The following is a 282,314-nucleotide window of genomic DNA, read 5'->3' as shown; positions in this document are numbered from 1 at the left end:
ATTTTAGGTGGGTGTATTGCATTTTTAGACAAAAACAGGCCGTAAACCGTTTGAGTAAACCTGGTAAATCGCTGTCTCGGTTCAGCTGTGCATCACACACTGTATGTGAGCAGTGCTGAGTGTGAACTGGAGTGCGTTTCCTATTACTAGGCTAACCGGCTCTGCTGAGGACTGAGGGGTTGGAGGGACCGAGTCGCGTTCAAGGAGTAGAACATTAACAGAAGGAAGTTAAATCTCCTATAAGAGGAGCGTCTGTGGACGCTGGAGAGGAGAAGACGAGCAGAGGAGGAGAGAGAGACAGAGAGGGAGAGGGAAGGACTTGGACACGGTTCAAGAAGTCCAGTGCTACGCGGCTAACTGTCAGACTCCAGCAGAAGACATGGGCAAAGCCAAGGGTAACGTAGCTTCTTTTCAGCGAGTAAAGAGGACCTTTCAGTGCTGAGCAGATGATGCTAACGCTTTTAATCAAAACGCCGTTGCGCCGTCGTGCATGTTGGAAAGGTGACTTGTGTTGTCTAGAATTTTTAAGTTCTACAGCCAACACCTTTCTGTGTTTTCCATAAGATACAGCAGTGATTCGACTTAAAGAAGACCGTTTGAGTTTGTTTGAAGAGCTCTGGGGGGAAAAAAAAACTTTTTTTCCCATTTTAAACCCAGTTCATTCTGTGGCAGCCTGAGTTCAGTCGGAGTGTGAAAGAGGACAAAAAGTGCACAAAGCGCTGTGTCCTGTAACGTAGCAGCGCATATGGGTCACATCATCCATGCCTTTAACCCTGGGGGGAGTGTGGAATGTGTCGTCGCACTAAAAATGCAGTGGAAGAGCATTTTCACTCCATTGCATGAGACTATGTTAAAATAAATCCCTGCATGTGTGTAATGATAATCCCAGATGTTTTTCTCTGTATTAGGGCTTCGATTAATCGATTTTTTCCACATACGATTTTTACTTGCTTTATGAAAGCAAGATAATCGAGATTAAACGATTATTGTGCTTCCATTCCAATGATGCTCTTATTTTGTATTGTGTTATAAATCCAGTGCACCCCTTTCCTTTACAGCTTATCTAAGTTATTTTAGTCTAATTTATTTTTATTCATTATTTTAATATATGTTTAGTAGTTTTCAGTGAGTTGTGGAATTACACTACTATGTAGTTGATCTTATTTTTTATTCATTATTTTTCTATGATATATGTGTGTATCTATCTATCTATCTGTTTATATATGTATATATAGACACACACACACACACACACACATATATATATATATATATATATATATATATATATGTCTACATTTATTTTTTAAGTTGTTTTTCAGTTGAATTCTGTTTAAAGTTTAAAGAAATAAAGTGTTAAAAAGTTTTTTGTTTTTAGTTCAATAAATGCATGCTGTTTCTCAAATAATTGTGTTAAATAATCGTGACCCCTATATTGACCAAAATAACCACCATTTATAGCCACGTCATGAAATGTCCAAGAAGACTTGGGTAGTACTGGTTTATTCAGTTAAATTATTTTATTCAGTTAGATTTATTTAGTAACATGACAGATTTGTGTTTTCCTGCATATTATAAGTGCCAATACTTTTACTTCTACTCAAGAATCCTTGTGAGGAAAGGAATGTACGTGTTACTCAGTTACATTTCAGTCATTAATATTAAATTTCTTTTTTGGTGCCTAAAGTCAGTGGTGTGACTAGTTGCACTTTGAACGCTTTAGAATTGGTCCCCTCAGTTTTGAGCTTTAGTGCTTTACTTTAGTCCAAAAGGATGCAAGGAAAAGAAGAATAACTCCCAACCAACAAACTTTTTTATGCTGATAGATGCAGAGCTGTAAGATGCTCAGTAATTGAATAGTTTTTCTCACCTGCTACTTTCATACTTCTTCTTAAGCTGTTTTTGGAAAAGTTTTTTACTTCTACTTGAGTTATTATTTCACAGAAGTAATGTTACTTTTCTTGAGTATGGGTTTAGGCTATGCTAACCAACTCTTTTATGTCTAACCACTTATTTGTTCATTTCTGTGAAGTCCATGGTTAGATGACTTGCCTAATGTGATGTTCTCTTTTTTATGTTTTAGATGATAACATGGAGAAGTACCAATCTGATAAAAAAACACGCTCACCAGTAAGATGATACAATTATCTCACTATGCATGCACAGCGTTTTTTTAACAGAAGATAATTTTAATAGGGTTCCCAGCAATTGCACTAAAGGACATCTGATGAGTAATGACCAGTTTCCTGACTCCACGAAACAGGCTGATTCAACAGCTAAATGACTAAATTAACCACGTGACGCAGTAATGAAATCATGGGGTTGGATGTCCACATGTTTCAGTGTGACATCTGACGATAAAGTAGAATTATAAGGCATTCAGCTGAAAAAAAATGTGTAAATCTTCATGAGATGTTGACTTTGCACAGTTTATTATTTGACTAAAGAGAACTTTTTTGTGTGATTTCAGAAAATATGTGGGACCAACTACCCACTTAGCATTGCCTTCATCGTAGTCAATGAGTTCTGCGAGAGATTCTCCTACTATGGAATGAAAGGTAATGAAGGAACATCTTGCAAATGTCTACTGAATTTCAGTAAAGCTAATAGTCGCTAATTGTCACTGTGACTGTGGCTACTGGTCATTCAAATAGAGAGGATTCAACAACAGTGAATTACCTGATGAACAACAAACCACATCATTACATTTTTCAGGCACATGTTTACCTGCAAAATAAAGTTTCGTTATTTTTTTCTTCTTTTTAAAGCGGTGCTCACACTTTACTTCATCCACTACCTGCACTGGAACAAAAACCTCTCCACAGCCGTGTACCATGCATTCTCTGGCCTGTGCTACTTTACTCCCATAATAGGAGCCATCATAGCAGACTCTTGGCTGGGGAAGTTCAAGTAAGATATAATGGAATACCAGTCCTCAGTCGTACGTCAGCTAACCTACAGGGAAACTGAATTGGAACTGATGTCAAAATTTGTCTTTGTGTTTAATTCACAGAACCATCATCTATCTGTCCATCGTGTATGTTATTGGTCATGTGATAAAGTCTGTTGGGGCCATTCCAGATGTGGGAGATAGCACTGTACACATGTAGGTTTTGTATAACATTGATGATGTGTCTAATTCTATATTAATGCATACATCAGTGCAAGTCTCAGCAGCTCATAATGCATTTTGCTTTGTTGTAGAGCTCTGTCCATGCTTGGCCTGATATTGATCGCATTTGGGACTGGAGGAATCAAGCCATGTGTTGCAGCCTTTGGTGGAGACCAGTTTGAGGAGGAGCATGTGAGCAAATCATAATGTGTTAACACAGCAGTCAGTACAACTAGTCATCTGCATTGATGCTGAGCTAATAATAGATTATCTGTAGATGTTCACATTGTTAACAAACTGTCTAACTAAGTAGATTGTCAGCAGCATTAGTTTAGGGTTAGGATTAGGGCCATGTTTAGGATTAGTGAAATTTCAGGTGAATTTCATAGATATTTAGTTGAATAAGTTGAGTGCTGTGAATGGCAGCAACGTGTGTAGACTATTTACATCTTTTACTATTTACAACTTTTCAGGAAAAACATTCTTAATGTTTAATGCAAGTTAATGTAACAAATGTATTCGGCAAGTAAATTTGGACCATTTTATTGGTCCATTCATCATGAAATGTCCATACAATGTAAAATGGCATTTTAAAATAATGAAAAACTGTAAGATACTTGGTTTTGATCTGACAGTGAGGTTTTGATCTAGATTAAGGATACATTTTCCAAGTAGACAACCAAGTAAGTCACTCTGGATAAGATTGTCTGAAAAACACCTGAAATGTCAATGTCAAAAACAAGCTTTCTTCCTAAATCATGTGTTTGTAATCAGTCCAATTTTTTGTTTTCAGACAGAGGAGAGGAGAAAGTTCTTCTCTATCTTCTACATGTCAATCAATGCTGGGAGTGTGCTGTCTACTATCATCACACCCATTCTCAGAGGTGAATCCCATAAACATACACACTTCTGCTCTGTTAAATCTTAAGCAAAACTTTAAAACTGTGATAAAGTTCATCTTGCAAATGTGTAGTTACGGTCTAAATTACTTGCAATTATCATAAGTGCCTAGACTGAATACAAGGCTTTCTACACAGGTGATGTTCAATGTTTTGGGGGTGACTGCTACGCTCTGGCGTTTGGGGTCCCTGCTGCTTTAATGGTCATAGCTACGGGTGAGTGTCGCACCTGGTTGATATCAAAGTCTACAGTTTATGTCATATGGTTTCTGAGAGCCGTGCCTCTGATGAATAAACAGTTTAACACAAGTGTCACATTGTGCTTAGCTGCCTTTATAGTCAGTTCACAGCCCCTGAGTTGGAAAAAAGAGATGTTTGGACAGTCTGTGAACCGTAAAACCCATTCAGATCAGGGAAAGTGAGATTTAGCCTCAGTCAGCAATCTGGATGGATTGTAAGGACACCGTCCCTACAGTCCGTGTAAACAACTTTGGAAAAACATTAAGCTCATAAAGCAAAGGCAGTCTGGGTATGAACATAGAGAGCAATTCAGAGGTACTCCAGGATATACAGGTTTGGAAGTTTGCCAGTATTGCAAATTGCTTTAGGAATATTCAGAACCAATGATCAAATGCTTGTATTTTAATAAATTACAGTAACTTTCTCAGTGAAAATAGATTATATAGACATATACTGTAGATAAGTTGCATTTAACATATTTTGGCCACCACTGTTGTATTCGGAAGCCATTTGTTTGATTATAGTGTGCCTGTGCACGCTTGTCTGCATTTGTGGGCCTCACTCATGAGTGACCTCATTTTGACCATAAGGGCAATTGCTAGCTTTAAATGAACTCCTAAGTACAGCAGTGGTATAAAACGTGTGAATTACTGCTTACCATTGATGGTAAAAGCTAGTGCAGCCTATAAGGTATTTCTATAAAGTAGGTGTAAATAAGTGCCCAGCCTAAAGCTAGAGTTGGTTGTTTTATGCAGAATCCCACAGCAGTTTGAGAGAATTTTAAATTATTTTCATGTTTTTGTTTATCAATGTGCTTTCACGGTAGTTCCCAGCACGCATTACGCTAACACATCATACAAACACTGGGGATCCCTGTGGTGACAACAAATCCTGACGGCTAGCCTAGCCACTGATAGGCTTAGCTGTCTGGCTTCCCTCTGCATTCACCAGCTAAAGATACAGCCTGCACTAAAAATTGTTGTAGGTTTTCAAAAGTTCCTTTCACCTTAAAGATATGTCAGCAGAAAAGGATTTTCCTAGTTTTTAAACCAGGAAATCTCTCTCCAGAGACTATTGGGCACCACTATGTAATGCAAGTAAGCTTGCTCACAACAAATGGACATTTTTCATTTTCACCAGAGTGTCTCTTTAAAGGTTGCTGACTAACACTTGTATGAGATACTATTAGTATTCATTCACAACATTGTTCTTCTTTGTCTAGTGGTTTTCATTGCTGGCAGCGGGCTATATAACAAGGCTCCACCTGAGGGAAATGTCCTGCTGAATGTGTGCAAGTGCATTGGGGTAAGAAACCTCTTTTACACCAAGGACTGGCAAATGAAACGATGAACAATGAACAACAGAACATTGAAAATGACACACAAGTGTAGTTAATCATTATTCTTTTCCTTTGAATTGATCAGTGTGCCATAAGCAATCGGTGGAGGAGGCCCAAGAACAGCCCAAAACGGGATCACTGGCTGGATTGGGCAGAGGAGAAGTATTCGGTATGAATACAGAAACTTCTCAGTAATTACAACATGCACGTGAGATAAACAATGTGTCCTAAATACAGTGTTGCGGTACTTCCTTCCAGAAACGTCTTATTCAAGAGATCAAAATGGTGCTGAGGGTGCTGGTCCTCTACATTCCATTACCCATGTTTTGGGCTCTCTTTGATCAGCAGGTACAAGTTTAAATGCTGTCGTACAAACTACCATTCTAGTAGTTACACACTGTAAAAATGATTGCGTTTTAACTTGAAAAAGTAAGTAACCTGGTTGCCTTAAAATTTTGAGTCATTGAATGTACAAGGTTACATGCATGTAACAGGTTACTTACTTTTTCAAGTTAAAACATTGAATAATTTTTTACTGGGCAGTGTTTACTGTGGCTGCAAGCTTAACACAAGAGATACAATCTTTATTGTCTCTAAAGCTGAGCAATATGCAGTTAAACTGTAAGACAGGAGATCAACTATTAACATAGATATCAGCAACACACAGATATTCCATTCATTTCCTGATAATGATCAATTTTCCCTTTGTTTGGTGCCAGGGGTCTCGCTGGACTCTCCAGGCCACCAGGATGAACATGGATTTTGTAAGTCTTTTGTCCTTCCTTTGGGAAAAGCTTATTACATCATACGAATAGTAATTTGATATTCTTTGCCTGGAAGTTGGACATTCATTTCAGTTGTGGCATTAACATGAGCATTTACGTGGCCTAAGAAGACAATGAGAAAAACTGTCACTCCCTGACTTTTTTGCGCCTTGTTTAATGAATAACATGATGGTAGTAAGAAATGGTCCTAAATAACTTCATTGTACAGTGACCATTTTACAGTGAAGCTACTGTCATTTAGACCAACACCCAGAAATGAATGACAGAATCATTGTATTTGTAGTACACACCCACGTCTTTTCTGCGGTGCAAAAACATGAAATGAAATCATCTTGACTACCACAGAAGTGTGGCACCATCTGAATACTGTAATGACATAGATGATCCTGAGTCATTATCCCATTAGGGTTAGGTTTACAAGCAGGCTTGAAAACAGGGCACTGTTAGGTGGTCATGACTGGAAGTTTTGACAGGGAATATTGGCAAGCAGAAAAAGGTCAGACAACATTTGTATATATCAAGCTCACAAGTTAAGCACAGATGCTTTGGAGCACACATCCTTCGTGAGCATGTTCATAACATTCTAGCCACCAACCAACTAAATAGAGCTACCAATTACACGAACCACCCACATATGATAAGGGCGAGTCACAGCAACCAAGAAGACCCAGCATCAACCAATATAAATCAAAGCAAACCAAAAAGCCAAAAAAAACCCAAAAAAACAAGGTAATTAAAATAACCAAGATTCACTGCAAAAGCTGGTGTCTTCTCAAGTAAAATGATCTTAAATCTAGTTGATATACTAATATTTCACATTTTTTACAGTTGTTGGGACATTATAAGATTATTTAACTTATTTCTAGACATTTTTATCAAGTAAAATTATCTCACTATATTGGCAGATAATTTTGCTTGTTTCAAGCATGTTTCATAAAACAAGCAAAATCATTTGCCAGTATGGTGAGCTTTCTTCTTGATAAAATCACTTAAAACATGTTAAAGTGTCAGCATGAGAAATATTAGATATATTAACTAGATTTAAGAACATTTCACTAGCCAAGGTATCTTTTTGGCATTTCACTCAAAAAATGGCATACACATTAGTCAAGTCACAAAGAAGTCTTCATTCACACCATATAATGCAAATGTATTCAAAGCGAAAATGTACCAAGGCGCTCTCTGCAAGAGGCGCATCTTATGATCTTCACCTCCCGGCAAGTGATTCACCATTTTTAAGCCCATTTTAAAGCCCATAAAACGTAACGGCATCATGGCCTACCTTATCAAAGTGTCTCGCTACTGGAGATGTCTCATTTCTGATTGCACATTTCTGTTCAGAAATTCTCGTTTTTAATTGTTTGTTTTTCCCACATAGCTAAAGCTGCATTGGCAAACAAAAAAAATAAACCTTATAGATCAACCAACGTGATCCTGCCCCGAACATCTTATTGGTTTGAGAACATGTGTAATTGTTCTGCGGCATCAGGCAATGACATAAAACACAGCTGTTACATTTAAAGTCTTAATCGACAAAAATGTTCAAATGAGCTGAAACTAGGTGGTCCTTCAATGTAGGGCCTTTTTTGACAAAAAAATGAGGGGGATCTTGAAAAGCCAGGCCAATTTGTGGATCAAGTGGTTGATGGGTTTCTAAAATTTTGGGTGGCTGTGCATTTTGCGAAAAAAAAAAAGCATTTAGCATTTATCTTTTGGTTTGTGACACTTCACTAAACAAGGCTGTCACGATAATGAAATTGTAGCTGACGATTGTCATAAATAATTGCGGTTAACGATTAAATTGTTTTTGCTTGTTCATAATTTGCACCTATTAAAACACAAGCAGTCAAATTGGCTGATTATCCACCTTATTTGTTAGCTATGTAATGTGTGTAGCTAAAACTGGTTGTACTGTCCAATCAGTCCTCACACAAATGTCTATAGTTACACAGAATTATGAGCAGTGTTAGACAAAGCTAGATTTTCTTCACAAGAGTGAAAATATTAGCAAAAAAATGAAACACCCACTCTGCCAGCATATATGCTAAAATGTTAGAGTTAACAAATAAACAAATAAAATAAATATTTTTTACATTAGAACTTTTTTTTTCTCTTCATAAGCCCCATGATGGCTCAAAGAATACATTTACTGCCTTCTTTTATTTGCATTTATTTGCCTCAACCAAACACATCCAATTCACATTGCGTTTGTTGCAGTGTAAAATGAATCTGAAATCTAATGACTGTATAAAATGATAACAAAGAATTTCATGAATTGAAGAATGTGTTCAAGCATTTGAGACCAGTTATAGACATTGGTTCCTTCTTGTTAAAGTATATGGTGAGGTTATTCACCAGTCCATCATTCTGGACCGCTGGGCATTCTGTATACAAGTTCACAATCAGTCAGGTAAATAATCCATTCTGTGTTTTGCAGGGTGGAGCATTTGTAATAAAGCCTGATCAAATGCAGGTATGATCTTCACTTGCTTACATGTGCAAAAATCTTCCCCTGTATTATTGCACAATTGTAGCTTAGTGATATCTCCTGATATCTGTTTATGATAGATGATCCTAAGAAATTATCAGAAACTTGAGCAACAAAATTTACTGTAATCTGTTTTATAAGCAATATATTTTTATGATTTTCAGATCATGCTGATTATTGAGCTTGTGTGTGTGTGTCCTAATTTTTCTGTCCTGTTGTTAAGATGCTGAACGCTTTGCTGATCCTGGTGTTCATCCCTATCTTCGACATGGGCGTGTACCCTCTCGTTGGCCTCTGTCGGATCAAGCTCACGTAAGTGCAGCCAAAGACACATGTACATGTGGAGTGTGAAGGACAATAAAGTTTTAACAGCATTCGAAGTACAGAAAAATTGTCTAGCAAAGTGGAAAATGACACATGGACAGTGTCACTGGTTATATAATGGGCGCTGTAAATTCTGTGGATTTCAAACAGCAAAACAGTGCAGAACAAAATGTTCTTTACCCTTAATGTGCATGAGCATATTGTTTCAGGAATGTCCCACACATATTCATATTCATTCTCTTTGAGCTCCAACACATCTTAACCAGGTAGACAAAGGTCGACAGAGTTCTCCAGTGTGTATTGTCAAACAGTAGTGAAGCTATGCTCTTACTGAAGGGGGGTCAGACTTCAATAGTGGGACCTAAAAGCGCAACACTTGAATAGAAAGAATAGAAACTTAATTAGACAGCAATACCGTCCTGACCCTTGAATCACAATGTATAATAAAATAATAATTTCAATATGGTGAAAATAATATCCTGATACTTCAAGACATTTTCACTGTACACCAGGGGTGCCCAGTCCTTTTCCTGGAAATCTACCACTCTGGAGAGTTTAGCTCCAACCCTAATCTAACACACCTGATCCAGGTAATCAAGACCTTTAGGGGCATCTGACTATATGAGCCAGGCGTGTTGGATCTGAACTCTCCAGGACCAGGATTGAGCCCCCCTGCTATACATGATTTGTCATGAAATGCATTTTTGTAACAATATATTGGAAAAGGCAAAAATGAGCTGCTAGTGCTACAATTAAAAATATAAAAACGTTGAATACAAATAATTTTTATTTAACCCTTTAAAGGTCCAGCCTTATTACATATTAAGATTTATTATTCAGTAACTACAGGGACTTCAGTACAAACATTTCGAGCTATTCTTAGGTTATTGAAATGTGTAATAAAACTTTGGGCCCGCTGGTGGGCCCTGGCCATTTAAGGGTTAACGTTTCACATATTGCGCTGCAATAAATTCAGTTAAACAGGATTAATTATGCTGTCTTTGCAATGAAACATGCAGGTGGTCAGTGTTCAGTGTACTGATACAGTATTCAAGATATGCTCAAAAAAGCATATTGTGACTTATTGGGACGAAAGTTATAATGATAAAGGTGAATATTATCATATTGTCCTAGTTAGTACTTTACAGAATTATGAATCCGAGCAATAAGCTACATTGATAAATTTTTGCATAAAACTCAAGGTGCTGAAAAAAAGAACTCAAATATAGTATGTCAAATATTTTGAAAGACTATATATATATATATTGTAGGTGCAGATCATAAACACTAAAACTGATGCACTGATGAACTCTCTTTTGGGTTTTAGAAATATCTGAAAATATCAATTTTTTCAAACCTAAAAGTTATATCAGTGCTTCAGTTTGCCTAATGATTCTGAACAAACTGCATAGTTTGATGGAGGTTAAGAATTGAGGGAGCTTTGAATTACCTGTTGCTGCTTTTTGTAGCTTAAAACTTCACCCTCCTGGAATGAAGCTGATAATATTACTCAGTAGACCTGGTGTGTTCACTGAAGAATCCATGTGTACATTTAGGCCATCAGGTTTAGATTGTGAAGGAAAAGTTTGCTGTTAATGTTTCAAAAGAACATTTTATGCTGAAGCCTTATGTTAACCACAATGTTTGGCAGCAGTGTTTAGAACAGGGGTCATCAGTTCAGGTCCTGGAGGGCCAGAGTCCTGCAAAGTTTGGTGGTTTCCTTTCAAAAAACCTATTAAACCTGCCAATTAACTGAGAGGTTGAATTGTGAAGTCTAGATGATCCCTGATTTAGAAGCAGGAGTCAGCTTAGAAAGCTGCATGTTACTAGAAATTGCATTTCAGTATTTCAGCTGCTCTTGAATGAAGCTTTTAATGAAAAACACTCTTTTTTGGATTCCATTTGATTGTAAACGTCTAACATCTTAATATGCTGTCTAAATATCCATGCACATTCACTTGTTTTTTATTATGTATTACACATAGGAATTACTTGAGGAAAAAATATGCCACTCCCCAAATAATACATTGTCACTTACTCAATAATCTGTAAGATGATTAATAATAGAATGGTCTCATTGTTATTATGCGTTAGACCAGTAGGTGAACCTGTGACATATCGTAGCTGTCTTAATAAAATATCAAGCTATGTAAAGCACAGCATCTCTGCTTAAATGATGTAGAAAAATGAAAATCGGAAAAAATTGAGACACTTTTTTTGTGGACAGTGGTGTTATGTTACCCTGTCTCCTGCCATCTTGAAAGCTGCCATCTGACACACAGTGTGACATTAAGCACCTTAAAGATTCTGAATTTGGACTTTAGATTTGTTAATAATGTCATGAAACATGTCTCTCCTGCATTCTCAGGCCTCTGAAGAAGATGGCTGCAGGAATGATCCTTGCTGCACTTGCATTCTGTGCTGCAACTGTAGTGGAAGTCAATGTTATTGTATGTAAATCATCAAAAATTCCTCATTTGCACTACACTACTTATGTAAAAATTTAAATGACTACTTTAGAAATTGCCAGTACTGAAAGTTTGTTGTGTTTTCTGTCAGAAAACTGTTGTGGAAACTCCACCAGCCAAAGAATGCCTGCTGCAAGTTCTTAACTTTGCTGATGGAGATGTCTCTGTACAAATTCCAGGACACAATATCTTCCCGGATCCAATAAAATCATATGATGTGAGATAAAGTTATAAACTCTTTATTTTTTATTATTATTATTGATGGTGTACCTTAATATTCATTGGCTTTGTCCTAATGTCCTCATTCTTCTATGAACAGTTTAAAAGAGTTTAAAAGGCAGCACAAAAATTAAGGCTGACTGTATGTGACATTTGTAGTCATGTCATGTAATCTCACCAAATTAGTCACTATATTTGAATGTTAGGAGAATGTTGAAACTAGGAGGTTGTTTTATGAAGATAGTCATACTTTACTTAAAACTTAAAGCATTCTTTGTGTCACCAGGAACCTTCAGGATACACAAGTCTTCCACTTGATGACGCCCACCAGATCATCACAGTTGATATCACTCATAATGGAGCAAATCACCAATGTCAGCTTAACTTCACTCAGCACAATGTTTATAGCCTCATCCTAGACAATAGGATTACATGCAAACTGGTGAGTTCAAAACATCATAGAGACCATGACCATGTTTGAAAGTTTTAGTAGATATACAAGTAAATTGTAAAGACTATATCACATTTTAAATTCAATGAAGACCTCTCTTATATTTTATCTTGAATACTGCATTGGTATTACGATATCATATTGTACCATTTTGTTGTCACTCAAATGCAGGAAGAAGACAACTACACCAAATCTGAGGCTGGAGAAGCATTTGTGAGGTGAGATCCAGCTTCTAAATTATGAGAAACAGAATATTAATAATAATCATCATGTAACAGAAGGTTTTTTCTTGTTTTGTTCCATGACTTGGGTTGTGATGCTTTGCACTGCACTACAAAATCATGTTACTGATGTTATGTGTTTTTCTTTCCCCCCAGATTTATTAATACCCGCACAGACGGTATGAACATAAGTGTAGGCAGCAAACAATTCCAAGTACCAGGCAGTTATGGGATTTCCCTAAGCTTAGGTGTTGAAAGAGGAGAGTAAGTATTTTATCACAGTAGTATTTACACTTAATTGGCCTATGACACAACAACCTTGCTTCAAACTTGTATATTTAAGATCCAATAAGTCAAGACTCTCTTTGTGCACAAGGGGGTGCAACTAGACTTGAACATATGATTTTTTTTTCTAAATTTTTTTGTTCATACACATCCAGGCCAGATGCATTGACCATATTTCACTTGTGCTGTCTTTTCTCTTTGCAGATACAAGAATGTTGAGTGCACATCATTGGATACATTAATGAAATATCAGATTGATCTGGGTCTCCTTGACTTTGGCGCCTACTACACAGTCATACTCGGAGGGGTAAATGATATTATTCAGTTATCCCAGTGTGGTTAATGTTTCACTCTGTTAAACAACTTGTTTAACAACTCTATAATAGCGACAACTAACACTAATCTGGCACAATCCAGGTTTTGTAATAAATAACAGTGCAGTTAGTGTCCCATAATTGAAAAAAACAATAATACAATTATATAAATATACAAATTATACTTTCCTTAGTTTTCAAGACTTGGGCCTAAAATGTGGCCTAGAAAAAAACTTTTTTTACACTATCTTTAGTTAAAAAACACCCTTAAGTTTAATATTGATATAAGACAAACTCCACCCTTAATCAAGGGTGAAACATTGAAAACATTTAAAATCTGTCACATGCACGCAATGGTCTTTAAATACTAAAGATACTTAATTTTTAGCTCTGTACCCACGTCTGACAATTCTGGAATCATGTAGCTAAACATTTCTCAGACTTAATGGGTTGTAGCACTCAGCTCCCTCTTGTTTTGTTTACTTGGTGATGACTATACTAGATCAGTGATACATAAAAAAAATAAATAGTAAAATACCAATACCAGTCACTCTAGCTCTTGCTGAGCAAACCATCTTATTCAATTGGAAAACCAACACATCATAAGATGTCAGTTGCTTGTAATCTCTTAATAGAGTACATTCAAAAGGTTGATTTTTAATAGAAATTACATTTAGTTCTCTACCAGTTTAATAAACTTACAGATTTTCAAATGCTCAGTGGTCTTGTGGTCACTGATTATCAAATTTCCTGCATAATTTAGTCATCGTTCAGAGTGGTTTGTTGTGAAATAATTCACTGTAGAGAAATTTACCAACTCTTTACAGATTTCTTTACGGTGTTTATATGACAGAATGATAGGAATCAGGGGTCGCAATGTCTACAATGTAGAAATACTCACCTTATTTTCTATCCAAAACCACCAGTGAGGAGCTACAAGTGTCTTCTGAGTTTTATATGTGATGGTGAAATGGTGTTGAATTTGGGGACTATTTTGCCTTTCAGTGCCCTGCTTATGCCTCTCCACCATAAATACATTTCAGGCCTAAACCTTTTCTCAAAACTATAATAAAACAATGTCTCAGGCAGTGTATTTCTCATCATCTCATGTAATACATTTTTGTGAGGGAGTATTTAGAGCCATTAAAGTTCAGATGTCTGGTTCGTATCACCACCACTGTGAACAATTCTAATGCTGTAGGTTTCTCTAGAATGGCACGTTTCACATCAAATCACTTTGAATGACTTTGTTTACATCTTAACCATTTAATTATGAGGACATTTCAAAAAATTGGTTGAATTCTCCTTAAAAATAGACCTTATATTCTAGCTAAACTGTACAAGAAATCAAAATTTACTAATCCACAAAGGAAGGTCAGAAATAATGTATGAACATATATATAGTGGCTTTGATGTAGTCCGTTTTAGGGACTAGTCAGAATGCTCCAAATATTTTCACATTTTACACGATTCCAAGACAGACAGCAAAGAAAGTCTAGACTGGACTGTGGAGGAAATGAAAAGCGATGCAAGACTGGTTCACCATCTGCCTGTTCTTTTTTTCACAGGATCCAAATAGCCTAACACTGAACAAGATGGTGGATGTCCAGCCCAATAATATCCACATTGCCTGGCAGATCCCCCAGTATGTCCTCATCACTGCAGGAGAGGTCATGTTTTCCATCACTGGTCTGGAATTCTCATATTCACAGGTAAACAGTCATCCAACCAGATCTTTGTTGTTAAGGTCTGTTATCTTCACTACAAAAACTGGTAGTCAATATATCTAATAATTATATTTTGAAGTTGTTGAAAGCTTATTATAAGATTATGTAACTTATTTCTAGACATTGTTTGCTTAAATGAAATTCTCATTATATTGATAGCAGATAATTTGACAATATAATTTGACATTATACTCAGTCAATATAGTGAGAGAATTTCACTTAAAATCACTTAAAACAAGTAAATTGTCCAGAAATAAGGTAAATAATTTTATGACAGTGTCATAAAATAAAATTTTGACAATCTCAAAATGAGAAATGTAAAAATTTATTGACTAGGCTTAAAGGGCCCATATCATGAAAAACCACATTTACATCATTTTTAAAATAAAACATTTTGAGGTAATATGTAAACGTTGCTTAAGTTTCAAAATCTGTTGTTCGCTCCCCAAAAAATATAGTCCATATATGGAAATTAAGCTGCAAAAACAGCTTTGTATTCATTGCTTTTGTGACTTCATACATTCATCTACATGGATGTTACAAGCAGTGTTTCAGCCCCAACTGCTTTTTTAATGAGGCACCATACAGGGCAGCCAATCAGCTCTGTTGTGTTTACATATGTCAGCGTTAAAGGCACAGTACTAAAAACAGCCTGTTGAATTCTACGGGATAGTAAGAGGTTGGAAAATGATCATGCAAAAATGTTTTTGATACATAAACTCTCACAAACTTTATAAGTGGACATCAAGGAAAACATTAAAATGTAAGACAGATGTTAGATATGGGAACCTTTAAGGTAATATCACTTGCTAAGATCATTTTTTTGCAGCATTCAGGTACTAATGCCAATGCTCTTACCCTTAGGCTCCAGCCAGCATGAAGTCTGTGCTGCAGGCAGGGTGGCTACTGACGGTGGCTTTCGGAAATGTCATTGTGCTGATTGTAGCAGAGGGAGCTGGGATGGAACAGGTAAGCAATGGAGCAAGTGCTTTCTTTATATAAGATCTGGTTTGACACCAGATGAATAATAGCAAGGTTAATGAATGTGCACATCTGACAGAAAAGGCTGATGTGGAGGAAGCAGCTCTGTGGCAATGGGTAAACAAATTGCCTGGATGTAAATACAGAAGATATGTAGCGCTCAAAGCCTGACTGGTTGTGTTGTCTTCTACAGTGGACAGAGTTCTTGCTCTTTGCTGCTTTGCTGGTTGCGGTCAGCATCATCTTTTCCATCATGTCCTATTTCTACACATACGTGGACCCTGACCAGCTTGACAAGCTCTTCAAAGAGGAAGCAAACGAAGGCAACATGGATGACTTGAAGAAGGAGAAAGAGAGTATGAACATGAATGACCTCCCAAAGGGCATAAAGATGTAGCAGAACCACACATTGCTTCCAGCGTTATCACAGTATTTCAGTACACTAAATCAAAGCAATGCTAATTGTATTAGACAGGGAAACACTGTTCACTGGACTTTTCTTGTTAACTCTGTTCTGTCATTCCAGGGCGTTTATCTGATCCTCAGTTGGTCTTTGTTACTCAGGGATCATACTGCAGCTCAAGAAACAGAAAATAATTTGTGGAAGGGACATTTTATCAACATATATAATATACTTTATACAATATTAAGTCTAAATCCTAAATTTTTATGGATGTATTTATCTTCAGATGTTTATAAACATATCGGCATAACACTGCTGTCAGTTGAGAGTGATGTTTGTACATTTTTAAGATGATTTTTACAATGTAAGTAGTAATAAAATTATGTATGTATTTTTGTGACCATTGACAATGTGAAGGGAGAACTATACAGAGACTGACTTCAGTTCAATATGTCTGACACAAATTGGTTTCTCTTGCTCATTCTTGATTTATACAGACCCTTATAAATAAGATACATTAATGTGAGAAACTGCTTTTTGTTTGCATTAAAATGCATAAATAAAATGTAGCAATTTCCTCAGTTTGTTGCTTAGTTTTAGGGTTTTTCTTTTTTGCCCATATTTAATCATATGCGGTTGTCAGTAGGTCTTGCTCTGTTGTACACCATAGTAGGGCTGCATTTGAGGCACGAGGTCTACCACTGAATGTCTGAGCGTGCCTGAGCAGAGCTTTAAGCACTTGACTTTTACCCAACAATGTGAACGCCAGAGAGAATGGGTACATCACGGCATAAAAGATTCACTTAGATTCATTTTAACGAACACAGTTCAAATTTGATGTGCGACATTTCTTGACAGCATTCCACATATCAAAGAAACTGTCTTTAATCCTCACAGCATGTTTACATACAAAATGAATACAGTATAAAAGACTCCAATTGTGTGCGATTTATTTTGAGTCAAGCTCTCTTCGTCTGTCCAACATCAGTCGTGTAATCAGGGTGATGACATCAGGATGCAGCAGGCAGTCCAGCACATCATTGGTGGATATATGGCTGTACTTTTCACCATGTCTTCCATCTTCTGCTGGCCCTCCTGATACCCTGACTCCCTCTTCTTTCCCAGGTGTATCTGTAGCCTGAGGCTTTGCTCTGTTTTGAGAGAAGACATGAGCACTGTCTTTGGACAAGGAAGTCTCTTTGAAGTTTGCAGTTGTTTGTTTCTGAGACTCGTCTGCAACGCACATGACTGGAATGAGGTGAGGTCCAAAGGAAACTGAAAACGGGGCGGCATCGGTGGCGGTCGTCTTCAAATGACCTGTGGAGTCCCGTTTCAAAGCAGCAGCGCTGGATTGGCCTGCAAATTCTGGCCTGCTTTCAGCATAGGAGCTCCTTTTATCCAAACAAGCCTTTACTGCCAGATTCAAGTACTGCATGTTTTCATCATGCGAAGGGATCCCTTCCTTTAAAACAAAGACATGGTGGTCAGCACAGTGAGGATGGCTGTCCAATTATAATCCAAACTCTTTAGTTTGACCTCAGTTCACCTAAAGCAAGTAGATAATTTTATCCAACACAAACAGGACACAGACTTGTGGTCTGCGCAGCTTGTGGTGCAGTGTGACGCGCTGTGTCCTCAGTGTTGTCATGCACTGCATTCCTAATCTTAAGGCTATTGTACAAACTCTGGGCTGGAGCCAAAAGGCAGATTCCTCATTTTCAGCCATGTGTACAGACTGAGAACAAGGCCAATACCACTGAAAACAAAAATCGATAATCAAGACAGAAGCACCCCCTGCAGGGCAAAAGGGCATTATGGTCAGCATTCTTTTTTTTCATCTGCTTTAGTCACTTATAAAAAGGCCAAAAGCATCTATCGAAAGTGGTAAATACACTGTCCAAAGGTACCCAGATACAGCTAATTGGAGAATTCAGCATCTATTGCTTATACAGGCCATCAACTGTGCACACACAACATGTGTAATAGAAATGCATTGCCAATAAAATGTAGCTGGACAGCCACACATAAGCCTAAGGGCACCATGCCCAAGGCCACGCATTGGCTAGAGGGGCATAAAGCCCCCCAGCATTGGGCTGTGGAGCAGATAAACTATATTATACAGTTAAAATTATATTTTATTATATTTCTTCTTAGGCGGACTGATACCATAATGCATGCTGTTCACATAAAGCAATATGAATACCTCAGTAGGGTTGAGCCAGTTGTCCTTGTTGTCAAGGCTTGGAGTGGTCTTCAGGGCACAGACGATGGTCTTGGTGAGAGCCTCTTCTACTCTAGCCTCATCATCCACCTTCTGCAATTGGACACGGATACACAACAAGAAGGTGATTTTGGGAGATTAATCATGATTATTATTTACCATACTATAGATTTGTAACATGGATGCAACTGATCGTTCCCTTGACCATGCAGGAAATGTCTGTGGCATGTAGCATTAGAAACAATATACCACTTTCATGCATTGTTTAGCTCCTGCTTTAAGCTGTGTACATCCTCCAGTGAAACTCTTAAATGGCCTATAGAACCAGAACACCCTTTTTTGAGTTTGATGTAGTATGTAAACATTGTTAAAGTACCATTCACTCCCAAGTCCATGCAACTCATTAATGGAAAATAAGCTACAAAACATCTATTTAAAAAAACCTGTAATTTATCATATGTCCATCTTTTCAGCTTACAACAGTTTAGCATTCACATTAAAGTCATAAGCAGTGTTTCAGCCTGGACTGCTTTCTGAATGAGACCCAATACAGGGCAGCTCATCAGGAGAGAGATCATTTGCATATATCAGTCTTAAAAGCACAGTAACAAAAACAGCTTGTTTAATTTCAAGGATAAAGGGAGGCTGTAAAATGGTCATATAAAAATGAACAATTTCCGCTGTTGGTACATAAAACCACATAAACATCACAAGTGCAACAAAAAAAGTGTAAAAAAACTACACTCATCATCACAGTGGAGGCTACCTCATCAGACACAGTGATGCTGCAAGCCATGAATCATGACTCAGAAAAAAATGTGTCATGCTATTCAAAATGAGCGGTTATACGCATTTTAAATCTTGACGTAATTTGTGCAAGACAGTTTTTATATAGGTGCTACACTCACTACGCTGTCACTCATCATCATGTTCCTGTACATGCTACATTCACTGTGACAGCAGCACCAAAACAGCATGAAGCTATACACAATCATGTCTTACCATGTCAATCCAAGAGTTCACGCTGACGGTTACTGGGTCTATTGATTCCACGTAGTGCCACCAGTGTCTTGGGACAAACAGTACCTAATCAAAAAAGAAAGAAACAATATCAATGCCCAGACAAGGAAATCAGGAAAAAGGACATCAGCTCAAAGATACGTAGCACATAGCACAAAAAACTAATCCAGCCAGGACGGGACATTTGGTGTGGGGAAAGAGGTGAAGGCGAAATTAGACAAACGTGTGTTGAGTCGGCAAGAACACATCAATGGTTCTGGAGTCAGCCAAGCAGAGTAATTTGACATTACAGATTAGAGCACTAAATCAGCACTCAGGCTTTTAGACTTGCTCTCAAGTGTCTTCTCAGGCAGAGACAACAAACAGAGAGCGCATGTCAATATTCTGCTCGCCACTAGAGGTCAGCTGCATTCTGTCATGCTGTGTTACTTACTCAGCCAACCTACTGAATGACCTTTATCTTCATTGAAACTGACAGGGCCTAATAGATCACTGGATAGCACTGTAGTCTATATTTATGCAAGCTCTACACTTTCTACAAAAAATGTCTCCTTTGGTTTTTCAGCACAACGGTCACTGTGAGATTACAGTATTTTAATTCAGCAGCAGTGCAAGTTTATTCAGACAAGGGTGCAGCACAGATAGGAGGCTATAATATACATACAGCAAACCAGATGAACAAAACAAACCTACAACCACAGTTATGATATCAAAAGCCTTGTAACTCAATACTAAACACAAAACAAACAATATTATTAACAGGAAAACATCAAACATGAAAGCTTGTAACAAATGTTCAGCTAGCATGGTTCAAAGTGATTCACTCGGTAAACAACAGACCTTAAATCTGGTATCAGAACATTGTCAGGAGGTCTCTGTTGGCTATCTGCTGACCAGGTCAAATAACTCTAATGTCGTAGTGCGACACAGTGTGACTGTTCTGTTAGCTAGCTATAGCAGTAAGGTAACAGCCCACAACAATATGTTAAGCACTGTAGAGTGCTTGGTTGCAAGTTATACAGCTACAGACACATTAGAATAATTTCAAAAGCATTATTTCAAAAAGTGAGTCAACCGAGGGGACCTGTAATTTGTGCCAATGCAATTCAGAAATAATATTTGTCCATTTTGATGGCTTTACTATACGATCATTAGCCGAAGTTCAAAGCAACACTGTTCACATAGGCCTTTTCACGATGCGCTTAAGATTGTGTTTACTGGTCACTATTGAGAGACAATTTTGAATGCAAGACCAGCAGTGTTTTTCACTGACCATTTGATTGACCACTGCACTGCTACCACATAAACAGACAGCTAGTCATTCAAACAGTCTCAGTTTTAAAGAAATGAAACTTCTGTCATAGATCACTCTACTGGAATTTGATCAAACCTGGCAGGCTTTCGGGACAGACGTTTTGTGAGTGATAGCAATTAAACATTTGAGTCAGGCTGTCCTCTAAAAACAGTAATTTAGCTAAAAGGGCATTGCGTCTTTCTTAAATAAATGACGCATCGATTATAAATTTTTCCTGCCGATGACATCGATTAATCGCTGCCGTCTTTGGCCCTGTTTCACTTTTCTAAGTAAGCTGTTGGCAGGAAGGGGTCCCTGCTACATGGGCTGGTGGTTTCACATTAGTGGAGGAAAAATGAGCCTGTAGAAAGAGGACGTCAGCTGAAGTTACTGCAGAGGCAATTTCTTTTTTCTTTTAGTTTTTGTGATGAGACACATTTATCAGCAAGGATCAGAAGTACCACGCTGGACTTCAAACTTTGAAACTAAGTTGAGGCATTTGGAAAACCACAAAGAACAAAAACATTCAGCCATGCTCCATTTGTAAGGCTGGGCTGAGTATTTGCAGTCTGGGGCAGTGGAGCAGCTTTAGGATCTCTCTGTGAGAATGGAAGCATGTGTGTCTCCTGTCTTCATTAGTATGCTGTGGAAAGTGCATGCGCTCCCTGAGAGCACACTAGCTGTGTTGGACTGCCACTAATTGCCTTGCCACCGTCTCGCCTCTCAAAGAGCGAGAGCAGAGAGGCTTCACAGACGCTGCCGGAATCAGAAGGAGGTGGATGTGCTTGCACACGCACACACTTGTGCACCCCGCTGACTGTTTCATCTGCATTGTTCACACTGTGAAAAAAGATAGCTGATTGTTTGGATATAGCGTCTTATGCTTGCCAAGTTTGAATACAAAAAATCACTTTGTAAACGTTTATTTTTATTTATTTTATTTTTTTGCAGAAAGGTCCCCACACTGACGCCACACAGAGCATTCAAACTCAAACTGCATTTTAACAGGTCATTGTAAAAAAACATTTTGCTCCTGGCAGAAACTGACATGGTTAAATGTTCATAAAAAATAGGGGGAGCACACTTGTGCACTTTTAACACTCAGTTTTGTGCTCACCATTGACTGTAATTAATATTCTTCAAATACATGCACATTTTCAGTGTAATTCTTTCCTGTCTAAGGATATTTTCATCTAAAATGCAACTGTACAACTGTATGTATCTTTAAGGTTGTTTCATTTGTGATTTCACCCTGTCGCTGGGAGAACTCGCAATACTGTGTATGAATTCTGATATATATTGACAATGTACACACAGAGGGCACTATGTGACCTTATGCTTCTATTTTTACTACATGACGTATTTGTAGAAGCATTTCTGGAATATAATTATGAGACAAAAACATGACATATCACTGCAAACTGTTTATGACAGCCATTAGTTAAAAGGCAGAAAAAAAATTTTATACAACAATACTGTATTCATAGCTACAAGAAAAGGAAATGCTGTTTCTTTTCCACGCTTACTCATGAACTCCATCACACTTCATCTGTTTTACAGACTGTTCTGTGAGAACAGGATGCACCTTGAATTGTCCACATAATACAACATTTTTGTGTAACGATGTTGTGTCTGATGATTATTATTATTGCAATTGAGACCCTAATTGTTGCTGAATGTATGTCTGTGATTGGGCTGATGCTGGACTAGACTCTTCTTTACCTGACCTGGCTGCAGAGTCACCACATGGGTTCTGGCTCTTCTGAAAGCAGGAAATCTACACAGATCAGGCTTAATCACGCTGACCTGGCTGAACACGCTGGACTCTTCATATGGTATACGTGTTGGGTACAGACATTCAGCATCTTCAGGGGGGAAGAGATGCCATCGTTTTCTGAAAGAGATTTTTATTATTAATTATTTATTTATTTATGTCAGCACACAAATATAGACAGATGAGAAATAGGCATGATAAAAAAAAAAAAAACTTTCTCACAATATTAATCTAACCTTTTATCACATTTTATGATATGCATTATAAAACATTTTTAATATGTTTTTTAATGTCATAAAGATTCATGCTGAATGTCTTTTTATAGCAGTTTAAATGTGCAACATTAATAATGAATAATCATTAAAAATAAAAATAAAAACTGACTATGATGCTGACCATGTTAATCCTATTTGAAGTTAGGACTGGACTTAGCGTAGAGCACCGCAACTTTGACCAAGAGCTGTGAGGTCGCTCCAACATTAAATGCAGCGTAGAATATACACCAATCAGCCGTGACATTAAAACCACCTGCTTGTTTCTACAATCAGTCTGTTTTATCAGCTCCACTCATCATATAGGTGCACTTTGTTATGCTACAATTACATACTGTGGTCCATCTGTTGATCTGCATACTTTGTTAGCCCCCGTTCAACCTGTTCTTCAATGGTCAGGACCCCCCACAGGACCACAGAACAGGTGTTATTTGCGTGGTGTCACTGCTTGACTGAGAATAGTGCACCAACCAAAAATATCCATCCAACAGAGTCCAGTGGGCAGCGTCCTGTGACCACAGTGTTTTAAAACTCCAACTCTGATCCACTTGTAACAGCACAAAACATACTAATACACCACCACCATGTCAGTGTCATTGCAGTGCTGAGAATGAACCACCACCCAGCACCTGCTCTGTGAGGGTCCTTACCATTGAAGAACAGGGTGAAAGGAGGCTAACAAAGTATGCAGAGAAACAGATGGACTACAATCTGTAATTGTAGAACTATAAAGTGCTCCTATATGGTAAGCTGACCTGATAAAATAGACAATGATTGTAGAAACAAGGAGGTGGATTTGATGTTATGACTGATCGATGTACTACTACACTGTGCCAACATACAAATGGCACATACTGTGCTGTAGCGTATGATCATGCACATACTGCACCAGTCATTATATAACAGTGCTTCATGAGGAAATCTTTACTTTATTACCAGGCTTTGTTTATCAAAAACACCCATGACAAGAATGGTCATTTCTGCTAGTGCTTATGTGAGATTTTCTATTATATGTTGGCCACATGGCTCTAGTCACACGGACTTTGGAAAAATGAAACTCATAACAATTCCAGTTTTACAGTGAATCAGTTAGCAGTCTGTGCAGCTGCTTGTTAAACAAAACAGGTTCCTACGCAAGGTTAAGTTCGGTATGCTCTCTTGCCTTTTACTTCATACTCAAAGTATTCAAACTCATGAATACATGTATGCAAACATACATGTATTCATGAGACTGAGCATTTTGTCTTTCTCCATGCTGGGTGGGATGTGAGTTTTCATCTTTTTGAGGGAGTTCTCTGTTTGCTCCTCTTTCTGCCATGCGATCTGTGATTGTTTACAAGTTCTGCTCAGAGGAGGGACTGTATCATGTGATCAGACTGTGATAGTGTAGCTAGAGCTTATGAAAGCAAAGCTGATCTGCATTTCTAAAAAATCTCTGTGGAAACTGCAGCTTATTTGAGTATTTATTGTTTGAGCTTATTATCTGTGGTGAAAGAGAGAATCGCTTCTTCACATGGGATTCTTAACAATGGTGAAAGAAATCTAAATTATATTTCTGTAAGCTGGACAATTCTAATTAGTGAATTCAGCTACTTTATAATGCACCCATTGCTGACACAGGTTGTCAATTGCAGACACAGCTCGTCAATTGCAGACACAGCTCGTATAGTGTCCACAGAAAAGCACTGGCAATGGAATAGGCCTAAGGTCACCATGATATAAACCCCCCCTGCACTGTGCTGTGGAGCAGTGGTACTGTAGTCTCTGGAGTGGTGGAGCACCATCCAATACCTTTGTAATGAGCTGGAGTGGCATTTGTGATCTGAACTAACCATTCAACATCAACAGAGCTTTGCTGTTACTGCAGCAAAGTTTTTTTTCTATGATATGGAAACAATCCGATATAATTTTATAACTCACTTGTGACTAGTTATTGCACTGCACTTGTCTGAATATTGTGGGTTGTAAATTATGTCAATACATCATTACTTTTCACTGCAGCTGCATGCGAAGTGTCCTCTTTCTCATGTGTAGGAACATAGCAAACTAACAGTTCAATTTCAAATCAATTTTCATTGAATAAATTACAATACTTACTCATATTTCAGACAACAACCCAAAGACATGATGTCATTGAACTGTTTTTATAATTACAGTTGTACAAAATCATTTTAAATCTGAAATCGGATGAAGTTCAATGATCTGTGAGATGTTTTTATTTTCTTTAGACATTGGACTATTCTATAAGGATCTTAAAGCAGTCCTAAAGCTTTTTTCACTGTGCTTTATACAATTTTAGTGGGTTTATAAGACATATCACTATTACCTGCCTTGGATTTGAAAGACAAGATTGCAGCCATAAGAGTCGAGGTGACATGGAGTATTAGCGCCATTGGTACCAATCCAAAGAGTGCTTTCTCGTCCATCACGGCCAGGGTATCCAAAGTCTGACCATACCACACCCTGCAACAGATCAAAGTTCATTTGGAGCTTTGATTAAAAATTCAGTGTTAATAGCAGCATTGCTGTGAATGGTCACTATGTGGCAGAATAACCAAAGAGAATAAAGAGAAAGGTCCCACCACATGACCAGCTCATTATCTACGCATTCATTATTTCATATTTTGCTCCATGACAGAATGATTGTGATGCAAAATGAAAAAAATGAGCATATTTACTTGTTGCACACTAGATTTTATAACTATCTGAGCTGTCAATCATTTTCTTTCAAACTAACGAAAAGGAAACTGAGAAAGTGTTCAGGATGCTGCCCAGCAACCTGGATAATGAAACCATTAACATATCCAGGAGACTGTAAATGACAGACTGTGCAATCTAGGCTTTCAGCAACTTTTAAATGGCACTATTCATCATTTAAGAAAAGCTCATGTCTGCCAGTCTCACAGGGCTTGGCTTTGGTAGGAATGCTGTCAAAAGAGAGAACACTGGCAGCTCATGAGCATTTATTATCATTTACAAAGAAAGAGGGAGAATGCCAGAGCCACACATTCAGGTCAAAACAACCTTGGGGCAAACTAATGCAGCCTCTCCACCATCACTGTCTGCAAACTGAACACACCACAACATAAGGCACCATAAGGTTTGAGGACAAGAGTTGGAAATCACACTGAGTGATTTATTGCTTCATTTTTGTAAGCAATTTTGTGAGCTATCAGAAGACTCATTTAAAGGACGCTTTAAATGTGTGTAATATAGAGGAAAGATTCAAAGCATAAAAGGCAAGGAAATATCAGAAGTTATTGATTATGACTGATGAATGCTTCATGAAAAAAATTCTGCCCTTTCGATGGGAGTGGGCAGCAGCAATGGTGTGAATGTCAAAATGACATACAATACTTTATATAATACCCACATATAATAATTTAATGTCAACCCAATGTATCCATTAACAGATATATTCTTGGGCCTCCTAACTGGGATTTCCAGTACACACTATAGCTCCACTATATAGAATTTAGTATACAGTAATTCTGGCTGCCATTTAAGAAGCATGAGACAAAAGACTTCATTACACTGGGGGGAAAAATGTCTGTGGTAATTTGTTTTTGTGAATTTACATTCTATGTCTGTACTTAACAACAGCAGGGTTAAAATACAGTATAGGTGTGGTTTATTTACATGTATTAAACTAAAAAAAACAGGTACTGATCATTAAAATTACAGTACTTTGACAGTGAAAATATAGCAAACAATAAACATTAAAACTAATAAAAGAAAAGATTACAGGATAATACAGAGGGATGCATGCACAGTATATTGAGTTACCTTAAACATGGTGGTGTTGTCTTGAAAAAGCAGGGCAAGATACTTATAGTCAGCATAAGCCCAGTACTCTGAAAGAGGGTAGGCAGTGAATGGACCCACAGATGAGTCACTGCTTCCCCGGGTCCAGCACAAAAACTCTGCAAGGGTTGCTTTGACATATGAGCATTCAGTTTCAAAAAGAGGAGCTGGAAAAAAAAGAAAGACAGAAATGAACTCAGACTAGAGGGCAAGAGAGAGAGATTGTTAGAAAAACTGCCATCAACAAGGCTTCAAAGACAATGTAATGCCAGCATCTGCTCAACTAAATGCAATGTTTATTGATTCAATACAATATTTGAGTGAAAAGCCCAATCTCTACAACCTGCATGTTATTATGAGGTTTTATTTATCCACTGCCTTTTACCTTTTGTAAGTGGATCTTTCAATTAAATCAAGAAAATGATTTGATTTGCTCTCCTATTAGCTTGAACAATGTGTCCGTTCCTGTATGTGAACAGCAATGATAATCTAGTGTGCTAAATTACTTCTTCTGAGTGGGTGTCTCTTGTCAGAAATCATCGCTGTAAAAATTGATTCAGCAGTCAAATTAACCAACACAGTATTGGAAGAAATGTCTACCTTTGTCATGCTGAGAGAGTGAATTATCTGGTCCTGCCATTGATGTACAGCAAGGAGAGCTCTGACAAACAGAGCTGTCTAGAATCTCGATTTCCAGCTTAAAGTTTACGGGTTTTTAAAAAGCTACTTAAATGGCAGGCTCAACTGAGGTGCAAATAAACCATATTCATGAACGCTACAAAGGTACATTTGCAACACATTTTTGTCTATTCAAATTGAAATTTGGTATTTGGTATATTTACTTACGAACCTTGTTTTTTTGTAAATGTATGCTCATTCCAAATTTGAGGCCTGAAACACATTCCAAAAAAGTTGGGACAGGAGCATGTTTACCACTGTGTTACATCTTCTTTCCTTTTAATAATACATAATAAAAGCTTGAGGTCTGAAAACATCAACTGATCCAATATTAAAGGCAGAATTTTTTTGCTGTTCTTCCATTATACAAGTTTTCAGCTGCGCAACCATATTGGGCCTTAGTTGTCGTACTGTGTGCTTCATAATGCACCATGTTTTCAGTGGCAGTGCAGTATAGCACACTCACTTTCTGATTACACAGCCATGTGCTCGCAACACGCAGAATGTGGCTTGCTGTTGACAAGTTTGCGATAAGCATGGACGTTCCTAAAAAATAAGTTGTCTAGAAAGCAGCACATATATCTGTCAGCATTAATAGTGATTTCACAGAGGTGCAAGTTACCCGTGCCATTGACACTAATACACCATCATACCATGACAGACTCTGGCTTTTGAACTTTATGCTGGTAGCAATCTGAATGTCCTTCTCTACTTAGGCCCAGAGAACATCATGTCCATTATTAAAAAAAAAACTAACTGAGAGGCTGACTCATCAGACCACTATACACATCTCCACTGTGTATTAGTCCAGATGAGTTTGAGCCCAGAGAAATCAGTGGTGTTTGTCAAAGTATTCCCAAGTCTATGCAGTGATATCTGTCACAGAAGCATGCCAGTTTTCAGTCTAGTCCCATCTGAAGAATTAAAGGTCACAGGTATTCAGGCTTGCACCTTACACACAGATTTCTTCAGATCTGCTGAATCTTATGATGACATGCAGGGTGAAATATCTGAAGTCAACAAAATCAATCAGCGAGGAATGCTGTTCTTAAAGTGACACAGTTTTGGAAAGTGGCAAGCCTTGACCCTTGCACATAAAGCACTAGGCCTTTCCTGGAGGCTCATCTTAGACCAAAGCATAAATGCACAACTTGTTTAAGATGTTTTTTTTTAACATTTCACAACATTCCTAGTCTTAAATTGTCCCTGTTCCAACCTTTTTTATGAAACATGTTGAAGGCATCAATTTGAGAATAAGCGAATATGTACAAAAACATTTTCTTGTCTTTTACTGTTTTTGTTTAAAGACAGGTTGAAGTGGATTCACAAATCACTAATTTCTGTTTCACATACTGTTCCAACTTTTCTGGAATTGAGGTTTGTATGTGGACACTTCAACATCACATCTCGTTACAAAATCATTAGCACTGATATGGAGTTATTCTCCCCTTTTGCTACAACAGCCTCCACTCTTCTGGGATGGTTTTTCACTAGACTCTGTAATGGCTGAAGCGCATTGATGTTGGATGATAAGACTTGGTTTGCAGACAACATTCCAATTCATCCCAAAGGTGTTTGATGGTGTTGAAGTCAGGACTCTGTGCAGCCCAGTCAAGATCTTCAACAATAAACTTAGCAAACCATTTCTTTATGGGTCTTGCTTTTCCACTTAGAGGTTTCCACTTCATAATAACAGGACCTTGGGGCCTGTTTACACTTCGCATTAACAAGTGTTTTTGGTGACTGGATGGCATTTGGCTTTCACTTGACTGCAGGAAAAGCCAGGTGTAAAAATTTTCAGGACACATTGTGATCAGATTACATTCGAATCACTCTATCCACATTCGGAGGAGGTCAGACAGATCTTGGCCACTTTTAACATGTTATCTGTATACAATTATGTTAGCAGAAATGCATCTGCTGACTGCCGACTAGCAGGTGTGAGAAAAACAATGAAATAAAAGGACACGTGAGGCTGAAGTTAGCCTCAAACCAAGTGTCTTCATGCACTCCAGGTTGACGAAAGCACCCAAGCCAAGCTTATTGACTCTCTTTGATATTTTAAAGGGGAAGTGTGTAAACATAAAAGTAAAACAGAAACGACATATGCGATGACATGCTTTTTACCTGGGAAAAGAACAACTGGCTCATCGGGGCACACTGGGGATGCATTTTAGTGAAAAGTGTACATGGAATCCAGTCAAAGTTTATCCAAGTACAATCCGGACACAAACCACACATTAATGCAAGGTGTTAACAGGCTCTTACAGTTGACTAGGGTAGCTCTAACAGGGCAGAAATTTGTCAAAGAGACTATGTGTGGCATCCTAAGACAGTGTTATGTTTAAAGTCACTGAGCTCTTCAGTATGATCCATAATGGAGACTTTATAACTTAAGTAATCAAACATTTTTAAAAATGACTGGTGCTTCTCCATTTGTTAGTCCGAATAAACAATATAAGCTGTAGTGCTTACCTTTCTCTTCACTCTGTTTCCCAATACGAAAGCACACAGACTTCTCTCCTAGACAGAGCGCCAAATGCTCCAGAGTCCACTCCCGTCCTGGCCAGTCATCGGTCATGTTTAGGAACACGGCTGGCTTATGCAGAAACTGGATTATCTTCTGCACCTCCTTTGGGCTGAAGGGTTTGGTGGCCATATCTGCAAAGATCACTGGTAACACTGGGAAGAAATATTGGGCCTCATTCACCAACCACTCCTAAGAAGAAATTTCTTCTTAAAACCCAATTAAGCAGTTCACAATGATTCTGACATTCACCAGTCTTTTCTTATTTGGGTTTCGTTGTTAGGTAAGAAAAGAATCTACACACACTCAAGAGCACAAAGCTCTGCGGTTTAAAAACACGTTATGTATCTGACATAGACCTTTCACAAGAACAAATTTAAAAAACACTTATTTTTTGGCGAATGACGCTCAATGTTTGGATTGTTCACATACAGACAAAACTCATTTCCTTTGACATTACCATTGTACAAACAGTAAGTGACGAAGACAGCAGTGTTTCACTTCTTGTGTGATCACATCTTAACACAGTATCGTCCTGTGTAATATATTAACATACAAGCTGAGTGAAACACCCAACAGTGCATCAATAAAAACATTTTTAACCACGTTACGAAGGCTGCCTTTTACGTTGTTCTCCTTTTTATGTTGGCCTCCAGGAAAACACCTGGCCTACATTCAAAATATATTTAAGAAAACCCTACATCCAGAGAATTGCCAACTAGCTATCACTGTTCTCCTGTATTTCCATTTACAATCAACAATACAGAAGTAAAAACAATATGACGTTGCAGAAAGAGAAACTGGTTTTCTGGTAAGAGAACTGCAGGCTCCGTTCAAGCCGTTTGTTTTGTCTTTACTGAGTCAATGGGCCCAATGAGGTACTTTTCGAAAGCAGGTCGATACTTTATTCACTTCCCTCTCTTTGTTTTTACACAGATTACAACTGAATGCGGCTGAAAGACCAAACAGTAACAAAACATAATCAAAACTCTCACATTATAACAGCTACACGTGTGTACACCCGTTCACTTTCCCAGAAACTACTTCCCGTTCATTTTTCTCGCTTGTAAACAAACTCACGTGAGGGGTAGAGCTGAGATTTTTATAAAAACGAACAGGAAGTGAAACAGCGGCCATCCCGGCTCTTCGAGCTCTGAAAATGCCTCTTTACTGAAGGACCACACAGATCCCACATGGCGAGCTAAGCGCTTCAGTTTCCAAACTCAGTCGTCATATCCGCTCGGCCGCGGCGCATGCGTGGTAAAGTTTGAACTGTGGCCGTGTTGACAGCGGCTGTTTTTGTTTCTTCTGTCGACCGACGAAGGTGTTCGGTCTGTATGTGTTTAACTGGTTCTTATCGGAGACTTAACCGAAGCGCACACAAACACAAACACAGACACAGCAGCAGCAGCACGTCGTGTCGATGGGTGCCGTGGAGAGCACGGAAGGGGAACGGGAGCCTCTGATCGCCCCGAGGCCGCCGGAGGAGCAGGGCGCTCAGCCCGTAAACACCAGCAGGGTGTACGGCAGAAGATGGGTGGTTCTTACTCTGTTCTCAGTGCTGGGATTTTTGCAAGGGATGGTCTGGAACACCTGGGGTCCGATACAGAACTCTGCCAAACATGCCTTCGGCTTCTCGTCGAAAGAAATCGCTGTGTTAGTGCTCTGGGGACCCGTGGGCTACATCCCCTGGCTCCTGTTTATGTGGCTCATGGATAAGAAAGGTGAGGGGTTTTTGTTCCAGTATAAAGCACGACCACCTGCCAGCACTACTCTCGACACTCTTTGGGTAGACAACTGTTAATTAAACGTTTCCTTTTGCGTGAGGAAGAGAAAAAAGAGCTTTAGCATATAGCCCGGCTTAACGGTAAATTCCACCGATTTTTCAAAATGTCTGCATAATTCCGTCGTCGCGATGTAAACAGAGTCATTCAGAGTGGTTTGATTTAAAATATTCGTTGTGGAGAAAATTACAGAGTCGGATTTCTTTACAGTGGTGATGTCAACAACACAAATATAGCGTTAGCTATTTCATTTACCATCCAAAACCACCAGTGAACCTACACGTGTCTTCTGAGTTTTTATAGTTAGGTAACGTTTATGATGGTAAAATAGTGGAAAATCTGCAAAAGTAGGTTTTCTTTGGGGACCATTTTGCCTTACCACCAACTGCATGTATCCCTCCGCCATGAACGCGTTAAAATGAATGGGTTAACAAGATGTTTTAGAAAACTTAATCACAACACTGTCGTAAAACAAAGTGTCACACATCAGTCTGTGTATTCATAACCATTTTGTGTAATACTTTTCTGTGAGGGAGCTTTTAGAGGCATTAAAGTCTTCAAACGCCTGCTTCTTATGACCACACTGTGAACAGTTCTGTAAGTTTCTTTAGAATGAAGCATTTCACACCAAACCAGTCTGAATGATTTTGTTTACATCGTAACCATTTAATTATGGTTTTAGAAATTTTGAAAAAATGGTGGAATTCCCTTTTACAGAGCCGATATTATGGAAAACGAAAAACATTCCTCTCTTTTGAGATATGAAACCCTTGTTTTTTTGCATGCACCTGTGTTTTCAGCCTGTAACAGTTTAGTTCCACTCATTCACATTGAAGTTTTAAGGAGTGTTTCTTTTTGAGTCTTTTTGAATGAGGCACAATACAGGACACCAGAATCAGAAAACAGCTCAATTACATCTGTCAGTCGTAAAGGTATAACAAAACAGCCTGTTTGATTCTAAGAGATAAAGAAATGTTGGACAGTGGTCTCTTAAAAATGTATTATGATGTTTGATGTATAAAACCATGAAAATGTCATAAGTGCACCTCAGAGGAAAAATAATATATACAAAAAAATGTAGGATTTGAGCACTTTAACCACATAATAAACCACAGTGATTGGATATGATTGGCAAAGCTTTTTGCTAAGATTTGATTAGCCACTATAAGCCATCTATAAGAAGACAAAACACGTCATTCACCAGCCGTTCTTCAGAAAAAAATCTTCCTAAAACTCACTCTTACATTCACCAGTGTTTTCTTATTTGGGATTTGTTCTTGGGTAAGAACAAAATCTACTCACTCTCAAGAGCGCAAAGGTGTGAACAGTTATGGGGTTTAGGAACACATCATGAATCTGACGAAGACTTTTTCTTAGTATCTTTCTCAAGAGCAAATTTAAGCAAAAACTTGAATGAGGCCCATTATATTTCACTCTAGACCAGACAAAAGCATGTACAAAAACACTTTAGTGACACTTCAGCCTCTTCTGCTACTTGACTTCACAAGAGTGCTCCAGAAACTCCTTAGTAAGAAATAAATAAATAAGACAAACTTTCCTCTTTTTTTTCCTGTTGTTTACGCAAATCAAAACAGATTTATACCAACTTAAATGTATAAATAAACTCACAGTTTCAATGAGAGCAGTGTGATAAGACAAAGGCTGTGCTGTTGACTTTTCCAGCACAACAATTGTCATCCTGCACTTTGTTAGTAATGTCTCCAGAAAAGATAAAGATAAATGTAGGCCATGTAGCAACATTGGAATAGGCTTATCAGTGCTAAGTCAGTGCTTTCTTTAACATGACTGTGCTAGATTACTTGGGGATACTTGAGGCATGTTATGGCTAGTCTTCTCCCATCGAACAGGCTATCACGTTGGAATTTCACAAAGGACGTTGCATAGTTTAGTCTACATGTCATACAAATGTTCAGGTGATGGAAGTTCTTGTTTTACTAAAGCGACATGGTAACCATAAAAACTGCTGACAATTGCTCTGTCACAAAACCAGTTCCACATAATCACGAGGAAGGTAATGCGTTTAAAATGGCAGCACTCCCCTTTCATGAAACATTTAATGAGCCTCTGTTACGTGGACTTTAAAGTGTCCTTGAAAGTTGAATAAACTCAGTTTGAAGAAAAATGTAAAGAGAGTCAGTCACCAGGGAAGATTACATAATCAAATGAGCATGACTCCTCTTTGGTCTTTCCAGTTACACCCACACATGGGCTAAGCAGTGGAATATGTAAAGATACAGATGCCACTGTTCCTCTGAAAGTTCTCAGGACCCTCCACCACATTGAGATCACAGGTCTCCATATGCCCTTTGATTTACTGGGAATATATGGGGATGATCATGCTGCTCGCTCAGCACAAATTAAAAACTGTCATAGAAGGGATGCTGGCTTTTAGAGTTTATTGAACATACTGGTGATTCTGTTTATGTAATAAAAAGACAATATCCATGTGGATCAGTATATTTCTGGAATATTTTGGCCTGTCACAATTATAACAATCACTGGATCGCAATTATTTTCACAATCCTGTGCTTATGGTACAACAGAAAGTGAATTGAGGCAATGAATGTAAATAAAATAAAGCAGAAAATACGTCTTAAGAAAATAAAAGTTCTAACTTCTGACTTTCTGCTATAATACATTATAGAAGGCAGTGATGAGTAATGTTTGTTTATATGCATGCAATCTTTCAGTCATCGGTTGAGAACTACTAAATAATAACAGCTAGAAAGCAGAACAACTAATCTGGCCACTTTAGGCTCATAACTTAAGAGTTGAACAAAAAAAGACTTAAAATCAAAAATGACTTTTGACTTTGAATCAAAATTACAACCCCATTTCCAAAAAAGTTGGGACACTGTGCAAAATGTAAATAAAAACAAAATGCAATGATGTGCAAATCATTTAAACCTTATATTTCATTGAAAATAGTATAAGGACAACATATCAAATGTTGAAACTGAGAAATTCTATTGTTTATTGAAAAATATTTGCCCATTTTGAATTTGATGCCAACAACACATTCCAAAAAAGTTGAGATGGGGGTAACAAAAGGCTGGTAAAGTTATGTAATGCTAAAAAAACACCTGGTGGTTAATTGGCAACAGGTCAGTAACATGATTGGGTATAAAAAAGCATCCCAGAGAGGCTGAGTCTGTCAGAAGAAAAGATGAGGAGGGGTTCATCTGTGAAAGTAAATAGTGCAACAATTCAAGTGCAACAATTCAAGAATAACGTTTCTCAACATAAAATAGCAAAGACCTTTTGCTTTTCATCATTTACGGTACATAATAACATTAAAAGAGTCAGAGAATCTGGAGGAATCTCTGTATGCAAGGGACAAGACCAAAAACCAGTATTTCCTGGCCGAGATCTTTGGGCCCTCAGGCGCTGCGTTAAAAACAGACATGATTCTGTAGTGGAAATCACTGCATGGGCTCAGGAACACTTCTGAAAAACACTGTCTGTGAAAACAGTTTGTTGCTGCATCCACAAATGCAAGTTAAAACTCTAAAATGCAAAGAAGAAACCATATAAAAAGGATCTGGACCCGAGCTCATTTAAAATGGACTGAGTTGAAGCAGAAAGTGTCCTATGGTCCAATGAATCAACATTTGAAATTTTTTTTGGAAATCATGGACGCTGTGTCGGCCGGGCTAAAGACCACTCAGCTTGTTATCAGTGCACAGTTCAAAAGCCAGTATTCATGATGGTATAGGGGGGCATTAGTGCACATGGCATGGGTGACGTGCACATCAGTGAAGGCACCATTAATGCTGAGCGATATATACATGTTTTGGCAACATATGCTGCCATTCAGACGACGTCTTTTTCAAGGAAGGCCTTGATTATTTCAGCAAGACAATGCCAAACCACGTTCTGCATTTATTACGAATTATGAAATGAAAAATACGACAAGTGGGACCCCGAACCATTGAGCAGCTGAAATCCTATATCAAGCAAGACAGGGAAAACATTTCACTTTAAAAACTACAGCAGGTAGTCCCCTCAGTTCCTGAACGCTTAGAGTGTTGGTAAAAGAAGAGGTGATGAAACACAGTGGTAAACATGTCCCCGTCCCAACTTTTTTGGAACATGTTGGCATCAAATTCAAAATGGGTATATATTTTTCAAAAAACAATCAAATTTCTCAGTTTTAACATTTGATATGTTGTCTTTGTAGTATTTTCCTTCAAAAAATGGTTTACATGATTTGCACATCATTGCATCCTATTTTATTTACATTCTGCACAGTGTCCCAACTTTTTTGGAAATGGGGTTGTATTCATATAGCAATTAATTGTCAGCTGCAATGTCATGATTGTGACAGGCCTAGGAGTGGCCTCTGTGTAACATTTCTTAAACACAGCATGTACCAGCTGCATTAGCAGAACTTTGAAGGGAGATCATCTCTCACTTCTTCATTAATTGCATAAAAAAATCTCACGGTATACTGGTTGCAATATGCAGCTGAAAGCAAGAGGACTTTCATTATGAAAGTCTTCTGATAATTTCCTCTTTTCTCAAAACTGGGGTCTACTTTTGTAAAATGGTTATTTCTCAGAACGTTTACAGCAGCATTGTAATTACTCACTGTGGGAGGACGTTACCACAGGAAGCTTTTAAGGAGCTCTAGACTGCAGTGCAGTTGACAATGCAGTGCATATTATTTCAGCATAAAGAGCTGTAATTAAAGGATCTTTACACATAAATGCATGTAAACCCTCACAAATCTTGGCATCCCCCATTCTTTCTTTCTTTGTCTCTCTCTCTCTGTCTCTCTGTCTCTCTGTCTCTCAGATATACACATCATTTTTGGCTAACCAAAAATGTAGGGGAGAGCAGGGTTGCAATCAGTTGGCACAACATTAAAAGGCTTTAATTTCAAAAGATGAAACAACAGCTCAAATTAAATACATCTTTTAACCCAACAGAGGCAACCCAATTATGAAATGATTAAGAAATTAACATAATTTAATCCAAATATAAACGTTAGATGGCAATGAATGAAGATTCTGAATCAGTGAAAGGAATCTTTCATTCATTTACTTTCATATTTAAAATATTCATTATTTTATATATAAGTAGTTTTATATATAAGAAGTAGACACTGTGCAAAATGTAAAAAAAAAAACAATACAATGATCTGCAAATTATGTAAACCTTATACATTTTTTTGTATTGAACAGTAGAAAGATAACATCAAATGTTGAAACTGAGAAATTGTATTGTTTTTTTGAAAAATATTTTGAATTTGATGCCAGCAACACATTTTAAAAAAGGGGCACATTTTCCACTGTGTTTCGTCAACTCTTCTTTTAGTAAGACTGTAAGCATTAGGGAACTGAGGAGACCAATTGCTGTAGTTTTGAAAGTGAGACGTTTTTTCCATTCTTGCTTGATATAGGATTTCAGCTTATCAACAGTTTGGGGTCTCCTTTGCTTTTTTTTAGTTTCATAATGTGCCTAAATGTTTTTAATGGGTGACAGGTTTGCACTGCAAGCATGACCGGTTTAGCACCCGGATTCTTTCACTGCAGAGCCATGGTGTTATAATGCTGTTGATGATGCGTAGAACTCAGTTAATGTCACAATTATTACAGAATTGCCTAATTGCAATTATTTGAGATGATTGCAGTTATTTCAGATAAATAATTATTTAAGCTGACTGCCAGTTTAGCAACAAATGCAACTAAATTGTTAATTGCAAAGACTTTCAAATACATTGTTGGCATGAAAGTGGCACCTAATTCTAGGTTTAATGTCCCGAAATGCAACCATCTTCTGCAAATCTCCAACCATGATCATTGTAGAAGTTCTTGCCTCTCTAACTGTTCTCTTCAGTGTGAGTAGAAACACGTATCCTCTTCCAGGCAGATTCAGGACAGCTCTGGTTGTTTTAAACTTCTTAAATATTGCCCTAACAGTGGATATTAGCTGTTTCATTAAGCTATTTTTGTTAAAGCCATTGCATGGTTTATAAAGGTCAGTACAATTCTGTCTCATTTCATTTGTATATCCACATGTTGATAAATGACAAAGGGAAACTGGCTTCTGTGTCAGCCAAAGGTTCTCTAATCCAAGGAGATATCACTCTCCTCTACTGTTTGGTACTGAGGAAAAAGCGTAATGTCCATCTTGGACAATCAAATCCAACCAAGTTATAAGCCAGTCATATCTGACCTTGACATGAGTGAAGCTCTTCCAAGTGTTAAGACCGCTCTCTTCAGCAACGCTTTTTTATAATTCACTGAAATACTGATGGTTACAAACTACAGCCATTTAGTTCTGCATATGCTATATATAAACTAGTGTTGCTGCTGCTGTTTCTAACATTTAATAGTATTTCGAGCCACTGTTAAAGACGCTTTTCTGAGTTACTGTCCACTGTAAGCTATTATGTAACGTGAACATACCTTTTATCATCCTGAGGTTGTGAAAGAAAATTAAATAATCGTCAAAGGTTCACAGTTTGGATGTCCGCTGGCTTGCCAGTTAGTTAAAAATGTGCTAATCATTGTGCTAAACTAAACACTGGCCTGCTTCAGCTCATTGTTCTGGTATAAAAGAATGGAAATCACTAATGAACAAGCTCACTAAGTTAAATTGTCGAGATCCATGATTTGATGAGCTAATGTCTGAGAAACAACAAACAGAATACTAATTTTGCTATATAAAAGAACATGTATATATTTATGTACCAGGCTTTTCCATAGTATTTAATCTTTTATCTGTCATATCATCTCTGCTTGGCAAGTTTTCCGAGACATTGGCGCAGTGCCAAAAAGGAACTGGTATTTTCTCCATTTACTCCCAATTATCCACTCAGAGCCTCTGGTCTCCCTGCTCACAATTGTTAGACTAATTATGGCTGTGTATCTCTGGGGGAGGGTCTCTGTTTCAGCTCATATTTATACCCCAGTGAAACAGGAAGTCAAGGATGACAACTTAGTTCCTGAACACTCAGGTGGACAATAAATTGAAGTGAAATATAAATGGGAACATGTTTTAATTACATTTTGTTTTTTTACACTATCCACAGTATGCTCAGAAAAGCTTATCATGATGTAATTCATGAGGCATTATGTAGGATTGATGTACTGGTTAGGCCCACTAATGCATAAGCCTCTGTCCCCCCAGTGATATGAACACAAGCAAATCATTAACTTGACTGCAGAGACATTGCGTCTGAATAGGTTTGCTTGATTGTGATACCAGTCCCAGCAGCTGTAAACTGACTGTGACTTGTCCTTGTTGTATTCATGGCTACAAATGGTGTCTTTGAAAGGGTCAGGAGCTTGCTCTATAATTCCCTCCAAAAACAACAGATTTAGTGGATAAAGCCTACAGTATCTGCTGTCTGTATCAAGTGTAAAAAAAAAAAGCCTGTATAGTACGTTTTTCTGAGATTGGATATATATGTTATGGCAGGACTTTCCTTGCCTGTGAAAGAACGGAAACTGCCAGAGAGGAAAGTGTTGGTTTCAAGCTTCCCTTAAACGATGGTCATGTGAATTGCATTGGGAACAGACAGGTGGAGAAGGAATTGAGTCAGACAGGAAACGCAGCTCATGTTTTAAACATTTTTCTTGGCCTTTCACTACAGGAAAGGCACATCACTGAGGCCTATCTTAACTCAGAATGTTTAGGCTATCTCAAGGACACATCAGGACATCTCCAGATTGCATTAAACATCTTATTGATTACCCTGTATGGAAGAGTACACTCTTCGAAATAAAAGTGCCACAAAGGGTTCTTTGGATCAGTGCCAGAGAGCAGGGGTACACAACTCCAGTCCTGGAGGGCTGGTGTCCAGCACAGTTTGGTGAATTACCTTCTGAGACACATCTGATTGGAGTCATTTGTTAACTGCCAGTTTTAGAGGGTGTGTTTGAGTAGGGAAACCTCCAAACTGACACCAGCCATCTAGGACCGGAGTTATGCACCCCTGCCACAGAAGAACCACTTTTGGTTTCATAGAGAACTTTTCTGTAAATGGTTGTTTAAAGAACCTTTTTTTGTTAATGAGATGTGGGAATGTGAAGAACTGTCTGAAAGTTTGGTGTAAAGGTTGTGTGCAAATTAAATGTTTTTTCTTGGATCATATGGTCAAGCCAAGAAAAAATTGGAGACCTTTATTTTTTTATGTGTTACCCACTTTGCTTAAATCTCAGTCTAACTTGTGGATACCACCCCATCCTCACTGTTTCTTTATCCGTCCATAGCAGATATTTTAAACACATGTTCCAAACTGATCTGGACTGCATAACTACGTCACTTGACTCTCAAAGCAGTTCCTGGCAGAACGAAGACCACACTGGGCTACAGTACCCATCACTGCAAAAAGTGAGCAAAATGAGTTTCAATAATTAGTTTCAGTATGGACTTTCTGGACTAATAACCATAACCAGTTACACCTAGTTGTGGCTGATGTTGATACCAATAACCAATAATTTTACCTTTTTTGCATTTTAAAACAAGCTCACAATATAATCGACATAGGAAGTACTGTGAGCATAAGACAGTATAAACTTCAAAGATGAATTTACATAGCCACCAAATACCTAAATCAGACATGACATTGTAAATCTTTACATATTTAATGGACACTCTTATTGGGAGTATCTTACAGTGGTAGCTGAATGTACAGGTATCATCTTGAAAAAGCACTTTTATTATACTCTTATAGTGTTATGATCCACTGTGCTGTCCACTTTTTTTTTATTCTGAAAGATTCTGTGCAAAGAACAGAAATGCCCAGCACTAGTGATTAGGGCTGAAAGATTTATTATTTAATATTAAAATCACAGTTGGAAAGAGTGCATTTTTTAGATGGCAAGGGCTGCAGTTTTTGTTATAGCCTACATTATCAACAATTCTGTTGTAATATGTTTTAAATCGGCAAACCTACCTTATAACACTGAGGCTGTGAACTGCCTGAAGCAACCAAACAGTCATGTGCTCTGTACATGGCAACACAACCACAACTAACTGGCAGTTTGGCACTCTATTTTCAGCGTTCAAGCCTCAAGCAATCACAGTTTTGGTAAGGAAAAAATGCAATTAGTTACTTTCCTTAAATCACTCAACAGTGATTACTTGTCCATCAGTGCATGCTTGAGCACACTTGGCTGCTAAATTATCAGCTTTTAATTCAGTATAGGGCTGATAATAAGAATTACATTTTTTTATCATATATCATTTAAAGATAAACTGAAGGCTGATGAATTGTGCACTAGGCGTGGGCAATATGAAAATACTTTGTCATTGTGCTAAATTTTGTCACAGTATGCTATTCAGGGCCTCAGTTATTAGCAAAAAATCCAACAGTTTAAAAAAACAATGATCCTCAGCTAGAGATTGCAAGGCAGGTATTTCACCCTCTGCAGAATCATTCAAAATAGTCAGGGAATCTGGAGAAATCTCTGTGTGCAAAGGACATAGCTGAAATCACCACGTGGGCTTGGGCATACTTTGTGAATAAACACCCTCCTTTGAATCCAAAAATAGAAGTTAAAACTGTACTATACACAGTGAAAGCCACATGTCAACAGAAGTCAGAAACGCTGCCAACGTCTCTGGACTCAAGCTCAGTGCACAGTGTAAACATGTTTTGTGGCCCAATAAGTCAACCTTTCAAATTATTTATGTAAATAATGGACATTTGGGCCAAAGAAAAAAAGGATCAATCTACATTGTTACCAGTGTAAAGTTCGAAAGCTAGGATCTGTCATTGTATGGGGGGCATAGAAGTGGTTAACCTGCTGTGAGAGCATCATTAACGCTGAACACATTTTTGTAGCTCTATAAACTGGCTTTTAGATGCTGTCTTTTTCAGGGACGTCCATGCTTATTTCAACATGACAACATCAAACCATATTTTGCACGTTACAACAGCATGTCTGCGTAATCAGAGAGTGAAGGTGGTAGACTGGCCTACCTGCAGTGCAGACCTGTCTCCCAATGAAAACGTGTCTTATTAAGCGAAAAATACTACAACAAAGGCCCCGTATGGTTGCACAGTTGAAGAGTGGTATAACAGAAGAAAAAATATGCTTTCAAAACTGGATCAGTTTTTGTCTTCAGTCCCCAAATGTTCATAAAGAGTTGTTGAAAGAAAAGTTGATGTAACACAGTGGTAAGCACCATTTTTTGGGACATATTACAGGCATAGCGTTTGGAATGAGCATGCATTTACACAAAATAATGAGGTTTATAAGGTAAAACATCAAATATTGTGTTTTTGTACTGTTTTCATCTTCAAACAGGTCAAACAGAATTTACTAATGACTGCTATCTGCTTGTACCGGCTTTTCACATACTGTCCCAACTTTTTTGGACTTGGGATTGTATAGTATTTTTGCCATGTCACCCACCCCTGTTGCACCCATACTAAAAGCAGTGATGAATTCTATGATTTGTTTTTAGTTGTAGCTTCACACTTAATAGAATGCTTAAAGTGAGTGTTTTTCTCTTTTGTGAATCTGGTGTTCTCTCCTGCAGTCTCATTGAATTTCAAAATGTGTGAAAATCGTTTTTTATGATAAGTGTGAACTTGCTCACTGACTGTTTCCCCTTTTGTCCTGTGGTGCAGGGCTGCGGGTGTCTCTGCTACTCACAGCCTTCCTCATGGTGCTGGGCTCTGTCCTGCGGAGCGTTCCCCTCTCTGACCTACAACTGAGACGATGGTAAGACTCTAATTAACAACTCATCATTTCACCCAGAATTTCTTTTCAAAGAATAACATTTTGGAAAGGTCGAAGCAATTTTCAAACCTTGCCTTGGAAAGATTTCAATTCTGTTTAAACTGTATCATTCTGTTTTGCCCCTGGCTTCTTAGTTATGATGAGATTTGTGTCGTAAGATGGACTTTTGTAATGTTTTAAATCCTTTTCTGGAAGTGCACTTTTATTTGATGCCATATAATATGCTTATAAAAGTGGAGACGAATCACACATTAAAGCAGCGGAACACATTTTCCACAGTTATCAGGCTTTTGAATCTCATAGCATTTAAACTAATACATGTTATCAGTATGTATGACCACCGTTGTTTATTACTTAAGTGCAGCTGCATGGGACTTTTGGACTGCAGAACCATAAGAGTATTCACTATAGTCACTTTTATCTAGATAGTTTGCAGTGCAACCTGACCAAGATGAAATTGTGTTTCCTGTTTAGCATTATCTTTGCATACATGGAAAGACACCTAAATGTTAAAATTGTTTAGGTAATAAAAGGCGTATAATAAAGAAGGCAGAAAGCAAGTAAGCAAAGAAAGTCTGCCGGACCAAGTACAAAAATTTGGATTCAGTTGTTTTAATTTTTTTAAATTCACATTTGTAAATAAAAAAATAGTAAATAAATTTCTTCCTAATATAATACGAAGTAACCCAACATCTTTTGAAAACTCCTTCCCTTTTACGACTTTAATAGTCTAACAGTTACAGCAGAAGTGTGTTCATGCTAGAACAACTTCAGACTTTAAGTGAAGTTCGAAGCTGTGCACATTAAAAAAAATGGGTATTCTTCTAGAATATTTCTCGATTTATTTATTTATTTATTTATATGGCACGGGGGCAGTCATGGGCTGGAGGTTAGGAAACCAGCCTTGTGACCGCAAGGTTGCCGGTTCGATCCCCTGAGCCGACAGTACGTGACTGAAGTGCCCTTGAGCAAGGCACCTAACCCCCAACTGTTTCTTGGGCGCTGCAGATAGGGCTGCCCACCACTCCAGGCAAGTGTGCTCACTGCCTCCTAGAGTGTGATCACTAGTGTGTATGTGCTGTTTCACTGCACGGATGGGTTAAATGCAGAGGTGAAATTTTCCTGTTGTGGGACTAATAAGGGTCACTTAATCTTAAAGGTAAATTAATCCTCTCTCATTCTGTGTCAGTTTCCCATTTTGATTTGTTTTGATTGTGGCCCTCTTAGCATCACCATTAGGTAACTTGTCAGTCATCAACGATATCTGATTACATCACCTAAACACCCAGGCTTAGTCCAAAACACTGATAAGTTTTGAAATGCTTTACGATATTAGGGTTGTGCACAGGTACTCGAGTACTCGATTAGCTGTTTCTGTTGCCCTTATCTGAATACTCAATTCAGTATCCAGTAGGGGTATAATTCAGTTCGGTATATTACTGTGGTCTCTTGATTTTATACATTTTTGTTTCTGGGCAAATAAGGAATGCCTGGAAATCTGCCTTATGTTAATATTCCTGTCCTAATGTACATTTACGAGGGATGTGCTTTTCCTTCCTGCTCTCGATTTTGAGAGGAGGAAGAGAAGGTGATATTTTCAGAGGAGGGAGGGTCGGCCCTCATTGTTTGCTTGCTTGTTTAGTTTTTATTTTACATTGTGCAATATAATCAGTTTTAAACTGAATACCTGATTTGCTCCAGTCAGTAAAATGTTGTGGAGTAGTAAAAGGACTATTTTTTTTCTTGTTTTGTGTTTTTTTTTGGTTTGTTTTTATTTTGTTTCTGTTTTTGTTTTTTCTTTTGCAGCCAAGATTAAGTGTTTTAAACTATATTAAACTTACTTATATTAAAATATTACATCTAGCTTAACACAAGTGCCTTAATGTGAATGTTTCCAAGGGCACACTGTTGCCAAGGATGTGATTAAGAAGGCAGAGGTAGTGCAGCTGTAACTTGACTAACTACTAGATGACGAGTCGTCAACCACTACTGCTGCACTTGTTAGCTCTAGTGTTAGCATTAACTCATTAGCTGATTTAAGGCTGCCTCTGTTACTCTAGTGTGGTGATCAAAAGATTTCCCTTATTTTTGAGTAATAAGGCAAGCTTGTAAATGTACACCTCTGAGCTGCTCAGTTTTCATGTGAGCTAACTTTTTTAGCCTGCTAGCACTGGTGTACCGTGTTTGTGTATTATACATTAGTATCGTTCGTTTTTTTTGTTCATTAATTCTTACAGATACTGAAATATCCAAATTAGCCTGAATTGCACTTCTCAAGATGATATCACCTAAAGAGCCATGAATGTTCTTCCTGCTGTAAAATTAAAATTAGTGTAGTGACCCACCAGTCAACGTTGAGGTTCTCACACCACAAATGAAACCAAGAAATAATTCATTTACAGTTGTGTAGGAGATCTGATTATGCCACACATTGACCATAACAGTGTTAGCTATTGTTCATCTAGAGGTTGTAGGATCAAATGTTTAACAGGGAGTCTGCTGTTGTCTGAAATACTTCCCATCAGAGATATTTGATTAGGTTTTATGTTACATTGCCGTGGTGCCAGGTAAGATCTGCATCTGCAGAAAACATTCCTCCTGAATCATCCATGTCCAGAAAAAAAAAAAAACATAATCTTTCTTTTCTCAGGGAAGTAATTGCACGTCTGATTAAGGTTCATAAGGTTATCTCAATGACTTTGCAGGAAGTAATTTCATTAGACTTGCTTCTGTTAATCTGACATGTATTTCTTATTACATTTAACAATGAGTTCATTTCAAATGATGTAAAGCTACTTTCTGAGATCACCTGAGGGCAGAAAAATCATATTTCTTAAATGAGTATGGAAAAGTGTTCAGTGGGTTATTGAATGTCTTCTGATTTTGAACTCAGGCTGCTACAGTCTAGCAGAGTCAGTTTCCTGTACATAAAGTTTTGTTGTTTATCGTCTTTATGACGATATAAAAATTGCATGAGGGCAATGGGGGATGCCCATTTCAACTGAGAATAGCAGAAATACATGCTACATTTCCCGAATCAGTGCTCAGCTGTATTGGTTAGATATGCTTTCCAAAAAAGATTTCTTTATCTTTTTAGTATTATGTATTATTCATGAGGAATTCATTACAGAACAAAGAACTGCTAAATGATAAAAGTGCTTTACTTTTGGTGGCCACTAGTTATTACAAATATTTATGCAAGTCAGTGTGATTCGTCTGTTACCAGATTTTATTTTTCAGGCTTGTGGCCATGGTCCCTCAAACAGGGTTTTAGAAGAGCAGTGTGGCAGCCTTGCTGTTGAATTTTCTAATTAATAAAGAAAAGAGCTTGGGGGTGAAAAGTGTTCCTCAAGGTCATACACGGAACACACAGTCATCTGTTTGTTTGTGTATTTCGACAGGAGTAAAACATCTGCTGTTTAGGTCTTATTCAGGGTTCTACCATACGCTTTTAGGCGAGGAACACTGATTCTCCTGATTAGAAATAGACAGGACCATACAGAAAAATATGTGAGCGCAAACTTAATATGAAGTATTTATTCCTTCTTTTTTTTCTTTGTTCCTCCTGTCGGTCAGAAAGGATGTGTAATTCAGCAATCAGGTGTATCCTACATTGTCCAAACCCTTAAAGGTTACCTGAACAAGATTAGGAACTACCATTTTTAGTCATTTCACATGTATTATGTCCTTTCCTTATAGTTCTTTGATTTCATCTGGGTTTCTCTCTTTTATGTCATCAACACAATGTATGTCTTTGTCCCTGCAGTTCTTATTACTTTGGCCTGGAAGCCTGTTTGCTGGGCAGCCGTTTCTTACTGTAGCATTTACATTTATTCAAATAGGGTTTTTTGTTAACATAATGCATTTTTTGTGCATGTTAATTAGAAAGTAGGTAAAGACTTAAATTACAGATACTGCAAACTTTGCTAGTTTTAGAAGTAAAAAGCTGTCAGTGCTACTGAACGAAGGGCCATTGGGGAGCCATAAGAATTGGCTCTTAATGGTGATCAGAGCCAATTGATCTGACTCACTGAAAAGTGTGAGTGTGCAGGCTGCTTTCCACTGTATTTTAATTTATACTAAATGATAAACAGTCCTGACACCACAATCTTTACAGTACTATTACAAACTGTACCTAGTGTTATGTTCCCCTAGTGTTACATTTTCAATGCAATCTAATTAAACACACTGTTCAGGAGTTTTTCTGTTATATAAGAGGGCTGTTTAGCTGCTGGATGAATTTATTTAGCAACGATTTTGGTGGCCCGTTTAAATATAATGTGCAAAATAGACTTACTTTGCTTTAATTTGATGGGGCCTTATTGGATAATAATGCTGGGCAACACACTTCAAACATGCAGTGGAAATCAGTTTCTTTTTTGAGAGTAAAAGCCTGCAAGATCTACGTTCGCTGCCAGGAGACAGCAAAAAAACGAACTAGCAGTTCTTAACTAAATTGTGACACTATGCAAGTTTATTTGGCAGGCTAGGCAGTCTTCTTGTGATATGTGCTATGAGGCAAGTAGGAAAATGCCCTGTCAAAATAATGGCATTTGATTTTTCCAGGGACATACATGGTTGAAAAAGTATGCACATTTGTTTCCCCACTTAATCAAAAGTGTTTTTTTTTTTTGTTTTTTGTTTTTTTTTAATTAATGAAGGAGCAAGTGTGCACATTTTGCTTGCACTGTAGAATCTTGCCTTATTTTATATATATTTTTTATATATATTTTATTATACAGCTAAACTTTATTTTAACAAAACAGGTTACATTTGTGTTATTTTCAAACATGGAATACCAGAATACTGATTAGGGCCCAACTGATATATCAGTTGGCCGATAATATTTAAGCAGTTTGGTGAATGGCATTCGGTTCATTTCTGGCTAATTCCAGGTTCTTTAGGTGTTCTTCTGTCACAGCTGCCAACTGAAAAGGTTGCTCAGTGGAAATGACAGTTTCGGAATTTAGTGTGATCTCATCTTCAGAGTCTGACCAAATCGGCTGTTGGTCAAATGCAATCTTAAAAGTATCCATTTCCTGTTTGTGCAAAAAGTAAGAAGTAAAAATGTTCAAATGGCTTGAGCGTCTCCTACAGCTGTCAAAAGTCGTTGCTTAGCAACGGCATCTCAGCGGAGTTATACAGTGTTTGTGAAAAACCCATGCTGTTATGGCGAAATATCAGCACGGTTAGAATGCTTCTCAACCAATCAGCTTGCGTGGCCAGAACTAACTGTTGTATAATGGTCAATAAAAATGAGCCACAATTGTTCAATTGTTGTTGAAGGGGGTAAAAGTGCATCATAATATTGTGATATCACAATTGACAAAACTGTAACAGTGTGCATCTTTTCTATTAATGACATTCTATTAATGTTGCCATACATTGTACCTTCATTGTTTGAGCACCAAAGATCAGCAACAATCAATTACTTACTCCATCAGTCCTTCTGCCTCCCAGCTCTAGTGTCGTTAGTAAGTTGTACAACAACATGGGTGTAGTAATTAGAGATGGACCAGTCAGTATTTTTGGAACCGATACTGATCGCCTATCACAGCGATCGGCCCACAGCCGAAACCGATCGGGGGTGGAGCTGGATGCCATATTTAAAGGTGCAGTAGGCGATTCTGGAGAAAGATGGTTGATATTTGAACTCAGCAGCAGAACAAATACACCCTCCATTCAGTTCTCTTTCAGAACCTCCACCCCCTAAATTCATGGACGTGCATTGTCAAGGCAAATGACACATTCAGATCTTCATGGCCGTAAAACCCTTCGCAAATGTTGTACATACAAAAAATAGTTAGCAAGCTGTCGCTACAATTGCTACAGCAAAGCTAATCAGTAGGCCATCACCAACATTAGCAAAGAGGACAACACAATACTGACCTATTGGTTCTGTGAAACAGTGAAAATAAGTTCTTGTTGCCCACCTGTCAAGCAGAAGCAACCTCCTCATCACTTCAACTGCCGTTGAAACTGAAGTCAGCTTCTTGTTCGAATTTTCCCGTTCCACCTTAAATGTCGCAGCAGTTACATTCTGGTGCCTCAGGCTAGCGTAGCCATTGAAGTAACTGGAGCCTACGCAAGCAGTGCAGCCGCTGCCAAAGCCATAGGTCATCAGACTAGCGCAGTAAGCACAGTATTAGTGCTTGGATGCTAACAGCGCAGTATTAGCACTCAGATGCTAACATGCTAACAGAAATGAATCCTCAAAGCTTTGACAGCAACTGTATTACAGTTGTATTACAGTACACACAGCAAATTTACAGCGAAATAGGAGTCAAATGTGTAATAATATACTTCAGGAAAAATGTTTTTCATTAGTGAAATAGATATGACGAGGCTGAAGTTGGCTTCTTGTTCAACCATTGCATCTTAAACGGGGCAGCAGTTAAATTCTGGCACTTCAGGTGAAATATAGTTCATATGTTTTACCTCACTGATCAGCTCTCAGGATCAGCGAAGTTAGAGAGATATCGGTCGATCACTGATCGCATGTTTGGGCTGAAAATCAGCCGATACCAATGCACAGCTGATCAATCCTTCCATCTCTAATAGTAATCATGTGTATCATTAATAAACAATGCACAATTAATAAATGTAGGTAGGTAGGATTTTATGACATTTTAATATATTTAGTCACTAAAATGCTTGAAATGCTTAGAAATTTAAAATAAAAATATGAATTTAATAAGTTATATAGTATAAAAATATGTTCATTCTGTCATTGGTTGAAGAGATGGTGTTAGCAGGTTAATTTTAGGAACTGCGGGCCACACTTTGAGTGGCCCTGGTGTAGAATTAAGCCTAGATTCAGACTACACCACCCCCCACCCCCACAAAGATATTAATCTGATCTACATTATGTTGCGCTATACCAATATCATTTGGTATGGGAATGGAGGGCGGTTTAATATTAGCTTGTGATTCACACACAGCAGCTTACAGTTCTTCTGACACTGTAGGTGTGATTTATCCATAAATTCTGAATTTATGTAGTGTGTTTCTGAGCCTGTGATTCAGCCCTCTGACTTCTAATACACCAGGCAGAGGTGTCAAAATAGCTCACCATCCACACCACGTCTTATGACCCTATGTTATTGGTGCCTCTAATCCTCTTTCTTCCTAATCAGAATTAAAATGAGAACATAGAAATAGCCAAGGAAGACAGAAGCACAACTACTGCTTCCACCAGTAGGTGTCAGCACTTGCATTGAGAATTAGCTGAGTGATCTTCCGCCTCAAGAGATGTGAAGGTCTGCTTCTGACCTGTGCTGTGCTTGTCTCGAAAGTGATGAACATATGTACTGAAACATCAAGAGCTTAGGTGAAGGAGATTGATTCTGATTGTAGTAAGTCCTGAGTTACCCTGCTTCAGGGTCCTCTGTAAAAGAGTTCAAGGGCATCTCTGAAACCATCAAACTGTGCATTTCATATCAGAAGAGCTGAGCATTCTGGAAAAAAATGGCTACTGTTAGCTCAACTTAGAAAGATTCCCTTGATGACAGATGGATAAGCATGTTTTTGAGAGAAAGACATGTGAGTAGCAAAAGCCCATCATGTTTGAATGTTTGATGAACCCATTTTCATGGAATTCTCACGGGTAGGTTTTTTTTTTCTGTGAGTAGATGGATTTGTATGTGAGAGGGACCTCCAATTCTCCTCTTGACTGATTCACTTCTCTTTCTTTCTCTTCCTGTCTTGCTTGTAGAGGAAACCTCTGAGCCTCAGCATGAGAAAATCCATTATTGCGATGGCCTCTGATTGAGAATGCCAATGATTGCTCTCAAATCAAAGCAGATTGTGATCGTCAGGGCAAATGTATGCAAATAGCAGGCAGAGCCTCTGATTAAAGGGTGCTGCTTGGGTGCTGTGGCCGAATTCCTGATTATTTCGGCCCGAACGTGTCAGCAGGCACATCTGCAGCCCTGCCAACCGCATTGCCGTGGCACCATGAGTACCACGACTTCATCAGAGCATGGAAAATTACCAGCCATCAGAGGCATTGTGCACCTGGCAGTTAAACAGAAGCCTGCCCTGTTGCATGGTGTTTCTAACACGATTTTTTTTCAGTACTTTAAACATGATCACTTCATGTTATCACAACCTTTGTTTTACAGGCCAACAACTTGAACAGAAAGCATACCACCTCACCGTATTAAAACTCACCTGCTGAAGCTGGCTTTGGTTCAATAGGAATGTTTGATGGTACAAACTGTTACACCCACTAAGCTGCTTTGTGAGGGGAATGTAGAGAAGTCAGTCTGCCAGTTTCTTTGTTGCATAGCCATGGAGTGGTATTTGAGACTAGACTGGATCAGCTGTGCCAGTCATACAGGCTATTAGAGTGGAGTAATGGACACATTCTGTCAGAGGGACGCTTAATCAGAGTGTATTGAGACTCCCTCTGCCACTGCTTATCGATATTTGTTAAGTTAATAATCTCTCTCTAAATTGCCAAGCTTAGTCTGTCTAAATTGCCAGGCTCGCTCACACTTTCCTTATTTCATCTTTTCCTCTGCCTCACTGCCGTATCTGGACTTACACTTGTGTGTCAGCTGATCGCGAAGACAGATCGTACAGCAGGGCTTGAGGTCACCCATGAGCAACTTCTTGCCTCCAATAATTAGAATAGGAGTGAATTAGCTCAGTGAATGGAACTCATTGGCCTCTGCTTCGATCCAGTGGGTGAAATTTGATGTTATCATCGCCTGGCTTTATGCCAGATTTAGCATAATTTTCTTATTCTTTCACAGAGTAGTTGGCAACAGTCTTGAAGTTGTAATGATCAGCTTTGGGTTTGGGATTTGGAATCAGCTGCGATCCAATTATGAGCTACGTGAGGGGTGTCGTAATGAAGTCTGCTGTTAATGCAAATGTGGAGGGATTCTGCTTATTCAGTGGAAGCTCAGTCTCCATCCAGCTCCCGAACAAAGCCTAGCCACTTGCCTATTTCATTACAGAGAGTGTCGTGAAGGGGCTTTAACGTGAACACCAACATCACAGTAGCTAGATTCCAATTGAAAAGCATATTAGACAGGATTTAAAATCTATCACAGCAGCAAAGTCAGATCACAACACAAAAGAACAAAGAAGCACAGCACAGAGGAATTGAGGGCGAGATTCTGGACTAGATCAGTGCTATTTATTGATCTGTCGTGGAAGGAAAGGCATGTCTTTGTCTACTGCTACAGATTTTGTTTTGACTTGTGAGGTAGACAGTCAGTTGAAGTGACCTCATGCTAGGGAGTGAGTAGTCGCTGTTGTATAGCTGAAATGGTTTCTGAAAATATTTAGTCACAATGAGATTTCAAATCTGGGCCACATATGCCATGACTGCAAAGCAAATAGCCATCGCTGTACTTTTTGCCCTTCACCAACTAGAGCTTCATTGGATCTGAAATTTTGGTCGGAATCGAAATACAACCAAGTTTTGTATCCAAACCTGACCCAGGCCTTCAGGCTAATGTCTCGTTTTAATTCTAGTCTTGTGGGCCTTGCTTACTACCAACAACACAAGTGACGGGCATGCCAGATTAAAAACTGTTTAGATTATTAAAAGTAGGGAGTAAAAATAAAGTAGAGAGAACTTGTTAAATGGCCCATAACTGAATTTTCCTTCCTTTTTTAATGGGTTCAGTGTTAAATTTTCAAAACATGTTGTTCTCTGAGTCTGCCCAATCCATACATGGAAATTAAGCTTCAAAAACAGTCCATTTTGAATTCTGTGTTTTGGTGATGTCACAAAGACCAACAAATTTAGCCTGTTGGATGCACCAGTTTAGCCCAACCCATTAAGGTTGAAGTTTTCATGCTGCATTTATGACTACCTGGAGCTCGGAAGTTTCCATGTCAGAATCTCCTGCTTCCCATCTAAAAGCGTTAATGAAACTTTAGCTGTTGAGGTTGGGGAAAAATGGATGCTCACACTAAGCTAGCACTTGTTTGTGGGGCTAAATGATTTGGGGAAAATATCTACTTGTAATTTGTCTGAACAATCTTACGATTGCGATTTAAATGCAATTATTTTCCACAAATGTATTTCCAGGCCTGTATTTTTTTGGCTAAGAAGACCAGAATATCCACTTTTTCTGGCATGAAGCTTAAATAATGATTATGTCTGACTACCAGTTGTGATGGTTGTGATGTCACATACACAAGACATGGGTGTTTTGTTGCTTCTGACTGATCTAACTTATCTGTAGGCAGTTCACAGGCTCTGTGTTATTAGGTTAAATTTGCTTATTTAAAACTTGGTAAGAGAACATTGTTAATAATATGTTCTATAATAAAAATGGCAGGTCGTGCGATTTGAAAATTACATGCCTTCAAATAGCATTTTCGATATAAAAATGATTAATCTTTCAGCCCTAAGTGTTTGGCTGCTGTGTGCGTAATAAAAAAAGCTCTTAAAGGTGTTTACAGTTGAACTAAAGAGCTGTTCGGTTAGTGCTTCATGTGTTTTAAAAGTGGATGTAGGGCAGTGGCAATTCACCAATAATGTAGTGCAGAAAAATGACACAAATGTTTGCAGTTTGATCAAAAATCTTGCAGAGAAAGGCTTTAGAGTACAATCATGCAAGGATACCACTCAGAAGTTGAAAACTCTCAAAACATGCTGTTATTATAAATTATATTATTATATAAATAATATTATTGTTGTTATTATTATTGCTATTATTATTATTATTATTATTATAAAAGCGCAGCAACAAAAATAGCCTGTTTAAGGGCTTTAGTACATAAAACAACACAATAAAAAAAGAAAACAAGAAAAATGTAGCATATGGGCCATTTAAAAATGGGAAAACGGACTGAAATTCAAACCCAACCCAAGCCAGACAAATATTTCAGAAGTGATAAGTGATGGATATTTCAAGATCTATCACCAGCTATTGGACCTGTCCTAATCATACATGGACATACATGTTTTACTTTAACAGTCATGTTTTATGTGATCAATTATACTGTTTTCATGCCCTTGCATGATTGAAATTTGGTTTACTTAACCCAACAGCTATTGTATTGGTACTGTAGCTTGTCATGTACCAAGTCCTTTGTTTCAAATAGCACTGTGCATATTGTCTATAGCAGATGGAAAGGGATTCAGAAGAGCAGTATTGCGTGTATTGCTGCTGTACTGTGCACTAGGGATGGGTCAGGGCCCAGTTTACTCAGATAGATCTGAGCCATCAGGAGCCTCCCAATGGATACCCACTCCCCAACCCTCCACGAGACAGACAGAGAAAGCCTGAATTGTTGTTCCCCAGTCAACTACATGTCTAATGCAGACAGCTGCAGTTACTCAGACCTGTTGCTATGAATAGAGAGGTTAAAATTAGTTTTGTTTCCCCTGCCTGGCAAAATTGTGTTTTTTTCACTGTAAGTGTTTGGACGATTGAGATGCTGTAATTTGCTGAAATGGTCTCATTGGTCGCTGCCTGTGCCTGTAGGCACTGATGACATGTGGGCCTACAGTTAGAGTTTTTTCATCACAGTCATTCTTTCATGTCCGAAACGTAACGGTGTTAAATTGAGAAGGAATGGTATGCAGTACATCTTCTATAATCATACTTTTCTTTTCAATTTGCAGGTTAATTCACGGAGGTCAGCTTCTTAACGGTTTAGCCGGTCCAACACTGATGAGTGCCGGACCTCTCCTCTCTACTACTTGGTTCGCTCCAGACCAGAGGGCCACAGCCACAGCTGTCGCATCTTTGGTTGGCTACCTGGGGGCAGCCTGTTCCTTCTTGATTGGCCCTCTGGCTGTGCCAGCACCCAATGATACACAAATAGTGAACACCATCACTCACTGGGATCCAGGCCACATCAGGGACAGAATACAGCTGGTTCTTTATACAGGTACAGTCCTGTTTGTCGAAGCTCTAAAACTATGCTCAAAGAGCATTTATACCACTAAAAATCGAAAAGCAATCTCAAGCAAAATAATTCATGATGTCACTCCAAATCAAACATCTGAACAACATTTGACTTTACTTCTTTTTAAAGAATGACTACTGTTGTTCTGGTTAACTGATTCAGAAAATTAAAGTATTTAAAGAGAAGAAAAGAAATCTAGCCTTGTAATAGAATGAAACACTGAGTTTGTTAAAAAAAGATTTTTCTATTTGCGAGAGAGACAACAAGGAAAAATTCTGTTGGCTTTAGAAGTTTGGAAGAAAAAATGCACAGCTATATGCAACGCTAGGCAGTGGATTGAAAAGACATATTTCACATGTTTTGACATGTCTTCTCAAGAGGAAAAAGCATTCATCTAACACATTCAGAAAAGCAATAGTCAGTCTTCTCTATAATAAGCATTCGAGAAGGGTTATGTATGTATGTTCTTCAAAATTGATCATAGTTGCAGTTTTATGGAAATGCTGTTGTTTGGAAATTGACTGACTGTGAAGCATCTAAATTATGTTCAAGAAGAGGCTGGACTATTTTTATTTATTTTTAGTAAAGTAATTGACCGACCTTTTAAATTGTTCTCGTCATATATCAGCCCAATAAAGTAAACAGGAGTGATCTAAAACTGCAGGGCATTTCTGGAAGTTTGTCAGCACATTAGAGCCTATTCTACTTGTAATGTTCCTTTTTGTTGTTTTATATTAAGCCAGAAATGAAAAAAAGAGCTTTTTATGATGTGAGTAGGTGACAGCAGTGCACAATTTGACTAAACTAGGGCTGTGCAGTTCTGTGCCCTCCAGAATTGGTGGCGTGCTTGCTTAAAAAGAGCACAGAAAGCTGTGAAAAATTGTCTCTGTTTTGTATTAGCTTGATCTTACACTGAAAAAGAGAAAAATCGAACCTTTCAGCGAGGTAAAATTATTCAAAAAATAAATTAGCTTTAGCTCACCCTGCAGGTTTTCAGTGGGTTTGAGATCAGGGGACTAAGATGGCCACTGAGAAAGCATAAAAAGGTTATTTCTCTCATATTTTCAATGGAACATCAGTGATAAATAGGAAAAAATGTTTTCCTAAGCTTGTTTTGGTAATCTTTTCCAAGGGTGCCAGTGTTTCTGGAGGTCACTGTAGGTGGTCTGTTAATTGTTATCACAATACTGGCCTTTATAATACTGATATCACAGAAGGTCACAATATGTAAATGAGCCTGAGTTCCAGAGTGTTGTGTGAATCAAGGTATTCAGAGCTCCTAATCATATGTTCTCAATATAAATTGTGTATAGGTATATTGCACTAACACAATATTTAGCAATATAAACACTCTGAAATTTTGTCTATATCATGCAGCCTTATTCTGGACCCAGACCCACACTTGATTGTGCCAAAATTTAAAGAAGAAGCATCACTTGTGACTGTTGCTGTTTGCAGAGGGCTGGGTTAACAAGACACTGACTTGTCTCGTTACGTGTTTCCTCACTGTACAGTAGTGTAATAAATCCATGGGATTCATCGTTAACTCATGAAGAATGTGAGCCAGATGAGAAGTGTTTTGTGGGATGTTTTTCTCTCAATGTGAATTTAACGTCTGAGAAAGTACTCTGAGCTGTATAGGCCGGTGAAGGATTTTATAAACAGAGACAGATTAATTTTGAGCCACACAGTCTCAGAGATTAGAATGCAAGCCTTTGTTTGCTGATTTGCTTGTATTATCAGCCTGTTAACAATATTGTTTTATGTGTAAACACACAGAGTTGGGGGTGATTGCGGTCTTCTTTGTAGCCGTGCTGCTCTACTTCCCCTCCAGGCCACCCAGGCCACCCAGCGTGGCAGCAGCTAGCCAACGTCTCAGCTACAGGAGCAGCATCTGCAGACTACTGAGGTATGCTGTTATCTACCAGCTCACACCATACACTGCCACATAAAGCCAGTGCCTACAGAACAGCTTTAGCAAAGTTAATTCAGTTGTTTATTTTGGGCAAACAACAAGACACTATCACAATCCATATTGGGTGTTATTATGCATTAAAGTATTTACTGTAACTATTATATATTGGTGTTGTTGGAGCTCAAGAAAAGTAACGTTTAGTAGTTTGTGTGTAACAGTAATGTCCCAGCCATAGAGATGCTGTCGCCTCACAGAAAGAAGGGCCTGGGTTCGATTCCCCGGTCGAGCGACCAGGGTCCTTTCTGTGTGGAGTTTGCATGTTCTCCCTGTATCTGCGTGGGTTTCCTCCGGGTACTCCGGTTTCCTTACACAGTCCAAAGACATGCAGTCAGGCTAATTGGACGCCCTTGCCCTTAGGTGTGAGTGTGTGTGCGAATGTATCTAAACGTGATTACATGATTAGAGTCATCATTTTGTTCAAAATATCATGAGAATAACTGATTGTGAGACCAGTATCATGAATTGTATCAAATCATGGGGATGTATTGTTGCACCCTAAGGTTCAGCACAGATTGTAGAAAAGCTAACGAGTGTCTGTGGAAAAATAAAATCCCTCCAACAAGGCAGTTCACAAACTTTTTCATATGCTGGTAGATGTATATTTTGCTGAGCCCACTGACTCTGAGATAGTGAAGACCTCCAGGTTTTAAATGCCATGGACTTGTTTAAAATGTCATGAATTGAATGGGTTTTTGTATTATACATTCATTTGTTTAAAACTGGCAGAGGCCTCCGCCCACATTCTCTGATTCTGCCTTGCTGTGTTTCTGCGAGAACCATAAAATGCAACCACGGTTGTTAACCGTGTGTGCGTGTGTGTGTGTGTGTGTGTGTGTGTGTGTGTGTGTGTGTGTGTGTGTGTGTGTGTGTGTGTAAACTATATGCAAATGCAAATTGTTATCCATGTATGTGTTGGTACAACAGTATGTAACTCATAAAATGTCTTTTTGCAACTTTGCTGAAGTTATTAAAATACCTTGCTGAGATCAATGTATCCATTCCTACTTCTGAAGAATCTGAGAACGAGCTTATGAATTTGGTCTGGACGTAAGGGACAGAGAGTCTTAACGAATAGGGTCTTGTCATTTTGCCACTCTCCATCTGCTCCGGTTAGTTAATGCACATCAAAGATGTGCTTCCATCCCCCTAGATTAATTATCAAGTCTTAAGTTGGCACACTGTCCCTGCACAATAAATAGATCATCTTCGTGTGTACTCTCACTGGCCACAGAACTCTGTGCGCTGTGGTCAGACTGAAGTTGGCATAGTTTTCCACTGAGTCCCTTCTTGATAGAGGTTGTTTATCAAAGCCAGAAACAGTGTCAGTGTTTACAGATCAGAGGCGACCATCCTTGCCTTGGGTGTGTTCACTTCAGCACTGTTGGAATGAGTTGAAGGCTGTGAACTAGAAAGGAGTGAGCATCCAGTGGCACTGGCATACTGACATTTCTTTTAAACTGCCAACAGTTCACCACCCTGAGGTAAACCAGAACTTTCCCACAAACTCTCACTGACGCTTGCAGATATGCAAACTTTCTGCTGAGAGGGGAAAGCTCTGCGCAAAGGGGAAAAACAATGTTGATGTTACCTGTTCTACATAATCATTTCGATGGGGCATCTGTATTTAGACTACAATGCTATCTGTCCACAGACATGAAAACTCAAGTGCAGTAAAAAGATGACAAGCTTAGAAACCAATCCCCTGTAGCATGGTTCGGTGATGTTTCTTGGAGAAGATTTAACATGAGAATTCTTGCACATTCTGAGACTGAAATAGAGGAGTAACAGCTGTGGAATTCAACAACTATGCAAAGCTTGTTGTTTACCATACCAAAGTCAAAAGGCCACTGTGTATAAAATTTGCCATGCGCCTTCTTTTGAGACTCCATATCTATTATAAATAGAGGCCATTCTAAAAACTTTAACATTTGTTTTCTACTGGACCCATTATGGAATGTAGTGCTTGGACCCCGATGATCACCGCTTGCGATGTAATTTGTAGATGGTCTCAAAGCTCTCATAGCAGTCATGACAGTTCACAGAAATGAGCGTGTCCTACATAAATTTCAGATGAAAACTAAATGAAAGCTAATGGTCTTGATATGTTCATGAATGTTCATGATAACATGCTATTCATGTTTTAGCAACATCATCTTAGTTGTGATTGGACCATAAAAATGAATTATTCAGCCAAAACTGCGAGTTGCCAACTCCGTGTTGGCTAAGTAATGACTGTGATCTGCTGCGGTGCTGTGTTTGGAGGGATTCTCTCTCAGATTCTCTCTCAGAATTTTCTGCTGGCAACAGAACCCCAAAACTCATCGACTCATCAAATCCGTACGATTCATGTGAATGGCATATTCAGATTTCACTGAAAGGTGTCTTTACATGTATGTGTCCAACCAATAGGAGGAGAGCTTCCTGTTGCAACTTTATACTTACCCCAGTGTAAAAATGGCCTGATAGAGCTTCGGGAAGGATTTCCACAGAGGCAGTTTATAGAAGTTGTTTACTGAGGTGAAGGGATGGCATTGGAGTGTACTGTGTCTTCATTTTTCAAAGCTCAGAGTTATCTCTTCAGGCTTAGATGTCTCATGAGTTTGAGATACTGCTCCTTTAATTGCTTTGAGTTTGATTGTTCGCACAGACGTCTCTCTCTGATGCTTATAATGCCATCACTTCATAACGACTTTCCTAGAACCATTATCCAGAGCTTGATTACTGTAGTAACTCTGATGATAGAATAGTATTAGGATTGATGGAGCTTGGTGATAAAAATGGCTCTGTCTTCAGAAGTATTCTAGCTTACAGCTGGGCCTGCCAAGGACAAACGGCACTTAGCTGATGATGCCTTTGGCCTGGTGACTCTTCCGAAATATTTCACAGGCAAGGAAAATGCCTGGCATGCTTACCTACTGTAATCTAAATAAGCTCTTGCTAGGGAAAAAAAGGTGCACAGGTATTGATTTTCTATCCAGCGGAAGGTTAATGACATGGATGCAGCTGGGAGAAAAGGTTCTCAATCAAAACACTTTTACAATTGCTCTTGCAAGACTTTGCCATGGCTGCAACTGCACAGACTGGGAGTGGGCTTTGCTCAGCACCCATACTGCCCTGTCAAACATCTTCATAGAGACAGAGGTAATAATTTACAGCCATACTCCTAAGTTTCAGATTGACAAAGACTTAACTTTTTTCTGTCTTGATGCTTTCAAGAATTCACCAGCTGTCCCTCCAAGATGCAGTGTGAGAAAATGCTTTTGGCAAGAAAAAAAATCTTCAGCAAAGCAGACAGTTTCAGAAAGATAAACAAAGTGTCTTTGGAGAGTGCCTATGATGGCTGTCAGATGCTTTGTTGGTTTGTGCAGGAGCTCACCCACACAGGGAAATCAGGGAGGCTCCATTTGGGCCATTAGGGGGAGAGTGAGTGAGCATGGCTGATGATTGTAATTGGGACAGGAGTGATTGGAGTGCTGCCAGAGACCCACAAAGGTGAGAGGGGCTGATTCTGTAAGGGGAATCTCTAGACACTCTTGGCTCTGCTGCTCTAATGCAGTGATTGGAGAGATTCTCATAAAAATGCTATTAGATAAAGCGAAAATATAGCCAGAGGTCTTTGCATCAGATGAGGATTAGTGGCAAATCATGCCTGTAGCATGTTTTAATGGTCAAATCCTAAGAGCTGTGTTGTATTCATTAATGAGGGCTGAAGGAAATTATTTGTTGAAATCAGATTACCTGATTTGTGATTTTCGATATATGCATGTGTAAATTGGATTAAAATAATCGGAGGCAGATAAGATTCAGTGTTTGCGTTTGTACTCCCTTCTTCTGAGGTTGTTAGATAAACCATATAGTCTGTTTATAGAATTATAGAATAAGTTCTATCTGCATCCAGTGCAGTTTTGATATATTGAGGACCAAAGATTTCACTTTCAAAATAGCAAAACTCTTTTGCAGTGATCAGCTTTTATATCTTAAAGTCATTGACTTAAGATACTTTTGAGTGCTGAATGTTAAAATCCAAGGATATTTGGTAATGGTGTTTTCTAGAATTGCCAAAAAACGCAGATGAAATGTTTAGTATATACTTTAATGTGCACTTTTGAAGAAGTTTCATTCTTTGGTAATCTAAATTAGACAGTAGCATCACCGACACTTGTTTTACGAAAAGAATTATGAAAAAGTACATACAAAAGCTTTTTTAAACCACAGATTAATTCCATAATATTAGATGGCTTAGCTAGCTACACATTTATGAGATGACTGCAGTTTCAGATTTATTTTTTCTAGATAGTTAACCTTTTGCTACCCTGATAGCTAGGTTGCTTCTTTGCAGATTTTGTAAATTAGATGGCTAACTTTGTGGCTATAGACTGTAGATTAGGTGACTAGTAATACCAGATGGAAAAGCAAGGTAACTTTATTTTTTTAATTTGCTAGCAAACTAATAACCTCCAAAGGTGGCAATATTAGCTAATCAATCTAATCTAATATGATTAATCATATTCCTTGAACTCAGCTTTTAGTAGTTAGTTAGTTAGTTAGTTAGTTAGTTAGTTCTCTGTTTTGTAGAAATGATAATTTAGCTAGCTGGCTACCAATCTGACAACTTTAGCTAACATTAGAATTGGTTAGAAAAGTAACATTAGAAAAGTAAGTGATTCTAATTTGAAAAATGCCTTTAATTAAATTAACTGGTCAGTTGAAGTGATTGTTTAGAAGTCTAAAAGCTAATTTCAGTGGCATGCAAGCCATCAACATAGCAAAGCTCTTAAGCACTGTAAACAGCCAATTATGCAATCCTCAAGTTCATGACAAAACTACTGAAATCCACAACATTTTTGGTGATGGCAAAATTACAAGGGTAAGGAAAATGAAATATCTCAAAAGTACCTCTCACAAGGTAATGTGTTTTCTGTGTTGTGGGTAGCATTTGGTAAGTTGAATAAACCTGCTTTACAAGGCTAATGCTAGTCTGTATGCCAGTTAATGGCACCTGTCACATAATGCTGACGTAAACACCCTCATGATGATGTTTTGAACCAGGCTATTTGGAGTCATTTGGTGAAATTACACAGATCCTTCATCCTATACGAATCTGCCAGTCCAATCATGCACAAATTACATTGTCAGACCTGTGGTACAACTAATTTAGCTCAAATAGGGCTTTATTAGGCCATTTTCAAGAAAGAACTTTTTATTTTTTGAAAATACAGACTCTGTATTGTTTATTGTTTATATTCTTTAAAAAAGTCACCATAGTATCAATAATCAGCACTAAGAGATTAACTACATATACATACCTCAGTTTTGAGAAGGACATCAGACAGAATCTTCTAAGCCCATTATTTCTCTGTTGGTTATTTTGCAAAGTCTTTCAGAATTTGATGGTGGGTATCTTTTTAGATTAAGCTCATCTCCATGTCCAGAAATGAACACAAAAGAACTATTTACTAACAGTAATATGTTACAGAAAACATTTATTTAAAATTTGAACCTTGAGGTCAGACTAAAGATAAATGCATTTGAAAGTGACATCAAGCTGTAGAAAACAAAGCTATGTTGTCAAGCAGTTGCCCCATTCTATAATAACACTTGCCTGAGAGCTACCTCCGCTGTCACCTTGGTGTAACCCCTGTCCTGCAGAAATTTATCTCTGTCACATGGCTGAAAGGCTGGATAGTCTTTTGGGTGACGGGCTAAGCAAAGCAGTTTGTAACAAAATAAACCTTTTTAATGGGCTGGGAACACTGCTTTCAAAATGTAATAAATGAGAAACAAGTAAATGTTCAGCATTGTTGGCATTACAGCAAAGGATGAATATAGGATGTTTGTTCTATAAATCACTTATAAATTTAAGTAGTTTAGGCAGGAGCAACTGGTGCTGCAGAAGAATTTTGTATACAAAAGGAGCTAATATACAGAATCATTCATGAAAATTAGGTGGATACATCTTTCATTTTCTTGTATTTGTACACAGAACCGAGATGTGGAGTGTACCACTCCCCCACCCCCCTTCCTACACCATACTGACTAAAGGGTTTCTTAGTTAGACTTGCAAAAGGGATGTTATTCAGTACCAGAAATTGAAGCTAATTATGGATTTGCAAGCTTTTCAAATTCAAAATGCTTATACTTTGCCAGTTCCTTTGCTTAGTCAACAGATCTTATGGATGTATATTTTCATACGTACATCCAGAATTCAAGGGTGCAGCCTGTGAGAACCTTGTCTGGCCATTTGGCTTTTCTTTGGCTCCTTGCACTTATATAAAATGCATAGACGTGGCTTTGGCCACTTTATAGAATATAGGGGTGCATGTGCTAGCTCTGTTTCTTGATCCTGGTCCTGGAGTGCCACTGCCCTGCACATTTTAGTGCTTTTCTTGCTATAACACACCCCTTTAACTCAATAATGGGCTGGTAGTGAGCTGATTAGTTAGATCAGGTGTGTTAGGAGCAAGGAAGACACTAAATAGTGCAGGGCAGTGGGACTCCAGGACCAGGGTTGAGAAACTCTGCTAGCTTATCTGGACAACATAAATGTAATATCACAGTAAAGGGAGAAGGTTCAGCTGCTTTTTGTCACACATTCAGCACCTGGGTTTCTTAGCCAGTCTAAATAAACTGCTCTCTGACAATGAGCCAAAAACTCCTGAAACAAAAAATCTTCTTTGGGGTTTGGAAAAGGCCTGTGCTCTCTCACAAGCATTTTCCTACAGTTAATTTGGGATACAATCCTACCTTTTCACCAGTACCTTAAACTACCTTATGCCATCATTGATAAGAGTTATTCTGCTGGGTGTGCAGATGTAAACATTTGTGAGTAACATCGTTGGATGTTGTCACAAGGTGTGAATGCTTTGAGTAATCTCCAAAAAAGACTAAATATGACTGAGAACTGGATGGCTGTGTTATCCTCAAGAATGGACCCTGCCTACTACTATCATGGCTTGCCAATAGGCAGAGTCATATATAACAAGGCAGTGATGACAGACACATCCCTGGCAGATTGGGCAACAAAGCAAAGGTGAGAGGAGCATGTTCTCTTGCCCGGCACTCCTTCCACATCAATTATTTGGGAGTTTAGCGGCCAAAGGTTAGCTCTCTAATATTATTGCTACCATTCATAGTGCAAGAGCCGCTTCAACCTGAGTGGCTATTATCTTTGAAGCTCATATGAAGTTTCATTTGATCCTCTGGGTGTGGGCATGAGATTTGTTTCATGTAGACTGCTTGCCTTGACCTCTAGTTGATTGTCACATACTGTCAGTGCACAGCTTCATGTACGCAGTTAGCAACAAACATAAGGTTACATACAATTATGCTCAGGCCTTTAGTTCATTTAACCGGTTGTCCTTTTGTTTTGTGAACCCCAGTTTATGGCAGGGCTTTGTCTAAACAAAGGGTCTGGAGTTACTTGAAGGAATGTGGCCAAGTTCCCCAAGGAGAATGTTAACGTCTTGGAAACTAATTTCCAGGTTTTTTGGTGTTCAGCGTTTGCTGTGTGGAGCATGAATATAAGTGCCAAACTACATTCATTATACGGAGCGAATTGACTGAGAGGAGCTGATGGTTATGCATGTAGCCACTGTTCCTTGAAGGTGAGGTACAAGGCACAGCACAGGTTGCCTCACTTTGCTGTTAGGTTCATTGAAGAGTGGCTTACAGAACTTAGGGGAGTTGCTTGTAATGACGGTTTAAAAGTGGTTAAGGGGCTGTGTGACCCTACCCTCATCAGTATGGGTCATTTGCCTTGCAGGCATGAGTGAAGGTGTCTTCAGACAGACCTGCAAGACTGTGATATCCCATACTCCATGTGTACCACATTCCTCTCCTTTAGGGTACAGCAGTTGTATAGATTACCATGATGGTGGTGAAAGGTTCAGTGTACAAAATATTTTCTGAATGGTCCAATATTTTAACTAATTCCAACAGTCCCGAGCCACTAGGGCTAAACAATTTGGGGGAAAATATCTAATTGTAGTGTTTTCTGACCAATATTGTAGCTGCAATTCAATTGGGATTATTTTCTTTAAGGCAAAATCAAGACCTGTTATTTTGGCCTAGAAGACCAAAATATCCACTTTTTTCTGGCTTGAGGCTGAATGCTGCCATTTACTGACAGTTAGTTGTGGTTGTGGTATCATGAACACATGAGCACATGGTCGTTTGGTTGCTTTTGATTGGTCTAATTATCTATAGGCTGTTTACAAGCTCACTGTCATTAAGTTAAATCTCTCCACCTTTAACTTAAGACAATGTGTTTTGAGTATTGTAGTCTTTCAAATTGCATTTGGATATAAAAATGATCACCACAGGACAACTGATTTTTAGGTCTGTGTAATTTAAGAAAAATTGATCTGAAGACAGTTTGCAAGTGTAACATCTTTTTTTAGTTTTCCTTTATGATTTTGAGCTTTGTCTTCTGTTGCTATACTCAGAAAAGTGGAGAGATCATTGCAGTTCTGTATAAAGCCCATTCATACTTTTTGAACTGTTGATGACAGAATGAAACACTGTTAGTGAAAGACATGAAAGCGCAGAAGTGAATGCGGGGGATGTTGACATTCAAATTCAACATTCAGATTATTATTCTGAATGTTCTTTGACAACTCAAATTACCATGATATATTCATATTCTTCTCAAAGAGGATGCTGAGTATTCTCTAATGCATAGCCTCTTTACATTTTTTCTTTTTACAGTAATATGAGGTTCCTGATGATAGCGCTTGCCTATTCAGTACCCACAGGAGTAGTAGCTGGATGGTCTGGTGTACTGGACATGATCCTGACTCCAGTCAGAGTCAGCCAGGTAAGGAATCGAATTTCTTCACTAAAAGGACGTCTGTGGGTTTTTAAATTTTGTGGAGAACATCCAGGTTTATGTCCTTCATGTTTGATGAGCCTAGCAAAGCATTATCATAATTTCAAGCACCACTAACCTGAGCCTAATGGTAATAAAAAGAAGGTTATGGTTAAAGTAAAAGAGTTTAGTTTATGAATTGATGGCTGCTTATTTTCAGCATAACAGATCTTTTTTCATATTCAGTATGTCTTGTCAGTATATTGGGGTCTGAGAGGTGGGGGTTAATGTTTTTTAAACTGTAGTTACCTGAGGATAGACGTCAGACTCATCCTCCTCTTTCTTTTCAGCTGTGTTGACGATCAGTTTAATTATGATCAAGGCGTATACACAAAAAATGCAATTTCCTTGTCCAAAATGGATGTTGACTCATAATTAACCCCAGGGCATACACACACACACACACACACATACACACACACACACACACACACACACACACACACACACACACACACACACCAGCAGTGACTGAGAGCCCACAGCAAAATCTTCAAAAACTGTTTTCCTTCCTGGACCTCCTCATTAAAAATTGGCAAGTCTATGTGAATAGACTTTGAACTTTAGAACTGTTGTTGAAAAGATCTAATTATGGTCTTTAAAAAAAGTCCAAAGCTATCCACATCAGTGCCTAATCAAACATACATGCTAGAGACTGCTTTATTTGCATGTTTGCGAAAATACTCCATGTTCAACAGCCCTAGAGCGTAATAAGACGAGTCCTCCATCTCAGCGTCCCTGATTCTTCCCAACCTCCTCACATTTGCATTTGAAACCTGAGGGCGGCGAGATAAAACGGTCTTATGGCACTCAAGGCCGATCTGAAAATGGGGCCTGAGGGAGACGAAGATGTGAAGTTTCCTAGTCCCTTGTGTGACAATTTTCTGTTCAAGGTTATCATTAGACAGGTGTTGCCACTGAGGAAATCAAACAAAAGGTATGATGCCCCCTTTCTCTGTCTCTCACAGCTGTCAGACATCATCGGTGTGTCTGTCTTCACTTTAAGCTTCAATTCTCACTGAGCGTACCGTCATTGATAATACCTCCCTGAAGCATTCTCTTCTTTCACTCTGTGGTTTCAGTGTCCTTTTACTTTGTTAACCTTCAACATAAACTGAGACAAGGATAAGTTAGATATGAAGATTACATTTTGATTTTTTGGCAGTTTTTTTCTAGCCCTTTTTTAAACTGAAGCTCACACTATGTGGGGTAAATAAACACAAACATAATCACACTTTTTATTAGCCAAACTTGCAGTATAAACAACTTTTTTATTTAATGGACTAAACTGGCATTTTAAAATAGCAAACTTAAATCAGTTGCTTATTTAAATAACATGACACAAGAAACCACTACATATTAAGTAAGAAGCCACTGGCTGTTTAGCACAATAAGCATATGCGTATCATATCAAAGCATAATTTTGCTGTTATATATTGGCACAGGTACAGTAACAACATTCAAATGCACTTACCTGCTCATGTTATTTATGTCATAAAATGACAACAGATCTAGATCTTTTCACTGCACATCAGACTGAGCTCTGCACATACAGGCAGTTGGTGTGCAAGCAGCTTGTGTAGACGTGAGCAGCTAGCAAAGTGCATAAAGGGTTCAGTGTGAAAATAATTTAGGTTTAGGCTTAGACATAGCCTAAACCTAACCTAACCCAAAATGAAACAATGAATTTGACCGATTGATGATTTTGTGTTTTAAGCAAAATGCTTAAGCTAAACTTTACCTCTTTTATTTAGCCCAACATGCCTGCAGAGAGCACAGTTCTCAGGTCTGGCTAGAAGTGAAAATTTGTATGTGCACTGTTTGGTTGTGGTGCTCCTCACTGAGTGGTATGCCCTGTACTACTTTTCCCTGTGGCAGGCAGGCTGTTTCTTGGTGGCTAGGTCTGAGGATGGCAAATCGCTGTTAATGGTGAAATGGAAGTGCTGTACAGAGAACTGTGTACTAGATGGCACTAAACCACTTTCCCCCCTATACTTAGAACAAGTTTGTTCAAAGTATAGGTACAAGATGTTTGGTCCAGAATCAGTCATCAGACACCAGGGCTCACTCTGAGTGCCTCTTGTCTACACAGTGTTGTTGGAGTTATGCTGTTAGAATTGAAGGAAGCGAGACAAGATGGTAGAATAAAGCGCACAGGACTACACAACTGTAATTAGTGTTGTTCAAGAGCAAGCTCCCTAGCTGCGTAAATCAGTTGTATGTAGTTGCTCTGTTAATGGAGATTGGCCATTAGGCTTGCACAAAGTGGCTGCAGTCTCTGATTAGGGAGACACCTTTTGCCCTCTTTTACTTGTGGTGGTTAGCTCAAGTTGATGAGCATAAAAGTGGCAATAATAGGTTTTATCAAAACTGCCAGAGTGAGACATACAATACTTATGCTTAAAAACGGCAGTGTCTTGAAAGTTGTTTTCTCTGATGAAACTGCAAGAAAACTAGTGTAGGTTTGTGAGGTGAAGCTCGTTTCAAGGACTGATGCCATGTTTATTTGCCCCCAGGCTTCAAACAAGAGAGAATTAAAGACCATAAACACACTAATGTACCAGAAGCCTGAAGCCTTGGCTTTAACTTCAGCTTTTCATACTCATTTCCTAGTTATTGACCGTGTTTCAAAAATGCAGGATAGCGCTTAACATGCCACGAATCTCATTTTTTCTGCTTCCAGTTAGCATATAGCCGTTAATTAACTTCTTTCCTCCACATTAAGTGCTTGGATTTGCTTCCTGGCAGCCAAATAACTATGAAACAATTTGTATTTGCCCGACTAATTAGTGTAAACACTAACCTGGAATGAAGTGGCATTTTGGATTTGTGAGAAAGCCCAAATGGTCTATCTGTAGTGAGCACATTATGACTGTGGTAAACGTCTCTTATTCAAACAAATGCAAGCACAGTGAAAAATGGCATAACATACTGCATGGATATATTACACCAAAGATTGTAACTGTTAGACAGCACAGGACCAAGCCTGTATTTTTGTTTTATTTTTCTTAGCTTTTAACAGTCTATCAGACATTGCATTGAGTCTTTCTTTAAGTGTCTCTTTGGTGATGCTTTGATATCTTTCTGAAATACATTCTCTGATACCACATCACTACTACCATACTTGACCTCAGGTTTGGCTGTCACTGGCTTGTCTGACTTGCAACATCTACTTGAGTTGAACCAGAGTGCTCTGCCTAAGTTTCCAGACATGCGCCATGGACAGAATGCAGACTGGCAAATTTCTGTTCACCTGATTGACATGTTCTCTCAGAGAGCAGACACGCTGCTTCAATCTGCAGCCAGTTTTCTATGAGAAATGCCCCTGCATCACAAGCAATGAATAATCCTGCTTTTTGCCTCTGTCCCTCTCCTCTTCTCATTTCCTCCCTCCCTCTATGTATAGTGTCCCTAAAAGCGTTTGCACGTTTGTTTCATGCTTTAAAATGTATTAAGTTTATTGTGTTACCCAACAAAATGTCTAACCAAGCAGTAATTATTTTAATGCTAAGTAGCAATATTGAGTCAAGAGAAACAAAAAATTTTGCTTCAGTCATTTTAACCTGTTTCTCAACCTGAGTTCTCTTTGAATATTCTTTCTACGCATTCGCAATCATCTGATTCATCCGTTCAGGAAAGGGGTCCGAAGCACAGCCGAAATTACAAAATGTTCTTCCTCACATTGCATCCTGTTACATATTTCCACTAGAGAGGTCTCCAAATCCCCGGTCCCCAAATCTTACATAGTGTAACTTCAAGCAGACAATTGCAAGACTATAATTTTCTTTTTAGCAAAGTATTCTTTCAAAAGGAGCTGCTGTGTTTCTGATTGTTGATGTTTGAGCAGTTTGTTGGCTGACTTCTACAGGTTTTCATCCAAAATTGCCTTTGTACACTTCTGAGCTCTTGGTCCCACTAACTAACACAAGCTTACTGACACCACTGTAAGGAAAACAGGTACAGACTTCAACGTTTCAACCTCCGTGCTTTGTAGTACCCTTAGTGCCATCTAGTTCAAATTCATCTCCAGGGTTTCTCCACACAAAGAGTCTACCATGATTTAGTTTTTCACACCTCCAAAGTTTTAGAAATTGCTTGTATGTTTTGCTTCTCATGATCCAAGTAATCCAAAACACATTCAGTAATGTTGAGGTCTGGGCTCAGTATATGCAACAGTACACAAAAGTTTGGTTGCCTAGATGAAATTACATGTTTTGTTTCTAAGTCAAAATAAGTCCGCATTCTCTACAGAGAATACTCTTATGCACATTTTAATGCATAATTACTGTTTATATGCTGAATTGGATGAAAAAACATAAAAAATGCATTTTTGCAGGGAGTGAATATCTCTCTCTCTCTCGTTCTCTCTCTCTCTTGCTCTTTTACAGGTTGATGCTGGATGGATAGGATTTTGGTCTATACTTGGAGGCTGTGTGTTTGGAGTAGCCATGGCAAGGTAAGCACTGACACATTACATTAAGGAGAGAAGAAGCAATATAATATAATTGAATTCAAGGTTTTGTCCAACAACCCTTTTCTTTGTACTCTGAGACATTTAAATGCAGTACATATCTTAAGAATCTCCTGTGCCCAGTGCTGTGGAGAGATAAATTGCTCCGCTCTCTATCTTCACTGACCTTGAAAAACATTATTTTGTCAATGTCACTGTTTTGTAAAGCCCAACTATGTGGAGAAAGGGGGGGGGGTTGGATTCTCTCAGGCTCCCCAGCTAATTTACCCTCTCCCTCCTAATTTATTAAAATCAGCTTTGTGATGAGCAGCAGCTAAAAATGCTAATGAAATGGGCACATCGCAGAGCTGATGGATAGGCACTAGCGCAGACACACCAAACTGTGTAGTTGGCGAAAGCAAAGTGTTTGTCTACAGTTGATGAATAAACGTTTGTTATTGGGTCCAATCAGCAGTTCTGGGAATGGCTAACATTTTGAAAATGTTGTAATTAGGAAAATTAGAGTATAACTCTTCCTGTTAATCAGTTGGCAAATCATTGGTCTGAGGTTAGAACTAGGACAGCAGTAAAGTTAGAAGCAAATGCTGATTGAGCTTACATCATTTAAGGGCTGTAGGGCAAACTAGAAACCTGTGAAATGCTCCAGATCAGCTTGTTATTCAAATTAACTATGGACAGCAGCCTGGATGGGGATCCAGGAAGACTGATTAAAGAAGCCAGACGCCCTGCTGATTGGCTCTCCTCTGTTTTGTATGTGTGTCAATACGGTGTCTGTGGGGGCCAGCCGGAGGCTCTGTTGGGAGCGCGTTAGAGAAAAGCAACAGATGCCCTCACTACTTCCTCCTGGCAGCCTGCTCCTTTGCGGTGCCATTAGTGATCGTTTGCAGGCCGATGTGCCATTAATGGGCCCCTGTGAGTTACAGAGGGCCGCGGTGCTCTTCCTCTGCTGCGAATCATAATGCAAATGCATGTATGAACGTGAGTTATTAGGTGCCACGGGCTCCTGCTTCCCAGCCCAGTGGGCCATGTCCTGGCTATAGAAAAATGGCTGCATTAACATTGAGCTCCAGAGGTGATGACCACACATTTTAATTGATTCGGTTCCAGAGGCACCTTTAATAGCTCTTGTTCTCCTCAAAGACGTGTCCTCATTCGCCGATACGGCAGAGTTCATCCAAACAGATGAATCACGAGAGGCTTGTACGTCAATTAGTGCAAAGTACCGCGTGGTGTGGCGGCTTGGCGCATCGAGACGCCTGATGAACAGCCCTGCAACTTTTAATTGTCACACAACAGCTTGTGCAAAGAGTACCACTGCTGTTTTTAGATACACCCTCCATCCTCCATCAAATCGTGGCCCATTACCTACCCAAGGAGCGGTTAATTAATGGCCAGCTGAAGTTAAAACTTACTTCTGTTAACCAGAAGGAGAATTTGATAAATTTGTAGCCAGGTACATGTTTGTTTTGACCTTGCTTATCATGTCTCACCCAGATTGGTTGCCTGTTATTCCTGCTACTGTATCAGTTACTAGTCAAGATGAAGATCTCCTGTGAGGCAGTGGACTGTTTTTATATTCAGTTATGTTTGGTAACCTTGAGCCATTTAATCAGGTAGACATTGCTCTACAGGTTGGGATATTTTGCCACATTCTTACACCACTGTTTTTGTAAGAACAGTACAGTATAATCAGCAAAGTAAATGGTTTAAAAATGAGCCATTGCTCAAGCAAGAGGTGGATTAAATGGGCAAATAATTGAGCGTTCCAGTTCCAGAGAAACACATCTTTCTATCCCTCTCAAAAACCATTAAAGCATTTGTACTTGAAATATGAAGTTCCCAGCACTGTATGGAGATTCAGCTTTCAAATTATTCATGACTGGTGTCCTGGATCATGGATTTACTAAGAAGTCTGTTGAACAACTCATCAAGCACCATTATAAACTTTTTGAAGGTTGTATATTGTACTGAAACTAACCTTTACTTATTTTTCACACTGGTGGTCAGAGCTTTACACTGTCAGCTATTACCTTCCTACATGGGATTTTTTTACGAATAGGACTGCATAGTGTTTCAAATCAGTCTGTAATAACTGACTTCGAATGCAGCAAAACCAGTCAGAGCCTCAGAGTGCTTTTCTTACCTCTGATTTCTTCATTGTAGAGAGATGCCCTGGAGACACTCTTGTATCTACACGAGGTGCTGATTGAAATTTGTGAGCAGAAGCAGTGGAGAGAGAACTTTGTCTGCGCTGACTGAGTTTGACTCGGATCAAATGGTTGCGTGTTTATTTGAAGTTGTCAGTCAACTTCAGTAAGACTTTTCTCCAAAGAAAGTAACATAGAAAAATAAAAGGACAGTTTTTTTCCTTTTCTCTCCCCTCTGGCACTGTTGCCAGAAATAACACCTGCAAAAAAGAAAAAAAAAAGTTTTGTCAGTGCTCAGCGGTAATTTAGAGCTTTTGCTATCACTTTGAGCAATGGTGTTGGATGAAATTCCTGATTTTTCCTTTTCTGGTGTTGTGCTGCAGGTTTGCTGACTCCATCCGGGGAATGCTGAAGCTGATTCTGGTGCTGATGCTAGCTGGAGCCTCCCTGGCGGCCACCTGGTTCACTCTCACCTGCTTGACCAGACTCACTCACCTCCCCTCCACTAAAGGTAGTCTAGGGATAAATATAACTTTTGTGTGTTGTGTGGAGGCTTGAAGGTGGCAGCCTGCAGGGCCATAGCATGGTCAAATAGAAACATAGGCAAACTGCAGAGATGATGCTGAATGCACCACTGCCAGTGGAGCTCATTAGGTCCAGATCAGTGAAGAGAAGCAAGAACTGTGGCTCCACAGAAGCACGGGCCTGAAATGAGCATATGCCCCTCTGATGAGCCAGCTCGAGCATTTTCATCCATCATCATCTCCTGCCTGGCACCTGCTACTTTATCTGCTTTCTCCCAGCAATACTGGCAGACAGAGTCTTTGGGCTCGGTGGGGTTTCTCTCCACCTGGCAAGCAAGAGCTCCACATTTGGACCCTGTGGCAGTCCAGGAGCTTGTGCTTCGTTTTGCAGCACATTTCACCTGCTAGTGAAAGTGAGCTATCTCTGAGTAACAGATAGCTCATTGTACATGACATGACTATTTTTCTAGATTTACTGTGTAGTCATATGTTGTTTTTGAGTTGGTACTCATAAAATGGCCTTCCTTTGTGTGATTGACACCATTTGTTGTACTGAGCTGAGAAAGGATTGAATCAACTGATGGTTCTTCTTTGCCCCCAGCCACACTTTATACCTCCTGCATCCTGGTGGGCATCTTCATCAACAGCAGCGTTCCCATCTTCTTCGAGCTTTTCATCGAGACAGTTTACCCCGTGCCAGAGGGTATCACCTGTGGAGTGGTCACCTTCCTCAGCAATCTCTTCACAGGCCTGCTACTCTTCTTCCTCACCTTCTACTTCACAGGTAGATTGAGTTCCATGCTCTTTTTATTTTACTGTGTTCTTTTTATTACTCGGGGGGGGACAGGATTATCTTCAGGGATTAGCACTTACATGATGCTTTAGCTCACCACAAATTGATTTTTCTGCTCAGATCACTGGTTATTCGTGTCTTGAATATAAACTTGAATTTATTTTACGGTTAGCTGACAGTTCTGGCGGATTGATTTTATGTTTGTTAACAATCTGGTTCAGGCAGGGCTGAGAACATGTTCCAGCAGACCATATTATTATTCTGGACTTCAGCGTTTGTTGCTAGACGGTTACTATGTTTGGTCACAGCTTGTAGAATGACTTGTTTCACCCTGCGTGATGTTGCTGAGACTTGTTACCAAAACAGAGCACTAGGAGTCTGTTCACAATTCAGAGGTATAGAATCAGTGGAGCTGATTTAACTTGGCCCACTCACTGTCTTGGTCAGTCAGAGAATGCCTTGTGCTTTTTGCAGTTGTATCCTTCCTCTGAATGCTGATTAGCCTCCACCATAAGGTTATTCACATGAGAAAGCCAATCAGGTGGAATGATGAATAATGTGCCGAGGGGTTGACAGGACTTCCCCCTCTCCTCTCGTGTAAATAAGAGCTTCCTGTTGAATATTGATGAGGAACTAGCTGACAGATTCCTCCTGGTAAGCAGGTGGCTAGGCAAGTGCTCTGTGATAGCTCTATCCCAAGTCCGCTCCATCCCTGCCTATCGCTGAAGCAGAATGGCCACAGGCGCTTCACTCGGTAACAAGCGATGTGGCATGAAGCGATGGTGCACTCTGTCTCTACTTCCTAAAGGCTTTTGACAGAGGGCAGGTGCTCATGCATATACATTAGCATTGGGAGCCCTCTGTGTTTGGGTCTGTGTCTAATCACTGCTGATTCATGTTGAGGCCCCACTATCATGATAAATGATGAAGTACGCAACAGCATGTTCCATAAACCGTATCAGCCAGCACCATCAAACGACACTGTCAGTCCCACCAGCCTCTTCCATGGATTGTGTCCGGCTATGACAGACAGACTACTGGATTTGTATGAGGAAGTAGGGTGCTGGACATGGACGAGGTGTTGAGAGATTTTGGCAGCTCTTCCATCTTCCTGTTGATCCCCCTGAGAAGATTATAGCGTGATGAGCGAGCTTAGCATGGCTGATCCTTTTAAATCTGATTCTGTTATCACTCTCAAACAAAGCTATGCGACTCTCTCTACTGCATCTGATAAAGGCACTGACCAGCTGAGACCTGGCAGAGACACTGGACAGAGCAGACAGAGGTTGGCATATACTATATACGGTTTTGTGCTGTTGACTTAGCCCTTGGACCTTTCTGTCTCAGTTTGTCAGCTGTGGATACGCTGAATGAGCTCATGGATTTCCTTGAGTTTCATCAGAATCTTCCTGAAGCCTTCCATTTCCTGTTTTCCTCAGCTGTTCTTCTATTTATCAAAACAGGCACTCTAGATACAAATATTTCTATTTATTCACACCAGAGACATAGAACGTGGTGCGCATCTCAGAATGTTTGTTAAATAGTGATTATGCAACAGTCTGGTGCACAGAAATATCTTTAAATAGAGTTAGTTTGACTTTATTCAACTGGGACAGTGACTTTTCATGGTTATTTTTGCTTTGTGAATAGATGGGTGGGTAAACAGCTTTGCAGTCAGTGAAGGTTAACAGTTTACATTAGTGGTGTCAAAGTTAATGTGGTAAATTTAAATGAACTATAAAATGTGAAAGTTTTGCTTGTTTCTATGAGTAAATATGTTACTCATAAAATCATACACTATCATATACAACTATTTATAATATTATATATATGTTAGATATATATTAGATTAGATAATAAAACATATTTTGGAAATGTAGTCCTCTAGTCCTGTAGTCCAGATAGGAAGACGCAGCGTTTCCTTTTTCTGTTTTGTGTTGTCTTTTTCCTTCTCTGCAGTTAAAGAGAGAAGTGTTCATGAACTTTCACAGATTCTCAAATATCTAAATTAGTCGGATGCACTTCGCTAGTCTGAAGTATCATTACAAGCCCAACGCAGTGCTGTTGCAAAAAAGAGTTATATGAGTAATGTTAGTGCTGAAGAAGGCCTTTAGCAGACTGGACAGTGCTCGCAGGAGAACTATGAATAAATCAATGCAAACTAACAAAAGCAACAGCAATGGGGAAAGCTCCAATTCCCTTTAAAAAACATGCCGATATGACCAGTAGGAGAATGTAAAATATACATTATCATGTTTATTACCAGCTAATTTTAGTCTTTGAGAAGGTAAATGTTTTTTTTGTTTTCTTTCCCCCCAAAAGTCAGGTAATCAAGTTTAGCCAGTTAATCATTATGGCTGTATTCCTGTGGTCTACAGGCAAGTCATTTATAAATTCGTACATGTGAATTTTCTAGTGCTCTGCTCCACTAAACAAACTGCAACACTCCTGCAGAAGGTTTATAAACCTTCCTCAGTGACTCACACTTCATTTCATTGTTTGTTCTTTTGTAATTAATCAGATACCGCCATCTTGTTGCTCATATGGATGAGGATCAAGTTCTCAACACCATCAGTCTGGATTTAACATGTTCAGTGTTCTCTCCTCATGCTGAAGAGTGTCGCCTCAGTCTGTTCACTTATTTTCCAGTTACACATCTTTTGAGTATGACTGAGATTTCCAGAGCTGAAATAACTGCACGGAAACATCAGTGTACTTAAAGAGTAATATATTAGACGGTCCGTTCAGTGATTTTGGGCTCGATGCCGATCACCTTTCAGCACGATAGGCTGATGGCCAATACTGATCAAGGGCGGGGCTGGATGCCACGTTCAAAGCTGCAGTAAGCGATTCTGGAGAACAGTTGTTGATATTTGACCCTCAGAAGCTCTGCCCCTCCCCCCAAATTCATGGATGTGCATTGCCAAGCTGAATAAAAGTTGTTTGTTTTTTGTTTTGTTTTTTTTTTAATGATCTTCATGGCCATAAAACCCTTTACAAGTGTTGTACGGGCAAAAAACAGTAAACTGTTGCTAAAATTGCTACTGCAAAGCTGACCAGTTGGGATTTGCTATCACAAACTTTAGCAAACAGGATGAAACATTAATGACCTATTAGGTCTGTGAAACAGCAAAAGTAAGTGCAACCTCTTCACCCCTTATCATAGCTTTTAACTGTTGCTGAAGCTGAAGTCAGCTTTTTTCCTCGTCATCTTCTTGTTTAAATTGTCCTGTTCCACCTTAAATGGTGCAGCAGTTACATTCTGGCACCTCAGGCTAGCATAGCCATTGACATAACTGGAGCCTATGCAAGCAGCACAGCTAACAGGCCAAAGCCATAGGTCCTGAAGCTAGTGCAGTACAAGCTAAGGTTAGATTGAAACTTGGATGCTAACATGCTAACAGAAATGAATCCACAAAGCTTTGACAACAAACCTTGTTAATTACAGTTCTACATGCTCACACACTTTACAGCTAAATAAGAGCCAAATATGTAATAATATAAAATGTTTTTCATTTTAGAGAAAAAGATATGATGAGGCTGAAGTTAGCTTTCTATTCGCCAGCTTCTTGTACGACCATTCCACCTTAAATGGTGCAACAGTTACATTCTGGCAGCTTAGGTGAAATATGGCTCATATGTTTTATGTCACTGATCAGCTCTCAGGATCAGCTTAGTTAGAGAGATATCGGCCGATCGCATATTTGGGCTGAAAATCGTCTGATACATAGCCATTCAATCTTTCCATCTCTAGTATTATTAGTAAGTCTAGTTTCACATTAGAGTGAGGGGGGATCTCACATTGGCGAGTTCCCCTCATCATAGTACCCCTCAGTGCGATACTTGCCAGTCTTGCTCATTCACTTTGAATTTGAAAGTATGAATGAGGCCAAAAAGATAGAGATATTCATACTTTTGATTTTGTCTGCTCCGCACTCATCATTTGGCAGAGCAGGGTGGGCGGAATACAAAGCAGAGAGTCACGTCCCCGAACGCCTTTGTGTGTCTGCAGGAAGAAACCAGGTTAGCAAGGTCGTCTTGTTCTTGTAATATACTGCCTGTCTTTTCGCTGTCAAAGGGTTGACGTGTTTCACTGAGATAATTTGCTTTGCTTGGAAAACGTTGTTTAGTTTGCTTTTCTATTTCTGGTAGCTTCATCTACAAACAATGAATAGAAGATATCAGTACCCTTTTGTGGAGGTGCTGGAAGTTTCAGACCTAGTGCTTTTCGTGGCAGGAGAGCATTTTGTTTCAGAGCTCATGTTCATCTGCCAATTTACGGTAAAGCTTAGTCAAAGATCCTGCCATGTGAAAAGACTGTCTCTGCTGTATGCATATAGCGCTGCATGTTGTTTTTTTTTTTTTTCCTGGAATGATGCAGAGTAGCAGCATGAGTAAACACATAAAGGATGTGTTTGGTCTGTGATAATTTCCTCACAGAGAAAATGAAGCCTACTAACCATTAGGCTAGTCATTAGCCTCCCAGAGTGCTACAGAAAGGACTGGGAAGGCGTTAGGCCTGGCTGAAAGAAGCCGTCCGTCTGGCTGCTGAATGGGCTACAATTAAGAATAATTACGGCAGTAAGAGGCACATCTCAGCTACGTCGGGGTTCAGCATTGCTGACAGTGAGTACTCTTGTCCCCAGTGTAGACACCCCTGTCCCTTTTCTCTGCGCTGTGTCAGAACCTTTTACTCTGTCATTTGCTGCTCCGGCCTGTTCACCACACCAAATCCCACAAGACACCGGCAAGAGAGAAGGAGTCAGCCTAAATTTGGGCCTTAATAACATCTTTGCGCTCTTGACACCAGGTATAAAAGTGAGGAGAGGAAGGAAATAATAGATAACAGCAGCAGTTTGACTACCGCTTAAACTGACAGGCAGGAAATAATTGCTGGCCATGATTGCTGTGATTGGAGTGAGAGAGAAGAATGAGCAAGATCCTTGTATTCTTACTTAAGGCCACTATTGACGAAAGGAATTGTAGACTGGACGGCTGCACTTTCCATTTTTCTCCCCAACGGTCTCCTTTCCTTTAGCGCTGGTGGGGTGAACATTGGCCGCTGTTGGCTGGTTGGCTTTTTTGGGAGCAGCTGATTGGATTATCTGAGTAGGGGCAAGCCGTTCCCTCATTAGAATTCACTGTGGCCGTCCTGCCGCTAACGTTGCCTCTCTCTATTTTAAATTGATGAGGCCAGGGCAGGCGTGTGGCACAGACAAAACGCACAGATAAACACGACTCCATTAACCTGCCTCCGCAGCCCAGCGCTACTGAGCAGCTAGTGAGGCCTGATTAATGAGCAGGCTTTTGGAGAGGACCCCCATGCACCTCCTCTCTGCATCCTCGTTTTCCTCTCTCTTTCGCATCCCCCTCTCCAGACGCAAACCATCTTTGTGTCTTCTCTATCTCCCTCACTTGCTGTTGTGAACTGTGCTGCATGGCTAAATCATATCATTTGCTCCAAATGGGCCCAGCAGCTGACCCAGCATGGATTTCACCTTCCACCATCGATTGCAGCGCTCTCTTCAGGAGCAATTGATCAACCTGTTATCTGGGTTCAGGACGCCGTCAAATTGAAATCCACTCCTCTATTGAATTAAGAGGTGTGCTTTCGCCAGTCCCGAGGGTCTTTGGGTTTGACCTGTTTTGTGTTATATTTAGTTCCACTGCTCTGTCTAAAGCAGATGCTGCAAGGTTGTCATCCATTGTGTTTATGGTTTTTGTGACCTGCGCTAAAGGTCACATGCTCTCTGCAGATATGTCTTAATTTACTCTACAGCCTGCCACTGTCCTCTTTTTACAAGGAATTTTCATTCATACATCTAATAGAAAAAATCCACTAGGCTTCAGTGCATAATACTTTTACCCCTGCTTTTATAATTGCCACTCCATAATGATTTGAAATGCTTTTTGCTGCAGACTTATCCAGGATGTGCATTCTGACTAATTTTGATAAAGTACAATTTAGCCAGCCCCCCGTTAGTCAGTTAAGTTAATCACTAGCTCTCCAAACTTCATTGCTAAGGTCAGATGTAATATATGTTTTAATTAATAATGGTTATTTTAGCCAGATGTCTTTCTCTGTGTCTTGGTTTTTGAGATCCTGCATGGAGCTCATGTGTGGGATTATCGGTTGGCATTGTAATCGGAATAGTCAACAAAATTTATGAAATCTGACTGGTGATGACTCATCGTCCTCTACAAATATTTTTGCTAGCAGTTGTTGAGATTCATTGTTGTTTGTTTTTGCTAACAGCAGCTAAAGCAGAGTTATAGCCTTTTCCGCTTTTTTAACTGTGACCTCAACAATGCATCCCTGGCACAGCGCTGTTGTTAAGGCACTTAATGTTCCAGCAAATTACAACCCCAATTCCAAAAAAAGTTAGCACGCTGTGTAAAATGTGTATAAAATGTAAATAAAAACAGAATGCAATTATTTGCAAATCTCATAGACCCATATTTTATTTACAATATCACATAGAGCACATGTATCAGATGTTGAAAGTAAGGCATTTTACCATTTACCATGAAAAACATTAACTCATTTAGTATAAAGTATAATACTCAATCTTGAATATGATCTGTCATACTTTACAGACTGAATTGTTGGCTTGTATGTTTCCTCCTTGCCTTTACGAGCTGCGGCATAACTCGAGTACACACGGTGGTTGAGGGCAGGCATTGTATCCCTCTTGATGGCATACTTAGCCTAGGAAATGCAGTTGCTTTGTTATGTTTCTCTGTGTTTTAGTTATTGGTCAATGCAAATAAATGCTAACATGATAAGGTTTAACATCAAAATCAGAGACATGTATATTTTCCTCTTTTTTCCCAGTTGGAATGTGTTCTTGTTTTAAAAATAATACACTCTGAGTGGGCTTATCTTGGACTCAACTCAGTGATTTCACCCTGGCTCTCTCTCTCTCTCTCTGTTTCAGAACTCTCCTGGTTGAACTGGTGTCTGACAGGCTCCTGCCTCTTCAGCCTGCTTCTCATCCTCTTCTTCAGGGAATCCTATGACCGCCTCTATCTGGACGTCTTTGTGTCAGTCTGAGCACGCTGCTCCTTTTTGTACCAGGAAAAAAACGGAGCTCTGCAGGCACCATCTTGCACAAAGAAGACAAACTAAGAAGATGGGAAGTGCAGCATTGGTTTCTCTGTTTCACTGAACTTTCTTTCTACGTTACATGTTTTCTAAACCTTGTAGTTGTTAAAAGGTACTTGACAGTGATGACATTGTGATAGCATTTTATCAACAACAGAAACCAAGACCCAAGTTAAAATGGTAGTGTTGTAGATATCTTCCGTTTGTACTGGATATTATGGTCTTTGGATGCATCTCTTTTTGATATATAGGGTTTTTTAATCTTTTAAGTGAAGTAGTAGTGATGTTTATGAAGAGTCGCAATGTGAAAGACTCTTGTTGGGTGTATAAAGATGCCCCCTGTGGAGCACCCCGCGATGGGTCTCTTCTGCGTGTATTTAAAGGTTGGGGATAATTGTAGGCTTGCTCTATCAGCTGTCTAGGACAAGCTGCGCTAACAAGGGACCTCTTAGTCTTTTACTGTTGCTCATAACCGGGAATGGCGAATAGTGGGTGGGGCTTAGTGCTTAGAATGACAACTGACAGTGCCCGTGATTAAGTGGGATATGGATTCCTCCTTTTTTGGGATTTTTTTTTTTTCCTCTTTATCACTTATTATTATGCAAGCAATGATTTTAGCCTTACCATTTTCATCATCATCTCTCTGTGGGGTTGAGATTGCTCTTCACTTTTGAAGACCGAAAGCGCACAAAAGACCTGTTCAAAGAATCCTTTACTGAGCTCAGTTGCATTGATGCATCTTTTTTGGTTTTGTTTGGTTCATGGGACTCCTGTCCCTAAACATATTCATATGTATGGACTGAGGAAGTGATTCGAGGTTGTGCCAGTTTTCACTTGACTGGACAGCTTAGTTTTACAGTTGCTGCATGCGGATTATACGTGTCAGTCATACGGACATTTCAAGAGTTATCACAGTTTAGCATCAAGTTATAACAGTAGCATCAAGCATGTTTTAAAGGGTTTTAGATGTAATTTATGCAGTGTTTTTTATTTATTTATTTGAGGGATCAAACACTAACAGATTTTAAGAGACTGTTAATGGACTATGTATCTGGTTAAATACTGTTCTGCAGCATTTGGGAAGGCCATTTGAAATTCGGCATCAGTAACTGCTGTAGATATAAGACTGTCTGTACACCAGCAGATGTTTTTGGTTGAAGGGATGGTTGTCCAAAGAATGCTAACGTGGCCAACAGTGAATAATACTTGGACGCCTTGGCATAGTCTTTTATCCCCAAATGCTCACTGACTCCGATTAGTTCTCTTTCATTATTAACGAGATGAACATTTTGGATGCCTCTCTTTTGTAACATGGCCCATATTCTGATCAGCAGTTAGAGTTCAATATAGGAAGATGATCATAGCAGACCAGGGCATTTGATTGGGGTTGTGTAGTTGGTCCTCTGCAGTTTTGCACAGAGCAGGTCCACTCACTGCCTAGCTTTTCCTGGCAGTTTTCCCACTATGAGCCCTTATTTCTAAGTATATGACCCCAGAGGATTTCACAGCTAGAATAGCTATATAAGGCTACTGGTGGATCACTTAATGTAAGGTCCCTGGGCTTCAGATTAAAGAGAATCTCCAGAGAGGGCAAGGACAAGCTGTCTAACAGAGAAGATACCACAGTGCCCCAGAAAATCTTTAAGGGAAACAAATTGGTGGACCCACTGTGAGGGTTGGGGGGTTCCCTAGATTGGACCTTATGGACTGATTTACAGTTTACATTCATGTACAGGCATTAAGGTCATAAGATGTTTCTGTGAATGTTTTAGCCATCTTTATTTCAAACAGTCCTTGTCTACTCAGCTGTGCCACAAAGGACTGCAAGAAAGCACAGCTCTGCACCTCTTTGGGACAAGCCCGCATGTGACTTGCTGCCCAAGGTTCTGTCCTAACGGTTGTGAAACTCTGCCTTAATTAACAGTGACCTGTGCAATTTTGTTATCTCTCTTTCTCACCACTGTGATGAAGTCTGTGGTTTCTGTGCAAAGACATGTTCTGTTTCACACTGATAATGGTAATTGAAGGGATTCTTTAGGATCATGTTGTTCTTGTCTGTGTCTTTGTTCCAAATTCTGTTTGTCAGCAATTTTCAGCACCTTATTAAAAACCTGTTTTGAAAGAACGGGCCTCGTTTTCTCCTCTGTGCTAAAGTTGTTGACACAGTTGTATACAGAGGGAGATGTTCAGTGTTTGCTTCAGGCTCCTGAGAAATAAGTCATCTGATCATGATAGCACCTTTAATACATGTCACAATAAATGGCCAGGAAATGACTCCTTTCAGTTCCTCGAAATGAAACCTCGTGGATAACGGATGAGCTCAATGTATTGGAGCCTGTAAGCGCTCCATGACCTTCTCCACCCATCTCAGGATGAGATCATAGATGACATCAGGACTGTGTTGTACACTCTAGAGCCAGTGAGTGCTGAAAGTTCTCAGTGTCTGCACATTGTCTTGAGCACTATCCAATATGGCTTGGATTAACATTTGATTTCATCTGATCCACTCCACTCCATTCCATGCCAAACGACTTTCTCGGGAGCATGTCAACAAAGGATGAAGACAAACTTTTTTTTTTTTACATTTGTTTTTTTCCAAAAAGAGCTCAAAAAAGCGATTTCTCTCAGTGCTGAAGATGAGTAAGAAAATGGGCGTTTAAGCTTGTTTAAATTGAGGGTTTCAGAGTACAAAGCACAGCCTTGCCATAACTTTTAGCGCGTTGTGGTGGTACTATTACATGTCGACAGCAACGACAGGCTGTCTAGAAGAAGATCGTGTCTTTAAACAGGCACTTTCATTCAGTGACAAGCAATTTGGTAAAACATCCAGTTTTGTTCTCTGATCACGCACTCTCTGTTCTGACATGCTTCGTGTTGTTGAATGCCTTTCACACCTGCTGATGGAAATAGGACTCACTGTCAGTCCAACCGACATTTTATACCCTTTAATTTGTTTTCGGTTTCACTCTTCACTTCAAATGCTCCCAGCACTCTTGCTTCAGTTCTTCTTTCATGAATGCAACGTCTGTTCTTGGTAGGAAGTCTCAGAGGACTTCTCTCGCTTCAAGTTGAACAACAACCTGTATTATGAAAAATGCCTTCCACTTTTTATTGCCTCATTTAACCAAACTGCTCACACATTTTTTAGATTGCTCATCTGCCAGATATTAAAGCATGGCGACGGGTCAAGGAGACAGTGATGTAGGAGTATGACTGCGTTTCTCCATTAAATTACAGAGAAGGGGTGTTTAATGGAAGGCACATAAACCTCATGGTTCAGTTTGAAGGCCTGCTTTGAAGACCGCTGATTAGTCTTGGCCCAGAAAAGGATTTTCAAAGAATTTCTTGTCTCTGATGTTTTTACATTGTTCATACACTGTATGTCCAAAGGTTTGACACCTGCTGTTTCCTCTGAAATCAAGGGTATTAGTAAGGAGTTTGTCCCTGCTTTGCTACAGTAACAGTCTCTGCTCTTCAGAGAAGGCTTTTTTTGGAACAAGAGCATTAGTTAGGTCAGGCACTGATGTTGGATGATTGGGTATAGATCTCTGTAGCATCTGAATTAGCATTTTTTTACGTCAAAAATACTAAAATCTTGCTGAAGCAAGTCCTTTTCCTCCTCCTGTCTACAACAGCAGTCAGGTTGTTCAGTCCAAACAGATCAAAATGTGTCTTTACTGAGTAATCAGCCGAGTGACTGAACACGCATAACATGTTAATTACTTGCATGTGTGACCAACATAATTAGAAACATTGTGGAAAATATAATTTAATCCACATCAGCTTCTTAACGGGGAAATTTACCACCAGAGACGTAAAACACACCAATAATTGGTAATTCTCATTTATGAATGAGCAAACGTTACCAGGGGCTTTTTGCTCTTAACATCACTGTAAATCTGGCAGAGCGTTTCATGACTTAGCAGGGGTGTAGCACCAAATTTAGGGCCTCAGGCACAGTAGAGTGCCCACCCCAAAACACTTCATCATTTATTTATTTATTTATTACATGGTATTTGTTTATGAGTTTAATTGGTATGCAATTAAGGGTTGAACCGCTGACAATACAGCGTGCTTTGAATCTTGCTGTAGTGTTTTAAAGATTAGGCTGAGGCTAATGTCTTTGTGTTTGCAAAAACACTGTTACGTTAGCTATTTAAAAATGTTCGCTGCAATGAATCCAATCCTGTGCTTGTTTAGCAGCTTGTGCTTGTTACAAACGTCATTAGTTAGCTAGCTAACCTAGCTAGCTCATGTCACAGCACATTTACAGTTTGGTATTTCAGGCTCACCTGTTTTCTGAAAGAAACGGGTCAGAATTTGCCTGCCCTCTTTATGCCTTTTGTCTGTCTCTTTCTGCTCCCTTCGTTTGTGAAATCCTGATTTTGGTTTCATTTGAACCAGGTGAGAACCGGTGAACAGCAACAGCTATAACTGCCATGTATAGCCAACAACGGAGAAGTCAAACTAAAGATGTGTAGCTGGAGGATCAAACCACTTTTTTTTTGAGCTGGGGTGGGGTGTGATAGCGGAAACAACTGGTAAATGGAGCAGAACTTAGAAGATGATCATGGAAATAAAGTCTTGTATTATGTATTTGTATAATAACATAGAGTATCAGCATTTAAAAAACAAAAGCAATTCATTTCCGAGGCTTTGGATGAAGCACCCCCCACCACCACCCCCATTCAGGGACAGTTATTCAGGTCCATTACCTGCTGTCCACAGCCAACTGTCCTCTAAAACAAAAGGGAAATTGTCAGTTTGTTACAAATGTGGAAGGATGCTAAATGCTGAAGTGTTGTCATTAAATGCATTTTTCTCCTTATCGACACAGTATTATGTGAGTGTCATTATGTGAGTATTTGTTGTTGTTCTTAGCTCCAGTAGCTATTCCATATATGCCACTGCATTAGCATTCTCAGCCGGAGCCTCAGAGATGCAAGATTGGGGGTAAACATGTTTGCATTACACTGGCTGGCTAGCAGGAATGTGTGTTAACATGCTCCTGGTATCACTGCCTCCTGTCTCCCTTCAGCGCTCGCTCTGCTGTCTGAAAAACCAGTTCTCATTGATCAACTTAGAGACAGAACAGTCTGGAGTCCTGACCAACACTCTGAAGCTTAATGAGAGGCAGCCTCAAAGAGAGAATTTGTAGATGATGCTCATGACTCCCACCCATCATGCTGAGCCTCCTCAGTGCCTTTCATTCTCAACAGGAAACAGGAGGAGAAAACAAGCAGGCAGCAGGTTTGGATTCACTTGTGCAGCTCTAATGTGGGCCGACGTGGTCTAACCAAAAGCAGCACGTCCCAGAGCAATTATGAGATCCAGACGGGCGGAAATGCCACAGCCGGTGGGGCACCGCAGCCTTTGATCATACAGGCTTTTCATTTAAATCATAGCACACCTTCCCTCTGCCAGTCATGCTCTGCTGCTGTGGGCAGCTTAGTGAATAGGTTCTGGATGTGCATCCGCGGTACGACCCTCAGTAAAGATATATGAAATCTAGAGGTGGGAAGTAACAAACTGTAACAAACCACAGTACGACTGTAAGATTTTTAAGTTTTACTCACGTTTGAAAAGAATAAACAGGGTGATTCAAAAAGATCCAATTTCAGAATGATTTATTTCACTTGTAAATCATTACTGAACAAGACAGTAAATTGTAAATGGTTTAAGTGTGTGTTTATTATGTCATTTTACAAGTGCTCAATATGCCCTCCTCCAGCTGTACGGACATCATCAATGTGATAGTCAAATTCATCCCATACTCGACTGAGCATGTCGGGTGTCACTGTACTCGCAGCTCTTTCAATGCGATTTCGGAGATCATCCAGTGTTTTGGAACCAACGACGAACACTCTGAGCTGTTGGAGGTTCACTGCTGACAAAAATCACATTACACAGTTATGAGGAATTCACTCTTATTGAAGTGGAGAACGCAAAATGCTTTCTGCTCAGGGGTCGCCATCGCCTCGCAGACTCAAGGGAGCCATCTTCTGGTGACAGTCAGAAACTCTATGACCCCCCTCTTTCAATTGGTATGTGATTGGTTCCTGGGCGTCTCACAGTTGTACAAATATGGCGCTTTGAAATCAGATGAATCTGGATGAAATATATATATAAAACCCAATTTCTTCTATTTTTGCCAAATTGTCACATTTATATGTTTCATATCAGCCAACTAATTTTAATATAAGATAAAGACAACATGGGTTAACACAAAACACAGCTTTTAAATAATTATTCCATTTATTGAAGATTTACTCAAAACCTAAACATTTATTCAAAGCAATCACCCATGTAAAAATGCAGTTGCCCCCTTAAACCTAATAACTAGTTGTGCCACCCTTGGCAATAAAAACTGCAGTCAAACGTTTGTGATAATGTGCAATGAGTCTGTTTAGGAATTCTTGTCCACTCTTCTTTGCAGAATTGTTTTAATTCTGCTACACTGCAGGGTTTTCAAGCATTAACTGCCTATTTAAGGTCTTGCCACAGCATCTCAATGGGATTCAAGTCAGGACCGACTCAGCCACTCTAAAACCTTAATTTTGTTTCTTTTGAGCCATTCAGAGGTGGACTTGCCTGTGTGCTGTAGATCATTGTCCTGCTCCATAACCCAACTGTGCTTGAGATTTAGGTCACAAACTGATGGGGGGACATTGTTCTTCAGGATTTTCTGATAAAAAGCAGAAGTCATGGTTCCATCAGTTATGACAAGTGATCCAGGTCCTGCAGAAGCAAAGCAGCCCTAGACCATCACACTACCACCACCATGTTTGACTGTTGGTATGATGTTCTTATGGTGGATGACTGTGATGTAGATATAACAGGACCGATGTCTTCCGAATAGTTCCACTTATGACTCATCAGTCCACATGATATTATTACTAAAGTCTTGGGAGTCATCTAGATGTTTTTTGGCAAATGGAGAACGAGCCTTTGTATTCTTTTTGGTTGGCAGTGGTTTGCACCTTGCAACTTTTCCATGGATACCATTTTTTCCCAGTGTCTTGCTGTGGAACCTTAAATGAGGCAAGTGAGGCCTGCAATTTTTTAGATGTCTGTCTGGGTTCTTTTGTGACCTGGATGAGTCATTAATGCATTCTTGGTGAATTTTTGGCAGGCTGGCCACTCCTGGGAATGTTCACCACTGTTCCAAGTTTTTTCCATTTGTGGATAATGGCTCTGTGGTCCCAGAGCCTCAGCAATGGCTTTACAACCCATTCTAGATTGGTAGATTTTAATGAGTTTGCTTTGCAACTGTTGCGTCCAGCTAGTATAATCTCTATAGAACAGCATTGCCAATAGAATGGGACACACTGGAGAAGCTGCAAGTGAGACTAATGTCTCCATACTCAGTGCCAAGCATCGATTCAAGTGGTAAACAGAGTTGCCACCTTAGCCGTGTGTAACACTTGACACTTGTTAAGTGGCTATTTACTAAATTTCATGCTCACAATGCAATATAAAACGTTCAGCTAAGGAATCTAGTCTTCTTAGTTATCGTGTTGCACTGCTGCCTAGTGGTTAAATGTTAGTAGTTAGTAGTTAATAGTTGTTCGTAGGTGAGGGTAATCTAAACCAATCAAACCAATTCTTTGTATACAAATGGTTTTACTAAGTAAAAAGAAGCAGTTTAAATGTTAACAAATGCTCACTGAATGCTTTCTTAGGAACTCCTCCTTGTATCTGTTATTTGGGTGGCGAATCACTCTCAGCACTGCAGTGACACTGACGTGGTGGCAGTGTGTTAGTATTTGTTGTGTTGGTACAAGTAGATCAGACACGGCAGTGCTGCTGGAGTGTCCTTGTTGGTCCACCTTGTAGATGTAAAGTCAGAGACAGTAGCTCATTTGTGTATTGTTGGTCCTGTAGTCCTTCAACGGTGGTTACAGGATGCTGCCCACAGAACACTGATGGCTGGACATTTTTGGTTGCTGGACAATGAGTGTAGATACAAGGAGGTTTTCTTGATAATGTGCTTGGTGAGTGTATAAAAATGCTTGACAATCCTCACAGCAAAGTTCCAACATCTAATGTAAAGCCTTCCTAGAAGAGTAGAGGTTGTTTCTGCAGAAACTTGGGACAAACTCGCTCGATTTCAGAAGAAATGTAAGATGAGCAGATATCCACAAATATCTTAGATTTTCACATCAGACACAGTTAATTAAGTGTCAAGAGTTCTCCTCGTGATTGGCTGCGTTAAGCAGAGTCTTACACCAAAGAGGAGGGAAAGAAGCAGAAGCAGAAGCAGTTCCCTGTATAGTGACGATGGCATTGTAATTTAAATAAAGGTCTGAATACAGATGATAATTCAAATGGCCAGACAGTGTGGAAAGAGCATCTGTACTTTCCCATCTATAGCCTTACTCCTTTCACATTTGTGCTTCTTTCATAATCATATTAATGTTTAACAGAAAATACCCAGTTTTATAAACACATTGATAGTGCCCTTTTGGGTACATGTAAGCAAATTAGTTCATATCTGCATTTGAGTATATGAAAAAAGGAAATTGTACTTCAACTTTCACCAGATTTTATTATTTTAGATATGTGTTTGCACTTTTAAGGAATTTTATATTTTCTACTTGCTCTTTAAACCCTACAAGGATTTCCATGCCTTTGCAGAGACTGTGGTTCCAGACCATCTTCTGCTCTGCCAGCACCTCTCCCTCTCATCAAAGGTGATCTCATGCTTCTGTGTGAAGAGACCAAAGCGGAACATTTCCTTTGATACAACCTTAGAGCTTCTCTGGCTCTTTTACTGTCTTTTGTGAATGGCAGCAAATATGCATGCATGTTAGGGTTTTGTTCACTTACAGATGTGACACAAAGAGGCTTGTAGCACTAGTAGAGATTGGTTTGTGGTGTGGGCGGTAAGGAGTGGCCAGTCAGGAGTTGCTGCTTTGATCTGTGTCCAGAAAAGTGGCACAATGCTGAGCGAAACTGCCCGCAGCTGCGGAGGCCTGCTGTAAGAAGTCAGTGGCTCCATTAACCTGTCCCTATGGCAACTGGTGGCCAAGCTGTGATGGACTGCTGTCACAGCAGCTGCTGCAAACCCCTCGCCTCAACCGTGCTGACGTCAAACACTCAGGGCCTAGCTGCAGAGTTTGCCCTGTGAAGCTTCATGAAGGTGAGTGTACCAGTAGGCGAATGGAGCACAGTAAGTGGGACTGTAAGATGGACCGCAAGCTGTGTTAATTCAATATCTCCAGCTTTCCCTGCCTCGTGAAACATATGGAGACACAGATGATGAACTCACAGCCAGAGCACAAGGCACTGATTCTCAGCATCTGTTGTTGTTGATTTGAGCATGAAGAGAGACGCAAAGAAACAGGTCAATGCTGGCCTGACTACCAGCGTAGCCGAGCAGGTGGCCGGCCGTTTGTCACTGACATTGTTCACCACTCCCCTGGATCAAGATAATTTACAGCAGTCCTCATAAATCCTTCTTTTCTGCGTCTTTCCACCTCCACAGAGCATATCTAATAATGTTAAAGAATGGTACCTCAGTCAAGGGTCAACAGGTGGCCCCCCCACATCAGTTTTGCCCCGACTGAATATAAAGCCGTGTTTGATGTGCTCTGTAGGACAGGGCTTAGGGTCCTTGTCACAGCAGGAGAGGGAAATGGCAGAACAGTGAAGGGTCCATCACAAAGGCCTACACTGTTGTTTCACTTAAACAGCGGCGTTTTGTTCAAATCAAGCTCCTGTGGTGAAGTGTCTTGGCTCCAGCAGCGGATTTGCTTTCAGTACAAAGTTAAATGAACCCCTGAGATGGAATAACTCGCTCTGTCTGCCCTGTTCAGCCACTCTTAGCCACACCCCTAAAGTGATATATTGGCAAGTGAAAACACCTTAAATGAAGTCATTGCTGTCAAATAAAAAAACCAGGCGTCTCCAACAGTAACTTTACAGGAGAAAACAAAACATTCTTTTGTTAACTTTAAAAAGTTAAACATGAACTTTTAAAGATTTTATTCTTTTACTTATTAAATAATTTTTGGATCTGTTGGTCCATTCGTCATAATATTTGTGATGGTGTAGAAAATTAAAAATCAGAAATTATGGGGAAATATTTATTTATTTATTCATTCATTCATTCATTTATTTATTTATGACAGCAATGATGTGCCATTTTATCTAGTGAAATCATCGTATTCCATTTGCAGTAATAATTTGGGAAAGAACAATTATCTGCAAATAGAATTTTTTTGTTTCTTTGCTTTTTGTTTTACAATGGTTGCTTGCATTTGTCATTACTGTTTTTTAAAGGAAACTCAGTAACTTCATTCATTCAGTAACCTCATATTTCAAAATTCATGAAGCACCAGCACCAGCAAAACTGTATATCTACATGTTTACATATCTATGTTAGTGTGTTCCAGCTCACTGTGTTAAGCATGACAGAGTTCTTAAAGAGAAGTAACTTTTGCTAGTTATGTGCATGAGAACTTGTGGCCACATGCAGGCAAGTTCATTACTGTTGCACTGCTTTATATCTGCAGTAAATCTTTTTCAGTCTATCGATTTTGGAATAATTCTATGCAAAGAACTGACAAAGATAAAGCACACTGAAGCATATTCCAGCATTTCTGACTCATAGCTATAAAATATACTAAGGCATTCTATAGAGTAAATAGGTACTGTCATTTTTTGTAATGCTATTCTTAACAGACACAGTACCTCTTTGTCAGCTTGCTGTACTATGAATGACAAAGTTCTTGGTGTGAGATAACTTTTGCTAGTGTTCTGGTAGATTGAGTTGAATAAATAAAAATATAATCAAATGAAATAAAATTAGAATACAATAAAAATCTAGTAATCTAGTAATGCAGTGAAGGAAAACAAGACCCTTTTTGATATCTAATATCCACTTCAAATTTACACACATATCTTTTGACTTACAACTAAGAACATAAAAGTATGTAAAATAAAAGGATGTGAAATTAATAGGAAAACATGTTCAGATACTATCTTCTATATAAGAACCTCGTAGTGCATAAAAATTGCCTATCATCTGTTGTATCACTTATTACATGGTTTCAAACTGCCTCTGGAAGCAACATTAGCAAAAGAACTGTCTGTCAAGCACTATGATTAAGATTACTATGCTTAATGCCAAGAGTCGGCTGGAGTGGCAAGAAACATACTGCCACTGGACTCTGGAGCAGTGGAAACATTCTCTGGAGTGAGAGACTGTGCTTCACTGTATGGCAGTGTGACGGACGAATCTTGAAATCGTGCACACCAGGAGAACACTACCTACTGAAATGCATAATACCAGTGAAGGAGGGATATTGGTATGACGCTGTTTTTCAGGGTTTGGGCTAGGAAAGAAGGGATGCACGTAAAATCCCAAGAACACCACACTTCCCCTGAGTGGTGGGAGCATCATGATACAGGGCTGCTTCTCTGCAAATGGTACTCGGCCATTACACATCATGAAAAGAAACATGAATGGAGTGATATACTGGAAAATATTAGAGGAGAATTTAATATCATAAGCCAAGAAATTGAATCTAAAAAGTAGATGGTGGTTTCGACAAGACAACAACCCCAAAAATACAGCCGAGTTTCTGCTTTCTGAAAAAGTGCTTGCATGGCCTAGCCCTGCCTAGCCAATTACCTGGCTTGAATCCCATTGCAAATTTATGGAGGATTATGAAATTGGGAGTCCATTAGAGGAATGCTCATAACCTTGGGGAATTTAAGAAGGTTTGCCAAGAGAATTGGACCAAAACTGAACCACAATGCTGCAAAAAGCCAATTACTTTACCACAGAAGTCTCAAAGCTGTAGTTGCCAATAACAACTTTGCAACACAGTACCTATTTTTTTCCCCTGTAAATTTCATTTTTAATTTTTTTATGCTTATGAATATGCCCTTTTTTGTTTAGATTTATTAGTACATATTCAAAAAGACAATGTATGTAAGTTTGAAGTGGAAGAACATTAATTAACAAGCAGATTTGGTTACTAGATTTAAGATTTCACTTGCCAAGATGTCTTTTTTTGCAGTGCACCAGCCTAGTTAAAGATGCAATCTTCTGTGTGGATTTATTGTAGGACAAGTGAGTTCAGCCTCAGTATCAGCACACAATTCAACTGCAAAGAATACCGGCTGTTTGACAGAGTGCCAGAACGAAAGAGGCTTTGAAATAGTCTGTTGATCACAAAAGGATGCCATGATTAGATTTTTGTGTTGTACAAACACATCACATGTTATTAAATAATAGTTGAATCAGGAAGTCTGAAGACTGAATTTGTCTGCTGGATCTTCTTCATGCTGAACGCTCCCCAGTTCTTAAATAAACAATACAAAGCAAGATTTCGTCCTCAAGTTATGCGTTAATGTTTCAAATGGTCTATTTCTCCTCACCTTGATATATTCATCCTGAACAATGCAGGAAACTTAAAGAGTATAATTTGTCGAAACAACTCATGTTAAGCTTCCTCACACTTGTATAGCACTAGTGAGAACTTTCTGAATGCTAGCAAAGACAGCATCTACGCACTATGCTTTGTGTTTAACCACCTGAATCTGCAGCCACCTGCTACATTTTGAAGCAACAGCTTTAAGTGACAATCAGTGAGCATTGATTTTCTGAAATAACAACCGTTTTCCCTAATGTCTGCTTTACTACTCACAATGGACAAAATTCTTTTCACTACTGAAAGTGTGTCAACACTTTTTTGCAATACGTTGAAGAAAATAAGTTAAATTTGTAGCGAAGCAGGAAGATGGGGAAATTGCTTAAAAGCCTACTGAATTGTGCCTTGAGAAACGCCGTCCTGTTTTCAAGACCACTCTCCTTTTCCTTCTTTTTACAGTTTAATGCACCAAGTACCTTTCTTTTTGTTCAAGTGCTGCTTGCTTTTTAAAGTTCTGAGTCATTCCTGTTTACACAAGGTGGCAAAAATGGCTTACATTGCATTTTCCAACTAAGCTTGCCATGACATAAATGATTTAGAGTTGCCACTTGCTCCTCTTGAGAACCACAAAGGTAATATAACTGCAAACAGCTTACTCAGGTCAAACTCGGATACATTAAGCCTCGAGCAGTCGTTACTGAGGGGAGCCAGAATCAAGGCTTTTCTAAGCAGTAACAATATACGTTTGTAAAATGTATGAGAATGTGGCCCAAATGCTTTCGCACGATGTCTATTTAGTATTAAAAGTGTTGCAGGGGAAGAGGGTTTTGGTTGTGAAAGAGAGTTATGGAAAACCATTTCATTTCACCTCATATTTTCACTTTATCTCAACTTAACAAGTCCTCGATTAAGTATATGGATCATTCTACTAAATTCTACAAACATCAGTAAAACAACTATTAAAAAAAAAAAACAGACATATTCCGACCTTAGATATTTACAAGGTTTGTGTTATGATCTATTTAAAACCTAAGGTATTAATTGAGATTGTAATAAACTAAATATGTACAATGTCATAATTTATAGCAGGGGTTTTGGGACTTTTGCACCCCAAGGCCCACCTGTTTATAATCACAAAGTATAGCAGACCACAGGAAAACCAAAATTTGCTGTTTAAAACACAATTTTCTTTTTTCTTTTCTTATTTGCGTACATTGAAAACCTGAGAATCAGAGCCTGAAAAAGATCAGATTATCCATTTCAGTTCAATCCCAGAAACTAAAATTTGCAGTTGTGTTAAAAAATATGTTTGCAGAGATGTCAAAAAAGGGGGAAAAAGAAAAAAGGTAGATGTAGATGCGGACTGTGATTTGGAGCTGCAGTACAGCGTGTTTTCACTGAAAATACTTCAGTGGCTTTCCCACAGGAGTAACTGCTTAGTCTCGAGATGTCTCTTTAGTTTTAAGGGGTTTTATCGCTTCATTTGAAATAAACCTCACTCCACCCCTCACTGAGCCAGGGTTCGCTTGGAAGCAGACTGAGACCTACAATTTTAGTCAGACCAGCTCAGCTGTGTGTTGCAGACCTGAGTACGGGTGGCGCATTCACACGTCAAAAACGAAGTGAACTGAAGCAACAAGGTAGGAAAAGAAACTTCTCCATCTCTGGCTTGTTGTCTGCATCGCGTGCCCATAGCTGCGCAGTCTTAAACTGGTGACATTTAATCAGCCTGCGACTGTCTCTGTTAATATTTATATTGGTTACAATTTGGAAATTTTTGTTTCTTTGATTTTTAATTATTAGGCCTAAGTTAATCCTTTTTCCACTTTTGTTTTTATGACGTAAAATGCCATTACTGGCCCACTATGATCTACTGCCTCCCCAGAGCTCAGGCCTGCGGAATACTACAGGGTGCTCCACAGCCATGGGCCACAGGTTGATCCAGCTTTAAACATTTCAGAGCAGGAAGTGAGACTGCGTCCCTGTCCCTCATGGCCACGTGATGAGCAGTCAGATCTCATTGTTTGAAAATCAGTGTGTAACTTTAGGAATTATCACTACCAAAACTCTGTTCTGTAATTAAGTAAACATTTTTGTGTTTTACAAATATTGTATATATACAACTGTTCAAAGTTGTGTTCGCTAGTCCTGTACTGGCTAGTGTTTTTGAGTTGAGCTAAAAATTATAAAAATTGTTTTTGTAGTGATGATTGTTTTGTTAGTGACAAAATGGAATGAGAGGTAACAAACATTGCCTTATTTCCTTTTACAGCAGACATAAAATGCAATTTTCACCTGTTCTGGAGGTCCTTCAGGTTTAGCGCTAAGCATTTTTTTCAGTAACGTTGATAGAATATGTTTCAATGAGAATGTATGATTTACAAAACCTGAAGCAAGCTGGATTCTTTGTACATGTTTTTTTCTCATGAAGAAAACTGCAGTTGTGCTGTCCATTTTATCTCTTTAAGAGAAAAGCCCAAATACTGCTGCAAAGACCCATCATGTCACCTAATAGAAACTGTTAGGAGATACAATATGGGGTACATAATGTTTTGTGGGGAGGTTACCCTCCAATCACTGTTAGTCTGAGACTCAGTTTGGGCTACAGTATATTTGGCTCAGGTCAAATTTGTTTTTCTTCTTTACTTGATTGAATTCATGCTAGGACAAATACTTGGCATTGAGTTTCATTAGTGACTTGACTGGTCAATATATGAATATGAATGTGGTCCTGATCGAATTCTAAAATGTAACAACCCCCCACTACCACCCCCCACAAAATGCATTAAAGGCATGGTTTTTTGCTTCAACAATTAACCACTATTTTCATTTTGCCAAAGACAATGGCTACAAATTGTTTTTGTGCATGCTAGTTGAAGATAGTGTCAGCACCATTTGCCTTAGTTTAGCATAATGAATGCAGTGCCCTCCTCTGCAAGACAGAGAAATGGATCTTCCAACTAGAGAGAGCTTCCATTTATTTTTCAAGCAGCAGCTGTGTAACTTTCCTGCATTTTTGTGTTGTCAGCTGTTTTTTTAAGGTCTCAGTATCAAACCCGTTGCCAGTCAGGGCGTATTTCAGCATTTATGATCCTTGATCATTGAAGTAGATTAAATAAAATGGTAAATGCTTATTAAATCAATACCTTACTAAAAAATATCATCTGGGGCCTTCTGAATGATTTTTTTTTGTGAAGCGTTGATTTTTTTGTAATGTTTATTTTCCTTGAGCAGGGGTATAAATTGAAGTGCCTTTTAGTTCTAAAATGCATGGCTCAGTGTAGTCATTCAACATCATTTGGCTTCCTCTTACTTTCATTAATGGGAACACTCCTGGAGAAAGCACACTATATCACTGCCCAATCGCTGCCTCCCACCCATTCTTTCCTGTCATACCCCGTTTTACCAATAACGGGATTAGCCCTCCTGTAATGAGAAGGGGTTGTGCTTTTCCCTTTAGTCATATCTGACCTACTTCACAGACCTTGAGTGGAGATACTGTACCTGGGTGAAACCTTGCACCGCTATGCAAGATAAAGTCATTCATATGCAGATCTTATAAAGTTGTTCCACAGCTGTAGAGTATACAGTGACATGGCAATATACTGGTCACATTAGCAAGATGATTCTTATACTCTATTATAAGAAACAACATAACATAATTGCTATGCTGCTGTGCAACTCCATTAGTTCCAGTACAATAACTGTACAGAAACTACACTGAGACCTGGACAATAACAACTGGCTGAATAAAAATCTGCAGTGGTGTTGCGGAAGGTTCTTTGTGAGATATCAGTGAGAGTCAGGTAGGTCAAAGGAGTGTGACAGTGAGCCCAATCAATGTCAAGACAGTTCAGGAACCCAGCTTGCTGATTGATGCACAGGTCCTGTGGGTGAAACCTCTCACAGATTCTCCTTTTAAAGAAATAGTTTGGGGAAAAATCAGATTTACACAGTTTTCCCTTTACCTCAGATGTATTTGAAGAGCCAAGACATGCTTGGAGTCCAAATTTTGCTTAATTAGTGTAGAATTGGAGCTACAAGGCTAACATTGCTAACAAGCACTACAGCTCAATAGTCACCCAAAGAGCCCAAACCACTTCTGTAAAAATACATCACCAACTCACTGAGGCCACTTCCAGGTCTTCAATAAGGTTGTGCAGATGTGCTGATGTGGTTTAGGACACAGTATGACTTGAGTGTAAAATGGAAAAATCGGACAAAACGGTTGGTTACCACTTTAGACAACAAGGTCTATATTAACAAAGCACCTCAGGTGTAGGAGTGCTTATCTAGAATCAGTGTTTAAATACGGAGGAATCTAATCCAGTGTCAGTCCTGATTTGGGAATGCTAGCCTTGACTGAAATAGCTGCCAAAATTGCTCATTTTTATGGCTCACAGAAAATCATACTATGTTCTAAATCACATCAGCAAGCCTGTGTGACTTTAATGAAGACTTGGATATGGTTTGAGCAGGTTGAGTGAAGCACTAGGAATGTATTATTTATATGATCGTTTAATGTATTTTACAGAAATTATTTGGGCTATTTGGGTGAGTGTTGAGTTCAAGTGTTTGTTAGCAACATTAGCCTCAAAGCTCCAGTTCTAAACTAAATAAGCAAACTTTGGACTCCAAACATGTCTTGGCTGATCAGCTTCTGAGGCAAGTGGCAAATTAGGTAAATTAGATTTTCCACCAAACTGGTTCTTTTAATTTAAAGAGCATAGAAAATGGAAAAACTTTCACATTTTTGAAGAGTTTCAAAATATATTAATCACCTCTTAAGTCCATGTGGTCCATATAAAGAAACTAAGCTGCAAAAATAGGCAATTTATGTTCACTGTTTCTGAAGTCACAAAAGCCAAATAATTTGCACATGTCCAGTCTCAAGTGTTGGCTGGCTGCTAACTCATTTGCCATGTCTGCGTTGATGCCAGCTTTATTGGCAACAAAATGTTTGGTTTAACAATTATTCTTCTGGAAATGCTCTTAGTTGTTGTTTGGTAATGTGCTCTTCCACACATTAACCAAAACGAGTAACAATTCACTCTTTCCATTAAATCTTTTGGGAAATTGGTTTTCATATTTACAAATATGCTATGGAAGATTATAAAGTGTTTCACAGGTTTCCCAGGCATATGCTGGTAGGCTATGACAAACCAACTGGGTGTACCAATTTGATACAGCACCCCCCCTGAGGCAGACCACTGCTGCAGCTCTAGTTAGTTAAGAATACCAAAGAAAGAAGCTCATAGATTGTAGGTAAAGCAGTTAAACAATGAGCTTTCCCTGAATTTGTATTTGAGCATCTGTTTTTCCCTGAACAACATAATATCATAATCAGTTTATTTTCAGGGACCCCCCAGAATTTGAATTTTGAAACATTTGGGGGTCCAAGAGGTTATTTAGTAGTATTTAGTTGTATTTCGCACCTTCCATACGTCTTTTTACATATATCAGTCCTGAAGATAAAGAAACAAAAACTGCTTGTTTCTAAGGGAGATCTTTAGAGAGGCATTTCTAAAGAGATGCTGGAAAAAGATAATAGACAAAAGTATTTTGATTATTTTTTGGCACATAACTCCAACAAACTTTATTGGCAGATTTCACAGAAAAAAAACGCTGAAAATGCAGATATGGTCTCTTTTTGTGTTTTAGTGTGCAATGCTAAACATTTTGTGGCTAAGCTTACAGCCAGTTGTTGTTAAGCTGTTCTTTTCTCCTTGGTAGGAAAGACAAGTTCATGGTTCTCTGTACTATCTTTCTGTCTCAGCCAGAGATAATACCATAGAACACATTTATTCAATACGCTAACACACTTTCTCTACATCAGCTACAAAGTCATGTCCCAGTTATACTTTTAGTTTACACCAGTACAGTGCGCCTTACAGCTCTTCAGAAAGATTCTTACACTTTAATAACTTTTCTTCCCAACAGTGAAACCCAATTACTACTTGTCAGGCTATGATGCCAGTCACTTCCAAGCATCTGTTATGTTGTGGCTCTTATTTTTCTTGCACAGAAGAATGTAATAGAGAGACTTAAACGAAAGCTATTTCCTCTTTTGAGTTGTGAAACTGTGTGATCTGCTTGTCTTGTAAACATGCACACACACTTCTTACCAACTCCCTCTGGAATCTAAGCATCAAAAACAGGATGAGCTTTGTTCATGAACATCGCAAAGCGTGCCAGAGCATATTGCTGATCAGATGCTTTCCATTGCCCACACAGTCTTCCAACTCAAGTAGACAACGGGATCGAAAGTAATTACAAAAGGGGAACCAGATCATGCTACAGGCCATGGATATAAGCTTCTGTGGCAATGGGTCTTTGGTTATGCACAATGAATTTAATATGAAATGGCAGGGCATGACTGTGAGACTGCTTAACACAGACTGTTAATGTTATGATTGATCCTCTGAACTCATAGAAGGCAATAAATCAGACATCTTATCAGATATGAATATGGCTGTATTAGTATACACAACCATTTGTTTTGGAGTGTAGAGTGGTGATGTAGATTTGGCCTGTATTTTTGATTGTGATCAGTCAAAGAAAAAATGGTAGCAAATAAGAAGCAGTGAATAATAAAGATGAAGAACCTCAATATTATGTAAATATTCTATATCAATTCTACGTCAGTTAAAGGTTTTTTTCCCCCTAGAACCACATGTCTAAACCAACAAGCATTTAGGAGCCTTACCTTAATGAAACCATGTAGTGGAAAACAGTACTAAATACAAAAGTTCGATGCCGGATATAAACATTGTTAAAGTTGATTGTATGTAGGAATTGAACTGCAAAACAGCCTGTTTTGAGTTCATCATTTTTGTGATGTCACAAAAAACCAATGCTTTTAAAATATCCACTTATTTGGTCTACAGCAGGTTAATCTGCCCCTTCACGTTGTGTGTTTCAGCTCAAACAGCACTGGTCATTTGCATGTAATTTTTAAAGGCACAGTAAAAAAAAATGTCTCCAAGGGATGAAGAGAGGTTGGAAAATGAGAGTTTGAAATGATATGAAAAACAATTCTGTTCGTTTTTGGTACATAAATTTACATAACGTGCTTCATAAAAAAAGTATCAGTTTTTTCCTACATCATTTAAGCACAGCAGCTGCCTACATTGTCTGAATATTTTATGTTGAATGGACCAGTAGAAATGCTTCAAAATTGCTTGGAATAGAATATCTTTACGTTTGATTACATTTAAAAAGTAAAGAAAGTTTTTTGCCTTCTGTAAGGCTGCCATTTTTGGGACATGTGTTTTTGGACAGTAAAAACCTTTAGTAGAAGGAAAAAAACATAACAAGTAGAGAAAAAAAATAAGTATTATTAAAATTAATATCCCAGGAAAACATAGGATGTGGGCCTTCAAAGAGTGCAAGGAGAGAAAAACATCAAAATCTAGAACTGTTCCTCAACCTCTACTGACAAACAACAGTGAAGAATTCTGAGCTTGAAATGTTCCTCCATCTCCATCCCTGCTCTGCCTGTCTCAGCTGGGCCTGCAGCTCCGTCTCCTCCCGGATACAGATCTGTGCTGGCACAGGGCCAGCTGGACAGCGGCAGTGATCAGTCAGTGCCAGTCCGTCAGCAGATAGCAGCTGATTGATGCGACCCCATGCTCATCAATAAAACCCACTTTGAGCACTTCTGAATGATTGCAGCAGAGTGGACCATGCAGCACCTGAGTCAGAGCATCCTGGCACCGCTCCTCCACCCTCCACACACAGCCAGAACCCCCGCTGAACCACAGCAGAGAGAACCAGCAGGGGAGCTCCACTCCCTGCTGCCTTCAGCCTGAGCTCAGCAAGGACTACAGGTGGGATCAGGTATTACAGAAGCTTTCTCATGTAGTATATGAGCAGAAAATATGGTTAGTACAAATTAACACCGTTACTGTGGCAAGATATTTCAGAATAGCCCACAGCACTGGAACATGAGACTGAGCTCTTATCTTTGAGCTGAAAAGCTATTGATCTATACAAATCAGCTTGGTGTCCACATAGATTGGAACAAAAGCACAGATCAGAGCTGGAACATCAGGCCTATCTCAGTCTGGGCAATGACAGCACGTTCAGCTCTTACAATCAAAGTCTACGAGAAAGATCAATTAGACCGGTTTCGTGATGCATCATGTCTGCGTAGGAGTCCTGATCGATACCCACCTGTATTTGCTCCACTCTCACTTGCTCCTCATCCTCATGTTCCTCACTGAAGAAAAGACACTGAACCGAGCACTTTCATTGGGGTTTTATGGAGCACTAAGGTGAATCTAACTCTGCCATTCTAGTTCCTGTATCAGAGTCCAGACTGTGGGAGGAAACCGGAGTACCTGGAGGAAACCCACGCAGACACGGGGAGAACATGCAAATGATGAAATATTAACACTCAAATTTAAATGTTTACAATAATCGGCTTGTCTGATTTAGTTATGCAAAATTACTCAGTGATCCATTTTTAGAGAGTTTTACCCTTACATACACTGCATTTCATATATCACTGCTGTCCAAAAAAACAGCAAACAAAGAAAGAAGTATATCCAATTTTTGTGATTTTTATTTTTCTACATCATTTGAGTTCAGCAGATACCCTTTACATTGAGTGAAAATTCCATGAAGAACAGACCAATTACTTGGAATAAAATCTTTTTACATTAACTTACATTTTACGTAAAGAATGTTTTTGCCCTCTCCTGTAAAGTTACTATTTTTCTATGGACAGCAACGATATGGAATATAGAGTGGATCAGTATGAACTATTATCAGACATTGTTGTCAGTATTAACCACAACAAGGTGTTTTTATGAAAGGTAAAATTCCATATTGCATTATTTGTATAAACAGATGGCTATATCACTTTGCAGTTCATAACAAGAAAAGTTAATTTGATCATAAAGGCCTAAATTGAAACATTTTATGCCTACAAATACTTTTGGTCAAAAATCCTCGTTCTACAGGCCACCTAGTTGCCATTCTGCCAGTGGAATGGAAAATCAAATAAAACAATTACTCATAACTCTTATCAGATTTAACCAGAGCACTGTTGGCTTTCTGTATATGAACTGTGACTGTGTTGAGCTGCTAGTGAGCAGTAAGGGCTGAAAGGGAAGGGATGAAAACCTCCTGCTGTGAAAAACAATTCACAGCTCTCCACAAGGATGGGTGTGCAGAGATAAAATGAACAGCATGGCTACAGCTTTCATAATCTTAAACAAACTTGCTTGCTCATCTACAACAATGAAAATCCAGTTTGCTTCCTAGTTCAGAAATTAAACATATTTCTGTTGAAAAATAGGAATACAGCATTTTCAAAGAGAAAAAAAATGCATAGTGCAAAATCGGAGGGGCCTCTAAAACAGGCGGAAAAAGGTTGTACGTAAATGTATACAATCTTCCTCTTACTCCCAATGTAGTCAGTCAGCCAAGACATGTTTGGTGTCTGAAGTTTGCTTCTTTACTTTTGCACAGCAGCTACAAGGCTACTGTAATGGACATTGGGTGACATTAATTTTATTTGTTAACTACATAAGCCTCGTATAACTGTATAATTGACTACATTTGGAGTAAGGGGAAAATTCCATTCACTGTATCTGAGGTGAAGATAAAACAGTGTAAATTTGCTATTTTACAAAACCATTCCTTTAAGGGCAGGCCTGAACCTATAACTACTTTGCTTTTACCTCCAGGCCCATTACACCTCAACATACTCTGCTACCATGAACAGTCTCTGACACTGACACTTGCACAGAATTTCAATTGCGTGAGTTCGCACAAGATTTTGGGCACTGAGATTATGCCCAGTGTAAATAAATCTCGCACTGCGATGCCTGCTTTAATATCTGTGCACAGACATTGTGGAATGAACATGCTGTGAGGAAGCTGGAGGTTTTAAGAATGATGCCTACCAGCCGCAGATGGAACAGGACACACAGGAGCATGCAAAGCCTAACATCCATTTGTTCCTTAGGAGGGCTCCTTTGTCACTGGGGGAATATGGCAGATCTGTATGTCTTGTCAGCACTGGAGTCTGATATCCTTCAAGTCAGTGTAGCTAAGCAAGCAAATTCCAGCACAAACAAATGGGGCTATGTGATAGCCAGGCTGAAACTGGATACAGAAACATGACAAAGACTCAGATTCTGACAGATTACCAGTTTGAAAAGCCCCACCTTTGACAGTCAGGGTGACAAAGTAAAATAGACTGAAAGGGTGTAGGAATGAGCCGGAAAGGACGAGTGTGCTAACGTTAGTCTGAGTTGGCATCATGGTTTATTATCTTTTACAATGTACAATATACAAAAATATAGAGTACCAAAAAATTCACAGTGTCTAAAAGGCAGTGATTACAGTCTACATCACATATCTAACAGTACCACCAGGTCAGTTGCATAGAAGGGCACCAAGCCTTGCGGGGATGGAGCGACTCATTTCGTCATCTGGCTCATTCTCTGTCCAACGGCAGAACTCCTTGGGGCAGGGTGGGAATAATAAGAAACGGCCACTCTCAGCAAACATGTCTAAACAGATCTGACATACAGGACAGACAAGAGGGATTTTCTACGCTTCAGGGAGCTCTGGATAAGCGGGTTGTGTTCTTTCATATTTAGCTTGTAGGGGAATGGTTGTCATACTCCGAACAGAAATAGTGAGGCCGCTAATTTCGTCTTGTTAAACAGGAAGGTAAATACCATGCCTTGGTAAATGAGATATGCTGCTGAGCCTCACAGCGGAGGTGTTAAATTGAAATCACAGAGCACTCCAGGCCTTGTTATGCATCCGCAAAATAACACTGTAGTTGACTTTTATAGGATTTAGTAGATTGGGGATCTTTTTCAGTAATTGCAGCAGGCACTTGGTAATACAATACCATCACAATAGGTGGATAATTAGGTATGAATGTATAAATGCCATTACATTATCATACATTACATGTCCAAAAGTATCCAGATACTCTTCTAATTAGTGAAATCAGCTACTTTGAGATGCACTCATTGCTGACACAGGCATTAAATTGCACAAACAGCTTGTACAATCTCTAGAGAAGAGCAGTGCTAATAGAATAGGATGCTCTAGAGGGACAAAATCTATAAATACCCTTGTTTTCAGCAGAAAAAATAGATGAGCGGGTGTCTACAAACCTTTAGACAATAGTGTGTGTTCAACATTTAATTTTATACAGGTAAGACATGATGTACAGTACCATGCAAATCTTATAATTAATTTCCAGTCAAAACAGCCATTACACAACAAAGTTCAGTCTTAAAAGTTGGTTGCATTTTCAGCATCTCATGATCCAACTCATCACATACACTTAATGATGTTGAGGTCTGGACTCTGGGGTGGTCAGTCCATTGTTTTGAGAACATCAGATTTCTTTTGTCTGCTTGTTGTCATTTTCTTTTGTCAGTAAGGGCTTCTTGACAGCTACACATCCTTTCATACTCATAGTGTTCAGTCGTCTTCTCACAGTGGAAGGATAGACAGAAACAGCTGTGGAGCTTGATTTTCTCCTTTCTCTCAAAGATGAAAGCTTTAAGTACTGTTTATCTGATAGTGACAGTTTTGATAGTCTACCAGGTCTTAGACAGTTATTAGGAGTCCAATTTTCTTTATATCTTTTATTAATTTTTTGGAACCTTGTGTTTTTTTATTTGACTTTCATCTTTCTTATGCAAGTGGATTATCTTATATCTAATCTCCTCAGAAATATCTCCTTAAAAATGAGTAACTTGAGTATTTAATGGCTGTTTTGACTGTAAATTAAATAAATGAAGGTCTCTGACTTTTGGACAGTACTTGTTTAAAATGTCCAAAATACATCACCACACTGATGTTTAGCATCCGATTCCACCAGGAATATCATTTTAAATGAGTTTAGATCAAGTCTTTCACTGATATAGCATAATGCTGGAAAAGTTTGGCTCTTCTGCTGCTACAGAGGAGAAGCACTAGACTCAATGACAAGCTCCATCCCCACACTGTCCCTAAAGTTGGTATATACACAGCTGCTGCACATATTATTTTACAACTATAAGGCTTTAAAAAACAAACAGTGTTAGCTTTACAATATACATGTACATTACACTAACCTTTATGTGTCATAGTGGGGCATTACCTGTGTACAAATCAAGCACTCGTGCTGAGCTTAACTAAAAAGCACCACTGACAGCATTCATTTGACAAGCATAATAAAAATAGCTTAGTTCTTCAATGCCCTTTACAAACCAAGCTTACTATAAATAATATCATACCTCAGTGAGAATCGCCATATCCTTTTCACTCTGTGATGATGTTTGTGCATGGAATATGGAGCACAGAACAGTGCATCAGGTGCTGAATACAACCTTGACGGGATAAATATAAGAATGGAAAAAATGTGCATTCCCTTTTTTATGATCCCATCAGTTATTTTTCTGTTGTACAAAATATGATCCTGTTCTTTCTTATTTTAACACACACACACAGACACACGCACACACACAGTCAAATTACTGTGGAAAAAAAGCTTTGTTATTTCTGATTAAGACTGGGAACCTTTGATTTGCCGCTGTAAGGACGATTCATGAATATTTGATAGTTAATGATGTATAACTTACCCCATATTTTGAAAATAATGATGATTAATAATATAACTGCTCTAAACAGTAGAAAATATGTATCTAAATATGAGGAAAAATGACCACGATCAGTACACCCCCATCACTCCTTGAATTCTTTACTTTAAATAAAACCCTAACATCCATCTAGCCTACTTCATTTCAAAACAACTGTCAAATAAGTCCCTCTTTAAAATATTCTTTAAAAAAACAAGTGCCAAGCTATCAGTATATTCTACAATGTTTCATATTAAAATATAGTCCACCTTGGTCCAAGCTCGTCATATTTGATACAACCACCAAGGCGTACAGTATTCAGTAGAACATGTTCATATGAGATCCAAACATACTCCATCCGAGAGCTGACAACAGAGTATAGTGGAGGGTTGTAGTGGACTCTATAGCACACAGGCATCAATGGCATTCCTATTGCTCCTCCTCCAAACTCTACAGAGTCACATTTGGGCTGTATCCTCTGCTTTTTTATGGTAGCTTGCTTGCAGACTTTGTCTAACCAATTAGGTTCAGTGTTGCCCATATAGTATATGGTTTCAGGTTCTGCATATCTCAATAACAGTGCATTACTGCTTTAGCTGTAGCTTGTCTTCTGAGAGCTCTATTCCTCCGGCTTGTACGAGGAACTTCTTGGGTCTTGTTACATTTGCGTCCAGTGATAACACAAGCTTGCTCAATAAAAGCAGACCTAATAGGTTAAGCATCGATCCCTTTCTTTAACCATGTTTCTTTTTGTCCATTTTCTTGGCGCAGTAACAAGGACACAATAGTTTCCAAGTGTAGAGTCTTGTAACTGCTGCAGTTGGAATAAGATGTGAGAAGCTAAAGAGCTGGGTATCATCCTAAAGAGAAGCCTGTGTCATTTCCCCACATCCGAAACTCTCTTCAGTTAAGAGTTCCACAGAGAAAGGTGGTGATTTGAGTTCACATTGACATCAGTGTAGCTACACAATCTTAGGCATTCCTTGGGAAAGAGTACCACATGAAATGCTGTACTTGGTCCTTGTACTTGGCCCTTTTTCCATCAGAAACTGTTAATCATGATTTCAACAACATGCTCAGATCCTCCCAGTGCAAGGGGTCAGGCGGAATGTTCCAGAAGAGCACCTCTGCTCATCGGGTGCTGAGGGAGCATGGGAGATGCTCATAGTAAGAGTTTGGGAAAAAAAAGCTTCAGAGTGTCAGTTCTCCCCATGGCCATTGAGCTGCAGACAAAAGTCTCAGCTGTGGTTGTAGGTTCTGCAGGGCGAGGGGGAGGAGTCGGGCCGGTAGTCATATTTACCCAGGGCTGTGGGGTAGTACGTGGTGGTATAGACGTTCGTCTGTTGGAGCGGCGAAGGGAAGAAGTTGGTTCTTTCGTCTGGCAGGAGGTTGTTCTTGTTCAGCGTCTAGAGCGGATGGACAAAAAAGGTCGATTAAGAGACAAAGAGAGAGAACAAGCAGCTTGTGAAAGAGTCAACAACTGGACTCTGGGCTGGCAAGTGCAACAGATGGGAAGGTCTTTCAGTAGCATACGAGACCTCTCATGCCTTTGAGCAGAAGACAGTTCAGGGTCAGGAGTGTGAGCTCAGTGTGCCTTATCCAGCCAGCTCTATAAATATCGACAGCGCCTTGGAATGACACTCGTGGCAGAGCAGCTGAATAATTCAAAAGCAATAGACTTGCAGGTCATGGATGAAAGTTGCATGTGAACACTCTCCGGTGCTCTTGAGAAATGTAATTTATCTCAACAGCTCCAAAGCAGCGGTGGCCCAGTAATTGGGGAAAAAGTATGCAATGCTCAGCAGCGACTGTAATGATTCAGGCTGGATGAGAGTCTCTGAGCAACAATGGCATCATGCAAAATATAATAAACAGCAGCTTTGTCAGAGTCTAAGACCTTGCTGCTGCACACATATGCAGCCCCCAGTCATGAGCAGGTACACAAACAAACACAAGCTTAGCCCTGTGTCTTGGGTGACAGCTGGGAGAATGCTGGATTACTGTCAGTGTGAAAGGAGTAGGGAAGCAGAGTATAGCACCCAAAAGGGTTCTTGTATTGTTACGGTGTGAAGCCTGTAACAATACAAAAAACTCTTTTGGGTGCTATATAGAACCCTTTTCAAAAAGGAAAGCACATTCATGCACATTTTCCCTCAATCCAAAGAACTCTTTCGTGCGAAGGGTTCTTTGAGTGTTCATGGTTCTGTAAAGAACCATTTCTGTTACTCAAGAACCCTTGAAGCACCACCTTTTTTAAGAGTGTAGCATCACTTATAATCTATAATGTCAGTACCTTTATAGCAGGCGTGTCCAATCTTACCCACAAAGGGCCGGTGTGGCTTCAGGTTTTCACTCCAACAAAGCGGGAGATCACCTGATCAGCGGTTTGAAGACTGAAACCAACTGATTAAACAAGTGGAGTCAGGTGTGCTCCAGCTTGTTTGGAGTGAAAACCTGCAGCCACACTGGCCCTTTGTGGATAAGATTGGACACCCCTGCTTTATAACCTAGCTATATCCTTTGGGGCGTACTTGGGCGCTCACATTAAGGCACTCATGTTTCGTAGTAGCAAAGTAACATGGAGTACTGGGCAAAATTCAGAGAACCTTTATTTAATTTCCATTCAAACAGCTATTGAGTACAAGTTATTCAGTGTCATTAAAACATATTTAACAGAAAATTATACAGAATTCTCAAATGTGAATTTAATATAATTTTTTTCAGTATTTTATGTGTCCACACTTTGCCTTTATTACAATTTCCATTCTTTTCAGGAGACTTGCTTTTGGTTTTTCAAAGAAATCTGCAGGGATATTTTTACACACCTCCAAAGTTCAGTCTTAGAAGTTGGTTGTATTTTCTGCTTCTCATGATCCAAGTTATCCTGATTACAAATATTAGATGTCCCTTTTTGGTGTTCTAGTGCAACTTTTGTCTATTTTCTTTTCTAACAGCTTCTTGGTAGCTACACATCCTTGCATTCTTTCAGATAGTGTTGAGTTGTCTTCTCACAGTGAAAGGATGGACAGAAACACCTGTGGATTTTTTCAGATCTGGAGCAAGGGTGGAGTGAAAGCTTTAAGTACTGTTAATCTAATGGTAACAGTTTTGTTAGTCTACCATGTCTTGCACAGTTGTTGGGAGACTTTTATCCTTTGACTTTCCCCTTCCTTATTCCTTAAGTGTATGATTTTGTATATGAATATCGGGAGAAATATCTCCTGAAACATGAATAACTTGTACTTAGTGACTGTTTTAAATGGAAGTTATGTAAACTAACAGTGGTCTCTGACTGTTGCACAGTACTGTAAACGATCATGAATATGAGCAAATTTATAGCCCTTGCAGGCGTTTAACTGAATAATTGGCCCATATACTGTCTTCACCTTTCAGTGATGCAGTGTAATGAATACCTGCATAGTGATTATAGTGTTTGAGTACTTGCACCTAGGATGGTTAATGGAGTATTTGATTACCCCTACACACCCCTAGACAGGAGTTGCATCTTTTGGACCTTTTCTGATGAACAGCTGGGGTTTTGTCTTAACTGCTCTGTGACATCAGATTCTTCATACTAATTAAGGCAAGTCTCTCACCGGATGCTTCTCATCACACTCATCACTAACTGCCACCTCCGCTTCTGCCATCTGCAGATGGACGTGCAGAGGAGCGCCTCTCGAAGAGGGCCGCAGCAGCTGCCACTCCGCCATTACTTACGCTAACACATATCACCTTAGTTACTGGCGTCCGAGCCCCGAGGCCTCGTAATGAGCTTAGAGTGAGCAGCGGGCACGGAGCAGATCGATGGAAGTGGTGGCTATGGGCGCACACAGGTGTCAGAGCAAGGACACGAGGTGGGGGGGGAAGCAAGCCGAGCCCAACTAATTGGATGGGCTCAACAATCAGTCACAACCAGCTGTGGGAGTGCACTGGCCGGCTGCTGCTTAAACAGTCTAATGGAGCCCATTAATAAAGACTGAGTGTGCACCAGGAGCTGCATGGGGCTGCGAGAGGAGGCTAAACAAGCAGCTGCAGGGAGATCGAAAAGCACCTCTCATCTGCCCACAATCACACGTCTCAGAGCTGTACATGTCAGATATAACAAATGATGGATACCTAAAAACATTATTAATGGAAGTTTGAAGCTGTTCACCATGTTCCAGACTTAAGTCCAGTCTCCATCCGTCTACCACCTTGAGTGTACGGTTTTATTGTTGAAATACAAGGTGGCAGATAAAATAAGAGTCACACCAGATGAGTAAGCAAGTCATTCTGTCTGTGTTTTGTTTCTTCATCTCAGGAAAAAAGCAATATGCACATTTTTTTGTATCTGTTGGGTATGTATGGCAAATGTGCATTTGCAATGAAAGACATGAAAAAAGAAAGCTCGACAATATATGAGTGGGAGAGTTAACAAATTGTGAGACAACCTGTGTGGTTGAGTAATTGGGTACACATATTGCAGGGCTGCCAGTTGAAGAAAAAGCAAAAAAAAAAAATAAAAAATAAAAATACTGTCCAAAATGACAGCATATTTCAAACACAGAAAAGCTGCCTCAGGAAGGTGCAAAACTGGCAGATTGTAAGTGGAAACTCACTGACGGGAACAGATATCCAGCTGGGTAATTGCTAAAAAAAACGAGCAACAGCCTACTGAGCACACAGCCACTTCAGGACTTGTAACCAAAGCCAGTGTCACATATACCCTAATGAACACTAAACTTAGACCTTCGCATAACAAAATAATAATGCTTTTTACTTTTTTCTCCATAGAGGTTTTCTTTTGTGAAAATTGAGCCACACTGTGCTTCAAACCGTTAAACATGATGGTGGACCTCTTCGGCTTGAAGAACGGATCAATTCCCTACCGAAAATGGCTCAGAAATACATAAAAGAAAAGAAGAATCGATGCTGCTCTGAAGGCAAAAGGCAGCCCAGCTCCTTTTTATACTGCCATCTATAAATCGGCTGCTTTAACTAGGTCTGTATAATGCATACGTTCAGTAGAATATTTTCTTAAAGTTGAGGAGAGAACTGCAGTAGACATGAGCGCATAGCAAAGCGGAATTCACCTTAAACTCCATAGGTGTGTACTTCTCGTTCTTTGGCGTGGTGTTCCCCTTGTAGTTGAGGTGGTTAGGAGTGGTAGGGTGGATGACAGCAGACTCCTGCGAGGGTTTGTGGAAGCGTTGGCAGTACACGTACACCAGGAAGGACAACAGCCCCGCACCCAGGAAACACGACACACCTGTGGCTATCAGGTGCAGCAGAGTGAAACCTTGGAAAAAAAAAGAAAACCAAGGTTAACAGGAAGAGGGCATCATTTAAAAAAAATATATCATTTGTCTACAAGTCGCTACCATCAGCTCTTGCTCTTTCCACAACTTTTTTTCCCGCTGAACCTGATCACTTTGAGAAGAAATTCATCCGTTATAGTCATATCAGAAAAGAAAAACCACTGTGATGCCACTACATTCCTCATTACTAGCTCAATATGTCTGTAACAGTCATCACAGTGTTCCATCCAGAAGTAGGCAGGTGTTGGATAGTGTCAGAGTGACTATGGCTGCACTGAGGCTCACTGCTCTGATTAGCAGAGCAGTCATATCACTTGCCATGGCCGTAATGAGTGTGTGTGGAGATGGAGAGAAGAGGGTGCCATGCCACTACGCTGCGCTGCTCTAATTGGCCGCTGAGCACACGAGAGAGTGCCGCTCTTGGGGGATGCTGGGTAATGAGCTGCTCATGGCCGGCTGCGGACACTACCTGGAGAGAGCTCAAATTGGCACGGTGGCGCCATCTCAGAGGGCAGCCGATACCCACTGCGGCCCGCGTCACTGGCCTAAAAACCACTGGTCTGCCCCACTCTTTATGAATATTACCATTCAAAAGTGGAATCACCTGCCTTATTAATATTTTTCATTTTGTACACAATGGTATCTCACACAATGTACATTTCATTTAAAAAAAAAATGGACACCAAAAGGTGTTCTTAGAATTTGAAGGGGTCACATCCTATGTTTTCCCTGTATTGAATTTTTCTTTTAAGATCAATTTATTATGTTTGTGTGGGTATCTGTACCAAAAAGAGTCAAGATTCACTTTTTCACATGAACATGTTTCAATCTTTCTTTATATCTTAAACAGGCTGTATTTTCGTTACTGTACCTTAAAGTCTGATACAGTCAGGTCTATAATTATTTGCACACTGACACAAATTTTCCCCGCGACCCAAAAGGGTAAGCGGCTTAGAAAATGTGTGTGTGTGTGTGTGTGTGTGTGTGAGTGAGACACAATTTTTGTAATTTTGTCACTGTACACCAACACACTGAATTTGAAAAGAAGCAGTAATTGAACTGTAGACTTTCAGCTTTAATTCAGGCAAGTTAACAAAAATGTTGCACTAACTGTTTATTTAATTACAGCCATTTTTACATAATCCCTCCATTTACACAGGTTCAAAAGTAATTGGACAAACTAACACGATTATAAATACAAGTTGGATGTAAATCCCCTGCAGTCAATGACAGCTTGAAGTCTGGAACCCACAGACAACACCAAGTGCTGAGTTTCCTCCTTTGAGATGCTTTGCCAGGCCTTCACTGTTTGTGGATATTTGTGCCTTCAGTTTTGTCCTCACTAAGTGAAAAGCATGCTCAGTTGGGTTGAGTTCAGGTACCCGACTCGGCCTCTTAGGAACATTCCATTTCCTTGCCTTATAAAGCTCTTGGGCTACTTTCGCGTTATGTTTTGGGTCATTATCCATCTGTACTGTCGTCGTCCTATCAGTTTTGCAGCATTTGAGAGAATCTGAGCAGAAAGCGTAGCTCTGTGCACTTCAAAATTCATCCTGCTAATTCCATCAGCAGTCACATCATCAATAAACACCATGGACCCAGTTCCACTAGCAACCATACATGCCTATGCCATAATACTCCTCTATGTTTGACAGATGATGTGGGATGCTTCAGATCATGAGCCCTTCATTTCTGTCTCCATACTCTTCTCTTCCCATCAATCTGGTATAAGTTAATCTTGATTTCATTTGTCTAAAGAATCTTGGTCCAGAACTGGGTAGGCTTTTTTGTTCTGGCCTTTCTGTTCTTGAGTGTTACTAGTGGTTTGCATCTTGAGGTAAATGCTTTGATTTACATTTATAAAGGTGTCTCTTGACTGTAGACCTTGACAATGATACGCCAATCTCCTCTAGAACATCCTTGAGTTGACTAGATGTTGTCAAAGGGTTTTTCTTCACCATGAAAAGAATTCTGTAATCATTCACTTTAGTTGTCTTCTGTGGTCTTCCAGGTCTTTTGGTGTTGCTGAGCTCACCAGTGCATTCCTTCTTTTTAAGAATGTACCAAATTGTTGATTTGGCCAATCCTACAGATTCTGCTATCTCTCTGATAGTTTTTTCTTTCAGCCTAATGATGACCTCCTTCACTTACATCGACACTTCTTTGGAATGCATATTGAGAAGTCCCACAGCTACCAAATGCATGTTCAATACTTGGAATCAACTCCAGACCTTTTATCTCCTTAATCTGTCATGAAATAACGAGGGAACAGGTCACACCTGGCCATGTAACTGCTTATGAGTCAACTGTCCAATTACTTTTGAGCCTGTGAAAATGGAGGGACAATGTAAAAAAGGGCTATAATTCCTGAACGGTTAATGCAATATTTTTATTTAACCCCCTGAATTAAAGCTAAACGTCTACACTTCAATCACATCTTTTTGCATTTCAAATCCATTGTAGTGGTGTACAGAGGCAAAATTACAAAACTGTGTCACTGTACAACACTTGAACCAGTATTCAGTATATTCTGTGTTAGTTGCTGGGATAATTGATACAGTCAATTAAATTTAAATAAGAACTGATATTATGCAATTAACATTTTTTAATGGTTTGTCTTTATCTAGCCATTCTGTTTGTACTATCATTCTAATGTACAGTTAGTTAACAAAATGCATATAATAGAAAAAAGACTGCACTTAAATGTAGGCTATGTAAAAAGAACATTAATTAAATACACATATACCTACTTTAGCTGCACTTGCTAAGACTGTAGCGTAGATATTTGGTCTGCTAAAAAATACTGGGGAATACGCAAATGCAACAAAGTAAGATATATGAGAGCTACTCTCCGATAGAGTGTACAATTAATGAATTTGTCTATAAGAAAGGTGCCAAAGTGCCAATTTTGCAAGATTTTGGTTTACAACCAAACAACTGAGGAGGACTAGGAGTTAACACTGTTCCAATCTGTCTATATGGGTCTCTATAAATTAAGTAGTATTAGAAGCTGGCCCAATTGATGGTTATATAGTAATTATATTTCCATCAGGGAAAAAATAGGGTATGGTTCTGTAATGCTCACAGGTGGTACACAAGTATATCGCAAAAATGCAGACAGTTACTTGGGCCCTGAGGACATTCACTAATGTAAATGATCTCTGTTCTGATTGGCTCCACTGTATTGTGCCTCCTTCATAAAATGGGTTGAAGCACTCCTTATACTCATTTTAAACTATGAGGGATTCTGAAAGTTAATTGGGATTCTGAACTTCATTCGTAATGTTGTACAGCTTTCTTAGTCATTTTAGAATTTGCAGCTCCATTCATCATTCTAAACAGATCCACATTTCTTTTAGAATTTAGAATCACTTCATATGATATCATTTGATCTCCATCCACACTGGTTTAACATTACTGAAAGTTTTGATTCCATGCTTTTGAACAGTAGTGTCTATTCATGTGAAGGTGTGGCTGAAGTGCAGGTGGTGCCAGCTGGCTGGAGGTTGGGGGGAGAGCAGAATGTGGAGTGTGGAGAATGGCATCAGCTCAGGGGCAGCAGAGCGGCGGGCTGTGAAGAGCCCAGTTTGGCCCTGCGTGTCTTTCTTCCTCTTCCTCACTCCTTCCAGCACTCATTTACATTACTGAGAGTCTTGCAGAGGGAGCTCACAGTGGAGGGATTCCATTACCTCCTGAGGACTGCATGAAAGAGCAAGGATGCAGGAACACACATATTTGCACAGGAATACATACATGCTTGCTCACATACATGCACATTCGAGTGCAGCCACATGGACACACTTGCACGAGTGCATGCCGACATGCGTCCACCACTGTGCATCAAAACACACCTGAAAACACACTGGTTGATGCACTTACCCCCACACTGCTGGTCCTTATCATAGCCAGATGCAGGCAGAATCACTGGAAAGAGAGAAGCAGAGAAAGAGAGAGTTACACACCAGCACATATCTGCTTTACACACAACACAAACACACACATACACACTCCTCTCTTGAGTTACAGCCAGAATGTCAATCACCGCTGTCCTCTGCTCACTGCTGTGAAAGGCAACATTCCTGGAACTGGGGCAATGCATAGAGGAGCGATGACAGTAACACAGCAGCATGTCAGAGAGATAGACTCCAGTGCTGTGGTCGGAAAATCAGTGATAAAAAAGGGAAAATAACATCAAAGCCTCTTCCAGTAGCATTAAAGTGTTATGAAATGATTCCCATCTTGCTCCAAGTGTACACCACACGAGTATTTAGATATTAATGCTGAGATTTATCTCTTTCCACCAAATGTGTGAACTGTGAGTGTATGCAAAAATTTGTGTGACCCTAGTCAAATTACATTTCACTGATTTTTTAAGTGAAAATATGTTAACACATCCTCCTCAGAGAACACAATTCTACACATTTTCATGGAAAATTATGTTTATTTGCTTATTTTAACTAATTCTAATATAGAAACTAATAAACAGACATTGTGCACTAAAATTTGTTGAAAAATGGGACATTTAAGTTTCTTCCCTGTAGAGTATGTGTAACTTATTTTCACTTAGTAAATCAACAAAACGGAAAAGAATAGTAAAAGGAATAAAATACATTTAGCACAGCAACCCAGTGTCACCAAAACTTTTAGCTCTTCTGGAGTATAACAAAAACATCAAATATTGGTTAGAAATAGTCAAATCTAAACATCTATCCAATGCTCACACATACATACCTACACACACACACACACACATACATATATACATATATATGTCGGAAGAAGTGGAACTACATTTTTTCTAAGCACTTTTGGAGCATTTCTAGTGCTCCGTTCATCATGAAATTTAGGCACACTGTAAAGGTCAGTGAGCATTTTCAAATTCTTTAAAAAAGTACAACAAAAATGAACCCTCACAGAGCAGGTACTATTTGGGTCGTGGATCATTCTCAGCACTGCAGGAATACTGACGTGGTGGTGGTGTGTTAGTGTGTGTTGTGCTGGTACAAGTGGATCAGACACAGCAGTGCTGCTGGAGTTTTTAAACACTGTGTCCATTTACTGTCCATTCTATTAGACACTCCTACCATGCCAGTTCACCTTGTAGATGTAAAGTCAGAGACGATAGCTCATCTGCTGCTGCACAGTTTGTGTTGGTCATCCTCTAGTCCTTCATCAGTGCTCACAGGATGCTGCCCACAGGACGCTGTTGGCTGGATATTTTTGGTTGGTGGACTATTCTCAGTCCAGCAGTGACACTGAGGTAAAAACTCCAGCAGCACTGCTGTGCCTGACCCACTCGTACCAGCACAACACACACAAACACACCACCACCACATCAGTGTTACTGCAGTGCTGAGAATGATCCACCACCCAAATAGTACCTGCTCTGTGAGGGTCCATGGGGGTCCTGACCACTGAAGAACAGGGCAAAAAGGGACTAACAAAGTATGCAGAGAAACAGATGGACTACAGTCTGTAACTGTAGAACTACAAAGTGCACCTATACAGTAAGTGGAGCTGATAAAATGGACAATGAGTGTAGAAACAAGGTCATAATGTTAAGCCTGATATATATATATATATATTAGGGGGTCAATTGCGATGCGGACGTGGATGATTCTGAATCGATTCACAAATGTCAAAAATCGATTTTCTAAATATAACGTAATGTTGACTGAACGCAAAAGGCGGAACTTGGAAGTGCGGAAGTGCAGCGCCCGGACAGTCTGTGGCGGCACATAACAAAAACACCACTGGATGAGCGAGAAAACCGACCGGCACCCTCTGCATTAAAAGCTAGGTTAGGTCAGGTGTCACAACCCAAATGTTAAGAATGTTCGAATTTTCCCGTTCCACCTTAAATTCTGTCTGAGGTGCCAGAATGTAAATGCGGCACTATATAAGGTGGAACGGGACAATTCGAACGAGAAGCTGACTTCATCTTTGCGACTTTTTAGTGTTTACCAGGCTCGTTGCAGATTAAAAGTACCAGGAAGCCAACTGCGGTGCTTATAAATGCAAATAAGTTAATTCGTCTCCAAATGTTTGTCTTAAATCTGCCTCTTCGCCTGTTCGTTAGCGACTAGCTAGGCGAGACTGTCTGCGTTGCTATGTGACCTCCAGTCTGCATGCCAACCTCCAGGGCTATAGGGTGGTGAATTAGCGGCGTTTAACACCATCTATTGTTAAAACAGTGTTGTAACAATCAGCAGAGCAGAGCTGCAAATGAGGGTTATTTTATTTTTACCAGGACAGTAAAAGAGCCGTATGTTTCCGACCCCTGAGCTAACGTAAGGAAGCACTTTGGCTTCTTTGAAGTTGAAGGGGAAAAAGGACCATTACAAATACTTTGGCTTTATGCTTTAAAAGTACCAAGTCGTCACACAGTGAGAAAAAAGAAATCCTGTATAGAAAAAAAAGATACATCAAGATGCATCAATAATCATTTTATAATTGCATCGCAGCCTCTGAATCGTAATCGAATCGAATACAAAACTAATTAGCACTAAGACTAGAGGCCAGTCCCAGTGTTAGTATTCCATGTGAAGATCTGTGGTAATGCACATGGTTCAGTGATCAGAAGTGATCTCACTTTCCCACAGCTGCAATAGAGTCCATTATAATCCCATTTCTCCGTTGTACTTTTAAAGCTGATCTTAGATATGCTCAAGAGGTGGATATTCATCCGCTGGCAGATGGATGTGGAGGGTGAGCGCGTAGACTCTTTTAATTGAGACGCGCAAATCTCCTTGATTAATTTTAGGCAAAATCACCCTCTTTCCTCACTGTCCAACAGACCTTACGATTTCAAACGCGCCTACCCAAAATTGGAGTGAAATTGGATGTGAGCCTGCGTTGTGACATAACATTAATATTAATTACAGTGCCTGATTCACTTGGTATTCCGCTCGGCTAACCTCTGTTCTAGCAGCCTGGAAGCGATCAGTTCTCCACTTATAAAACCCACTTCCACTCCACCGGCCAGAGTGATGAATCAGTGCAAGTAAACACATTACTGCTAATCTATCTCAAAGCCAACAGTGGATTTTGAAAGGGTGTAAAAATATATGATTATTTAATAGGCACAACACTGAATTACACAACAGCAAATTCATTTGCTGTCAAGCTGAACCTTTTGGCACATAGAAGAGTGTATGGCTTTGTATGGGATTTGGTGAAGCGGCAACAGAATACTGAATATATCTGAGTGGGTTCAAGCACACGAGGCTGGGTGTATGAGTGTGTGTTTTTAGATGTAAAGCACTTTCTGAACCTTGCTTATGACTCTCACTCATATACCCACTCACTCATGTTTCGCAGGCAGAAAATTTACCATAAGGGGGTGCTACTAGTACTCAAATCGAGGGTGCTTCATAAGAGCAGTGCTTCACATCAACAGGTATGTTTCAATCTTCAATTCAAAGAATTGTTTTTCGCAGGAAATGATGTCACTGTGTAAAGCATTTTCATCACTAAGAGTCAGTTTGATCAGAGAGGATTCATGAAGTGAGAGCTGCCATGCAAAAATATTTTCAGAATCACTGTCACATAGTTTTGGGGGGGGGGCCCATTCCCCCTTTATGCAGACAACAGAAACTCAAGGCCCATTCATACCAGCGAGAAATTCTGCTTTTCATCAAACTTCAGCAATTATTTTTCCTTCTTCACAATTACCACACATTTGTGGGCATTTTTGTGCTTGTTATGCTCTTTGACTATTTTGAGTCTAAACATGCATTTCAGATTATTCAGATGAGCTCATTTTAAGAAAAAGTGGTCTGCTCAGTTACCGCTGAGTCTTTTTGCACAGGCAGCTGTTGTTGACAGGTGAAGTGGATGACACAAAACTTAAGCAGATAGAAACTGTAGCACTTTTTGTCTCATTGACTTAAATAGGCATGCACTATCTAGCTTTACCACATATACAATCTTTGGTTTGATGGAAGCAAGCCTCTGGGCAGCAAAAATAACAAAACAATCTTAATGCAGTTTTATTTTATCGCATACAATTTGAACAGAAAACCGATGAAAACATCGACACTGTTTGTGCTTGTTGTATGTGTGATGTCTCACCTGGGATTTCGTTACAGTCTCTGGTCTGAGTGCTATTCCCTATACATGGAGTCAAGCCCTGAGTGCCACACTCTCGAGTGCGTAGCTGCAGACCCGTGTCGTCACACGCAGACCACACAGTCCAGGCCATCCAGCCACCTGCATGAACAAACATTTGCAAACACGCGCTTTCAAAGAGTAGAGGGTCAGCTGTCTAGCCAAGCCATGACTCTCTGGCCCACACACGCATATGAAACAAACAGTACCAAAGCCCCGAAACAAAGGCCCAAACAATAACCAAGGAGACACTTTCAGAGAGATGCACACCGAAGTGTTTATTTAGCAGAGAATTTGAGAAAACATGGACACACTGGCGTGCTGGGGAAATTGAATCAACAAATAAATTCATTCTTTTAGTTTTTTCTGAGCTGTCGCAATGTTTGGCGGCTACAAAATCTTAAAGTGCCATCTCAGCCTCACAGGAATTCTTCGTTTATAAACAGAGGAAGACGGGACTGGAGTATCAGAGCCTATGTCTGAAATCTCCATTTCAAGCAGCCAGTGCTGGTGGGAGGAATTCATAGCTATTGTAGCAAATGCCCCCTCCTGTTTAATAACGATGCTAAGCAGTGCGGATAATTGCTACATCCATCTCTGTTTATTTGCCTCAATCAAGCAAAGTGTTTGCTTAGCAAAGTCAGAGGGGAAAAAAGAGGGCCAGTGGCATTGATGGACTGAGACTGCTTCTCTTAATATACATGCAGCTTCTGCACTTGCCCTTCACCCACTCCTACTCTCACAACATCTTTAATCAAGCCACGCTCACAGAAACACTGTGCAGCCTGGGCCATCTGATTGGCTGCTGAGTGACAGCCTACAAGAGTCTTTAATCTGCAGTGACTAGGTTTGGGTGATCACTATGCCATCACATTAAGAGATGGACGGAAAAAAGAAAGAAAACAGCCACGCAGACAGTTGACTGAACTGTGCATGAGCGTGTGTCGGCTTTTGATGCCGAAGCAAAACAAACTTTGTTTGTAACAGTCATCAAAAGGGAATTAGTTTCCTGTTGATTGACAGCTTATAAAAGCTTCCATCCTTGTCAGGTTTGTTATTTGTCAGGACATTGTAAATGCAGGTACCTGAAACATACAGCACAGCATTCAAGGAAAATTAAGTGCACAATAAGGAAAGAATAAAACATGGGCTAAAACAAGCATTGCAGCGCTTGTTAAATCAGAGAGGCGTTTTTTTTTCTTCCTCTTTTTAGGGAATCGCTGCCATTCACACATATGATTCCAAGATTAGCTCGCTTCATAAATATTTGAGTTTCTCCTTATGGGAGCAGCTGTGCTGGTTTTGTACTGGAACACATTGAAGTCCTTGTTCTACACTTCAGACCACAGAATATGATTACAGCGCTACATTGTGCTCATGCAGTGTTTCTCTCGCTCTTTCTCTCTCTCTCTCTTTCTTTCTCACATCTATACAGCACTTATGACCCTCTGTGTATCTCTGGAAAATAATGCTTGTGTTGCATAGACTTGCAGTGAATGATAGGTCTGGGAGCAGTGCTCTCATAGCAATAATGATCAACTGCGCAACAACAAACCTTTATTACATTCACAACAGCTCAATGGAGTTGACAACAGTGACAATGTGCTTCTTAAAGGGACGGCTTAGCCAAATGTCAAATTTGTACATTTTTCCTTTTATAGCAGATCAGCCAAGACATGTTTGATGTCCGATGCTTGCTCCTTCAGTTTTGCACATGAGCTACAGGCTACTGTAACTAATAATTGATTAGCTTATAACCACCAATTAGCATTGTGCAACCTGCATGCCTAAATCAGCAACCATTCGCCTCAAACTGCAATGACCTATTACAGAATCTCAGCTAGACTCGTTATTCGATATAGTTGTCCAAACATATGTTGTATAGCTAGCTAGCTTGCATAGAGGTCACTCTAAGCCTGAATAGCGTGTGTACTGCTGTCAGTTTTTATAGATAACAGTATGACACACAGCATGTAGGCTGCACAGTGCTAACTGATAGCTATTGGGATGAAAAGTGCAGACCTATGCCATCTGCTGACTGTGTCTGAAACATCTTGAATGGCCCTTTGTTTCACCATAGGGAATTTCTGATAAAGCTAGAACTTCTGTGAAACAGACATAGTGACCATATAAGCACAGTAGCTATGAAGAAAATATAATAACTACAAAACCCACGGCCTGGTGCCAGCTCAACTTTGTTGAATGTGATAGTGACATCATGAGTGCACAGGCTCAATTTTTGTAAAATTTGTAAATACTGTCAGTTAAATCTGCACTATGTTGGATTTCTGTTAAAACTGAAAGAAGAAGCATTCGTGAGTGAGGAGAAAAAACATGCTAAAATGTGGTGTGTGCATGATGCTGCGAGCCATCCTGTAAAGCCTGAAGTAATAATTTAAGTCACAGGTGTCGTGTTGGAGTTTTTCAGACCTCGTCATACGTCTTTACATATTAACGTCACACAGGCTCAGAAAGAATGACCAGCTCAATGTTTAGGTCTCAAACACAAAATCAACATCATACTGATGAAGATATTATGACAAAAGTAGATAATTTGCTAAAAGCACATTCTTCACCAAGGTTTGACTGAGTTTTCTGTGAATGCTCTTTCAACGTGCTTGCAATCATCAGATTCATGTGCTTGGGGAACACGTCCGAACAACTGCTGTTACAAAATGTTCTTCAACACGTTGCATGCAATTACACATTTCCACCAGAGAGGTCTCCAAATCTCCAAAACCCACACAGTACAGTTTTAATAATTTGGACTGTTGTCATAGTGTCATATATAACTGAATATGGAAGGTGACACTGAGCATGTTATGTTGCTAAACCTGTAATTTTACTGTTTACTATTTATTTCAGATGCAAACTGCAGTAGGCTTTCTGACGACTTTCCTTCTTCATACCATTACATGTTAGCTACAATAGCCTACAAACTCCAGTGTAAAACTAAAGAAGTAATCTTTGGACATCAAACATATCTTAGCAAACATAGCTGATTGATAACATTTTGAGTTAAGGTGAAAATAATGCAAATTTGATTTTCGGCTGAGCTGTTGCTTTAAGTGTAATAAAATGAGTGGAGATGGACAGACAGAAGATTGCAAAAACATCTGGATCTGCTTTTGTGCATACAGACAGAGGCATACTCCGTTGGGAGTGCATGGTCAGGACCCGTGGCTGGCAGTACTCTGTGGCTTTGAAATGTGTTTTTTTTCCCCACTAACTGTTGGTCCTGAGGTGAGCTTACCCTGGCAGGCGTGTGTGTTGCACAGCGCCTCCTCTGTATGCAGGCCGATGCAGATGTCCCCTCGGTGGGCGGGGGCAGGGTTGGTGCAGCTGCGCGTCCGCTGGTAGTGCCCTCCGCCACAGGGCACTGAACACTGCGACCATGGAGACCAGCAAGACCAGGCACCTTTCACTGCACAGACCAGACAACACGCACACGCACAAAAAAACACCACATACACACACAAGCACAGGGCGATCAGGCGAGCGGGAAAAGCACAAACAGTGGGATAAGCAGACACGCGCAGCACAAACACAAGGCGCCACAAACAGGCAAAACACACACGGCGATAATGGGATGGGCAGACAGACACAAACACACAAGACAAAACACAACAGAAGCAGGGATCAGAAACGCTCACAGCACTGACAGGCAAACATTTCATTCCAGTCATAAGAAAACCTTGTATTTTTTGATATTTAATTCTTTCATATAAATATTTTGAAAACGCCTGATGCCCTTTACCTTGAGTAAACATTTCACAATGAATGAACCCACAGAAAGAGCTTTTAAGATATATTAAAGGAATAAAGGCATTTTTTAGCTGCAGCATCTGTAACACATCGTCACTCACCACAGACGATAATTTAGACACGTTTCCCTGTATTTCTGTACAACATAGAAATTTTGTTGAATTGAAACACACTCAGAGCACCTGCTCGACGGCTTTTACTATGAGCATTTTTTGAGCCAGCAGGTTTTCAGTTCTTTTCTACGTACAGGGTAATAATAGTCCACACAGAGATTGGTAACTAGAGATTAGTTCGAAAAGCACTGAGGTGTTTCTTTAAAAGGGACTTTTCTAAATGTCTGCATAATTATATGACTGAGATGTAAAGAAAGCAAACAGAGACTTTCTGACTGATTTCTTTACAGTGGTGCTGATAGGAACCAGAGGTCATGATGTTTGTACTGCAAATATTGCCATTTTCTTTGCTATCCAAAATGACCAATGAACCTACAAATGTCTTCTGAGGTTTTATACGTAATGTGAATAGTAAAACAAGTAAATCTGATAAAAATAGGCTTTTGTTCTGGACTATGTGGTCTTACAGCATACCTCTCTGTCATACATTTTTTTAGGCCAAAATCTTATCTCAAAACTAACAACAATGCATCAGACAGCATATCCATTTTGTGTAATAACTTTCTGTGATGTAGCTTTTGGAGATATAAACTAGACTTCTGGTTCCTATCACCACCACGGTCAACATTTTGACTCGGCAAGTTTCTCTAGAATGGAGCGTTTCTCATCAAACCAGTCTGAATGACTTTATTTATAACAGTTACATTATGCAGAATTTTTGAAAATTCAGCAGAATTTCCCTTTAACAGATGCTAGAAATGCTTTTTCCTTCTCCTATAAAATTGCCATTTCAAAAATATGAGGTTTTCTTATGACAGCGATGATTTGCTGTGGGATGTAATGGGGAAAGCAGGCATTCAGGCAGAGTGAGGTGCTCTCGCTTCTTGGCCAGCACTCTTCATTAGCCTCCAGCGGCACCCTCCACACCTGAGCCTGACCATTAGAGCATTAACCCACTGCTTCTATCCTTTGTCACTGCTTAGACGTTCACCCCCCCCCTTATAAAAAAGGCTCTGCTTTATTGGCACTTCCTCTCCTGTTAGAAGCTGCTGCAATCCTCTGCTGATTTTTCATCAGATTGATGGGATGGTGCGAGAGGGGTGAGGTGTGTGTGTGTGTGTGTATGTTGAGGGGGCTCCATTTCCCTGCAGCAGAAAACTCTATTTCCTCCAGTGGATTAGAGTGGTGAAGTGGGGCATGACCAACTGCAGGGTGACTGCAAGGTGGCCGCACCGACTCGAGTCCAACAACTTGGCACACACACACAGAAAAGGGTTAGGATGGCCACACATACATCTGAGCTAAGTGGTAAACACAATGCGGAAATAGAAATGGTCGCAAACACCGCTGGTGCGGAACCTACACTTAATTTAGCAGTACTGAGTGATAAAAAATATGCATCTTTCTCCTTTTAATCGCTCTCTCTGTCTGGCATGTGGCTATTAATATGATTGAGAATGCATCCATTAGCCTTCAACCACTGGCCTTATTTGCCTAATTCATTTAAAGCCGGGCCTACACTGCACGCTGATTTTAATTTGATTTGCCCCTTCAGACAGATTTTCGCAATCGGAAGTGATTTTTCAGCTCCTGAGTGATCGGAGGCCTTATGATATTTTTAAACATGCTTGATTTTTTACAAATTAATACGTTCATGAGTCCTGTGAGATGGTGAGTGATGTAACTGAACGAGTGATACAGGCAATAGCCACTGAGGGAGCAAATATAGAGAAAAGAAGTTGAAGAGCCCTCAGAGACGGAGAGGCTGCTTACTAAACACTGGCAAATAAGAGCCTTTATGATGTGTATAATGTATGAATTCAGATGTTAAGTCTCTTTACAATTTCAAGTCAGCCAGCAGTTTGTAGAAAAATACTTCTCCAACTCTTGCTGTAGAAAATAATATCTGTGTTTCACAACCACATACTCACCAGTTTGTGTTTCCGCTTTGTCTCGTGTGTGCATAAAAGCACAAACAGGTTCGGTCCAGCCTTGTTTACATCGCAAAAATGGGGAGATTTGGGATTTTAGTACTTTTTGTAGTCAAAACTTGTAAAGTCTGTGATACTCTCCTTTTGCCTTATCGTCCAGTCCGCTCTCTCACAAGAAATTCTGTAAAAGGCTGACGTTTAGTTTAGTGTATGCCCGACTTGCTCTCATTAGGAGAGGACTGAGAGTGATTCTAACGAAGACAGTTGTCGCACAAGTGAAATAGATCTGTGATATTTTACAATGGCTCAAGGCCAAGCTTGTACATACTCATCCATAACCAGAAGAAAAATCCGGTCATGGAATCTGGTGATCAAGCGGACAACAGAATTATCAGACTTTCCTTTACCGAGCTGTCTGTATAAATCATTCGATTTGTTAATTATAGAATGTCTGCAAACCTCTGTGATTGCTCTGCCAGGGTAAGAAAGGCTTTGAACATGGGCCTCAGGCCCCACTGGGACATCTCAGCTATCCATTAGCTAATGAAATCAGTAATCCACTCGACACATCCTAATGGACTCAGCAGCTGTTTTCCCGCTGAGGGCATGTGTGTCTGTGTGTGTACGTGTGTTTGTACGTGTGTGTGCGAGAAAGGGAGAGTATAATCTATTTGAAAGTCGAAAGAAAGCGAGAGTGCGAAAGTCTTCAAATTAAAGTAGGGTGAACGTATGTCTGCAGGTGTGTCTGTGTGCTCTGTGTCTCTGAACTTGCATGTATATGTCTGTGTGTGTGAGTGTGTATACATACAGTACTATGCAAAAGTCAAAGACCACCTTTTACATTTCATTTATAGTCAAAACTGCCAAAAACATATATATTCTTGCTTTCAGTTTTTCTAAGAAGTCTGGAAGGATATTTTTCACACCTCCAAAGTGCAGTCGTAGACATTCAATTTTCTGTCTCTCACAATCCAAGTAAACCTAAATAAATTCAGTGATGTTAAAGTCTGAACACTGGGGTGGTCAGTCCATTGTTCTGAGAACACCAGCAGCTTCTTTTTCATTTAAAAACGTTTTTCTTTTTTTGTCTATTTCATTTTCTCAGTAACGGCTTCTTGACAGCTACACACTATTTCAGACCTACAGCAATGAGTTGTGTTTTCACAGTGGAAGAATGGACAGAAACGTCCATTGATTTTTTCAGATCTGAAGCAAGAGTGGAGCTTGATTTCCTCCTCTCTCTCGAAAGGGAGGAGAAAATAAAGAGGAGTACTGTTTATTAGAATTTTGATTGTCTACCAGGTCTTGCATGGAATTACATGTTCTCTTTTAATAATTTGTAATAATTCCAGTTCTGGAAACTCCTGTTTTTTTTCACTTATTTTTCTTTGACTTTCTCCTTCTTTATGCAAGTGGATTATCATATACCCAATGACTTTTGCACAGTACTGTACGAGAGAGTGAGAGGAAGAGAAATATAAAGAGACAGAAAGAGTGAGGGTGTATGAGTGTGTGCTACCTGGGCACGGCTGTGGGTTGCAGTCCTGGTACTCTACAGGAGACCCCCTGCAGGCGGTGGGTGTGCTCTTGCCGTCGCTGTTGGTGCAGGTGCGTTTGCGTGTGCGGTAGCCTTTAGCACAGTCCTGACTGCACGCTGACCACGTCTCCCACGATGACCACCCGGAGCCGGTCAGCCTCACTCCGGGCGTCCTCAACAGCTCATCCACTAAAGCTGAGAAGCACACAGCACACGTTTCAAAGGCACTTTGCCTGCAGCAAATGTTAAATGGTAATTATGCTTCTACATTTTTAAATGTACAATTCCTGATGGATCAACAGACCAGTAGTGCAGGATAATCATACTAATCAGCTACAAACACTACCGTTCAAAAGTCTGATGTTTTCTACTTTCTAGTAACTCTTCAGTTCAGTGATAAAAGATAAATAAAAGATAAATATATTACATTTAATATGCTAGTCCTGTGCGAAGTTATAGCTTCCAAGTAATTAGAAAGAAGGGAGGAAGCCGTAAAAAATAAAGATAGATATGTCTAAAATGCTAACCAGAGCTGTAGATGATGAAGTTAAATGATAAATGATGTTAAATGTAACATCTAGAATGTCTCACATTTGAAAAGTGGTGATTAAATACTCAGATGAATAACTTGGGAAAAAGTATTGTAAACAGATAATTACATTACAGAATGTACAGTTTATAATAACTGAAAATCCTTGAAATATTGAACAAAATTCCTAGATTTTAATCTACAGAATATAAAGTGTTATGTTGCAGATAAATATATGACTTCAAACAATTAGTAGGAAGCTGTGAAAACAGAGCTATTGATAATTTCATAACACTAAGAAAGAAATTAAACAATGCCTCATATTTAAAAAATGGTGATCAAATATTATGCAGATACCAAGAAATTACTGTAAATAGATCATTACAGTATATAATTTATTATTTAACAATTTTTGTTCTTCCCAAACGTTTAAATATTAAATAATATAGTAATATTTCAATCTGCACAGTAAGTTAAAATGTAAGTGTTTACAGCATTTACTGCAATTTTTAATGACAAGTGATTCCAAATGTTTAAACACTACTGTATCTTTGATCGCCCTGCGATAGACTGGCAACCTGTCCAGGGTGCCTTCCGCCCGATGACGGCTGGGATAGGCTCCAGCACCCCACCGCGACCCAGAAGGATAAGCGGTTCAGATGATGTGTGTGTGTGTGTGTATGTGTGTGTGTATCTTTGATCTTGAATCTAGCCCTGTGCAAGTTTTTGCTGAGATAAAAACACTGATATAAGAATAAATATTAATAATATTATTACCATCAGTAGTTTATATGTGTTTGTTTAACCATTTTCAAACCTCTCATTGTGGGAGCCCAGTTCTACGTGTAGGTATCATCTGTCTAGCAATACTTGGTGTGGCTAATCAATACTACATTATGTTAAATCAGGTGGGCTGCTGATGGAATGTAACTTCTAAGTAATGCCTGGGGGCACTGAGGAGAAATCTGTAAACAAACTTTGTTCTTCAAACTAGCTCACAAGATATTAACTACCTTAAAAAAAGAAAGAAATTGTTATTTTTTGCTAAATTTATGTTTATTTGCATCTACTCTAATGAAATATGGTGAATTTACAGACAAAAACATGCTTATTGCAAAGAGAAAAGACTTTAAATAATGTCCACAGAACATCTGCACAGTACTGTACTTGATAATATTGATATTCATTCATTATATTTATATTTAAAAATTGAATGAATCTTCAATTTGGAAGATATTCAAGATATTCTGACCTACACTGATCTGTGCTACTTTAAAAACACAAATTCCACCACAACCTCACATTCACATATCTCCTTCTCTAACATTTTTAGAGGTTTCGTCTGCTACTTTTCTCACTCTCTTTTACACTTCTAATGTGTGAGGACTGGTTTAGCACTTCTGCCTAATTTACAGCAAAGTGCCACAGCTCAGAACATGCTGGCCTTTTCATGAGTAATTCAAGGTTAGCTAGGACACCTCGTCATGCTCTGTTTTACTGCATTTTCTGACGGAACACTCAAGCTGCCACAGTCCAACCACCTACACAGTGAGCTATCCTTTTAGCACGGCTCTGCACTCCCCCTTTTAATGCACTCCGTGCACACCCTCAAGAACAGCCCAGTTCACTTGACTTCTGACAGGAAGTTATAGTTAATCGATGTGGGGGCTGAGACTCATGACGTGGATGGCCGCTGGACGGTGACCGCTGGCTGTCACCAAGGCGGACGAGGGCCGGAGCCAAAACACCTCACATTTACATGCACACATCCCTAGACACAGACACACACACACTACATTCAGGCGGAAAGGCTGTAGGGGGATCTATCGCTAAATCTCTTCAGGCAACACTGACTAATGCACTAAGTGCTTTCAAGATAGAAAATTGAAGTCACATTCACTGTTCACACAGTTCTCTGTATTTTGCTGAAGTCAGGTGTGTGACTATGAAATACAGCAGCTCCCTAGAGCAATAGCATGTTAGTGCTCAGAGGAGAGTTCTGATTACTCTTTAAGAAAGCTAGTCCCAGGAGAATAGTCTTAAATTTTAAGACTCGCACATCAGCAAGCTACTTCTCTCCATGCTCTGTGAAGGTCAGACCTGTTGAACTGTGCTTTACTGGACATTAAAGGGTCATGCTAAGTGCAGGACAAAAGTCTGAAAGTTTGAAAGCAACAATAACTTAAATATACACTAACAGCTTTATTAACATAAAATAAAATGGTTTGGCTACATGTCTGCAGCAATGATGTACAACCAACTGATTCCTAATTTGTTTTGCTTCTAGTGATTCTCCTGCAGAGTTCTTTTGCGGCACTAATCATAACCACCTGATTCACCCATTCAGATGCTCCTGAAGGCTTGATTAACTAATTAACTTCTAAATTAGAAGTCTGTAAATACTAATCAAAGTAAGGGCCTGTTATCAAAATAGTGTGAAAACTTTTCACATATACTACATTTGAGTGTGCAGTAGCAATAAATGGATGTCAAAACCCATTTTAGTATTTGTTAGATGTGACGTATCTTATGGAACTGGCTTGTGACTGACTGACTGAGTGACTAACTGAGTGACCTATAAGTGTAGTCAGAAATTTAAAAAAAGGAATAAAATGTTCTGTAACGGAAGATATTATCAGGATTGATATTGTGTCTCACAACAAGCACAGAGGTGGCATCTAAGAGTAGCTAGTTATGAAAATATTTCAAATGAAAACATGACAAATTCGTAAATCATGTTATCGTTCTGTAGATCAGCTCACAGTATGTTAAATCATATGCACCTAAAACAAAGATAAATCACTAAATCAACTGAATGATCAGCTACAGAATGCCTATTATTCTTATTCTAAAGTATGGAAGGACAACCACACCTGCTATTCCTCCTCCTTCTAATGTCCTGTAAAAGTCCCCCTCAACCTTTTTTTCCCACCCTGTTTCTCAGTCCGATCTCTCAGTCCTGTCTCTGCCTAGAATTCTAGGAAAGTTCTCTCCCCTTCAGTCTAACAGTCTCTCTTCTCATACTACAGCCAAGTGTTGGTTTATCAGAATATAAAAAATATATATATATATATATATATATATATATATATATATATATAAATGTTTGTATAGCAAAAATGACTAAAGCTCGCATTCTCAGCCTTCATTAGCAGCGAGATTGCACTCACAGTCCGTTTCGCAGGTGACTGTCCCGTCATTGGGGCAGAAGCGTGTCTCCACCTTGCGTTTGCCCAGCTGCAGTTCGTGCGGGTCAGCCAGCTGTGCCCGGCAGATGTAACGCACCCTCTGCTCCTGTCGTGCTCCGCCCTGTGTCACGTTCACTGGCACCCACGGAGTCCATGGCGTGTTCCTCCTCACCTCAGGACAGGACTCTAGATTACAGGTCTGATATTCCTGCACAAGGAGAGAGAAAGGAGAGTGAGTAATAATATCCAAAGTGCAAAAATCACTCAGCTCATTCATCTTGCCTGCACAGGACAGCCACTTAGCTTTATGGCAAATACTGTACAGGAAGTGGCTCAGCATTGCTGTGTCATCTTTAGCAACGGATACAGCTTGACGGCTCATTTCCATGCACTCCAGGGAGGTGTTTCAGCTCCTTTGCGAGGAAACTTGATTTGAGTTTTAATAGAGTCAATTAGATCTGAATTAATTGCTCACTCTTGAGACAGGCTGAGAGCACACAGAGAGAAAAACGGGGAGCCTGAATCAGTCACACTGTAAATAAAGTACAACTGCATAGCAAGCACCTTTTCCACCACATGATTAATTACTCTGTGCAGCCGATTGCTGTGGCATTCCTCTTCATGTTCTGTGTACAGTACACCCCTGGAGGAATGCAGGTACACTACAGTTCAAATGCTGCAAATGAATGTCAGATTAATAATTTATGTGATGTTATACACAATAATAACTTATATAACGCAGAGTGAAACATTATAAACTAGACTCAAAAAGCTACTGATAATAATGTACAAAATATAATAATGATAATTATTATTATTTTTGTTATTATAACAATAACGTATTAATAATAAACATTATTTATTCATGATTTATTACTAACTGCTTGCCAAGTTATCTGCCTTTGAATTTTTTTTTTTCAAATATTACACACTACACCATCTGCACTTTCTTGATTTTATAAAAATTGCTCAGGCATATTACTATTATCTCCATCTTAATTCATCATTTGGGACACATCAAAACTTGCTTTTTTACAGCTTCATTGCCTCCTAGTAATAATTTGAAGCTTGTGAAGTTGCACAGAACCAACAATATTCTAATTATCTTATACATTACTTCAAAAATCAGTAGCTAGCCAGAATTTCTGTCTGTGACAAAATGCCAAGTAAAAACAAAATGAGAACTCAAATCTCTTTCATTGTCGCTACTGTTGTTTGTGTTTACTGTGAACATTACATGAAAAATCATGTGACCACCACACAACTTCCAGAGAACTGGACAGTGGTTTTTGGTTCAGATTAAGAACTGTACTGCCTAAAAATGCCTAATGTCCAAAAGTATCCAGATACCTGCGATCATCTGATATTTCTGGCAAATAATATCAATTAATAAGGAATTAGACCTCCTTTGTTGCAGTAACAGCCTCTACTCTTCTGGGAAATCTCTTCACTTGATGTTGGAACATTGTGGATATTAATTTTATGGTAAGACTTTACTTGAAACTTGCTACATATTACTGTCATATTCATGCCATAAACACATCATGGCATATATCATAACCTGTCATGGGTTGTTATGACAGATTATGTTCAGTAATGTAAAGGTATCATATTACCATAACTGTTACCTAGGATAGTATGTGACATAAGCTGTCCAGACATCAAATATTACAGTATCCGTCATGACAATTATCAGTAATGATAACATAACACTGTTATATTACTGGACAAAATCTGTCATGACAATTCTTGACAGCATATGATATCTGCTATGGCATGTTTATGTCAATTTTAGAAGCATCTTATACATGTATCTGCAACATGAAAACACTGATTCCAGTCTTTTAAGCAACAATACACGTCACGATTCCAGCATGCTCTTGAAAATGAGCCAGGTGCTGTATGCCTCATAAAGAAATGTGCAGTGTTACTTCTACTCAATGTGTCAGGGGATTGAGTGTGTCCGGTGTTGAGGTCCACTCTAAGATCAGACAAGCTCCCCTGAGAGTGGAGCCGCTGGGTTATCATGTACGCACAGAGACTGAGCAAGCTAAACCCTAGGGGACAGAGAGAGAGAGAGAGAGAGAGAGAGAGAGAGAGAGAGAGAGAGAAAGAGAGAAAGAAGGAAAGACAGGATAACGCACCAGTGCGCAGCCTGGACAGCTGTTTCCATTCTCACAGTTCCTGGAGCGAGAGTGCACTCCTCCTCCACACTCAGCACTGCACTTGGACCAGGGTGACCACAAGGACCAGAAAATGGGCTGAGGACATGACACCTTCTCATTACAGAGTCTGAAGGGAAAAAAGGAGGCTCAGGTTATTCTCATGCAGAGACACTCATCACTGTGCCCTCATTCCTCAAAACATAAAACAGGACACAGAACAATCAGTGCAAAGAAATAAGCCTTCAGACAGCACTTCGACATCAAAGAAAACCAACTGACTGCTGAGATATGCGGGGAAAAAAGATCAGGGGTAATTCAAGATTTTGCAGTTACATCATTTCATGCAATCAAGTGTCAAACATCAGAAGAATGTCTTATTCCAGCAGTCTCACTGCCTTCACACGCTGTCTGAAAGTGAAGGTGTGGATGAGTATGTGGCATGCTGGGCGAGAGAACTCTATGATCTCCGTCTCTCACCTCTGCTCTCTGGCTTGGCCCACACACACTCGGCCGCCGTGTCTGGGCGAGGGGTTGTTGCAGGATCGCTGGCGCACCTCAAAGCCAATCTCACAGCTGGTACTGCACTGGCCCCATGATGACCATGGTGTCCAGCCCCCATTCCTATAGCAAAACATAGAGAGGATCACTAAGGTGCCACAGATGAAATCTTGCAAAATTTCTCTCACATAAAAAAAAGCCTATGTCACTGCATGGAGCTGGATAGTAAGGCAATTCCTCTGTATAAAAACTGTCTAGCCTTCTTAAAGGACAATCTTTATCCTGGTTGTCAGTTATAGATTATCTAGTTAACTCTAAATGACTGTGTAATTTAGTGTCTGTAAGAGAAAAGAATTCTACAGTCTACTTACCAACAGATGGTAACAGACTATGTGGTGATTCTCAAAAGCATTAGAGTTAAACTCATGTATTAGATTAAGGGGTTATGATTTTGGGTTAAGGTGAATGATAGGGTTACAAATAGTTCACAATTCAAATAAAATCTTAACAAACTGAAATGCTCACTGTATGTTGTGGCTGAAATACACTTCAGTGGTAAACACAGTGAAGTAAAACTGCAGTTACCTTGAGCAGTTGGCCACTTCAATTGTAGGACCCTCACAGTTTTTGCCCCCACACCTGGGAGGAGGGCTGTCACATGCCCTTGAACGACACAAGCAAGCACTGATGCCGTCGCCATCGTCATGGCTGCAAGGTTGCCACGGGGCCCAGGGACCGTAGGCACCATCCGAGGTTTGGTTTCGCAGCTGGAATAAAAAACAAAATGTATGTGTAAAAGAGGCAAGGAGGCCCGATTTGCTCTGCAAGCATGGCTGCACTTTCACGCTGATCTACAGCCAGTTTCCCTCGAACCAGCATCAGAGACTCGGCAGACCTGCCTGCAGATGACCATGAAAGGGCAACTTCAACCAAAACTAATTGACTTTGAGAAACAGAGGCTACTGAGAACAGCTGGCTCAGATGATGTCATCAATCATGTGGCGTGCCACCCTTCACGCCTCAGCAGCTGCTAAACTGCACGATGAGTCCTCGGAGAAGTGAGGAGCGCAAGCCACACACCAAGGAGGAAGAGAAGGAGAAGAAGTAAGAGTGGCATTTAGGGGGCTTTGGGCTTTGCTGCCTTTCTCAGTCGCATTCTCTTCTGTGTGTGTTAGTACTCACATGATCAATGTTGATCACTGATTGGTCAAACACAATCACCACAGAATCTTCTTAATTCATCACTCATGTCAGACAACAGGCATTTGAAAACTAGTCTAACTGCTTTCACCTGTGTGTGCTGTCATTTGACAGGAAGCTAGTAGTACATAAGCCTTTAGTTAGTTTCTTTGTGAGGTACTGTTTCCCTGAAACCTACTGAGCGTTGTTTATCTGATTGCCTGTATTCCGTGGTTTTGACCACTGCCTTGTTTATCCCATTTTTGACTTTTGCTTCGTCCTTTTGGTACTTTTGCCACTACTGACTGATCTGTGTTTTTTTAACCTTTTGGCCTGTTTCACGACGACGACTTTTGCTCTGCCCTTTTGATTCTGTTTTGCTGTTTTTTATTAAACCGCCATCATCTTTACATCCGCAAGCATCTGGTTTCTGTTGACTTGTCACACAGTGTCATATTACCATAACTGTTAACTGTCATTAGAGTTACCTAGAATATGTTTAGCACAAATTACACAAAATTATTTTCACAGATTCATTGCTTCTTACTAATTAATTGAAATCTTTGAAACTGCAAGGGATGAGCATTTTATGCATGTATCTGCAACTTGGTTTTACACTTTTGAAAACATCAATTCCAGTCTTCTGAGCGATAGTGTACATGTCAGGAGTGTGCTCTTGGAAATGTGCCAGGTGCTACATGCCTCATAAGGAAATGTGCAGTGTTGATACTGCTGTTTTTTGTTGCTGTTGTGACAAAACCATCTCCAAAATGGTAAACATTGTATAAATGGTTTAGAGGAAAAAGAAAAAAATGGTTTACAGGAGAAAGACTTTGAATAGAAGTTAATAAAAAATGTAAAAACTTTGATAGAAACTAATGAACAATTTTGTACAAGTAGTTTTTGGTATTTCTGTTGTTCCACTCATCATGAAATTTTAATACACTGTAAAGGACAGCTGGCATTTTCAGCTTCTGTAAAAAAAAATGTAAAAAATTAAAAATGAAACAGCGAAGTTCTGTTTACTGTGAGACATCATGTGACCACCAAACAATTTCCAGAGAACCCTGCCAACTTTTAAATTAGTAACTGTACTGTGCTGTACTGCACTGGGCGGAAAAATGCCCAGTGTCCAAAAGTCACAGATACTTGCACTCATCCAACATTTCTTTCAAAATCCAGAGCATAATAAGGAATTAGACCCCCTATGCTGCAGTAACAGCTCTTCTGGGAAATCTTCCCACTAGATGTTAGAACATTGCTGTGGGGATTTGATTCCCTTTAGACACACAAGCACAGTAAGGTCTGTGGACCGATTAGGTCTGGTTCATAAATAGGGCTCTAATTCATCCCAAAGGTGTTTCATCACTCCAAAGACCATGATTCCACTCCTCCACAGTGCAACAGAAAGGGTTTTCATAATCTCCTAGCTGATGCTTTGCATTGGGACTTTGAGATAATTTAATTTAAGTATGAGGGTGGCTGAAAACCAGTTAGTGGGGTAGGGAAAGGGTATTTATATACCCTTTTTTAATTAAAATGATGAACTTGTAGAATTATTCTATGCATTCTATGCATATTTTTTCCGGTGTATGTATATTTGTTTTTACACCACGAGCCAACTAAAGTTCCTACTTGAATAATAAGGCCAAACATGACTGACCGGGCAGGCCGTGATGTTCTGAAACCACTGGCTCATGTTGGAGCTGTCCTCAATGGTGGTGCAGCGACGTTGCTTCTTGTCCCAGCCACAGTATGGGTCTCTGGCATCTAAACACATCCTGGAACAGAAACAGACACAGAGTGAAAAAGAAGCAAAGAGGGAGAGGGAGAAATGAGGTAAATGGGGCAATTCCATCCAGCTAAACTATTATTATTAAACTACATGTAAGTTCACAGTCAGCCCCAAATGAAGTGACACCCAACATGGATGTCTTTCCAGGGAGAGTTGAACAAATCTTGATATAATCCTCCCATATCCATCTGACACGATGCATTAAAATGGAGATCAAGTATTTGTAAGCTGGTGAAAAAACACAGGCTTAATGAAGTGTAATTATATTTAAACCCACTAATGAAGTTAAGCCATGAGAGGTGTGTGTGGTGCAGGAATGCAAGGCAGCATGGTGGGAAGCCCTCATGCACCGGCTGCCCCCCAAGCTGCCCCTTTAGCCTCAAAGACTCTTATTTCTGGCACAAGCAGCTGGGTTTGTTTGAGCTGGGTGGCTGGCGCTCCAACCTTGAGGTTGAGGAAAACACACAGTGTTGATACAGCTTACAGTGCCAAGAACGAACACGACTGAAAGGGGAACTCTGACTGGAGTACGAACTCTGCGGGCTGGGGGAGTGGAATCTGGCTATGAGTAATTATTGCTATTCTACATCTTGCAAATATAGTAGATTCTCCAGCTTCTCTCCCTTGAACCTCTCAGGTCAGTCCTTGGGTCATTTGCTTCAGCATGAAAGAGTGGATGTTTTTTTTCTCCTTCATATTAAAATCAATATGTCTGTGAAACTATAACTAGTTACACTTACTCATGTCCACTTGCGTAGCCGTCTGCAGGCCCCAGTGGCCATTTGACGTGGATGTTTTTAATACATTTAATCAAATAAAATGTTTCCTTATAGCACTTTTATCAAATTAACTAGGACACTGATAGCTCTCTTTGTGTGATATGTATTGAGCTGCAAGAGAACAATAAGGGTTGAAATTGGAGGGGTCACAGCCCCCTGCATTTCACACCTCTCCACAAAGATGTGGACCAACGGAATGAAACTGCTTCTTGATATTGTACAAAAATACCATTTAAGCACAATAACATTTTTTTTTATATAAAAAAGTTTTTACTTGCTTACATTTTAGTGCTCACATTTAGGTACACATACCTTTTGATATTTAACCGAATTTAATTCTGTTACACCGGTGTCAGAATATGTACTGAATGTACTAGAAAGCTCTGATGCAGTTCCATGAAGAAGTACATAAGTAGCTTCTTACAAATCAGTAACGTTGCTGACATTGATCTAGTGCATAGGATCAGTGTATCAAACCCTGAAAGCAATAATGGACACAAACATTCCACAACCTGACTATTGATGAAATAAGGCAGAAGAATTATTTAAACTTATATGCACTATAAATATATATATATATATAGAGAGAGAGAGAGAGAGAGGTTGAACTGATTTTCACAACAATATTCTCATTCTTTCAGGTACTTAGAGTCATGCTGTGGCTGCACTTAGCAGAAGAAACACTGCACTATAGATTAACCAGTCGATTTGAGCTGCGCCATCAACCACTGTTGTTTACACTGACCCTTGTGTTTCTCTGGCAGTTAACATGTGTAAGGAATAATTGAGAAAATGGAAGGTTCCTGCCAATTAAGGCCATCTTGTGGAAGAAAGGGAATAATGATATCAATGTGGTTCAGAAGGCCCAATTAGCCCCAGTTACCAGGAGCAGAGAGGCAAGCCCTCAGGGCACTGACCTGCAAGCAAAACCCATTTAAGCGAGAAGTAGGTGCTGGTCTCATTAATTACAGTGGAGAAATCCGCTCCCATGAACCAGTGGCAGTGAGAGTTAGCCAACCATGTAAGCTCTTAAGACTGTGAAAACACAGCAGCTCGAAGGGAATGCTGATTTGACAGTTTGAGCAGTGAACAGTGGTGGGCTGGTCTTACAGAGGACCGCCGGACACGCAAACAGAGCCTAGGGGCACTGGCAGGCCACAGCTTCTCTCAGCCATGTGCCAGCTGACCCTCGGAGGGAAATTAAAAGCCTGGCCTGTGAAAGGTGTGTGGCCGTCTGCAGTTTAGAGCCCTCGGAGTGGCCACTGAGAGAGAGAGAGAGAGAGATAGAGAGAGAGAGAGAGAGAGAGATGTTTTGTACATTTGGGCTAGAGGGCAAAGGCAAATGTTTAGCTCCTCTCTGACCTACCTCTCTCTCCTGTGGAAAAAAGGGCTGCGGCAGCAGAAAAAAAGCTGCACTAGCCCTCCATCTCTCCATTCTGACTGCTCAACTGTTTTAAAAATAGCCATAAACATTACTTAGCACTGGGTGAAGACTCAGTATTTCATCATAAATAGGTATGAAAGTAGTGGAATAGAGTTTGCAGTGTATTTGCCTGTGTGTGTATGTGAATACTGTAAGTGCACTCCAGCAAGATTCCAAGTGACACAAACTGCACTGCTGTATAATTCAATGTGGTTTCCTGATAGCTCACTACATCGCGCACAAAGCCACAAAACATGCCTTGTTAAATTTTAAACAGTACACGAGGTGGAAATAAACTAACACATAAAACAATGTGGCATGGCGACTGACAGAATGTGATAAATCTCATCTACTCTCTGCGGGCTTAATGGATGTTTTAAAGGGATACGGAGGGCTATAAAAGCACTGTCCTTTTTATAGGCCTTTTAAAAAAGAAAGATGGGAAGCAAATAGTTATCACCATCCCTTTAACAGCAAATCATGCCCTCATCATTATAAACAAGGCATCTGGTTGATCGGGTGCTTATCAAGTAGCCAAAGGCAAATTCTTGCTTATGGCGATAAGCTGAACTCATTTACCCCTCAGTTATTTGATTTCCAGTCAAAAAGGCCTTTAAGGACCAGTTATTCGTTTTTTAGGAGATATTTCTGAGTAGATTACACACAGGATAATCTACTTGCATAAGGAGGGGGAAAGTCAAAGGGAAAACAAATGAATAAAATATGAGAAGACATAGACCTAACAACCGGGTCAGGCCTGGTAGACCACCAAAAATGCCACCTTCAAATGAACAGCACTTAAAGCTTTTATCTTAGGAGAAAATCAATCTTGCTTCAGATCCGAAAGAACTCACTGGCGTTTCTGTGCATCTTTCAACTGTGAGAAGACAAGCTAACGTTATGAGTTTGAAACCAACTTCTAAGACTGAACTTTGGAGGAGTGAAAAATGTGGAAGGATATTAAAATTAGATGTTGAGGCTTCTGTGTAATATTCTTTTAAATACATTTCCTGCTTTTCCCCTGCCGCTAAAAATCTATGACCTAATGTTTGTATTGACTGGAACTTCAATAAACAAATGGTGGTCTCTGATTTTTGACAATACTGAATAAAAAATGCAACTTAGTGAAGTTTAAACCTGCAAGACATCAGTAATTGCTGTGCATTTTTTACATTGCTACTTGTGCAGTCAGTGTATGTATGGAGTGGATTCTTCAAAAGACTTTGACGATGATGTCATCGGCTTCGTATCACAGTTCAGGAAGTATACTTGCAGAAAATGAGTGATGAGCCTCATGGTGTTCCATGTATCATAATCCTTAGCAACATTTGATGGTATTTCATGCACTGTTAATGGCATGTTCCAGCTCTTAGTATATCAGAATGTATGCAGTAATCCATTGTCTCCAGCTAAAATTCTTGTTTATTTAAACAACGGAAGGCATAAAATAGCATGGCAGTGGATTAGTGTCATTGTATAGCAATTTGTGTTCTCACGTTAGTACTCATACCCTGGTGATGTATTTTCTTGTAGTTTTACCCTACTTCCAGTCAACCACTAAAAGAGACGAACTGGGCTTCCTCTTCAGCGTGGTGATTGGGAGAGGAGTTGTCTATCTGCTGACTTACGCAGGGCGTATAAGGGTGGCAGAATACTACTGTTAATTACAGTGATTGTATTTCCAACCAAGAAATATCACTTGATCATTCTTGCTCTACTGATCTTGATTTGCTATGATAGACTAATGGTTAGAAAAGGATATAAAACTATTACTGGATTTTTGGTCTTTACAAGCTTTGACCTTTACAAGTTCTCCATCATGGAGTGGTATCTGTGAGGATTACAAGGAATTGTCAGAAGCTGTTTCTTTTTTTGCTTAGGATTTATAGGAAACTAGTTGAGAAAAGCTACCAGGCTGTGCCCATTAATCCTGTCCCTGGGCCTTAAAAGCGGTTTGGAGGCTGGATGGCTTCTTGCTGGTCCTATAAACCTAAGCCTGAAGAGAGAAGGAATTGTCAGCCCAAACCCATAACATACAGCTGTAAGAAAAGGAAAAGGCAGGAGACAGCTGTATGATGACTCAGTCAGATCCTTTAATGACCTCAACTCAGGAGGAGAAGAAAAGTTGGAGTTTGCCAGAACTTCAGGGCAGCGGGGTTGAGACATATTGCCGGACTGAATGAAGGCTGAGGGAAAGCACAGAAGAGAAATGGCTTCAGGATTGGAAGTCTGCCAGAGGAGAGTCAGTTAAAAGCCAAACATTCTGCAGTAGTAATAAATGCCTTCACTTTCTGATTACTTTCTTTCCTCTTTTTTCTCTCCTTCTCCTGCTCGGCACTCCCTCAAGCCGAGTGCTCCAACAGGCCACGCTGCTGTGAGCTCTTAACCACTGTGTTTTTTAGCACCCTGTTGACAAGCTGGCGCCAACAACAAGTCATAAATTTTGTTGGTCACGGAGCTCCTCGGAGCCCCATAATAAAGCTCTGCTCTCTCAGGCTGGATTCTAACCTTTTCAACAGCTACAGGTAAAAGGCTAAAGTCAGACATAACCATTCACAAGAAAGTATTTCACAGACTCTAGTGAGTCACAGTAGGTCAGTTTCTTTGACACAGATTAAGCTTGGTTTTGTAGGAAATGAGTTCACCATTCTGGACTTTCAAACTTAAGAACAGACTCAGTATGTGTCTACTACTGAAGGAGAAGGGAGTATTCAAGGAGTCTGTGGATGTGACATTCACACATAAAGACGTATGATGTGTTCAGAAAAACTACGCCCCCATATCTCTGACTTTTAAATGATCATTTCAGGCTTTACAGGGTGACTTGCAACAGCACACACCATGATCTGACTCAATATTGCTACATCTTTCAATTTTAACAAAAAACTTACATAGTGTAGCTTTAAGGAGAAGGGAGCTACCTGATGCAAGCAAAGTTTCAAATCAGTCTCACCTGCTATTTCTGAGACCAGATGAGCATGGTGTTTTCCTTAAAGCCAATGAGCTGAAAACAAGCTGCCCACAAAAGAGGTAATGGGAATCCTAAGGGAAAGCTGTAAAAACATTTGTGGTTTTCCGAGCGAATCATGTCGTTTGTGCTGTTTATATCCTGCCCTTGAGTTAAAGACTGGGTACAAACTGTTTTTCAGCTGTAAACACAAACACATCATTGGGCATCAAAACGCCTCATCTCTTCCTCATCCAAATACATTAAATGCCAATATCGACGTTATTACTCTAAATAGCCTTTTATCCACACTAGACTGTGGAACATTTACAGCATAAAGCTTCTTACATGTTCCATTAGCTGTGGTGAAATTACTGAATCCCTCAGAGTAGCAAAGCACATACAGGCTAATCTGGCCGCTGCCATGAAGTAAAATGGCACACTTGTTTGACCGCCACATGCGTCTGAATGTTGCAAATTGGTGGCAGCCCTTCATTCTTCCTGCACCCACACTGCCGCTTTGTTGTGCATGGTTAGCGGGAAGCTGTGGGCGAGCAGAGCTTGTCGTTAAGAAGTATGCTGTTCCTGCACCTCAGCCACTGCTGCTTCAACCTCCACATCCATTTCTCCCAGAGACACAGTCGCCCTCTCTCTCCCTCACTAACGCTCGCTGAAGTAGATTGATGTGGCCGAGCGACTCCACTGGCAATGTGTTCCGGCCAAACAAATGGCAGAGTAAATGAGTTTTTTACAGGAGAGGCGCGCGGCTGGGGTGAGGGGTGTTAGCAGGAAGTGGAGCGCCGAGAGGTCAAATGTAATTACACAGAACCTGAGCCACCAACGATGGGAGCACTTTGCATTAAGCCACTAATAAACACTTCTCTGAAGGCAAGAGGAACGGTAGAGAAAAGTTAATTTGTGCCTCTTTTCAGCTGCAAAATGAGCTGTGGCTAGAAAACCTGAGGCTGCGTGCAGATATCAGAAGAGTCCATGTTAATTATAGCTGTACGAACCCTGAAACATTCTGAAAAGGTTGCCAGTCTTCTTCTATTGTTCAGATTCAAAGTAACTGCATTTTTGTTCTTTTTGTTATCTTTAGAATAAACTGAAAATTGACTTTTGCAATAGAATTTAACCTCTTATCCAGGACAAGGTCTAGATCTCACATAGCTCAAACCTTTTAGAAAGGATGATCATACACTGATGAGCCATGATGAACAATGGTGCATGTTGTCTGGGATATTTTAGATGGTAAGCGAGCAGCTGGTCCTCGTAGTCACCATTTTGGATGTGTGAGAAAAGAGCAGGTGTGAAGACCTGAGCAACTCTGACAAGGGTTTATAGCCAGACGACTGAGTTGGACCATCTTCAAAATGGCATTATGGTAGAACTTGCTGTTCAGCAGTGGTCAGTACCCTACCAACAGTAGTCCGAGGAGAGGCAAACCACAAACTTGGACAGGGTGTACCAAGCCCAAAGCTCATCAGTGCTCAAGGACAGTGAAGGCTCTCCCATCTGGTCCAAACTGACAGAAGGGCTACTGTGGTACAAGTCAGAAATTTATAATGATGGTTGAGTGAGGAATGTGTCACAATACCCAGTGCATTGCACCCTGCTGCATATGGGGCTGCGGTCAGAGTGCCCCTGTTAACCTCTGTCCACTGTCGAAAGCCCCACAGTGGGCACAGGAGCACTGGAACTGGACTTTGGACAATGGAAGAAGGTCGCCTTGTCTGATGAATGCTGTTTTCTTTTACATCACATGAACAGCTGGGTACGTGCGCTAAGTTTACCTGGGGAAGTGATGGCACCAAGACGCACTGTGGAAAGAAGATGAGCCAGTGGAGGGAGTGTGATGCTCTGGGCAACGTTCTAATAGGAAACTCCGGGTCCGGCATTCATGTTTATGTCAATTTGACATGTGCCACTTACCAACTAACATCACTAACATTGCTGCAGATGAGGATTCTTCTGTGGTATTCCCCAATGGCAGTGGCCTCTTTCAGTAGTATAATGCACCATGCTACTCTGCACACATTGTTCGGGTATGGTTTGAGGAACATGAAAAAGAGTTCAAGGCATTTCCTGGGCATCCAAATTCCCCAGACATAAATCCTATTGAGCATCTATGTGATCTGTTTGAACAACAAGTCCGATCAGCACCAGCTCCTACTTGTGACTTGCAAGGCTTAAAGCATCTGCTGCTCACGTCTTGGTGCTAGATAACACAGGGCACCTTTAGAGATCTTGTAGAGTCCATGCCTCGTCTGAGCTGTTTCGGCAGTCACACTGTTTTGGCTCACTGGTGTATAATACAAGACTTTATATGCCTTATGAGGGCAAAGCCCTTTTCTATCAAGAATACAGAAAGAGAAACAGTCTCAGCATTGAGATGAAAGGTATGGAAGTAAATATTTTCTCTGGCTTTGAACAAAGGAGAAAGAGACTCTCCTTGAGATGTAGTACATTGATTGCATAGTCGTACAACACATCTATATGTATACATTCCAATTTTCTAGAAGATTACAAATCCTAAGACAATAATTATGTCTTAGAATCTTGTAGTTTTTATGAACAAAGAACTGTCCTATTTCAAGTGCTCCTAAATAAACTGCTATGGAACCTAAAGTACTTCTGAAGCAAGCTCTGAAGACACTGCTGATTGACAGTTACAAAACTTTAAGTAGATAGCAACAGACCAAAGAAGCCTCCCACTCCCTCTTTTATGAGCAGATTATTCTCTAGAGCAAAGCACTGAGCCTGAGCTTGACTGAATTTGACAAGAAGAAGGCTGCTGCAGTTTATTATAAAGACTGTAGGACAGAGGAAAATGCAGCTTATGCATTTACAGGAGTGACATATAATGGGGAGCAACTACCCTTGGGGAAAAAAAGGAGTACATGCCCCTATAACACACAGGGCAAGTTATCATGTACCAGTATATTATACAATGAGTATATAGCACATTAACATATCAACAGTGTGACATTCTCAAGCCTGTCAGTCCTCCACTAGCCTCCATTATTCTAAAGCAGGATGGTTTTATTAACCTCTGCTCTAACATGGTACTTTTGGGGCTCTGTGTGGTGCAGGTGAGCATGCGTGCTAACTGGCTGTGTGCTGAGTTTGGCAGAAATCAAAGAGAGAGCTTAAGGACATGCTTCCCCTGGACTGCCCTTGAAGACCGCTGTGATTTTTCTATCCTGCTGAGTTTTAAATATGCCTGGCTTCTCTAACTTCCTCTCCTGCCATGACCTCTCCCCCACACTTCACTATTAAAAATTAAGGCACCAAAAAGGTTCTTTGGGTTCTCTCTTTGGTTCCTTAAAATACATTTTAAATGAAGAATCTTTAAAGGAATATCTATCTGTCGCATCTGTAGTGTGCACTCACTTACCATGGACAATAATATAAGTTTACATTACTTAGCAAAAAGAACAAAAACGTATTGCCTCAAAACACACTGTCCTCTGGCTTTTATTCTAAGTGTCTTGAATTCCATTTTTTTCACTAAGTAAAAGGAAAGGAGTCCAAATTATTGCCTGAGAAAAGCCACCACACACTCGAGACGTGGCACATAGATAAGTAAAACTGAAATCTGCTGTTGTAGACCATTAAAGAAACATTCATTGAACTGATCTCTAAAAAACCAAAGGTGAATCTTCTATAGCATCACTCCAAAGAACGTTTAGAACCTTTCTTTTTAACAGTGTGCCATCAACACTCTCCGTCACCACATACTGTACCACCCAGAGACCACCATTTCGCTTTTTCAATTTCCAGTCAAAACAGCCAATGACTAAGTTATTCAATGTTGGTGTTAAGAAAAAAGCAGGAAACAACCATTTAACACAATTTTATACAAAATTCTCCAACACTAACTACATCAAATCTATCAGCATTTAATTTATACACTTTACTTTTGTGCACCCTGCTACAACTTCCATCCTTCCAGTCTTAAACAAACCAACAAATTACAGCTGTGTGTTAAAGCTGTTCCCAAAGGCGTCACTGTTTCCTTTCAAAGAGACACTAACATTCACACAAGCAACTACCTTTGCAGCTAAGAAGTAGAGAAAATTGGACCCCTAACAACCACAAGTCCTGGTAGACCACAAAACTCTCACCATCAGATAAATAGTACTTTCATCTTTGAGAGATCAAACTCCACTTTTGCTTCAGATCTGAAAAAAAACCCACAAGTGTTTCTGTCCATCCTTCCACTGTGAGAAGGCAACCCAACACTGTGGGTCTGAAAGGATGTGTAGCTGTCAAGAAGCCGCTACTGAGAAATTGAGAAAAAAGAATAATAGGGAAGAAAATTTGCACTAGAACACCAAAACTGGACAACCGAGAGTAAGATTCTCTGGGCTGAGGAATCTAAGTTTCTAATTACTCAGATTAGTGTTTCCCTCTGTAGTCATGAAGGCACACTACTCTCCACGTTTCAGTGCTTTTCTTGCTTTAAAACACCCACTACAACTCAGTAAGGGGTTGTTAATGAGCTTATTAGTTAGATCATTTATGTTGAGAGAGGTGAGAGCACTAAAATGTGCAGAGCAGTGTGCCTCCAGGACCAAAGTTGGGAAACTGACTTTGAGCATGAACAGCAGAAAAGGCAACCAACGTCTAAGACTAAACTTAGGAATTGTTTGCCAGAAACAAGGAAATTTATCGCTGCAGATTTCTTTGAAAAACTGAAAGCAAGTCTCATGAAAATAATGAAATCTGTAATACAGGCAAACTGTGGATAGACGAAACACTGAAAAAACTGATGTCATATTTAGTTGTTGAGTTTTGTCTTTCATTTTTCTCTTTAAATATATGTTTTGTGCTTTTTTCCTGATCCAGAAGAACATATGAGAGAGTGTAATATGTATTGACAGAAGCCAAATCCAACTGCTGACTAATCACAGGCTTGGAGCCCAATGTCTGCACCTACTGACATGTATCTACTCTGTGAGACATATCTCTTTCTCAGTTTATTACTTCCTCTATACATGATTCCCTCCTCCACTCACACTCACAGACCAATTTTTGGCTCTTTCCTTCAGCAATATGCCACACACAGCTGACAAAGAATCCTTTGCTACACTCTGCCAAATTGAGCTTGACTTTCGTCCCCACCTCGGCCAGGCAGTGGGGCCAGTCTGATTGAAAGCACTGATAAAATACATAGAGCCTGTCAGGCAGTGGAGTTCTCTTTTCCTGCTTCAGATTTCTCGCCCAGTGACAGATCCATAGGATTATTCTGGAGTGGAGGAGAGTACAAGCCCGGGCAGTATCTCTGCAGTGTAAAAGAGGGCCATTCATATGCTTCAAAATGAGTCACTGTCACCCAAAACCAGTCCACACTAAAGGCAAGCATTTTCTCTCATGTTTCGAAGGACTTCAACAATGTATGAGGTTATGTTAATGCATGAAGGCTTTAAAAGTACGCACAGCTTGATGAGGAGAGGGGTATTGTTTGCTTCTATTGTGGTTGTGTGCTGGTTTAGGTACGGCAGCAGTACTCACTGTTCTGTTTTGTAGCTGGAGCACCTAGCCAGTGGAATTTTTAGCACCCGATCATTCAGGCCAACAAAAAGAGTCCTGTCGCCATGGAGAATCTGGAGACTCAGGATTGGCTCCCTTACACCAGGGGGGTGGAGCTGCATCTCCTCCAAATAACAACCTTGCAGACTCTTATTGGTGGTGGCTAAAGCCTTGAGAATGGTCCCATACTCTGATTTCACAAAAGACATGATAAAAAATTGAGCTGCAGGTTAGAAATGACTGACACTGCCAACAGTAGTTGATTGTTACTAACAGTGTAAGTAAATTTCAGTTCCTGAACCTAGACTTGTCAAGCATATTTAAAATTTACAGAGGCAATTGTTTAAGGTAAACACTTGCCCCTGCTGGCTGACTCAGCCGCCCTGGGCTACAGTTATGGTCACCTGTGCCGATGTACATGACATGATGCAGAGTGTCCAGGCCCTGCACGATGTCCACCACCAGCTTGGAGAAGCGCACGCTGTCCTGCCACACTAGTGGGTCCACAGACACGGGCTGGACAACGTCATTCATGAGGTAGAGCCGCTGGGCATCCTGCAGGCTTCGCTCAGTGAGGCCCTCGTTGGGCCCTTCATCTTCAATAGTGCCACACTGGAAGATATTTGACAGTGACTTAGGTCAACAGAATAATCTCAGATGTAACCTAGATCCCTAAAAGATGGATGGGGTCATGCTAAAATGCTTAAAAATTGACAGAACAAAAAGTACAATAGTACTGCAATAACCTTTGGTTGTTGTTGTTGTTTTAAGTTTGCTCTTTTTAGTACCTGCAGATGGTATTGTTACAGGGCCAGGGTGATGTATTTTTGTCCAGTGCAGCACACAGCTTAGAATATTTGTTTAGGCAAGGAGATAACAGAAGGTAAAATGAAGTGAAGGTGAGCAGTGTACCTGAAAGTTAGGGATGGGGTTTGGGGTGGGCAGCCAGGTGGAGCGCGGGTTCTCCTGGGAGCGGAATGGCCCGTTGAACGCACGCGTGATGGCACTGAGGTTGTATGCGCAAACTGCAGAGGCAGCAATACTGTTTCTGCACAGTCAACAGAGAAAGAGACAAAATGAGGGGAAAGGAAGAGAGAAAAAGAAAGAGCGACAGAGAGAGAGAGAGAGAGAGAGAGAGAGAGAGAGAGAGAGAGAGAGAGAGAGAGGGAGAGAGAGAGAGAGAGAGAGAGGGTCAAAATGGAAACTGTATGACAGTTTTCATAAGTTTACATGACACCTACATGAGCCGTTCATGACAACAGACATATAAACTATATGCCCAAAAGTATGTGGACACCCCTCCTAGTTAATGAGTTCAGGCATTTCAGTCATACTCATTGCTAACAGATGTATGAATTAAAGCACATCTCCATACACAAATATTGACCCCATAGTGGGTTGTACAGAAGAGCTTAGTAGTTTTAAACATGGCACTGTCAAGATGCCATCACTAATCAGTTCAGGACATATCTGCCCTACTAGATCTGCCCTGGTCAACTGTAAGTAATATTCTTGTGAAATGAAACTGTGTAGAAGCAACAACAGCTGAGCTACAAAGTGGTAGAGCACGCAATCTCACAGTGAAGCCACTGAGTGCTGAATCACCTGTCCTCTGTTTCATCATTAACTACAGAGTTACAAACTGCCTCTGGAAGCAACATCAGCACAAATACTGTGTGTCATGAGCTTCAGAAAATGGTTTACCATGGCTGAGCAGCTGCACATGATCACTATGTGCAATGCCAACCACTGGCTGGAATGGTGTAAAGCACACCACTGGAGCAGTGGAAATGTGCTTTCTGGAGTGAGGAATAACATTTCACCATCTGGCAGTCTGATGGATGGATCTGGGTTTGGTGGAAGCCAGGAGAACACTAATGGAACGCATACAGGAATGCAAATTACAAATTAATAAAAGGGGCACAAATTCCCACAGACATACTCCAAAATCTTGTGGAAAGCCTTTTCAGAAGAGTGGAGGCTGTTACAGCAGCAAAGGGTGGCCAACTCCATATTAATGCATATTAATAATGGTTTTGGAACATCAAACAAGCTCATATAGGTGTGTCCTAATATTTTTGGCCATATAATGTACCTACATAAACATTTATAAAGGCTTATTCCAGTGAGCATCAGTTGCCATGACACTTTTTTGGGGTGAAAGTGCCTAAGCAGACTTCATGACAACTGATGTTTGTGAATGCTTATTTTTAGGGTATGTCAGTTGTTATGAAAGGCTTATGTAGGTGTCATATAGCCTTATGAATGATGCCCTAAAGAAAAGTGTTCCCCAATAATGTAACAGAGACCCACATGAGATGATCCATGAAGTGAGCAACCATACCATTCCCTAGATGCAATCTCTGTATACTGCTAAAAGTAAACTTTGCTGTAGGATTTAAGCTGAGATCCTGTACCAGCAGAGCATATCTAAGCCTCAAGGCTTAATCATGCTGCTCTCCTGATGCTCGCAGCGCCTTAAAACACAGAGCTGCGGGTGAGATTTCCATGTGGAGAATGCAGCTGGAATGAAGCACATACAGCCAAATCCGTTTCACTTGCTCCCACACATTGAGAATAATATATAGGCACTCTCACTGTGAAATGACTGCTGATACTCACTGCTGCTGTTATGTAAATGCCACTGAAACCAGTGTAAACCCCTGCTCATTGCTAACAATGTCATCCTTGCAATCAACTGCTCTGCAGGCACATAATGTGGATAGGAAAATGACTGTTTGAACTTGTGCTTAGTGCATAGTTCCTGAGACGTCAACCTGGAGGAGATGTATTCACATGATTCCTCTAGTAAAGTAATACACTAAAGCTATGTATTTGTACAAAGTGGCAAGTGAGTGAGGTCTTGGATGGAGAAAAAAATAAATCAAGTTTAATCAATATATATATATATATATATATATATATATATATATATATATATATATATACACATATATATTGTCATTTTAAGTAGCACATTGACTTTTATAAGCAGGCTAAAAATCAATTCAATTTAAAGCCAAAACGGTAGCTTATGTAAGCAGAAACCCCAGGACTGTAATTGTTTGTGGTTGCTCTTGGTATCACACTGAAACCAAGCGTGGTCAGAAGAGACCACACACAAATGAGCTGCAATAACTGTGGTCCTACCACTAGAGCCACAGACAGATGGTGCCCACGGCAGAGCTCCAGGAAGCAGTCTGGCCCTGCTGCATGCTGGGGCCTGGAATGGGGGCTGTATGTAGTCTGGAGAGGCACCGACAGAAGCTCCATCAGAGGGCTTAGGCCTGGCCATGCAGCTCCACCGTGGGGACCACATGCTGGGAGTTAGAGTGTGAGGAAAAGGACATGGCCAGCAGGAAAAAGAGGGAGGGCCTGGCAGTGGAGCTCAAAAGCTTGGCAAAGAGAAGAATATGAGCTATATTGGGCCATGATGAGACATAGGCTCTCAACAAGTTAGCCCAAAGCGTAGAACTAGTAGTGCAGATAATGTAGCTAAAGGTACTATAAGCAGGCTTTGACATGAGAATGAAACAACCACAACTCTTTCAAGATACTCTTACTCTTTCATCTTAAACATCTCTGGCTCTTTTTTAGAAACAAAACAGTTTTCTCAGAAAGAGTGCTCTTTTGAAAAAGACCTTTATGATTCATCATAAAGGTTGAATGCCCATTATAGCCTGCTTTAGTAAAAGCAAAAAACAGTTCAACCAAAAAAAAACAAAAGCTGCCTGATCTTCAGCTTCAGCTGTTTTCTACAAAGCTCCAGACTTCTGAGAAACATGTTGGTCAGGTCCCTCTGATAGCAGAAAAGCAGTGTTAATCGGTTCTCTTTCATCATTAGAGTAGTAGAGAGGGAGGAAAAGCAGCAGAAGCAGGCGGCCTCTTGCTCTCTTGCTCTTAGAGATGAGCGAGCCACAGTTTACAGAGCAGGAAGGATTACTTTAACTGCTCCACTCCATTGATTTAATGTTGGGGGTTGGCCTGTGTCCCAGTGATTCAGAGCTACCAACTGTGATGTTCAGCAAGCATTTCTAAATTCAGATTTGTGTGTGTGTAGTACAAGAGACTTCAGTGCAGCCCTAAAGGTAAATTCCATCAATTTTTACAAAATCTGCATAGTCATTAAGATGTAAACAAAGCCATTCAGAGCGGTTTGGTGAGAAATGCACTATTCTAGATCTAAATTCACTCAGTCAGAATTGTTCATATTGGTGGTGATATGAACCAGACATGAAGCATTTAATGCCTTAAAAGTCGCATCACAGAAAACTACTACATGATATAGTTCTGTGTTCGCTGCCGGATTCCTGAGACATTGTTTTCCAACAGTTTTGTGATATGCTTTTGGCCTAAAATATCTCTTTTAAACCACTACAGGGGGTTGTACAGCAAAATAGGAAAACTTTTTTTTTTTTTATGTACCATGAACATTAACATGTAGGTTCACTGTGCATGGTACACATCACCATCCCTTGAAAATCTGAGTTGGTAAGTTTCTCTACAATTCATACAATACAAATCATAGGCCTGTGCTGGTGACATAATCCTCTTATACAGATAACCATGCTGAAAAGTTAGGAACGATGTCAAATTTATGGGAAATAATAACTGGCAGTAAATAAATAAATGAGTAAATGGTGCTAAATGAGTTTTTACAGTCACTGAGGGCTGTTACCATTGTAACTTGGTTAACTGTCACCAGGAACAAACCTAATGCACCATTTCATATCAAGCCACTTTGAATGACTTTGTTTACACCTTAATGATAATGCAGAAATTATGAAAAACAGATGGAATTCCCCTTTAATGCCATTTGTGTTTTGCTGATTTGCTACATTATCCCCTTAAGCTACAGGCTAATTATTTAGCTATTAATCTGAAGACTTACTATTCAGTACATATTATAATTTCCTATTTGAAGCCCAAGTGAATATGCGTAGTCTGTGTTTGTGATTACTTTTGTGACTGCACTTTTTTTCTTAAAGTAGTGGCTGCTTGAGTGAATGTATCATGTATGCGTCGTCTATAGTCCCTTTTGCAAGGGCCAGTATTAGGTTGGTTCGAGGGGAATCCAGCCTACATATGATGCCTGTTGGGCCCACCGTGTGCCAGCCACTCAGCCAGGCAGCAGGAAGTGCCCTCAGCTCACCTACTCCACCATGGCCCAGTCCCACACATGCTCAGTACTGCACCCGACATATGGGAATGAAGTCATCTTACTGTGAGCACAGATGACTACCTGGAGGTTGTCTGAGTGTCATATACACCGTGTGGTTATCCAGGTACAGTACCATACAGTATTTTCACTTTGTTTGGGGACTTGGATGTCACAGACTCAGCATGGTGTAAGGTCACATTAGGACACTGTAAATTACTAAGTTGTTATTGTATGTGTTTTTCATACAAGGGATTTAGTGCTAAAAGCAGGATAACTCTTTTTAAAATGGGGGAGCAGGAAGGGGAAAAACACATTAAGTCTGGCAGTTCAACCTCAACGAATACCTGCATCGCAGCAGAAGCAAAAAGGCCCAGTCAGCAACCTTATGAAGCACGGACACAGGCAGGATTAGCCAGAGATATTTTTACTGCATAACAATGAGTCATGGCACTGGTTAGACGTCACTTTTAGCGAGTGCTGAGACAAAAAGTTTACAAAGGACACTTCCAGAGGAGCTCTCAATTTAGCATTCCTCTCAGTTACCACGCAATGACAAATAAGACAAAACAGCCCCCTTTAAGAGCACTACAGCTGCATGAGCACTGCATGCCATTGCAGGGAATGAGCTGAGAGCACAGAGCTCGCCATGGGGGGCAAAAATCTCATTTCAAGGTGCATTTTGTCTTAATATATTACAGTAAACGAACAGGATGTGCGTGCTTTCACAAAATCCACCCGCTCATGCTTGAGATGGAGGTGCTTAACTGGGAGTTGACACCTACGCATCTGTTTTCCAAAGAAGTTTTTTTCCTCAGCATATTAACTGCCACAAGCTCCCTTTCCACATTTAAATGTGCCTGTGATTGGCAGAGATGACAGCAGTACCTTAAGCTGTTCTTCAAAAATAAGGTAAGAAAAAATTAAATCAAACTCTTTTAAAGGCTTCTTGCCTTCCTGCCTCAGCTAGACTAGACTTCAAAAGTTTGGAATGTGTATTAATAAAAAACAGTCTTTGTCGCAGACACATGTATAAAATGATTATTATATGATGCTAATGTTTTGTAGTTCTCAATTTGTAGGACACTATAAAAAGTGTCTTGATATCTCATACCTTTATTTCAGAAAATAAACCATCAGGTCATTTTTTTGGGTCTAATTTATAATGTATGAACCTAGACCAAGGGTTCTCAACATGTTCCACCTCAAGGCCCACCTATTAATCACTAGAAAGCACAAAAAACTTTTTTGCTTAAAAAATTAGTTCATTATTCGGATACTGAATAATCAGAGCACAGCAGTGACCTATTTTTCTTTGTATTCAAATCTCATTTTAAACATTTTTTTCTCTTTAAATGCATTGTTGATATCAGGACTGTGGTAGTCTGAAATTTTCAGCACAGAGAAATGCACTGCAAGCTTATTTAATACCAGCAAAGAATGCTTCTGCAACAATTTTTTTTTACCAGATGCTTAGGAATGGATGAGGTTGTGTCTTAATTTTGTTTACTATTTGAAAACATTTTAAATTTCTTTCTTATTAAGTCAATAATTGTTTCACTGCTTTCTATGACACAGACTGCTATCATCGGCCATCTAAGGACCACTGACACCCTCTCAGCATAGGCCTGGAGACCACCAGTGGGTGCTTCACAGCCCACTTGTGATCTGGGGCCCAGTGGTTGGTCTGTGTAAGGTATTACTGAACAACAACTACTAATAAGACAAGTGATTCTGAAATTGTGATCGCTGGTGTCCTGTGAACTGTATAAGTAATATAAGCAGTATGAGTAATGAAACGTATGATAAGCAGGTTTGGTGCTGCTGTATGATTAGCATTGTTCATGCACTGATGAAGTGGAGCTTAGTGCTGCAGGGGGGAAAGAGCGCTATAAACACAGCAAGCTCATTATGAGGGGCTGCAGGGCATACAGACCTTTAGGCAGTGATTCACTTAGAGAATAGCGTAACATTGCCAGCTCTGTCCCTAACACTTGGGTGAGCTACTACTTGCAATCCTTTCATTCTCCTTCACTCGCTCTTTCTTCCTTCCTTTCTTTCTCTCTCTCTGCAGTCCATTTTACAACCTCAAATTCCAGAAGGCCACGCTGAAGGTGTTCAATTTACTGCAGACAGATGGAGACACTGTTCTTATGATTGCATTACAAAATCCCATTCCTACGGGGTTGAGAGAGATAGATAGAGAGCAAGACAGGCAGTGTGAGAGAGAGATGCTCTTTCCATTAGCCTCTTAATCAGAAGGTCAAATGGCACAGAGGCACAGCACTCTTTAAAGGAAGACCATTCTTCATTGTCTGCATCATTTCTGCATTTTAGGATCAGCTAATCTACAGTCAGTCACTGGCCTACAGTCCTTGTAGACAACATCCAGCAGCACAAAGTCAATAGCTTTAGAGATACTGCTTCAATCTACTCAAGAGGATGGCGTCACCAGCCCCCAACAACAGTAACACTAGGCTAGAGCTCCATGGTCACAAATCAAAGATATGCCTTGTGCATTAAAAAGATGTACTAACAACAGCACAAGCAAATGGTCACATCAGTGCCATTGTTAGCTTTAATGCTTCTTTACAGGTGTTAAGTGCCTAAATGAATGTGATCAAATGCATTCTTTACACTAATCAACACCCTTAACCTCAGTGCTAGTTTCCACCAGATTTCAACAAATCATTGTTTTGTTGGATCAGTTTAGTCCCAGAGCCAGGCTAAAACAAGACAGTTTCTTTGAGGAGCGCACTCACACATTGGTTGTGAAGATGCCGTAGATGAGGTCCTGCTCAGGCAGGTAGAAGGTGCTCTGGAGCTCGTTGTAGTAAAAGGGAATCTCTCCAGAGCGAGAGCAATTGAGCCGGGCTTTGGTGAAAGTGGTCCACGTGTCCTCCAGCAAGAAGCGGCCACCAATGTCATTCTTACACACGCGGGCCACGCGCGAGTATACCGTCTTCCCACAGTCGTGCTCCACCGCGTTCTCCCTCAGGAAGAAGAAGGTGAAAAGCCCAATGTCATAGGCTGAGATAAACTGAGGCTCTAAGAAAGACAATAAGAAAGAGAGGGAGAAAGAATAATATCATGTCATTAATACAGAAAATCCCACAGGCTAGGATATTGTATGTTTGTATGTACAAAACAGCCTTCAAGTAAGAGGGAAACGCTCAGGGCCTTCTAGGCCTTCTGTGAAATAAATAAATAAATGTGTGTAAATTTTAGTTTAAATTTATTTAATAAAATCATAACTGTTGTATTTAAACTCTGTGAGTGTAGTTGTACACATTGTATTTCAGTGTTAAGTTCTGGTTGAAATTAGGGTTAAATTCTTGAAACACCCAATAAATTTTCCTGATCAGTACTGCAATTTATTTGCAATTTTTGCAGGTTTTCTGATCAATATGCGATTTTAATTGTGATTTTTGCAGGAATGCCACTTAACTGTGGTTGTGATGTCACCGCACATGAGTGTTTGATTGCTTTGTCTCTTTAAATTGTGACTTTTACGTAAAAATAATTATTTTTCAGGCCTATGCCTAACGGAAAGTTGTATAATTAGATGTTTTTTTCCATGGTATCTACATACAACCAAGCAAGCTCTCCTACTGGTTAGGAATTCAGGAGGTGAACAAAAGTCCTAACCACAAACATGATAAGGAACTGACAGAGAAATCAAAAAAGGATGTTTTGATTTCCAATGAATGGGACTAATTATGTGTGTAATGTCTGTTACAAGCTTTAAATAAAATACTGAATGTCTGTGTTCAATCTAGAATGGCCAAAATATTCTCATGTGCACTGCTGTTAGCCTAGTGCTAACATCCTACTAGGATTCCATAAGGACACTAGCAGACAGTAGTATTGTAGAGGTGTTTCAAAAAACATTTTACACAGTCCACCACTTTTTGCAGTGAAATAACAGCAACTAGTTCTGATTTTTTAAAAATCACTACTTCAAAAGCTTCAATTTTTAAAGCTGCCTTTGAGTAAACCAGATTGTATACCCATAAACTGGGGAAAAAGACTCATATCTCAAACAACAAGAGCTTCAGGGTCAGTTTGTATGCCCTGTTTTTATTACTGGTCTGCCATTTTTTGCTGATGTTAGACATTCACAGTGCACCTTTATGACATTCACTGCATGAGTCATAAGTTTAAGGAACAACAAATAAACAGTGCTGTACTGTGAGCTCAGATATTATTAGCCAAATGCTACATCTCCCTCCATCAGATGTGCTTGCCTCCAGGGTCTAGTTAAACTGAGTCACTGCTAGTGATATCAACCTGCAAATAACCATAACCATAAACACAGCTGGGCCCCTTCGCAGCACTTTAAAAAGAACCGGATTACTGTAACGGCAGAAGGAGTGGGATAAGCTTCAATAGCTGTAACTGCCTTTTGATTTGATATCTGAGGCCTAATATACAGCCTCAGCAGGTACAAGCCCCAGACAGCAGCTCACCAGTCACAGCCTGCATTATGAAGGCAGATGCAACATTACTGGCCTTTCTCTATGCATGTAGTGCACAGCTGGAACTGGCAGAATGTAAATGAACTGAGGGTGGGAATACTATTACTCTCATTCGAATCCTGCTGGAGACTCTCTTATGTCCTAAACAATTAAAGACCAAACAAGTATGTGGGCTAGCAAAAAATACACATGCTTTTTCTTACATGTTCGTTTTGCATAAACCTCTATCATCACAAGCATCACAGACATGGCTCTGTGGACACAGCAGTCAGAGAGCTGCACTGAATACCAACTGAGCCAACTACGGACTGTAGTCATTTTTACTTAGGGGTAGGACAACGTTGAATGAATTAACTGAGTAGTTCCTCGTGTTGCAGTTTGAGCAAGCAGTTCCTGGCAGGGTTTTTGCGTATGTGTGGAGGTAGGAGGCACTGTTTATGTGTGTGTGTGTGTGTGTGTGTGTCATATATGTGTGTATGCATGTGTATAACTGTGTAGCTGTGTGGGTGCGAATATGACAAACAGTATTTTTCTACTTCCCTACAGAAAGTAAACAGATTGTCTCATTTCCAGACTGCCGCGCCATCGGGGTCCCTGAGTGTGTGCATTTCAGCTTGTGTCAGAGCCAAGGGATAGCACTAAGCTGGGTGGTGAATTAAGGGCTCTGATTAGCTTCAGAGAGGAAGAAAACACGCCTAGCAGCTTCACAGGTAGCACTGACATCATTGATCATAAGAGATTTAGGAGCCACACCCAGCTCATATTCCAGTCCCATCCCATATCAGTACCGTATTAAAAAGCAGTCAGTCAGCACCTTGTGGGATCACAGTCCAATAACGGGCCAGATGGATTTGATTCAGGACCCCTGAGGTCCGTGACGTCCTTCCCTGACCCCCACCAGAGCAGACTTATGACTAGAAATGAGATTTTAATTCACACTTCATATCCGAAGGGGCCCCTTCACCATGCATCCCACCAACTTTGTGAATAAGCAAGTGCATCTACCATGGGTGACTGCAGCAGAGAGCATATAGCAGACAGAGCGAATGATCAGGTGGGATCATTCACACATGAAATACAGTACTGTGCAAAAATGGACATGTGAAAATAGACAAGTTATTCATTTTCAGGAAATATTTCTGAGTAGATTAGATGTAGAATAATCTACCTCTATAAAAAGGGCAAGGTCAGAGAGAAAATGGGACTCCCAACAACCGTGCAAGACCTGGTAGACCACCACAACGCTCACCATCAGATAAACAGCACATAAAGCTTTCATCTTTAAATGACAGCAAGCTCCACTCTTGCTTCAGATCTGAAAAAATCCACAGGTGTTTCTGTCCATCTTTCCACTGTGAGAAGAAATTCAGCACATGAATCTGAAAGGATGAGTAGCTGTCAAGAAGTTACTGAGAAAAGAAAATAGCTAAAAAAGAAAAAATCCATCAAAAATAAAACTGCAAAATAATGGACTAATATCCCCAGAGCCCAGACTTCAACATCATTGAATGTGTTTGGGATTACTTTGATTATGAGAAGCAGAAAATGCAACCAACTTCTAAGACTGAACTTTGGAGGTGTTAAAAATATCCCTGCAGATTTCTCTGAAAAACTGAAAGTCTCCTGAAAAGAACGGAAGCTGTTTTATAGTCAAAGGGTGGGCACACTAAATATTAAACAGATTGTTGAGGCTTCTGTGTAAAATTCTGTTAAATATATTTATTTCCTTTTTTTTCCTGACACTTAAAAATTAACATCTTTGGCCGTTTTGTCTGGAAATTAATTGAATGAAGAAGTGTGGTCTCTATACAGTTTGTGAATGAATATACATGTTTGTGGACACTTTATCTTCTTTATACTTGATTTTCCCTCTTAGCATATTTTGCAACATCTTCATGATCATCCTTGGTAAGAAGAGCAGGTTTTGCAGGCCATGATTTGGCAGTTTCTTTCCAAACTATTGTTAAAAGCACCTATTGAAAGTCTTTTGCTCCAGAGGTGGTTTAAACACATGACACAACAGGGGGATAAAAAGCATGGGGTACGACATTATTCCCAAGGGACAAAATATTATACTAAGATTTTATCCCAAGTAATTCTCAATATAAAATATTCACAGAATATAAAAGGCAGCTGGTGTTTTTAAAACTGCAAAATAAAAAAATCTTAAATAAAATAGTCAAATACAGTTGTATGCAAAAGTCTGAATACACCTGGTCAAATTATATAATTTGTGGACTTTAATATGGTCTTTTTTTTACACATTTTTGTGCACAATTTCTGTTCTTATATTTTAACATATTGGGAAAAAAACATAAAATATGAAACGGTAAATTCAGCAAATAAGAATTGTAATTAAATTACATTAAAATGTGCACAACTGTGTAACTTGTGGATGTGTACTTATTTTCAATTTGACCAGGGGTGCCCAAACTTTCCCATATGACAGTGTATGTGATGTCAGACAGTGACGTCAGTGCTACCCATTAGGCTGCCAGACCCTGTAATATACGCTTATTTATCCCTCCTCCGTCTCCCTCTCTACCTCTATCTCCTTTTCTCTCCAGCTCCTTCAGATGTTCCCAGAAACACCATGGAGTGCAAGGTGGGTGGTTCGTCTCTGGTGGAGTGGAGCATTGCAGTAGCAATTTCACCCTCTCCCTGCTGCGAGGAATAATTACACCACTGGCTGGCCGAGCTCAGCGCTCCACCCAACTCCTCATGCGCTGTATGCCTGGCCTGCGGTGCTGAATTATCACTGCAGCTCCGGAAGCTTCTCCCTGCTCTTTCTGTCAGTGTCAGGAAGTATATTGTGATGGGGAAGGGGTGCAGCATCAGCAGCCTGGAGTTTATTGACACCTCTTGACTCTTTCAGAAAGCTCACTGAGGCTCATGTGCTCGTGCATGGCTGTCTTTTCCTCTGCCTGACCTGGATTACTGTGAAAAGCTTCTGTTGATGCCAGAGAAATGATTGTGGTGATGCGGCTTTGCGGTTCAGAGCACAGAAAGGGCTGCTGCTCTATAAGGAAGGGTGAGCTTTAACGGCTGCCTCATCCCCAAAGCTCAATACAAACACCATGTAGAGACATGCGACTCATAACTGCTACTTACATCGTAATGTAACATCTGGATATCTGAAATGTTACAGTTTTATACTATACATTATGGAAATATAAGCAATTGCTACAGATAATCCCAGTAATCTTAATGTCAAGAGATCAAGAGGTGGAGTTGAAGTCAAGACCATTAGAGGCAAGACAGAGTGAAGACCGAGACCTGGACAAATCAAGTTATTCAATAGTTAAATCGCCTGATATCAATTATCAATAATCAATAAGTTATTAGTGATCCGTAAGAGAAACAGGCAGTTCAAAATACATTGATTGGATACTGAGTGAGGAGAGCAGGAACTGTTTTATTATGTATGAATGTGTTGATTTTCAATAACGATAGCAAAAAAAGGTTAATGTACCAATCACTGCAGGTAAGGAGGCTTTGCACTTGCTGGTCTTGAGAACAATTTAAGAGTCCTTCTTACCCCAAGCCCGAGACAAGGTGGAGTAAAAATAACACTGAGGCCGAGACAAGTCTGACACCATTAATTTTCAGACTGGACTCAATTACTACAACACAGTGGGAGGTTTTTTATCACACCAGCACTTTTGATTCCATTAGATTCTCAATTATGGACATTGCAATTCAGCAGTAAGGATATTGCGTCACCCAGACAGAAAACAAGTTTTATAGAACATTTCAGTCATACCATTGAGCCATTTGGAGTTGTACTGGGCGGTCCTGAGTGGTGGCATTCTTCCCAGGCTGCGGTAAATGACCGGGTCCCTGCCGGAGAAGTCGATGACCGTGGCAGCGTACAGCTCTCCACTTTCTGTCACCACTGCTGTGGAGTTATGGCGGGGGTCATAGGGGCAGCGTGCCACTCCATTCACTCGCTCCAGCACACTGCTCATATTGCCCACCTGAGATAGAGGAGGCGAGAGAGGAAGAGAGATTGAAAAGAAAGATGGCATCCTTTAACTAGAGATGTTCCAAACTATGGAAACTTGAAAAGACCTGAAAAACAGTAAAATAATGGATGTCCTCTTTACAAAAATGCTTCAGTAATGTCTTTCTCCTTACATTCAGCACTGCTAATGTGCTTCAGTCTCTGAGTCATTACCACCATTGATTACCTCTCTTGTGATGCAAAGAGGCTGGAAGGCGTTGGTGCCGCAGGTCATCACCTCTGTCTTGTTGACCAGTAGCACTCGAATGTAGTTCTGACACTCTGCCTGCAGAGGGAGTTAACACTGTTAGTATATAGCAGTGATGGTTTGGCCCCAATCTGATCTCAAGTTAGCATCCATGAAAATAAACATTACATATGATTTGAAAGCAGTGTTTTTTTACTCAATAAAAGTAACCATTACAAATTATTGAATACTTCTCTCAAAGTGTAATGGGATTACTTTACCCAATTACTGGGAAAGTAATTTCACTACTCATGACTTTACTTTTATGTTACTCTCTAAAACTCACACATGTACCAGCTGTAGAAGAGAAAACCTAAAAGTCCTTTCAGTACTTGATTTAGAAAGAAATAACTAATGACAGAAATAACCAATCCCTGTCTTTGAACAAGAACTGCTGATTAAAAGGATGAAAAGCTGATGCTGTTTGAAAACTGAGAAACAAGCCAGTAGAAACAGTTCAAAAATAGGTGCATCAGCTGTTTTATTTAGGAACAAAATGTAAAGTTTATAGAGCTGTTTTCTGAATGAAATTCTAGCCCGATATTCTAAAGTGAGGCTATGTCCCTCTCTTCTTCAGCACCGGGATCTTTATCCACCAGGTTTATATTAGCATGTTTAGATGCTTTGACAGACTGTTCACTGAGTTTAGGTGCTTCCCAAACTCGCACTGCTCAAATTCACAAAGTTGTGCAGTCTGCTGCCACATTTAGCACACACACACGCAAATTACGTACAAGGTAGGCACGGAAAATCAATACAGGGAATTTAAATTTTAAATGCATCACATAATTTTGTTACAAGGTTATGACATTACTGTAATGCGCTATTATGTTACTCCCAACACTAGTAATAACAATAGTATCTAATAATAGCTAACTTCTGGTCAGACATGTGAGAAATGGAAAGTTTTTTTCCATCTTGGTTATGCATGCATGGAGAGTAAAAGTGGCTGTACTTCAAACAGAGAGGGATGTATGAAGCACTCTGCATAGGTATCAACGTGTCTCGGAGAGAACAGCGCGTGGCATATATCAGGTGCAGAAATTGACAGTGGTTTGTGCTCTCCACTTTAGATGAGAGCGGCTGCCATGTTGGTTTATATTTCATCAATTACTGAACAAGCAATTGGCACATCAGTGCTGACAGAGGGGAAGTCTGGCTTTCGGGGAACTGAGGGAACTGCTATAAACACTTCCATAGTGAAAAGGCCAGGTCATTTTCCTTCAGCATGTTCCTGTCAATAATAGTAAAAAGTTACATGAAAAAAGTCTTCTTCTTTTTTTATTTCTCTTTTTTTTGACTGAAGCCCTGCTGCTATATGAAATTTTAATGTGTTAATCCTACACAGTAACTCTTAAAACTACAGACAGCTAAGATCAGACATGAAGTCCAGGTTTCCCAGAGGAGTCAACATTTTTTTTGCCAGTGCTTTTGAGATAAAAGTGGCACAGCAATCAATCCCGTAAAGCCAGCCATGCACCAAAAAGATCACAGTGCTTATTATCAGCACCACAGACAATGGAGGCTTTGTCTGGTACTCTGGCATGCTAAAGAGAGGAGTATTTTAAGGCCATCATAAACACCTTGCTGATGTCATGCTTTAATTAGCATATTAAAGTTGTTCCTGAGTGCAGAGGTAGGATCAGGTTCTCCTTTTACTTTTCAGCTGAGTTATTAACTATTCACAACAAGCACAGAGTGCAACTCTGTGCTTAAACAATCACTGACTAAGTACACATCACACAGCGTTCTGCTACAAGCCTAAACAATACTCTCTCTTCCAGCCAATGGGCTGCCAGCTTTTTTGAAAGAAACGTTATTATTCAGCAACGAAAGTGGGGGCTCAAAGTTACCTCCGTCTTCCCTTTGCTTTGACAGGACCTCCTGGTGTCTTCGTCTGGGCCCCATTCCGTCGCCTAGGAAACCAAAATAAACGTTGGAAAGTGACTTGCAGCATTCACTGCTGGCCAGCAGCGGTTTAGCACAAGGCAGGTTACACAACAGCAATATTGCATGTAGCCAGATGTATGAAAAGACATGAACCGTATCGGGTATTGTTTATTGCGTAAACAGCATAAATAAGTGGGGCTGCGGTTGAAATGGGTGAGGTAAGGAAACAGTTGGAAGACTAGTCTACATTTGCATGTAAATGCCATCACCTAGTTGCATTCAGGCAAAGAAATCTAGTCTCTTTTCCTTTCACCAGCTCCAGTGTCTCCATTTTCCTCTGCCCAATTATAGCCCTTTAGAGTTAGTCTACCCAGTGTTCAATTATCGCAGCAACACTAAAAAACTGAAACAGTTTTCACTTGATGCTGAAAACCAACGCAACACTCACATTCACACACGCACATACAGTGTATGTAATGTAATGTATATATAGTAATGTATATTTCTGCTTGGCCCAATGTGTGTATATATATTCTGGTGTTTAGCTTATAGCGTAAAAGTGTATGTATGTATGTAACCGTGCAAAATCTTTGGATTTTGGACCACCAAAACTGTCACCATCAGATAAACAGTATTTTAAGCTTTCATCTGTCTTTTAGAGAGAAGAGAAACTCTTGCTCCACTCTTGCTTTAGATGGGCAAAAATCCACAGGTGTTTCGGTCCGTCCTTCCACTTTGAGACGAGACAACTCAACACTATGGGTCTAAAAGGATGTGTAGCTGTCAAGAAGCCATTACAGAGAAAAGGAAATAGACAAAAAAGAACATTTTCACTATAACACTAAAGACTGGCCACAAGGTTTAATGAACTGACAAGTCTACATTTGAGATCTTTAAAAGTAACAAAACACAGTATGTATGCCACCAAACGCAATGAAAATCTCTTTGAACCAGGTTTGGGGATATACAACAACATCTGGAGTTGGTTTTTTATTGAAAACATTATTTGGGCTGAACAGTATAAACAAAGTTTGCTATATCACACGATACCCGCAGGAAAACATTTGACTGGGAAGAAATACATTCTACAGCTAATTGATAATGACCATAACAAGCAAGATAAAGATCAAGATGTATCAAACAAAGAAGCTGCTGGTGTTCTTACAATAGACTGACCATCCCAGAGCCCAGACCTCATCACAATGATGTGTTTGGGATTACTTGGATCGTGAGAAGCAGAAAATGCAACTAACTTCTAAGACGGAACTTGATAAATAAAGCGCGTTCTCTGACTTCTGCATAGTACTGTATGCAGTATGTTTCGTTTTTTTAATGTAAATGTAACATTTTAACTCTGGAATTTACTGCATACATAGGTATCAACTCAATTATTTGTATTTGTCTTACAAACAAATTTCATTTGTTCTTAAACATAAGCATTTAGATTAAAATGTTTTTAAGATCATGCATATTCATAATATGCATAAGTATGTCCAGACATAGATACATATACACACACACACACACACACACACACGCATAAATATATATATATATATATATATATATATATATATATATATATATATATATATATATATATATAGGTTGAAAGCTACTGTCTTTTATTCTCACCCTCTGAGATATCAGAGATTCAAGCCTCACAATCTCCTGGGTATCAGCTCTTGGTTTGGTTTGTCTCTCCTAAAAATAGCCTTTCTGCTTGGCCCAGCGTGTGTGTGAGGGTGGCAAAAGTTGGCATGGATCACAGAATACGTAAGAAACTCTTATGTGTTCCTCGCCATCCGCTCCCTTCCTATTCTCCTCTCCTCGTCTCTATTCTCCTCTGGGCACGGTGCTCACCACTTGGACTTGCTGCACTTAAGGGGTTGTTCTAGCTCTCTAGATAGAGCTGAAAGGTTTAGTTGTCCACAACTCTGCCCACCGTGTCCTGCCATGCTGCGGGTCACTCGGGCCTGGGCATGAGCAGTCGTATAAATGCAGCACAGCAAAAACAGGTCCTAGAAGAAGACTAGATAGCTGAGCGTCAAAGGAAAATAAAAATAGACTCAGCGCTTTGTAAAAATCACCAGTGTTAGTTTGCTCTATAGAGAAAGCAACGTGCCATTTTCAGGCTAAAGAGTAATCAATTTACCATCCTCACAGAGCAATAAGCAAGCAATTAGCATCGGTAATGAAGCTATATTTATCTGTGATTTGATTTGTTTAACATAAGTGTTCCCATATGGGCCAAATAAGAGAGGCTGTATTGGAAAGACTAAGGTGAACAAAGTCAAGGCACTTCAAAACTACAACGACAGAGCAAGAGGCTCTTCAAAAGCTGCCATATCCCTGACGGGCCCTCGTTCAGCAATAACGTCATGGCTCCAGTGTTTTGAATGAAGCTGTCACTTATGCTTTTCACCTCCTCCCTGCTGGCTCTGCTGGCTCTCTCCGCCCCAGCTGTCAGGTACGATGGAGTGATGCCATGCTGAACAGACCCCCACCACTCAGATAAACTGAAAAGCTGTATTTTTCAACATGTTTTGTGTGTGTGTGTTTAGAAGGGGACGTGTGGAGATGGCGGGGGGGTTGTTTGTGACGAATGCCTTTGCAGTGAGTCATAGCTCGGGTCATTACCATCTCGTCTGTGAAGCTGTTTCTAGAAGAATCCGTGAGCTTAACCCTGACCTTAGCCACGGCGGTCCCCCTCTTCTCACCACACTGGAACAATGCCAGCCCTCCATTGCCATTCGCAAAGCGCGTTCTAAGAAGTTGGCCTGTGAAAAGCACACTTTGTGCCATGTTTGGTGAAGGCCACAATGCTGTGCCTGGGACTTTGCCACCCTTGGGGGAGCTATCGTCCACCTGGCAGCCAAGCGGCAATGCTGGCTTTTCACTGGGGGGAGGATGAACTCTGTGAATGGTAAATTCCTCCTGACAAGCGTTACGTTCCGCAGAAAAACAGTGTGATGAGGTAATGTAGATCAAGAGCGCATACCTATAATTATGTAATTGCCTATTCACTAAGTAATGTTGGTAATTAAGGCCTCTGCAGAGACTCTTGAGCTGGATTTGATTTAGTACATGTTGCTTTTATTTGCTGCCTGAAACAAATTTGAGTTGGAAATGATAAACAATAGTTAAAGTTGAAGAAAAATAAATCATAAACACCTTTGTTAGTTACTGGGGATGTAAAAATGCACCTATTTGTCTTTCAAATACAATAATCTACACTAATTTCTTGCCAAATTCTCTGCTTTCAAAGATGAAACTCCAAAACAGATGTATTATTTTTGATATTTATTGTATAAAGTCATATGCAAAAGTTTGAACACCCCTATTCAAATAACATGTTTTGTTAAATGTCTAGATGGAAATAAGTTAACATATCCTCTACTTGGTATAAACTTAAATATGGCATTTTATGCTAATTTTATTGCACTATTGCCTTTGCTTTATTGTGTTTAACATATTGGAAAAAATAAAACATACAATATAAAATGCGTCATAAATTCTGTACAGCCCACATTTTATATTTAATTATTTTTTTCAGCTCAATGAAGAGTAAATAAAGAGTAATTCTCCATTATAATGTGCAGAAGTGTGCTCTCTGTAGAGGATGTGTTCACAAAACATGTAATCTGAACAGAAGTGCTCAAACATTTGCATACAATTGTACATACACTTTGTATTACCAATGTATTTTTAAAAAGAATTCAGAATCATACAAAGATAACTGACCAATCACAATCACAACCCATTCTAAACACTACTTCCTCTGTCAAGGAAAAGCTGCACAGAGTAAATCTGCAGTGAAAACGGTGCTGGGAGTTAATCAGTCAGAATTAGACATTAGCTAGGACAAGAAAAAAATTTTGCTAAGAAAATGTAATTCAGACAAACTTTGCTCTGATCGCCTAAATGGTGGTATAGTTTTCATGTAATTCCTAAAGCTGAGAAAGTTTTGGATTAAACTGTGTTGAAGACCACCCTCAAGTTCAACGTCAGAACTACTAACAAGCAGCTTAAGGTAAGCTTCAGGCTGCTGTATTTGATAATGTAACGGTTGAGGTGAGGAGGTGGGATGCAAATGCGAGTTTCAAATTAAAGTTAGAGTCCAGAAACTGAGTAGAAGTTTGAAAAACAGGCAAGTCCATGACGAAAACAAAGTCAAACTACAAGATGTACAAAACCAAGAGACAAGGAAACACCAACAGAGTAACATCCACAATGCAAGCCAGAGACTGAACAAACACAGGGGTATAAATACACTGAGGGAAAATAAGAAACACCTGGGACTAATGAGGGGTGGAGCATAGACAGGTGGAGCAGATAACAAGGGGGCAGGACCAGGGAGGAGACACAGAACAACAACAAAAGCACATGGTATAAGAAAACAAAGGCACATGGCTACAACAGAGGGGAAGAAACAGACACTCAGAAGGACAAAGGAAGAATCCGTGACAGATAACATTCACTTTATTATTATATCTAATGATAAACAACATTACAGAACAATGTTAAGATCAGCTAAGCCGGGGTTAGTCCTGATTCTCAGTATAGCCGAGTCTGTGCTGGTCGGCTCCAGTCTGCACATTTTAGCGCAGCCGTAGTCGACGCTTGGGAGAGTAAATCGAGTAGTGCGTGAGGGGCACAGACTCAGATTTTTTGCCTCCCAATCACGTTTCAGACCAGTTGGAGTATATAAAACATTTGATTTTTTCACCTTGAGCATAATCTATCAGTGTATACTGGTCAGCAACTCAATTTCAACTGACTCCTCCAACAGCCATTGAAAACTGAGAGGGTGGAAGGCAACTGAAGGCACAAAGATAAAGTAGACTAAACAGGATTTTTCAGTGCTTGCATTTGCAATTAAAACACTTTGTGTAAAGATAAATAATAATATGCTCACGTGTGCCATCATTTGTACTGTTTACAAATGATCCTATAAGCTCTAAGACTCAAGTACAAGACAATGAGTCCTTTCCAGCTTATAACCACGCCCCAACTAGCTCCAGTGTTAGTGTTAGCATGAGCTCACCTGAAGGGGCAGTTTCCGTAACACAAACCTCCTCTTTGTTAGATTTAAACCACCTGCTTTAATGCCCAGCAGCTACAAGATTTCCCTGGTTTCAGTAATGTAAACATGGCTTCCAAAATCTTTAAATTGCCCAACACTCATATTTTCTCTAACCTTACACATGTAGCAAAGCTAGTTTAGTTTGGAATAATAAAATGTTTTTAGGTGTACTCTGTGTGCTCCTGAATTTTTGAAGTTCAGAAGTTCAGTAGTACAAAGGAAAGTGCTGTGGATGCTATCAGGTGGCCTGAATGTTGGATAGATGTAAAAACGGTAACTAAGGAACTTGTTGGAATTGTGAATCAAATCAAATCTAATCAAATTACAGTGAAATTTGAAATTTCATGATGCATTGAAGCATTTCTATAAGAATCATTTTCAAATCAAATCGTGGTGAGGTCAGAGATTTACAGCCCTATTAGCAACAAGGTTACTAACTGAGGCACGGCTATATCTTTTAGGAGCAAGTTTTGGAGATGAACGTGGCAATAGTTAAAGGCAGACAGTAAATGACAGCTGAGTTAATAAGAGTGTTCTCCACTGCAGCTCTCAAATTTAATCTCACTTCAGCTAAAAAAGCCGTGAGCATGTGTGTTCCCTGACTGTGTGCGCACGTATATCAGCCTGTGTTTGTCCGTGCAACTGTGTGTGACATCCCATTTCACAAACTTTTTCAGCTTCAAAAATTTTGGTCACAATAAGTGCGCTGCCTGTGGCGCGCTATAATAAAGGATGTCATGAATTTGTAATGCAAGGATAAAATAGTCAGGAATTATTTATACATTAGAGAGACAGAGAGATGATGGTGCATTAAAAACTGAATTCCATTTAGCATGAGCATTAAGGAAATGCTAATATGCACGGCACCGTGTGCAGGACTGAGAATTACACATTTTCGCGGGCGGTCTGCTTCTGCTGATAAGGCTATTGTCTCTGTCGTATATGACAGATATCAGGTGTGACAACTAATTATGATCCATGAATATTAGAAACGAGGAGCGCATCACAGGACACTACCCAGTGTCCTCTGGGCACCTTCTAGCACCCGCTGCTTGTCATTATCAAGGCATATTCTCTGTTAGACAACTTAACAAAAAGACTGGTTAGGCAAAATCAGAATAAGCGTTAGACAAAAATGACACACGGCTTCTTTCAAACCTTTTTCCCCTTTCTCTGGCTATCCATCTGACATCAGTCAACTAACCGTGAAATAGTTGAACGAGATTGGAATAAAAATGGACTTCAATGGGCCAACAGAATGACTATTCACACACAGACATTCATCTCTAGTTGATGCTTAGAATAAAATTGCATTTAGGAGTGAATTTTCAGCTTTCTAAATCGCAGAGGTGGGAATCGCTAGAGGCCTCACAATACAATACCATCATGATACTATGATTATTGCTATATGGCAGGATTGCAGAATGACATATTGCTCTCTCTCTCTCTCTCTCAACACCCACACACACACACACACACACACACACATATATATATATATATATATATATATATATATAAATTTTGTTTTTCCAAGCAAACAACATTTGCATTTAGCAGATTCTTTTATTCAGAGCGACTTAAAATTGTTGTACATGAATGTCTGAATTGAACCATGTTCTCCAAAGTGCACAGTAACAGTGTTATTCACTATACTGTCCAATCTATCCTAGGCATAACACCTTTTGTCTGCGCCACCTTGTGGACTAAGAAAACAATACATTTTTTATTGGTAACAACAAGCCTTATACATGTTAACAGTATTAATAGCTAAATAATAAAATATTCATATTTAGGTCTCTGTGTATTAGTACTATAACACAAAGTATTGGAACAATGTTGTATTTATTTGCTCTGGGAACTCTGTTTGGGCTCTAACTCTTCTCAATTACACATAGAATTTTTTCCCACCAGAAAAAAACCTCAATCTCAACTGATCTAGAGAGCAGACTCTCATTTGCATAGCAATTTGCCCTGGGTCTGATTAAGGTGCATAAGCTCCACCCTGTTTCTGCCTGGAGTAGGGGGGCTATCCATCTAAGTGGTGGAGCTTCAAGGCTTCAATAGGCCGCCCTGGACACCGCCCTGCTTCGTCCTTTAACACAGTTCCCTATTCAGCCGGCCCGGTCCCCTGCATTCAGCACCGCCCTGACGGATGTGACAGGACTTCCAATGGCTCTGCCTCATTGTCCTGCAACACTGATCCCTACACAAGAGGGCGCAGATACGCACTCAAGCATGCCAAACACCCCCTACCCCCCCACCCACACACTCACGCTTCCCCATTCTAAGAGCCCCTCCAACACAAACACACACACATTACCTCTCTCCTCATTCCAGCACACCCCTCTACACTGGCCATAGCCAACGACTGCTCTGAAAAATGGAGTCAGTGTAGCGTGGAGATGCACGTCCTTTTAGCAGGACTGAATGAAGGGACTACATGGTATTGTGTGGAGCCGTGCGAGTGTGTGAACGTGAAGAGAGAAGGAGGAAATGGGTAATCATTTGAAGCTTCACAGCTGTGCTGAAAGCAAGCGTTTACTTTGGGCTTGAGTGAAATGAAAGGGATAGAGAGGGACAGAGAGAAAGAGAGAGAGAGGGACAGAGAGAGAGAGAGAGAAATAGCAACATCCCTATGTCCTGAACTGAAACCCTTTTCAACCTCCACTGCCATTCCCCCAGGTAAACAGACCAAGTGTTCTGCCTGATTTATTAGATTTTTACCACATCCCTCTGGAAAGATGTTTGCACTATAACACGTGAGATGCTTACTGTAATGTTCCTAGTCTTATTTATCGTTTTCACTCATGACAGACTTTGCTTCATGTATTTAAATACAATACTTACCCCTTTAATGACTGACAGGTCCAAACGTTTATTACACATTTTTGTAAGGAAGAACAACTCAGCAAGTTCACATTGTATTCCATGCAGTTACTGATTAAAAAGCCTCAAAGTGTAATAAGCCTGTGATCTTAAGGGGTTTAACACAACCCTATGCTACCCAATGTACGTTACTGCTATTCTCACAAATGTCCAGTTTCAAAAGCCTGAAATCTCACTGAAAATCTGTTTTTTTGTCACTCAAACCTAGAAATAAACAATAGAAAGTTTTAGATTTTTTTTAACGGTTATGACAATTAAAATGAAAAAGAAATTTTCAAGATGTTGCACTCTTGCTAGATCACTATTTAAATTTAAGCACATTTGTGACGTTGACAATGTTAAGGCCTTTGTACAAACAGGGTCAAATGTTTTTTTTGAGTCTAAGGCAATGTTCATGTTACCAGGCTAAAGTGGCACAAATCCGATTTTTGGATGTTACACAAATCTGATGTTTTCAGAACTGTGTGGACAGAACTCAGACCTGAGCCACTTTCACATGTGGTCCTAGATTGGATACATATCCAAATTGTGGCTGGCAGTAAATGGTGTAAAAGCAATGCATCTGAAACTTATTTCCCTTCGTCTTGCTCTAACAATAAACATCATGAGCTGATAGCTGTTCAGAGCAAATCATTTTGGCTGTGGAAGCTGGTTCTGCTGGTTAGTTTGTTGTTCAGGATGTATGTGGTTCATTCACGTGATGTCATTGATTAGGACGTGTGCATTCAGGTCATTTCAGGATGCAGGTTTCTTCACGTTAATGACAGATTTGAATCACTACATAAATGTGAACCGTTAATATCTGAGCAAAAAATCAGCATTGTGCAGTGAGGCTTGTAATGTGAATGTTGCCTTATTTCTTCCACTGAAGCATGTGTTCAGATTACTCACAGGTGGATTTGATCTCCTCATCTGAGGCTTTTGCCCAAACTAGTGTGGTCAGTGCCAGCTACACAGGGCACGTTGTCATTAAAGCAAAAGGGGGATACACAAAGTGCATGTAAATATTTCAAAGATTCTACTTTTCATTCAAATAAGGTCTGACTATTATTAGCAAACAATAAATAATTCCATAGTACATATACACATACCATTTGTATGCAAATTTAGAAATGTGTTATAAATGTTATTTTTTTTCAGGATTGTTAGTAAGCTCTTCTGTAAATAACAAAATGTTTGCTAACTAATGAATTAATTTACTGTAAGTTTTTAGTTACAAGCATGCTTCATAACACATTTCTGAGCTTGCTTACAGATGACAAGTTTCTATTTAACAGGGCTGGCTTATAGTTAATTGTTAATTGGCAGACCTTAAAATAGTGTTTACACTGTATCTGTAAAGCAAAACTAAAAGAAAGCACTTAGCTTCAGATCTAATCCCACATATAACTCAATGACATGTCAGTGTCTTGTCCACTTATATACTTAGTGATATGTTTTTTACACAATTTTTATTTTTGTATAACTTTTTTGGTTTCTCTCTCTGCAAGGCAATTTCTTTGTACTTGTACATTGTCAATGAAAGACACCAAACTGAACTGAACTGAACAGAATTAAAGGGAGAGTAAGACTGGAATAGAGAGGGAAACAGAAAGAGAGAGATCATGCCTGGGTAAAATTCTGTCTACACTTCCACATCAGGGTTGTAACAGTGTGACAGCATTACCCCACGGGGTCAAAAGCACATCATGCCTGGAAACCAGTGTGTATGTGTGTATGAGTGATGGCTTTAATTTGAGAAAGGCCCATGAGTGAGCACAAATGTCTCAGTGTACTGACAACCTCCTGAACAGTGAGCAATGTTACTTACTGCACTGTGGCTATACATTTCCTCAGACTAACAACTAGGAATCAAAGAATCCAGCCTTATTACACAGGCCAGACACAGCATTTAAGTTAAATATACTTGTTTGCATGGGCTGAAACAAATTTCCAATAAAAGTCTTGGAAAAACCAGTGGCCACCTCCCTGTCATCTTCTCCTCTTATAGTCTTTGACTCTTTCCCGTTTCTGGAGGCCAAATAATAACCACCCAGTGACAAAGACCACATCAATAATTAAATCTGCGCAAATTGCAGAGGGGAATTAATCACCAGTTGGCTGAATAAAATCAGTCCCGGCTCATCAGACTCGGAGGTCAGAGAGCTGAAATTTGGACCGCGGGCGACCGCTGGGTGAGAATATCAAACCACGGCCGTTTAATGCAGCTGCTTTTTCATTTTGATGGTCTGTCCAAATCGTGCTGCACCTCCTGCTCTCCCCTCCAGCTCAGAGATATGAGAGGAATCATTGGGCGCTGAGTGCCTACGTGATCCTATAAACCGTTACAAGATCACTCTAATAAGCGAGCACAGCAGCCATCGCACTCATGCTCCAATCCAATATTTTTAGCAGGATGCTGTTTGTGATTACAATGAAGTATATGGGAAAGCAGAGCACACATCAAACCAAAACAATACCAGAATAGAATCCAAACAACTCCCATACCCAAAGACTCCCGCTGCTATCATTGTGGTCTGAGACTTCCTGTGTTAATGGACACAGCTGAACAGGGCAGTCACCTTTTGACCACAGGGTCCTTTTGTCCATGCAGCTGTGACAATGTCTGTCAAATGCAGTGAAAGAAGGGCAACATTGCTGTATTTCCTATTGACTTAGAGCAAAAGTCTCTGCTTTGTCAATGGAAACATTCTGGCTTAAAGACCAGCAGTATAATTTGGCTATCAATCCCTGCCAGACTGACCAGTGATTTATCGTAGACGTTTAAAGGTGCTGAAGGAAAACTGGTGGAACTTCTTTGCTTCTGCTCACTTTGCATATTTGACTCATGGATGGTTCCGGAAATCCTTGAACAGAAGAGAGAATAATGGAAAAGTTCTAGCGGGCAATAGAAAACAAGTGGGTTGGAAATTTGATTTTTGATTTATATTGTGCAGTTGATTGCTAAAGTCCAGAGTAAAATAGCTTTCCAGAAATGTGTCAGCTTTCACAGCCCCAAACCAACCACACTCCATAATCTGGCTCTTGGGGGAATGAAGAGAAGAATAAAGGTGTAGAAGATCAGAGGAAATTCACCTGTCTATGTACAGGACACAAGAATCAGAAATAACCGTTCTTAAAGGAGAAATTAAAAAAATTCTGCATAATTAAATGGTTAAGATATAAACTAAGTCATCTGGAGTGGTTTAAAGTGAAATGAACAGCTCTGGAGAAATGTAGAGTTAGAATCGTTCACAGTGGTGGTGACAGGAACTAGATGACTAAAGAGTTTAACGTACCTAAAAAGTCCTCACAGAAAGTTATTACAATAAATGGGTATGAATATCCTCCCTGATGCCTGATACATTGTTATACAGTAGTTTTGCGATAAACTGCTGACCTAAAATGTATTTTTAAGATCCATTTATGGCGGAGAGGTACACGCAGGGTGTCGTAAAGCAAAATGGTCCCCAAAAGAAAACACTTTTCCAGATTTTCCATTTTCCCCATTATCAACATTATATATAAAAACTTAGGGGAGACATGTAGGTTCACTGGTCGTTTTAGATAGTTAAAAAAAAACGTGTTGTAGATGTTGGGACCCCTGGGTCCTATCACTATCACTAAGAAATCAGAGTCAGTACGTTTCTCTATAACCATTTCACATCAAAACAAGTCTGAATGACTTTGTTTACATCTCAACCACTTAATTATGCAGAAATTTAACACAAACCAGAACATGCTCTCTTTTTAATGCCATTAAAATAGTTAAAAACCCCTAAATGCCATTAAAAACCCCTAAAATAGTCAGGATTTTATTACAAAGCTCTATAATAACTGAGCCAGTTTGCACTGAAGTTCCTGTAATAAGCGAATAGTAAGCCTTAGTATGTAATTAGCCTGAGATTTTAAGGGTTTAAAAAAAATAAAGTGACTAAGCAGAGTGCTAACTGCTATGCCTAAGACAGTGTGAGCTCACAGATGCTGTCAGTACTGGAATATAGACATATTAAATTCATATTGTGGGATATGATTATAATGTAGCTCACATTGTTCATTATGGCTAACACACAAACATATTTTTAGAGTAAAAATGTCAGGCAATGCAGTAAGTTGAAAAAAAAAAATAGAATTTAAGCAAACATCTACAGATACTTGGTCACGTAGGTTTCTTATCTCTTTCAGACACTGTAGTGCCAGATAAAGCCTTTTGCTTGTTTCTAGTGGAAACAGGACACATTCTGCCCAGTAAAGCATGCATCCTGTACATACAAGCTTAAATGCACAGTGTACACGCACCACTGTACATGGAAAAACAAAAAATGTGTTTCTTTCCCTCATAAGAAATTGAGGTAGGATGAGCAGATATACTGATTATTTATTCTGTTCCGTTTGCAGAAGTTTGAACATTCGGCAGCACCCAGTTTTGCATGAATTTTCTCCACCTGTTAAATCAGCAGTAATTAGCAGCAGTGTCCTTACCCAATTGTGCCAAATATTTTCCCAGTGATTTTATGCACATTATTGCACTAGCAGTGACCCATTTAAATGAGTTCAACGGTTATTTTCTCTAAATGTGTTTGTTTTTTAAAATGTTTTTAAAAAGAAAATTGCATCTGAATACCTGCCAACTTTGGTTGCTGGTAGTAACTTGTAAAGTACTGTTAATTACAATAGTCAGGAGAAACAATTGTTCCACTTGCTTATTTTTTGAAGGTGCATACAGTATTAGGAAAACATCAGGTAACTGTTCTTAAAGGAGAATTCCAAAATTTCTAAACAATTAAATGGTTAAGATATAAACAAAGTCATCTGGAGTGGTTTGATTTGAAATGAACAGCTCTGGAGAGATGTAGAGTTAGAACTGTTCACATTGGTGGTGATAGTAACTGGATGGCTAAAGAGTTTAATGCCTCTAAAAAGTCCTCACAGAAAGTCATTACACCAAATGGGTATGAAAACGTTAATTAACTAATCTAATGACAAAAAAGTATTTAAAATGTTAAAAAACTAAACTATGTTCTATTTTAGATTCTTCAAAGTAGCCCTCCTTTGCCTTGACACACTTTTACACACTCTTGGCATTCTCGCAATTAGTGTCTTGTTAAGTAGGTATAAAGTACCAAACGTTACTTAAAAAAAAGAAAACAGAGTAAGACATTTTTTGAGGGAAACCTACATATTCTCATTAGCCATTTTATCAGATACACGTACCATATTGGTGCACAGTTCCTGAATCAATGAACCCATCTGTTGCTGCACAATATCATTCACATGCAAAGAACCATTTGCATGCATAAATAGTTCTTTGCATGGTCAAATGGTTCTTCCTTGAGATGGAAAACCAGTTGTTTCTGGTTGTTTAAGGTATCCTGGTTCTATATAGCACCAAAACAGGTTCCATTCATGTTATGAAGAACCCTACAAAGAACCATTTTTTAACTAAGAGTGAAGAGATATCCATTTTATATCAATAAGTCAATAAGTCAATATTTATTAGCACCACTGTCACTGTCATTTATTAGCACTCTGTTACTGAAATTTTCTCTGTTTGCATGATTACACCTGAGTACACCTGCCTTCAAGATATCTAAAACCTGTTCACTCACATTTGTTATCTGCTCTAATTATAATGACATGGCAACCAAACTGTGAAGAACAGACCTCTCTCAACCCCACTCAGATACATGCACTGTCTGAAGTGTCATCATAAATAGGAGTACAGAGTGGGCTGTCCAGACATGAAAGTGCTGCTGAAGATGGAGACACGTCGGAGCTATGAGAGTAGATGAGAGATATAGGAGAGAGGTGATGGTTTAAGACAGTTAGAGAGAAGTTCCACAAGCCTGTCTGCCCTTGCATGCCCTGGCTGTTTACATCCCAGTCTTGTTAAGCCGGCGGTCTTATCTCCTACAGGCCTCTCCACACACCGAGCAGGACCTTTCTGTCTCCTCTTCATCTTCATGCACAACTTCTCTCCTTTGAGACACTGAGGTCAGGCATCTCATCCATTTCCAGAAGACCCAGTGACAGCTCACATCTAGCCAAGTTACATGCCAAGATACTCTTCCACACCAGACATTGGTGGTAGAAATCAGCTTAAATCTCTGGCTCAAAGGGCACGTAAGTGGTGCTTACCATGGCAGGCAAATCACTGCAGGTGGACAGATTGTTCCCCTTGATTTTACACGTACATTCAGAACATTCAGAAAAGGACTGAGTTCAACATATTCAATCAGCCACGGCCCAGTAGCACATTAAAGTCAGCTAGGCATCAATCGCAGGGAAAAACAGTTTGTAAACAATACTGCCCACAAGGACAGTCTATGATTATCTCCTCCTTCTGAACAGAACCATTATTCTAATGTCACACACTGGCGGATATGAAGAATTGCAAAACATGCTGAACACTGAAACTTACAGCAAGCTCTCAGCAGACTCTTCCTGGAGGAGGAGCATTTCTCTCCAATTCAGGCAGAGTCTATCTATGCTAATCCGTACGCATTTGGTCCATTTGCACACATGCCTCCTAGAGGGGGAGGATCAATAGAGGAGGAAAGCAGATGAAGGGAGGGCTGCACACATTTTTTCCTTTTAGCGCTGCTGTAATGAGTCTTGGTTGCAGTGCAGGGGAGCGCCCAGCAGGAGCTACAGGAACAGCATGTGGGTGGGACTCAATCAGAGCGCCCCATGACTCCCCAGCGTGCCAGCCAGCCCAGCGAGGAGAACTGCTCTGCCAGCGTCCTCACATCTTCCTCATTCATGCCATCCCAACGTAGAGAACCCATCAGGCAGACTGGCCCACTTGAGGAGGAAGCTGTGAAAACGTAATGTTTCCGCTGCATGTTCTCTGAACACTGGGGGAATGGCACGCATTGAGTAGACCTGGTGCATTGATCTCATCACCAACAGTTTCTTTTCAGCTATCTTCAGTTCGTTTTTGAAGGCTAGAGCTTGTTTGATATTTTTTTTTAATCCTTTTTTTATTTATTCTTTTTTTTGTTATGTTGATACTTCAAAACTCTTATCGTCTTTCATTTTTCATACTACACATGTGCAAATTACATATTTAATAATTTCATAGTAAGTTACAAAATCAATTACATTTACATTCAGACAAAAAGGATTTTTTCTTTCCATAAGCAAGACTGTATGCACAATAATGTAATCAAATCCAAATAAAAATGTTCTCTTTTACTTGCAAACATAACTGTGGTGTGGATTGAAAGTTTGTAAATTGCACTTCCACCACTGTTCTTCTACTTGAACTTCTACCTCAAGTGATAAATCATCTGGTAATGCTTTACATTAGAGGTCGCAAAGTAATTATGTTGCTAATAAGAGTAATAAGAGTATCCATTACAGTGATATAAGCTAACTATGCCTTAAGCATTAGTTATTACTTAGTAACTAATAGGTAATAGTAACTTAATTCACAATAGATTTAATTACTGAACAAAAAAGTAATTAACACATTTAATTAATTAACAAGTTTATTAAATAATAACAAGTAATTAACAAGACATTAACAAATTACCAAATAAGGACTAGTAAGTTCTAATGTTACTTGTTTGTATGAGTAAATACACTTATCAGTTCCCTTGGAGTGTAATAAGCAGCAATAATTACACAGTTAATGACTAAATAAGCTATGAACTAATGGCAAACAAGTCAACAGTGTACTCAATCACTAATTGCTACATAAGTTAACCAGTTTATAACAAGTAATAACACTTGATGATCAGTTAACTAATTATCAACAATGGTTAATCAGTGACTGAATAACAGCCTGAATAACAATGTGACCCTTAATGTTCACAGGTGTTAACTAAATATCCTTTAGCTATTGTTAGCTATTGTCTATTTTATTTACTATTATTCAGCTCTATTTACATTATGCTAACATATATGTCTGCTTTAATAAGCACTGAGCTGCATCACTGTATAAATCACATGAAAAGTGCCATATAAGATACTATTATATTGTTATTGTCTTTTGATAACTTCTCTTGAGCTGTTACTTGGGTTTTTAATCTGTCAGTGTGCATGTGTCTCACTGCTCTGATGAGATGCAAGAACAATGAAGATGAATTTCCTGATGAAGAAAATAGCCTCACAACTGCTTAATGTATACACAGGTGCATATGGCACCTCAGGGTCAGTGAAAGCACTTAGGCTGGCTGAAAAACGATGGCTCGTTTTGGGCAGAGTTCCTGGCCACAGTAATCCCCCACTTCCATACTTTTACTTAAATGGAAACAGCAGGCATTCTGGTGGGGTCAGCTTTCTCAATGGCCCAGGCGTGCATTCAGAGTGAAGGCATCAGCACTTCTCACCTCATCCAGCTCGGTAAAAGTTGAAAAGGCTCCCCTTTGGCCCTGCAGCCCTGCTGCCAAAGCCTGCATGTTTGGCACTAAGACATGCATTTCAGAGATGAGCTGGCTGCAGCTCAGCTCCATTCCACTCCTGGCACACAAATGCACAATAACACTAATGGTGTGAGGGAAGGGATGAAGGTAGGGAAGGGGTGATACCTCACTGGGAGAAAGAAGAAAAGGCTCAGGAGGACACACGTAGGGCAGGCAGAGTGGACACGGTGATAAATGACTATGAAAATGCATTGTGCTGTTTTGAGCGATGCTCTTTCACTCTCAATGACAAAACAAAAGAAAGAAAGGATATTTGCCCTTAAAAGTATCGCTATCAAGGTGTTACAGTTCTACAAGCTGTGAAGTTCAGGGAGACTGAGATGTTTGACACAGCCCCACAAGCTCTCTTTCTCTTCCTTTCGCAGCTGTTTAGGCATTCTGTCGGGCACAGACTTTCTCCTTCAGCTGCTGGCGCGGGTATCTGCTCATCGATTTGGACCCTGGCACTGCTCGTGACGCTCCAGTTAGTTCAAATGAAGAAAGATCCGTCTTGTTTATTCCCAGCTTTGGGTCACCCATGGGAATTGGACTGAGCTATACGGGCTGAGGTGAAATGGAACAAAATGAAATTGCAGCTAACTTTCTCCTTTGGGACATTTTAGTGACAGTATGGGAGTCAGCTAGCAGGAGCAATACTGAAAGCTGAGAGGTTAGCCACTTCACAAAATCTAAGGAAGTCACTGAAACAACATAGACACAAGGCTTGGATGAATCTTTCTCTGACAACAAACCTGTATGCCTCCAGCTAGGGACCAGTCATTCAGAACTATTCTAGTTATATTACACTGGAGACAATGTGTCCCTAGAATACATAGCCACAATATAGCAAAACAACACAGCATTAGATTTCATTCAACTGCCCCATGCCAGTGTTTAATGCAACAATAAACCACAGCCAAATGCACCCTGCACGGGTGGGGCAACCACAGCCAGCTCATCTCACATCTTCATCCAGCCTTCAGGCAGCCCTGGGTGACCTTGCAGAAACGGGAGTTCTAAAATGCCAAGCCCAAGTCAAAATATGATAGCTGCTTAAAAAGATGCCCAATCAGTCTCTGTGCTGGACACTGTTGTCTCCTCTGAAGCCTTTCCAGATGAGTTTGGGAACTGAACCCACTCTCAGAATCAATAACCGCAAGCCAACACTTCCTGGCTGCCAAAAGTCTTATTGAGAGGACAAGCCTGCCACAGCGAAAAACGTCAGTGCTTTCGATCAGCCACAGCCCTGATATAGCTTTGTGCTTACCTGTATTAGTGATATGTTGCTTAGGTTCAGGCGGAAGAGGTAGTTTCTGCAGAGCAATTGGAGAAAGGATAAAGGTTAGATGGTAAGCAGTAGTAGGCTTATAAAAATATAGCAGTTAAATCTTTAAACTACCAACAGATCTACAGGGCAGGGAAGGACCCCCAAACTGGGTCCTGTCTCACAAAGCATGTTCAACTTAGACAGGGTTCCTGACTGAGCTAGAATCTAAAAAAATGGAAATGCAGTTACTTAGTTTTAAGACAATGGTTAAAGAGCCTACATTCTACATTTGTCTTAAATGCTATTTATTTATTTATTTCCCCCCAGGGCCCACTTATGAGATTTGCTGACATGTAGGTTTATGTGCCAAAAATAGTTATAGTGCATTTTTACATGACCATTTTCCAACCTTTCTTCATCCCTTATGATTAAACAGCCAATTTTTGTTATTGTGCCTTTAACATATATATATATATATATATATATATATATATATGCAAATGATCTCTGTTTTGACTGACTAACTATTGTACCTCATTCAAATAGCAGTCTGAGATGAAACACTCCATATCAGAGGTAAACTGCTGTAGGCAGAATTGGCTGACATTTGAAATGTGTTGGTTTTTGGGACATCACAAAAACAACAAATTCAAAACAGGCTGCTTGTACAGCTTGGTTTTCATACATGGACTAGGGAGTATATTTTTAAAACTCTAACTTTGGTTATTTACTGCATCATACTGTTTTATTTTTTTAAAAAGCTAGGAAAATTTCCATGATATAAGCCTTTAACAAATTTCTCTCACAAAATACAAATCACATGAAACAGGAGGAGTCAAGTCAAGAAGGAAAAAGAAATCACATTATTTAAATATATAGAAAGTAAAACATTTATTATGGTAACAGCAATGTTGTCACCACTGTCACCTTGTTAAAGCTTATGTGACTGATGGCACAAACATCACATAGAAAAAGAACAGTGACCCAAAAAGGACCGGAGAGGTCCACGTCTGTCAGAAGGCTGTCCTTGATTGGTAAGAGGCTCAGCCCTGATGGCCCCAAGAGTTAATTATCCTGAACTTAACCTGCCCTGAGGCAGGCAAGGAGTGCAGCATAACTTGCCATGGTGATGTGGCCCAATAAAATATTATCTACTTTCACGAGACAGGATCAGATCAAACTAGGCTTGAAGTTAGCTGACTAAGCAAGAAATCCTGTTTTAAGACAGCCCCTAATCTAATTTAAGGACAAAAAAACTAAACAATTAAAGGTCTTTATTGGTTGATTTGGCACAGTACTTATTCAGTATTCAGTACTGGGTACTGACAATGTAGAAGTGAGTACCTTGCTCCTACTATCAGTTCATTCCTGGTGAGGTCAAGTGTGAGCTGGGAGTAGTCTCGTACACCAGGGTGGGAGAAAGTGGAGATCCACGGGCTGAGTGCTGAAGAAGAGAACAAACCAAATAAACGTTACCACAGTAAAGAAATGGCTTTCCTTCAGTAACTGGATTAAATTGAAATTACTGCATGTGTTATACAGACATTATATACATACATACATCATCTAAACCGCTTATCCTTCTGGGTCGCAGTGGGGTGCTGGAGCCTATAGACATTATATAATACATTTAAAAGAAAAAGCATGCTCAGATTGTTCAATTAATTATTTTCTTGAGAATTTAAAGGAAAACATGCTCCCCTGGAATCTCCAGCAGCTCAGTTTTGGAAACTTGTCACTCAGGTGATAAGAATGCTGAAGGTGCACTTAGTCAGTACTGCAGGAATCTACAGCTAATGAGTGTGATTTGAGTTTGTACAAGTAGTTCTTAAAACTGAAGCTAAATCAGGCCTTGGCACAGGGTTCAACTTTAACTGGGAATCATGAGGGAGACCCAGCAGAGAAGTACAATTCCGGCTGGGCCACATCATGGGTGCTGATCCTAATTTAACATGACACTCAGTCAAAACTCCACTTTCCAGGAAGCGCAACACATAAAAGCGCTGTTTGACACCAGCTTCTAGAAATCAAAACAATTTGCCCTGGCAGATACTCGGCGCACCCGTCGTGTCTTTTTGAAACGGGAATAAAATGACACAGAAAGAGCATTATGTAAAAATAAAACCATTTGATCTTTCGGTGACCTTAATGTGGCTTACTAAATGGGATTTCACTGTGAGCGGGAACTAATACGAAAGGAGATTTGTTATCTTTCAAGTAAGAACAAGATATCACAGCAGCTCACTGGATCTGACATAAGTGTAGTGAGAAATTGCTCTGAAATATTACCTAGCTTTTTCCTGATTCTTAATCCCTTCTTTTTCCCTAATCATCTGATTGGATTGAAAGTTCTTCCTTTGAATTTAGAATGATTATCTATTTTACATTCCCTACAAAACCATCAGTTTTGTTACGCAGAGTTAGGCAGAATTAGGCCATTAAATACAATTTCACTCATGTTCCCGATTGCCTGGAAAAACTCTTATGCAATGAAGCAGTGATATCGTCACGTAACACGTTTTTCTAATAAGCCCTTGTGTGATGCACATCTGACTCAACCTTTGAAGACACTAAACAAATGCAGCTGCATGTGTACAGGCCAGAACTGTGGTCAACCTGCCTCTCAACCAAAACATGTCAAATAAAACTACTCAACACAGTCTGCATCTGTCTAGGGAGACTAAGTCATCCAGATGTTTGGGTCAACTAAAACAATCCGTCTGTCACACGGGAACACAAATCTGAACGATGCAAGACTTCCTAGAATTCTGAGGCAAGACTACTGGGAGACGTGAAAATCACATCATTCCTTCCCGCTACCACACTAACAGGTAGCATTAAAGGATATGCGTAAGATTAACTGGGACAATATGGACACCAAAATTCAAGGCACCTTTTATAGAGGCCTATTAGAGAAGAGTCTTGTGCACTCTGAGGAGTTTGTGCTACTCCTTGTCCACATCAGCGAGTTTTAAAAGGGAAAAACCCAGCAGGAATCCCATTCAGGTTTAGTAACCATAGCCTTAAACATGTCCGACAGCAAGATGCTCTGGACTATCTTGACTATACCACAACCATTAGTGGTTATATCCAAGACACTGGCCTTTGACAGAAGGACAGTTGATCTGTTGATCCATAAAAGGTCCAAAGAATTTGGTAGTCAGTCACTCTCCTCCAAGACTCCTAGATTAGATTCAGATATTGGGAAGTAGTGAAAATTAACATTAAGGAGGTAACTGATCCAAAAAAAACAAAAAAAAAAACAAGCCTGCCACAGCTACCATGTGCCTAAACTCACTGCCCATTTTATGAAGTACACCTACTTACACACACATCAAAGGTTTAATCATAGCCAAAGGTTTAATTTAAGCCTATTATTTACTCATTCTAGAATAAAAGTGAAGAAATTAAACTATAATCACATATGTAATTCTGCAGTAACCATAACCATTTTCAGTTCTTAAAAGTAGCTAGTTTGTGCCTTGATATTAACTTCATGCATTCTTGGTGTTTTCTAAAGCAGCTTCATTAGACTTTTTTATTGATTTTCCAAGAGGCTTGAAGATGCTCCACATAATGCTGAGACCAAAATGATAACTAATAAAATGGGACACTCTGGAGCAGCTGCACATGAGCCTAAGGCAACCATGCGCAATGCCAAGTGTCAGCTAGAGGGGTACAATGCTCCCCAACACTGGCATGTGAAGCAGTGGAACTGCATTCATGGAAGTAAATGAGTATCACTGAATCCCTTTAAGAGATGAGCTGGAATGCTGTTTGTGATCCAGAGCTTACCATCCAACGTTAGTATCTGACCTAACCAATGCTCTTTTGAATGCAATCAAATTCTTGCAGTGTTCCAACATCTAGTGTAAAGCCTTCCCAGAAGAGTAGAGGCAGTTATTGCAGCAAATGGGTGCAAACTCCCTATAAATACCATTGATTTTGGAAGAAACGAGAATGGTCCAACTCAGTATGTACATGTCCAGTATATAAGTATAATCTGATTAGGTGGTATGCTCTTCTCGACCAGAGTATATAGTAAAGTTCCGTGCAATCATAGCTTTTTACTGTAGAGGTGAATGATGGACAGATGCTCTTTAGTAGACCTGAAGAAGTGTTTTACAGCTTAAAAATCACTGCATCCTGTAAATGAAGCCTGTGGAATCCCAGATGGCTGCGGCTAGAAGAGTGTTGATACAGGAAAGTGCGTTTCTCCCATGTGTCCCGGAGCAGAAGAGCGCATCCTTCACTCACTCACGCTGTCCGGAGGAGCATAACATGTATGCTCCGAGAAACAGAGCGAAGAGGAGAAGGGATGACACATAGCGCTGGCTCTGCACACCGTATGAGTGAAATGATAACCTTTGAGTCACCCGCGTGCACCGCAGTGTTATACCCCACTGAGGAGAAAGCTGAAGTGTTTAACAGCACACAGGAGAGCATGCGGGAGCCAAAAGAGGCAATTCCAGAAAAGACTCATCACATATCCAGTAAACAAAACTGCCTTAGCCAGAAAAAGTTGGACAATCTGAGAGCCAAGACACGTTTTCACATACGGCTGTATATACAAATCTCCTTAACACAAAATTCCTTTATTAATAAATACTTTAAAAGAATGAACAAAAACACTAAAGGCTTACTACAAAAGACATTTATCCATTCACTTACTCATGCCTTTCTATGCAAGGCTGGCTCCTTCACCTCATAAAATCTATCCAGCACCAGGCAGTCCATCCACAATAAAGAGGGATAAATATGAAAGCCTGTTTGTTCCCAGAGGGCCTACAGTCCAGATCTTAGAGTTGATGGACGATTATTGCTTTTTTTCTGCCAATCCACGGTGTGGGAGATTAATGCATTAGCCACCAGATCTAGAGGATGAGAACAGGCTCAGCAGTCTGCCTCGCACACTCTAAAGGGGACATAAATCATAACCTTTATCACCCAGTTACGCAGAATTAAAACAGACTTCCTCTTTACTTTAGACACACACACAAAAAGACAAGGTGGTTCTGCCCACACCACAGAGAACTCAGCTATCGCTTAAATGTTTTGTTTTTTTTCCATCAGCAAATGGACACAAGGAATGTTTATAAATGAATATGTGGAAAGATGAAGTGGATAACTTTCTAATGAGTCAAAATCTGATATAATCTGAATATAATATTGTATATAAACCAGCCAAAGTAAGCCTGGTCACCTTTTTATACTAAGCACCAAATATGTAATCCCTAAAGGAGGGCATTGAATATTAAACAATGCACAATGCACTGCGCAAATACACCACACAACCGTTGGAACCCTCCCTAGCCCACTGCAATAAAAATGCACTGATGTAGAGCCTAATAACAACAGACATAGTATTTAGCTTCTTAGGAGTAAAGTTAGCTCTGTAACTTCTGCATTGACCATCTATTGGGGGAAAAATGTATATGTGCTCCAAAGCACTTGTGGTTTTTCAAAAGTTCCAAAAAACCCACACTGAATTTACACAATTCAGGTGTGTATATCAGTATGTAACTGTTTTGATCAGTGCTCACCATCAAAATAACAAACAAACTGGTTCACTCTGAGCAGAAACAGTATTTTAACATATCTTTTGCTTTTGACGATGAATGAAAGTAGACATTTGCTATTTTGACATAATCTATTTAAGCTATTTAAAAAAGAGCTTTGTATCAAGCTCACAGACCACACAGACCACCCACAGACAACAATGACAGACACTTTTTTAAAGAAGCTTACTCCTTTATTTGTTTTTGGCTTTAGAAATAGGCAGAAAACAAAGCACGCTGTCGAAGGTCCCCCACATTGTTTATCCCTGTAGCATTTACAGGTCCCCCATATGATTTACCTTTTTTTCTGGAGCTTCAAACTGACTATATTCACTAACACTAAGCCTATCACAATTATTACAGTCACCTAATCGCAATTATTGAAGCTGACCACAATTATTTTACACAGTTATCTTTCACCATTATATGTTTATATGACATCAAACACAACATAAATTGGGTATGCTACCTTGAAGCAAATGCATGTAAATAAAAGAAAGCAGAAAACACATTTATTGAGACGTCATGGGTCTTACAAAAACAACAACTAAGTTCTAACTTAGTTACTGGTTTGGTGCTGTAACCGTTTTAGGGGGCAGCAGCGTGTAATGTTCGTTTATTTGCGCTCAAGCTAAGACTGCTATCAGAAAGCAAGATAGCTAACTAACCAATCCGGCCACTTTAGGCTTGTGCTTTAATAGTTGCATACAATGAATAAAAAGACAATTCAGTTGTTAATTGGAATTATTTATAAGGCAATTAACTGTCAGCTCAAACTTCATGATCTTAACAGGCCTAGCTGGAGTTTTTATAAAGCAACTCTGTCAAGATAAATGTTAACTAATGTAATTGTCTGTGCATGTGTTGTTTCCTTAATTTCTTCAGTTACATCCAATACGCCTTCAGTCAGAAGCTGCAGCTGTGATGTCCGACGCCATGGGCGTTCATCTCACACTTCCTCCTCCTCCTCCTCCTCCTTCCTTCCAAATAATGACTCTTTATTGCTTCTGTGTATTCTGTGTCTGTCTCAAGCTGTGAAATTCTTCTTTTCTGCTTTTTTTAGGTCCCACTGCATGCTACAGCCTATGGCACAACTGCTTGTTTGTAAACAAAGCACTTGTGCTAAAACAGACATATTATGTCTGCTGACCTCAGTTCAGTTAGAGTGGTGCCAGAAATTGGACCTGCAGGACTGGGAATTTTAGAAAATGCCCATATTTTTTCTATGATTCAAGCAGGTCATTTCACAGCAAGATCTGAAGTACTCAAAGTACCCAACCTTTACAATTTGGATTAGCAACTGGGGACAGAGAGCTTACCCGAGCCAGAACTGTGCACTACACACTGTTGTGACACTGCACGCCTGGTCCAGACTACACGGTTTTTTAAAATCTTTGAAAACATGAGAGACCCCACACATAATGTCAGACTTCATTTTCTTTTGCCTTTATTCGTCCTTCAGTCCCACATTGCAAGGTCTGTCCAGAACAAAACACCACACACTCTCAGATTATGCTCACTAATTGGTGGCACGATCTCAGAACCTGAGATTTCACAGAGTTTCTCTTGAACAAACATGACTTTAGATCAAAACAAACATGGTAGACAGCAAACCACAGATTACCATGCTAGTCATAAGTTCTGGCACAAGGTGAAGGAAAATGCATTTTATTTATTTATTTATTTATTTATTTTACAGTGTACATTAGTGTACATCCTTCTATTCACCTGGGTTCTCCGTTTAGCTCGGCTCTCATTGGTTAATGGTCGTGATGCATAATGTCAGCACAGGATAAACACCCCCTCACATACACACTCATGATTTTGACTTGTAAATACTGAATATGCTTTATATTTATGATTCTAATTTGGGGTAGATATGACGGTGAGTAGACAGGAGGGGTAAAGATTGGATTACACACCCTGCTGACAATACATGTATATAATCTTATGTATCTATAGGAACACCACAGGATAATCTGGAAAGATAATCGTTTAAGACTAGCCTGAAAAGAAGACACCTTTTGTGATTCTCAGGAGGGTCGAACTGGGCCTCAAAATTGCCCAAAATATCCTGCAGTGTGGGCCAGGCATGAACTGTAGCCCACTGTACCTGTCTACCCTTAGATTCCCAGCTGTTTAACATCAATTAACATTCATAAAATAATTAATTTTCATTTTCTACTGTCTGCAATCAAACCTTCTTGGTGGCCAAGAAACATTTCAAAAGTAGCCCAACAAATATGTAATTTTCACCTGCAACTGCACTTTAAAACTAGCACAATCTGACAGGAAAACAGTGATTGGAAATTTCCACATGAGGGTTATAAATACCTATTACCCCTTGGCAATTTATGCTAATATGAATAGGGATTTAAGGTCAAATGTAAAATGTATTCTACAGAAAAAACAAATGTTAAAGTCAATTATTCACAAATTATACACGCTCCTTATAGACGTCACAACCCATACTTTAGCAAGTGAGTTCGAAAGAGCCACTTTTCTCCCTCTAAAAGTAATATTACATGCTTGTTCTAGGGTGGATACTGCGTGATACCACAAGGTTTCTTTAATAGATAAATTGAAGACTGAGACGTGAACAGTCAGCACTGAAGCTGCAACGACTGAACTGTTATCTTTTCTGGTGACACTGATTAATTGTTAGAAGGTGCTTTAGGCTCACTGAAGCTAGCTATCTTTGTGAAAATGGGAATATACTGAATTTGCTGTGTGACATACTGTAACCCCAGAGGTAACAGATAAGTAAGGCAACAAATGAGATTTTCATGTTTTAAAAATCACACAATTTAAAAATATCCGATGGGGCAACAAACTGCGTCTGATGAATAATATCTGCTAGGGAATGACAACAGGCCTCACAACTGTGAAAGGACATTCAATCATCTAAATAGAATAAAATAAACAACACTGGCTACTATGCCTAGCATCCTCCCACACTGCAGTGGCAAGAGGAGGTTTGATAATAAACAACACAGATGGGTCCACAGACCACAGCACAGGTAGGCGTCAATACAACCAGAGAGTACCAGCAGAGTCCCCAGACAGACGGAGGCATTTTTTCCTCCTTTCTTTTCCAAACACTCCCCTTATTTTCCCTTTCTCCTCTCAAAGGATTGACCCATCTCTCCACGGGGCACCCAGGATCTTATCAGGAGAGGCAGACTGCAGCTTATCTGAGCAAATACCAAATTTGCCTTTGTTTTGTCTTCTCGTCCATGCCCTGCGCCTGTTGTAAGATTTCCACGCTGTCTGTGTCCTCCGGGGGGCTGGAGGCTACTGCATGAGCAGACAGGCAGCAATGCTAGAGAAATCCAAGTCCTCCCAGACTGGTAATAGAAAAAAAAGTGAGAACAATGAATAGTCTAAGAAATGTCACATTGGAGAGGAGGAGGCCAAACTCCGTTGGGGCACTCAGAGGAGGACTAGCCAGGTAATCGAGGGCCAGCGCAACCAGGCAGAAACCTGAAAGAACACCTCTCTCAAAAGCAATGAGAGAAACATTCTCAGCCTGCAGTTGGGCTAAGCCACTCAAGCATGCCTCGTGTGTGCCTGCAATGGGAAGAATAGGGCATGGAAAGGTTCGAGGAATCATACGCCAAGGAAGGAGCCCACTGCGACAGCTTTACACCACTGACCAGATGCCAGTGCAGCTACGGGCAACAAATGAAATTTAGACCAGGACAAGGACAAACGAAGTGTTAAGCGGCTCTGCAGCGATTGAGGAACCAACAGCAGAGTGATGGATGGATCTAACTACCAGTGGCCCAAATCTCCCAGCCCGATTGCAGAGAGACAGCATATGCCCTCAAAGTTTAAATTCCCTGCTATCGTTAACACAGAGAACATGGCTCTCTCTTTTTCAATGGCTCCTCTAGGAAGGGGCTGGTGTTTAAGCGACAGCACCATTACCCACTGGAAAGCAGATAGCGAGCCCATTCTGCAGTCCAGACAAACAATCTTGGGCCAATTACAGTAGCTGTGGGAGAGAGAAGGGAATGGACAGAGCAGTGACTTAGTGGTGCCTATCCTCTAGGGGGAGATTACTGCCATTTTGGCTAAGAAGGACAGGTCTGAAAGGATAAAAATCTAGGGGGCCAGATCTGTGCACAAGACGACTGGCGTTGCTCTGTCAGTTGGCATGGTATGTAATTCAGAATTAGCCCTGAAAACTGCATGAAATTTAACACCTGTGTGGGCAGTAATAGGCCCACTTTCTCAGGGAGTTTGACTTTGATTGCATTTAATGGTAGCATTTGTTGAATGAGACTTGAATCATCTATTCGCTGCAGTTTGCAATTTTTTTAGCTCTGCTCACACTGCTTTGCAATGACATGCCGCTACTCTGGTCTCATAGGATCTAATGTGAATGTGCAAGCTCAGACATGAGAGTATACTGGACCGGAATCTGAACAGTGAAGAGAGATGATATGGCACCTACTGTAGTGAAAAAACACTGTATCTACATGATTTTCCAATATCAATGGCTTAGCTATGTGAGATATGTGTGTTATCAGTGCTTTTATACAGACAGATATGGCTGGCATAAAAGCAGATTCTGGTCACGTACTGTATATCAAGATACTAATAGATATGTATAAAAAGAAAGAAAGCATTCTGAATCTTTGGTGCACATTACAAACTTAAACTGCATCATCAGTATCCAGTCAGGTTGCCTCTGTACTTTAATTGGAGTGGTTTTTGTTACTGAATGAATAAATACAAACCTCAATTCCAAAATTATTGCAAGAGTATGTGAAATGCTAATAACAACAGAAAACAGTGATTTGAATACCTAACAGTACAAAGACAAAGTATTGTTTCACTTTTTTTTTTTTTGTGCTCTCATATTTTCTCATTGTAAATTATTACCTGCAACAGAAAAATGCTCCAAAAATTGGGACAAGGACGATTAAGACTAGGAACATTGTGAAGTGTTTAAAAAGCATCTTAGGAGATCATGCTTGGAGAGAAAAGGAGCATCCAGGAAAGGCCTAGTTCTTTCTGAGCAAGGATGGGTCAAAGTTCACCTAAATGTATCAGTAAATAATCTAACAATTTAAGATCAACAATGAGGAACTGCAAGGATTTTAAGTATTTCATCACTCTCTATGGTTCAGAATATCATCAAAACATTCCTGGGTGGACGGACGGACGGACGGACGGATAGATAGAGAGACAGATAGATAGATAGATAGATAAAGACCTTCAGCATTCTATGATTAAAACAGGTCCTTCCAGAAATGGAGAAACAAACTAAAATGTGTTTCTGCATATTGGGTTAATGTCATTTTAAGCTGTATCCCATTTTACACACTTAGAATTATGCAACAGGTTGTTAGGGCCACACCATGAGCCTCTGGGCCTACCGGAAAGCTTTAAGAGAGTAAAAAAGGCTCCCACTGAGGCCGCCACACCCCAGTGCACTCAACCAGCAACCTCTCTATGGCTAAGCTTCACATGCCTTCAAAAGCATGCACGATCTATCCACAGACCAGCCCAGAGATTAGAGCCTGGGCCCCTATGCTCTTGCAGGTGACTCCTCATACTGGCTGCGTGAGTGCTCCACTTAAAAAAACGTTCATCCATCAAAGAAGCTAATCTCAGGTTTAGCCGACACCTTCATTGTACTAGGACTTCCATACCACTGCTCGAGCATAAAAGAGGGCTTTAAGGTGTACTGAGAGATTTCTCTACAATTGGGTTAACAGAAAGGGGCATTTTTAGGTGCTAGCTTACAATACAAAGCCAATTGTTCAGCTGCTCTTATCATGAAAGCAATACCAAAAGTGCTTTTGGCTTTGAGGAGCGGCCGTGACAAAGCCGAACTGAATACCATACGGGGAAAGAATAGTTGCCATTCCTATGAGCAGGTGAGAGTGGGAAACAAATGAAAGAGATCAGCTTGCTTCTCATGTTTTGTAATGCATTGCATCCTAACAAATAGCAGTGTTTTCTAACTCTGGTGAATAATGACTAATTCCAGAACTGTCTCAGTGCTCCTGAAAAATCTCCTCATTTTGATAAACAGGACAGAAACCTGGCACCTCCAAAAACAACCCTCAAGTCTTCTCAGTAGCAATAAAAAGTGCAGGCCCAAGGCAATGTCCTTATGAACCATGGCTGCTCTAATGTCTGGGACGATTTCCAGTAATATCAAAGCCTGTGGCTGTCACTTCTTTTTTTTCCTATAGACCATTTTTCTGCAATTTTTGTCATGCCCCTCAGAGAGTCAAACAAAAACATTTTTTGCCCTTGATACAAACAAGGCAATAGCCAGCGGTTCACCCTTCACTCCGGGTACATATCTATATCTGCCGTTTAAACAGATCTCTCTGATTGCTTGGCACCAAGCATATCTTGTTTTTTGGGCTGCTGAAGAGATTCTCTAGGAGACAGAGGAGTGTAACTGCACGTTCTGTTCTCTTCGTGCGGTAGCATGCAGGGGGTGAGAAATCTTTAAGAAATGAAAGCCATTTATCTCCCACAGAACTCAGCATGTCCATCAGCGCTTGCCAGCATCAGCACACGCCGTCTTTGCTTGGCTGGGGTTGGGCGTGTGGAGTAGTCTGACGGAGAAACATTACAGAGCTAGAGCAGTCTGAGCTAGACCCCTCTGTTCTCTCCCAGGACAGTGCAGTGCTGCCTTTATGGAAAGCAGCAAGCCAGCAGTGCCCCTGCCTCACTAAGCCGGTCACTGGGTTCTTAAAGGGACATGACGCGTTTCAATAAAAGCCTGTCACAAGCAGTGTGTGTGCAGTCATCATTACAATTATTGTGTGAGTGTGTACTGAGCCTGCTCCTGCAGTATAAGAGCACCACAGGATAAGTCTGAGACATGATAATTAACATGAACTAAATGAAAAACTCATGTGCTTTTGAATTTTGCCGTGCCACAGTTGAAGAAAATGCTTCACTGTTGTCAAGGTAATGAACAGGGTTACAACTATCTGTACATGAATAATAGAGAATTGTATTTGTCTGTGGCACAGAATAAACGTGGGATATAACTAAGGCCTTGGGAACATTAGAGGGTCGTAGAGGCTTTAAGGGAAATTCCCCTGATTTTTCAAATAAAATAGTTAAAATGTAAACAAAGTTATTAAGACTGATTTGATGTGAAATTCTCTGTTCTAGAGAAACTTAGCAAGTCAGCATTGTTCATATTGATGGTGATAGGAACCAGATGTCTAAAGAGTTCAGTGTTCATGACACTGTAGACGCTGTTTTAAAATAGTACATAGTAGATAAGGTTGTGCTCTAAAATGTAGTTTAACATGGTGGAGAGGTACATATAGGTTGTTTGAAGGCAAAATGATACGCAAGGAAAACTTTTTTTTTTTAGATTTACTTATTTACTGTTATATATAAAACTCTGTGTAGGTTCACTGATTGTTTTGGATAGTAACTAAAACTGGCATTGTAGACATCACAATCCCTGGTTTCTATCACTACCACTGTAAAGAAATCTGAGTTAGTAAGATTCTCCACAATTTCATATCAAACCACTCTGAATGACCATTTAACTATGACTATTTAATTTGTTTAGTTAGTTATATCTTTTGTTGGCAGAATGATGCAAAAAATTTGAATTCCCCTTTACATTAGATTTTGAAATTCTTTTTAAATTCTACACAGATTTGATGTGTGAACTCAGATCGAGAAGTCACATTTATATGTGGATAAATATGTATGATATGATCAGAATGCATGTTTTCTTCATATTGCACTTCACTGCACGTCATTATTGTCATCACACAAAGGTATTTAAAAAATACCTTTAAAAAGTAAAAGTGTATTAACTGTATTATTATGCTGATTGTGGAGGGGTTAAAATTCTGATAACCAATAATATTGGCCAGTATAATTTTATATTTACAGTTTAGATTTTAATTTTATACTCCAGTACTTTACTGACAGACCTGACTGTGACTTCTCAATTATCACACTCCTTAAACTCAACTAAAAAGTAGAAACTTGGTTAAATAATATACTGTAGCCCTGGGGCAGAACTTCCCAGAATGCTCTGTGTTTTTGTGTTTATGTTTATCAGCAGTTATTTTTCACCAGTTCTCTTTATGTGTTACACTCTTCTCTTGATAAAAGTTGGGTTTGGATGCATTTTATATTTTTTATTATTTACCATGATGTTGTTTTGTGTTCACACTCACCAGATCAGACTGTATTGCTCCTATGTAATTAAAAAGAGAGTTCTTCATACTAAGTTGCCCACAGTTCTCTAAGGTTTAGCCCTATCATCAGGAGATAGCAAAAAGTCAGCACTCATTAGTCGATACAGATATTGCAGGTCGTAAATAATGGCTGATATTACCGTCTAGTCAAAAATTTTGGCCTAGTCCTTGTTATTAGTTTCAAAAATGTGCCCATGTGGACAAAAGTGTGTTCACACTAATAGCAGATTGTCATGCCCTCCTGTCGGCTCAGCAGAGACTAACACCTCTCGCTCCCTCCAGAACTTCAACTCCCAGAATCCTCAGGGATCACATGACCACAGACTCTCAGCCATCTACCTATCAATGCTCCAGTTCACATGATTATTGATTGTTGTCACCTGTTCATGTGCCCATATAACCTGTTTCTTTCCATAGCCTCCTTGCAAAGTATTGTATCAGTCTCCTATGCGTTACCGAGCCTTTTGCTCCAGTGTTTGACTTCCTGGTTTGTTTTCTCACTTGTTTTTCTCGTTTACGATTCTAGCCAGACCTCTTTTTGACTCTGTTTTCCTCTTTTGTGTTGTGACCTTTTGCTTGTGTCTTTCACTCTGATTTAGCTTAGCCTGTATTGCCCCATTTGCCTGTGTATGACTCTTTGCCTGTTTTTTGTATTATCCTTTATTAAACATTTTAACCACAGCCTGCTCTGTGAGCGTCTGATTCCTACAAAGCTGTCACTCAGATATGGCTCACTTACAAATGCACATGTGAACTGTCAAGGCAGAAAGAGCAGATCTGAGCAAAAAAATCAGAACTGAGCAATAACGTCTGTAGCTTAACTGCTTGCTAGTGTTTGGATGCAGCGCTCACCTTGAATGGGGATGATGGGGTGTTCTCGGCGAGTACACTCTGGTCTGCTCTGCGGTGCTGGAGTTGGGACAGGCTCAGTAGGAACAAGGAGCCTCTGGGATAGCACAGCAGGGACGCAGAGTACAAGGAAACAGAAGAAAAGGCCAGACACAGCCAGGGAAGTCACGTCCCGTGGCAACGCTGTCATGGTGACGAAGGCCAACCTCTCTTCTAGCTGCCAAGGTGGGCCTCTAGAAGGCACCTGAGGAAGAGGACAAAAGAGTTGGACATGAATAATTTCTGAAAATATTACCAGTCTCTGACCTTTTGATAATGAACCATATGTGAAAGAGTAGAAAAACTTAATTTAACGCCCGATAAATATTGGGTAATTGGGAAATGCAGGGAGGAGAAACTGGAATGAGCCCAATGTAAGTTCCCTGACAGCCCATGCAGCAAAGCACTTTGCACTTGAAAAAGCTTGATGATTTAATAGCAGTCACAGGGATATATATTCAGAGGGACTCTCTTCACTGGAGCTCCTTAGCCAACACTATTCACAGACATGGCCTTCGTAGCAGCACGGCACACATGGCTAAACACAGAGGGAAAAAAGCATATCTGGCATTATTCACACCTCTCCAGAAAATAGCCCATTTTCTGTTCAGATAAAATTGCACTAGCCTTCAATGGGGGCGTAGGCAATGGGGTAGAGGGATGCTGCTAAAAAGTTCCTGACAGAATGTGATGGCTTGGCCTGTGCTGCTTAAAACTCTTTAAGTACAGGCCACTTCCACCTCTGTGAGATGCACTTTGAGGCGGAGGAGTTTTAATATCCAGGCTGATCTTATTAGAGGTGAGGGGAGGCACGACATCTCCATCTTTATTCAGCACTCCTGCAGTCCCACTGCACCCATATTACGACACCCAGCAGTTAGCTCAATCACAGCTCATTCTGAAGGAAGCTGCCTGTCAATCTCCTCACGGAGAAAGAGAGGAAGTGCCAGGTGCTAAGTGCTCTGCTCTCCGTGTGTCACAGCTGATAGGCCTTAATGGGAGCTGATAATCATGACTGAACAAAACCGCGAGCCGAGGAGACCGAACCTAAAATGAACTCTTAGGTTTCCCAAACTCTGTATGTGGGCTATTACAAGAACTTAGAGGACACTTGAAAGTTCCCCTAATTTTGTAATGGCTCCCTTTCATCAAGATTCTCACTCAGGTTCACTCTCTTAGATCTGGTCTTCTGATACTAAGATGAGGTGAGGTTTAGATGAGGTTTAGGTAAGGCAGATGCTGCTCTGTTCTCCAGCTACAACACTATGAGTTAGGTTTCTATTAATGTGATTTCACCAGAAGCATGATGTATGATATTTAAAGCTCAGGTGAAGCATGCAGTTCATCATTACATAGTTCTGCAGTAATACTGTGACATCTAATATAATTAAACTGCATTAAAAGCAAGGGAGAAAATGCAGGCCCAATAAGAAGTGGCAGAGCTCAGCCTTCTGTTTTTTTTATTTAATGGGGCAATCAATACCAAATTATTAGCTTGGTTAAGTTGCAAATCAACCATGATGCACACAATCAATTACACCTCAAACTACAGCTGGTAACTAATTAGGCAAATGAAGGTGTAGATGAGGTTAGTGAAATACAGTGAACGGTCTTTATGATCAGTGGGCAGTTTGCAGAACTCAGTTGAAATCTCCAAATCACAACACACTGCAGAAAAGGCTAAATTACAACAATAAAACTAAATGCATTTCAACAAATACTATTAGATGACTTATGGGTGTAGTAATGTGAGACTGAGAAATGTCTGCATGCCTGAAAGAACTTTGCACAATGAAAGAAGACTGTAACACCTGAGTAAATGCCACCTCATCGAGGTCACCTTCTAAGGTTATTTGAGTCATTACATGAAAATGAATGATTTGTATTTGAGACAGCCCCTTTTCCCCCAGAACAGACTGATTGATTTTTGCAATCTGTCAATGCAATTAAAATGACCAGAAAAACCGGGCTAATTGAAGAGTTGTATAGAATCTCACCTTCTATGGAATGAACTATGTACAAGTTCTTCATTTTTCAGCATCAGGAAAATATATTTAACAGACACTGAAATATTTAACATTACACAGGAACCTCAAAAATTAAACGCAATATAATTTTTCAGTATTTACTGTGTCCAATCTTTGCCTTTATTACAACTATCATTCTTTTCAGTACCCTTGCCTTAAATTTTTCAAAGACACCTACAGGAATATTTTTCTATGCAGTTTGTAAACACTTCCAAAGTTCAGTCTTAGAAGTTGGTTGAATTCTCTGCTTCTCACAATTCAAGTAATCTCAATCACAAATTTAGACTCCTCAGTCTATAAAACCTTAAGACCTCTATAAGTCTATAAACCTTGTCAGATGCCCAGTTTTGGAGTTCTAGTGCAAATTTCTTCTTTTTTTGTCTATTTCCTTTTCTCATTAATGGCTTCTTAAAAGCTACACATCCTCTCAGACCCACTGAGTGGTCTTCTCACAGTAAAAGGATGGACAGAAACACCTTCACAAGAGTGGAGCTTGATTTTCTCCTCTCTGTCGAAGATGAAAGCTTTAAGCACTGTTTGTCTGATGGTGACAATTTTGGTCTACCAGGTCTTGAACGGTTGTTAAGAGTTTAAATTTCTCTACATCTTTTAATCAGTTTTTTAACACAGTTTTATAGACTTCTGTTTTTTAACTTGTTTTCCTTTGACTTCCTTGTCTTTATGCAAATGGATTGTGTTATATCTAATCTCCTCAGAAATATCTGCATGGCAGCTAAGGTTTGTTCCGGTAGAGGAGCATAATGTCAGTGACAACTTTGGGAACAGCTTTTGCTGGGAAGACACAGTTGTAACTCATTTGCTTTAAGTTTGGGATAGTTGAAGTGGCAGTGTAGGGTGAACAAAAGTACAGAGTGGACAAATTACACACTGAGGGATTTGATAATATACTTGGTGTTGAAGGATTCTGAGTAATTTTATGTTAAATAGGCTTCCTGCTTTTTTATCTGACATAGAAAAATGAGTAACTTGTACTCAATGGCTGTTTTCACAAATTAAATAAATGCAGAGGTAGCTTCTGACATTTGCACAGCATTGTACCTCCACCCCACATGACTATAGCGGCATGCCTCATTAAATCAGACCTTCTACACTGCTGCTGCTATCGTTATTTGGAAATATCTTCTCTTGCTTCATTCCAAGAAATGGGAAGACATGGTGATGATTTTCAATGAGGAAGATATATGGGGGCTGTGGAGGAAATGTTGATTCCTCCGTGGTCAAAGCCAGTGCTAGATACCCAAGCCAATGTAGGCCAGCTGCTAAAAGAGAATAAGATTGACCCAGATAAACACATTATAACAAATACACACAAACATACAAACAAACTCAAACACAGTAAGGGAACTGTTAACAAGTTTCTCCACAACAGTAGGCCTGCAGCTGTGAATTCATTAGTCTCCATTCCAGAGAGGAAGGGTCTAAAGCCTACACACAGATGTGTGCACACACACAAGTGACACCCAAACTGGCAAATTAAGGCCCTGAACAGCTGGTAACACTCCTTACTATGCCTTGGAGGATGGGCAGAGCTGTCTCCAATTCACAATGCCAACTGCTGTGTGCCCACAAAAGTGCCACCAGTGAGAGTAAGCCAAGCTGCTTGCTCAGAAATGTTCTGTCTTTCAGATGCTGGCTAGGTGAACTAGCGCAAAGCCAGGCTCGCCTGAAATCAGGCTAATCTAGAGCGTGGGAAATAAAGGAGCCACCTGGACCAGTTTGTTAGATCCCCCGGGGGCTGCGGTCAGCCAGAGTGGACAGTCAATTATCCATGGCCAGTGTGCACTTGGCTTTAGGGGATGCTCCCAGATTACACTAATGAACATGCTGACAGGGTCTCTGTCAACAGCTCCAGGATCAGACGAGAAATCATGTGGCCACTGGGCAAGCAGGCCCTGGCTCCCCTCTGCCAAAGCCCAGCGTATGTTGCCACAGCAACAGGCCCGGTTACTGAACGAGTCATTAATGTGGCCGTACGCACGTGAGAGAGATGGTCTGTGCGAGTGTTTGCTCAGGAGCACCTCGCTCAAACAGAGCGGTGCCTCTGAGGGCTGCTGGAGCGGCTGCCGGCTCACTTAACGAGCACAGCGTCTTCATTTAACGATGTGCCGATGGACAGCTATGTCAGACAGGGGCATCTGCAGAGGGGATCATTTCTGGAGTCTGGCTGGACAGCGGCTGGACAGATTCAGATTACAAGTGTAGCAGCTTCTCGTGTAGCTCCTGAGCTACCCTTCTGACAGTGAGACAGACACCAGGGAACATGAGGAATTCAACACAAAGGACCCGTGTAACACTAACAAGGGGAAGGATTAGCTACCAGTGAGCTGTCAAAGTCAAACTGTTCAGATCTTTGTAACAAATGACATTTCAAGTTAATTATGAAGGAACTGAAATGATATAAAATGAAAAAAGGAGCAAATCTTAAGTTAAAAAAAGTATTGTATTGTTAAAGACTTGCTGTGCAATGTTTTTTTTTTATTTTGTGAACTTAAGCACTTCAAAGGGCCCATGTCATCAAAAACTGCTTTTTCCCACATTTTTGGGAAAAAAAGTTTGATGGAGTATCAACACTTACAGTTTCAAAACAAACCATTCACTTCCTAGTCCATAGGTTCCTTATAAACATCCATTTTTGAACATATTGTTTTTGTGATGTCACAAAAACAAACTCATTTACATATATCTGCCTATTCAGCCTACAGCATACATGCTACAGTTGTAAAGAGTGTTTCAGCCCAGACTGCTTTTTAAATGAGGCACAACTCCACGCAATCAGAAACAACCAGAAAACAAAAAAACAGCCTGTTTAATTCCAAGGGATAAAGGAAGGACAGAAAATGGTCATGTAAAATTAATTATAAATGTTTTTGCTACACAAGCACACTCAGCTGTCATATGTAGAACTTAAGAAAAATGATAAACTACATGAAAAACATAGGATGTGGGCTCTGTAAGTACTGTCATGTTATTCATTGACTATGCAATGACAGTTTAACAGTTTGAGCACCTTCTAAAGGAAATGAAATGAAGGTGAACTGCAACAGAGTCCCAGTGCAGTTGTAACAGAGACGATTTGTTCTCTGCACACAAAAGGTTAAGGGTTTGTAGATTAAATCCTTAAATCCTGGAATAAATCAGAGCTCAGCACTTTTGGTCTGTCGTCGGTGGGTGGCTGAGTGAAAGAGAGGGGAATTCTTCAGTGGGTCATAAACTCTCTTCCAAAACTCCTATATTCGAGGGGAGTCCATCACATTCCATGGGCCGTTGGGTTGCCAGGTGCGTTCTCTTGCTGCGAACCATAAAGCTTTAGAGTGCGTCGTCCTCCTCTGTTCTCAGACCTCTCTTCCCGCAGCCCAGGCTAGAGCGAATGCTCATCCTAGCTGTTAGACCACTTCTTTACTCAACCCATGGGACGAGATTTAATTACAACTCAAAGCAAACTTCCTCAGCTGAATCTCATCTGAATCAATTAAAACACTGATTAAATTTCTTCTGCCTCCAATAGGGGGGAAATTGCTGCCCACAGAACGTAAGCTATTTCATATGAGAGAGGCAAGCAAGCGGATATATTTTGCCCTATTGATGCTTTTGCTCAGGATAAAAAAACAAATCAAAATGCAACTGTTAATTTGCACATTCTGCCTGAGGAAACATTCCCTCCAGTGATTTCTGGAACTATAAGCAAAGTTGATTACTTTTGATTATTTTTTTCAAGATTTAGTATTTTATGCAGACTCATAATTAAGCCCTCATAATCAGTAAGTATATGAGATATAAAGCCATTTAGGCAGAGCCTTCTGCTGAGGTAACCTTGTCTTTAGCTCCATCACTACAGGAATACTAATGCACATCACGGAGCTGCTCTCTCTAGACACTCGCCAGCTCTCACTTTGCCAGGTCTCATTTGCAGAGAAAGAAAGCAACACCTGTTTCTCAATTAAACTAAACACACAAAAGAAGATACTCAAAGTAAATCCCACACAATTGATCAATTATCTCTAAATGAATTTTTTTTCTAAATACAAACCCTACTTTGACCATTTCACTCTTGTCATTTTCGCTTCACGTCATCTTGTGAGACAGGCTACCTGGTGGGAAATGAAAAGCTTAACTAAAAGTACATAAACCATGACCTGAATATTTCATAGGTTTGTGGAAACAGTTTCACAAATAATTCCCTGGCAGTTCTGAGGAGTTCAATCCTCTGCATGTCTAAAAAAAGGAAACATCTAGCTAGAAGCAGGTCAGGTTCTTTGGGTTCCTACTGGAGGGCTACTCAGTTACATAGAAATAGAACTCTACAGCTTCACTAAAGAATCATCAAGAAAAGATCTGACCTTGCATTAAATGGTCCCCTAAACCAAAAATGCAATCCAAGCAATCCCAATTTTAGACTCATTAGCCTCAAAAAAATCTCAGATGTCCAGTTTCAAATTTTCTTTCACAGCTACACATTCTTTCAGACCCATAGCCAGACTCACTCGTATTTTGCAGCCATTTTTTTGTGGTTTTGTGAATTAAAATGCTTAAATTTGCTGCAGCATTTCTCAAAAGTACTAATATTTTTAGGTTGCTTTATTGGAGGGGTTTGGGTGGCTGCAAGATATAAATTTGTGAAGATTATAAATCTCATATTTATTTAACATGTTTTACATGTAGCCTAGTTTGCTTCTGTCAAAACAAACAGGAAACTAAGTGTACTCTGCGTACCAAGAGCATGCAAAGCAGACTCAACATTAAAAAATATAACAATGTCAAAAAGAATATTTTCTGCAAAATGATGTAATGGAAATCGGCTACAACAAAGCATAACAACGCATATGATTCTTTTTTATAAACTCTTCTTTAAATAAACCAACGAATATTCAGGAAATCAGAGGATATTATTAAAAAAATGTAGTACTCCAAGTACTAAAAGCATCCAGAAGCACTCTTGACTCTGAACTAACTAAAGCATCCAGCATCTATATTGCAACAAAAAGCTAGGTCACAGTACACAGAGCAAGAAACTGCTTGCAGAAGATATGGAAGAGCATTCATACAGACATGCAGGCAATCAGATTAGAACTGGTAAAATCACGATAGTTATGGCCAGCTTTGCTTAGATTAGGCTGAGACTGTGGCTTCCCAACACGTAGCACAGAAGCTGCACACTTCACAGAATCATATGTTTAGTGTGGAAATAATGAGGAAAATACTGCAAGGATTGGTTGAATTTATGTGAATTCTTGCAATCACAAGATTGTAAAATCCTAGAAGGTCTGATTTATCTTCTTACAGTGGAAGGATGAACAGAAACACCTGTGGATTTTTTCAGATCTGAAGCATGATTTTCTCCTCTCTCTCAAAGATGAGAGCTTTAAGTGCTGTTTATCTGATGGTGACAGTTTTGGTAGTCTATCAGGTCTTGCATGGCTGTTAGGAGTCCCAATTTCTCTGTATTGTTGAAAAATCTTTGAAAATAAATAACTTGAATTTGTACATAATGGCTGTTTTGAAAATTAAATATACAGGGGTCTCTGACATTTGCAAAGTACTGTACATAGGCTTTTTACAAATATTTACAGATTTTTTCACTTTTTTATTTTTCATATTTTTTATTTTAGATTTTTTTTACTATTTGCTGCATAAAGACTGCTGATGTCAATTACATGCTTGTGACATTACGTTTAGACATCAATCACCAGTCTAGATTTTCAAACAAGCATGCTTATTGACTCACTAGTGGAAATAAGACCAACCAGTTAGGTATTGAAATGTGGTATGGAATGACACGGAATTCTTCGATATAGTAGAACTGAAGTAATTCCGTCTGTACATTAAAAGTAGTGAATTACGATACTCAGCCCTGCAACTGAATCTGACTGAAGCTTGTTGAACTATTCAGGACACAAAAAGGTTTGACATGTAGAAATCGTTGCATTCAGAGCAGTACAATTCCACCAAGACTCCTTTATGAATTCTATTTTAAGAATGCAGGACTCTGTATTATAGGCTCTATTGATCTCAGACATACTTCTTGCCCAAAGGCAATCACATATAGGCCGAGACATACATGCAGACATCTTTTTAAAAAATGGCTTCTGTTTCCCATCAGCCATAGCCTTTCTCTGCCCCACCATTCACCCTGCGCCCCTGATGTGGGTTCAGGTCGGTCAGGGTTACACTGAGCATGTCTAATTCCCCTCAAAGGCCGGGCCACACCAAATCTCTTTAATGCCTGCTCTACGATGGCCTTCTAGGGTCCATGGAGGGACAATGGGGGCCCTGAAAGCAGGGGGATGGGGACGCATCTAAGAGCTACGCACTCAGAGAAGAATGATCGAATTGGGAGCAGGATGGAAAAGAGCTATAAAGGAGCCTTTGGGTATGGGGGTGATGGGAGGGTCATGGAAATCATGGTATTGAGTTGCTCGTCTCACGCATGGGTGAGTCTGCTAAATCGCTGAAAGGGCTGTCTTTAGGAATGTGCCGCAAGACCTCAGAGACACAGAAAAGATTATCGGACGTGGTCGATAGGCAGAGACTCCAGGCGTGTCCAGGAATGTGTCTGATAACGTATCATAGCCCCATTCATGGCTGAGGATGTATCAGAGAGTTTTTCATGCCTGCGGGGCAGGTTGGCGCCTGTAACGATGCAATTTCACACTTATCTGCGATTCCAGCACAAAGAGTAACGCCAAAGCTGAGCGCGTGTAGGTGTTGGAGAGTGTGTATGTATTGGCTTGTTTTCCTGATTCTCGGAGCTCCTAGATGTGTAGGTGTACAGCATTAGTTTGACAACAACACGCAACACTTTGCTAGCATTTTCTGTCTGTCCATGTGTACACTGCTAACAAAACTGGTCAAAACAATTGAAGTGTTTGCAACCGCTGATTGAAAGCTGCACTTCTTTTCCAAGCAAATCAGTACATCTACAAGAGTGTTCAGAAGATGGACATCACTAAGAGTGGCTGTGTTTGTTCCTGCCAACTTGCATGAGTGCATACAAATGTGAAGTAACGCATGAATGCAGACGCTGGGACAGATTCTTGTATGGTAAAGTAGAACCAAAGCAAAAGCAATCAGAGTGCTAGCAAGCAGCAGAGCCAAAGGCGTAATCATCACCATCAGCCTTGAGCAATGAAGCAGCGCTAGTCGTGTCCGGCCAAGCCGTTCCACCTCGGAGGTGGCTCTTCCAAGTGCCTAACTATCCAAAGACGGTTTCACACATGGGCGCTTCCTCAAAATGAGCTCAACTTCTGTGTGCACTGCGAACTCCATGAACTCCATGTACTGATTAGAATTACTTATACTATTACTTTATAATCACACTATAATAACATATATGAGCATTTAAGGAGGCCATTGTCCTGTTAAGTTTGAAGTTTGTTGAGTTCAAAAAGGTCACTTACAAGTTATCAGTTCACACAAAGAGATAAATAAGAAACTGCGAGGGGAAGGTTTTACAGGTTTGCTACGTCGCTAAGGGAACATGAATGGATGTTGATTAATAATCAGATGAAGTAAATCACACTGCCAGTTGCAGACTACTGATGGTTCCCTGGAGGCACAATTGAGAGTGTTCATAGGAGACCAATAAGGTGTGATGGAGACAGCGTTACTAGAGTTATTCAGCACAGCCTGTGGTTAGGATGATTTGCCAGACGGTATATTAGTCTTGAGACAACATTCAGACCAACAGTTCACAGCCCACTGTGTAAGACAGCTGCCTTCACTGGGCATACAGCCACTCTGATCTGTATATATTTAAGATATTACCCATTTCCACAGCTGGTGGTTTAGCCACTTAACATCAGCCAATTGGGATAACAAGCACATTGTGTCAGCGGCAGAGTTAAAGTGCAGGGGATGGGAAAGATCCTGTAATCAGATCGAAGCTGTTAACACTGTCTACCGAATTTTTGTCATCTCATGCCATGTAGGGCACTCGGCGTCCTTCTTTGTGGTCAATGATACAAGCTAAACTACACAATCATTGCTTCTCATGGTGTTTGTGGCTTTATAGTAATGGTCATTGTGAGGAAACAGCGGCAGTGAACAAAAGTCACAGACAATCTGCAGACTCCATATTGAAGAAAAATAAATGATGGGGTTATTTTCTGAGGACAAAGCACAAAAATAAGCAAACCCACAAGAAAACGGCACTCTAAACATAAAAAAAGTAACTGAAAACAAATAAATCACAAAGGGGGAAATCACAGCAGCAAGTGGAAAATGCACAGCAGCATTTCAGCCATCATAGACAGTCAGCAAAAGTGCAAACTGGCCATGGACCTCTTACAGTGTTTGTTATACAGAGCACTTTTTTGGGAGGTACATTGTTGAGTGTGAGATATTCAGTGGACAGCTGATATCAGCCTGCTAGAACTAAACAGCACTGTGAAAAAAGTCCAAACTCACCCCACCCTGAGTACTGCCATATAATCGCAGGTGGTTTGCATAATTACATGGCGCATAAGTGCAATGTCAGCTGCGATACGCCATGAAGTCGAACTGCACACAGCTAAATTTGGAAAGCAAGCGGATTGTATGAACATTTGAAGTGTACTTATTTTTGGAGAAGGAACATCTGCAGCCTTGCCAGGTTTTGTGATGAAGTGTACCTAATGAGAGTTCTGAACAATGCAGAAGTGCAAGCCTTTGCCCAAGGCCCATAGTAACTTCATTCTACCACTGTTCTCTCACCATTTGGCAACTCGCCACCCCCCCCACCCTCAAAATTCAAGCAAAACAGAGCACAAATATACTTAAAGCCACAGGGAACCTAAATATAATATCCTTTCAAATTTGGTTAATCTTTTTCTTGCACATAATATACATGTACAAAGTTAAGTCATGTAAATAACTTTCCAGTGTCCAGGATATTTTTATTCTTCTTTCAATGTAAATTCAGCAGCCCTAATCTTGGGTAAAACTTCTGTAAACATTTCCCTATCCAATCACAAGGCTGTGTTCAGCCCACAATTTTAACAAAACTGTGTTTCCTCATGGTCACACTCTGTTTGAGTCAGAGAAACTTAGTGAGTAAAAGCTAACAACCAAGCAAACGCTAACGACTAAGCAAAAGCTAAGCTAGCCTGCATAACTGAGCCATCAAGCTAGCTTACCTGTCTACCATCCGTTTGTTAATTCATTCATCCATTCCTTAAACTGGCTATCCCAGCACTGTCTGGACGCACATCCAGCAGTAAATACGAACCTTATTCTCTTTAAGATGTCACCACATAAAAGCTGGACAATATTTTTAATGAGCCATGAATACAACAGAGTCTACAGCACCATTTGCACATGCATGCTCAGAAAAAAAGGGTTTCAAACTCTCACTGGCATGGTATCCCTTATGTCACTGAGGTGGTACTTCTCAAGGGTACATCTTTAGTACCTTAAACACCATTGAATCTATTTATACATTTTCTTGAATATTTAATCAACACAGTGACATTCAATTTGTCCTACAGCATAATCAGGTTCTTTACATTGAGTACTTAAACTAACTTTATCTTGGTCTCTTTGCACAACACAGTTGCTTTTTTCCACAATGTCAGTCATTCAGTGTCCAGGTCATGAATAAAGAAAAAACACTAATAATAATAACACTCAAAATTCCAGTAGTGTGCTGTCTCCTCATTATACCAGACACATACAAGTGATACAACTGCAGAGCAGATACTATCTACAAATCATATTCGTAAACATGTTTAGTAAAGTGCCACTTGACTGCATGAAATCAGTGTTAATCAAAGGCACCCAGTGCCTTCCTATAGGACTAGGCAGAAACAGCAAAAAAACATATGGAGCACAAGCAATATTTCACAATGTGAAACAAACATTTTAACTGCAGAAATAAAAATGCCAGCCCTGCTGGGCTACTCTTTTGGGTATTCTTCTAAACCAGAAGTCATCTATTATGATTTCAACGCATAGACAGACAGAATCAGGCAAGTATTATTCACATTCACATTGGTTTGCTCTTCGTGTCAAGGCCTGAAGTGATGTATGGACGGTCAGAGTGAATCTGAGCAGGCGGCTGAGTGGCAGCACAGGCCAAGGCAAAGGCCATCCTCCAATCTGAGCTGCTGTCTGGCACTATCACGTCCACCCTGCCTCCCCGCCTCCACTGCTATCCAGTAACCCAGCACTACGTTCGTCTACCAGCCTGTAATAACATCCACGTCTGTCTCGGATGACCCGAGGTAATTCATCGTCTCGTTTATCTGCTTGACAGACAGCGTCATATTACACATGAAGGTAACACCAATGCAACATTTCTCTTCATAGCTCTGTATATTATGGTCAGCTTCAATTCATTGTAAAGTCAGTGTGCTCTGGCAGTACTCTGCGTCTGGACTGGATCCAACTGTTGTGCCTAAAGTTTGGCCTCAAGTATTTTTTTCCCCAATCCTAAGTAGCAAGAGAACAGAGCTCTTCTTGATCGGCTTAGCCAGGCTGTGTGTACTGCCTCAGTCCATCCCTGACCAGAGGGATGCGCACAGATAAAATGAGGATACAGAGGGTTAGTCAGACTTACTTGGATAAAGAGTGGAGCTTTAGCCAAGCCAGAAATTTTGGACCGAACATTCTGCACGAATCTGCGCAGACCTGACCCACAGCACTGAGTTTTGAATCCAAACTCAACTGATAAAATTCTATCCGCACCCGCTCCAAACCAGCCGTCTTACTTGCAACTGTTTTCACATGTATACTGCCTCACAGAAAGTAGGGAGGAAGGATGAAGTGGGAGAACTAAAGTGGAAGTAAGTGTGGGCCAAAATCTGTTAAAGGTGGGCTATAATAAACATGAATGTGAAATCTGAATCTAACTCAAGCCTGACAAATATTTTATTAGTCAAATCAAAATCTTGTAACTCCATTTTCTTAGTTTATACTTTTGTTAAATCATTTGAAAACACCAGCTGCCTTTTTATTGCAAATAGACTAACAGAAATGGTATAAAATTACTTAGAAAAGAATCTAATTTCAATAAATCATGCTTTCGTCCTTATCCTATAAAGGTCAAAAAGAACACAGAGGCTCACTCATACTGCATTGTAGTCCAAGTATTTACTGAATAATAAGCCTCAGTATGTACTTAGCTTGGAATTTTAATCTATTGCTTAGTTATTTATTACTTATATGTACTTATTGGGCAATATTAAGCACATAAAAAGTGCAGGGTAAAAGTTTTTCCTTTTCCCATCTCCTATAAAGTTACAATTTCAGAGATATGAAGTTCAGTTATCAGTAACAATTTGCAAAATGATCCCGCTGGGTTCAAATAAACATTTCAAATCTCTAGTACAGAGACCTTGCCAGTGTTATTTGTATGCAAGGGTTGAACACACAACTGCCTCATTTAACTCATGAAGGACTTTATGATTAGCATTAAATTGGAATCAGGTGCATTACAGCAGGGAAAATACTAAGCAGGTTTTGGGTCCCTTGAAGAGAACTGGAATAGTGAAGAGCGTAAAAAGGGACAGGTTTAGGTGGGCACCAAACAGCTGCAGCTTTGACAGGGACAATGGCACCATGGACAGCGGTGAGTGTCAGAATAAAAGCCAGGGGCACGGACCTCTGATAGAGCAGCACAAAGCACTTGTCTCTTTCACACTGTTCTGCTTTTAGCAGAGGTGTCTAGGTGACAAAGCGCAGGTTCTTAACAAGGCAGCGGAGATCAGGGGGCGAGAAGGACTCAGCCGGAACGCGGAGCGGAGTATGACACCATGGCTGTCACTGAAGAGCACAGGCCTTGCAAAAGAGCAGAGGCAAATGCCTGCAAATAGCATTCTGCCTGGCCTGATAAGAGAGGGAAAAGTTCATGCCTATTCTGATCGCTTTCCAGAGGCTCTGCACAAAACCCCAGGTAAAAGGTCACAAAGTGAAGGTTAGAGCTTTAGCCCTATTATTCTTACATTTCACCCACAATGCTGGTTAACAAACAAGCCCCTTTCGGCAGACTGGCATTTCAGCTGGACAAGAACCTGTTCCATGGAGCACTGAGGCAGACAACACACTCCAATTAGCTGCTATCTCAAGGACAACACACGGAATGCTGTTCTAATTAACTCAAGCAGGCACAAAACAAACAGTGAGCCTTAGGAGGCAAGACGGTTTAATTGATGAGCAAATTGATTAGTACTGGCTTCAAAAGGGAGGCCAGCGACTATAAGAAAACAGTTCTTGTCCATATGCAGAGAGACCTATGCAATACAAAGAATCTGACCTGAGCCTACAGTACCAAGTTTTGAATCCAAACTCAACTACAGACTGAGAAAATTCTATCCACATCTGCTCCAAACCCGCCGTTTTACTCGCAACCATTTTCACACCTGTATAGGCCTCACAGACCAATAAAACTGTGGAGGAAGAACGAAGTGGGGGAACTAAAGTGGAAGCAAGTGTGGGCCATATATTTTTAAGGTGGGTTATAAGAAATATGAACGTGAAATATAAATCTAACTCGAGTCTGACAAATATTTTATAACTGCATTTTCTTGTTTTTAAAATTTTTAACACCTTTTGAAAACGTCAGCTGCCCTTTCATGGCATTTCATGGCAAATGGAGGCAGTACAAAATAAACACTGAGCCATAGGAGGCAAGATGGTTTAATTGGTGAGCAAAATGATTAGTACTGGCTTCAAAAGGGAGAGCACTGACTGTGAGAAACAGGTTCTTATCTATATGATATGGACAGAGACAATCTTTATAATACAAAGAGGTGGAGAGAGTTTAAAAAGAACATCAAAGAATAAAACACAAAGTAGTGCTGCCAAAAATGTCATAGGCTACAAGGGCTAACACACATATACACACACAACCTGCGCTGGTAAGTGCATTCAGAGAGTATTTGAACACTGCTGCTACATCTGTGCCAAAATGTTGTAGCATAATTATGTGTGGCTCATTGTGCTAAATAGTCAGTTGCCTCTGACTTTCAGTGTAACATGTTAATTGATTCTGATTCAAACTTAAACATTTAAAAAGCCAGTATGGCCCATTAAAGAGTAAATAAATTACATATTGCAAGTTTGGCTATTAAAAAGTACTAGAAATGTGCCATAGTGTTTCTAATGTTCATTTACCCCACACAGTCTGAGCTCTGGATTTAAAAATGCTAATCAGTCATTGGATAATTTGGCAGTCAAAAAAATCAGAATAAGTTATAAAAATTAATGATCTGTGCATCCCTAGTGTATCCTATAGCCCTCTGAAATCACAGGCCATATCTACACTACACCCACAGAGTCATCTGTATTGCTCACCAATTAGACCACAGTGTAGAAAGACAAATGTTGACCCCTTTTTTGCTGCTGGCAGACAATCAGAGGAATAACCACACCATCCAGCAGACTGCAGACACAGTGGTAGTGCTTTAAAAATGTGACAAGTGAATTACAGCACGGCTTCTGAACACATCGTAACATTTGACATCAGATTTTAGACAAGCACAAGATTTTCACAAGCTGAAATACTATAAATGCTTTTCGAGGGCAGTGATGACAAAGCCTATGACGACTAATAATGTCAGGAGTGTGATGTAGCTCTGTACATGTAGACAGCAATATACATCAGCAGTAAGAGCATGAATTAAAACGCCTACTGACAGTGCGGAGAAAAAGCGCTGTACATATGAGACAATGAGGCTTCTCTTTTAAAAGTTGTCTGTTCTAATTATTAATTCAGGTTGTTTTATTCTGTATATTTCTATTGTTTTTTCAGTAAAAGAATATCTGAGATGAAGGAGGAAGCATGTGCTAGCCCTCACTCTCCTAGCTTGGTAGCATTGTGTGAGACCTAAAAAAACAAAGATTAAACTAAAATCGCCCAGCCAGCCACTTTAGGCTTAGCTTCTAACATCTTAATCTTGAGCTGGTACAAAATATTAATGTGGACCACCGCTAGCTTGGTGCTAAAATAATACTGTGTACCATAGAGGTGCTTGCAGAAATTAGTAGGTTTTCCTCATTCAAAATGGCTACATAATGTCTTTCATTGGTGGTGCATGCCACCTCCTCCCAGATGGTATCATAAATGCTATCAAATATCTATCCTTTTAAAATCATTGCACTGCTGTTGGAAATTCCAATATCATGACAACACAATAGCTTACACCCAAACCTATACGTACCAAACCTCTTTGTGACTAATTACCAGAAGGGCAGACAAGAGGTGAGATGCAATACTGCGGTTGGCAGGCACCCTGGTGACTGTTATTAGTCCCACACAGCCATGACTCTGATACCATCAGTGAGGGCCACACAGAGGTCACACACCTACCAAGTAAGTAAGAACTCAGATTAAATCAGCTGGATTCAATCAGAACTGCTGTCATGTGCACACCAATACGCACACACATGCACCACATAGCATTGTTACCCCTCTTGGATGGCGAACAACGAGAAAAGCAACTGATCTAGCGCAGCAAAGACTTAAGCCATCACAATCACAATGTCCTTGTGGCCGGCAAGCTCAAATCCCTGCAGGAATTTTGGGGGCTGCACCCTTGAAATTTTTAGGCTAAATAGCCTGAGGCTCCAAACTGCATATATGAATACAAAATGTGCTCTCTCTGCAGGTCATCTCAGGAGAGAGTGACCTACAGGCTAATAGATGTGACAAAACCCTATAAAGAGATGCTGCAGCGTGGATCTCAGGGCCATGCCTCTCCAGAACGCTTCAGTTTATCTACTGAATCTTTCACGCCGCAACACACATTCACAACAACATGCCCACAAACTCAAATATCCTGTGCACGTCTTCAGTCTAATAAACCTGAGACAGATAGAGATTGAGAGAGATAGAGATAGGAATAGATAGATAGAGAGAGGGGGGAGAAAGAAAGAGAGAGATTGAGAGTTTCCTTTGAAGCCTAACTGACAATAGCTGGATGGTCTTTTATTCAGTTCCAGCTTCTCTGAGAGATTTCTGCAGCTGCGCGCCTGAGGGGGGACCTGGAGAGGGGTGTGAAAACACTGTCATATTTCCCTCATCACTCAAGAAAATATACTTCATGTGAACAAATTCACCACAGCATCGCTCCCAGCGTTTAAACAGATAAACAGAGCTTAAGAAATTCACTAAAGGTACACTGTCAATCTGACCATCATCCTGTGGAAGGCCAAGGACTTTTGTTGAAGGCCCTTAAATCTAAGAGAATGGATTGTAGTCTAGTCTTTACTTGCAAAAGAAACAGTTCCCAGTAAAACATTTTTAGGCTTTGCAGCTTACTCCTGTATTTGAGCTCCTTCATAAAGGCAGTATAATTATTAACCGCCAAATTATCAAACATCATTATTAAAAGGTTCTCAACCGCAGTGCCATTTTGTGCCACTTCATCTTATTTCTTCATTATAGTTTAGGGAGCCACATTATTCAATGGAACAAGGCATGGTAAAGTAGGTGTGCAAGGCAAAAAAGCCATCCTTTATTTATTTAATTTCCAGTCAACGGCCATTAAGTACAAGTTCTTCATTTTTCAGAGTCAGAAAAAAATGCAGAAATCATACATTTGACAGAAAATTACACAGAAGCTGCACTGACTATACATATATTTTATACATATATTTTAGTATTTAGTGTTTTTGCTCTTTGCCTTTATCACAGCTTCCACTCAGTAGACAGGCTTTAGGTTTTTCAAATGAATCTGCTGGAATATTTTCCATACTTCCAAAGTTCAGTTTTAAAAGTTGGTTGCATTTTGTGCTTCTCACAATCCAAATAATCCCAAATGCATTCAATAATGTTGAGGTGGCCAGTCCATTCAGACCAGCAGCTTCTTTTTGTCTATTTCCAACAGCTGTAATAACAGCTACTTAACAGCTACACATCCTTTCATGTAAGACTCCGGTCATCAACATGTGGCTCCAGAGCCACAGGCAGCTCTTTTACTGCTCTCCACAGCAGAATTAGATTTTTAGATAAAAAATAAAATAATCCTCTTTTGCAGTAAAATAAAGCTCTGCTGATCGCTCTAACACAATTTTAACAATAAATGGTCTTAAACGCTGGAGTTAATGTAGCTATAACTGCTAATTCACCCTTTAACCCTGAAGATTGGCACCCAGACTGCTGGTCACCAACAACAATCTCGCCTAGTAGCTAGGGAAAAGTCAAAGAGAAAGATTAAACATGAACTTTGAGGGGGTTTGATTTTTATTGAAAGGACAAAATGGCTCTTCTTAACATTTGGGTTGCTGACCCCTGATGTAGCATGTAGGAGTGGAAGGATGGACAGAAACACCTGTGGATATTTTCAGATCTGAAGCAAGAGTGGAGCTTGATTTTCTCCTCTCTCTCAAAGATTAAAGCTTTAAGTACAGTTAATGACATAAACTGTATTTAAACTGTACTTACTGATGGGGACAGTTTTGGTGGTCTTGTACATTCGTAAGGAGTCTTATTTTCTCTGTGAACTTCTTTGGAAAGATTTTCACTTATTTGCCTTTCTCCATCCTTATTCAAGCAGATTATCTCATATCTAAGCTCATCAGGGTCCCACTTTATATTAAGTGTCTAATAACTGTGTAGTTACATGTGAACAACATATGAAACAACAATGTAACTGCTAATGATTTAGTCACTGTTACAGGTGGATTACAGGAGTACAGCCTATGTAATTACACGTGTATCAACTTCAGTTTTGCCTCATGTAATTACCTTAGTGTATGTTAATAGTTGTAAAAGCCTTTTCTCTCTTATGTAATTACACAAAGGTAATAACATAAATGTAATTACATTTGTAATCAGACTGGAACAGCAGTTTTTTTCAGATGTTTTTTTTCCAGCAGTAAAAGGATGTTTGTAATAACTTACAATAATACATACACTGTATCTGACAGCTTTCATAACATTTACACAGGACACAGGACACATTTACATAACAACTACACAGGAACTGTCCACTTATTTTAAAGTGCAACTTTAACACTACACTGCAGGAAAGTTCCTATGTAGAAGATACACTTGTGTAATTACATGAGGCAAAACTGAAGTTGATGCACATGTGTAATTACATTGGCTGTACTTCTGTAATCCATCTGTAACACTGACTAAATCATCAGTAGTTTGTGTTGTTGCATATGTTATTCATGTGTAATTATACAGTTATTAGAGACACTTCATATAAAGTGGGTCCCTCATCAGAAATGTCTCCTGAAAAGTAAATAAATTGTACTTAGTGTTAATTTGGACTGGAAATTAAAAAAATAAATAAAGGGTGGTTTCTGTCACAAGTCACTGTTATTTGTATTGTAGGTATTTTACTATCATATTACAGCTTATACATGACAGCTTCTCCAGTTCTCTTTAAAGTATTTTTCTTTCACAAAGGAAGATGATCTCTTAATTGTTGCACCCAGATCTCCATGGCCTATGAAGAACTCTTTCTTTTAAAGTTCTGATGCATTTTTGTGCAAAAAAAAAAAAAAAAGTTACAGTGGGGAAAACTTAAAAGCATGAAGGCAATTATCATTAAGGATCATGAGGCCACATACTGCATATGTAATATTCTCTGATTTGTCTTAAGTATTCCAAACTAATTTTAGACCAGCTTAAAATATGCGCTGCGTGAAGACCTTGAAGAACCGTATGTTCTGTATTTAATTATAAACGGCCACTTGCTACAGAAAGCTGGACCAACTGAAGCATCATTGGAACATATCAAACCAGCTTTAATGAGCAAATGGTGCAGGGCTAACACAGTGCCTGTGTGTACTGGCCAGAGGGGATGTGCCCCTGCTCTGGACAGATCTCACTGGCTCTTTTAGCAGACAAATCTCGGCTAAAAGAGCCAGTGATCTCAGCAGCTGCTAGACAAGGCACATTTGGTGAGACGACTGGGAAATGCAAGCTGTGAAGAACAGGCTAAAATAGTCAGACTAACACTTGCATCAGCCTGGAGGCCAAGGAGAGCACAAAAACATCCAAGTATTTGTACATGCTGAATGAAACAAAGCTGAAGGAAATGAGAGAAAGACTTCACTGTGTGGAGCTGCGTGTAGAGAGTGACACGGCTTGGGCAGAATAATTAGCCACAGTGAGCTAATGGATACAGTGATACAGTGCAGCCATTCAGCATCAGCATTCTGCTGTCCCTCACACAGCTGCTGCTGCTGCTGCTATGGCTGCGACTAGGCATGGGGAGTGAAACCAATCAACCATTATGTGCCCTACAAATCATTAGGTAGTTGCCAAAACTGCCCACATTCCTAATTGAGTTGTGAGAAAAATTTAAATAATTATTCAATCCACAGCACCAAACAGCTACAGCCTAGGATGGTGATTTGAAAATTAAAAAAGACTGTTGTATTGAATTGTACGCAAAGGTTTGTGCACCCTCAAATAACGTGCTTTGGTAAGTTTCAAAGTGAAAGTAAGTTAACATATCCTCTATTGAGAGCACAATTTAGCATTGTTGAATACACAATTTCTGTGCATAAAAGGTGGCTTCTGCAAAAGTTGTTACATTTCTTATTTCATGTATTATTTTTCCAACATATTAAACTCTGCAAATAAATAGAAATTGTGTACTAAACACAACTAGCAAAGAAGTGCAATACTTAAGTCTGTTCTCTGTAGAGGACACTTTCAACAAAACATTTAATTGGATGGGGGGTATATAAACTTTTGCACATGACTGTATGTAAAAATCAGTAGCCAACAGATCCTCACTTCTGAGCATGAATAAGCAGCAACACCAGAAGAATTTATCCATGCAGCTAATGAGGACATTTCATTTAGCCGTTATTGAAATCTCAACACTTAGCTGGATTTAGTTGGAAAACATTTAGTTCTTTATTTAAAGAGTTCTTTATTTATTATTGGCTTTTTATGCCCAATTCAGTCATTGTAAATTCTACCTGCTAGCTAGGACTCCTACCACAGAACGCTACCACGCTGGGACGTTTAAGGCTGGCATGTGCTGCCTGTGAGTCATAGAAAGTCAGCCACCACTTTTCACTTAAAAACTGAAAATGGTTGGAGAAGAAACGCGAACTGCCAATTCTGACACATCAACTAACAGATGCTCAAGATTGGCAAGAATAGTACTGAGAGAAGGAAAGAAGGACCACTTTACCCACTCAGAAAGAGCAGATGCCAATTATTGGTAGGGGTCAAACTAGGGCTGGGCGATAAAACGATAATGATAATTATCGCAATATAACTTTTCCTCGATAGAGCGATACGACATGTTCGATAAATGTTCGATATAATACACCAGTCTCACACTTCCACGTTCAGCGAAAGCCTTGGTGGCGTTTTCTACTGCAAGGAAAGCGACACTACTCTGCTGTCGCCAGGAGAGGGCGCACTTCCGAGTTTTTCTACATGATTAGAGAGCGAGGGGGCCACGAGTAAGATGAGTCTTTAGCAACGGCTGAAACGCGGAGTTATACATTCCCTGTTTGAGCGGAGCGACAAGCGATCTGTTCTCCTGTGACCGAGCGTGAGTGACGAGGTCAGTGGAGTAACTGTACTGACCTACAGCGAACTCACCTCTTTCTGTACATCCTAACCAGCTTTAGCAGCGTTAAATCACAATCCTCACAACTACAGCGCTGTTACAGCGCTCGGATAGTCATATTTTAGTATTAGTGCATTCCCAAGCAACGATAGTGAAAGAAAGAAGTGGGTTCATGCAGTTACGGCCCTGATGTAAACAAAAGTAAACTGAGGAAGCTGTGAGGCATTGGAAAGCGGGAGAGCGCTAGCTTTCCAGGCTAGCTGTTTTTAGCAGCTGGCTAACTTAAAGCAGCGCTTCGTCACTTCACAACACGTCGAATTGATGATACTGTAGATCAAACATGACACAAAAGCACCGCTTTCAGTTTAAACGTACCTAAAAGGACTCTGTTTGTCTGGTGTTGATATTTTGCGGTTCACCCCTTAAACTACTACAATTGAATATCCAGTCCGTCGCTGGTGTCTGAATACTGTGATGTCATTTGTAGCGGGGTAGCCGAGCGCTCATCACCAGCTAAAATGATCTGATTTCTTTCTTAAATTATGACTATTACAAAATAGCCATGCTTTTCCAGCTGGTAAAAACAGCTCACCAGACACTTTCTCCCACTCTCCCATGACAGATTTGTGAAATGTTCCACTGTTTGAGTGTTTGTTGTGTTCCGACCATAAAGGATAGTTTAAAACAGCAATTAACCACCCAGGAGCAAAAATCAGCCTTCAAACTTTAAAGAAATAATGATTTGACATTTATCGCGATATGTATCGATATCGAACAATATAAATTTTGTTTATCGTGATAACATTTTTGGCCATATCGCCCAGCTCTAGGTCAAACCAAAGGAGCAGTGTTCAGCTGGTCAAACACAGTGCCCAGCTATCCCTGGCTATGCAGCATAAATCCTGCCTGGTGCCAAAAGCATTTCTCAGTAAAGTTTCATTCACAAAAACTTATTATTTGTTTTGTGTGAAAAAAGTTTGTTTACTCCTTGTTTTTTTGACATAAGCTAACCAGCAATTTTTCAAGTCATCTATCTGCATTCCTTGCGTTGTCTGTTATGCAAAATTTACTACTTATGTCACTACATTAAATAGTCACTATTAAATAGCCAAAGAAAAATATGTATCTCCATTTTTTTTTTACTGTTTTTTTTACTGTTTTACATCATTTGAGCATGGCAGTTTTAACTGTGTTAAAATTTCATGATGAATGTACCAATCGAAATGCTCCAAAATAGCCAGGGATAAAATCTCTTTACATAAACTTACATTGAGAGTAAAGAACATTTTTGCCTTGTTCTGTAAGGTTTCCATTTTGGACAGCGATGAAATATTGGTGTAAATTCCATTCATAAAAACAGGCACTAATGCTAATGACTGTCCAGGTCCAGCAACAAACAAATAAATCTTTACCAGTTATATGAGTGCACTGAATTGAAACCCTATCACTAACCGCAGCCACTAAAAAGTCACTGTAGGTAGGGCTGGTCGGTATTAATAAATCAATAACAAAGTCACAATATTTTCAAAACATATCACAGTATCAGATTATATTTATGTTTGCATTGATGATGTTTTTCTGACCCCATGCTTTCTGAGACTACTTCTAATGGACTCAACACTGTACATGACACAGTTTGCACTAGTTCTACAGGACTTAAAAACTTTGTACATGACAGTTTCCACTAGCTCTACTGGACTTGAGAACATTACAACACGACAGTTGGCTTTGACTGAATTGTTCTGTTTTCCCTATAAACCAATGGGAACCTTGCAGAGACTGTAATAACACCAGACAAAAACTACATTAGCAGAATGGAAATGTACTATTTGTTTAGTTTTTATGTTCTTTGAAGACAGTCTGAATCACCCACCAAATGACATGCATTGCAGTTAACTTTGTTTTTTGCAGTCTAACAGTCAACTGAAAATCAAATGTTGCTGTGCAACATCTATACCAGTACAGACAATACGTTGCCTAGGACTCGCCCCTGGCAAAAAGCAAATAAACCAAACCTTGAGTCATGGAAATTTAGTAAGAAATCTGTTGCATTAAAAAAACAACATAACAAATAAGCATTCAAATAGGCCTACAATGAACAAATAAAACTGTAGGCTATTTAATACAGTGTGGATGCACATTGCTGTAAAGCACTATATCAAAACTACATCAAAAATATGAGTTTAAGCAGAGATACACAATTTAATTTGTGAATGGCACCCAGGTACAATTTGATTTTCCTCTAATAGCTTAATATGACAAACGTTGATGGAAGTCAGCACTCTGAGGGCGGATGTCTGTGTTTGCGCAGTGGCTTGAGATGAGCAGGTATTTGACGTTTGTCAGAGCACATTGATCAGTAAGGAGCACTGAGCTGAAGCCTGGGGGGGGGGCAGGAGGAGAAGACAGAGCAGAGCCTGCGAGGCGAGCTGTGCTTATTGAATCTGGCCAGAGAGCATTCATCACTCAGCCGCATTGTGCTGCCAAGAGACATGACACAAAACTTTAATAAAACTCACCCGTGGACGTCAAAGGAGCAGACCGGGCAGCCTCAGCCCCACAAAATGAGTCTTTCAGAAAGGAATTAATTTGTTGGTAGTGAATGCTAAAAGAAGAAAATCTATTGCACAATCACTTTCAGTGTTTCCAATTAAATGCACAGAGACGGCAATAATGGAAGTACAAAGATTAAGCATCAGGGGAAGGAGGCACACAGCTTTAACTGTATGTTATTAGTGACATCCCTAGACAATTGCTTTGGTGTGCTTAGTTGTTCCTCGTTCTTCAAAGCCAATGTCATTTACGGGGCATAATGCCAAGCTCAGTCATTCAAAGGATTAGAAAAGCCAGGTAACTGCTAACTATTCATTTAAAAACTATTAATACATCCAGAATACTTAAAACAGCACGACCATTGTGGGCACCACACTGCGATAATTGAGGTGGGCCGGCTGCATAATGGACAGCTCACACTGAATAACACAAGTTTCAATATAAACAGCGCATGGCATGTTGTCGAGAAAACAAGTTGCAGATATGTTCAAGCCAGAGTTTGAAGACTAATTAAAGTATGACTCTTTGAAAAGTTTGTCAGCATGGACTGTGTTCTTCTGTGTGAAAGTATAAGATGGTATAAGACGGAGGTCGCTAATGATTCTAATGATGCACTGATCTGATATAATGGACGATACTAACCTAATAGTTTAGCTATCGGTCAGATGTGACCAAGCCACATTCGATACTGTTTCTTAGTCATGGTTAGTATAAAATTTTAACAGTGCAACTCTGTAAAGCTTTCAGAACAATTTAACAATCTGTACAGTCTTAAAAAGAAAGGTGATATATGACCATCTCTACTACGGTACATTAGCCTCTACTACTACATATTTATGGTTTTGTTTATTAACTAAGTGTTAGGTTTAGAGTGTTGTCAAACATCTGGAACCATTATATTTTTGCAGTCTCTAAAGAATATTTCTCAGTACATCAGCAAGAGAAACTTAATCTACCTCCAAGTCAGAACTTCGTAATAAGAGGCAACACATTGTATAAGTTAAGCTACATTTACTGTCACTAAAATGAACTAAATGCCCCACATTTCATCTAATTTGCAGCAGCAAAATTCACTTCTTATTTGCATAACATTTTCTACTTTTTCTCCACAAGAAATTCTCTACTCTTTATCACTCTCTTCACCTGCTTCACTCTGCTGCTGCTCTCACAATCCTCAGCGAATGACTGATGCCTCTCTCCACAGGAATCAACGGAAAGTGAAACGAAAATTGCTTTCCTCCTTTATAATGTAAATGCTGCGTTATGGTATATAATGTTGCTTTGCTAGCACGATACATGAGCAAAAGAAAATTCCATCAATTTTTTACAAATTCAGCATAATGAAATGGTTAAGATGAGAAAGTCAGACTTGTTCACAGTGGTAGGGATGGGAACCAGGTGTCTGAAGAGTTCATGCCTCTAAAAGGTCCCTCACAGAAAGTTATTACACAAAATTTTTATGAACACACTGCCTAATGTCTGAGACATTGCGACAGGGTTTTGGTCTAAAACAAACACAACGTACAGGTCATGCAGGCTGTTTTAAGGCGAAATAGTTTCTCTATAACAAACCATTTTGTATCAAACCACATCGAATGCCTTTGTTTACATCTCAATGACTGAATAATGCAGGAATTTTGAAAAAGCAATGAAATTCCCCTTTAACAGGGCAGTGGCAATAGAACAGGTACTGATATTAGCATCGGTATCAGCAGAGTACAAGTTCAAAAAGTGCATCCCTTATTGGTTATTCGTATCCTTCTCGCTGCCCCTCATCAGAGCTTGGTGGCCCAGCAGGCATGCAGCTCATCCTCCTCTTCCTCCTCTTCCACCCCCTCTTCTCCCATCCCTCCTTGCCTTAAAAGCTGCCCAGAGTCTGAGGGCCACACCAGGCTCTTTGAGCACACTTTCCGTTTCAGAGCGGCTCCGTGCTTTCATTCCTCTCTCAGAAGCCTACACATAATGTCTCTCTCTCTCTCTTACACTCATATACACCCTCCATCTCTCTGCAATGAGGCAGTTCATTGATCTGTGGCTCTAAGCTCAATGAACACGCACAGAGCAGCAGCACACACATGCACCCACACACTCGTCCTCCTGCAGAGCTTCATGGTATACGAACACCAACACACACACACACGCACACACACAGCATTCTCTCTGATAAGGATTATGACTAAGGGATTACTAAGGGACAGCGCTTGGTGACCAGCACTAGCAAGCCCAAGAGCTTCTCCCTTCTGCCAATTCCAAAAAAACTATTCACAAGAAGTCTGGACCTCCATTTGTTTGTTATATGGATAAGATAATTTGGCTGCTAGCACTTGCTGTTTGATTTTCCCACCACTAAACTCTCATGCTTGATGTGATACAATGGCTACACATTTATTCTTTACTGCCGAGCTAGAGGAAATCATTCAAAGAATCTCTTTTATCACCCTGACTCAATAGACCAAATGAATCCCTGCAGGGGTTTAATCTCATACTCTTCATATTATGAAGCATCATGTTCCGTCTGTTCATAATGGTGCTATTTTTTAAAACTTCGCTGGCACACTGATCCAACCTGGTTGTCATCAATGTACTGTAAGTCCTTTGCCCATAACACTCCACTGAACTCCTGAGACCAGCACATTACAGCAAGACTTGCTCACATTTGGCAGGTTTGGTTCGATTAAAACAAACCCTGGTGTGACTGCTCTGTTAGTGTGGACCAAATCAGAGAACAGAGACCCCCTGAGGAGGCTGGTCTTGTTTCACTACCAAACAAACACTGGTGCAGTTTGTTTGAAAAATGAACACAATATGGACAGAAGGCGTCTAAATGGACCAAACATAGAATGAATCATCATTTCCTTGCTGTACCAGACGAATGACTGGCATTGTTTGGACACCTGCACGCATTTATCGTCTCTTCATGAGCTCAGAATTATAATAGGCCTACAGATGGCACATTCGAAGCCATTATAAAATACTCAATGTATACTTCTATTATATGTTAATGCAGCATTTTTTTCAGCATTCTATGAAAAGAAATAAGCCACTTGAAGCTGTGAGATTTCACACGATTGTGCTTCGTATCATGGAAAAAGTATGGTAACATCCAACCTTTGGCTTACTGCTTTACAATATCACCACACAGGTAAAACAAGACATACCTATAACACACAAGCTCAGTTAGGCCAGAGTACAGTGTGGTTCAGAAAGTTCAGTGAATAAAGTTCAGACAATAATTTGTAATTAAAACTGTAATTTTTTTACCAATATGACTTTCGTTCATATCTTTAATCAAATGCATCAGTGTAAACGCTAACTAAACTAGAACTAAAATGCAATAATATTTCATTTTCTGCTTCAGTCCGAACCAAAAGAACCACGCTACAAATATAAACGTAGCCTAAAAGATTTGACTAAAGCTGTTTTCATTCCTAGTTCAGTTGCTAAAATCCATGCCAACGTTGGGGCTTTTGTGCCATTGTATCTTTTTCATTTAGTTCAATTGGGGTCACATTGCAATGGCTAAAGTTAACCAAATAATATGCAAGGATGTTAAATGACTGGTCAAAAATTTGGCAGTTTGAAATTAACCAATCGAGTCACCAATGCCTGGGCCAAGTTTTTAAACAGGCAGATTATGAGGACAGTACAGCATTGACTTGCTGGCAGAAGAAGTGAAAAGTATGCTCTGATGTTGAATTCTCTCATTTGGTGCCAATCATCATAAAAATGTGTTCCCACTAGCAACAAACTGAACCAGGGTTCACTTGGAAGTTGACCGACACCTGTGTTTTTTGGCAGTCCACATGCTGGTTGTTTGCTTCACAGCCAAGTACAGGTGGAGTGTTCAAACTTGTCAAAACGAGATGTACTAAAGAAAAAGTTTGACTGTTCTGTACCACACAGGGTAGGACTGGTTTGGCCCTGTAATCCCAGCAAATACCAGTAAATTCACATTTACAGACAACAAATAAAGGAGATGATACCTTGATAACATCAAGGCTTTAGATCAGGGAGTCCAGCACAGTTTGTTGTTTTCACTGCTCCAACACTTTAACTGGCAAGTAACAGATGAAATAAATCATGTGTGTATAAGCAGGAAAATCACCAACCTGTCTAGGAATCCAGCTCCAGAGTTCCCCATCCCTGCTTTAGATACACATGTCCTCTGTCTAGCTCTGTTCCTTAGGGGCTCCTGACTGTACACGCAGAAGCCCAGTGCTCATCAACGAGGCTTTGGCAGCTGGCACACTCGGTCAGAATTTTGAGGCTAACCACTGACCAGTGACACCTTGAAAAAATCCCTATGCTGTGTGTGAACCCTGAGCTGTCAGGCTTTCATTGTGAAGAGGCTAAGAGGTGCTTTAGGTGAACAGGAGCTCCGCCAACAGGGTCAGGATTTTACACACGTAGGGCAAAGTATTTTGGGATACACATCCCCCCAAAGCACGACGTATGGCTTCTTGGCAGTTGCTTTTGTCCACTCGCAATTTTTATGAGGCAGTTAAATCAGAACATCCAGACAGGCACATTGTTGTAGGCTTTCTGGACTCTAGCCAATCACATTAAAGGGGCCAGAGAAGCAGAGGACTAACATGGATAATATAGGGAGAATATTTATGTGTAGGTCAAAGCAAACGTAAATGGAAAGTCTGTGGTAAACCTCAAAGGCGTGCGGTTATTCTAAATGTGAACAACATGGGGTTATCTAATTCAAACAGCTGGCATTTCCACCTCTCATACACACATACGTGACAGTAAATTGATTATTGTCCATGAAAGGGACGATTATGGTCCTCAGGGGGTGATGCAATCTTACCTGAAAATGACAGTGGAGACGTCAACTTGTCAGAGGCTTCTTTTCATTCAGCAAACCAAAATATGGGCACCAACTTGCAGCTCAATAATTACTTGGTGGGTGTATGTAATGTACCGACGGCAGCGTATCTTGTAAGTAGAAGACTTATGCATAAATATTCATTTATGACATTTTTTACAGTTGGGAACAAAGGGAATGCTAATTGTACTATAAATGAGATCATTGCTGCCACTACTGTAGTTTGCATGAAAGTGCACCGCAATAAAACACATTTCAGATTAATTAGGAGGGGAAAAAAACCCAAACATCTGCTTTCCTTTTTAATTGCAGTATGACTCCTCAACAAGAATTCTTGTTAAAAACGTCCTTAAGCATGACCCAGGCCATTTTAAAATAAATGAAAACAACATGGTACGGATCTATAGACGAGGGAAATGAAAATAATGTCATGCTGTTCAGATCATTGGAAACATTTACTGTCTCAGACGGCAGAGCGCTTTTCCAATATGCTGTCACCATCCTGAACAAATGCTTAGCAAATATTAACAAAGGGAAGAGTTTCTGTTTCTAAAGAGATGGAGGGTGAAGCGCTGTCCTAATTAATCCTCTCAGTGTCTGTCCATGCAGCTCTTTACAGCCATTGTGGTATTTAAATACAGATCTAGGGGCTGAAGACTTTGACCTTGTAGTGTAATGTTTTTTTTTTCTTTGTTCTCTACAAGAAGCACATTAGAAGTGCAGAGAGAGCTTCTTCCAACTGGTCAAACTGATGTAGCACTTATGAGAGTCTTTTTTTTCTGGAAAATCTCTCTCAGCCTCAGTGTTTGATTCCTGTAGTGTTTAATAAAACCTGAGGTGAGAAGAAGTCAACGTTGGTCAAAGTACATGATATGAATTCAACACTGCTTAAAAAAGTCACACAATAATGTCACTGTCTGATTTTGTTATATACAAATTAACTAAGCATTAAAATTTAAAACAAATGGTGGTGCTTGGTGCTACAGGGCCAACAGTAAGGGCATAATAATTTCAATACAGTATTAAAAAAATCAGACAAAACAACGTTCAAAAGCATATTGATTATAAAACTGTATTGCCAATTCACTCCTTGGTCTCTTCTGAGGGTCTATCATTTGCCATCTTCTTTGGAAACCACTGTCAAAGACCATTTCTAGGCATTTGGGAACATTCTAGCAGAGTAAAGTGGGAGGGGAAGGGAAAGGGCCTGTGCATGCTGTGCAAGGACCAGTGCTTAAATAATTGGGCTTTTTTAACTTGTTTATAAATTCTGGGGTTTGCGATTTTGTTTTGTTAGAGGGCTAGTGTGTCGCGCTTTAAAAGGTTAAATTTGAGAATGTTTATTATGAGTCTAACCAATCTGTGTAGTACAGAATTAGAGCTCCGTAGAATCAATCACGTTGAATTCATAAAATCAAAAATTGAGTGAATGTTAACCTTAGAAGCCATACTGAACCTGAAAAATATGTCTACACCCCTAGTCGAAACAGAACAAAACAAACATACATAGTAAGGACACACAAAGAAAATCAGAACAAATCAGAAAAACTCTAAACAGTATACTTTGGCTGAAATCAAACATAATCATAATGAAAGAAAAGTGCCGACTGTAATTGTATCAGTGTTTGCCATCAGTCGATAATAGTGCTGTACTTGGTGTCACTGTCATCAGAAGACACTATCAGTGTTGACCTTCAAAAATACTATCAGTGAAGCCCGAAACTAAATCCCCATCTTGTAGCTGGGAAAAAAAAGGATTTCAGTCTTTTTAAGTCACCTAGAAGCACTGCATTCAGCCCCTCGGATCTGCTGGACATGCTTATGCATGCTTTCTTGAAGAACAGAGAATGAGTTGGCACTCGGATCCCATCTTCTCTGTGAATCTTTCAAGACTTTTCTCTTTACTATTTATGCTGTTCACTTCACAAGAGTAGCCACATCCTATACTACCTGAAGCCTGAAACCGCAGAGCTTCAAAAACCACCACCAAATTAAAAATAGATTTGGCAGCAGATTATGCTTCAAAGCCCTTTTGTTATTTTGCTAATGACACTTTATTCTCTAAATGGGCTGCCCTCACCTCTTTCATTTAAAAAATGCATCAATGAGTTCATGTGACCTTCCGGTGAGAAAGAGGCTTAAATCATTTGCAAACACATTCTGTTTCACTTGCATATCTGTAAGGACGTGAGTGAATGAATTCAGCTGCTATTCTTCTGAGCTATTGTAGTGAGAGAAATACATCACAGAGTGGACTGTTGATTAGGATGAAAATTTACTCATTTAAATTCTGGTTTTACCTCTTATTTGATATGAAGAGATCCGAGAACCTAGATCCTTAGCGGCATCTCCATTAGGTTGTTAAAACATAGATGGCGCCTTTGTCTCCTGCTGCTCCCTAATTTTCTTTAAAAGAGGGGGAACAGAGACCTTTGGCCGCTCTCCAAAGCCAGCTGTACTGTGTACAGGAGCGACCAGAGCTATAATTAGGTAAAGGACTGACTGGTTCCTCTAATCCCTCCTGAATGATTAAACAGCAACACAGGATTATGGCAGTAATTGATGGCTAGTTTTGCTCTGCATTTCCCACAATTTCTGAGAGGCCTCCTGAGGCTTATTTGCAAGGCACCTGCGTTTATTAACTGGGTTCAACATTTGGTTCAGTTTACAAATGGTTTCTCTCTTCATGAATGATCAAATTTGCACAAAGATTGATCACTTAGAAGAGATAGGACTGCATAAGCCCAATTTGGCTATATATCAGTGACTGTCTGTTCATATTCTACTCTGGTGGCATTCAATGGGCGTTTTTACACTGCATAATGTACCAGAACCTTTGGCACTAAAAAATGGAACCGTGCTTTGTGCATTGGCCATCAGCCCAGTACAGAATGTTCCTGTTTTATGGATTTTCCTGCTCAAGACCAACCCAAGGTACCAACAGGACCTAATTGTCCTCCACTATCTTTGTTAGCATTTGCAGCTAAAGCCAAAGAGAATTTAGCAAATGTTTTACTCTTCCACTTGAAGAAGTCACCAATCATTGCTACACAACCAATAATCCACCAGAATGTAAATCAGGATGGTATATTGATGCGTCTATTGTTATTTTTGGAAATATCACTTTGTAAAGTTGACATAAGCTAGTGAGGAAACTAATGCTATTAGCATTAATGCTAGCCTCCACAGAAGTGTTTTTTGCTCATATTTCCACACTAGATGGAGATAAGCTGTTGTTTGATTCTAAGTCTGTGTAACATGTAGACAGTTTGTGAGTGTGTGAGTGCAGAACAGTGCAGTATATAGTCTGATAAGCTAACTATAACTAGCTAACTATTTAGCTAATAAGCCAAATTAGAAGCTTTAGACTGGCATAAAATGACCAAAAAAGACAATTAAATCATTAACTGCTGCTATAAGATCATTCCAGATGTCTTTCAAGCCAGATGGAAAATGAACTAGAACTCTAAGTGCTGTTGGTCCTTTAAGAACACACTGTATGACAGAAAAAAGATCACTTTCAGAAAGCCTGTAGCAAAAACATCTCAGCACTATTCTAGACATATCCAGGGATCATTTTCAGCGGTAAGACTGAACTATCTTCCCTGACAGAGAACTCAACCTCAGCCTTTGTGGCCCAGAACTGAATCACCATCCAAAGTTGCTCAGGGTCTTCTCTCCCCAGCACACCCCCACAGCACCAAATCACCCCGGCCTGCCTCCGCCACATTCCTTCCTCAACACATCCCTCAGATAAATCTCAGCAAACGCTTCACCATCTTTCTCTGCATACCGCACACCACATAGACACCTACACAAACATGCCCATAAATATTATGTCACCAAAGGGACTCGTTTATTTCAATGTTAACAACAGAAACGTCGCTGGCGTTCTCTGCACTAATTTAACATGAGCGCTTCCTGTAATAATGTGCTCTACTGGATAGGAGCAAAAAGATCTTATCTACGGTTTAATAGTCAACTTCAAACAATGAAATCTGTCAACTCAATTAATAAAGAGAGCTGGAGGAAATCACTTGGGAAGTGGGTAAGGAACACACACACACACACACACATATACTAAAGAGGGACTGAGAGAGCGAGAGAGCAAGAGGCAGACGGAGAGTGAAAAAAGCGTTGCAGAGAGGCGAGGACAACAAAGGTCCCATGTCATCTTTGCTTTTTTGAAATAGAAGCGTTTGATGTACCATTCACTCTCATACCATTCATGTATAGAAACTCAGCTGCAAAATCAGCCCGTTTTGAATTATTTGTCTTGTGATGTCAAAAAAAAACCAACACATTTCCATATAACTGTAAGGAATGTTTCAGCCCAGACTGGTTTTTGAATGAGGCACAATACAGGATAGCCAATCAAAATGCATTACTTACATATTGTTGCTGTGCAAAAACTCTACAGAAGGAGGCAAAACCTTATTTAGCTTTAATGCAAGTTAATGTAAAGAGATTTTATTTCAAGTAATTTTGTAGCATTTCTAGTGGTTCATTTATGATGACATTTTTACACAATATAAAGGGCAGCTGCTCTGTTCAAATGATGTAAAAAAATAAAAAATATATATGGACATACACGTTTTTTGTACAGCTTTGATATATTATTCTTGAAAGCACAGTAACAAAACTCTGTTTAACCCTTGTGTGGTGTTGATGTTTTTGTTACTCAGTGGGTCTGGTGGACCCACTGCATTATTGTTTTTTTAAATCAATACAGTTACAACAGTTTATGTACAAATACCAGATGTTTAAAATATTACAAGTGGCCAGCGTAGGGTTCTCCTTTAGCAGCTGTAGCCGGTCAGCAGCCTGTCCATGTTGTCCACCCTTACACACACACACACACACACACACTCACACACCAGCAGCAGGCCTTGTAGGCGGAGAACAGAGTGAAGGGACACAGCACCTCTGTACTTTTATTCCCCACAGGTTCACCCCAACAACACGTGTAATATAAATGTGCAGGGGGTATACAGTGTGAAGTCATTGAAAACATGTTATTTTATATGTTCTTCACAGAAAATGAGCAAAGGCCAAGGAATCTGAGGTCGAAATAATAATAAATCGTATATTTTTTTCTTTTGGTAAACATTGAAAATGGGTCCCACAGACCCCAACACCACACAAGGGTTACTTCTAAGAGATAAAGTGAGGTTTAAAATTGGTCAAGTAAAAAGGAATGTCATGTAAAACCAAACCAGATGTAAGTTTGAAAGCTAAGTTGACACAAGCAGAGGAGAAACAAAATACAAAAAAAAATGTAGGGTATGAGCCCTTTATGGAGAAAAAGCAGAGCGGGAGGCAAAGAGATAGAGTGAGAGAAAGAGAGAGAGAGGAAGACAAAGACAGAAAGAATTTAAAAGCAGATTTATGTTTTCACTGCCTCTCCCATCCCACGGGGCATCAGCTGAACTCATGGGCTGCAGACAGCTAATCTTTTGTTAAAGGGAAATAAACACACAGAGTTAGCCACCGTATGGCCACTGATCCAGGGTGGATGATAAAGGATCCAGCAGGCCCAAGCCACGCGGCTTAATGACCCTGAGAGCGCCCCACAATTTATGCTCCTTGCCTCCCTGTCATCACTCTACACTAAAACTCCCTGTTACTTATTTACTGCAAGGGAGGGAATGGGACTTCATAAAGGCAAAGAAACAACAGTAGAGAGTAAAAATGCACCACAGGCTCAAACAAAGAAAATTCCACATGCATGCTTTATATGCTCTTCCCGCTAAGAATTCTCTGCATGAATCTTGGCATTTTCAGACAGTGTCCAATAACAAGCCTATCAAAAGGTTGATGACTAAATTAACTTGCCTTCCGTTGATTTATGGGATCGAATTGAACAGAAAATTCCTAAAGCTGTGATCATTTGCATCATGTCATTATCATCAAAAAGAGCCTATTACAAAACTAATATGTCTGTGATTAAACTGGGCAATCGAGCCATTAAGCCATTCAGCTTGATTAATTGCCATGGACCTCACATTGTTTTATCATGCACTGCACGCTACAAAAGACAATGAAAATAATAGTCTGTCCTGGTTCTCAGCTGAAAAACCTCCTGAAATGATAAACTTCCAACCCTACAGAACAGATTCAGATGACTGAATGCTCACATTTCTCTTGTTTGTTGTACCCTAGATATCATAAAAAAAAATTAGAGGACTGGATGGAAGGAGGACTCTTATCTCAGCTCGATTACCATGTCCTAGATTCTTATTTAATACAGCATCTAAACTAACCAGAAACTAAGCAGCTCCCGAGGGCCAAATATATTGAGAACCATATTTGTCTTATTTTATTGATAGAATTATTAAATTCTATACTGATTATTAAATAGTACAACTGACCTAAAGCTCTAAATAGTCTTGTGATTTCTCGTTATTAAAGAGGATGCAGATATGGGCATTCATAGTCTAAGAACTACACTAAAATGAGAGTTACTGATTCTTCCCTTTTGTTAAGCTACTACAACTAGGCCTGCTGTCTCTGCATGCACTATGTTTACCATATACACCCTGTGTTAAAGCCACACTATGTAAGTTCCACCTCTCTGATGGAAATGTGGAATTGTACTCAACATGCAGAAGAACATTTTGTAACGGTTGTGCTTCTGACCCTTGATGTGTTTACCCCTGAGGTGTTGGAAGGGTATACAAAGAGAACTCAGTCAAAACTGAATATGTGACTACTACTATTGTCTTCTACTACTATCTACTATTGTCATCTTATCTTCATCAGTATAATTTTGATTTTGCAACTGAGACCTTAACATCAAGCCAGGCCTTCTTTTGAGACTGCATGTGTGACAGTAATACATAATTAGGTATGATGTGGTCTGAAAAACTCCCATTTAATTCAATGTTGATTTTGCAATGGAGACCCTAACGTCAAGTCCGACCTTCTTTTTGAGCCTGTGTATGTGAAGTTAATAAACAAAGATATATGACGTGGTCTCAAAAGCTCCCAGTAAATATGACCTAACACCTCTGACTTTTAAATTATTTCAGACTTTGCAGAGCAACTCACAGCGGTGCACATACACACACACACACACACACACACACACACACACACCATTTTGTTTTGTTATTTTCCTCTCTTCTGACTATTTTGTTGAATTTTAACATTGTTGAGCTGAAGCTGCTTAATATCATACTGGTGCAGGACCCTCATGTTGTCCTGCTATGGTTCCTTTTACCCTCTGGATCTGTTTGGCCCTTCAGGTCCTTTCATCCGTGCACATTTTTGCCACAAAGAAATGCCTCATTTGGATGTTTTAGAGATTTTAATGAAGATTCTATCCCTCTTGAACTTCCAACATTCAATCATCATGATTTGCAATTAGCTTCATGACTCCCAACCCCTACATTAATTCCTAGCCCATTCACAACCCATGGAATGTCTCACCTACTACGATTTAATATCTAATGTTCTGTATATGACCAACACAATCAGTAGTTTTCTTGGTATTTTATAGACTTTTGCCATTGGTCAGTGGATTATTTCATGAATTTTTCCTACATGATCAGAGTGCCTCTGCTTCATAAATTTCATTATCCTGTACAGCCCAGAAAAGTATGTTTTCCCTTTTTGAGTCTCAGTTCTTCTTGAAGTTTTGCCTCTTAGAAAGCTTTTCCTCACCACTAGACCCAAATTTCTATAAAACTGCTTTGTGGTAATGTTGTAAAAGGTGCTATGCAAATAAAATTAAACTGAATGGAAATAGTGCATGCACTGTTAAGAGACACCTTGTTGTGCCTGGCCGAAATCAAGCAATTGGACTACAGATCACATTGTAATTTTAATTCAGCCACAACATTTCTCTGCCTTCTAATTATACACCACACAAAGGCAGCACCAAAACAAGCAACTCCACCTTTCTGTCTCTAGAGGCTTAAACATAACTGCTGTCTCTGTAAAACCTGGCCACTGAATCCTGATGCGCCTCGTCCGTCATCTGGACAGCTGCCTGATGAAACTTTTTAATTGGTTTGAATCTGTAGAGGTATGTGCACCAAAACTAGGTCGAAAGTATGTCTTGGCTCCCTTGTGGCATGGCTCTCTAGCCGTACGGCCCCCTCGGCCTGGTCTGAATGGCTCCTCTGTGTGACCAGCCAAGGATCTGCCAGCGGACCCTCTCTTTGTTGGGTGAATGGGCACAGCTAGGCCACATCTTAAGGCACACTAATGTACCATGGCTGCACCACAAAGGCTGTGTGGTAATTTGCCAGGGATAATGGCATGCCTTTAATTTGGCCAGGGGTGAGCCTTAAAGCGGCCTTATAGATGAGGAGTCCCATTCTAGGTCTTACTCTATTCATATTTTAAAAGGGCTTGTTTTCTTCCGGCTTATTGTCACCCTAAATCCAATATCTGCAAACAACAGGACGAGAAAAAGAAAACAAGATGGCAGCGTCTTGGCCAGGACACCACAAAAACAAACAGGACGGAGCTTCTTCTTGAGAGGCGAGTGAGCTGGACAAAAAACTGTCACAACGCTGACGTAATCTGGGGAACATTTAGGTCACAGATGGGATCAGGTTTTGGGAGAAGGTACAGTGGGATATAATGAGGGGAGCTGGCAATGCTGAGGTTTGTGGCAGAGGGGAGCCAGTACTTGGAGAAGTATGCAAAGCAGGTTAGACGCCTGGCCTGCCCATCACATAACGGGTCGAAGAGAAATTCAGAGTCAGCGCTGCAACTCCAGGTACTCTGTGATTCGTTATCTTGCACAGCCAGACAAGCCGTGTGCTCTTCTCTAAAGAAAAGGAAGCCCCAGAGGACGTTGCACCTTTATCCTTGGCGAGGCAGCAGAGAAACGGAATCTGCCTTGTGCCATGACTGCAGCTGCAGTACTATATTACATGATATTGCAGTGAACTTTACACACAGGTATGCACTTTAGGAAAAAGGAAAACTCAAAAAACAACAGCAACATTATGTGTCAGATGGTTACACATCAATGCTCAAGCTTTGATAAGCCCACAAACAGCCAATTAAACATAGCAGCATGTCAGGCAGACTCCCACAGCTCCTGAAATTACTGCTCTTTGTGGAGGGGGAAAAAGCTTCAGGCTGTGTTTCACCATTAACAGTTGCAATGAAGTTTTTCTACACTTTCTCTCTCTCTCTCCACTGAAGCACTCCATTTCAAAACATTCATTTTCTGAGACGGAATAAAGGGATTTCACATAAAAGCCCGACTGACTTCCTACAGGGACACAAACACAGTGCAGGCGAAAGAAAGAGACAGAGAGGTGAGAGGAAGCATGAGTTCGAAATGGAGAACGGTTTCTCTTAAACTTTCTCTGAGCTCTACAGCAGACGGTGGTCTTCCATCCTGACTTTGGGGTCTGTCTAGCAATGCTCGCTAAGTTCAAAAATCTGGCAAGATGCTGGGAGTCCTCAGTATTAGGGATGGGACAGGTACCTCTTTTAATGATGTATGGCATCATCAGATTTTGTTTCCCCAAACGTGCAACCGACAATTAGCAATTTTATTAGTGATACGATTTCGGAATCATCAGTATCGGGAGATATTTGCTTAAAAATTATCAGCACTGGACAGATTTTTAGATGACTGATATTTTAAACCAACATTTGATGATGTATTTATTGCGTTCTGGAAAAATTTCATTCATTTTACTGCAATTGTAATCCTACCGAAATAAATGTTACGTTTTTACATAATGCTAATCTAGGTAGATTTAGTTCCAATTTCTACATTTTATGCACGTTTACGTACAAAACGTACCATCAGCAGATATGTACATGAAAAATATTAGATATTGGATATCAGTATCGGCTCACAGTTCCCATATGGGAGCATCCCTACAAGAGATCCCTACTTATTATTTTGGTTTTGGCTGATCTTTGTTGTAATTTATGTTATACATAACATGTCACGTAAGTGCACATGTGCTGTATCTGAATGCTGCTGATACAACTGTACCAAAATGTTGTAGCATAAAGTGCATGACTTGTTGCCATTTTCCTCTTTCTCTTGAGGTAGTACTTAATTTAAATCAAAGTAAAAGTGACTGATTTTTCATTTACGGATTTAAAGTGTCCCTTTAAAAAGCAAATAACGTTACTTATAATGCAATATTGGCTAACAGAAAAAAATTCTAAGTTCAAATTAATAACTAATCGTAACCATATCCGGTTATTATAGTCATAGTGGAAGTAAACAGCTTAGTGCTACAGTCTCCTTACAAAGTATGTACCAGGACAACAATTTTTACGTGTTTACGTGGTTACAACAGTGCTTGTGAGAATTTCATACATATTTATATTGTAGCTGATCTTAGAAAGAAATGCAAACAGTTCAATACAAGATCTATGAATATAATATCTCTAATGAAGTGTGTATTAGTGCTTTTTAAATATTTTCAATACATTTTAATATGATAACATGATAATTTGGCCACTGATGTCACTATTTCTCACACTGTCCCATCCCTTTTTAAAATATATAGTGAACTACAGCAAAGGGCTTGACTGCAGAGGTCAGGTCATGTGATAAGTATATGATGACATGCTGCAGGACGTGTGAAATGCAGAGAGACCTACTTCCAGACCGGCATCACGAGCATGTCATCCTTGAGGGTGCAGAGTAGCTGCAGAAACAGAAGGCAATCCTTTTGTAGCCTCTGGGGACAAAAAGAAAGAGAGAAAGGATGTGCATGAGACCCTTTTATGGTGGAGTGGCCAGCCACAAAGAGTTGTCCTACTCCCATAAACAAACCGCTAACTTTCTGAAATGGAGTAGAGAGGGAGGCATGTGGAGTGCTGCTGAAGTGGAGATGTGGGGAAGGTGATGAGAGAGAGAGAGAGAGAGAGAGAGAGAAAAAGAGAGAGACGGGGAGAGAGAGAGAGAGAGAGAGAGAGGGAGAGGGGCATGGGCATGGTCACTATACAGCAAGGGAATGAAACCTCCCCGACCACACAATTTCCTAAGACTCACTTGAAAAAGCTGCAGCTTTAAGAAAAATGCACTTGACTGAGAAATTCTGCATCTGTTCTGCAATACTATAGTAATGGCGTCTAGCATCTGCACTTTGCATTCAAGAGGAAGGAAAAAACAATATCTGCATTCATCATAAACTTTTCATGAGACTGACGATGAAAAACAGATAAAGAGAAAACAGGATAATGTGCCAAATACAAACAGCCAGCAAATCAAAAGCGTAGGTCTTTGTTTCTATGACAACCTCCATTTATTGTTCATGGAGCTGCTGTATGACCCCTTTAATTAGCCTATTCTCTTCTTTTTTTCTCTTTTTGTGGAATTGCACAGAGTAAGCATGGAATGAAACGAAATGAGATAACAGTTGGGTTGAGTAAGTGCTGTTACTTAAGTAGCAAAAAGAATACAAAAGAAATGTTTGATCTTGTGCCTAGATTAGCATCCACTTTTTTGTCTTCAAACAATGTTTTTGAAAAACTAAAACTGCAAATGTGGAATTTGAGGGGGTGGATCAGTCGGGACAACAGAGGAGAATGTGCTTAGTTCCAAAAATCTACTCAACTACAAAACTATTAGTAGTTGTTTTGGTGCATGAATAATTATGGATGTACGAATGAACTAAGGTTAACCACAAAATTATTAATGTCATTCATTGTGCTTCATAGCCAGCTGCCTCTTATTGGTAAATCTTTCATTTAAACATTTAAAATGCCAGTTTGGCCTATAAAAGGGCAAATAAAGGTATTTATATGATAACTCTGGTTAAGAGAAAGTACTGTTAATGTCTTAGTGTGTTTCAGGTGTTAATTTAGCCCACACTGGTAATTAAATCTATGTCTAATAAAAATCAGACATCAGCCAATTTTTCTATTAAGAATTCAGCCATAAAAAATCATCAACAGTGCATCTTTGCAAAAATGAAGAAATTAAGTGTACAAAACACATGAAAAGTAAGAAAAACTAAAATTACAAGAAACCAACAACACTGTGTAACAATACACATATTTCTGGCTTGATGCGATTTTTGATTCTGAGTTCAAGATTTGATTCACTCACTCGAAAAAGCTGCAGCTTTAAGAAAAATGCACTTGACTGGGAAACTGCATCCGTTCTGCAGTACTATAGTAATGGCCTCTAGCATCTGCACTTTGCATTCAAGAGGAAGGAAAAAACAATCTCCATTCATCATAAACTTTTTATGAGACTGATGATGAAAAAAATGAATGAGAATGGGAATATGCTGTTTATTTGAGTTTAGGAAACTTGGAGAATTGACGATCATATTTGATGTCAGGGGTGTAACAATACACATATTTTTGGCTTGATGCGATTTTTGAGTTGATTTTTGAGTTCAAAATTTGATTCACAATCTTCAATAACAAAATAAGCCACAAAAATCACAACCCCTAGAGTTTATAAGCAACTACAGATAAAAAGCCCAGGCATTTCTGTGTGTGTGTGCAAATAATTTTTAACTGTAGTCCCTGGGCAAGTACAAAAGGACAAGAATTTACATACACATTTACATAAAAATACCTAAAACATTAATGATACATACAACAATACAAGACACTATACAGAGTAAAATGAAGCATGATGCCAGCGGTTAAAATGATTTACATACTATGATGACATTCTTGATTGTTTTTTTAGCCATGATTTTAAATTAGCTGAAAAAGGGCCAAATGCACTGCGTTCTATTACATCCACAGGCAGCTCATTCCCACTGTGAGCTGCTTTTGCTGAAAAAGCTGACTGTCCAAAAGATGTCTTCCTCACAGGTATCACAACATTTCCTCTGGTCACTGATCTAGTGGACCTATTTTCAGTTGTTTTCTGTTTAATAAAACACAGTTAGAAGATGACAAGCCAAACCATACAGGATCTTACCAGTGACCAATAAATGTGAATTAAATTCAATCACAGACAAATTGAAATCATATCAAAACAAAGATAAAACTAAAACTACTGTAGTCAGTTTAGTGTTAGACTATTATATATAACAACCAGCCACTTCATTAAGTACATCTCCTTGTATCTACACTCTGTGTCCATTTTATCAGCTCCACTTACCATACAGGTGCACTTTGTAGTTCTACTAATCACCGACTGTAGTCCATCTATTTCTCTGCTTATGCATATGCCCCCTATTACCCTGTTCATCAATGGTCAGGACCCCCACGGAGCAGGTACTATTTAGATGGTAGATCATTCTCAGCACTGCAGTAACACTGACGTGGTGGTGGTGTGTTAGTGTGTGTTGCGCTGGTACAAGTGGATCAGACACAGCAGTGCTGCTGGAGTTTTTAAACACTGTGTCCACTCACTGTCTATTCTATTATACTCTTCTACCTTGTTGGTCCACCTTGTAGATGTAAAGTCAGAGACGGTAGCTCATTTGTTGCTGCACAGTCCTTCTAGTCCTTCATCAGTGGTCACCGGATGCTGCCCATAGGTCGCTGATGGCTGGCTATTTTTGATTGGTGGACTGTTCTCGGTCCAGCAGTGACCCTGAGGTGTTTAAAAACTCCAGCACCACCGCTGTGTCTGATCCACTTGTACCAGTGCAACACAGCATCACGCCACCACAACTTTTGCCTCCTTAAAATATTCACTTCAAAATGAAGCTTTATGAAACAGTAGCAATAATAAGGTATATGGCTCTTTTATTTAAAATCATTCATTAGCCCAAAATCAGGAATTACATAACTATAGATTTCAGCACAACAAAGTTCAGCTCCAAATTATGATACAGAACTACAAAATATCTAATAGTCTGCAACATCATCTAAGTGATATTACTGTATAACACAACACAAATTATTCAACAGTTTGGAATCAGGTGTCATAGTAATAACTGCTGTTATTTTGTCCAGTAATGCATAAGGCATTGTGTAGATTGATTGATAGATACTGTAAGCTATGATTAATTTAATTATTTAATTTTCAGGGCACAGTAAAAACTTGTAAAATGAGAAATAATTTACTGTAATTATATTATAATGTATTTACTTTAACATTTTGTGAAGTTACCTTTTAAATATGAGGCATTATGGATGTTAAATTTATTATAACTTCATTCTGAATGTTTTACACCTTTCTTAATGTCATCTACAGCTCTGTCTATCATTCTGACATCTAAATTTTCTTAATTTCTACAGCTTTCTACAAATTGCTGGAACCTGTGAAGTTGTATTCACAATTCTCCAAGGAAAGTTTAGAATCTACAAATTTTGATTCTAAACTTTCAAATGAGGATTCCAAATGCCTGAGACCTCGGAGGCGTGGCTATGCAGATGACCACATGCAAAGGCTCATGGTAGTGTGCGTCCTCCAACAAAGCAACTAAATGTTGTTGTTTTATGTTGTTGTCTATTAATTAGAGTTATGTCTGTTTTATGTGTGATGCGGGGTCACAGTCACAGTGAAACTGTGGACACTTGGACACTGATTAGAATTTTGATTGATTTATAATCTTCGCAGGTGCCTAAAACATTTTCACTGTAATGTACATAAAATTGAATATACACCAATTATGAGTCTATATAAAATTCAAATTACGACTGTAAGAATTAAGCTTGAGTGGCAATCAGGATCCTTCCTTCACTGTACCAGGATATTATCAATCAGCACCGATGCATTTTGAGCTTAACGGCACCCCTCTGGTTACACAACTATCCATACTGACAGAGGCAGTACTGCAGACTGCAGTATAAATTAATATTAGGCAGAAGAGAAAGCACCACACCTCCTCTAGCAGCTCTCATCATTGCCCATCAGCCTGTGAGGCCCCCTTGTCTCTGTGGAATCAACCCAGGTCAGTTCTGTGTGGAGCAGCGCAAAGCTGGGAGAGAGACCAGGCCAGAGTAATTAAGAAGTAAATAATGAGGCTCTTGAAGGAACCCCTGCTCCGACGATCTGACTGACTGGAGAGCCAAGTCCACGTTCAATAAATCCATTAACAGCTTCTGAGAGTCACTACTTTAAAAGGTCACTGCAACTTAGCCAACAGCATCTACCACTATAACCAGCAACACGGCCACATCTAGTGCAAATAAATAAAATGACAAAAGAATTACAATCTGCAGCAAGGACAAAATATTGGGAGAAAATTTAAAACACAGTACTTCCTGAGGGAAAACTCATATCATCTCTGTTGTAACAAGACCCTGTATATATATTACACTGTGGCCAAATCAAAATCATGACACTCTCTAAGTCATTGCTAAACATGCTTAAACCGACCACAAGCCACATCTAACTTTCTTAGTCCTTCAATCACTGCTTAACCATAGATGCTATCCATCATTATGTAAGTCAAGCTTTCAGTTCAGTATGTAATAGCTACTACTAACTAGTGTTTTCCATGGATATATTTTAAATGTGAAGAGATGTGCCTGTGGGACACCTGAGGCCATTTTGGTGTTTTTTTTTAACCCTGCCATATCAATATGATATATCTGCTCAACTGTACATCTCAATAGGGGTACACAAGTTTGGAATTGCTGTTCAAAAGTTTGGAATCAAAATTTTTAGTAATATAAAACCAACTGGTTGCAGACACGTGTATAAAAAAATATTCTAATAAGCCAGTCTCGTGGACGTAATTTGCCAGACTGCACCTGCTGATGGTCTCTCTCGTTCCTTTCAATTCAGAAGACGTTATGAGATACAGACAAATTATAAAAAACGTATGGCAGCTCTGTGACGTTCACCACTCCTTTGCATTCAAATAGCCCTCCACGGTGTGCCAGCGTGCAGTAATTAAATCACCAACCCATTAGAAAGCTCTCAGGTCTCTGAATGTAAGCCAGTGACACAATCCTGGCAAACGTGGAAGCAGCAGAAACCATGTTTCTCTGGGTAACATCAACCCACCTGAAAGGATTAATTAAGGAATGATGTTTAAAAGAGAGATGAGCTCATCCACATGTCCCTCAACATATTGCAGCAGCAGTTCTGTTTGCATAGCTCGCTCCCCACCATGCTGCTACATGGGGGGAGCTGCGCTCTGCAGGCACGTCCTCCAAACAGCCAGGTGTTCACTGTGGGATAAACATTTACTAACAGACTTCAACCAGATCCCTGGGGCACAGCATTAAGGGAGTCTTCTAGCCGGCTAAATATTCAAAATGCTACAGCAGGTGGGGTGGAGGGTGACTGAGGCAAGCAGCCTAGCCCGCAGTGCTTGGGGTTTGATCTCCAGGTTTTAATTTGTCTCCGCAGAGGCATAGCTGTGGCTAAATGATTATGTAGCTCTGGCACTAGTTTTCGGCAAGAATGATAAAAGTTGGTTATCTGGAAAATGACCCAATCTCTGCCCCTTCTGCAGCATCACTAGTCCCCCGCTGATGAATTTCCGAACAGGCCACCCTCTCGATGGGAAGACAGAAAGGAAAAACAGATGAAGCTGCAAAAGTGGATTCCAAATCTATTTGCATAAATGCAAGCCAACTGGCCTAGGAGGGAATGCACCGATCCTACCACATACCTGAAATCAGGGTGTTGATCAAGAACAAATATGATACCAGTGCAACATGAGACTGTAACTACACACGGGGCTCAGGTTGGGTGGGGGGATATGAAAGGAAACTGGACACCATTTCCATCCCTTTTGGATCTATATGATGTCAACTAAAATGTTTGTTATTAATATTTTAATTAGGCCACATCCATGTGTGAGATTTATAAACCAGGTTGCTATAATGTGTCAGGAGCTCTTTATGTCAAACAACCATATTACAATCCGGGCAATGCATGCATGCACCTGCAGACGAGGTGGTTATGTAGCGTTTATAAACTTTGATCCCCGAAGTAAAATTAATACTAAAAGCGACGCTGCCAGCTGCATCTCTAGGCTGAGAATTGCTAAGCAAACTTAATGACATATTACTGCCAGCAGTGCTACTAATGCTACAATGCGGTGTCTTGACATCATGCTTGATATTCTAAATGTTGTCACTGCTATTTGCTGCAGTTAATTTTGTTAGGGGGAAAAATGCTGGTTAAGCGAGTAAAATGTCAAAGAAGCAACACTAAACTGTCTACTATCGCATACAGTGAGTAACTAAGGAGCCCAATCCTTACAGAATTCTGAGGATGGATGGCTATGTTTGGTACAGCTGTGCATTTTGCCAGAAACCGCATAATAGGTAAGAGCTGGCAAACTGTTGGCAACAGAGCTAATGAAAGAGGTTTGACTGAAAATCTGAAATATTTAGTACGTGTCTCCAAATATACTTACATAATTAGTAAATGATGGCAGTCTAATCACAATGGGCCAGAATCATAAAATTTGGCAGTAACAGCACTATGCGATGCAAAATGTCTGGCAAGGTAAATAAGAGCTATTCATTAAGTCACTTTGGTGGTGATTAGAGCCAGTGTCTTTTAATGTTGTGGTATTTTTACTGGTATACGAGGCAAGAACCACCTAAAAAAACAACTTTAAAATGTAATAATTATATTTTAACATAAGATTTTTTTTTCTCAATTAAATACAACAACTACTACTAAAATAATAATAATAATAATAATAATAATAATAATAATAATCAAGCCTTCCATGCTAACATTCTAATTACTTTGGCAAGGTGTTTTGGCTTTTATTTCCTGCTGTTCTTGAATTAAATTTATACATGTGAAAATTACATTTTTTAAACTAGTAAACTGTTCAAGAACCAATATGATACCAGTGCAACATGAGACTGTAACTACACACAGGACTCAGGTTGGGTGGGAGACATATGAGAGGAAACTGGACACCATAATATCAGGAATTTTATTTGCATATGTGAAAGTAAAAATATCACCTAGTTATGTGTCGTTTTCACATTTGCATTATTAAGTTAATTGGTAAAATCCATTAAAACTGGAAAGTGGGATTAAAAGCTAAAACTTCTTGCAATCAAATCAATTTGAACATGTCATTAGAATCTCATCATGTCAAATTTCTCTTCACTTATTTGGATTTTAAGCTAAACCTGCTTTCCATACACAGGAGGGGGGATTTGCGAAACATGGAATTTTATGCAGGAAGAAAAGGCTGTTTTAAGTACAGAGCCAGTTTAGTCTGTCAATCTGTCAATCCATCTCTGTGCTGCTCCATCCAAACAGATCAAAATATGTCTTTTAAATATTTATTTGTTTATATGTTTATAATATAGCTGTTCACTGAGTGTGTGTATGTGCGATTTGTTGTATGTGTGACAAAATATGTGTGGAAACATTGTAGAAAATATAATTTAATCCACATTGGCTTCTTACTCGGAAAAATTACTGCCAGAGTGGTTCAGGTGTTGTTTCTTGCAAGATTGTGCATGTTATGAATTGATACTGGCATATTTAAATTACATAATAGTGCAGCCATGCCTCACATTACGCAAGTGGTAAAACTTGCCGGTAATCCTCATTTATGAATGAGCAAACGTGTTATCACCATGCCATTTGCTCTTAACATCACACTAAATCTGTCGGTGCATTCATGAATCTGGCCTTTTGTGCCTAAACCTTTATACACACCTCTTCTAATTAGTGAATTCAGCTACTTTAGGATGCACCCACACAGGAGCTCAGCTGTGCACAAAAGCTTGTATAATCTCCACAGAAAAGCACCGTATCAATAGAATGGGACAGTCACCAAGCCCAACACCAAGCGTCAGCTAGAGAGGTATAAAAGCCCTACAGCATTGGGCTGTGGAGCCGTTGAACTGCGTTCTCTGGAGTGATGCAGCACCATCAAATACCTTCGAGATGAGTTGGAGTGTTGTTTGTGATCCAGAACTAATGATCCAGCATCAGCACCTGACCTCACTAATGCTCTTGTGGTTGAATGCAATAACATCCTCACAACAATGTTTCAACATCTAAAGCCTTCCTAGAAGAGTAGAGGCAGTTACTGCAGTAAAGTGGGACAAACTCCCTTGATTTCAGAAGAAATGTTAGATGAGTAAGTGCCCCCAAACCTCTGGGTACATAGTGTACAACTTGACCACTCACAAGACATAAGAGGTCATTATCAGTGCCAATATATCAGACTGATGTGTCCCTAGGCCTAAGCATGGCACAATCATACCAAGAGATCTTTCCACAAGTGAATAATAAACTGTCTGTGGCAAAGTTTAAGAAAAGAAGCAAAAACTTTTCATGATTGCACTTGCAAAAAAAAAAACAGTGCACACAGCAAATGCCTGGGCTGCACAGGAGCTGGTGGGTTTCTATTCTCTCTCCCTCTAGTTAGCCAGCAGGACCTTGAGCATGTAGGAACAAAACAAATGACAGCAAGTGAAAGGCTGAGAGTACTCGCTGTGAGGCGGGAAGACCACCTGCCGCGGTGGCTGCCGTGCCATCCCCGGTGTGACTGCAGCCAAACAGAGCGGAGCTGCAGTAATTATGCCGCCCACTGTGGACGTAATAACACTCAGCCCGGGATGAATGTGGGAAGGATGGAGCCGCAGTGCAGCTGAAAGAGCCGTGCGCGCCACAGAGGAGTCCTATAGAGGCCATCAGACACATTGACATTTCCATAAGTGCCATCCGCCGGTCTTTCTCAACAGAATATTCCATCAGCCTACATGTAAGGGCTCCCCTTTGGAACCACTTCAGGTAACTCAATTCTTATATCGCTCACAAAGTGGTCGGATGACCTGGGGGCAAGGTGAGCCAGCCTTTGACCACACATGCAGTTTTGACTCAACACAGGTCTTGTGCTGAACCAGACACGATACACAAGCTGGTATCTTGGCTTATATCTCTTCCCCATTCAGTCTTTCTTACACGGAATAAAATGTGAAGAAGCAAATTACAAATACTATGTCATACTCAGCTGTACAGATCACCCCCTCTCATCAATGTTTAATAAAGCAGAGCTCTGTGGCAGTACTCCAACAAGGTTAGCCTATTGTCCCACACACATGGAGCGAAGAGCAGCTACAAATGACACACTTACAGAGCATTCTGACATACATCAAAGGAAATAATGAGATGGTTTGTCTTGTATTGGCTAGACACATTTTGCAGTCTACTGAGCACAGCAAAGCATAGCTTGCTGCTCTCCTAGACTGTTTCAAATGCACTCTTAGAGATTGTGAAGACAAAAGCTCATTGCATAACAAGTCTTTGATTAAAGCATTTGCTGATAAATGTAAATTACTGACTGAAACTGTCTGACATGTTTGATGTAAGTGCATGTTGTTTTCTTAAGTAGGCCATTCATTCAAGTTCGAAGTGAATGTATAGCAGACCTCCTTAACGGACTATGAGCTGTTCTGAGCGATAACCATATCACTGAACTAGCTGGTCTCAGTGGACAGATAATGGACAGATAATATACAGTGTTGGGGTTAATGTGGTACAAATCAATGCACTGCAGTAATGTTGCTTAATGATTTCTGTAGTGTAACGCATTACAGTAACTGACTTCATGAGAATTGTGTTATTTGCATTCCTAATGTGTCTTTAAGAGAACAAAATTAATTACCCATGATGTATTTCAAGGGCCCCTATCCAACATCTGTCTTGTATTTTATTTTTTCCCCTGAGGTCTATTTGTAACTTTGGGGATGATTTTATGTATCTAAAACAGTCATAATTCTCTTTAACATGACCATTTCCAACCTCGCTTTATCACTTAGAATTAAACAGCCTGCTTTGTTACTTAGTCTGATATATGTAATAATGAAATGGCTGTATTGTGCTTTATTCAAAAAGCAACCAAGGCTGAAACACTCCTTATAACTTGGGCTGAACTGCTGTAGGCTCAGTAGGTGTATATATGTAAATGGGTTAGTTTTCCTGACATCACATCATATAAACAATGCTGCACTGGGTGTGTGGTAAACTTCATGATCAATCAGTCAAATCATCAAATACCACTGATATGAAACTGATGGATAATGATCCCAGTGCTGAAGAAGGGAGAGAGAGCCAACCACAGTTAAACAGACCAAAATTGATTTTTGTTCAGAAATAGCTTTGTAAGCTTCACACTTTATTCCTAACAATTATAGTTTGAGGCAACTGTTTTTGAACTGTTTCTACTAGTTTTTAGGTTTTCAGATATTGATACTGACATGCCATTAAGATGATGCTATTTTTTAAATGAACATACTTTCTAGTTCAAACCATATGGTTTTTAGTGAGTAACACAGAAGTAATCGTGAGATTACTTTTTTCCAGCCAGGAAGTAATAAGTAAAGCAATCTTTCATCTGAGAGAACAGTAATTAGCAATGAATTACTTTTTTTAAAGTAACTAACTCAACACTGATAATATAAGGTTAGTCAAAGTATGGAAGAAAGTAGGGATTTATTCAGTCACAGTGCTGGTTCAAAGTCTCATACTGGTGTCTACAGGTCATGAAAGATCAAACATCAGTGAAATCAAAAGAAGACAAGACCAAACCTTAAGACTCCTGCTCTCCTCATTCTCCTTCACTTAGTGCAATCAATAAGTCACCCATCTCACTCCATGAAAAAGAGCACCTCTCCAAACACTCGTAGAATACTAAGGCTAATAAACTTAGCAATGAAATTGAATTGAAGTCGCTGAATGAAGTGCCAATCCAATAAGTAATTACTGGCAGTCAGATGAATCACAAAGGCACAGGACGTGCTCTCTTTTCTGATGGACATGACTGTAATTAATGATTCAGTGTAAATTTCATTCCAATGAGCTCAAAAACTAGAGAAAACAAACGATCCCTGGCTAAGTAGCCTGACTTAGGCCTTTTAAAAGCTGCAGGTTTACTGCCTGATGTAAATGCATTAGCTTTTGCTGAAAAGCAGGCTGCTCTAAAGAGTTCCTGAAAACTCTGAATATTCATTTCACATTAACCATCAGCTCTAAATGAAGATCAAGGCAGGGGGAGGCTTTCGAAGCATTTAGCCTCTGAGTTTATGACTATTATTATATCATCACACTTCATTTCATTCATAAGGGTGAGTCTGAATGATAATTCTGTTTCCCACCAGTGACTTATGAGTAGCTAAGGGATTATGCCTGTAATATAAAGGCACAGTTCTATAGTCATCTTCTTTAATACTTAATAAAGCGCTACTGTTAATTTCACCAAACAGCCAAAAGCCCAGACTGCAGATTAAACTAAAGTATCTCAGCCAATGAATTGAGTTACAGTCACACGAAAAAACACAGCCTGGGAGGAAACAAAACCGGCTCTTCCAGACAGTCTTTGTGCCTTCTGAGCTGCGGGTAAAATGACAGCAATTCTGGCTCGCTGCCTGTATGGAACTCGATCGCTCTCCTTTCTTTCCTATAGAGTGCGAGGCGAATGCAGCATGCTCAGGGAAGATCAGGTGAGTGTGCTGTGATCAGGGCTGTGGGAGCTTGGCTAGAGTTGGCTGCGCCGGCAGCAGCCAGAGCAGCATGTGGGGTGGTGGTGGTGGTGGGGGGGATTGTATGGGGCTCAGCAAGGCGACGTTTCTGCCAGTGTCATCATTAAGACTTCAGAGGGCAGACACTAGTAGGAGAGATAATTGACGGGGGATCAAACGTGCGTTTACATTCAGATAAATCTTGGCGAAGTCTAGTCCTCATTAGTGGCGAAGATCCAAAGGCGATAAGCAACACGCCTCAGTGGTGGCTGAAGAGCTGGAGGGGAGGGAGACTGGAGATTATCCAGGACTCAGAAAAGAAGGCCTGTGGCCTCCGGCCACTACAAGCACACAGCCTGTGTCGTGTCAATGAAACGTAGAAGCCGCCTGCTGTATGATACCACAACAAAACTGCTGCCATGCTGCGTCTGATGACAAACTTGGCACTAGAGCTGTCATGATTACTCGATTAAACTCAATTACCCAATTAAAAAATAATCAGCTATTGAAATGTATCTTCTTGATGAATCCGCAGCGATAGCCTGCATGACCATAAATGCGTATATTAAAAGTTCCTACTGGTCTCTATTACAGTAAGAAACAGAGTCTGATAGAAATGCCCATTTTTTTGCCACTTAGGGCCAAATTTTCTAAACATTGGTGCTGGTGTTAATGCATTTTGCACTTGCAAAAGCTCTCACAGCTCAGCTAATTTATCAGGGTGTGCACAAAAGCCTTTTTGAGGTCACCACTGAGCTACAAGCTTTAGAGTGGCTGTCTTCATCAATATGCATTTTAGGCCGTGGCACTGTTGAGGTGCATAGGAGATGAGACTATGCAAATCAACAACCTGGAACATTTGCAAACATGAACCGACCAGAAAACTGCAGGCTTTTAAATCCAAGGAAAAGAAGGTGTAATTACAGATTTGTTATTAGAAACAACTTTTTTTATCATCTGTCCACTTAAAAACATACAGGTCTACTAATTTCTAAGGATTTCAACAATTTTTGTCTCATTAGTACAGTAACTTTTGGAATACAAACAAAACCCACACCAATGTATAGAACCTCTTTTTCCCTAACCAATGACATTTCCTCAATGACAGAATTAAAAGTATGAACCCAATATTATATGAACTATGTATGTAATGTTTAAACTATATACATAAATTACAATGTTGTAATCTAAAAAATGTAAGAAGAAATCACAAAAACAATATTTACGTTTCTCCCCATGATGTCCGAAATGCAACTTTGTGTGATATAAACCTTCAGTTTTGTTTTGTTTTAAACCATGGATGATTTGGTAGGTTTAATTTTGTTTTCTTCGCAGACATTGCCTCAACTGCTCAGCTTTCAGTATCTGCAATACGCCTCCTCTGTCACAACTTCAAGTTCTTATGGGGAGAATATCTTTTTTCTCTGTTTACAGCTGTGTGGATTTGTGTTTTAGCCCATCTGCAATTCAAATTAACCAGTTTGTGTGTGACATCATTTAAACAGTCAGGTGAAAACTAGAGCAATCACTAAATTTTAGCTCATCCTGCATTTTTTGCATGCTTTTTAGTAAATCTGGTCCATAGCATTTTATATATGGCTTTATAATGCTTTCTCAATTACTTATATAATGGATAATGACAGCCATATTTGACACTGAATGTGTGAGGGGAAAATAAAAAATATGAATTCCTGCTGAGGCAGAGCTCCTTGTAGAGCCCAATAATGTAATAATAATCTATTAATGTAATAACTACCAGAAACATAAAAATATTTTGCACTTAACTTGGTCAAAAATATAATAAAACCTGATAATGTAATCACTTACCCAATAATGTCCTGATAATGTAATATGATTTTTACTTTGAATGTATTTTTATATAATTAAACCTAATGCTTTAACATGTTATTACTTATATTTACTATTTTTCTTCATCATAAATATTATTTCTTTCATTTGATTGAGACTTTATCACATTGTCCAGACTAGGCAAGTCTTTAGGAGCAAGGCTGCCCTTAAAAGTATTACATCATCCGTTTTAAAAACAAATTTGAGCACAAATTATCAGCTTACAAATATTATGCATTCACAACACATTACATATGGTTAGCCTGCAAATTTACTAAATTTCCAATAATGTAATAAGGTAAAAGCATTATTGCATTATTAGTTGAGACGCATTACATTATTGGGCAGGGTATTACATTATTGGTTTTTATTACACTTTTCGCCAAGTCAAGTTCAACATTTTATTACATTTTGGAGCTATTACTTTATTGGGAAATTATTACAAAACTCCTTTCTATAATATTTCAGATAATGTGGCCATGAACGCCAAAACCCATGTGTAGACAGCCCCCTTCTTAACACTTTCCACTTCTGTTACTAAATGTACAGTCAAATCTGGAATTATGCAAATAAATGTATCCATTCATTAAAAGCAGGTGGTCGTAAAAGAGTCTCCTAGATTTCATATCGGTCTCAGGTTCTTCTTCATTCACACCTTTCCTATGAACCATTCTGAATGAAAGACCTGGGAGAGGGGTCATTTCTGATTCTGGCCTTGAATCTACCTTTTTTATAGTGCCATCTTTCAGTGGAGAAAAAAGACTTAACACAGCATAATGGCAGCACAAATTGGCTGTCTACATTTAACAAGCCCCTATTTTACGTCTTGTTTATTCCATTCAGGGCACAGTGGCAGCAGCTCTGTCATTTTCGAAGCCCTAATGAATAGGAGCGCGCATTCGCAAAGTCAAAGTGTGTACTGGCAGCGCATTGTAAACTGCCGAGTGTCGCTGGGCATGACGCCAGCAAAGCCGTGTTTACTGTTAACAGTAGGGGGAGACGGGGAGGTTGAGGGGTGCATGTGAACCCTCCTCCTCTTCGCTGGCTCCCGGCAGCACGGATCTAAACCCCAACTCCTGCTCGCCGCATGGGGCTGCTGAGCCAGGCCTCCCCAGGCTCTCTGAAATAGAACCAGTACTACAGGGGGTCAAGGAGTTTCATCAACACAGCCTGCCTATAAGCCCCTTTCCCATGGATGTTTAAAGTAATGGAGGGATTCGTTTCCACTGGAGAAGCAACCCTAAACCTACAGTGAGCAAGTTTTAGTAAAGTATTTATTCCAAGCAGATGATCATCCAAGAACAGTCTGAATGGATTGTAAGATGGTCATTTTTCCCCATTTTGAACTGAAGAGATTTTCTCATGTTTACACAAACACATTTACTGGCATCTTTTGATTACATCAAGAGCTCCAACTTTTTGGTCAGATAAAACTGTAAAATTTAAAGAAAGAAAATCCATATTCACATAAAATTAACCATCATAATTAAAATAATTAATTACATAACTTTTTTGTCCCCCTGAAAAACATGCTATAATTATTGCCACCCCTACACTTAGTATTTCGGGCATCCTCTCGTGTCCAGGAAAACAACACTAATTGTTCTCTATAATGCTGGCCAAGGTAGGAGAACACATCTAAACAGATCTGAGATTATTTCTCCTTTCAGAATCTGTGTATATCCTTCAGAGTCCTTGCTCCTTGCTTGGGCTCTCTTTTGCAGCAACCTCAAATATTTTCAGAGTGGTTTAGGTCAGTGGACTGGATCGCTAAAAATCGTGATTCTGTGGTCAGAAAAACACTTTTGGGGGTCAATGTTCCGCTGATACATCAACCAGAACCTGGATTTGGTAGAGGCAGTTGTTAGATTTGATGGAGGCCATGGTATCATCGTTTCTTCATATGATCTGTTAAAATCATGCGTAAAGCTACATATCTAGACAGTCATCATTTATTTGTTCATAAAACACTAACATTTGAAAAAATACATATAAACAACACATCGTGACTTTAAGTGTGAGTGTGTTAGCTTAACCATTTCCAAAGCTCTCTGGTATTTACAGTTACAGGGTCCAGTATTTACAGTTACTATCCAATACCTAGTTCAGCTAAACAATCCTTCATTAAATCAAATCAGGTGTTCAGAACTTTCTAACCATATTATTCTAACCAACATTTAAAAAAAACTTTTTTCTAAAACAAGAAATTCCTGTTACTTTTTACTATATGTGTGTTTAGTTGTGTTTTTTCATTCTAATGTTCTATATTAAAACTTTTTAAGACTTTTACATAGTATTATATATATATATATATATATGGATGTAAACAATTTCTGCAGTGTGACCCTTGCTAAACTTTTACCATTTAAACTATTCTCCTCACTGTCAAGCATTTACTTCCAGACAGGTTTTAACAGCTCTGGTCTCGTAGTCCTGACGTGATCCCGTAATGAGATTAATCTGGGGAAAATATGTTAAACTTTTGGTGCTGGATTGTAGAGGATTTTGAAGGCTAAGTTTTAATGTCTGGAGTACAATCAATAACACAAACAAAACACTATCGTAAGCCAACAGTATTGTTTTTCCCATGTAAGAGCATTTAATGCGTTCCCTGAACAAGTGATACACATCCATGCACTAAACTGAAGTGTTAGGAAACTTCTCATCTATGATAACTTGCATTGCATCCATGGGCTAACGACAGGTTGGAAATTTTACACTCACTTTGTTCCCACTCTAACAGGCTACTTTCCCACCCACAATTAGCCCAAAATGTCTCATGCTTGTCTTCAGGTGTTCTCACTGAGAGATCATGTCTGGCCCTGTGAAACTATCATAGCTATAGTTTTGCAATTATTACCATACTTGTCAGAAAAAAGTCACTGTACAGGTACATTTTTGCTCATCAAAGTATAAACTTGGGGTGTAACGATTCTGAAACCAAGACTGGAAAGGCAAAACAAAATTATTATTCTATTAAAAGTTAGGGCAAACTGTATTCCACGTTCTTTAGTGCTTTTTGCTTTGTGGGTGGTTTAATAAAATACCGGTTTTTCTTTCCTCCATTTTTTCTTTTTCTCCCCTACCCCTCCAAAAAAAAATTATAAATAAATAAATACATAAATAAAAAAGAAAAAAATCTGAACTGATGTCTGAACTGAGCCGTGGATTTGGAGAATCGTTACACCCCATTATGATCAATGTATGTGTGCCCTCATAAGTACAACAGTGTCCTAAACTCCAATTGAGCCCCTCCAATGAAAACCATTCCACGTTTTTTTTATATTACCATTCAACAGGGAGATTCACTCGAAAGAGGCCCCGAATATTCTGTTGTAACTCCCGTCAGGATGAAGCAATCTGAACCCAAAAAAATGTGCTACACACCTTGACGTATGTGTAATCGATTGCATTACATGCGATGCTAGAAGTGATCTCTGTTTTCTGCCAGCCACATGAAGGCATACAGGGGTATGCACCCAGAGGTTGCAAACGGAGATTAAACGCTGCGTCGGACGCCTGCCTCATTGCTCCGACACAGGAGCATCCCGGCTTGTTCAAAGCTTCTTATACTAAGGAGCACATTGCACGTTGTTTCGTTCAGATTGCTTCGTCCTAGTGAGAGTTATCACAGAACATTCGGGGCCTCATCTCCCTGTACCTTTGTTTAATTATTAGTTATTTTGTTTTCTATTTTATTTTGTAGCTACAATCTTTTACACTAAAAATCCAAACTATGCTTTATTTATGTGTTTGTGTCCCTTTTACTTTAAATACAGGGCATCAAACAATGCCATACCAAGCTTGCATGATTTTACAAAAAATGTCACATATGCTGTTTTTCTTTGCAAGGGCTCAATTGAATACCCTAAATAAATTTTACTGGTACACTTTCCCAGGAATAAAGGGCACATTTGCACCTCTTCCTAACCTAATGTTTTAAGTCAGGACAGAGTACTCAGAGTAAATGTAACTGCAAATATGGTATAGTTATGTTCCCTAAATAAAGGTATTGAAGACGTTCCCTTAAGAGAACCATCCCAGTGATGCCACCCCACTAACAGTGTAGTACCTTTTTTCTGAGAGTGAAGTAATAGAGATAAATGTAAATGAATAATGTAGATACTTCTAGGTGTGAAGTTATTTTTTTAACCATGATTGATGAATGTCAACAACTTTTTGCCTCATTTATGCATACTTCCCTATGCTGATTGATGAGTAAAGATGTGTGGGCTGTTTGTCACTTCATATCAAACAATATGGGAATATACATCAATTAATGATTCCAAAGGTGCCCATAACTATGACATGAGATTTTTTTCCTTGATATAAGCACATCTGATCATTTTAGCTCAGCTTGAAATGTCAGCTTTTTGTCATCTTTAGCAAGGACGCCAATCTTTCTTTAGGTCACCATAACCAAAATGAGACAACTGTAATTTACATGAAATTCAGCACTAAATAGTGCTGTTTTCCACAGCTCCAAAGAGTTATGAGGAAAAAAACGGACTGGACGACTGACTTAATAGAAAGAATTACAGCACAGTTCCATCTCAGACAGCTCGGCAGCATTAAATCTGATGAGGACGCAGTTTAACATGCTCTTCAGTTGTCCTATAAGTGCCACACGGTCCTTTACAGTTGATAAATATCTTTTCATAAATGGTGTTATGCAGTAGAGGTGCAGTTAGTGTGGGAGTGATAAACCCCAGTGAGCAAGTCTGTGGGTGTGCTTACGTGAGCACTGAGGAGTTAAAGGGACACTCCACCAAATTGACAACTTCACACGGTTTCCTTCAAAGCTTTACGGCAATGCATCACACCGGATTGTTCTGATAGCATCTCAGTCCGTTCATCGCAGAACCGTCATGGGCCGATAATTCTTTCATTCTTAGCAACCAATAAATCCACACTGTCTGGAACTAAAGCTGCTACTTCACTGACAGCTTGCAGGTCTTCATGACTACCTGGAAGTGCTCCAGTGTGGGCTGCTATTTCTACTGCATATTCTCAGCTTTTCTTCTGCCTCTGCAGCTCATCCTCTGAGTACTTAGGTTCAAACTCGTATCCAGGTGCTGTCAGGCAGGCAGTTCTCTCAGGGTTTCCTCTTTCTAATCCACAATGAATTCTCAGGCTGCTGTGGACTATATATATATATATATATATATATATAGATATTCACACAGTGCTGAGCGAAATTCTCAGCCATCTGAGAAAATGATATGGAAAGCCATTTATCTGAGCCGTAAGCATTTATTTGTTCAAAAACATTAAAATAAATGTAAACAAAACTAAATAAATAAACACATTGCTTTTATGTGTGTGAGGTGTTCGCTTAACCATGTCCAAACCTCTCCTCAAAGAAGTATTTACAGTTAGATAACCTAGCTCAGTTATCAATGTAAATATACATTTATACAGCACTGTGCAGAAGTCACAGACCACCCTTCACCTGTATAGGGTTTAGACAAAACAGCCAAGTTCAAGGAATTCATTTTTCAAAGGATACTTCTGAGGCCATCAGATATAAGACACCCTCCTTGCATAATGAAGAGGAAAGACAAAGGAAAATAGATTTACAAAACAAAAAATGACTAAAATGATCAAAAGAATAAGACAAAATGAGACTCGTTTGAACCATGCAAGACCTGGTGGACCACCAAAACTCTCACCATCAGATAAACAGTACTTAAAGCGTTCATCTTTGAAAGAGAAGTGAAAATTAAGCTCCACTTTTGCTTCAGATCTGAAAAAGTCCACTAGTGTTTCTGTCCATCCTTCCACTGTGAGAAGACAACTCAACACTCTGAGTCTAAAAGGATGCGTAGCTGTCAAGAAGCAAGAAAAGAAAAAAAGGACAAAAACGAAGAACATTTGCAAATCAAACAAAGAAGCTGTTGCTGTTCTGAGAACAATAGACTGACCACCCCAGAGTCCAGACCTTAACATCACTGAATGCATTTGGGTCAAGAGAAACAGTAAATGCAACCAACTTCTAAAACTAAACTTTGGAGGTATGGAAAAATGTCCCTACAAAAACTGAAAGTAAGTCTCTCAAAAAGAATGGAAGGTGTAATAAAGGCAAAGTATGCACACATTAAATACTGAAAATGCTGATATTATATTTAGTTTTGAGGTTTTTTTGTAATTTTTGGTTAACTATATGTTTTCTGCTTTCTGCAGACACCGAAAAATGAATAACAAATACTTTTTGGCAGTTCTGACTGGAAATAAACAATAGATGAAGGGTGGCCTTTCACTTTTGTACAGTACTACATATACAATTGTATGTAAAAATCATTAAAACATCCCTGGTTAAATTACATTCTCTACATGGAACAAACATACACATCTACATTTCTGCAATTTTTGTGGACAATTTCTATTTTTTTGTTGAGTTTAACATTAAAAAACATAAATTACAGCATGTGCTTTAACTTTTGCATAGGCCACATGTTTTACTTTTCCCCAATATGTAAAACTGAACTCATAAACAGAAATTGTGTATTAAACAGTGCAGAAGTGTGTTCTCTGTAGAAGATATGTTGACTTATTTTCCCTCAGAAAATAAAAAAAAACATGTAGTTTGACCAGGGGGGGCCAAATTATGAAAGACTGGTGAACATTTCTTAATTTGGAGGAGCCTCTTTTTAATAGTGTAATGGTCTGAGCTACACATAACTCATGTAGTCTACAAGGCCATGCTGGACAAAGAGGGACACACTCACACAGTGACTAAGTACTTTAATTAAACCTCTGCCTGTACAAGTACTCTTATTCACCAGTATAACATTAAAAACAGCAGGGGTCCACTGGTGCAGCTCATAAAATATATATGGTATTTAGACACAATCAATAAAGCGCCCTGCTATCCATTCCAGGGCCCTGTCTGCGGGGCATAGCCAGAGGGCCCTCTCTGCACCTCCGTGCAGGCCTTACTGCTTCAGTGTGTGTTGGCATGCAGGTCAGTATCCCTCCCTCCTCTCCTTCAAAACCTCTAAAACTTTAAACACTCCCCTCTTGGGAACCTCTCAATGGGGCCCTTGTCCAAGGCATAGCACTCCACTGTGAGAGGGGGAGGCCAGAAAGTAGACATATTTACTTTAAAACATCAAACATTTAGCAAGGCTGATTTACACAAGCGTGCTAGTGTGCCACTTCCCTCCCAGGAAGTGTTTGTGCGCTTGCTGCCATTCCGCAGGACAGGAGCAAGCCTGGCCGACCCACTCTACAGCAGTGCTATGTTACCAACGTAGTGTGATGGAAATCATCTTGTGCCGAAGACCTACATTACGGGGTTTGATAGTAAACGGACATTTTAAAACGTCCTGTAGCTTTGAGGAGTTGCTTCTTATGATACTCAAGTAAGACCTAATGATCTAATAAAGACAGCCATGCAGCATGATGGCCCACTGCTGTGCACGGTACTCACTTTGAAGCAAAATGAGGAGCGCGCTGAAAGCCAAGGGGAAGGAACAAATTAATTGGAATGAAATTCCAGGTGGGCTACATGAAAAGAAAATCTACTACACTTCAGCTTAGCAGTTTGTTTCTGACTAACGGTGAGCTAAAGGCAAAGTCATTCATCTATATAGAGGTATTTTGCTCACCAATTCTCATTATTTCTTTCCTGAAGTGGAAATAAGGGAATGTGTTTCAAGGGAAAAAAAAACATGCCACCTCAAGCCAAAATATTTACATACTGACATTTATTTATAAGGATGAGGGACAAGAATGAGAGAAAGAGGTCACTCCTTATCATTGTCATGCATGTGCACTGCTCAACCTTGCAGGAGAAATATTTCCATATTATTCAGTCAGAGGGTTGCTAGAGCATACGTAAATCAGACCTAGAAGCTCCAGCAAATCACGAACATCAGATATTTTGCTATGGAACACCATATTTGATGAGATGAAAATACACTATATGTCCAAAAATATCCAGATACCATTTCTAATTAGTGAATCACATGAATCAAAATTAGAAATCAGAATGCATTTTTCTTCCTTAACATGACCTAAAACAGGATATTCAGGTGAGAATAATTCTGGAAAAGACATAATTTTATCTATTGCGATTTGATTGTATTGTGAAAAAATGAACATAAAGTCAGACCCAGGTGCAAGTCTACAGTCAACAGCGGTGGACTATTCGCCTCCTGAAACACCTCAGGCACATGCATTGCACAAGGGGAATGAAAATCATGGTAGTACATGAGATGCAGGAGGAAAAACATGCTGTGATATTATTGAGTAATATAATTTTAGTCAAATATCAGGAGACATTTAGAGGTGGGCAAACGTCACTACACTTTGATCAAAGATTATGGAGAAACAAGAAGTTTGTGCACATAGTGTATAATCTTCATTGTGGTTTATGGTTGTGGATTGGTGTTTGTGACCCAGGACTAATAATCCAACATCAGTACTTGACCTCACTAATGCTCTAGAGGCTGAATGCAGTCAAATCCTCACAGCAATGTTCCGAAATCCATTGTAAAGCCTTCCCAGAACAGTAGAGACTAGATTTTAAAGTGTCATCCCCCTTATGCCATCTGCCTGCTGCCAAGTGCCAATTCTCTAAAGTCTCTTAAGCATTCCATACACTACATCAACATTAATATTTACCTCAGATAAACAGCCTCACCCTCATGAATAAGCATCTAAGAGGGGCCCCTGTAGTGCTTCTCCGACCACTCATCTGTAAAATAGCTAGCGCTCTGTTGGTAAGTGCAGGATGAGATTAGCATTACACTTTGGGAGGTGGTGGCCCCATATTTACTGTGTCGTTCGGAACTGGACATTAATCACCGTCACACAGAGTTCTGTCTGACTCTGCATTTGAGACAGACCTTTGTGCCCCTGCAGAGAGCTACTTATCACTATAGAAACAGCCGCCAAGCACGCTAACCAGGCCAGTGCGGAGGGAGAATGTGGATGCTGAACATGGGAGTACTCTGGGAAGAACAAGGATGCGCTTAAACGTTAAAGTGGAAACGCCATAGCACATTTTCTTCAGACAGGGTCGAAGAAGCTACACCGCAGAGATATTATGTTGAGCCCTATAAGAGGATAGGCCTGATGACCTCATCGCCTAATCAGTTGATCCAGAGCAATGCTCTGTAGTTTCATTAGAGTGACCATGGTGATCGACTGAAATCCTTTCAGTGAAACCCTTTCCACTTTCTCTCTCTGAGCCTACAGCTTAAAAGGCTCTTATCATGGAAAATCAAATTTTCCTCACTCTTTTTTTAATTTAAGAGTTTGGTGTAATGTAAACATTGTTAAAGTTTCAAACAAAAAAGCAACATTCAGCCGTCAGGCCATACAGTCCATATATGGAAAGTAAGCTGTGAACTGAGCCTGTTTTGAATTCAACATCCTTGTGATTCACAAATACCAGTGCATTTGCAGTGCATATGATTTTTAAGCCTATAGCAGTTTAGCTTCGCCCATTCACACTGAAGTTATAAGGAGTGTTTCAGCATGGACTGTTTGTCGAATGTTGCAAAGTACAGGGCAACCAATCAGAAGAACGGTCATTTACATATATTAGTCTTGAAGGCACAGTAACAGAAATGCCTGTTTAATTGTAAAGGATAAGGAAATAGGATAAATAAAATGCAAGTAAAATGTAAAAATTTGAGACTTGGTTCACTGAAAAGTCACATTTATACAATTTTCCTTGTACCCTAAAGTTTGCTTCTTTAGTTTTGCATTGAAGCTATGAGGCTAATGTAGTTAACAAGCAATAGAAAGATTGTGGGTGACACAGACTTCTATTATATTATAGTTCCATTGCAAAACTAAGGAAGTAAACTTCAGACACCAAAATGTCATGACTGAGGAAAAACTGTACATTTTATTGTCCTTTATGTACTATTCCATTGAGAAACTTTCTTTAAGACCTTCTCAATCCACTGTGAAGCATCTTTGGATTCTTAGGGCATACAAGCAATAATGGAGTAGTCTGGAGGAGAACTGAGGCCCCAAGAGGAACGTTTTAGGTCAGACAGATAAGAGAGGGCAATGGTCAAATCTCAGCATGAATCTTGAATGCACCTGGAAATTGACTCCAGCTGCTTTTTTCACACAACAGCACCAAGCTTTTTGCCCACCGCTCACTGTATTGGAGGCAACTGCACACAAAAGTGCTATTAATATCGCATTTCACAGCAGGAGTGTTTACATGCCCTGGCATTGTTAATGAGAAATCACATCCCTGCAGACTTTGAAAAGGTTTCGAGGTTATTATGTGCTTTCCAAATCTCCATCAAAAATCAATTCATACATCTGAAAACAATTGTACTGCAGTTGACAGCGTATGAAAGAAACAATAATAAAAGAAAGCATGTGGCTCTCTTATTACTGACTTGACTTGAATGAAACTGATTGCACCACAGCTCTTTTATTATTTATATTAAAAAGCAAAACTATAAATAATGGCTAAACACTTCTAAAAGTCTACGTGATATGAGTTACAAAGGTGAACTAATTACCAAGGAACAAATTACCAATTCAGATCTTAACAAAGCATTTGTTAAGTTTCTGTTGTGACCGTCTCAAAACACAGACACTATAGCCTACTCTCAACATGAAGTCATGAAAATCACCAAGAGTGCTGCATTCCATGACTCTGCTTACATTCCTTGCATGGCAAACCTCCGTCCACTGCACTTCACAGATTTTAGGTGTAAAGAAAAACAGCGTTCTCTTCTATCAGTTTCATGTAAGTGCAAGCTCTCCTATGAGAAGTGGCTCTTCTATTGCACTGGCTTTCATGATGTTGTTCCTTTTAATCTATCACAGAGCTAAAGGAGGCATCTCATTTCACTACAGAGCCAGCACCCTGACCTAACCTCACTATTGTTGTGTCTAATCAAAAGGTCATATATTGTGGGACTTGGCAGCAGCGTGGCTCAGGATTAGAACCGGGACATTGGAATATTTCTTTGTGAAAGTGATGGATGAGATGTAGGCGAGTGCCAAAATATGGTTGCACTGAATAGATCAATGCATTTATCATACTGCCAATGATTTGTATTGCTTTGTGTAAATGATGTTTGTGTATGTGTGCATTTATGGTTCCATAATATTTTACAGTTTTTCTTTTTTTATTTACTATTTTATATACACGTTTATATACATTTAATAAATGTTTATTTATCAGCACAGGAGTCGGCAGATATGCACATGAAAAATATCGGATATCGGTATCAGCCCACATTTGCCATATTGGTGCATCCCTAATATTTCTTCATATTATTGGATTGTACTCTTTCCCTGCAGCCAACATGACTTTGTTCTATGCCTAATGAGATGACATTCTGAGTAGTCCATGGAGAAAAAGCAATGTTAGTGCACTGAGTCAAGATTCAGCTTATTCTCCACACAAAGAGAGGGGGGCTCCAATCTGCCCTCAGGATGCATGATTTTCCCAGGAAACCTACTCCTTACCTTGTGATAATGATTAAGGGGAGAGACACATAGGCTTTCCTAGTCTGAAGACATAGCGAAGCAGCTTGGACCTGGCAGTATTAAATCACTAGAATGAGGACAATGTTCCCACCGTGCCCCACAAAAGCTCTAACACCCATCTCCCATAGTAGGGTAGGGTCGCCCATTGCACTGAATGGGCCCCCTTTCTCCAGCTTTTGGGGGCTTCACCATCAACACCATCAATGGGAATAGTGTTCCTCCCCCACAATGGACAAATCAACTGTGGGAGCATTTTGGTCTCTACCCCTTTTCCCATCTCTTCATTGAAGCCTCCTTGCACTGAACAGAGAACAATGTTGGAGAAAAGACGCATGCCTTCACGTCCGATTAAATACAACGGCATCCCTCCCTCACAAGCGCAGTGCATGAAACCAGACTTAGAACACAACAAAAATGAAGCGTTCCAAAATTTCATGTGGAACTGTGAAAACAATATCGTCATATTCATCATCCTCCTCTTCTCATTACTTGGGAGAAGCTAATTATAAGAAATAAGAAGATTTTTTTATTCTTCGTTCGGCTAACATGGACGATGAGAATCATTCATGCGGATCTGTGCTACACTTAGCCTAATGACAATTTTAATCTGTAGTCAAAGTCAATTAAAAAAGTGCAAACAGAAGAGCAGATCAGAACATAAGCAGGTGCCCAAACATATCACTGATACAATTAAATCCTTATTATGTGTGCCAACAGTCAGGAACATTAAGTGCATGCAATTGCATTAAGCAGTTTAAATATTAAATTCCGCTCAGAGGAGGAAGACCAAACCCAGGGACACTCAACAAGTAATACATCTCTGTGTTTTACAATGCACCAAGGTAGGCAATATGACAATATTTTAATGTGATTCATTTTGTTATCATAATAAACATTATGCTTTTCTGACCATATCAAATATCAGCCACACTTAAAAAGCACCCACCAAGTGCATGCTTCATCAGTTATTACTATTATATATATGTATGTATTAGTCCTCTCCTCAATTATTGGCACCGCTGGTAAAGATGAGTAAAAGTGTTTAACTTTAAATTTTTTTTAATTTAACTTTTGTCAAATAAGCTTAATCTCACACTGAAAAAATAGAAAAATCTAAACTTTAATTGAATAAAAAAGATTCATTTATTGAGAGACAAAAATCAATTACTTATAACGAAACCGCATGTGCCACAATTATTGGCACCCCTAGAAATTCTTAGAAACAAAATGTAACTGAATCATTTTTTCCATTTATATTTTACTTTTTTAAGTTGATCAGAGTGTCTAGGAACTTTCAAGCAGTAATCTATGACTTCTTGTTTCAGCAGGATATATGAGGTTACACATTGGTCAAATTCCCTTCATTCTTCAACATGGGAAAGAAAAGAGATGTGTTGACCATCATAAGTCAGGGAATGGCTATAAATAAAAACAGCTACTCGCCTGAAAATGCCCATATCTACAGATAGGGCAATAATTAAAGAGGGATCTGTGACAAACTTGCCTGAATCATGATCAAGTTGTTTTTTGCCCCCACGCAAAGTGAGGAGGATAGTAAGAGATGCAAAAATTCCCCAAAGATCACCGCTGGAGAGATACAGAAAAAAGAGACATCTTGGGGTCACCACGTCTCCAAAGCTACCATCAGACGCCATCTCCATGCCAACAGATTATTTGGAAGGCATGCCAGGAAAAAGCCTTTCCTGTCACCTGACTTTGCTAAACGCTTCTCAGACTTTGACTGGAACCGTGCTCTGTGGTGAGATGAAACGAAAATTGAGCATTTTGGCAACAAACACTAAAGGTGAGTTTGACTTAAAAAGAAAGATGACTACACTGAAAAGAACCTGATGCCCACGGTTGTGGGTCTGTTTTTCCTCCAAAGGCTCTGGAAACCTCATTAGGGCACATGGCATCACAGACTCCATGAAATATCAGGACATCTTAAATCAAAGTCTGCCTGCCTCTGCCAAGAAACTAAAAATGGGTTGTCATTGGATCTTCCAGCAGGACAATGATCCACAACATGTCCACATCAACACAAAAACGGTTTACTGAACAAGAAATCAAGCTTCTGCCATGGCCATCTCAGTCCCCTGATCTAAACCCCATAGAAAACCAGTGGGGAGAGCTAAAGAGGAGAATGCACAAGAGAGGACCTAGAACCCTGGACGATCTAGATGTTCAGTAAAGCGGAATGGTCTCAAATCCCATGCTCTGTATTCTCCAACCTTATAAGATGTTATCGGAGAAGGCTAAGTGCTGTTTTACTGGTAAAGGGAGGTTGTACAAAGTATTAAATGCAGAAGTGCCAGTAATTGTGATAAGGGGTCTCAGAAAAAATGTACTTAAATGAAATGTTGGATTTTTCATTTTTTCTGTGCGAGATTAAGCTAATTTAGTTTCATATAACCCTTTTTTACTCATGCAAGGGGTGTCAATAATTGCAGCAGGGACTGTAAATAAATAAATAAATACATAAATCTGATAAGTTGGAAAAGAGCGGTGCCATATTCAAAAAATACTATCAAAAACTGATTATGACATATGATTCCAGAACCATCGTGCATCCCTATTTAATAATTTTATTGGACAGGAGTGACTGTATATACACTGTGTCAATGCGATAACATTAAGTTCGATGAAGAAGGACCACAGCATTTGGGACAGATAAAAGCACTTCTAATCAGTACAGTGCAAATTTCATTAAATTCTCCATTATTCTCCATCATCAACCATTTGTTATGATGCCTTGATGTTTGAATTTCTAAGCTCACATTTACCATATGGTCAGAAATAATGCCATTCATGAAGAACTGGTACATCATTTTATTCATTCATTCAAAGTCAGTTGTTCAAGGCTAGTACTTGTAGGTACATATAATCACCAGGGATGACATCTCTAAAACAGAAACTGTATAGAAGAAGGAAAAGCAGTTCTTAACTTTAATGTATGTTAATGAGATTTTATACCAAGTCATTTTGAGGCATTTCTATTGGACTATTCACCATAATAATGTTATAATGTTCGCACAATGAAGAGGGCAACTGTGTTTTCAAATGGTGTAAAAAAACTTTACTGATGTCCTGACATGACTCTCAGAAACTGCCATCAGCATACATTTAACGCACTTTCAGAAGTCAGGATTTGAATCTTGAAGCACCGCATAAATTTAAGCAACACAATGACAGCGACAACAGCAAGCAGCCGAGCAGCTGGTCTTGCTTGATTGGTACAAAACGAGGTCCATGACAATAATACATAAGACATAATTATCCATTTCAGAGTTTAATTGTTTCTATTTCTGCTGTTGTCTGTTTTTGAGGCGAGCTGAAAAAGGGAACATGATAAGACTCCAGACAAATTGAGCTCCTTCAATCACATCAAGTATTAATTAAGGCTGCAGACAGCGAGTACCTCAGTCATATCATAGATCGCATTTCACAGACTGAGGAGTGTGCAGTCATCCATCCACACAGCGCTTCACACTGCTGCACACTCATAAACAATACCCAGCCCTGCCCCATCGAAACTGAATGGACCCAGACAATAATTCAATCTCCTCCCACCTTGTTATTTTTAGTGTACAGCAAGATTTTTTTCCAAATCAAGCCCCTGAACTGCTTGAGAAACAGTCTATTCCTCCCACCCTGCCGTGCCATCCCAACTGGCATAACAAAGCCAAACAAAAGACAGTATGACGCTCATGCCAAAGGCACAGCAATTTCATCTTTTGGAGTCCTGATGGCAAGCAAAATAATGAGGGGTTTCATCAAAACAACAATTCACACCCAACTGCAAGACTACTCCAAAGCTCTAGAAATTCTGTTCTTAAGGAAAGGGCTTGAATTCACTACTAGCACTATCAACCTTAGCTGTACAGAACTAATAACCAGGTTTTGAGAGAAACTGTAAGAATGTCACCATTTTTTAATATAATTCTTCAAAACACTGATAAACTCTCATTTATTACATGTTCATTTTGCCTTCAGAATAACTCACCTTTAGTAAAATGATGGGAATCTATTTGCTGCCAAATATCCAAACTGGCATAGCTTCAGATAAGGGTGGGCAATATGATGATTTTTATAGTTATTGTGATAAACTTCTATATTTTGTCCATGTTTATGTATTAGCATTGGTATCGGCTTCAGCGTACAAGCACATGTAAAATATAGGATATCAGCATCAGCATTATCAAACCTCAGGAAAACCAAATATGGTGATATATGACAAGTATTATCAAACTGTCTTGCAGTATCTTGACACATTATTGCCATATTGCCAACCCCTAGCTTCAGTTACATGTTTATTCAGTCCAGGAAAATGTTGTGGACAACAGAGTCACCATACTAAACTGATTTATTTGTCTTCTGTTCCAAAAACACACTAACAGTATCCTTAACAATAACCCATTTCTGTACAGAGAGTAGCCCTCAGGGCCAAAAGTGCACAAGACACTTAGTCAAAGTGACTAAGGTAAGTGAGTGCAGAAAGAGAGAAAACAGGAATTTGAGGGAGTGTCTACTTCTATTATGCTGCACTATCACAGCTTCTGTTCTAACATATGCTGCTCTGCATTCTAAACTTACAGGGACTGAACAGTACAGTAAATGTGCTTAGATGAAAACAACAGCTTGGGCAAGTACACAACCACCTTTCACATCCAAAAATACAACACTCTGGGAAGTGTTTTCACAGGTCAACATAAGAGTTTGTGATTGTAGGAAGAGAAGGATGTGGTTGTTTCTGTAGTGAAAACCACAAGCACAAAAGAGAACAAAACAAAAACACAGAATCCCATAAACAGAACGGTTTTTCAACACGCCAGAGGGTTCTGGCAAGCAGATACAACGTAAATTCATCTTAGATACCGAGGTGCACCGCACGCTTGGATACAGTAGATCACATTAGGCATATACTATGTATTAGAAAGTATCCAACCTGTGAATTAAGCTGTTTTAAGATGCACCCGTTGCTGATACAGGTGTTCAGTTGTACAGACATCTTGCATAATCTCCACAGAAAAGAATGGGACGATAAGGTCACCATACCCAATGCAAAGGGTCGACTAGAGGTGTATAAACCCGCCCCCCACCAACACCTTTGGGATGAGCTGGAGTGCCAGAACTAATCATCCAACTTCAGCACCTCACTACTGCTCTTGTGGCTGAATGCAATCAAATCCTCACAGCAAAGTTAAAACATTTAGTGTAAACCCTTCCCTGAAAAATGGGGACAAAGTCCCAACTAATACCCTTAATTTTAGCAGCCTTGTTGAGTGAGCTGGTATGTATCTGCAATTCTAGAAAAAATGTTATGACTATAATAAAACAAAGCACATTGTTATGGAATGAAAATGGAAATTCCTGCACACAGCAATCTTTTTATGATATGCTAGAGGCCAATACTGTGATCATGACTAAGAAGCGAAGTGTTGCCAACCCTATTTAAAACTATAGCACACAACCGTCCCTGCTATAACACTTACTAAAATATATATATGCAGTGGTTTGACCTGAAGTTTTGAAAAGTGGGCTGAGAGACTGAGTGGATCTCTAAGAGCTTTTAAAGCTGTTCAGAGAGAACTTTATCTCGCCTCTCTGGCTGCACACCACCGCTTATGCTGTGTCTCTAAGCTTTCTTCTCTTAAAGCTAGATGACTCTGGTGGAGCACGGAGGAAGAGCTACAGGCTCCGGCATCCTTTTCCATGCAGTCATGTCTGCTGCCATTCAGATCAAGTTCTCCATTAAACTTTTATTCCCATTGTCCGCTCTCGATTGATGTCTCAGTGACGGAAATAATTCATAAGGCATGTTTTTAAATATGCACCATTACAACTTCGATGAGGGCCATTGAGTCTTTACTTCCTGAGTTTATATTAATGAGCAGAAATTATTTACGGTGATATCAAGCACGACTGGCGGCACCGGGCTCTACTCAGGTCTCATTACTGTGGATGCAACCGGACTGTCGTAGCTGTCCAGAAAAGGCATATTTGCTTTCAGAGAACCTTTAAACAGCAGGCTTACGCATTTCAAGCTGATGAGAGCCCTCATAAGTTCATTACAGATGAAAACCTGTTTTACATCTGAAAGAGAGGCCTCAGGAACCAAGGAAAACACATGAATCAACTGGCAAAAGCAGGGGGCTATATGAATATTAATACTTTTGTCAAGCACATTTGTTTAGAGCCAGCATATAAAGGCTTTAGGGAACCTGGGGACAAATGAACTCATGGTTGGGAGATGTTAAGAGGCAGCCTTAAACGCAAACATGCACATAATAGACTCATATGTAGATGATTGCAGATGACTGATGGCAATCTATTGTGAAGTGTCAGCCCCCTAAGAATGAGTCATAACATGATTACAAAGACCTCCTTGAGGTTATTACTCTCGTCTCCATCGGATATTGCCAATATGCTGCAGGCAAGCATGAACAGGCAGTGCAGTCAGGATAATCAGTGCACGACAATGTATAGAAAACAAGGTAAAGGTGCATATGATTCACTTCTAATTGACAGATGCTGCTTATATGCCTCCCCATGAAAGTTTCAAAGCAAATTATGCCTAAAGAGACAAAACAAAGGGATGCCAATGTGTGTCCATCAATGTAAAACAACGAGAATGAAGCAACAAAGGCTCTTACCATATCATACATTAAGTTGCTCGGAGAAACAGACTACATAAATATTGATAGAAGTATGTGAAGTGCAAATGAGCGCTCAGGTTTAGATACCATTATTTCCCCAAACCCCCTTGACGGAGCAGGCAACACTTACTTCAGCAGAATTTTCTCTCTCGTTTTCACTTAAATGAAAGACAATGAGGTTCCAGGTTAAGATCAAAAGGTGTTATTTTAAGGCAGAGCTGCATGTTGGATTAGATAGAAGCTATAACCAGGATCTTGAAAGCACAGTTATGCAGGTCAGTCCACCTGCCCGGGCACACGTGTTCTCCAAGAAATCATTTTCTTCGCAGAGACTCATAATGACCAGACAGTCTTTGCCAATAGACAGAGATATTGCAGCGTGTTCACTCCTCTATTGTGTGCAGAGTGTTTCGCATGATGAGAGCCCATATCTTAGTTGGACCAGTGAAATTCACCACCACTTTCAGCCTCTCTCAGCCATCAAAAACTACTCAACAGTGCCCCCTACTGCTTCAGACTATTCCAATCCATATGTAAGCATCACTGTCACTGTTTTTCACAAAGAACTTGTTTCAAATTCAAATTCATACCAAATTATGCGAGGGGAAGCAGACAGCACTTTGACCCGCATTATAATTAAACTATAAATAAAAAGCTGGAGCACAGCATATCAAAAAATCCTATGACCGGATTTTCATGTGTAAAAGCCTTTTTCCTTCTAAGAGAGTATATGGTTTGCTGGTTTCCCAAGGCTTGCTGTCCACTCAAGGACTACTCCAGGTTACCCATGTGCTTAAAACACTAATTAATCCATCTTGAAAGAACATAAGTAGCCAGATTTAAAGGAGCTGCCTACATAAGTCTGTAACAAGCAGTTAGGAAGCATCTGGAAATCCACCTGTTTCCCACAACATAGGAGTCCAATGGCTTAAAATAAGTCAGAATTATATTATAGCACTAGATTCAGACTGTTTGAACCTAATTACAACAGACTAATGTCTGATATAAGAGCAAGAAGTCACAGAGCATGGACATACAGTGAGAAACTTCATCCTGTACACATCACTCCTCTCGAAGAACCCTACTCCAAGACCCAACAATACAGCTCAGTCCTGACTATGCCTTTCAGCAGAAAAGAATCAAAGCGTTTTCAGATAACACACTTGCAATTAAAGCTCTCCCATGATTAGAAGACAGAAAAAAAACAGCTCTCGTTTGAAAAGTAGTAGGAAAGGTGAGAAGACCACAACTCCTCTGATCCCAGGACGGAACGTGAGTGGCAAGTAAATCCGTATCGCCCTGAAAGAAACGCTGTCTGATTACTCTCCTCCAGCTTTGTTAAAGAAGACTAATTACTCTATTTGTGAGGGAGAATGAAGAGCAAATTAGAGTTTTTTAACAAATAACATTAGACCAAGAGTGTGGGGAACCGGAGGGAACAAAAAATTCAGCCATTAAACAAAATACAGTGCATAACAAAGAAAATACGTTATAAACAACACTCAGCAAAGTATCCCACAAAACCATGTGTGGGGAAAGCACACATCCAACAGCCACGTCGAAGTTCAAAACAGTAATATTACTATAATTTAATAAACTTAATGAGTCTTCTCATTGCTGAAGTAAACCTAATTTTGTTACAGACACGTTTAAAATGTCCACAAGGCAGAGAAGAAGCAGACAGCAGCAGTGAAGAGCGGCGAAACGCTGGAGCAAGAAGTTCAGTAAAGTCGCCAACCTAACGGTCTAAACCAGCTGCAGCAAAAGAGAGATTCTCCACTGCACGGCAGATATTATCTATTAAAGTAGTTACCTTTAGACGTCCTTCCGTGGGGAGAAACTGTACTGTATGAACATACAGCGCTGTGTCCGTCCTGTGTAGACCTGCTTGTTATCCCTGTGTGAATGTGGACGCTTTTCACCAGCAGACCTGCAGCTGCTCACTGCGCTGTGAGCTCTGAGCTCAGGCTACTACAAGGGCTGCTGCACCTCAAACCCAAAGGGGGGGAACTGACTCCAGATCAGCCTCTGATTACAGACTTCTTATCCGTACTGCAAAATACGACAGGATACGATTTAGTACAGTCTGAAAGATGTATATGAATTATCTTCACTCACTTAACACGAATATTTGGATTGGTGTGAATGATCCGTGTGGATCATCACCCCTGTGCGAGCTCGATAGTCTGTTCCTATAATCTATGAAGCTCTTGATTAACTGTTTGGGGTTTGCGAAAAAACAGCGCTACGATTTTTAAGGGTTTGATGAAAGTAACTAAGACAACCGGTGCAACTTTTTATAGATTTTATGAAAACTGACAAATGTAATTCGATATTAAAAATCAATATAAAATTATAACACTATAAAGGCCAGTGAATGCAGGTGTGCCTGCACTGTAAAGGCCTGAGTTGTGACCAGTGTTGGGCAAAACTGATCACAATATTTTCTGAATATACGATCAGACATTGGCTTCATTGCACGTTATACGTAAGTTATATTCAATATGAAATGTGAATTTTGAAATTTAAGCTTGCATTAGTAAAGTTAATTAAATATGCTTTCTAAGTTCTGCTGCTCTACAGTCTTATCAAAAAGGTTTTCTATATAGTACCATAAAAGGCGGTATGGACCCTTATTTGGTACTATATGGAATAATTTTTAAAAGAATGTCTTACAAATCTGACATTTTTGTTCTTTTTTTCTTCTCTTAAAAGTAAACCAAAGTGAAACTTAACCATTAACCAGACAGAAACCAGATTTCCTGAAAAAAACTGATTTATTTATTTTTGGTTTGTTTGTTGTTTGTTTGTTTGTTCATTAGACTTTAAACTTGAAATCAGCAAATAGCATTTACTGTGGTAAACATTTTTATTACTTTTTTACTAAACTTAAAAAAAAAAACTTTTAGATAAGTTTGTGTACACTTACATGGAACAAGTAGATTAGGTGAGATCTGTCACAAACAGTCAGTTGGAAGTCAAGATAAAAGCTCAGCTTGTGATATTACAGCCTGCAGGTTATTACACGCCTGTTCCTGTCTTCATCTCCTCCCCTGCAGCCGGTATCAAGACTTCACCTATGTAGGCTAAATATATTGTAGTGTTCGTCGCTATTAAAAGAGGCACTGCTTTCACACAAGTCATAGTGCTTTATCTTCCAGCTGTTGTGGCCACAGCCAAACCGTACACAGTCAAAGATTTTAACAGCCAATTCTCTGCCCAGCTCATGCACCCAACCCCCCCATACACAAACCCCAGCGCCGATTCCTAGCCCCCCCTTCTCCAAGAGTCCATTGCAAAATGCAATAAATGCTGGAGAACGCATAACCCAAAACAAACAAAACATTTCTTGAACATGCTACAATATAAAGCTTTAAATCATTATTTAAACACATTTCTTTCTTTATGAGTATTTGACCTCTGACCTACATTTTATGAATGACTTGTCCCGAAAACTGCAATACATCAAGCAAAAAAGAAGCACCCCGTGTGCTTCATTGAACTCCATTTCCTATAATGCACTGCGCCCTCGAGATTGGGAAGAGCGCACTGCGCCTGCGCAGCCAGACGTGGCAGCGGCATCATGGCTTCTTGGAACTGCTACGGGAGACGCAGGAGAGGGACCGAAATGCACATCTTCTTACTGTTGGTGAGTCGTTTTTAACGATCCGGTGCGCTTGTGTCGTTTAGTGAGATTGAGCTGATCTGTCGATGCGCTTCCCGCTTCGCTCGTGCCGAGAGTAACCCTGAGGAAGGTTACAGCCTGCAGGCAGCAGCCGAAAGTTGACAGGCTTAGAGAGAGAAGGAGCTCTGAGGACTGAACTTAAGCCCTCTGACCATTCAGTCCTCGGCGCGGTCACTGCGGGCTCGCGAGGCTAATGGGTTTAGTAAATGTGCGCATGCTGTGTTCACTGAGGCGTCGGAAATATATGGCTTTTGGAAATGAGGAAGGTGGAAGATGAACTGTGTGCTGCAGTGTTGCACCGCCGATTAAGTGTTTTACAGTGTGGCTGCATTTTTCTTCAAGCCCCGTGTCTTATAGCCTAATAGAGGTGAGTTATTGGATTTTGTTGTTTTTTCTAATTGATCAGTAACCCAGTCACACAGGTAGTCACTCCCACCCCCCACGTGAATGTGGTCTTGTGACGATGATACTGTGATTTCTAACCACGGCCTTGTGGCTTTTCTGTTACATTTCTTCATGTACTTTGTAGTGCAGTGGGCGTGGCTTGGATTGACGCTGGACTGTGCAAGGTCAGTGAAGAGAACCCAAGACAGTTGGGTTCTTTTCATTCAATCAACCTTGGCCTTCAGAGCTGATTCATTAACACCACACTCCGTTTTATTTTGAAGTGCATAACCTCTGTTTCACTCCTACAGAAACTCTCAGTAAATAAAAAAAAAAATAAAACCCCTTACAATGACAAAGGCAATCATACATAATAAAGGCTACTGTAATAACTGTCTTGCCACGTCAGTCAGCTATTATTCTCCGTGAGCTTCCCCCTCTCACATCCTGTTTTGCGGCTGCCATCGCAAACAAAGGTGCTCCCCAGAGCTGTGGGCAAGTTGTACAGTGGTTGGGCGGGGGGAGATTAACAGAAACTCTTCTGTGCTTGGGAGTGCGCCTGCATTTGCCTCCAGCTCTCCTGCTTGTCAAAGCAATTTTTAAAATCTCTTAATCTGGATTGAGAGACCCACCCCCGCCCCCCGTTCGTGTGCAATGGGCACGGAGCGCGACTGCTTTGGCACCCACGTGCCACTCTTCCAGTGAGCTGCATCAGTGGCTGAGACGGAGGAGAGCCTACCGCCTTTGACTGCCACACTCTCTCCTAGTCCAGTGTGGAGTATTGAGAGGTATGCACACATTCGCTTTTTCCATTACGCATCTGAAGCAGGGCTCATCCTCTAATGGTGGCTTTGAATTATCCGTAGGTCGCTTTAATGGAAGCGCAGCCAACCCCCCCTTCCTAACTGAGTTGTTTGGCTCATTAATCAGAAAGAAATGAAAGTTGTTGGAGGGGGAAAAATGGGCCGGTTTGTGCTGAATCAGTGTGGCCCTTAAAACTGAAAATGGGATGCAACTCAGTAAGCAGATTTGTCACGGCAGTGGAACAGGAGGAGCAGAGGATCACAGTTTCTACCGCTGATTAAATGGAAGTGACATGACAAATATTTTTTTCGGGGGTGGTGAAAGTGTGTGCCTTATATATAAATGGTCTCCTCTGCATATTCACAGGCCCTAGTTTAGATGCCCTCATATGTATTAAATTGCATACTTAGACTATTTCCTGCTGTCAGAAGTAGCCGAGCTAATCTGTCAGGGCAGTGAACAGTGTGACCAGCTGGCCCGACTGAGATATGTGTTGTATACAAGTCTGTATAAAATGAATTAGCAGTGTCTATGGGAGAAACCCTTTTCTGATTGCAAAGTGTTGATTAGCAATGACAAATTTGTGGTCTCCAAATTCATGCCAACTGTTGCTTGGCAGCCTTTTCTGACACTTTTTTTTTAAAACTCCATGGACAGCTGTGTATTTTTTTATGCATTTTCTCCAATAGCGTTTTCAGTGTAACAGGGATTTCCCACTGTGCTTTACTTTATCTCACCTTTTCCTTTATTCATTTGATATGGCGGCTTGTATGTTTTGATGAATTTTTCGGAGGGAGAGAGTCGACGCATCTTGAGAGATTGGGGCAGCAGTGCTCCTCCTGGCAGAGTTTAACCTCCTGAAAATGTCTCTGCCCTACTGCAGTCTGTGTCTTATTTGTCTGCGAAGAGTTTGTTTATTCTTTAGTTAATAATCTGTGAGGCTCTCCAGCGGGGTGCAAGGGAGGAGAAACCTTCATAAACATTGAAGACTTAGCTGGGTCCACCGGGGATCGTTTAAAACACCGGTGGAATGTGAGCTACTCAGCCTAAACCCGAAATAAAGCAGAGGAAAAAGGCAGAGAAGCTGCCTTGGCCATCTCCCCCTGTGTTCCATTCCATGTAATCCTCACTCTCCCCTTGCTCATCACCTGAAATAGTTCTGCACAGCATGCAGCATATTCAATCTGTTCACATCGCTTTGCATCGATTGACAGGATGCGATCAGGCCTGTCCTTCTGTTCTGTTCTGTGGATGGTAATCACAGTGACTGCCTTGTGAAAGCAGGAGCGTCATTAGGATAATGCCCACATTGAACAAGGCCGCTTGGTGAAAGGCAAATGGAAGCTTTTGTAACAGGTATGGGACATGATGATTGCCAGACAGTAATGGGCCTGCGGTATTGGTTCCCTGTCAGGTCTCAGGAAGAAGTTCCAAAAGAGAGCCAGAAACTTGATGTGACTTGACATCCTACACTACATCTGAGTGCCTTTTCTTTGTTAAATGGACTTGAATGGCCCGGGTGTTTAGACAGAGCTGTGTCTTTAATAGGCATGGGATGCCCTTCATTAAAACAAATGACTGCCACCCTTGCAAATGGTAGACTTTAGATAAAGTTTGATGAACCCATAGACTGGGGAATTCTTTGTTCTTTTGACTTGTCAAATGGTGGTTTAATAACTTAGGTGATTCAGGCTGAAAACATTAACACTGCCTGTCAAATGGTTGGAGGCATGTAGCTTTTGAAAATGTGGTTTATAAATGAGCATGTTTTTCTTGTCGGTGTGCAATAACTTTGTTCAAGCTCTTCAGATCTTTCTGCCATTGAACTGAAGGAACAACTGACAAAGGTCCTACCTTGGGAATAGTAGGCAATAATACCATATGCATTATGTACTCTTGTAACGTCAGCAGTCACCAGCACTCAGACCTTTCAGGGGTTTAATAACGCAGTACGCCATGAGAGGCTGTGTGTGACTGTGATTTTATCCTAGGCCCTGCCTCAGACGGCTTTGTTGCTTTTTTTAAATTTGTAGCAACATAAAATATGATAAAATACCCAAGTTTTCAGTTAATAATTTATGTCTAATGGTAATTGCTATAAAGAATTTGGCTGCCAAGAAACATAGTTTGTTTAGACTAAGCTATTATTGCCAAGCAACCATGAACTGCTGAAGGAAGACAAGAAAATGTAGTAATTGTGAACTGCAGTCAAATTCTTCATAGAGATTAATATTAATTACATAATTGCAGTGTTTAAAAGCAGTGTTAAAAGTATTTTTTGCACACTACATTAAGACCATGATGATAAGGCGAATTTCCACTAGCGCCTACATGCAATTTCCAATGTTGTGTTAGCTTAAGGCTGAGGGTGCCACACATTTGTTTTCCCACGTTCTGTTTGATACTAGGCAGATCTATCAAAAGCGCAGATATTTAGGATATCTGAGGCATGTAAGACATACATCTTTACTTTGACTATTGCAGTTGTACAGAGAATCATTCAGTAAATACTTCTACTCAAAGCCTAACACTGTATATTAATGGAGTGGGTTTACCTCTTAGCTATCTTTTAGCCTGCTGTATTTTAGCCTAGCTGTTAAGAAAATAAGTTGTTAGCCTCTCAGTTTAAACAAAACTGGGTTTTGACTTCATCTCTCAGTAGATTCAGTGGTCTGTGAAAGCAGCATAACAGTCCAATCATGGCGCAATGGTTTTTAGTAACTCATCGCTTTAATACAGAATTCAGGTGTTGTGAGGCAATCATAGTCAGTCAGGTTTTAGGACCGGAACTATCTGTTTTGTAAACCACCTCTGGGGGGAAACGATTTTACATGTGCTTTTAACAATTGTTTGGAAAAGAAGACTATCAACGTCAATTTGATATTTAGGCAAAATTTATTCTTCTTACTGAGACACTTCCATAAAACATGTTTAAATTAATCATAATTGGTTGGGTTTTTGTGAACAAAACATCTTTGGTGTTTTTTTTTTCCCCTTTTTTTAATTTATTGAAACGTATCAATTTTCAAAAGACAAGGTGTCCCCAAATGTTTTAAGGACAGTGTAGGTCTCACATGTAACAAATGCTAGAAAACAGGGAAAGTCAAACTTCTCTGTGGAGTCAAGGTGTTTGCTGATAACACAAAGTATCTTTCTGTCCCGCTTCCTTGGGCTGGCTGCTCCTATCTGTTCTTTTAAACATCACTGAGGCCATGGGTAGAGTTGATGTGACTCCTCGGTGGCAGAGCCTTGCAGTGCTTTAATTACCCCTTGCTGTCGTCTCTGCATGCTTGGCCACAGCCTGCTGGCGGGCAGGATGTCACCCCATCATTTAATCAACACTGTCTGTCCACTCCATCCGGCCTGCAGCTCTGCCTCGCATTCACACTACCACCAAATGAGACTCGCCAGCCACAGTCCATCACTCGTACAGGAGGTGGGGCCGAAAGTTCTCCTCTCCATCATTTTTCTCCTCCTCTCCTTGTGAAGATGAAACTCAGACAGTCTGTAAGCTGTGTAACATGACCCCTGCACACACAAAAATCTGAAATGGAGGTAGATTTTTCTTTGTTTTGTTTTTTTGGACAGCAACAATATATATGCAATAATTAGGGGCATAAAAATGCATTGATGCATTGGATTGTAAACGTTCGGGGTAAAAACCACTGTATTGTTTTTATTTTCTGTGTAAATAGTTGCTCTGGTCACATTTGTGTATTGAGTGCAGTGAAGAACCTTCAGGAACTTCTAGGGATTAGAGAAAGAGAGAAAGAGAGAAGCCTAATGATTTCTGGGGACAGAAAAAATCATGTCAGTCAATTACAGTTCATTTTTATTAATCAAATCATGCTTTTTATATTCAAACTCTTCAAGTACTGCGTTATATTTACTATTTACATTGTTAGCTTTTGCTTGTAAACAAAAGTGAATACCTGAAACGCCCAACAGTAAATTATCCAATGAGAATATAAGATAAAATACACGTTAATACACGTTAAAATACATGGTGTTATGAACTTTAAATAAAACATGTACAGTGTCTTTTACAAGCTTTGGATGTCTTTGTCTAATCTAAAATGGCCAAAAAATATATATCATTGTTTGACCATATTCTCACAGTAATGATCTGAACTGAAGTTTTAGATCAGAAACTGATATGAAACTTAAGATCCTTCAGAAGATCTGAACTGATCTAGCTCTAATAGTCATACTTTGACACTGATACAGTGTAATTTTAAAAATTATTCTGCATCATAGCAAACTAATTGAATCAAATCAAATAAAATTCATGATTGAATCGAATCATCGTGAGGTGGGATTCATACCCCTAGTAACGATCATGTTCATTCAGTATCATTTGGTAGATGCAGCTAGGTTAGTAGACAGTTTGCCCTTCACCCTTCCCTCCCTGAGGCTGTGGGTGTGAGTGGGTGTTTTTTAATGAGTAAGAAGATGGAGCTCAATCTGTCACCAAGTAAGATTGTGCTTGAGAGTGAGTCAGCGTCTGTAGCATCTCTGGTGTTGACCACCTCCATGATTCATCGCTCCCCTGTATCACACAGGTGAGATATCCAGCCTTTCCTGATAATAACTTGCTTTCCGAAAGCACACTCTGATAGACTGCCGCTGCTTTTTCTTGCCTTAAATCGTAGCGAGTCCCCAGCTGCCGTGATTAAACTTCTGTTGCCATTAGTGGAACACAGCATAACGATTTCACACATGGGACTCTGTAGTCCCAGCTTTAATGAGTGGTGCTATTAATGGAAATTTAGCACATTACTTTTGCATAACTAGCTCTACCTTCATTTGCAAGTCCCTGCATAGTGGCTATTATGTGACTTTTGCGGAGGAATTGCAGAGGGAGTCGTAAAACATATGTCCATGATAAGGAATATCCAGTGTTTTTTTTTTTCTTCTTTTTTTACATTGAGAGCTGGAAGAATAAGTCATGTTTTCATCCCATTGACCTGCGAAGTCAAAGGGCAAGGCTTGTTCCATGCAGTGATTTGTGGCCTCGTTGGGAAACTGTCCTCCTTCACTGAGCGTGGGCTAAGGGAAGCTGATGAGCACATGTGATTGGCAGGCTCAGTGTGTGGCTTTGCCTGCTCCTGTCATTCCCTTCACTCTGTCATAGATGACAGAAGTTCTCTCTGCTCATGCCTTGTCAGCCTGACTCTGTTTGACTTCCACACTGGCTGCTGCTGCTGAGCGCAGGCTTGGTCTGGTTTGCACCTTCACAGAGATGGTAGAAGTCCAAGTGCAAATACTCCTCTAAAAATAATATTGTAAGAGTTTAGTTTCAAATTCTTTACCCAAGTTAAAGTCTGAGCTCTAAAATGTTGATGAAGATGTTGAATAATGTTTGGATGATGAGTGAAGTCGTCTCCTAAAAAGGCATTTCAAATGCACTTTCTAAAATCGGTAAATCTCTGAACACTTCGTTGATCAAGAGAAAAAATCACAAATGAGAAAGAAGTGGGAATGTTTTGTGACACAGTTGCTCTATTGACAATATTGTCTGGCTTGCTGTTGGTTGAATTATCATTCATATTGCTGCATTAACAGGCCACTGTACAGAGAGAAGGTCCCTAATCACTTCTCTATCTGCTTCTCTCTCTGTGGTTTTTTCACATCACGGATGAGGAAGTTGGCAAATAAATAGATAAAGGGATTATTCGCCTCTTTGTTCTGTCGCAGTGGAATTTGGTACTTAATCATCTGCTGGAAGTGTCAAATGTGAAAGCCATCTTATATTTTCTAAAAATATCTAGATTATAGGGTCATCTGTTTTGGGATATAATGAGTAGAAAATGGAGATTTTTTGTTTGAGAAGTCTGAAAAAAACACTAGTAAACTATAGATACTCTTTCTAAAACTTTTATTTTTCTAAATTTCTGCACAATTCAATCGCTGAGATGTAAACAAAGGCATTCAGAGTGGTTTGATGTGAAAGGTTCCATTACGGACTCAGATTTCTTTAGTGTTGGTGATGGGAACAAGGGGTTGCAATGTTTACAGCCTTGCAACAAGCTTCATGTACCTCTCCACCATGAATGTACTTTAAAAATATATGTTTTAGGCCAAATCCTCTAAGCTATAGTAAAATTATGTTTCAGGAATCACACATTCCACTTCCAGTTCCATTTTGTGCAGCACTGTCCTGAAGGTTCACCTTTAGAGGCATTAAACCCATCATTGCCACTGTGAAAACTGGTGGAATTCACATTCAAAGCTGCACCATGTAGGACTTGGGGATTTGGAGACCTCTCTGGTGGTGCATAATAATACTCACTTGTGCTTCAAAACCCCTTCCCAGAGCAGATGATTCAGATGATTGTGAGTGCATTGACAGAGTTTTCAAAGAGAACTCGGTCAAATCTTGGTGAAGGATGTCCATTCTGAGGATGTAAGTGAATTATCTACTATCGTCATCATATCTTGATCAGTATAACGTTGATGATTTTGCATTTGAGACCAAAACATCAAGCTAGATTTTTTTTTTTGGCCTGTGTGTGACGTTCACCACTATGACGTGGTCTGAAAACCACCTGTGGAATCCGAAATAACAGTCATTTTTATGGATTCTGCGCTCCTTTACATCTTTTACCTTCTTAAAAAGAGCTGTAAAAATAACCTCAGGATATATTTATCCCTTGCGATTCGACTTGTTTGAAAGTGCTATTATCTTATTTGGAAAAGGGTTTCTTAAGTATGGACACACTGGCTTACTTCAAGTGCACATCACAGAGCATAAAAATGTAACACTTAGAGAAAAACATGTGATTTTATGTGATGAAGCTGACTGTTGGCTGTGAATTCAGGCTTATCACACAGTGCATTCACTTCAGACAGCTAAGTATTTGTTTAAGGCAGGGGTGCACAACTCCGGACCTGGAGGGCCAGTGTTCAGCAGAGTTTGGTGATTTACCTGCTCAAACACATTTGATTACCCTCATCTGTTGATTGCCAGGTTTAGTGGGTGTGTTTAAGTAGGGAAACTACCAAACTGTGCTGGACACTGGAGTTGTGCACCCCTGGTTTAAGGTAATCGAAATAATGGCTGAATTAAATGTTTTGAATGTGTTTTCTACTCGTTTCTGGAATAAAGGTGGTGCTTAAATAGCCACGCGAATTGGTCATAAATGTTACAGACAGTAAATCTGTGTTAAATTGGCAAGTACTTATTTCAGGCTTTAGTGGGAGACTCACTTCTTACTGCTGCACCTTAACATCTGCTTATACCATGTTGTTTTTTTTTAACTATGAACAAGTCCCTGTCTTTTTAGAACTTTCTCTGGGATCCGCAGGAGTGTTCTACTCTTCTAAAGGTCTATTGTCAGTAGTGATCTCTTACGTGCAGTGCCTTGAAAAACCGGACAACAGTTTGGAGCGGTCGATCAAAGTAAATTTGACATCTCACCAGCTTGTTAGAAGGGCTTTTTAGAAGAGATTTGCAGTTTGTTCCTTATTTCATGTCAAAACAACATTTTGTGGAGATGAGTGTTCTGTCTCCTGATAGCGATCAGTACAAGAGAGGAATATTGATACGGCTCTACAAATTGTTTGTGTAAATGTGCAGTATCTTGTGTGTAATTGCTGTTGTCTTTCGGGCCCATATTTCATCACAGTTTGACATACTGTTGTGATTCCAAACAAGTACGACGATTACATTGCCACACAGTTGGAGATGTTGCTCTGAAGTGCCTGTGAGATTTGGCCCTGACAGTGAAAAATGACAGTGATTTTCTCTCTGTCTGTCTCTCGCTTGCTCTGTCTAACCCACTTGTGCGCTCTCTCTTTCTCTTTCTCTTTCTCTTTCTCTTTCTCTTTCTCTCTCTCTCTCTCTCTCTCTCTCTCTCTCTCTCTCTCTCTCTCAGGTTGTGCTTGTGTCCACACTGCAGGCAGTGAAAGTATCCCCACTCATAGAGAGAGTGAGTGACCACAAGGATTTCAAAAAGCTTCTCAGAACTAGAACCAACGTCCTTGTCCTTTACACTAAGTCAGGTGAGTGTCAAGCTTGTGTTACCCGAATGCCATGATTTCATTTTGTCATTAGAAATGCACTAATATAGTAATTGTTTTGCCAAGATAGCTGATAATTAATCTCTTGTGGCTGATACAGACACAAATAACCAACAATTTACAAGAAAACTATAATTCATATATGAAGTGCATTGAGCATAAGGCAGATTAAAGATGGATAATTAGTCTTACACTACTGTTCAAAAGGTTAAAATCATAATATTAAACCAGTTTGGTTTCAGACAGGTGTATAAAATTATTCAAATTTGCTATTTCTGGGCAACGTCATAGGTTTCAAATATATAGTAGGAAGCTACGAAGCTGTAAATAGAAAATAAGAAATTTAAAATGTGTCCAGACTGAAAAATGGAGCCGTACAAAATTTTAAACGACAGAGAAAGTTGTATAGTAATGAAACTTAAGTTATAATAAAACGTATATCCAGAGTTCATCATATCCAGGTGATCAAATCTCAAGGCAAATAACTTGACGTAAAAATGACTGTAAAGCAGTAGTTACTTACAATTGTCTTGGTTTGTATTATTTAATTTCACATTGTATACAAAATAACAAAAACTAATTATTTGACATGATTCCAGTTTTGAACAGAAAATTATTTGGTAAAGAAAATTGCAAATTAATTACAAACTAGTAATGTTTTTCCTCTTCTGTAAATTTACCAATTTGGAGATAAAAGTTTGTTCTAACATGATATGATATTATTGATATATATTGACATATATTGATTGATATTATTGAGCAGGCTTCATCTGACACGTACAAGGATACATAATAGTAAAAGTCATAACCAAGGTCTTGGTACAGCAGTGGTGTTCCTGCCTGGACAGGAAATCAAATGTACAATCTTCTGTGTGTGGGGCAGTGGTGTTATCCACTATGTTATCCATTTGTCTGTTGAAATGAATGGTATTGCCCAGTACTATGTTAGTGCATGCACAAGCTCAAAGTAGGGTGCTACATTACTTATAATTCCAGTATCAGACCAATAGTAATAATTCCATTTTCTCATATATTGGCAAATAATGTATCGACAGCCAGTAAATTGTGCACCTGTGGTTACCATTGCAGTACTTTATAATGCATCCCATCTGGTGTAGTTCTGGAAACTTCATGACCTCTAAGATCCAACAGGCCAGAAGGTTGTATTGGCATCTACATTCTTCTCCAGTAGTGTGTGGTCGGCTCTGATGCTTCACTGCCAGACATTCGATATCTGGATGTATGTTGTTACTGTTTGAGTCAGTCCCCGTGCACTGCATGGAGGTGAGGGCAAAAGGTTGCAGAGTATACAGTAACATTCTGAGTAGCTGTGTTAATACAAATCCTTCAGTCAGGAAGCACTCAGACCCACAGCACATTCAAATAAAACGATTAGCACCACTCACTCTCCACCATTAGTCGAATCACCCCCTTTGCACTGCAGTCTCTAATCATTTGCATAGCTTCCAGCTGCATTTAGGGGGGCAGCCATGTGCAGTGCTGTCTGACGGGTGTGTGGTTGCGCGGCCCGTAAACACCCTCCCTCCCTTATGGAGGGGAAGGGCCTCTCAAGGCCTGGCTGCTCCAGATTTATCACTTTCATAATTCACGGTCCATTTCGGCCGCGTGAGGTCATTGGGTAAGACTCTGGAGTATCGAACGGAGCATTTGATTGATGGCTCGCTCGGATGCTCATCCTCTGAAGCCCAGTATCGCTCTCAGAGTGCACATTCCCCCCCGGTTTCATTTCCTCCTGTCGGATGTTTTCTTTCAGCTTTGACATGGCGGTGTAGCTGAGCTAGGCTCTAGAAGACAACAATGCAGAGTTTGTGCGTGGCTGATCTTGAAGAGTTTTTAATGACTTACGCTAGAATGCATGTCATCTCTTGTAATGCTAAGAGAAGCATTTAATTATTATTGATGATTGTGCAATTTTTTTTTGTCAAGAGAAGCTCTCCCCAGGTTTATGACTAATCTGATTGTGTACATGTGTGTGCACATGTGAGCTGTATAAGTGTATATGCCGTATATTTGAAACTTTATAGTTAAAATAACAAAAAACCTATAAAAGGTACACACAGCAGTCCTGTTTTGAACTTGATAATAAAGGAAAAGTGCCAAGAAAACCTCTATTTTAGCAGTTAGCCTTGCCTTCTATTCACAAAAGAAAAAAAGGAAAAAAATGGATGTGCTGTTGGCTATTACCAGGTTTTGTTAGGTCGATTCAAACAGGATTGCTATTGCAGAGGGAGCTCTAGATTCAGTAAATTATAGAAGGTAATTCACGCTGGAATTATTACTTACAAGCAGACTTGTGAAAACTACAGACATTTGCAGATTTGCACTGGATTAAAATCCCAGATCTTGTTATTAATCACTCAAATTACAGCACTTCCCCCAGGTAAAACGAATCCAGCCCGAACAGGGCTTAAGACTGTCAGTTTCCGTGGGCCCTAATATGTATTCAATATGTTCCTTGTACTTCAGCTACATCTGGAGACCCTCAACTGAAGCTTCTGTCTGATGTAGCCCAGGCAGTGAAAGGCCAAGGGACCATCGCCTGGGTGAACTGTGGGTAAGTCTCAGTGATCATCTAACACCTTCTGTCTGAATGGATGGGTGTTAATGTGCTAGATATAACACCTGAAACAGGAGAGCCACATAATGAGAGAGAGGCTGAAAGGTGTCCTTAATTGAAAAGTCTCTCGGAGCACAAGCTCCGTTGCAAGTCAGTGAACTCCAGGAAGGTTAACACAGGGTACAGTAGCACTAATCTTAGTCCATCACTCAATTTTTCACATTTGTCCTGTTCCTTTGTGTTGAAAATTGTGCTTCTTACAAATGAGAAATAAGCATCACTCAGTGAAATGAGAAGTGCTTTGGCGCAAAGCTTTGAAAACCTTCAAACTGATGTACAGTGGATGACGGGTTTGGGAACGCCAGACTCACTAAAAGCAGTCAGAGGTTCGAAGAGTGATCACAAAACTCTTAAGATAATCCAGGTGTTTAGATGTGTGCAGATGCTTGAATCTGCAAATGGAGACTCATTTGGAGACAACTTTTTACTTTTCTTTTCTGTAACTTGCCGTTTATTATTCCTTAATGTATGTGCCTCTTGTAGCTGAGGCCTCCAAATGGGAGAAAAATGAAGCCTTCATCTTGTGCCTCTGTTAGTTGAGGGAGTGTGTGTGTGTGTGTGTGTGTGTGTGTGTGTGTGTGTGCAGGATGATTCACAGCAAGAAGTGTGCCTTTTCACTCAGGAATACACACTTCTTTCCGTCCCCAGCTCCCACAATTCCTTGCAGCAGATCTGTCAGATCAGGCGAGATGAATCCTTTGAAAGGAATTCAGTGAAACTTTTTAATGCCAGTGACATGGCCCCTGTGCAGCACTCTCAAGGCATCTGCCAGCCCTGGAAAACATACACATCCGTTTCGTTCTTTATCTCCCTTCCTCCTATTTGAGTCTTTTTTTTTTTCCCCACTTCCCCTCTCAACTTGTGAATCTGTCATCCTTCAGCTCCCTCTGTCTGCTTCTGCTGTGGAAATAACCACAGAGAAGACACTGCAAAAGTCCACTTCTCCCTCTGATGACTATCAGTTAGACATTGATGTTGATGGTGTTTTTAGTGGAATAATTTTACAACAAACTCTTAAAACACAAAATCCTATGGATGCAGTGATAATATCGGAATCATATTGCCAATTAATTGTTATAACAAAAAATATTGATGTCATACAGATGTTTAATTTTCAGTGATATTTCACACAGGATGTAATTATTGATCTCTGGAAGAGCAGAATGTTTAGGCAACTCTGGGCTACTGCACTAAAGGGCTATTCTCATGAACATGATACATACTGAGACCCAACTTGGAAAAGTTTAAATGACTATAATGGTTTCTTTTTATGGATACGCAACTAGTTATAGCTGGTTAAATAATTAAAAACTGAATGATTCAATTGATTGTAAATTAATTTTTAGTAACATTTTTTCCAAATGAAATGACCAAATTCTCATTACTGAAACACGAGGTTTGAAGATATATCTGTAAATGTTTTCCACAACTTTTCTTTCCTGCAGACTGGCAGTAGAATGGGTCATACTGATGAGCTAAGTGACTCCAACGTGGCATTGTCATAGCATGCCACCTCTGCCACAAGTCAGTTTGTGAAATTTCTGTCCTGCTAGATCTGCCCCTGTCAACTGCTAGTGCTATTATTATGAAATAGAAGCACCTAGGAGCAACAACAGCTCAG

At 39.8% G+C, this 282,314-nt stretch overlaps 5 protein-coding genes across 9 annotated transcripts in view; 3 read left to right on the top strand and 2 right to left on the bottom strand.

Moving 5' to 3' along the window:
• The first annotated feature begins 282 nt into the window (after positions 1-282).
• Positions 283-16,833, top strand: slc15a2 (solute carrier family 15 member 2). Its single transcript, XM_036593559.1, has 23 exons — positions 283-395; positions 2,084-2,130; positions 2,471-2,558; positions 2,769-2,910; positions 3,014-3,106; positions 3,205-3,304; positions 3,906-3,996; positions 4,150-4,227; positions 5,474-5,556; positions 5,676-5,759; positions 5,849-5,938; positions 6,310-6,354; positions 8,813-8,848; positions 9,087-9,175; positions 11,556-11,637; positions 11,747-11,872; positions 12,161-12,316; positions 12,497-12,543; positions 12,703-12,810; positions 13,036-13,138; positions 14,714-14,857; positions 15,737-15,841; positions 16,047-16,833. The coding sequence occupies exons 1-23, from the start codon at positions 380-382 to the stop codon at positions 16,248-16,250; spliced, it is 2,157 nt and encodes a 718-aa protein (XP_036449452.1). The 5' UTR covers positions 283-379; the 3' UTR covers positions 16,251-16,833.
• A 103-nt stretch (positions 16,834-16,936) lies between these two features.
• On the bottom strand, positions 16,937-31,036 carry hspbap1 (hspb associated protein 1). 4 transcript variants are annotated; one of them, XM_036593944.1, is made up of 8 exons: positions 30,927-31,036; positions 29,795-30,001; positions 26,624-26,808; positions 25,164-25,300; positions 22,514-22,685; positions 19,480-19,563; positions 18,460-18,570; positions 16,937-17,718 (listed from the first exon to the last, which is right to left on the bottom strand). In XM_036593944.1, the coding sequence occupies exons 2-8, from the start codon at positions 29,976-29,978 to the stop codon at positions 17,206-17,208; spliced, it is 1,386 nt and encodes a 461-aa protein (XP_036449837.1). In that variant the 5' UTR covers positions 29,979-30,001; positions 30,927-31,036; the 3' UTR covers positions 16,937-17,205. The 4 variants fall into 4 exon arrangements, with proteins under 4 accessions (XP_036449837.1, XP_036449689.1, XP_036449920.1 ...); XM_036593796.1 differs by having other exon boundaries at positions 30,842-30,931; XM_036594027.1 differs by lacking the exon at positions 30,927-31,036 and adding an exon at positions 30,842-30,926 and having other exon boundaries at positions 29,795-29,980.
• A 53-nt stretch (positions 31,037-31,089) lies between these two features.
• slc49a4 (solute carrier family 49 member 4) lies at positions 31,090-81,342 on the top strand. Its single transcript, XM_036593684.1, has 9 exons — positions 31,090-31,570; positions 42,243-42,336; positions 53,951-54,219; positions 56,017-56,146; positions 64,919-65,027; positions 69,467-69,534; positions 72,080-72,207; positions 72,822-73,004; positions 79,952-81,342. Exons 1-9 carry the CDS (start codon positions 31,270-31,272, stop codon positions 80,065-80,067), a joined length of 1,398 nt encoding a protein of 465 aa, XP_036449577.1. The 5' UTR covers positions 31,090-31,269; the 3' UTR covers positions 80,068-81,342.
• Positions 81,343-102,760: 21,418 nt separating this feature from the next.
• Positions 102,761-267,098, bottom strand: sema5ba (sema domain, seven thrombospondin repeats (type 1 and type 1-like), transmembrane domain (TM) and short cytoplasmic domain, (semaphorin) 5Ba). 2 transcript variants are annotated; one of them, XM_036593353.1, is made up of 23 exons: positions 266,974-267,098; positions 233,452-233,531; positions 193,919-194,159; positions 180,643-180,742; positions 179,299-179,344; positions 161,633-161,695; positions 159,720-159,818; positions 159,293-159,506; positions 153,814-154,099; positions 146,806-146,941; positions 146,298-146,505; positions 145,876-146,083; positions 135,078-135,195; positions 132,821-133,002; positions 132,215-132,358; positions 131,717-131,864; positions 129,555-129,780; positions 125,838-126,050; positions 121,763-121,933; positions 118,474-118,611; positions 114,280-114,324; positions 110,176-110,381; positions 102,761-106,509 (listed from the first exon to the last, which is right to left on the bottom strand). In XM_036593353.1, the coding sequence occupies exons 3-23, from the start codon at positions 194,103-194,105 to the stop codon at positions 106,342-106,344; spliced, it is 3,306 nt and encodes a 1,101-aa protein (XP_036449246.1). In that variant the 5' UTR covers positions 194,106-194,159; positions 233,452-233,531; positions 266,974-267,098; the 3' UTR covers positions 102,761-106,341. The 2 variants fall into 2 exon arrangements, with proteins under 2 accessions (XP_036449246.1, XP_036449329.1); XM_036593436.1 differs by lacking the exons at positions 114,280-114,324; positions 118,474-118,611; positions 121,763-121,933.
• Positions 267,099-268,704: 1,606 nt separating this feature from the next.
• pdia5 (protein disulfide isomerase family A, member 5) overlaps positions 268,705-282,314 on the top strand; it is a 59,374-nt gene continuing 45,764 nt past the window's right edge. The window contains exons 1-3 of the mRNA XM_036593240.1: positions 268,705-268,809; positions 277,911-278,037; positions 280,543-280,630. Of these exons, the coding sequence (XP_036449133.1) occupies positions 268,744-268,809; positions 277,911-278,037; positions 280,543-280,630 (281 nt within the window). The 5' untranslated portion in view covers positions 268,705-268,743. The remainder of the gene's footprint in view (positions 268,810-277,910; positions 278,038-280,542; positions 280,631-282,314) is intronic.

Source organism: Colossoma macropomum, unplaced genomic scaffold (assembly GCF_904425465.1).
Source record: "Colossoma macropomum unplaced genomic scaffold, Colossoma_macropomum, whole genome shotgun sequence".
Classification (NCBI taxonomy): domain Eukaryota; kingdom Metazoa; phylum Chordata; class Actinopteri; order Characiformes; family Serrasalmidae; genus Colossoma; species Colossoma macropomum.
Note: the sequence above shows the minus strand (reverse complement) of the source record. Positions and strands in the feature narration are given on the sequence as shown.

Coding starts and splice junctions, on each gene's coding strand:
- slc15a2 (XM_036593559.1), top strand. Junction 2,131..2,470: donor ATAAAAAAACACGCTCACCA/GTAAGATGATAC, acceptor GTGTGATTTCAG/AAAATATGTGGGACCAACTA. Junction 5,939..6,309: donor GGGCTCTCTTTGATCAGCAG/GTACAAGTTTAA, acceptor GTTTGGTGCCAG/GGGTCTCGCTGGACTCTCCA.
- hspbap1 (XM_036593944.1), bottom strand. CDS start 29,978: ATGGCCACCAAACCCTTCAGCCCAAAGGAGGTGCAGAAGATAATCCAG. Junction 19,564..22,513: donor TGACTCTGCAGCCAGGTCAG/GTAAAGAAGAGT, acceptor TTTTTTGATTAG/GTACTGTTTGTCCCAAGACA. Junction 18,571..19,479: donor TGAACTCTTGGATTGACATG/GTAAGACATGAT, acceptor GTCCAATTGCAG/AAGGTGGATGATGAGGCTAG.
- slc49a4 (XM_036593684.1), top strand. CDS start 31,270: ATGGGTGCCGTGGAGAGCACGGAAGGGGAACGGGAGCCTCTGATCGCC. Junction 31,571..42,242: donor GTGGCTCATGGATAAGAAAG/GTGAGGGGTTTT, acceptor CCTGTGGTGCAG/GGCTGCGGGTGTCTCTGCTA. Junction 73,005..79,951: donor CCTCACCTTCTACTTCACAG/GTAGATTGAGTT, acceptor TCTCTGTTTCAG/AACTCTCCTGGTTGAACTGG.
- sema5ba (XM_036593353.1), bottom strand. CDS start 194,105: ATGACAGCGTTGCCACGGGACGTGACTTCCCTGGCTGTGTCTGGCCTT. Junction 133,003..135,077: donor AGAACATCACGGCCTGCCCG/GTCAGTCATGTT, acceptor TTTTTATTCCAG/CTGCGAAACCAAACCTCGGA. Junction 118,612..121,762: donor CAACACACACGCCTGCCAGG/GTAAGCTCACCT, acceptor TTGTTCATGCAG/GTGGCTGGATGGCCTGGACT.